This window comes from Aedes aegypti, chromosome 2 (genome assembly GCF_002204515.2).
Source record: "Aedes aegypti strain LVP_AGWG chromosome 2, AaegL5.0 Primary Assembly, whole genome shotgun sequence".
NCBI classification, from domain to species: domain Eukaryota; kingdom Metazoa; phylum Arthropoda; class Insecta; order Diptera; family Culicidae; genus Aedes; species Aedes aegypti.
Genome location: NC_035108.1, coordinates 300,098,323 through 300,342,830, shown reverse-complemented (window position 1 = coordinate 300,342,830; position 244,508 = coordinate 300,098,323). Strand labels below are relative to the sequence as shown.

General features: G+C 39.1%; 5 protein-coding genes and 1 long non-coding RNA gene across 14 annotated transcripts; 2 read left to right on the top strand and 4 right to left on the bottom strand.

The window, feature by feature from the left end:
• The first annotated feature begins 14,039 nt into the window (after nucleotides 1-14,039).
• Nucleotides 14,040-14,988, top strand: LOC5571643 (ankyrin repeat domain-containing protein 49). The gene is made up of 2 exons (XM_001653686.2): nucleotides 14,040-14,339; nucleotides 14,403-14,988. The coding sequence occupies exons 1-2, from the start codon at nucleotides 14,156-14,158 to the stop codon at nucleotides 14,912-14,914; spliced, it is 696 nt and encodes a 231-aa protein (XP_001653736.1). The 5' UTR covers nucleotides 14,040-14,155; the 3' UTR covers nucleotides 14,915-14,988.
• Nucleotides 14,989-17,775: 2,787 nt separating this feature from the next.
• On the bottom strand, nucleotides 17,776-21,465 carry LOC5571642 (probable aminopeptidase NPEPL1). Its single transcript, XM_001653687.2, has 3 exons — nucleotides 21,351-21,465; nucleotides 20,605-21,281; nucleotides 17,776-18,805 (listed from the first exon to the last, which is right to left on the bottom strand). The coding sequence occupies exons 2-3, from the start codon at nucleotides 21,244-21,246 to the stop codon at nucleotides 17,879-17,881; spliced, it is 1,569 nt and encodes a 522-aa protein (XP_001653737.2). The 5' UTR covers nucleotides 21,247-21,281; nucleotides 21,351-21,465; the 3' UTR covers nucleotides 17,776-17,878.
• A 10,143-nt stretch (nucleotides 21,466-31,608) lies between these two features.
• On the top strand, nucleotides 31,609-180,145 carry LOC5571651 (kinesin-like protein KIF21B). 8 transcript variants are annotated; one of them, XM_021845516.1, is made up of 16 exons: nucleotides 31,610-32,577; nucleotides 64,915-65,126; nucleotides 120,886-121,024; nucleotides 132,083-132,166; nucleotides 132,286-132,522; nucleotides 132,639-133,104; nucleotides 133,182-133,384; nucleotides 143,742-145,669; nucleotides 146,219-146,336; nucleotides 146,403-146,581; nucleotides 157,771-157,917; nucleotides 158,761-158,908; nucleotides 158,974-159,079; nucleotides 171,870-172,053; nucleotides 172,125-172,766; nucleotides 173,007-174,286. In XM_021845516.1, exons 2-16 carry the CDS (start codon nucleotides 65,083-65,085, stop codon nucleotides 173,110-173,112), a joined length of 4,731 nt encoding a protein of 1,576 aa, XP_021701208.1. In that variant the 5' UTR covers nucleotides 31,610-32,577; nucleotides 64,915-65,082; the 3' UTR covers nucleotides 173,113-174,286. The 8 variants fall into 8 exon arrangements, with proteins under 8 accessions (XP_021701205.1, XP_021701208.1, XP_021701203.1 ...); XM_021845511.1 differs by having other exon boundaries at nucleotides 31,611-31,955; nucleotides 32,249-32,577; nucleotides 146,192-146,581; XM_021845512.1 differs by having other exon boundaries at nucleotides 31,611-32,050; nucleotides 32,249-32,577; nucleotides 146,192-146,581.
• A 10,047-nt stretch (nucleotides 180,146-190,192) lies between these two features.
• LOC5571653 lies at nucleotides 190,193-201,694 on the bottom strand. Its single transcript, XM_001653690.2, has 3 exons — nucleotides 201,242-201,694; nucleotides 192,144-192,441; nucleotides 190,193-191,795 (listed from the first exon to the last, which is right to left on the bottom strand). The coding sequence occupies exons 1-3, from the start codon at nucleotides 201,444-201,446 to the stop codon at nucleotides 190,373-190,375; spliced, it is 1,926 nt and encodes a 641-aa protein (XP_001653740.1). The 5' UTR covers nucleotides 201,447-201,694; the 3' UTR covers nucleotides 190,193-190,372.
• A 15,855-nt stretch (nucleotides 201,695-217,549) lies between these two features.
• Nucleotides 217,550-233,916, bottom strand: LOC5571654 (ATP-sensitive inward rectifier potassium channel 11). Of its 2 annotated transcripts, none has more exons than XM_021845506.1 (5): nucleotides 233,676-233,916; nucleotides 232,914-233,110; nucleotides 229,847-230,082; nucleotides 217,807-218,784; nucleotides 217,550-217,746 (listed from the first exon to the last, which is right to left on the bottom strand). In XM_021845506.1, the coding sequence occupies exons 1-5, from the start codon at nucleotides 233,795-233,797 to the stop codon at nucleotides 217,627-217,629; spliced, it is 1,653 nt and encodes a 550-aa protein (XP_021701198.1). In that variant the 5' UTR covers nucleotides 233,798-233,916; the 3' UTR covers nucleotides 217,550-217,626. The 2 variants fall into 2 exon arrangements, with proteins under 2 accessions (XP_021701198.1, XP_021701200.1); XM_021845508.1 differs by having other exon boundaries at nucleotides 232,914-233,105; nucleotides 233,676-233,810.
• Nucleotides 231,699-232,907, bottom strand: LOC110676682. Its single transcript, XR_002500622.1, has 2 exons — nucleotides 232,090-232,907; nucleotides 231,699-232,024 (listed from the first exon to the last, which is right to left on the bottom strand). It is a non-coding gene; the product is annotated as an uncharacterized LOC110676682 (long non-coding RNA).
• Nucleotides 233,917-244,508: the final 10,592 nt, after the last annotated feature.

Here is a 244,508-nt window from a genome sequence, read left to right as displayed (position 1 = left end):
AATGTTGTACGTAACTCGTTGCAGAACTCGATTTTTACAGCACTTGTCGTAATTATCCTACTCGGCAAGCCTCGTAGGATAAATTTACGACTCGTGCTGTAAAAATCATCATTCTGCAACTTGTTCCGTAAACTACTATTCTATTTAAGTAGCCATAAGTAAACATGGTTCGCAATTATCATAGAAAAACATAACGTGCTGATAATTCAAGAAACACTATACTCAAGCGTTAAAAGCTATTAGAAATCATGGAAATTCTCTAAAAGACGTTGCCAAATATTACAATATCAATATGTCTACCTCGGGCAGCCAATTAAAAGGAAGACGTTGACTGAAAAGTTGCAATATTAGAGAACACACGGAAATCTCGTGGAATGTCTATGTAAAGCTAGTTCAAAACATAAAAATGGGGTATAGGTCTATCCACATAAAAAAGACCCTAAATACGTTATTGAAGGATTCCGTTTGATTTCTCCCGAAGAGTTATCCGACGTCATATCCGACATTCTCAAAAATAAATAACGAGCGGTGGAAATTCTACAGAGCAAAAATGCAATTGCTGTCCTATAATGTAAGAACTAACATTGGAAATGTTGCAGTTATAATGTTGTCGAATCATTTCAACTAACATAACTGAACAGAAGAAAATTGAAGTGAAAAGAATAACATTTTCTTTGTTTACATGTTACTTGTGTTATTGTTCATTGGGAAGCTTTAACAAGTGTTAAAGCTAATAGAAATCGTGAATATAACTGTTTGTTTTTGTATTTATTGTTCAAAACGGTAAACTTTTCACTTGCCCCACTTTTGGGGCAAGTGAAAAGTAAGGAGACATTTTTCAAAAACTTTTTCTGTAATTTTTTCTTCAATTTTTCATAAAAATCAATTTCAGCATGCTGCTTATATATGGTGGGAGTCAAGCTAAAAAATATACACAACCTCATTTGTTTCAATTTAAAGTCTCTAGAATTGAAAGAATCTCAACTATGCGAATTCCATTACCCACTTGCCCCACGGTACCTTACCAGAAAAAGTAGCAGACATTAAAAATAACTATAGTCTTGTGTTTAGATTTATCAGCATCTTTGGAAAAACTGCTCCGAACACTGAGGTTTTTATAAAAGTTTATTTTGAATACAATACTTTTCAATTTTTCAGTTAAAAAACGACTGGCTGCATTTGGACGTTTCGCGACAGCGGAATCTGGGCTGCATATGACGTTAATATTTTTCCTCTTCCTTGTCAACTTCGGGGATTGCATGTTATTCCAGAAGAAATTTCAAAAATTTATGCAGTTTGGCGAAACCGTCCCGCCTTAATTTTTTACCGTAATCCGTGAATTTCACCGTAATCTCAACAGTTGAACAGTTCGGTAAAATAAAACACCGTAATTCCATCGAAATTCAACGGATTCCGGTGAAATTTTACCGAAAACTGTAAAAATTTACCGTACTCCGTTGATTTATTTCACCGAACTTTTCAGCTGTTGAGATTACGGTGAAATTCACGGATTGCTGTAAAATAATTTGAGTCTGTATACTTGTATTCTGTACTGTTCATACAATAACAAATGTTTATGGGCCTTGGTTTTGAACAAACTGTTCCTCCCACCATGAATGACCACGTGGTTTCTGAACGGCCGCTAGTTTTCCTGTAAGTGGGCTTTCCCGATATTCCGGTTGTTTGTGAAACGTATTTATGCATGAAAATACTTCCTCAGGTAAATATTCAGCTGTGAAGACGAATATAGCATGTTTTACTTGTTTGCTGTTCTGTGAATAGCAGTGCGCGGAATTAGGGACTTATAAAAAATGACGTGCCCTAATTCCGCGCAATACTTTTTGGGATAAATCTCAATAATTATGCTAGGGTCGGTGTTCCCTTAGTGGACGGTCCCCTATAGTCGCACTAGTGGCTTTTTACGGCCGTTTTGCTGGTAATCGTAGCAAAATAATTTTTGACATGAAAATCAGTAGCTATTTATCTAAGTACCATTGACACACAGCTCGATTTTGTTCAAAAAATGATCGAAATAAATAGTTTTGCTTAAAATTTTAGCTCCCTTGCACCTATAGTTAACCTATTGTTCCTATAGTAGCACTACTAAGAGAAACTATTTTGTTATCAAACAAAATAGTTGATAAATTAGGAACTTTTTTACATCAATCGAACGCTTTTGATCCACACTTCAAAGGAAAAATATAAAAGATTTGTATAAATACGGTTTTGATTTGTGTTTTGCCTATTCCGTGAGGCTAGTGCTACTATAGGATCAGAAATTAGGAATAGTGCTACTATAGGCACATGTGTTCCTATAGTGGCACAAGCGATAATAAATACAAAAACATGAGTTTTCGTATGTTTCATAATTTTTCCACAAAGCCAAGATAAAAAGCTTTCAGATGATCTAAAAATAATTCCGCAGGCTTTATTTCTCGATTTTATACGAATATTTGTTCTTAGCTATGCGGCTATTGGTACATCGACCCTAATATTTGATAAGATTTCATAGAAGCATCAAGAAACATATCTGTAGCAAGTAGTTCCATAGAATATTGCATGAAAAATAAAACATTTTTAATAAAGAAATCACGTTTGTGTCCTACAGTCTTAGCACGGACGCTAAGGAAATAGAAAAAATGGCCTCTACTTAGACGGGCCTCCACTGATTATTTTTTTTACGCCGCAAAAAACTGCTTCTTTTGCTTTTATACGTGATTCAAACTTATTCTAAATCAAAGTAGCATCAAATGGCGTTGAAGTATTAATGTGAATTTCCATATATAAATAACTTTGTATGAAATGCGCTGAATTAGGGCACTTTACGGTAGATCCGCTGAAATTCGACCGATTGGATACGATCATCAAGTTTTGGATCGCCGTACATCAGTTGTGCGGCCACTTGGATGCCGCTAATCAACACGACCATCTTCGAAATCCAGTGCTGCTGGAGGAAATGGTAGAAAAGCTTCCCGCCAGCTTCAAATTGGAGTGGGGGAAGCTAGCGAATGGTTTCTGTCTGCGAATCCGAAAGGGTATGTGCACACGCACAGTGAATCGGAGGCTGTTCCAAATGCTGGTACGAAAACCGAAGCTGTTAAATTGCACAAAGATAAGCCGTGCGAAACATGTTGCAAGATCGGGCATTGCGCGCGTAACTGCGAAGACTTCAAACGATTAACGGTCAATTAGTAAAGGACCGATAACTGTGCGCCGTCTGCTTATACGATCACGGAAACATGCGTTGTCGTAACAAAATGCAGTGCAACGTTCAGGGTTGTAATGGCAAGCACCACGCTCTACTGCATCAGGTAGAACCAGCAAATCCTCTGTAGTGTTCCGCGTCGTCCTCATTAACGGGTCAAAGGAAGTGGCAACCTTCGCCTTTCTCGACGAAGGTTCATCCAAAACGCTATTAGAAAGCAGCATGGCGAGGAAATTGGGACTCAAAGGTGCGGTCAAGCCATTTTGATCTGAAAAATCATCGATGAACGTACGTCTGACGGTGTCCGGAAAAGGATCGGATAAACGATTTTTGCTGGATGAAGTACACACCGTTAGGGGGGTCCCGTAGCCTCGAGGTTACACTTTCGCTTCGTAAGCGGAAGGTCATGGGTTGGATTCCCAATCCCCCCACACAAAAAAATCCGTCCAGCCACCAGAAGACGCCGAACGAAGGACTGTGTATTGGGGAACACATCCATCCTTCGTCAGTATCGGATGGTGACTGAGACACACTGACCCTCTTTGTAGGCTGTTGCCTCACTCGACACATGAACATGGCAAAATGAACCACCGCACACCAATGGACTTCGATATGGATATGGATTGGACCAACGGCAGCACTCTCCTCTACCTGCTCGGTATGAGAGAAATAGCAATAAGAACTAGGATATAAATAGATACTCGGCATAGTAGTGGCCAAGTGCACGAAGTGCCTAACAAATAAAAAAAAAAAAAAAAGTACACACCGTTCAAACAAAGCGTGAATTTCAACGATTTGGTTTCAAGTTTCAAACACATCCGGGGCTTGTTTGTCGAGAATCAAGCGGACGCAGAACCCACGATTTTGATTGGTTCTGACAGATAATCTCGAAAGATAGAAGATCCAGTCGGTCTGCGTTGCAAACTTGGATGGACAGTTAGTGGGCCAGTGAGCTCAAATTCCTTTGAAGAATACTGTGGAGTGCACTAATGTGATGTTTCGATGAAACAGTCGCAGAAAAACTAGTTTACGTTGGAAGACGCCGGAATCGCTTGTCCGTATCGCGTGGATCTTCGATGAAGATCGAAGAGCTCGTAATATTTCGGAGAAAACTATTAGGCACGTCGGAAATCGGTTTGAAACCGGCCTTTTGTGGCGAACCGATGAAGTTCGAATGCCGGATAGTTACGCCATGGCCTATCGGCGTATGCAGAACTTATAACAGCGTTTCAAAAGGAATCCGGATATGCAGGAGAAGGTAACCTGTGCCATCGAATATTTCGTGGAGAACTTCGCAACTTCGTTGCCGCCAACAGGAGCCAGGACAGGAGTGGTTCTTGCCATTGAACGTAGTGGTGAACCCGAAGAAACCGGGGAGATTCGGTTAACGTTGGACGCAGCCGCCAAAGCAGGCGGAACCTCTTTTAATGACTTCTGAGGACGACGAATTGGGTTTGGAGGCGATGTTGAGGAAATGTTACTGCAAATCCGAATGCGCCAGCCAGATACACGTTCCCAAAAGTTCTTATTCTGGCATGATCCATCAAAAAAGTCCTGATGTCTACGTCATGGACGTCGTCATTTTCGGCGCGAAACGTTCGCCGTGCAACGCTCACTTTGCAAAGGAGATCAATGCTCGGGAGCATGCAAGCCGATTTCCAGCCGTCGCATTTCCAGTACTCGAAGCGCTGGGAGAGGAAGGTAAACCAACGAAGACATTTTGCTACGACAAAACGCTGAAGTCTGAACGAGTGAAGAAGACTTGTTTACGTTTAGTATGGGGTTGAAGGAAAAATTGATTCCCTATCTTGTGAACAGAGTACGACCTACCAAACGCATCATTTTACAGTGTGTCATGAGCTTCTATGACAGTTGAGATATCAACTCATGGAGGTACGTTTCATCCTGAGACGAGACTCGCGGAGACGGTCTTGTTTTTCTGCGATTGCTAAGTTTTTTTCTTATTCTACTCAGTGTTTGCATCGAAGAAAAATGTGGCCGACGACAGAACGAAGTGGGGACCATGAATTATGATGGATGCGGAAGGAAGATGGTTTAATGGACCGCCATTATTATTACAAGCGAAGGGATTGTTTTGATTGATGGAAGACACTTCTCGGACATTATCGACGTCAGAGCCTATCGCGGCGCAAACATAGATTCGGACCACTACATTGTGACGGTGAAAGTGCGCCAACGATTTTCCGTTGTGAACAGCATTCGGTACCGACGCCCGCCATGGTACAATCTGGAACGACTCGAGCTACCCGAAGTCGCAACTGATTACGCGCAAAGCCTTGAAGCAGCGTTGCCGGAAAAAGGAGAGCTCACCGAAACCCCTCTTGAGGACAGCTGTAGTAGTGTCAAAGCAGCCATTCATAGAGATGTACCGAATAGCACTATTCGGCCTTCAGCCGAATACCGAATAATAGGGTCCTAAAATGTTTAATGAAATCTTGTTTTCATTTAATATTACGAAAGAGCATGTCACTGCAACTACTTTAGCATTTTTTCCCGCTCAAATATCTGATAAATCATATTAAAACTTTAATTTAAAAATTGGATCCATAAATGAACCTTGACACTTGAGATCATGTTTGACGTTCGCTTAGTCTGCAAAAATACCACAGGGGTTCAACTTTTTAACACCGGGGTTGTTCTTTTCTGACATTTCGGAAGGGACACGGAAAACAAAATACACCCAAAATTTGAGTTTAAACCAAGGGGTGTGACAAAATTAAAAAAAAAACTTAAAAAATGTTTTTTGGGCTTAAACCATCGGAAAACATTAGAAAATTGAGTAAACATATGTTTTTGACCTAAACTTATGCGTTTGGCACTAAAATTGGGGCAGGGCTTTAGGACCCTATTGGAGAATTATTATTCGGCCAAACGAATATTCGGCCGAATAATGACCTAATATTCGGCCAAACATAATCTTAATATTCGGCCGAATAACACCCGTATATTCGTCTAATTTCTGTAAGACTATATTTTTAATCCTGGATAAAGAAAAAAACGAGTAGGGAAATCTTCTACGGTGAAAGTTTGAACGGATTATGAATGAAAATGAATGATCGTCTTCTTAAGCTTTACAACCGGTTTGTAGAAATCACAAAAATAGTAAATTTCAAAGATTTATCCTATTTCTAAAGTAAGGGATCTGTATTCTATTGCTAGCACTTTTTATCCATTTCATGTTTTGTTAAAGAATAACCCTATATACGTCACTAGATTTCTCATCCGACTTTTGGAAGTGTTTCAAAGAAATAGGGTCCTAAAGCCCTGTCCCAATTTTAGTGCCAAACGCTTAAGTTTAGGCCTATAACACATGTTTACTCAATTTTCTAATGTTTTCCGTTGGTTTGAGTCCAAAAAACATTTTTTTTAGATTTTGTCACACTCTTTGGCTTAAACTCAAATTTTGGGTGTATTTTGTTTTCCGTGTCCCTTCCGAAATGTCAGATAGGAACAACCCCAGTGGTAAAACTAAAACCCCTATGGTGTTTTTGTCGACTAAGCGAACGTCAAACATGATCTTAAGTGTCAAGGTTCATTTATGGACCCAATTTTTAAATTAAAGTTTAAACATGATATAGCCGTTATTTGCGCGGGAAATATTGCTAAAGTAGTAGCAGTAAGATGCTCTTTCTTGTTATTAAATAAAAACAAGATTTCATTACAAATTTTAGGACCCAATTTTCATACAAACACAATATGCTGAACGCAGCCTTACAGCTTGGTCTGTCGCATATATACTATGAGCCATTTTACAAGACGTTTCGGAACAGCTGATCGCCGCAACGGCGTCAATTGACAGGAGACCTGGATTCGACCGGAATATCGCGACGAGAAAACACGTGGTTTTGTCAGGTGTAATATTTTTTGAAGCATCTTTCGTTTTTCTGTTTTTCGAAAGTGAAGTTTTGCGAATAAGTTTGCGGTAGTGACTTGTGAGTAGAAGTAGTGGAGAAATGACGGGACCCGGGAACCCGGATCCGGGCGGCGGAACGCCAAAAACCGGAGAAAGACAATGGCTGACATACGAATACGAAGAGAGTGACGCGGGACCGTATCGAGTGATCGTGCAGATGAAAGAGTTACGTGATGACACACACATCAACAAGCTCGCTATTGGAAAAGTACTGGCGAAAACCAATGAGTACAGGGCAAACGTACTTAACCTCAAAATGATGGGAAGGAACAAAGTACTAGTACTGGTGAAAAATGCTAAGACGGCCAACAACATCCAAGCAGACAAAACACTGCAAGCGCAAAACTACAGGGCATACATTCCAAAACACTTCCTGACAGTGTCTGGTGTAGTTACTGGCGTTCCCCTGGAATTCACGCCAGACGAGATCCTAGAAAGCATAACCTGCAATGTTCCTATTTTGGGCGTGACTCGTCTACACAAGTACGAGAAGGATCAGAAAATCCCAACAACAAGGATTGGTGTAACTTTCCGAACCAACAAGCTGCCGTCGGAAGTGCGAATGTTTTGTTGCACGAATGTAGTCAAGCCGTTCATAAGCAAGGTAGTGTTTTGTCAAAACTGCCTTCGCTACAACCACCGTTCCAACAACTGCCGATCGCGACAGAGGTGTGAAACGTGCGGAAAGAATCACGAAGAGCAAGGTTACGAACAATGCAAGCAACCACCAAGATGTCTTCACTGTAAGGAAGAAGGACATAAGTCGGGTGACTTCAAGTGCCCCGAACGTACTCGCCAAAACAACCTGAAGGTCATCCTGGCCAAAACGAATCTGACTACACTGGAAGCGCAGGAACAGTATCCGATTTACACACAAAATCGTTTCAGCTTATTGGAAAGCATCGAAGACTACCCGACGCTAGTTGAATCGTACGCAAAAACATCGCACCCTACCAATGGCAGCCGAGCCGGACAAGGGGTTAAAACCTGGCAGGCAGAACGAACGAGGAAACAGCAAACACCAAAACGCACATCCCAGGACACTACTAACACAATCATCGGCAACCAAGTAGAGGTGTTCAACGACAAGAAACGCAAAAAGGATAATGATGAAACGACGAACGGAGTAGCACTCTTCAACCGCTACAAAACCGACGAATTCGAGAAGTTCCAGTGGAAGCTGAGCCAAATGAAGGACGCTGCGCAGAGAACCCACAATGATATGCAACAGGATAAATCAGTCCACACCATGGATGCGAGTGGGGACAGCGATGACAACGGTGCCTACAGTCTCGCATACAGCAGCCCTCCTGGACGAGCACAGGTAAGCCAGTCGGTTGGGAACAGTTGTATACAAAGAATCGATTACAATAAAACGAAATAGCTAAATAAATGTCATGTAAAATTATTCAGTGCAATATTCAGAGCGTAGAAAAAAACAGAGCAGAACTAACCAGGATTATGGTAAAAGAGGAATACGCAATAGGATTAGTATCGGAATGTTGGACCAAAAAAGAATTTGAAAACAGCAAATACAAGATACCGCAGTACAATAATCACTATTGTTCAAGGTTTGATGGATATGGGGGAGCAATGATTTTAATTCACAATTCATTGCTGAGTAGAGCGATCGTTATCGACTCTTCAGATAACATACAATGTGTAGGTAGATACATCAGCAAACTTGAGCTTGCTGTACTATCAGTGTATGTGGCGCCGAACTCATCGGCTAATGAATTTAAAAATTTCCTATCGAGTCTGGCAAAGTCAATCGAAGGTTTTAAGAAGGTGTTAATAGGTGGAGATTTTAACTCTCACCACAGGCTATGGGATCAGTACCATGCGGATGCCAAAGGGGCAATACTTTTCGATTTCATCAACGATGAGGACGTTATTTTGATGAATAGCGGAGAGCCTACGTTTGTACCTGCGGAGCCCAATAAAAAACCATCCACTATTGATTTAGTCCTGGTGTCTCCAGGACTGTACCAGGATACAAGTTTGGATATTCTTCAATATGGGGTAGGCAGTAGACACCTGGTCCTACATATCGTCGTGTCAAACGTAAAATCACCGTGTCAAAAGTTTTTCCTGAACCGTAAGAAGGTAAAACAAGAACTAGAAAAGCTGGACGCAGTTCAAGTTGATGGACTATCTTCACTTCAACGAGTTACGGAAAAGATTCTGAAAGGAGCCAAGCAAAAGAATCGTTTCGAACCAAAATTCTGGTGGAACGAAGATGTGGAAGTTGCATGGAGAAACAAAAACGAAGCCAGGGCGAAATTTAATCGGAGCGGAACCCTAGAGGACCTAGTGGAACTGAAGAAACAAGAAGGACTGTTCGCGAGATGCAGAAATAAGGTGATTAGAGAAAAGTTCCGGGAGTATATTGAAGAGATCGACCCGAACACGAGCAGTAAGGAGCTGTGGAAGAAAATCAATGGCCTAACGGGGAAAAGGAGACAACGTTATCAAGCCACCATTGTACACGAAGAGGAAGAGGCAGCAAACCAATTCCTGAACGCAAACTTTCCATTCAGTACTCACTGTGACCTATCAATTAGTGTAACGGCAAGCTATGACATCTTAAACGTAGAACTATGGAACGATATTCTGAGCAAGAAGAAAAAGTCATCGGCTCCGGGACCTGATGGTCTCAGCTACGAAATACTGAAAAGTTTAAAGCCAGAGGTGCGTAACAACATTATTCGCGACTTGAATAGAATTTGGAAAGGAGGAAGAGTTGATGCTAACATGAACAAAATTAAGGTTATCGCAATTCCTAAGCCAGGAAAAAATCCGGAACAAATTGACAATTTGCGTCCGATATCTATGCTTAACTGTTCGTTGAAGATTATCAACGCAGCAGTTCTAGCTCAACTAAACCTTTTTGTACAACAGAATACAATCCTACCAGCGACGTCATTTGGCTTTAGAAAGCACAGCTCCACTACATCATGTCTGAACTACGTTATCAACAGCGTAAACATGATTAAAAGAGATGGTAAGGTGGCAGGGGCTATTTTTATAGACCTCTCTAGCGCTTACAATACTGTTAAGACCGAAATATTGGAGGCAACTCTTCATGAGTATGGAATACCAATAGAGTTGACAAATTGGATCATCAACTTCCTTCGAAATAGGACCATCCAAATGCAAGTAGGTAACAAACTTGTTGAAAGGAGTATTGACGATGGACTACCACAAGGGGATGTGCTGTCGCCCCTTTTATTCAATATCTACACGGCGCAGCTACACAGTATTGTTATAGATGGTGTTGTTCTAATACAATACGCTGATGATTTCATGGCCATCGTGGCTGGGAAAAACAGAGAAGAGGTACAGTGCCGTGCACAGATGTTTCTGGATACTTTTAAAGCAAAATCGGAACAGTTGCAGCTGAAAATAAACGAAAGTAAAACAAAAGTAATGCTGTTTCAAAGAAATCGAAAATCTTTGAAACTAAAGATTGGCGATATGGTACTTGAGACGGTGAACACTCACAAATATCTCGGGCTGACTGTGGATCGATCCCTTTCATTTGGAGCTCACATTAGAGAAGTGAAGAGAAATGCTAGCGACAGAATCAACATGCTGAAAGTTGTTAGCGCTACAAGAAGTGGAGGACACCCTCAAACACTGAACATGCTCTATAACGCAATTGTTAGAAGCTACCTCGACTATGGGGCATCAATCTATGCCAATTCAGCAAACAGCAATCTTGAAAAACTCACCACGATAAATAATACGTGCCTGAGAAAGATTACAGGCTGTTCTAAAACAACACCTATTAATTCTTTGTGCGCCATTGCCAGTCAACCTCCCCTGCAATTCCGCAGGAAACTAACGGCAGCGAAAGAAATAATAAGACATGTTCAATACCAATCGCCGGTGTGGTCACAACTACGGAAGTTGGATGACCACGATTCCAGAGACGTCGAAAAGCTTACTTTTCAAGAAAGGATTTTCGAAAAGTATAAGCACATTTTCACCAAGACATCTTGCTCGGTACAAGTTCAACAGAACTCCTCATATATAAGAGTTGAGTCAGAACTGGATGATAAGCCGTGGCACAAAAAGTGTACCTCCACAAAAACTCTGAAACAACTAGCCTTAGGAAGGTTACACAGTCAATATAAAGACCATCGAAAGATATACACGGATGCTTCGAAGGACGATGCTCAATGCGGAGTTGGTGTCTTCGATGATAGAACGAAATTTAAACTTAGCTTCAAGCTGGAAAACACCGTGTGTACGATGTCCGCTGAGCTAGAAGCGATATTGATAGCGTTACAGTATATGGAAAGAAACAACATCGAAGGAGCAGTAATTCTCACAGATTCAAAATCGGGATGTGAGTTTATCAAGAGCCAACTGGAAGAAGTTGAAAGGTGCGAAATCAGCCAAATTATTGTGGAGAAAGCTATGCGACAACGTACCTGCATTCAGTGGATTCCAGGACACGTCGGACTGGCAGGCAACGAGATTGCCGATAGTCTGGCAAAAGCGGGTCTCCACTCGAATGTAATTGCCAACAACCGACTACTACCCCAAGATGCTTACAACTGGATTAAAAACGATGTATTCGCGGATCTTCAGCAATGGTATGTAAATTACACGCAAGAGCTAGGAAAAGGACGAAAGTTTTTCAAAATACAAACAGGAATCAACCCAACTTCGTGGTTCCATAATCTGCCTCTCAACAATTCTGAAACTAGGACCCTAAATAGAATACTGGCTGGACACGATTTTTCGCCTTACTGGCTTAGCAAGTTAAAAATCAAGGATGACTTGTACTGCGACTACTGCGATTGCCTGAACACCTCCGAGCACATCATTTTCGAATGTGTAAAACACTTATTGCCCCGTGATAAACACAACCTTGACAAATTCTACTCGATCCAACAAGCATTTGAAGATAAAAATGTCGATACGCTGAAAAATATCTGTAAATTCCTCAAAGACATCAAACTGAATATTTAATGCACTAATCGATTCAAATAAACAAACTGTTTCCCAATGAAAAACCGACTGGCGTTATAGCAAATATGCTGTGCCATTTATCAGTGGGTGTTTTTGACACTTCACGACCAGAAGAAGAAGAAGAAGAAGACAGGAGACCTGGGATTAAATCCAGCGTGATTTTCAATAACGCCTCATCTTACCAAACGAGGACATGGAGAAAATGACAAAAATGAGATCCAAACATGTTCGTTACTGCAACATTACACCTAGTTATTGTATCAGCTACCTCTTTGTTACCCATATTGCACATAAAAAAGCACTTTTGTGATCAGAAATATTTTAATAATTTTTCTCCATTTAAGTTTTCGCCTGGATGAAAAGCTACGCTAGAAATGCGCACAGTCATCAACCATCATCATCGCGAAAACTGACGCCGATGATTGAAAAATCCCAGGTCTCCTGTCATTTGACCAGGCTTCGTAAAATGGCTTATTAGTTTCCCCAAACCCCAATAGGGTCCTAAAATGTTTAATGAAATCTTATTTTCATTTAATAACACGAAAGAGCATGTTACTGTAACTACTTTAGCATTTTTTCCCGCTCAAATAACGGATATATCATATCTCGCGTTGAGTATCATACAGGCGTATCTGCAGTGATCGATTTCTCTTCGTCGATTTTCTCTTTGGATCAATACACGAAATGCAATCGATTATGGTAACATTTTACGATGCATCATGACGAAGGACGATTAGTTATTTCTACTGAATTGAAAAAAGCAGACGCAAGCAGTCTCCTGGCCAAGGAATAATTCCCAAATGCTAATTATTAGCAAAATAGAAAATCGATGAAGAGAAATTGATCATTGCAGTTACGCCCTTATGATACTGATCGCGAGACATACAAAACTTTAATTTAAAAATTGGATCCATAAATGAACCTTGACAGTTGAGATCATGTTTGACGTTCGCTTAGTCGACAAAAATACCACAGGGGTTCAACTTTTTACCACCGGGGTTGTTCCTTTCTGACATTTCGGAAGGGACACGGAAAACAAAATACACTCAAAATTTGAGTGTAAACCAAGGGGTGTGACAAAATTAAAAAAAAAATTAAAAAATGTTTTTTGGACTTAAACCATCGGAAAACATTAGAAAATTGAGTAAACATATGTTTTTGAACTAAACTTAAGCGTTTGGCACTAAAATTGAGACAGGGCTTTAGGATCCTATTCACGAGCGCACCCTGTTCATCACCCAGTTGGGTTTAGCGTTAGCGTTCATATATTTCATCACCCAGTTGGGTTTATTCACAAATTTCATAACGCCAAAAATGACCATTTTCGTCACCCAGCCACCCTCGTAACGCTTTTTGTATGAAAATTTTACAAATTTTGTATGAGCCGTAACAACAGGAGAACACCCACGCACCCCCTTCAGCGTTATGCAATTTGTGAATGAACCCTTAGGGCTGGTTCATATATTTCATAACGCTTAAATTAGCCATTTTAGACAGCCCCTCGTGACGCTTTTTGTATTGATACTCTACAATTTTTGTATGAGCTTCGATTACACTTCGAATGTGCTCTTTCTAATTTTTAGTCTTGAAATAATTGTTTCAGTGTGGCCTCGTGCAGCCAAGATCACTGAACGCAGCCAAACATCATGAGCCGGTTCTTTTTTTACTGTGCGCCTTGTGTTGGTGTTGTCTCCCTCTCTCTCACGGATGCATGAAGAAAACATACTTTTCTCGCGTTTAGTATCATACAGGCGTATCTGCAGTGATCGATCTCTTAGTCGATTTTCGTAATATTTCAAGCTGCAACACGACGAAGGGCGATGAGTACTTTCTACTGAATCGAAAATAGCAGTTGAAAACAGTCGCTAGGCTGAGAGATAAGCCAAAGAGAAAATCGACAAAGAGAAATCGATCACTGCAGTTACGCCCTTTTAATACTGAACGCGAGTTTTGATCTTTTTTCGTATCAGTTTCAGCATCCTAATCTGGAATATTGAGTGTAAAAAGCATTATAATAGAGGTAAAAATTTACCATGTCGAAGTTTAAATCCGGTTCCGAGTGGGAGAAAATAGCCCAGGGTATCGAGGATGACAAAAAAGACGAAATAGAGACGATGGAAGATTTGGAGGAGAAGATGCGTATGACTCCGAAAAACATGTTTCCCAGCAAATGGGACGATCCGGACGATTTGATCGAAGAGGATAAAAATCCTCAAGGTGAGATATCTGTGAGTTTGAAACTTGGTCTAGATTAATTATAATGAGGAGATATCTTTACAGCCTCCTTGGAACGATTGGCCTTGTGGGCTGCCGGAGAAGACAAGCTGGACATTCTCAAGGAAGTTTTGACCAAAAAGCCATCGGTCGTTAACGCTTCCGATAGAGATGGATATACTCCGTTGCACAAGGCCTGTTATAACAACAACGTGGAAATGGCCAAGTTGCTGCTCCAGTACGGAGCCGACCCAAATGCCGAAACTGAACTAGGATGGATTCCTCTGCATTCGGCGTGCAAGTGGAACAATGCCGAATGTGTGGCTCTGATGTTGCAGCACGGATCGGACATCAATGCGACTTCCCACGGTCATCAAACTCCGCTCCACATTGCTGCCAGTGTGTCCAACAGCCGGAGCACACTGGTAACGCTGCTAATGGACGATCGAATTAAGGTAGATATGCTGAACGACTCGAACGAAAAGGCAGCCACCCTTGCCAAGAAGAATGGGATGGCGTTTCCACTGTTTGCCATGGGACAATCAGCTTTGACCGTGGAAACTGGAATGATAGATTAGTAAGTTTTACACTATGGTCATTATAACTAGGATAAGTTAGGAAGGGTAATTAAAATGTTTGCTGGCATAAGAAACACGGCCTTTGAATTTGTTAACTTCATACAAAATATACAGAGCTGGAAGCAACTAGTCTTTAAGGGACCAGAAGCTTGAAAAAAAGAGACAAAGCAGGAACCAAGAAAAGAAAAATAATCCCAAAGAAATCAGAAGGTAAAAGTTTTTATAAGTTTTTTCACTTCAGAGAATCCTGGCGGACATCTTACTATACCGTGACCTGCTCTAATTCCGTGTGTTGCCTAATACCACATAACATAAGTGGAACTCGAGCTCAAAAAGACTTTTTGCCACTTAGTGGCACCCACTTTAATATTTGCATGCTGGTATAAGGACATCGAAATGTCAAAAGAGTTATACCACCAATACCTCAAAATTAGATAAAAAAAATATTTTGAACATGAAGATGATTTTTTAGAACAAAAATGGCTTAGACAAAAATGTTACATATGATTAGAATTACATTTTGACATAAAGTGACATTAGGGTGACATTACGCATTCTACAAAGATTTAGAACTAGTTGAAACGCGTATTTTAGGGAAAGAGTTAAGTTATTATATTCATTCGTTTATGAGATATACCATTTTAATTCGAAAATCATATTTTTCAAACGTCAGTATCCCAAAAAGGGGGAACAACGGGGATGCAATTTGCACAGGATCTGAAAGGTATAACTTGGAGGTTTAAATGGTATATTGTATCGCTGGAGAATATTTGAGGATTTACCGTATAATTTTAAAATATTTGTATGGCGAGCGAATTATTTCTCCAAATTGGAAACTATTTTCGAAAAAATATTTGGTACCGATTGTGTGTGATGGTAATGGTGATCACGCCTACCAAATATTTTTTGACTAATGATTTCATTTACGAGAAATTTGAAGTTATATGCCTTTGCTAATACAAAATAAAACGAGAAAACTTCTGATGATCAACTGTGGACAAGAGCGAAGCAGGTAATCTATTGCAAAGTAATTTTTCTATAAAACCAAAAAGCATTAGAAATTTCATAGTCCATTTTTTTAATAAAATTTAATCACTTTCAACCATACGCAGCCTGCTTTTTTGGAAATATACAACGAATCAAAACATTTTCGTTGATGATTTAAAACATTAAACCACAGACAAACAGACGTCACACTCGCATCGCTGTCTATCGACCACCTTTTTAAAGGCTGAGCTACAATGATGTGAGCGGCAACGCGGTGCGGCAGGATTTGACAGTTAACCCATACATTTTCTGTCAAAATCTGCCGCGCCGCGTTGCCGCTAACATCATTGTAGCTCAGCCTTAACGGTCGTTCAAAAATATGGTAGGTGGTCAATCCACCACTCGCAGCGCTAGCATCGTTTTTGTTCGCGTTTGACGTTTGCTCACTACCGCCATCTGTTGGCCCATCGGCCAAACACGCCGATTTTAGCATTGAGCGTACATGTCCTCGTGACTATGATTTTAATCACAACTTGTTCTAAGTGTTACGTCTGTTTGTCTGTGATTAAACAATCAGTATCATATTCCAAACACGCAGATTTTGTTGTTGGTTGAAATATTTCACCGATATATGTCATCAAATTCCCAGGAAGTGGCAGTCAATTGCAACTCAAATGTATTGTGTTTGAACCTATTTTATACCCTGGGAGTAGTAATGATTTTCTAGTTCGATGTCAGATAAACCAGCTTAGATTAATTTGTATGCTAAATTATTTATATGAATAGGATTTATTTGTGCTGTTCGAAATATGAATCACAGTGATCGGAATATGTGGCAGAATAATCACAGTGATTGACAATGGAAACAAAATGTTGTTCAATGCTTTTGCGAAAAACTTACATTAAAAGGAGATATTAATATGCTTTAGCAGTTTTCCCTTAGGTGCACCACGAATGGTACACTTGCCCTATGTATCTTTGGAACATCTGCGCGAGTAACTTCGGGAAAACATATCAAAAAATCTGTAGGGAATTTGAAAATCTGTGCAGCAATTTCTGGGCGAATATCTTAGTGAATCAGTGGGAAATCTCTAGAGAAGCTTCTAGAGCAGGCCTGCCCAACCTTTTTGGCTCTTTTTCGACATAAATTGTTGGTGCAATCGCAAGAATAGACCGATATAAACAAAATTAGTCTCAAATGAAAACTTGATAGTATATCTATCAAATCCATGCTGAAAATTTTAAATTTATATAAAACTCTTCGGTAGCGATGCAAGCAAAGGTAAAAATCAGTCCGGTCCGCTGGCCGGATCATTTTTTTTAACTTAATTGCGTCGGTAGCAAAGAGGTTGTTAGAACTTTTATTTTTTTTCTGTCTTTATTAACGAGATTTTTAGCCATGGGCTAGTTCATCTCGGGACCAACGGCTTTACTTCCCTTCCGAAGGAAGTCGTCACTTGAATTTTTAGTGACTATCTCGGGGATGGGATTCGATCCCAGGGGTCCTCGGCGTGTGTTCTAACCACTACACCAGGTCCGTCTCCACGTTACAACTTTTAAATTTTCAGCATGGATTAGACAAATATTCTACTAAGCTTTCATTTGAGACTAATTTTGTTCATATCGGTCTATTCTTGCGAACGCATCAACCATTTATGTCGAAAAAGAGCTAAAAAGGTTTGGCAGGCCTGTTCTACAGTGATACCTGGAGGAGCCCTGCAAGTATTCTCTATTGCATCTACAAGTTTGCACCAATTAAAAAAAGTCTTTAGTGACCTTTTATAAAAATATAGACTTCTAAGAGATTTGTAATAAAACAGTCACCAAGTCTCTAAAAAAAAGACCTGCTAACAACCCTATAATATACAACACTGTTTGTGCATTCCAAACGTTTATTTACTCTTGTGAAAAAGGACATACAAAAACTGCATTCAAATGCACATGTATAAATTCATTACTATCTATACCAGGCCACATTCAATCGACGCGAGCCTTCTTCAGTGTCGGCTCTAGATCGCAATCGGATGCAATTTTGGCAGCAGCAGCGACTTGTTGAAGCAGTTCGGCTTTGCTGTGGTTCCCGAACAGGCCCACAAGCAAAGCGACTCCGTATCCGGTAGCTCGTTCTCCACAATGCACTGGCGACGCCATATCGACATGCATCCAGACACCATCGTACTCAAAACCAAGATGAGCCCCAATGAAAAGACCGGCACAGCTGACTTGAGCATTACCGCGATCCATCACCGAGTTCTTCATATCAGCCACGGCGGAGGTGAACTCGCTGAAATGGAGTTCCGGGCAGTACGGTACCGGCGACAGCAAATCAGCCGTTTGACGACCAACTATAACTGCCTTATTCTCCCAAGAGCCGCTGTTGGTCAAGATAGCTCCATGGTATTTACCAGTCGCTATTCCTTGAGCTCCTGTTAGGGTAGCCATATCTAGGATAACCTTTGCCTTCAAATCCCTATCGGCATAACATACGCCATCGGCCAAAACCAGGCGACCTTCCGCATCGGTGTTGTTGATCTCAACCGTACATCCCGAGTATAAACGATGGATATCATCCGGACGGGTTGCATTAGGGCCAACCGAGTTCTCCGCCAGGCAAAACACGGCATGCAGGTTTTGTTTGAAACCATTCTTCACCGCAGCGTAAAATCCTCCCAGAATGGCAGCGGCTCCTCCACAGTCCCGTTTCATGCCAGGCATGGCCGTCTTGCCCTTAATGCTGAGACCACCAGTGTCGAATACAATGCCCTTTCCGACCCAAGCTACGGTTTCGGTCGCACCTTCCGGCTCGTAAGACAATACGGCCAAAGCGGGAGGATCAGCCGCTGCTTTCCCCACACCGTATATTCCTCCGAAACCTTTCTTCTTCAGCTCTTCGCCTCGGATGACCTGTAAGATATGAGAGTAAGACGCATTAACCTTCTGTTACAGAACTTATGGACTAAAAAATCACGTTGTCTGTGCCTTGAACCAAAATTCATGAGGAATACTACACTCTGGTCTCAATGCGTCTTACACGCTCCGTCCCATATGCTGTTCAAAAGTCAACGCAATAATTGAAATTGTCATTTCCATGTTGGGAGTCCTCAACCTTATCATGTAGATAACTGCAGTGCACAATTCTTGTTATGTTTTTCTTTTTGCAGCGTTTGGTAGGACCGGGGGTAGGTCAACGCATAGTAGCTCAACCTATAGGAAAAGGGTTAGGGTTGGGGTAGGGTATAGGAAATTGGAGAAAACTTGATACATTATGTAGACGGTTTGACGGTAGATATGAACATATGAACAGTTTATTAGGGGAAGAGCACTAATTTTCGACCAACAAAAATTATGTGCCAATTTTCGGATTTTCATACAAAGTAGGCCGAAATCGGGACCAGATAGCCGTAGCGGTAAACGCGCAGCTATTCAGCATGACCAAGCTGAGGGTCGTGGGTTCGAATCCCACCGGTCGAGGATCTTTTCGGGTTGGAAATTTTCTCGACTTCCCAGGGCATAGAGTATCTTCGTACCTGCCACACGATATACGCATGCAAAAATGGTCATTGGCATAGTAAGCTCTCAGTGAATAACTGTGGAAATGCTCATAAGAACACTAAGCTGAGAAGCAGGCTTTGTCCCAGTGGGGACGTAACGCCAGAAAGAAGAAGAAGGCCGAAATCGTATGGATGGGTCGAAAATTAGTGCTTTTCCCCTAGTTTGTTTCTGTAAAAAGTAACTTTTTGTTGACCAGTCCTGATATTTACCCCCAGACCATCACATTTCATCACATTACACCTCCATGCGTCACCGTTCCTTGGATGTAGCGCTCCTGAAGCTCGAGCTGTTTAACCGAAAGCGGCGGGGTCGTGTGTGGTGCAGAGCGCCACATCCAAGGAACGGTGAAGCATGGAGGAGGAAATGTGATGGTCTTGGGGTGTTTTCATGGAGTGGAGTAAGAAGCCTCGTGAAAATCGACGGAATAATGACGGCAGATTCCTACATCAACATCTTGCGGGAAAATCTGAAGGTTTCGCTGATCCAGAAGGGCCTTGAAGAGAAATTCATATTTCTCTAGAACAACGACCCGAAGCATACTGCCAAGAAGACCAAGTCTTTCTTCCGGTCTTGTCGGATTAAACCGCTGGAATGGCCTCCACAAAGCCCAGACCTCAACCCCATCGAGAATTTGTGGGCGATTCTCGATGCCAGGGTTGACAAAACTGGTGTTACCAACAAAAATAATTATTTTGAGACCTTGGAGCGCGCCTTGGAAGAACTAGAACCACAACACCTACAAAACCTGGTGAAAAGCATGCCGAAGCGCCTCCAGCAAGTCCTTAAGGCCAAAGGAGGACACATTAACTATTAAATTGCTTTTTATTTTTCCTAAATCATCTTTTCTGGGGCCAAGATGGAAGTGGGCACTTTATTTTGTCACTATTTTTTTTTTTCAATACAAATTAATTTTCTTTTTCTTTGAGTAAAATTATTTTCTTTATCAAAATTTCGTAAGTGCAACTTTAAAAGAATATCAAAAATAAAATATCAAAAAAGATTTAAGTGTTAATTTTAATTTGAACCAAATAATTGAGGGAAATTTGAAAACTGGTGAGGTGGGCACTTTATTTTGCCCATCAGTGTATTTACCCCCGGAACACAGACAAAGGGTAGAACAATCTTTAGTTTATTCGGCAAAAGTCACCTACCTTCGGTTTCAGGTTCAACTCTTTCGCTACGGTGTCAATCTCCTGCAGAAAACCGGACACATTCATTTCATTGCAAGGCGCATCGACGATTTTGGCCGTCAAACGGATACCTCTCGCAGCATACTCGATCACCTTCACGTCCTGCTCGGAGAGTTCCCCTCCTCCAACCAGCAGGAACTCAACATTAACGGTAGGCGGTTCCGGCATGGCTGGATCGCCATTGGTGCCACCCTTACTGGTCTTCCGGCTGTACAGCGGGAAAGCTCTGGCCACGGCGCAACCGGAAGCAAACAGGCATTCCCTCTCGCAGACTACCACAATCGATTCGTTCACGCCGGAAGTGTTCGACTGGACCAGTTTGGTCAGGGCATGGGCCCTCGATTCGGAATTATGCCGGGAGGCTTTCTTTGGCAGAGCGGCCACTTTGGCGAGATCCAAATACAATGAACACGTATCGGTAGGCGCGGGATACAGATAAGCGATCGCCTTGAGGAACGTATCTTCCGAAACGCGCGGATCCAGCTTGCAGCGGACACGGTCAAACTTGAGTTCGGCCAAATGACGCTGTTGGCCAACGATCAGCACCGGAGTCTGGTGCGGATCGCACGGCTGAAGCTCCCGGTGGAAGCGGAGTTTGCTCATCACGAGGGGTGCAAATTCCGTTTATCCGTTACCTTCTATTGGAAGCAATTGAGTTATTATCTGTAAATGAATGGCCATTTTCAAAAAATGCTGTTAATACGTACCTTTATCGCTGTCTGATAAATACAGTTGGGGGTGTTCGGTCAATGAAAATGCAGATTATGATGCAGCGCGAAAAACCGCAAGCACTGTCAAATGCACCAAAAGCACCGGGTTTGACGTTTGGCTGCGTTCGTAACGAGCGTGTACACGGTAAAAACGATTGTATAACATTTTGCGGTAATCCACCTCGCGGTGTACCATTTCGCGGTTTGTCATTTCGCGGCACGACATTTCGCGATTAGTATACCATTTGGCGGTATGTCATTTCGCGGTCAGTACCATTTCGCGGTGTACTGTTTCGCGGTTTGTACCGAAATGTTTCATATATCTTAACAGAGCAATTTGAAGAACTGCAAGTATTCAAAAGAAGGGTAAATCTCCGATGAAAATATTATTGATGATAATGCCAACAATTTTCAGTGCAACTCGTACACGGGAAAAAATTCTGTGGTAAAAATAACTATTTTAGCTGACTACGCCCATTCTTGAAACTGCCATGGAAATCCAGACCAATTTACTATGTTTACGGTACACCCCACCGCATTACTGGTACATTTGACAGAAATAATTTACAACAATCTGATTCCGACTACAGACATGGTAAAATCAAGCGCATTTATGGTCTGCTGAAAATTGCCGGTGCGAGCGCTTAAGTTAACCCCCTAAAATGGTAGTTTTTACCGCACAATTTTTTTGCGTGTAGGAAAAACCATACCGCGAAATGGTATAGACCGCGAAATGGCATACCGCTAAATGGTACCAATCGCGAAACGGTAAACCGCAAAATGATACACACCGCGAAATGGTACACCGCGAACTTGTTGACCGCGAAATGGTTAACCGCGAAATGTCGGACAACCGTAAAAACAGTTTACCTAATTTTTGAGTTGACTTTACCCAAAATTAAGTATAGGCCTTTTCATGTGACAGGTCCGTCTATGCATTTAATTACATCGGTGGAGTACCGGTGCATCAGGGCTGCCAGATGTACAGATTTCTCTGTATTACACAGATATTTTTATTCTGACACAGATTCAATTTGTATGGAACACAGATTTTCTTTCAACAATTTTTGTATGGACACAGATTTTTTAACTTCGTGGATACAGATTTTCTATCAAACTATCTGGCAGCTCTGCGGTGCATACACGAGGCTGTCATTTTCATAGAAGAACTGTCAAAGAGCTTCCCGATCAGCTGTTTTGAAACGTCATGTGAATAGGCCTATATCGATTATAAGGCTATTCATGAGGACTTTTCGTGATAGGACTGACAGCTAGAAGTGTGAATGCAAACGAAATGAAAGAGTAAACAAATCATGCTAGTGTTATCGGAGCTTTACATTTACCTTTGTAATCCAAAAAGTAACTCCGATCGCGAAACGTCAAAAGCACATGGTGAACAAAAAAAAACGGTCGATCACAGCTGCCTCATGGATTGCCTTAGGCCCCAAGCACAATGTGAACGGCAACGCGGTACAACGGCAAAACGGCATGCCCATCTTGATCTACACTTTAGTTATCAATCCCATGTTGACTAAATCCTTATCAACATTGACTTGACAAGTAGAGTGTAGCTCAAGATGGGCTTGCCGTAATGCCGTTGTACCGCGCTGCCGCTCACATTGTGCGTGGGGCTTTATTCTCTCAACCCAAAATCTCTCGGCATTCTCTCTCTTCCCCACCAATGTTGGCAAAAATAGAGAGAGCTGCACCTGCCCAATGGGAGTAATTTGGCCCAATAAGCCAAATTTGGGTAAATGCATTATTCTCAAGCTTGGGTTGATTGAACTCAAAACTCAATTTTGCGTTGAATCAAACCAAATTTAAGTAAATTTTTCTTATGGCTTCAAAGCCAAATTACCTAATCTTCAAATTGGCCTTGGAAATTTAGTCAAATTTGGGCTCCCGCATAGAAATTTATCGCATCTGAAATGCTTCAAACCGTAATGCAAACAATGCTTGTTTTGTTACCATTTTACCACAGACAAACAGACGTAACACTGACGAAATTTCCATCGACCACTCATTTAACGATCATTTCAAATTCGTTATGTTACAAATCTCACAACCAGAGGCGCGCGCATCGTTTTTCTTCGCGTTTGACGTTTCACACTACCGCCATCTGCCGGTCTTGTTGCACGAAACACCTTTTCATGCAACATGCTCACCAGATGATGATGGTGTAAACTGGGCGATGGATTTTCAATAAATTTATTCTAAGTGTTACGTCTGTTTGTCTGTGATTTTACTATACACTCTCAAATAATAGAAATCATGGGCAGTTTAAATCCCATACATTTATATACTAGGCTCAGTTTGAATGGTATACCGGGTACCCCCGTTGATTTGACCACATTTAATCTGAACACTTTTTAATTTGTACCCCGCTAATTTGCACATCGTTCAGATTTAAAATGGTTCAAACGTCATTTTGGAACGGAGTAAAGTGAAATGGAACGCTGTGCAACGGAACGCAGAATCAAAACAAAACAGAGAAAGAGGTAACCAGAAACACGTTTCTAGGGTAACTAGATGCACAGACAAACAGACGTCGCACTCTCATCATAGTCCATCGACCACCTTTTTAACGATCGATTCAAAAATATGGTAGGTGGCCAATCCACCACCCGCAGCGCTCGCATCGTTTTTGTTCGTGTTTGACGTTTACGCACTACCGCCATCTGTTGGCCTGTCGGCCAAACACACCAATTTTAGCATTGGGCGTACTTGTCCTCGTGACTATGATTTTGATCGAGATTTGTTCTAAGTGTTACGTCTGTTTGTCTGTGCTAGATGTTTAAATTAAAAATGAACCCCGATGGTTTACGGGGGACGGACCTGGTGTAGGGGTTAGAACACACGCCTCTCACGCCGAGGACCTGGAATCGAACCCCATCCCCGAGATAGTCACTAAAAATTTCAGTGACGACTTCCTTCGGAAGGGAAGTAAAACCGTTGGTCCCGAGATGAACTAGCCCAGGGCTAAAAATCTCGTTAATAAAGATAGAAAAAAATCCGATGGTTTGCATGAGGTACCGTTCAAATTAGCGGGGATGCACGGTACGTATTTGGCAGGCTCATGAGCCTCTGTACGTGCCATAAATTCTTTTGTTCTCATGACTTTTACTGTGCGCCGTGTGTTGGTGCTGTCTCGCTCTCTCTCACGGAAAACTTGAAAACAGGGCGCACAGTAAAAGTCAAACGTTTTATAGCATGCATAGACTCATGGCACGGGACGACTTTAAGCGTAATCAACATCTCCATGTGTTTACTCATTTTCGGGTGATTTGAATCGAGAGTGCAATTAGAATGCGAAGTTTTGTTTAATTTTTATGACTATAGGGGCGCGACTCTAATCAATTCGGTTTAAATTTCAACTCAATTTTGTTTGAGTTTTCTACTGCCCATACTCGCATAACAGTCCCATTTGAATTTTTACCACTTTTGAGTTAGCTTCATGAATAGTGTTAATTTTTAGTGTTCTTTTCAAAATCGATCTTAAAATTTTATTTTTGTATGGACAAAATGCGAAAAAAATACCAAACCAGGTGCGTCCCATATGGAAAGTACCCGCATAACAGTCCCATTAGTTTATTACAAAAAGATTGAAACAAATCTACTCCCGTTAGGGTTTTTAGATTTTTGCACTGTGATTTGCATTCCTACAAAAGTATAAAATGTACAATAACGGTGGTAGTGATGATTATATATAACAAAATTGCTTATTCTTATGACTTCTTATTTCTTCTTTACTTCCCTGAAGGGGTAAAATTTAAATAATTTTGTTCTTGCAAGCATCAACTATAGCAAAATCAATTAAATATGTATTCTCTCTAAGTCAATGATACCGCTGACATTCTGTCGCCCTCTGATCTATGATCAACTTACTCACCGGCAGGATCATCATCTAACGGTATGTAATGTTTTTTTCGTACACCGGAGGATTTGGAATTGTCAGTAAGATTTCCATGATCAAACGAATTGTTTGCAGCACCTAATCTTGCTCATCTAATCAACATACACGGGAAAAAATTCTGTGGTAAAAATAACTATTTTAGCTGACTACGCCCATTCTTAAAACTACCATGGAAATTCAGACCAAGTTACTATGTTTATGGTACACCCCACTGCATTACTGGTATATTTGACAGAAATAATTTACAACAATCTGATTCCAACTACAGACATGGTAAAATCAAGCGCATTTCTGGTCTGCTGAAAATTGCCGGTGCGAGCGCTTAAGTTAACCCCCTAAAATGGTAGTTTTTACCGCACAATTTTTTTGCGTGTACGGGAACATTATCCAGAAATTCCTTCATCATCATTAAGCTGTTCAAAACTTGCTCGTTTTACTACCTTGACATGTTGCAAATTCAACACCCACGTGCTGTGAGTGGATTTAGCAAACAGTCCGTTTAGTGCGGCCGCAATGAATCATGTCTTCATTTAATCAGTACCATGTTGAATATCGTGGATACCACCTCCATACAATTCATTTACTTCAAGGAAATTTTTATATCTAAAGGATACGAGTGTTTGAAGCTTTAGCAGGAAAAGTGTCTTGGAATCGGTTGTGAACTTAAACATCAATGTGTCAATGTACGCGATAACAAAGTAAGCGAGCCCCATGTAATGGGACTGGTATGCGGGTATTTTTGCGTTTGACTACAAAAATACTCGGATAACGAGTCCCATTTGTTCTAATTCCCTAATTTGGCCATTAAAAACAAAAGATTTAATTTATTTTAGTTGTTAGCTATTGTTTTCAATTGAATTGAAAACATTTTCAGCAATGTCATCTATATTAACACCTACAAGTAGCAACAAAAAGACGAAATATGCAATCATGTTTAGAAGCCTTTTTCTCGACATGATGATTTTCATTATGGGACTGTATTGCGAGTATGGGCAGTCTAGTTACCTACAAATTATTTTCATTATACAGTAAGGACCCGATTTTGTCAGCCCCTCGATGAATTTTAGGCTGACAAAATGGGGAACCTGACAAAATCGGGTCATGTTATTTTGTTCCTGTTTTTCAATTTTTGACGTGTTACATGGTTACATGGACTTTTAAGAGGCCGATGGACATGGGCGTAGCCAGTTTTTTTATCAGGGGCTCCCCCTCCCTTATATTGGTAGTATCGATTTTTAACACTTAATAAAAGGCATTGCCATTGGCCTCTCTGGCTACGCCCATGTGTGCATGACATCAAACATCATCATCAATTTTAATGTAAACGTGGTAAATCATGACGATAACAATTTTTTGACAAATTTAAAATAGGCTGACAAAATCGGGTCAAAAAACTGACAAAATCGGGAGTAGACAAAATCGGGGGCAGACAAAATCGGGTCAGTACTGTATCGGATATTGGAATCATTTTTCGGATTTTATCCATTTCCGTAGTTTTTGCAAGCTATCACAAATTTTGCGCACTCAGTTGCGTAGTTTTCTCAGCAAAATGCTAATCCCGAAAACCTCATAAAATTAGCAAATCCGTTTTGAAATCGCCCAGAGCGATAAATAGTCGAGGTAATTTGACAGCTCTCCTCCTTCTTTTTATGCAAAAACAACCGTCGCTAGCCAGCAGCTTTTGTTTAAAATCTATGCGCTTGCATAACAAAATACATGACATTGATGCTCGGAATCGCAGGAATGAATATCAGCATTGAGATCGATGTGGCCAAAATATTTACTTATAATCTTCTGCCATCATCCTAAAAAGTAATACAGTTGCAGCAGTTCAAACCACAACCTTCGATAACATCCTGGCATCAAACAGAAGCAGTATGGGAAGAGGGAAGTTGCTATTCTATCTGAGTTCCTAAACATACAAAAGATGAGCGAAGGCAATATATTATTTATAATCATATAATTCCTGCCATGGCAGGCATGTAGAAAGCACCAGAAAAGACGTGAAAACAGAGGAAACAGAAAAGTAAAGTTATGTCGTTTTTCTTTATTTGCACCGCCTGCACCGTTTTCCCACCGGTGTAGCAAAAGATGCACCCAAACTGTTCTTTTATTCAGCAGGTAGCACACCGTTTTTACACTCGATCGCCACCGGTGCAGAAAATCTTGCACCCTGATCGAGATGGGTGTAGCAGGTAATGCACTCTTTTTACCAATACATATATGGTTCTTAGCTGTCAGTGGCATCCTTGTTTTGATTGTTTTAGGTAACGAACAAACAAGATGCTTCATTTCTCGCATAACTTCTGATCTCGCCCTAAAAGCCATTGGTAACCATGTGTGTAGCTCGTTATTTCTGAGCATTTTGAATGGATTTCCATGTCTTTTAACAACGCTATGGGGAAGGAAGGATCAATATCTACCTGCCCGTGATGTTGGTTTGGATGCTTATTCTTTCATTTGCTCAGAAACAACGAGCTACGCACGTGGTTACCAATGGCTTTTAGGGCGTTATCTCAGAGTATGCGAGATTTGTGCTCATTTTCGACTGCGTGCATAAAATGGATTTATTTCAGAATTCAATATTTTTATTCAATTAAAGATGAATTATTCTAAGCATTTATAAATAATACAAAAACTGCAATGAGTATAGATTGTATATGTAGTATCCCTTACTAATATGTATGAGTATGTCCTATCAGTATGAACTTTAGTAGCTTATGTCAGAAAATTGAATTCTTCTTTCAGATATTTGGATTACATGTATACCACTAAGTACTACATTAAAAACATTTTATTTAAGTCAAATTTTCCGAAATTTGCGCATAGCCACCAACAAAAAACATGGGTGTCAACAAAATAGAATCAGCAGCGGCTGGAGTTGTAAGATCTCATATTTTAAACTGGGATCACAGAATTTCTAGTACTATATTTAAAAAAAGTCAATTGACAAGAATCCACATTGATTTTTCATTAGGGTTGTAATGCAATAATCGATTTAAGTTGATCTTTACGTAAAAAAAACTGATTCATCTGTTGTATTGTGAGCAGGAAACATTGCGGAAGTATAAGTTTTGGCGAAGTTATTACCCAGAGAGAAAGGATCGATGAAGTCAAATAAGTCTTTACAGTATTGAAATAAGAAAATTCTGAATTTTAAACATGTTTTATTGAATTACGAAACATGTATTATGGTATCAATTCCCAGGAAAAATAATTTATTTTCATATACCGAACATTTATTTTCGTCCACGGCATAGTAATGATCTCAGCCAGTGCTGTAAACACCGTTAACAAACTACACAAAACACAAACCAATCTGATATTTTCGAATCCCAAACAGAAAATCATGAATAACAGCAACAGCTGTTCTATCTGTTTGAAAAATGACATTTTGTTTTGATTGACGTCTTCACAAACACCATCATACGCTATCAAAACATTGCACCGAAACCGTTCTATTTTCCGGTGTCAATTGTTACACTCGCGCGGTGCACCGTCGGGAATAATCGAAAACGACATTAAACAATCTACGTCCCAGCTCGATTTGAACCATTTCACAGTGAAATGTCATAGACGATATAATTAAACAATTGAACATTATTACTGAAGTACATTTGAACATCATTTATTGCAATTTCTGGCCGAGAATCATCTCAAAGATTTCTTGAGGATTTCTGGAAAACCCTCAAGAATTACCTTCCGGTGAATTTTGATAAGATTCGGAGCATGTTTAAGACCGATAGCCCTATCAGAACTATTGATGATTCTAATGCTTCCATGCCATGTCTTATGAGCATTTCCGTCCGAAAATCACCTTCTAACGATAGGGGACCGCTGTGACTCATGATAAACATAGATTTTTCCGTACTTGAATTCTAAAAACTGGATCCAAGTAGAAGACAAAGTGAGTAAATAAAATAGTTCTGTAGCGTAATATAATTATCATTACCTTTGCAATATGGGCCCATTCACAAATTTCATAACGCTGAAGGGGGTGGGTGGGTGTCCTTGAGATGTTACAGGTCATACAAAATTTGAAAAATATCCATACAAAACGCGTTACGAGGGGGTGGGTGGGTATCAAAAATGACCATTTTTGGCGTTATGAAATATATGAATGAACCCTATATTGGTTTCAGCCCCGGGGGAATCAAAGAGCTTTCACTACACAATATGTAAATTAATCTTTTTTATCAATTTGGACAGAAAACGCTGCGATTTTGAGCATTTCGATGAATTATTGACCGTTCAGTTCCTAACTGTTCATGACCGTTTGAAACAGTCGTCGTTTAAAACGGTTGGTGAAACAGTCGCTGTCAGATTTGGCAGCAACAACGAGCGAGAAGATTTTCGCGCGCAATCAAGCAGTTGTACTCTTTCAAGTAGAGCAACAAGGACAGCAGAGTGGGCGTCGAGTCAGATTTCCAAAACAGCTGTTGTTGACACTCAGCTGCCGGTTTCACTCTTGGAATTTGAGGGGTGGTCTGATGTAATGTTTATAAAATAATGTTTCACTACCCAAGTAACCACTAAGCCGTATAAATCGGCACCAAATTGGTTCTATAGTCGATTTAAAAGCATGCTTAACAGGGCTTATTGAACCTATATCGTAATTAAGGGCTGCTATAAAGCCACTTTTGGCGAATTATTCGGCTGATAAACGGCCTAATCGTTCAGAGTCTCTGTAGTGAGAGGTGTCAAAATTTTATAGCAGGTGGGCAAAGAAAAAAAAGTAAAAGAAAGTTGTTTATTTTCTGCACCGTATTTTCTATCTATGCTCCTCTTCGAAGTTTTTTTTACTTGTTCTCAGACTTGAACTGATGTATGCAAGGCTTCTATCAGACATTTTTCATCGCGTATTCCAACTGCTCCATCGACGCGCTGCTGACTGACTTCGCCCAGCGTCATATATAAAGTAAGAAAAGTTGCTGTAGCCTGCAGAATTTATGTTCAGCAGAAGTCTAAAAGGATGGTAATACTATCAATATCATGCAGTTATTAGACTCGGAATCATTTCCAACTCCCTTTTTGAGGATTGCCCTGAAAGCTGACTGAATATTTTTTCTCAAAAAAGAGATTCATGTTATGATATCCCGAGATAAACCTCCCTTTTCCGTAAGCCATTTACGTATTTGTTTCCTTCTCTTTTACTTGCTCTCATCGCGATTAAGCAACTCTTAAACGATTTCAGTATCGAAAACTATATTGAGCGAAGGAGTTTCACTCACGCAACAAATGATTCCATTCCAACAATCATCCCATGTAATCTAGAATAGCATTCATAATTGTTCCCAAATTTCATCATCGTTCATTACGGTTTTGTTTTGGTTCAAGTTTGTTTTGCGATACAAACGTCATGATGCTAAGCCGTTTATAGGCATTGACAACTGTTGTGTGCGGCTTATATACACAGGGTTCACAAGTCCTGTAACAAAGCGTTATATATACGGCTTCTATCAGGGCTTGATGGTCACAGTGCCTATGAGCATTTAAAACTGTCTTATGATGCCAGTTAACACTGGAAAACCGTTAACCGGCTCATATACCGCTTATAACAGTGCTTAATGGTTACCTGGGAACACATCTTTACAGTTAGCATAGTCTATACCCTCATGCAGAAAACACTAAAAATTCTTTGAAATTCTCTCTTTTTGTTTACAACGGTGGGTCATATGTACTTCACTGACCACCAATCAGTCCGATCGTACTTTGACGTATGGACATTTTCAGATTTTAGGGTTCATTCACATATTTCATAACGCCAAAAATGGTCATTTTTGACACCCACCCACCCCCTCGTAACGCATTTTGTATGACTGTTTTTCGAATTTTGTATGAGCTGTAACATTTTGAGGACACCCACCCACTCCCATCTGCGTTATGAAATTTGTGAATGAATGTCAAAAATGCCACATACGATCTTTTAAATCAAGTTCCAGATTTCATAAGGCTAAAGGCGGTGGGTGAGTGTCCTCGTGATGTTACGGCTCTTACAAAATTTATAAAATATTCATACAAAAAGTGTTACGATAGGATGGATGGGTGTCGAAAACAGTAGTTTTCGCCGTTTTGAAATTTGTGAATAAACCCTGTTTGCGTTGGCGGGCTGAGCTGGGCCTCTTCCAAAAGAAACAATAGTTCAATTCTGACCGGGTTTTCTTCATTCACAGCACTGTGCCAAGAAGTACTCAGCCACATACTTTTTGACAGCTCCTCCATGGATGCGAACGAAGGCAACAAAACGGAATCATCGATTGCATCCGACAGCCCACCCGCACACTATTTCGATTTATGTTTTATGCTCACCATTCGCGTGCAGGTGCTTGCTCAACGCCGCTCATACTTTGCTTGCTCAGTCAACAGAAAACATTCGCGATCGACGGACGGACGGTTCTTCGCTGTTCGGTTTCGCAGTTTGTGGCGTCTATCCGTGGCTCTTTTTTGGTGTTCTTCGACATTTTTTTTTTCTCTAGTTTTCTTTTGTGGTTGGTTGGTGACCTCTCGAGAAGACGGCAGCGCACTTCTTGGAGTTGAAATTGATTTTGCTTTTGCGTGGTTCGGAAAATTATCGTGTGCAGTGCTTGGATAAAATAAATTCACTATTTTCGGTCGCGGCGTGAGAAAACCTTCGAGTGGTGCAAATTGATGAATGAAAAAATCGTGCAGTAAAGCGAGTAAAGCAGCAGGTTCGGTGAAGACGGAAAACGAAGAGAATGGAAACATGCGAAAATCGATTGCTTCGATCGCTTGATTTCACATCAGAGGGGGAACTTGCATGAAAGTAAATAAAAACAATTTTCATTGTGCATTTCGGTAGGCAAAAGTGACAGTTTGCTGCATTCAGGGAAGAGTCGAATTTCGCGTGATAAAAACTTGGTATTTTCCTTTTCCGGAAGCTTTCTTTTTTGGCCTGTGCGCTCGAGTTTTTCTACTTTAAACATTGTGAATTAAATTACCTATTTCTGTGTTCTATTACTAGTGATATCAAATTGTGAAAACCACATCAAATTTATTCACTGCCTTCGGGTACACATTTCCAAAACCAAAGCGTAAATTGAATGGTGGTGCTCCTAAATACAATGGCGAAGTGAATTAATCGGAAGCAGAATATAGATAACTACGCCTGGGTGTGAATTTGTGAATGGATTCTGGAATCGGCGTCCGTCATCATTTTGGAGATTGGGATTTAGATACAAGTCGTGTTGGATATCATTAATAACTCCGGATTAGCATAAAAATTGGAACGCAAAACAACACCAACCAGAGGCCAGAGGCGGCAGCGAGTTGAGACCGAGAGAAATCCATCAGGTAGGTGTTCTCCTCCATGTATTGCCACTTGATTTGCATAGAGACCTTACGCCTCGGCTTTGGATCTTGAGATTTTAATTTCATTACGAGTTTCATTCATGAGTTTTGTTGTTACATTCGTACTTATACGATTTCTCTTTAAATGGATACGCTCCTCAAGAGGCATAGCTTGCTTCAGTATCTACTCTTTGTTCTGCTTCTATACAATGTCTTACATAATCCATATCAATGCCTATGTAAGGCTCTTCAGATGGAGATAGTTGTTCGAAATTAAAGCAATCGATTATAATCTTTAGATTTTACTTCGCTGGATATTAATTATTATCGTACTTTACATACGAAAGACACATTAAGGCAAAAATGGCAATTTCCACCAGAAGGGGGGCAAGTGACCTCATAAATTCATTCACGAATTTCACGCAAAACGATTATTAAATATAACTTCCGCACCCTTTTTGCATGAAACGCTATGAATTTCTCCAGGCTTCCCAGGTTTGATGAATACAACAGAATCGCCCTTAAAAATGTTAGGAAATTCGTGTGGAGATTTTTGTAGAAATTTATTTTCTTCTCCATTTATTTTGATTTCTTCAAGGTGTTTTCCAGAAACTCCTTAATATACATAGGTACTCTAAAATTTGATTGTTTTAAAAGCACAGTGCGCGAGTTCATTAGCTTTATACTAACATTTGTTGCAGAGAATCCTCCGTAAACTACTCCAATTTCTTATATATTTTGCTGAATTCCACTAAGTATTTTTTTTAAGAGTTCAACAAGTAGTACATTCAATTTCAAAACCGATGTTTTCAAATATTTCCTCTTCGATTAAATTTTTCCATTAATTTCTGCAAAGATTTAGTCAAGAGTCATCTCAGAGATAGCTATTAGAAAAACTTGAAAATCCTTTTAGTATTCTCTTCAGAAGGTCTTGGAATCTACTTAGATGTAATCTAAAATAATTCCTACAGCATTTCATGCAGATATTTCTAACTAAATTTCGCAAGATTGCTCCGTAAATTCATCCAGTTGTTTCTTGAAGAATTGTTTCTGGAATTTGTTCAGCAAATTCAACGGATTTCCTTTAGGAAATTTCCTTCAGGAAATGTTTTAGGAAACTCAACTGGCATTATTTTAGGAAATCCAACGGATTTTTCTAATATATCTTGCAAAAGCGATATGTTGACAGATTTATTTTTAATTATTCGGATGATGTCTTGGTGTTCTTAGAGGAATTCAAAGGAAAACGATAGTCCCAAAACACTCTGTAATTATTCCTAATGTATCTTCACAAGAATTTCTCTTTGTAAATTTAGACGATTTCTGAGAAACATAATTAAACACAGGATGAATTCCAAACGTTGAGAAAATATCTAATGAAATCCCTCTGAATTCCCAGGAGAAGTTTTTGCAATCGGAATCGCCATAGTATCCTTTTGTTCAATACCTGGAGTAATTCCTAGAATAATACTGGAAAATATACAGAAAAAAATCGTATACAAAATCCAATGAACGGAGCTGTTCTGCAAAATTTTGACAAACTTGTTTAGAGAAACTTAAAGGGTATGTCTTAAGAAATTCCTAAAACAGTATCTAAGAACTGTTCATGGTAAATTACTTGAAGAACACCTGGAGCAATTTCTTGGGCAATCTCTGCTTAATGCTTGGAGATATAACTAACGAAATTACTTATTGAATACTTGAAAACTGCTTAGCCGAATTCTTGTAGGAATCCTTGGACAATCTAAACAGTTTCTGGTGAAAAATAATCATAAAGAATTAAGGCTAAGTAGCCCGTCATTCGTTTTGGCAACAATGATGAATTTTCAGCTTGCATTTCAAAGTGACAAAAACTCTGTCTTGATATCTTGATATTGACTTGAAAAAGTATCACCGTACGCGCTAACATGCATAACGTATGCAGATACTTTTTTAGCTGTGTCAGTGCAAAACCAACTGATTTTCTTTGATTCGAAATCGTGAGATGAATTAGCTACAATCATCAACGACGCGTACAAATTTCAATGACGGCCTACTTCGCCTTAAGTGTAGGGTAACTTCCTTAAAAATTCAAGAACAAAAATAAGAGAAATTACTGTAAGAATCTCTGGACGAGTTCTTCAAGGAGCTTTAAGAGGTACCATAGTTTCTTTTGATTAATCTAAAGTAAATTTTATTTAGAATGTCAGGAAAAAAGGTTTTCGGAGACATCCTCGAAGGAGTTTATGAATCTCAAGTGAGTTATCAGGAGTAATTTCTAAAGGAATATTTGAGAAATAGCTAAATATGTATAAAGAAAAAATGTAAAATTCGTCATGAGTAAAAGAAAAAAAACTCGTGATTCCTAAAAATATATATTTACATGAATACCAAAAACATGTAGAAAAATGCAGGAAAGTGCCAAGACTAAAGGAATCTCTTTGAACTTCCAGGTAAGTTCTTTGCTACACGAAAAAAAAAAATCTATTCCTGAAATCAGGAATAAATCATGAATATCCATATTCTTGGTCCGATTTTGTTTGGATTTTGTTCTCTTTCGACTGGATAAATGGGTTGAATCGAATGGCATGCTGTCAGATACGCAGTTTGGTTTTCGCAGATCCAAAGGAACGAACGACTGTCTTGCGCTGCTTTCTTCAGAAATTCAACTTGCCTTTGCCCAAACGGAGCTGATGGGTTCAGTGTTTTTGGATATTAAGAGTGCTTTTGACTCAGTTTGTGTTGATGTCTTTTCAGACAAACTCCACGCAAGTGGCCTTTCATCAATTTTGAACAATTTTTTGTGCAATTGGTTGTCCGAGAAGCACATAAGTTTTACTCATGGCAACTTGACAGTTTCACGATTTAGCCACATGGGTCTCCCTCAGGGCTCATGTCTGAGTCCTCTTCTTTATATTTTTATGTGAGAGACATTGATGACTGTCTCATGAAAAATTGCTCGTTAAGACAGCTTGCAGACGACTATGTTGTTTCTGTCACAGGACCAACAGCAGCCGAACTACAAGGACCCTTACAAGATACTCTGGATAATTTGTCTACTTGGGCCTTAAAGCTGGGTATCGAATTCTCTGCGGAGAAAACGGAGATGGTTGTCTTTTCAAAGAAACACAAACCTGCCAAGTTTCCGCTTACACTCATGGGTAAGATAATCACTCATAGCTTGTCTTCTAAATATCTCGGGGTCTGGTTCGACGCCAAATGCACCTGGGGGAAACACATTGCGTATCTGACACAGAAATGCCAAAAACGAATCAACTTCATGCGAACTATAACCGGAACATTATGGGGAACCCATCCGGAAGATCTGATCAAGCTGTACCAAACAACCATCTTGTCGGTCTTAGAGTACGGTAGCTTTTGTTTTTAATCCGCGGCGAAAACACATATGTGAAAGATTCAGCGGATTCAGTACCGCTGTTTTCGCATCACGCTAGGCTGCATGAACTCGACTCACACAATGAGTTTAGAGGTACTTGCAGTAGTACAGCCGTTGACAGATCGTTTCGCGGAGTTAACACTCAGGTTCCTCATCCGTTGTGATGTTCTCAATCCATTGGTTATTGAAAACTACGAAAGGCTGCTTGGACAGAACCCTCAAACTCGTTTCATGAGTGTGTACTACTGGTACATGACGCTGGAGGTCTCTCGTCTTCGGTTAACACCAATCGTGACAACTTCCTAGACTTCGACTGTTCCTCTGTAGTATTTGATTTGTCCGTGAAGCAAGATATGCATGGTATACCAGATCACTTTCGTTCAAAGTTTATCCCTCCCATGTTTGCAAGTAAATTCGGGCATGTCAGCGAGAACCAACAGTTCTTCACTGATGGGTCAAAAATGGATGATATCACTGGTTTCGGTGTTTACAACGTTTTTCATAGCGCCTTCTTCATGCTTTAAAAGCCATGTTCTGTATATGTTGCTGAGCTAGCAGCTATACATTACGCCTTAGAGTACATCAGTTCTCTCTCACCCGAGCACTTCTTCATTTTTTCCGACAGTCTAAGCTCTCTGGAGCCGGTGAAGCACTCAGCGTACTTCCTGAATGGAATATGCCAAGCATTGAGTGCTTTGTCAAATCGCTCTTACACTATTACTCTAGCTTGGGTCCCTTCCCATTGCTCCATTCCGGGCAATGAGAAAGCGGACTCTCTGGCTAGGCGCTAAAGAAAGCGATGTTTACGAGCGTCCAATCGCCTTTGATGAATTTTTTGCATTGGCCCGTCGGGAGACCTTGATCAGCTGGCAACAGAAATGGAGAGACGGAGAAATGGGTAGATGGCTGCATTCCATATTTCCACAGGTGATCACGCTTCGAAACTTGACAACGAATTCGTTTAATGGAACCACCCTAGAATACAGCCTGGAACAGATCACGCACCCGCACCTAGACTATCCAACGGAAATAGCTTTTACATTACGAATGATTGTCTTTGCTTAACCAAAAAATGTTAACTTCTTCTTCTTCTTTCTGGCGTTACGTCCCAACTGGGACAAAGCCATTAGTGTTCTTATGAGCACTTCCACAGTTATTAACTGAGAGCTTTCTTTGCCGATTGACCATTTTTGCATGTGTAAATCGTGTGGCAGGTACGAAGATACTTCTATGCCCTGGGAATCAAGAAAATTTCCTTTACGAAAAGAACCTCGACCAGAGGGATTCGAACCCTGCGTGTTTACCGCTACGGCTATGATGATGATATAGGCTGCCATCTATTGTAGCAAGGTATCCACCGGTAGCAATGGCCTATTCTAACAAAACAATTTGTTCAAGATTGTATGACTATTCGTATTCAATTATACTCCTGTCTGAAGGGCCAAAAACGAATGGCGGACCCGTAAGCAGAGACACTTACGCGAAACCCGCAAGGAAAAAGAATCTCCTTCCAAAAGTAAGTTCACACGAACAGTCGTACAATCAAGCCCTTGCTTGTCAGAAAGACCCAATAGATGGGAAGAAGAGCCCACCCTTTTTCCACGAAATGTTAGCGATAGAAAGTTGACAGTTTCACTCTTTCTATCCATCTCGCTTCAATCGGGTGCCCTGATGGTCCCACCCAACCCAAAATGCATATAACATTGGAAATATAATCAAATAACACAATTCATCATGAAAAGATCTCACCGGTTTTTTTTTTATCGTTGTTGTATTTTGAAGCTGGTCGTCATAACGATGTCGTCGAACTATTTCACCGTTAGCTATAAAGTATCATTTATGCGTAAAGGCCGGTTTGCTACTGACAAGAAAAGGAATCGCCTATCTCGATGCGTGGAAAATTTCTCCCAAGAAATGGTCAAGAAAATCACTTTTTTCTGATCGCAGTACGCAGTTGAGAAGAAATGTCACTTCAAAGGGGGCTCTCTGTAGGAAATTTCTTGACCCATTCAGTCAAGGAATTTCTTTACTTTTCTTGAGCGAAACAGCATACTTAGCTTAACTGTTCAAAACCGAGAAAAAAAAAACTTTCACTCCTCCGATAAAGCGATACAAAAATCAAATCCACTTGTTGGGCTTCTCGAACTGCACTGCTCGAAAACCAAAAAAAAAACTTGCATTCCGACGAACCGAAAGTTTAAGGTGGCATAGCGCCATCAGCCGAATCTATTTTTCACCGTCCGAAACGCGGAACCGAAGTAAACGTGACCGTTTACCGCTACGGCTATCTGGGCCCCAAACTTTACTTAACACATTACTCTGTATAACTATTACTGCCCAGGAGGGCCAATGTAACGCCCTCTTTTTTCACGGAGACGAACCAGCCACTGCATTGCACATTGCAATGTAAAACAAACAAAAGATTTTGGCTCTGTTATGCCTTACGGCGCCTGAGCCTTTCAAATAGACGAGTTAAAAAAAATGTTACTAAGCTGTGAATGTATGTGGGATCTTTGTTATATGGGATTTGGTTCAACAGTGGCAGTTGAACAGGTTGAATGCATAGTAAAGTTTAGCGTTTCCTGACGGCATGTCTCGTCAACTTTTGCGCTGCTGTCTTTATGAAGTACCACGTCCGTGCTGTGGATATCAAGCAAGCTTTTTACATGGTGCGAGAACTAAGCACACTATACGATCGTTCTTGGCGTCTTGAGATAATTGCTGTGCTTCTTTCTATGTAGTGCGTATAAATCCACACTAAATACAAAACCCTCATGCTATTTTAAGAATTGTTGAATTTGATTTGCTTTTTTAGATTAGTTGTACGATTTTGATTCAAATGGTCTACCTGTTCAATGAACAGGTTGACCAGGCTGACCAGACGCCTCTGGTAGGGTTATTTTAGACCGGACAGCAAATGACTATCGAACTGTCAAATTTTAACTAAACATTGAATGAATAGGACAAATGGATCACTGGCCTAATATCAAAGGATCGAATCATGAGTTCACAAATATTAATTATTTCAAGCCGACTTGATTGTTTTTGCTCAGAAATATTCTGACTTCTGTTGTAAGTTCGTGAAACTAATCCTTCAAAATTTGATATCTCGATATCTCTCCCTATGTCAATGATTTTTTTCGGTCCCTTCAATCTGCATACATGTTCATTCTCCATATCTCGATGTGATTTTCATTCCCGATTTTCTCTCCGTATGTCGATATGCCCATTATCAAAGGTTACTAGACTCGATTTTAGTGATTCGAAACAACTTGCGAAGATGAAATGACGTTTGCTTGTTTTCAATTTTCCTGGCAACGGAGTGATTTTCAATCTAGTATTCATTAAAAATCTCTCCCTATCTCGATGGTCCCTTGATATCGAGATGTGGAAAGTCGACTGCTATTGACTGGATTGCTAATAAGAGTTTTAGTGAAATCTGTAAAAAAGTGTTTGGCTTGTTTTTCTGGAAATTCCTAGCGGTGAATAAGCAGAAATTTTTGTTAAATTTCTTGAAAAATCTTAGTGGTTTCCTATTAAATTCCTCGCGGGGATAATTAGGAATTCTTGTTTGGATTTTAACTTGACAGTGTTGTAAGCAATCACGGTAGTTCACACGTTTTCGTTGATATTCGACAGCCTTTGCCTTCAGCATTCACAACATGAGCGGTCAAATGAACGTACGATACAAAAATTTCAAATGAATGCAGCTGATCACGATGGCATCACCTGAAAACTGTACGGTTTTGTTTCTATCTCTAGTATAAGGTGACCAGACGTCCCGCGTTTCGCGGGACAACGTAATTTTCAACATGATATTACTGCGTCAAATCTAATTGTTTGACTAAACTGAGCAGTTAGATTATGATTTAGACCTAAAATGTTTGTAGAATACACATCCAATACGAATAATGTTTAATAGGGAACGAGATCTGACAGGGTGTCGTTTCGCGGGACATATATGGTCGCTTTACTCTAGTAATAAGAGCTGATTTTACTGTATAGAGTAAAGTGGGGCAAAAGTTCGAGTGGGGCAAGAGTTTCTTTTGAGGATTTCTAGCTCAATTCAAAACAAAACTTATAAATGTCATAGTGGCTCAAATTCTTTTCAAGTAAGAGACTTTCACTCCAAATATCATAAAAATAGATTGAGATTTGGAAAAGTTATGGCTATTTGTTATTTTTCGACGTGAAAATTGTAATTTTAGGTCAAACTTTCGTTGCATAGAATTAAATGAAGATAAATTTTTTTTAAATATTTTTGTAAGGGCGTTTCTAGGCCTATCATAAGAATGCTTTGAGGTGTATAAGTTTCTGCATAAATGCTTGGAATCAATTTTTAGCTAATAGTGGGGCAAAAGTTCGACCCATGTATAAACTCACGGAAAAAAATGTAAATTGCCTAAAATCCACATATTATCTTCAAAATTAGCAAAACTTGCCTGATCGTGCGAAAAATGTCACCAAAATTTCACATTTCCACTTAGTTTTGCGAAAAACTGCAATTTTTGAGTATTTTATAATTAACCCTGTTTTGGGTAATTTTTTTATGAAAATTTAGTGTGTATTTTTCGGAAAACTTAAGTTTTCGGCTGGTATGAAGTATGTTTGTCATGAAAGTATCGATATCTTGTGTTTTAGCCAGCGAACTTTTGCCCCACACTATATTCGAACTCTTGCCCCACCGGTTGGGCAAAAGTTCATTTAAGACTATCAATTTTGAAACTGTTATAACTAAAAATGAGTAAATATTTTGACACAAGTTTGTTCAGCAAAATTATAGCCAATATGTTGAAAGTTCACTGTATGGTATTTGTTTTGTTTCGACTGCTATTGTTTTCCTGGGAGCTTTGATTATACTACTAAGTTCGAACTTTTGCCCCACCTTACTCTATGTGTCATATTGCACATAACAAGCAAGATGGAACTATTCTTGTTGTTTATGATCGGACGTTTCTAAAATCCATTCCAAATTTTTGATTTGAGAAAATATCATCGTGTCAGACGACATTCATTCCCCAGTTTTGGTGTTTCTCGTTGTTCATTCTGGTGCTCGTCCTGTATGCGAGAGGTCAATTGACTGCTGACCATTATTTTTTGTTTGGCATTACATTACATCTCTACTACAGAACTCTGTTTAGCGTTCTAAGAGCACTTTCACAATTCATGTTTGGTCCGTTGAATCTGTTGCATGCTCCTTTATGTGTAAACGACGGAATCCGGATCAATTTTGCGTCCGGTTCGCATTGTGCGGGTGAAAAAAAAGGGCGTCAGTAGTGTTTGGTCCCTTGAATCCAAGGGATTGCTACGAGAATCTTTTTCTGTTGCCTCTTATAAAACGAAAGCGGATCTCACTCATACGAATGTGCACATCAACAAAGTAGCTGGTGCGAATGTGGGGACATGAACCACGGCACCCAAATTCAACGCATTACTTGTGTTTTATTCTGAAGAAATTGATTCGCCCTTCTTTTTTTTTGTCTGTATCTCTGGTTTGATTATCCGAAGAAATATTTTGCTTTTCTGTAGCTCATTACCAACAAACAGCTTTAGCAGGTTTCGTTTCACTCCATGCGTTTTGTACTGTTTTTTCCCGTATGAAAGAGTAAACATCCTAAAAAATATAAGTGTGTGAGTGGAATTTGATTCTGGAGTATTAATTATGCTCCCGATAAGGAGGCACAGCACAAGCTGTCAAATTTCATAGTGTAATAATAGGACGTTATCCCTCTGGTTGAATCTGTTGCATGTCCGGATCAATTGTGTCCGGTTTGTGTAGTAATCTCACTATTGGTACACAGTTAAAAATAATGAAGATTACACGTCATGTAAACTTCATTTATGCGATGTAAACATGGAGTCATGTAAATTTAAGCCTGGAATCATGTAAATTTGTGTTATATGTCACGTAATCCTTCAGGATACTGATGGATTACATGACATATAATTGAAGTTTACATGACATACCATGTAAATATCCATTATATACCACGCTCCAATTATGTGCATTATATGTCTCAGAAATTTACACGTTTCGTTCGAACTGTGTATCGATCATTCGTATATATGCTTACGCATTGATATCATATTATATCTTTTTCTTTTATTAAAACGAATCCTTTCCCATAGCCAAACTCCTAGTGTTTTCTTGTGGAAGGGCAGGGACTCATCGGCTTCTATAAAGCAAGTTACACGTCAACATTCCCTTGCCATTCCCCAAATTGACGCAGCCGGCGTCGTTATTGTTTTTATAATAATGAGAGCACCAGTACTTACACATTGAAGGTGCTACTGATCCTGAGTTGCGTCTGTTGGTTCCCTGTGTAAGTGCAGCTGTTCTTGCAATATTGGAGTAGCAACTGCTGGCGGTCAATCATGCTCATGCTCATGCTAAGAGCACTTACACAATTCAATCTATGATCTTTCTAAAGTTTAGATGTAGGGGTTTCATGATCAAACTGAATTCTCCGTGGAGTTTGATAGAGGCAACTTTATCTGTTCTTCCGAATTTCTGAAGCTCATTAGCGCTAAAAAAAATCAAAAGATTTTACAGTTCCTCAAAGATATCGTATGTAGTTCAAACGTTACTGTTTCAGTATTGGAATTTCTCCCTACAGTTTAAGTTTCTCCTCAATGTTATCACCCATTCGATCAATCGCTCCTAAACCGCAAATATTTTCAGATCACGCGCCCATTATATAAATGGCTCCCATTCGATAATTAATAAATGTGCTTTCAATATTACCATCGGCACCAATATCAGCGGATACACGACCGGTTGGCCCTCCATCCATTCGACCGGCAAGGCAGACAGTAGAAATCATGAGTAGGTATTCGCCCATCCTACCCAGCGTCGATGGCATCAATGGGATGAAAATGGGTATGTCAGAGAGGCATCAAGTGAAGTGAACGCAACCCGGCTCCGGTTGGGTTTCGAGATCGGGGTCGGTCAAATTTTGCAGATTTTCTATCTCCTACTACTACATTACTTCAGCTGGTAGGTTATGGGCTTGTTCCACCCTAATAGCGATGGAAAATGGTACGCCGAGGCGTATTTTGAGTGTGGCACGTTGCACGATGGGGTGGAACCGTGTCTCTACCCAAGTAACGGGGACGTATTCGGTCGAATCGATCTCTGGTGCTGAGCTGGCTTATTGGGCCTTGCAGGGCTGGTTGCTGGTTTCTTTTTAGAGACTTGGTCACCGTTTCAATTCAATAATTGAAGGTCTTTGAAGTCTCTTTTTTTAACCAAAATGGTCTCTAAAGTGCCGCCAAGTGCTCAATTCTAGAAAATCAAATCTTCAGATTATCTTGGACGAATAATCCACAAGTTTTCCAGAAATTTCTTTAAAATATTTTTTGATGGAAAGCTTTTTTTCTGTAATATTTTCAGCGACTCCTCCAGGGTTTCCTTATTGTCAATGAACAAACTCCTGAAGACATTTTTGATGTAATATCGGAAGGAAACTTTTGGCAATTGTCTGAAATATTTTCTGATGCAATTCCTGGAGAAAATCATGGAAAATACAAGAAATGACCCAAAGAATTCTTAGGAAAATGTCTGATTAGATTCTTTGAGGAATCAAATTCTTATCTTCTGCTTCCTGCTAGTTTTCTTTATTCATGTTTGCTCTCTTTTTGGTTTCTTTTTTAAGCTATCAGTACACTACACACTAAAAAAATCTCATTTTTAAAGATGACGCAGTCGTCGATATTGACGTAATTGATCATGACACAAATTGAAATCTGAAACATTATTAAATCAACGATGACGTAAACATGAAAACACGTAAATTCAGTTCCATTTTGAGACATGGACTGCAGTATTTTGTCACTTGACTCGATTTTACAGCATAATGATTTAAGATTACTTAAACGATGACATAATGCACCGCAGCACATTTGTTAAACGTCAAACGCAAGCGGAGTAAAACAAAACATTTATGAGCCAAGTAATCTTTGCTTTTGAGTCAAATCCTTGATACGACTATCAATTCAGTGCAAATAAAGTGTTCTTTAACTTGGTACGTGTAGAGTGAATTGAGTGAATCTATATAAATAAAAATGGAGTGCTGTTTGTATGTCACGAAATAGCTTACGAACGGGTCAGCGGATTTGGATGATTCTTTCTCCATTTTGTTCGTTAAGGGCTCCGACGTGTTTGTGTACATAAAAGTTCCAGGATATTCACTGGGAAAGTCGGATAAACAAGAGTGAACGGAACTGTCATTTTGTATGGAGCGATTCGTAGTGGTTTTCAACAGCCTACTTGATGGCAAGACGAAGTTTGCCGGGACCACTAGTAAGAAATATAAAAGATTGTTAAGTGATTTGTATATGGCAACGTCCCCGTGGTGGCATGCGGCTGCTGATTGCATCGATTTCATGGAAGATGTTGCCCTTGTAGCCAGCGATACGCGGATATCAATATATTTGTGAAATATAATGTCGAAGACTAAAATACGATGTGAAAATTTAACATAGGTGTTTTTTATTAAGCACAAACATTGTCCGAAATAAATGAGTGCGGGGAATCCTTTGAAATATTTGAGGTTATGTTGATATGCAATTATCAATTACGTCACGTTTTAAATTTACAGCACACAACATTGACACTTGTAAAATTACTAGCTTTGCTCACAAAACCACGAGTGTAAAATGAATTCAAACGTAATTTTGTGTCATTTTACTTGCTTTAATATGTCGGTCTTATATGACACAAAATTACAAGATCTTTTCGAAGTGTGTATGGTAAATATTTGGTTTGGATTGATACAGACCCAAAAAAATGTTTGACAACGCAAAGATTTTGTCAGTGTTGAGACCGATGTTTGTTGATTGATGCCTAGCCAAATATTTGCACATTTGGTAAAACTATTAGTTTAGACAATAGGTCTCTAAAGCTCATATTTTCTAGACATTCAGTCGCTACCAGCCCTGGCCCTGTCTGTGCCACGTCCATTCAGCCGAATTTGGAGTGCTGTTCATCTGTGCTCGTTGTTGGTTGTCACCCAGCAGCAACGTAAGCCACCAGGTACCCACTTATCTGTGAACCGTATTCACGTCATCTGGCCACGACAGGCGCATATTTATGTGTCTGCTTGTTGTGCGTGGATTCTACACACTAAAAAAATCTCATTTTTAAAGATGACGCAGTCGTCGATATTGACGTAGGGCAAATGTACCATTAGTGGTGCACCTAAGCGAAAACTGCTAAAACATGGTGATAAAATCATGAATTATATGATTTTAGCGTATCAATCGCTAGATCTCAAATCCTTCTATCATTCAAATTATAAAAATCACGATTCATTTGAAATTTCCCTGCAAAAAGCCTTGCACCAACAATAGGAACACTGTTCCTTTAGTGGAGGTATGTTTTAAGAATGGTTCCTTTAGTGGCGCAAACCATTGATTTCTTATGGGACCCTCCACTATGGGTACTGATGCACCACTATAGGTGCAAAGGAGCAAAAAATTTAAGCAAAATAATTGTTTAAAATAGGTTTATGGTTAAATTTTATGAATATTTTTCGATAACTTGTATCATTTTCACATCGTACATCATAGAAAAATATCACATAGCCATAAAAAAGTGCGAAACATGTCAAAACACACTACCTCCACTATTGGAGCTACCTCCACTAAGGGAGCGTTTGCCCTAATTGATCATGACACAAATTGAAATCTGAAACATTATTAAATCAACGATGACGTAAACATGAAAACACGTAAATTCAGTTCCATTTTGAGACATGGACTGCAGTATTTTGTCACTTGACTCGATTTTACATCATAATGATTTAAGATTACTTAAACGATGACATAATGCACCGCAGCACATTTGTTAAACGTCAAACGCAAGCGGAGTAAAACAAAACATTTATGAGCCAAGTAATCTTTGCTTTTGAGTCAAATCCTTGATACGACTATCAATTCAGTGCAAATAAAGTGTTCTTTAACTTGGTACGTGTAGAGTGAATTGAGTGAATCTATATAAATAAAAATGGAGTGCTGTTTGTATGTCACGAAATAGCTTACGAACGGGTCAGCGGATTTGGATGATTCTTTCTCCATTTTGTTCGTTAAGGGCTCCGACGTGTTTGTGTACATAAAAGTTCCAGGATATTCACTGGGAAAGTCGGATAAACAAGAGTGAACGGAACTGTCATTTTGTATGGAGCGATTCGTAGTGGTTTTCAACAGCCTACTTGATGGCAAGACGAAGTTTGCCGGGACCACTAGTAAGAAATATAAAAGATTGTTAAGTGATTTGTATATGGCAACGTCCCCGTGGTGGCATGCGGCTGCTGATTGCATCGATTTCATGGAAGATGTTGCCCTTGTAGCCAGCGATACGCGGATATCAATATATTTGTGAAATATAATGTCGAAGACTAAAATACGATGTGAAAATTTAACATAGGTGTTTTTTATTAAGCACAAACATTGTCCGAAATAAATGAGTGCGGGGAATCCTTTGAAATATTTGAGGTTATGTTGATATGCAATTATCAATTACGTCACGTTTTAAATTTACAGCACACAACATTGACACTTGTAAAATTACTAGCTTTGCTCACAAAACCACGAGTGTAAAATGAATTCAAACGTAATTTTGTGTCATTTTACTTGCTTTAATATGTCGGTCTTATATGACACAAAATTACAAGATCTTTTCGAAGTGTGTACAAACGTAGGAATACCTACGGTTAAACAAGAGCTGAAAACTATCAATTTTGGTGATTCCAATTAACTTCAGTACATCTATCAATAGTAGCGCGTGGAGAGTAACATTTCATTTTTCATGGTATGATTGACAGAATTGCAAATCGCGGCGCCCCGTTCGAAAAAGTGGCTAAATCAAGTTTTAAAGAATTCATTAAAGTCAGTCAGAACCTATGTGTAGGTAGGTTGCTATGTTTGCGTAGGATGCATCAAATTGGTGCCATTCTTTGATGTACGTTTTCATTGTTTTTCTTTTTTGTGATCCTAACACAACTGGATCAGAGTCTGCTATTCAATGTTCTAACAGGTACTAAGACGCAATTTTATTTCGAGCCTTTTCCATACAATTCATTCCGCCAACTCAGAGTGCTTCTAAATCAAATGAGACAAAAATTGTTGTTTGTAGAAAATTTTGATGAAGTGTACGATTTGACAAATAACTTAAGATTATTATAACTATGTATGTTGGAAAATTAAAGTTTTTTATTTTACGATCAAGCATTCATGCCAAAAACTGCCAAATGCTTTTTATATGCCTAGAAGAGCAAGACCAATATAATAGCCTTCAGATTTGTTGGAACGAATCAAATTTGTTACATGTAAAAGTTGATGAGTTGTCGAATGGCCATGGCGGAACCCAACTTTTCATTGACAAAAATTGAATTTTCATTGATGTGGACCATCATTCTGTCATTTTCAAAAAGTTTACTGATGGAGGAAAGCAAACTGATTGGACGATAGCTAGAATATTCTGCAGGATTTTTGTCTGGTTTTAAAATTGGTACAATCTTAGCATTTTTCCATTTTTCAGGAAAATATGCCAACTGAAAACATTTGTTAAATATATCAACTAAGAATGATAAGCTACTTTCTGGAAGTTTCTTGATGAGGATGTAGAAAATTTCATCACCGCCAGGGGCTTTCATATTTTTGATTTTTTTAGCAATAGTTCTCACTTCTTTCAAATCAGTCTCCCAGGAATTTTCAAAAACGTTCTCTTGATTGAGAATGTTTTCGAAGTCCTGAGTAACTTGATTTTCTATTGGACTCCTAAATTAAAATTGTGCGCGCTTTCAAACTGCATAGCCAGTTTTTGAGCTTTTTCGGAATTAGTTAGTAATAATTTGTTTTTCCTCTTGCAAATCTGAAATTGGCTCCTGAGGTTTTTTCAATTATTTTGATAATTTACAAAAGGGCTTAAAGCCAGGGTCCAATTGAGAAATTTTGGTTTCCAAATATTTGTGTCCTAATTTAGAATTTTTTTTGCTGATCTTCCCATGTAATTTTCATTGCAGGGTCGCGAGAGCGTACAAATTGCCTTCTTCTCGCGTTTTTAAGACGGATCAAGAATTAAAGATAATCGTCTATAAACACGGATTCACATTTAGGTATTGCAATGCCCCTGGCTTCAACAATGGAATTTATTAAAGTTCCAAAAGCATTATCAATATCAAGTATTGTTTGTAAAGAAATGTTAACGTCAAGATTAGAGTCAATGGAGCTGACATACAAATACCACTCAATTTTATAGGGAGCCGAATCCTATTCTTGGCACTTTTGATTCACTTCGGCAGTGGGGTTTTTTTGAAAGCTACAATGCTTATATATGGCCACAATATGCGACGTACTGAAGCGCTTCTTACTGCAAAGTTTCAGACAATTCGGTCGAGAAAAACCCCCTATGCCAAAGTGTATCATTGAAGTGCCCAAGTAATAGGTATAAGAAATAAGAAATAAGTTTTTTCTTAGAAAAAAAAACTTAGTTCAAATTCACATAAATAATGCTTCGTCAACTCTTTCCAATTGTACAAAATGTGATGTTGAGGCCACTAGAAGCTGGCAATGTGTTTTTTTTCAGCTAGGAATTTGTTGGGGCAAGTGTGCCACCTTAAGCAAATTGTTCTCTAACTTTGCCTAAAGCCTATAAAATTCACCAATTTAGCCTCATAATGTTAGTTTGATATCTTTCCATAGCCACTGTGCCATTCAAAAAGAAAATTATTTCAAAAAGTATTAGTTTTGGAGCTTCTCAAATATCATCCAAAATAAGCTATTTTTCGACTCGGCAAGTGTGCCACCCATATGGGGCAAGACGGCCACCGAATGAACATCGCATATAATTCTACTTGTAATGAAGTTTTCTTTATTCCCTATCAATATTACTTACAAAGCAGACGCTAATCGATAGTTTAAAAAATAATTTTAAGTTTACCGTAATAAGGGGATGCTTTATAACAAGGTTCAAAACATGCGTAATTCTCTATTACGCAATTCGAATATCTAAAATGTTTTTTTGTTTCCATTCAATACAATTTATGTATTACCCTTATATTACGGCGAATATGTATAATATTAAACTAGATCAGCACTAAATAACGGTAAAATATTGGTGTAGATATGTAAAACGGTACCTAATAAGCCGAAAACATGTTAGTATTGAATATTTTAAGAAAAAATCACTTTGGGGGCAAAAATGTCAGTTATTCCCCTACTATACTTAAGAAACTACGACTGGTGCCTCATTTTGGTTTATTATTATGATTTTGTTGCTGATGTTGACATTTTTATAAATTCCACTCCAACAATTTTTGTTTGCCAAATAGGTGGCACACTTGCCCCAATAAGTATACACTTCAACCAAACTGGATTTTGTATGTAAAACTAAATACTTTTTTCGTTCAAATGCCACAATAACTTACACATTTGAATAGTTTCACGATGTACAGTACGTTAGAAAAATCTGTTAATTATTTACCTTTTACCATGCTATTTAGAAACAATAAAATCTTATAAAAATTCACTCAAATTTGGTTGTCTTTGCACAAGTCTATGTAAATACGTAAAAAATAGAGCAATTTTCATCATATTTTGATCATTGAATTGTGAACTATAAGGGAACATATTGATAAGCTCAAAGAGAAAATATATATTATAGTTTTTATAAAATGCAGGGGTGGCACACTTGCCCCAAAGTCCGCTAACCACGCAGGTACACAATGGTCCACATTTTGAAAATCGGCGCGAAATTTCCGCATTCTCAAAATTTTACTTTTTTAACCATGATAAATGGCTTGCAATATGATTTAAGCGTTGTCACCAGTATTTGGTTTTCATAGAAAAAATTTACTGTATAATTATTTTAGGGCAAACTTAGGCAAGATGTATCTTCTCTTATCGATTCCGTAGTCTTAAAAGCTCATTTGAGCATGATATCTCCGCGGAAAGTAACGGGGAGCGACTTGAACTTGGAAAAAGATTGTCAATTAAGTATTTGAAGCAGAACCGCATTTGGAAAGATATTTTTTAATAAATCCGGAATAATGGGCGAAAATGATGCAAATAAACTTAAAAAAAATTAATAAAATTAAATAATAGAACATTCAGAATTAAATGTTGATGACTTCACAAGAAACAAAAAGATTAAAAAAGATTCGAAAACGATTTGGATAAACTAGTACACGAAAAAAAATGTGTGGTAAAAACTACCATTTCAGGGGGTTAACTTAAGCGCTCGCACCGGCAATTTTCAGCAGACCAGAAATGCGCTTGATTTTACCATGTTTGTAGTCGAAACCAGATTGTTGTAAATTATTTCTGTCAAATGTACCACTAATGTGGTGGGATGTACCGTAAACATAGTAAATTGGTCTGAAATTGCATGGTAGTTTCAAGAATGGGCGTAGTCAGCTAAAATAGTAGTTTTTACCACAGAATTTTTTCCCGTGTAGAGTGCCATCCTTTTGCTTACATTCCTAGCGATTTTCTAACGTGACTTTACCAACTACAATGAAAGCTTTTTCAACGAAATCTAAGACTAGGTTCGAATGCAATTTATTTATCTGCAGATCAAGTAATAGGACTCAATTATTGAAATATTTATTTTGAAAACGATAATCTATCATACTGCAGGACTAGTAGTGTCCATGTGCCTTGAATATAGGAACTTTAGAGACCTCTATCTTGAGAAAAAGAGTCTGGAAATAGACCAAACCGGAAACAGAAAAACCAAACGTAAGCTAACAGGAACCAGAAGATAAGAGTTTGATTCTTCATCATAGTATTAGGCCAGATATTTATATATATATATATATATATATATATATATATATATATATATATATATATATATATATATATATATATATATATATATATATATATATATATATATATATATATATATATATATATAATATATATATATATATATATATATATATATATATATATATATATATATATATATATATATATATATATATATATATATATATATATATATATATATATATATATATATATATATATATATATATATATATATATATATATATATATATATATATATATATATATTAGACTGGTTCAAAAAATCGTTTTTGCTTCACACCGCTCATTCGATTTTAGACCAAATTCTGAGTGTCCTCCCAAAATGTGAGCTCATTTGGATGAAAACTGAGACTGCACAAGCCCTTTAAAGTTTGTATGGGAGTTACTATGGGAAAAGCAAGCAATTCATTCAATCGGTCATAGTGTTTGCCCATGTGCTCTTAGGGATTAGAATTATGTTGATTCTGTGAGATACAATAATCAGCTACAACTTTGTCGAAGACCGTTTTTAAATCGGACGCCCCGGTAATTAGTTATTGATTTTTGAATGAGTTGTAAAACTTTGGCTATAATTATTGGGCTGTTCTGCAGGCATCACTGAATATATGCAGGAAAACATAGTAGCCATGATTTGTGCGTGCTATCTTTCGCGCCAAACCTACACCTAAACCGAAAATGTTTAAAATATTTGTAGAAGAAAAATTTTAAAATGAAAAACTGCTATTTTTTCGAACAATTTCACCTAGTATCTCACTTTCCGGCAGGGGCTTAGAAAATTTTGAAATTTTGTGTTTACAAAATTGGGCATATTTGTAGTTCTGTGGAGAAAATTTCAACTCGCTTGCTTGAAAGGGAACAAAACTACAGCATGTCAAAGTTGAGCATTTTGTATGAAAATCGACATGCGCTGCTATTATTCAGAACAGCACTGTAATTAAAAACAGTATTTTATACAATTTTGGCAAACTATAGCTCAAAATTGTGACGCGTTGGAACATTTCGGAGAACGGCATCAGATTCAGCAACCCCAAATTCACTAGAGACACACTATTTGATTCTGAGATGTTTTTTTTTTGTTACGCTGCGATATTTAAATAAATCTCTAACCATAAGTCCGGTTTATGGAGGCTAAATTTTCTTTCATGTAGGTATTATCAACGGGCCTAATATGAGACTCATTACTAATCGGAAAACATGTTTGTTAACATACGGACGATGCTATTAATTATCTCTGGTGGGCTGTCGAAAGATTATCTCGAACATGCATAAATTGGACACACCACCTGCATATATCAACTTAAACATTGGCTTAAATACCCCGCGATCATCCGCTATTACATAACCATATCCAACAGCCTTCAAGCCCAACCCTACTCCCTGCCGTTCGAACTGCGTGGGAGAGAACATCTGTTAGGTCAAACTGTCGCTGATAGCTGCCTAGGCCCTTGCTACGACGCAGCTGGATACTTACACACACGTAAAAGCCATCTCGAGTAATTATACCCATTAGCCGGACAACTAAGATACCACAATCCCGATTAACTGAATGCAATGATGCATGCGAGTTAGGTATAAATTGATTAACATTTAATCGTGAGCAGAATTGTGCTAATCCATACGACACGGCCAACCACTTTGTGGCATACCGCCGCCGCAATGCACAATGGTTCAAAGGCGGTAAGTCAAAGTTGTTTTCTCTACTAAATGTTTTTTTTATCTAGCAAATTTAAATTGGCGGTGTATAGTTCACCAGTAATTTATGAATCTTCAGAAAAGTTGTTCGTAGCATGAGCATGATTGACCATCCGAAGTTGCTACTCTGTTATTGCAAGGACAACTATACTTGCGCAGGGAACCAACATTCAACAATCATAGGACTCTCCAATTGAGATGTGCCACGAACTGTTATGGTTGACGAACTGTTACACTCTCTGAATATAATTCGATTAGCTTATTCGGATCAAAATCCAAACACTCCAAATATGCAAGTTAAGCAGAAATACTCATGTGAACGGGAGGTTGAGTTTTTGGCCGACGTTTTGTTCTAGATCGAACCACTGTGCGATGACCACTCGCACTGAATCGTATGGTTTTATCTACGCGTTGATCCAACCTACCTTGCCGTCGTCGACGAGAGCAGAAGGCTCTCCCAATTTAGGAACGCTGATCACGCTTTCGCACCTACAACTTGTAAAATGGCCACAATAAATTCGTGATTTGTGTCAGTGAGATCAAACACATGCCCCATAACGTACGGAAGAAACGTGATCTCCTCGGTGCGGTGCTTTTTTTCGTAGCATTTGTTATTCGGGCCTTAAACGGTAATTCGGATGTTTGGTTGAGATTGTCGTCGTCAGGTAGTTCAAGGTCGTGTTGAGTCATCAAGCAACGCAACACGGGGTGACCATCAACTTTTTACACACGCGCAAGGACTTGTTGATCTACCGCCAGTACGGAAAGTTTTCTAATTATCATTTATCACTTGAGAGTAGCTTCGAACAGCTGTAATTATATCTGTTGGAAGAGAGATGTAAGTGAGATTGAGACGAACATCGTCGGCTTTAATGGAACTATGTTTTGCTGGTAGATTGATTTTAAGTTAATTAACATATGAACTGCTCTACCACTTCACACATCGCCTAGTACACCAATATGGCATGAATCGCTCCATAAACTTTTAACTATCGTTTCCATATAGATCGTAGGTGTCCCATTGGCAACGCTAGCCATTCATTTGATAATGAAGTACGGATTTGAACAACCGCTAACGAGTTTTTTTTCTTTCATTCAAAGTTAGTAACGGACGAGATTCAACTCATCCGACGACTTGCACCCATCTCATCCCACGCAAGTAATCATCGCCATACTGAGAGCTCACTGTAGCGCTTCTACGTCGTCACCGCCCATGCATGCATAGGTGACCTACTCCACCGTTGAGAGTATTCAGAGCTGCACTGCAATGACATCTCCATCCAACTTCTTCTGTGCACACAACAAAAACCAGCAAGTTGGAACGAGATTTTGTATGCATTTGTATCTACATATGTTTCTCAGACCAAACATAAAACGTCACGTTTCTGTCACGTTGCCTTTGTTTTAACTATGCTGCGGAGCTAAACACTTGAGCGCTCAGCTATCTTACCCTGCTGGTCTATGCAGAACAATAATTATTATCTAGCAACGAGCTAGTGAGTGAAGTCGTCAGAGATAAAGAAAAATAAACAGACTGCGGTTCAACCCACTTCGAAACTTGAAAAAGTCAATCAACGTCAATGTGCACACCAGTTGCAGGTGCCGTATGAATTGCGCATTTCGCTGAAAGTGCACAATAGGTCTGTCCACATAGAAAAAAGACATCGCTGCTTACATGCTCTGTAATTAAAATAAACATTTGTTCAATTTGTCTTAACTGAAAAGATTGGCATGGACCGAATTTCCAAGGGAAAGACAAATCAAACCAGCTTCTAGTCTAGGTTCTTTGATTCAAGTGAGGAAGCAAAGGGTGCCGCCTATCGTGGTTAGTATTTCCGAATTCGGTGGACAAGAGATCATGACCTGAAACTAAATAAAGCAATAAAACAGTACTTCTCAGTGCTACAAACATAGTACTTTTCAGTGTTGCTTTTTATACCAATTGATCCATGTTTGGACCCGTGCCTTAATTTTTTCGATTGAACCTTGATAGCTAACGATGGTAATCCTTTTTAGACATATTCTTGGGGTAAAAAACACTTTATAAAACAACTGAATATGATTGCTACCACAAACGAAAGGAGGGGTGAATCTCTGAATTCACAACTTGATTCAAGTGAGGAAACAGAGGGTTCCGCCAATCGCGGTCAGTTGTTCCGAATTTAGGGGATTTAGGCAGTAGATCTTGAACTCCATTAAGGGACTCAAGGTTTCCTTCCGAATCGCAAAGAAAGGAGATTGTCGCGTTTTTCCGGAAACTCTTTAAGATTTTTTTTACTTACGACGACAAAACTGAACGTTTGTTCAAAGTCGTCTTGAAAGGTCTCCAAGTGACAATAAGTCACCTGAAGAGATCAAAGATGGGATAAATGATTTACTTGGATTTTCCCCAGTCCAAGTAATCATTATGAGAAAAAGAACCGAATCTGGCATTGTTCGGAAAGGGCTTTCCCAAGAATATTATTTAGTTCACTTTAACAAAAAAGAACTAAATAATATTAAAGCTTTAGAAAAAGCTAGACTTATATTCGATGTCCGTGTGACGTGGGAACATTTCCAGAAACCTGGAGGAAATTACCAGAACCCCACTCAGTGCCGTCGGTGCCAAAAGTGGGGTCATGGTAAAAAAATTGCCGCATGGATGATAAATGCATGATTTCTTCTCTCGCCAAGGACGTCTGTCCAGTGAAGGAAGATACCGATAAGTTCTTATGCGCCAATTGCAAGGGCAATCATAAGTCAAATTTTTGGCAGATGAAAGATAACATACGTTACGATAACGGTCGTTTCCGGAATTTGCCTGGTAGAGTATCGAACAATGCTTATTTTTCAGTTAACGATCGCTTGATCATAAATCATGATCATCGATGCTCTTAAACTCTTGATTCGTCTTAAAACGTGAGGAGAAGGCAATTTCAACGCACTCGCGATCCTGCTATGAAAATTATATGGCAGGATTTGCAGAAAGAAATCAAGAAACGTTAAGTATCTAGGGCTCATGCTAGATATGAATTTAACTTTCAAAAATCACATTGAGGGCATTCAAGCCAAGTGTAACAAATATATAAAATGTCTTTTTCCATTAATTAACAGAAAATCAAAACATTGTCTTAAGAACAAAATTTTGATCTTGAAACAAATTTGCAGGCCAGCCATGTTGTATGTTGTACGAATGTGGACTGGCTGTTGTAATACAAGGAAAAATGCTCTGCAGATGATTTAAAACAAAATTTTGGAAACGATTCTGAAACTGTCTCCCTGGTATACACACTAAGCTCTTACGGTGAATTTAACCGTAATCTCAACAGCTGAACAGTTCGGTGAAATAAAACCCCGTTACTTCGTCTGAATTTAACGGATTCCGGTGATATTTTACGGAATACTGTAAAAATTTACCGTACTCCGTTAATTTATTTTACCGAACTGCTCAGCTGTTGAGATTTCACAGGAATCCGTAAAACAATTTAAGTGTGTAGGACTAATAAAATACATGTTTCTACAAAGCAAATGTCCAGTGACAATTTTGAATTGCCACGATAAATGCTATGTTTATTTGGGTTGATATGTATATGAATCTACACCTCAAAGAGCGCAAATCCAAAGAACGAATCAACGCATTGCGTTAACAAGTTGATCGATTGATCACCACCAGTGACCAATCGATCAAATTTTCAGTGCAAATGATTATCTGATTCCCTAGATTTGTGCTGTTGTATACTTGGGGTGTAGCTTTGATTTATCTTAACCTTGAGCAACCTTATGTTAAGTTTTAATATGATTGAATGTTTTTATATTTCAAAAGAATATCATTTTAAAAAATTTGTTTGGCAAATTCATTTATGTTCGGTCTTGAATCATCTACACATCGTCACCTTTGTAACCAATTACACTCAAGCAGTGTTTCCTACACTCCAAACCGACACACAACTTGTTCGGCTGTCACGGTTCAACAAATCTCAGCTGGGCACGAACGCAAAAAAAAAAAAATAAAACAAAAACTGACGTTGCTGCTTTGACTTTCGCGTTGGCAGACGAGTTGTTGCATGGCCGCCAGTTGTCTTACCTGCCGCGATTTTTGTTTGGTTGAACTCAGCGCCGACCGTCAGCGAGTGGGTACCTACCTATATTTGCGAATGAAACAAAAAATATCATTTCAACCAACATGGCCTCCATGAGTAGTACATACGCGCATTTGTTGGAAGCACGAAATGTTCATGCTTAACAAAACGGATTTCTTTTCTAGGCAGCTACCAAATAGAGAAGGATAGGTTTAGCAAATTGTGCGATTTTCAGTGCGCATCGTACCTTCGTGCTGTGCGTACACGAATTCTCTCTGCTCTTGGAAGTTTTCTTAAAAACTACCTAAAGCAATAAAACAGTACTTTTCAGTGCTACAAAAACAGTACTTTTCAGTGCTAAAATTAAAAACGGTACTTTTCAGTGCTACTAAAACAGTACTTTTCAGTACTATTTTTTCTACTATTGATCCCTTTACGATCCTTGTTTGGACCCGTGCCTTCGATTTTTCGTTGGACCCGTTGGCGAAAGCTAGCGGTGGTAATCCTTCTTGGACACCGTCTTGGGAAAAAACCTCCCGAAGGTCACGTCTTTCTCGTTTATTAACTAAACATGGTATCAACAACTAACAAAAGGAAGGGTGAATCTCTGAATTCACTACTTCCTTCCAAAAAAGTGGGTTTTAAAACTGTCACTACACGTGGCAAGAATGGAAGAAAGGACGCTTCCCCGGAATGCGAAGTTTCCTCCAAGGGTGAAATGAATAATTGTATTGAAATGAGCAATCAGTTCGATGCTCTAGACAAATTTTCCGAACACCAAATCGAAGCAGCCTCTAGCCCAGGCTCTTTGATTCAAGTGAGGAAGCAAAGAGTGCCGCCTATCGTGGTCAGTTGTTCCGAATTTGGGGGATTTAGGCAGGAGATCTTGAACTCCATTAGGGGAATCAAGGTTTCCTTCCAAATCGCAAAGAAAGGAGACTGTCGCGTTTTGCCGGAAACTCTTAAAGATCGTGAGCTTCTTCTCAGACATCTTGAAGAGAAGAAGCACAAATTTTTTACTTATGACGACAAAACTGAACGTTTGTTCAAAGTTGTCTTGAAAGGTCTCTCAAGTGACTATAAATCACCTGAAGAGATCAAAAATGGAATAAATGATTTACTTGGATTTTCCCCTGTTCAAGTAATCATTATGAAAAAGAGAACCCAATCTGGCATTGTTCGGAAAGGGCTTTCTCAAGAATTTTATTTAGTTCACTTTAACAAAAAAGAACTAAATAATATTAAAGCTTTAGAAAAAGCAAAACTTTTGTTTGATGTCCGTGTGACATGGGAACATTTCCAGAAACCTGGAGGAAATTACCAGAACCCCACTCAGTGCCGTCGGTGCCAAAAGTGGGGTCATGGTACAAAAAATTGTCGCATGGATGCTAAATGCATGATTTGCGGAGGTTCTTCTCACGCCAAAGACGTCTGTCCAGTGAAAGAAAATACCACCAAATTCATATGTTGTAATTGCGGGGCTAACCATAAGTCCAATTTTTGGAATTGTCCTTCACGCAAAAAGGTCATTGAGGCTCGTGCCAGGCAGATGAAAGATAATATCCGTTACGATAACGGTCGTTTCCGGAATTTGCCTGGTAGAGTATCGAACAATGCTCATTTTTCAGTTAACGATCGCTTGATCATGAATCATACCCATCAGGAAGATCATAATCATGCTCATTCACAAACTAATTTTAATCCGTCGGGTAGCCGTTCGAATCTTTCTATTTCGAATGTGTCTACCCACGGTAAATCCTTTGCCGATATCGTAGCAGGAAATTCGAACTCCTCCCCTGTTCGATCCATGGGTACCCATTCTACTTGTTTCAAATCAAATGGAAAAAACTCCGCTTCTTCGTCTACCGGAAATTCCAATGGGAAATCACATGACATGTCTGCCTCTGATTTTAATTTTCTAACTGAACAATTGAATCTAATGATTGATGCAATGTTCAAAGCCACCACTATGACTGAAGCAGTCCAAGTAGGTGTAAAATTTACAAATCAAATTGTTATTGGATTACGTTTTTCTAATGGATCCAAATAATAATTTAAATATTTTAAATTGGAATGCTCGTTCTCTGAATGGTAAAGAGGACGAGCTGTTTAATTTTCTTACGGTTAATAACGTGCATATAGCAGTTATTACCGAAACGTATTTAAAACCTGGATCTAAACTCAAAAGAGATCCTAACTTTTTTGTTTATCGTAATGATCGACTTGATGGGGCATGTGGGGGAGTTGCAATCATCATTCACAGGCGTATAAAACATCAACTGTTTTCATCATTTGAAACTAAAGTTTTTGAAACTTTAGGTGTTTCTGTTGAAACACAGTTTGGTAAATATACTTTCATAGCTGCCTATTTGCCTTTTCAATGCTCTGGACAGCAAGTTAATTTGCTCCAAACTGACTTGCGAAAATTGACTCGCAATAAGTCAAAAATTTTTGTCATTGGTGACTTTAATGCCAAACATCGGTCATGGAATAATTCTCAAAGCAATTCCAACGGCAGAATTTTATTTGATGAGTGCTCTTCAGGATATTTCTCAATTCAATACCCTGATAGCCCCACATGTTTTTCCTCTTTTAGAAATCCATCTACGATTGATTTGGTCTTAACCGACTCTAGTCATCTTTGTAGCCAACTGATTACTCATGCTGATTTTGATTCTGATCATGTCCCTGTTACATTTCAAATATCCCAAGAAGCGATTCTCAATCCTATCAGCTCCACTTTCAATTATTTACGAGCCGACTGGAATATATATAAAACGTATGTTGACTCCAATCTTGATGTTAACATTTCTTTAGAAACTAAACTTGATATTGACAATGCTCTTGAAACTTTAACAAATTCCATTGTTGAAGCCCGGAGCATTGCAATTCCAAAATTTGAATCCGTGATTATAGACGATGATCTTAAACTCTTGATCCGTCTTAAAAACGTGAGGAGAAGGCAATTTCAACGCACTCGCGATCCTGCTATGAAAATTATATGGCAGGATTTGCAGAAAGAAATCAAGAAACGTTTTGCTCAATTAAGAAACAAAAATTTTGAAAATAAAATTTCTCAATTGGACCCTGGCTCTAAGCCCTTTTGGAAATTATCGAAAATCTTGAAAAAACCTCAGAAGCCAATACCGGCATTGAAAGAGGAAAACAAATTATTACTAACTAATTGCGAAAAAGCTCAAAAACTTGCTATGCAGTTTGAAAGTGCGCATAATTTTAATTTAGGACTTACTAGTCCAATTGAAAATCAAGTTACTCAAGAGTTCGAAAATATTCTCAATCAAGAGAACGTTTTCGAAAATGCCTGGGAGACTGATTTGGAAGAAGTGAGAACTATTATTAAAAAATTCAAAAACATGAAAGCTCCTGGCGATGATGGAATTTTCTACATCCTCATCAAGAAACTTCCAGAAAGTAGCTTATCATTTTTAGTTGATATATTTAACAAATGTTTTCAATTAGCATATTTTCCTGACAAATGGAAAAATGCTAAGGTTGTTCCAATTTTAAAACCAGACAAAAATCCTGCAGAAGCTTCTAGCTATCGTCCAATCAGTTTGCTTTCCTCCATCAGTAAACTTTTTGAAAAGGTTATTTTGAACAGAATGATGGCCCACATCAACGAAAATTCAATTTTTGCCAATGAACAGTTCGGATTCCGCCATGGACATTCGACCACTCATCAACTTTTACGTGTAACAAATTTGATCCGTTCCAACAAATCTGAAGGCTATTCTACTGGTCTTGCTCTTCTAGACATAGAAAAAGCATTCGACAGTGTTTGGCATGAAGGTTTGATTGTAAAATTAAAAAACTTTAATTTTCCAACATACATTGTTAGAATAATTCAAAGTTATCTGTCAAATCGTACACTTCAGGTTAATTATCAGAACTCCAGATCTGAAAGACTTCCTGTAAGAGCTGGTGTTCCTCAAGGCAGCATTTTGGGACCAATATTATACAATATTTTCACATCTGACTTACCTGAGCTACCTCAGGGATGTCAAAAATCTTTGTTTGCGGATGACACAGGCCTCTCCGCCAAAGGACGAAGCCTGCGTGTCATCTGTAGTCGATTGCAAAAAAGTTTGGATATTTTTTCTTCATACTTACAAAAATGGAAGATTTCTCCTAATGCTTCCAAAACTCAACTAATAATATTCCCACATAAACCAAAAGCTCTTTATTTGAAACCTTCAAGTAGACATGTTGTCACGATGAGAGCGGTTCCAATAAATTGGTCAGATGAAGTTAAGTATCTAGGGCTCATGCTAGATAAGAATTTAACTTTCAAAAATCACATTGAGGGCATTCAAGCCAAATGTAATAAATATGTAAAATGTCTCTATCCCCTTATTAATAGAAAATCAAAACTTTGTCTTAAGAACAAGCTGTTGATATTCAAACAAATTTTCAGGCCAGCCATGTTGTATGCTGTACCAATATGGACTAGCTGTTGTAATACCAGGAAGAAAGCTCTGCAGAGAATTCAAAATAAAATTTTGAAAATGATTCTGAAGCTTCCTCCCTGGTATAGTACCAATGAGTTACATAGAATATCCAATGTTGAAACATTGGAACAAATGTCAAATACAATCATTAATAATTTCAGGCAAAAATCGTTACAATCTTCTATTGCCACGATTAATGCGTTATATGTTTAGGTTAAGTTAGGTTAACAGGGTGTCCATCCATCCGGGAAATCCGGGAAAACCGGGAAAAACCCGGGAATCACAAATGACCGGGAAAAATACGGGAAATACCCGGGAATTTGAAGAACACCCCGGGAAAATATGTGTTTCAAACATAAAACTACCGGTTTGTTTAAATTTTAAGTCGTCTGTTATTAGTACTTCACATTATGAATAATTTTTGGTAAGTAGGATCTTTGAAACATTTCTCGAAGGGTACTTAAGGATTTTTGGAAAGGTGCTTTTCGAGATGAGTGTTAGATTTCCATTTTAGTTCTTGGTAAATATTTAATAAGATATTTACTGTAGTCCAACCGATAATTGACCAGTATTTGAAAGTTCTTTCTGAGAGATCACTGAAGTATTAGTAAATTGCTAATAAGATTTTAGGGGATTCTAGAAAAGATCCTAGGCTGATTTTGCTTGAAATTCTTAGTAGATTTTTAGAGGTTGGCAAAATGCTAAGCCAAAAAAAGTTTGCATTTATTGGGAGATCTTCTGAAATCCTGGACAGATTCGTTAAGAGTTCCCTTTGACGGATTTCTAGGGTTGTTGATGATACTGATTCTTGATCAAGCCTTGCCAGGATTACTAATTTGACTAGTCTTTGATCTATTACAAAGTTATTATGAGGCCTCCGACGAGATTTTGTGTAGATTTCTGCAGATAGACAGCGAATTCTTTCAATCATCCAAAACAAATTTCGTAACTAGATCTTTGATAGATAAATCAATAACGAGGGCCTCTAATTATTCTTGACCAGATTTTTGTTATGTTTTTGACAAGATTCTTGATATCTTGATCAAATCTTTTGAAGATTACCTGGAAATGGCAATCTTGAATTTATGTCAAAAGTTTCAGCCAGTTTCATAGGAGAACAATAACATGTATTCGGAAGTACCGTCTCTGTAATTTTTTTCTTGGATTCAACATGAGTTTTATCAGATCAACTATTTCTCCATGAACAAGCCATGTTTAACGCATAATTCCTAAGGCATTCTTAGAAGGAAATGGGTTGGCTATTTGTTTATATAATTCCAAAATTTCTCTGAACTTCCTATGAATTGGGTCCTAAACTGTTTGATGAATTCTTGTTCTTATTTAATAATACGAAAGAGCATAATCAGGCGACTATTTTAGCAATTTTTCAAGCTCAAATAACGGATATATCATATTCAAACTTTAATTTGAAAAATAATTCCAAATATGAACCTTGACGATCACATTGTCGAAAAAACCCTGTGGCGTTTTTTTTTAGTTTTAATCTGAGAGTTTTAACACTAGGGTTGTTCCTATCTGACATTTCGGAAGGGACACGGTAAACAAAATATACCCAAAATCTCAAAAACCGTAAAAAATGTTTTTTGGACTTACACCAACGAAAAACATTTAAATATTTAGTAAACATGTGTTTCTGGTCTAAGTCTTAGCGTTTGGTACTAAAATTGGGACAGGGCTTTAAGACCCTATTCGAGGGGGTCACGATCTTTTAGATATTTCAACAAATATGTTATATCTTTTGATCTAAAATTCTTTAAAAATTTTAACCAAAAATACAGAGCTATTACAAAAACTTCAAAATGTTATCCGCGAAAACCGCGACTTCTGAAATTCTATCCGCGACTGGAAGCAGAAGTACCAATCCGCGAAAAAAAAATATTCAAATTGTCATCGAAATCTTCATGTCACAATACCCAATCGATTTTTAATTGTTTCAACACATTTCTGTGTTCTTTGATGCACTTTTCTTAGTACCGTAATCCAGGGGCAAATTAATCACTATAACTTTCTGTTATATTATCCTTAGGAACTGAGATATAGATATAACCTAATTTCGGCAAAACCAGTACTTCGTTGATCTCCATCAGTGCATGTAACTATTTTTTTAGGAAATAATAATGTATCATAAACCTAGCTTGAAAATAAAAAATTGAAAATGGTCCACTGGGGCGAAATTGATTTTCATATAATAAAGTAAAAATAAGAATAATAAATTTCTCCTAAATGTGGGTCCCCAAATGCAGAAAATGACGTCAAAAAATCTTACAGCTTTTGCAATTGACCATTTTATTGTGAAGTTTAATTTTGGAAACTACGCTAGCATGATTTTAAAATCGAGTTCAATAGTTCAACAAAATTCATATACTCAAATTTTGCATATAAACTTAGCACCAGCGGATTGTTTAGTACTGACTTTTCCGACAGTATTGCTTACACCTAAAAAAACTGTTAATATTTATGTGCAAAAGTATCCTTATAAAACTAAAACTGTTTGAAATCTTGGCACGTATGAAGCATCCTTAAAAGATATTGCTTCTTGATACCGACCAAATTCGCCAAATGACCCGGATTACGGTAACATTTCATTAGTCCGACAGTAATTGACCAATGTACAGTACATTGCATTATACATTTAAAGCTCTTTCGACGTTTAAAAAAGATGCGTGAATATTTTGACTCGCAGATCCTTTCCTTATCCCACTAACCCAATATCCTTTCCACGGAAACTGTGGATATGCAGAGGTATACTCGGTCTCTAGTAACAATGGTTGTCGAACATTCTTTCCCTTCCCCGATAACCGTAAGGACGTGGCCGCCACTGTTATCGACTTTCAAATTATAAGCTTTCGGATTGTGCATTTTCAGAATGGTAGCAAATTGTTTAACTGACATTTTTCCGATATTATATCTAGATACACAATGAATCCTAACCATCTTAGCTAGTGCCTTCAGATTTTATATTCTTTAATGCTTTTTGTTAAATGTCGAATTACAGATGAAATGTTATTTATATTTTCCTACACCACATTTTTTACTTTCAAGAATCCGTCATCGTAATTATTGCCATCATCAATACTTCACAAACAGTTTTTCAGTTTAAAACTGAAACTTATACGATGAAATTGTGTTCACTGTGTTTTAGTTGAAGAATTGAATATAGTGAATGCATTTTCTTTCAAGTAAACTTTCTTGATTTTGAACGAAAAAAACGCTATTTTCTGCAAAACTGGGCCCTAGTGACTAAACTATAAATTGCACTTTACAGCGCTCAATGAGATGACGAGAGTTTACATTTTTAAATACAAATTTCCTAATGATGAACTGCACAACTTGTGTCAAAACAGTTTATTGGTGATTTTTGTGGCACGATTCAGGAAATCCGCGATTTTCGCGACAGAATTGCAGTCATTCGTGATGTTTGCGCCTGGCCTGGCAAAATTCGCGACTGTTGTAACAGCCCTGATTTCGAGTCGCACGATCTTTTTGTAATCTGTTTTTTAAGTTCTTGGACATCCGGGAAAAATCCGGGAATTTGAAAACTGATTTTGAATGGACACCCTGGGTTAAGTATATTAAAAACGTTTTTTTTTCTCTTATAAGCAGGTGAAATCAACTCACCTGTAAAAAAACTGAACTGCTACGGCAAATGAAATGTAATATGTTGTTAACAAAATGTTAATAAAATCTTAAATTTGTTTTACCAAATTAGGATGATAGTGTTGTCAAATAACACAGAACACCTAGATATAAGAAATGAATGTAATGTTTGGAATGATACTAATAGAGAAATTAAAAAAAAAAAAAAAAATGTGCGATTTATGTGAAATTTAACTTTTACAATCTTCAACTAATAATGCTTCTTTCTTTGTCTTATTCTTCATTTCAGATTTGTGTGCCGCATGTGAAGGGGGATATCCAAAAGTGTGATCGGTATTAGGGGTTATTGTTCTTATCCGGGAAATACCGTCGGATGAATAAATTTCTTTTTCTCGGGAAGCAAGCATAGCGAGAGAACGGCCGATACGAAGGGCGAACCTTCCTCAGAGGTGGCAAGATGTCAGACGACGATAAGGAATCCTCGGTTCGGGTTGCCGTCAGGTAAGCGTGGTTAATTATTCTCTCCGAAGACATCATATTGAGGAGATGGGTAATATAGTTTTTTTTTCAAAATATCTAATATGTTAAGTTTTTTGGGTTCAAACCTATGACCATTTTCAAAATATGACCATATGCGAAACATTATGCTTGTCTTTTAAATTGAAATATTCATTGGATTTAGGGCTCGGTATTTGTTGGTATGTTGAATAAAATATTATACTGTTTTAGGCACACACAAATTTTTCCATATTTCCCGGGCAACGGGACAATTTTTCAAATCCCGGGATTTTTTCTCCCAGGATGTCCTTTCGACCTTCTGTCCTTTCGACCTTTTGTCTTTCGACCTTTTGTCTTTCGACCTTTTGTCTTTCACCCTTTTGTCCATAAACCCTCTAGAATAGATACATTCACATGCTTTTGGGAGAAGACACGTTTTCTTCTTACGTCGTTAAGTGATCGAAAGACACCAATCTTCTTGATATGAATTCCTTTCCCTCCTTGGTTTCCTGGTCAAAGCAAACTTTCACCGTCAGACAGAGTTTACTATGCACGACGTGTGCTTTACAATTTTATGATATAATATGTTTATTATTTTATTTGCTTCCTAATCCATTCGTGCATTGCTGGAAACATTATCTCGAGTCATATCATTGCTTTTTTCCCCGGATGTTAGCTGCTTGTTACTCAGATCGTACGGTAGAATAAATTTAACATTCTGACCATGCTTTCACATAAACGTGTTTATTGACATTCACGCACCGGCGTCGGGCTTCAACTCAAGTTGTGTTGAATCTCCGCTGTATGAATGAAGGAGGTTTCACACATCAAACAGCAGATTTATATAAACAGTGTTAATTTTCTTTGGAAGCCCCACAGTTGAGACGATGACACTTATAATATTTACCCATCCCGCCCCACCTTCATTCATTAGATAACGTGATGCGGCAATGTTGTTTGATTCACTCCTCTATCAACATTAACGTGTGGTCACGACAAACGACGCGAGGGATCGTCGTTTTTGTGATGAGAGAGGTTTGTCTGTTGTGGTTCTTACTTTCAATCGTAAAGTGACTGCCACAATCATGTGATGCACTGATGCACAAGTAAGTAATGTGTTGAACCATTATTTAAATTGGATATGGGGTCTTCATTGGGGACCTTCCTTAGCCGAGTGGTTCGAGTCCGCGGCTACAAAGCAAAGCCATGCTGAAGGTGTCTAGGCTCGATTCCCGGTCGGTCCAGGATCTTTTGGTAATGGAATGACTTCCCTGGGCATAGAGTATAATATAATATGATATTATATTATTAATATCTAACATCTAGCATAACCTCTAGCGGCAATAATCGTACCTGTTATACGATATACGCATGTGAAAACGGCAACTTTGGCAAAGAAAGCTCTCAGCTAATAACTGTGAAAGTGTTCATAAGAACACTAAGCTGAGAAGCAGGCTCTGTCCCAGTGAGAAAGTAATACAAGAAGAAAAAAAAAGAATGAGACCTTTATTAGCCTTGTGGTAACATTTTTGGTTTCAATAAAAAGCTATGCCAAAGTTTCTGGGTTTGTTTCCATGATCTTCCAGGATCCGACATATTATCTTTACCGGCACAGTCAATAGTTTTCGGTTCGATATGTCTAAGGGATGGTACACACATTATGTCACGCTAAATTTCAACTGTTTCAACCCTCTCCCCCCTTTGTCACGTTTTTTGTATGAGTCCTTCAAAAATATTGTAAGGCTTGTCACGCTTGGTTTAATCACCTCCTCCCCCCCTTGGAGCGTGACGTAATTTGTGCATGACCCCTAAGTTACTGTAAAAAAACAATAGATTGAAAAGTCACTACAGTACTGACCCGATTTTGTCAGCCCCCGATTTTGTCTACCCCCGATTTTGTCAGCTTTTTGACCCGATTTTGTCAGCCTATTTTAAATTTGTCAAAAAAAGTGTTATCGGCATGTTTTACAACGTTTACATTAAAATTGATGATGATGTTTGATGTCATGCACGCAAGGGCGTAGCCAGAGGGGGCAATGGCAATGCCTTTTATTAAGTGTTTAAAATCGATATTACCAATATAAGGGAGGGGGAGCCCCTGATCAAAAAAAACTGACTACTCCCATGTCCATCGCTCTCTTAAAAGTCCATGTAACCATGTAGCCCGTCAAAATATGAAAAATAGGAACAAAATAAAATGACCGGATTTTGTCAGGTTCCCTGTTTTGTCAGCCTAAAATTCATCGAGGGGCTGACAAAATCGGGTCCTTACTGTATTTTCATACACAAAATAACTCGGTACCAAAACTTAGTATGAGTTCCTCAAAAAAAAAAAAAAACGTAAAAAATATATTCAAAATTCTACTAGTTAAGATACAACTTATAAGATCCATGTTACGTTTTCATCGATCATGTAGAAATCGCAACTCATAGTGACGGTTGATAATTCAGACTTTTTACTGAGGGTGAGTTTGTAGTTTCGTTGAGAGAAACGCACCGCCTGCAGTGACTGTGGTGAATCATATGGTGACTAAATCGCCCGTTCTACACATCACCAGACATCATTAACGCAATTGTGTGACTGAACAAAAAAAGAAACACGAGGAACGCTCAATGTCAACGTTATCGTTGTCGAGCTTCACAATTGAGCTTGAAAAAATTTGACCGTCTCGCCTACAGCGACGATACGCCGTGATTCAGATATGTAACGAAACGAAAGTCTTTCTCATTTACCAACCATCAGCTGTCTCATAAATTGTGTGAATATTTCGACTGTACAGTGTATTATCTAGCATTACCATTGAGATTTGGATTGCTTTTGTTGTTTGTGTTTAAAAAGTTAAAATCCATTACACTGCGTAACAAAAATGACATTTTTGCATGTCTCAAGGATCAAACTATGTGTCTCGAATAGATTTGGTGTTGCTGAATCTGATGCCATTTTCAGAAATGTTCCAGCACGTCACAATTTTTAGCTAAAAGTCGCCAAAGTTGTATAAAACACTGGTTTTATTGATGTTTACATAAAATTTAAAGTATAATTTATCAAACTTTTATGTGATCTGATCTACTAAGCATGCTATTTTGCACTTAAACTTTCATTTTGGATTAAATTTAATTGAAATTGTATTCAATTAAATTTAAATTAAACCATTTTTTTCCACATGCTTTCTGTCTCCATACAAAATTATTCATTTCTTCTATATGGGAAAATACAATACTTTTTTAAATCATCAAAAAATAACTTATCCGCATCAAAAGTATTATAAGCTTTGTCGAAAAGTATTGTTATACACATAAAGTTTAAATTCTGTAGCAAATTAAGCAAATAAACCTTACAAGCTGGCAACTTGCATGCAAGTTGGCTAAAATAGTCAATTTTTGCATTTTCAACAGCCAATAGCTCAAAAACTAGACGTGCTATATTTTAGAAAATGGCAGTGGATTCAGCAAACCTTGAGTGAATAGCGGTATTTTGGAGCTTGAGACAAAAACTCCTATTAAAAGCCGCCACCCATTTCATGATTACTGATATTTTTCAGTAGACGCCCAATCGATGCGAGGAATATTTGGCAGTTATTGCACACTTCACCCCAAATTGGACTTTATCATAAAATGTAGAGCGAGCTTGAACTTGAGCTTGATTGGCCGCCAGTGGTTGCTACTCTAGTATCGCCAGATCAGCTCCACTTATACAAGGAATCAACCGGATAACTGCTTGGGACTTGCATACACCTTCAGTGTATAAGTCTGGTGATCTTCTATTTCTCGGCAACAATGGCGCCTGCTACGGCAGAATGCAGACCAATGAGGGGTAGGAGGAGGAATTGACAATGCATTTAAAACTGGCCTACATCTACGCATAATGTTTGGTAAGCAGACGTAGGGAAAGGCGTGCTATAATGATGACAGAATGGAAGCGTAGGGACACTTTTTTTGTCCGTCTCTGTTCTAGCTAATGCTATAAACTGAATAGATCTACTGTGATAGACTAAGAATGGGAGATAGAATCAAGTGAAAGATACTACAAAGTACGAGGAAAGGAACAGGCCTGGGATTGAACCCATGACCTTCAGGAGCGGTAGCCATTAGACTTTTTACACTAGTTGTAACTTGTTCCTTGAAATAAGTGCAGCGAAGACACCATCAGGATTCGACGTAAGCTTGAGGTGGTACCATAAAAAATAATTTAATATTATGTGTCTGCGACAAACCAAAAATCATCTGCATTCCACCAAAAATTGCTGCAAAACTGCAGTAGGAGGAACATTGGATGTAATAGAGTCATTTCTCTGCATTTTTATTTTTAGACCGGGAAAACTTAAATCTGAGGGAATTATATTACTAAAAAATTGATCGAGGAACAAAAATCAGACCAAAGATTCAAATCAAAACTCAGATCAGCTCTCAGAACACTGAGCTAATAGCAGGCTTGGTACTACTGGGGATGTAATCCCAAAGAAAGTAGCATGGCAACCAGAAAATTGATGTTGATGTTGAAGATGGTATCACAAATCTTGCTCTGTTTGAATTGATACATACGGTAGTGCAGTAGGTGTTCCCTTATTGGACAATCCCATAGAGTCGCACTAATAGCTAATAAATTATCGAAATAAATGTGTTTTTGTTTTTCAATTTTTGCTACTTTGCACCTATAATAGCGCTATTGTAAAAATCGTGTTGATTCAAAATGTCCGGATGCTTCGAATCCCAGCCATCGACCTTAAATAATCCAATCAATCTTTTTTCAACAACTTTTATGCGCGGAGAATGTAGAAGACATCTTATTTATGGATTCCTAGTGGTACTATAGTAACAGAAATAGTGCTGCCATAGGTGCATTATTATAGTCCAGGCCTGCTCAACCTTTTTAAAACGCGGGCCAAACTCCGTAAGCAGTATTTGGTGACGGGCCAATTTTGTAGTGTACAGAGATATCACATTTTGTAAAATCAAACATAAGTCAGTTAATGAAAAAGGCTTCTCTTGAAAAAAAAAAAGATACTTGCTGCTGGCATCACACCGAGGATTTTGTGAGAGTTATGTACAAGAATTCGTCATCTAGTCCAGAATGTTTTTTAAGAATCCATCCCTAAAATGTACGAGGATGGTGCTCAAGATTTTCTAAGAAATCTACTGAGATTGTTGTAAGGCATCGCACGTGATTACGCTCCTGAAAATCTTTCCAGAATTTTTATAGACTTATGTCCTGGATACTGCAAAAATGCTGCCCAAGATTTTGCGAGAATCTTATCTAGGAATGAATGAGAATGAAGCGCAACATTTTTTGGGAATTTTGCATAGGTTTGTTTCAGAATTTATTTTGTGATCTTATTCCTGAATCGGCGAAAATGCTTATAATGAGTCTTCACATAATTCTGCCGGAAACCTGACTAGGATTATGTCAATGTCTTGCCCCGATGTATGTTCTAGATCTTATCAATAATTTTGCTGAATATTTCTATCAATGATTAGAATCTTGCCCATGATTTTGTGATAAACTTCATATTTTTTTTCTAGGTAATCCTGCCCAGGATTTTCTTCAAATTCTTATAAGAATTGTTTGCAGGATATGAGATAATCCAGCTTTTAATTAAATGAGAATTTGACTGACCAATTTGACCCAGAAGTTTAAAAAAACATGGGAAGGCAAAATGCTTTTAAGTTTCATATAAAGTTGAGCTAACGAATAAATCTTATATTTAGACATTAACAATCTTAAACGGTCTTTTTGAGAAGAACAGTCGTAACAATTATTAAAATTCCAAAAATTAGGGCCTAGAATCCAGCTACTGAGCATTATTTTTTAATATGAAATTTGTTTTCAAATTGAGCTTTCCAGTTCAACTGCAAGTTTGTAAAACAATCAACGGGCCAAATATGAAGCGACTCTTAAAACACTTCGCAGGCCGCACAAAATGGCCCGCGGGCGTATTTTTTGTAGTTGTTATATCTTGCCTGCAAAACGAAGTTCAAAAGCTTTCAGATGATTTGAGAGTATACCATCGCTTGGTTTATTATTCAATTTTATACAAAAAAAAACAAGCTTTAGCTGATCGGCCATTGATACACAGAGCTTATTCATATTTATATTACGAATGTTTTTGTAGAAGATTTCTTCTTCATTAAATCTACATGTACAATATTAGACATTACATATGTAACGTTAATGATTTTCTTTAAAATATGATCAACTTTACAGTGTTGGATCTGCTTGCACCGTTTTTAATGTTTTTTTTTTGCAATTTCTCATCGTAATATGCTGTTTTTCATCACGCCAATCTGTCATGAAACGGCCACGTGTGACAAGCCTTACAAAAATATCGGAGGACTCATACAAAAAAACGTGACAAAGGGGGGGGGGGGGGTCAAAAAAGTTGAAATTTAGCGTGACATAATTTGTGTACCATCCCTAATGACGCAGGTCATGTCTTGAAGGACGTAGAGCCAGCAAAAGTAAAGTAAAGTATGTTTCATACCGTAACTTTTGAAAAATATAACACTTCAAAGTAAAAATTTAGAAAACATTTTATTTGGGTAAAATATCTACAAACAATAATTTATTGCCTTTCGAATGATCTATAAAATGTTTCAATTAGATATGTATTCATAGAGATAAACTAAACACTTTGGTTTGATTTTTTCGGGATAACCCCAAACTTTTACCCGGAGTGCTTCGAGAAGCCCAAGCAGGACAGTTCGGTTTTGCGTCGTCCGATTGATTTAGCTGACGGATTCGCGCGTTTTCGTTGCCGGAGAATTTTTTCCCCCTGTTTTGGAGCGTCTTGCTGGGTAGTGCTTTGAGAAGCCCAAGCAGGACAGTTCGGTTTTGCGTCGTCCGATTGATTTAGCTGACGGATTCGCGCGTTTTCGTTGCCGGAGAATTTTTTTTCCCCCTGTTTTGGAGCGTCTTGCTGGGTAGTGCTTTGTGAAGCCCAAGCAGGACAGTTCGGTTTTGCGTCGTCCGATTGATTTAGCTGACGGATTCGCGCGTTTTCGTTGCCGGAGAATTTTTTTCCCCCTGTTTTGGAGCGTCTTGCTGGGTAGTGCTTTGTGAAGCCCAAGCAGGACAGTTCGGTTTTGCGTCGTCCGATTGATTTAGCTGACGGATTCGCGCGTTTTCGTTGCCGGAGAATTTTTTTCCCCCTGTTTTTGGAGCGTCTTGCTGGGTAGTGCTTTGTGAAGCCCAAGCAGGACAGTTCGGTTTTGCGTCGTCCGATTGATTTAGCTGACGGATTCGCGCGTTTTCGTTGCCGGAGAATTTTTTTCCCCCTGTTTTGGAGCGTCTTGCTGGGTAGTGCTTTGTGAAGCCCAAGCAGGACAGTTCGGTTTTGCGTCGTCCGATTGATTTAGCTGACGGATTCGCGCGTTTTCGTTGCCGGAGAATTTTTTCCCCCTGTTTTGGAGCGTCTTGCTGGGTAGTGCTTCGAGAAGCCCAAGCAGGACGGTTCGGTTTTGCGTCGTCCGATAGAGTTTGTTGACGGTTTCGCGCGTGTTTTCGTCGCCGGAGATTTTTTTTTTTCCCTTTGTTTTGGAGCGTCTTGCTGGGTACGTATTTGGGAAGGCCCAAGCAAGACGGTTTATTTTCGGGACGCCAAGAAGTTTTGCTGTCAGTGTCAGTTTTGTGTTCAGTCGAGAATGGATGGCCAACTGGTGAGTTCGTTTCATGCTTATGATAACACATATTTTCTTGAAAGCGTAACTTTTATGTAATATTAAAACAAACTTTGTATGGTTTGTCACTATAGGTGTCGGCATTATGCTTTTTTCTTATACAATTTGAATATACATATATTTTTCTCTTTTTGACATTATTAAAAATTATCCTTTGAATTGTTCGACATTGTGAATGTTGACGTATTTTCTAAAACTTCTACCATATCGAGACAAAATGCACAGTAATACTCATATGTAATTTTCAAACAAACTATGTATGGTTCGTCACTACAAGTGTCGGCATTATTCCTGTTTCATATAAGTTAAAATATATACATGTAATTTTCAGTTTTCGTCATTAATAAAAACGTCTTTTGAATTGTTCGACATTATAGATGTTGACGTAATTTTTCCAAAAACTTCTCGAGACAAAAATACAAAACTAGCTTTAAATACAAGTCGTATATTTCCCCCTTGTCCATGGATCGCATCACCGACCAGAGGTGACTCCCAGATCTTTTCCTTCCTCACTAATAAACACCCTTCCCGTGGTGATTGTGGAGATGCAGAGGTATTCTCGGTCTCTAGAAGCAACAATCATTACACCCTAACATTCCTTCCCCATCCCAACTGACTGTAAGGACTTGGCCGGCGCCGTTATTGATCAATAATATTAGATCTGCTAAAATTGCACTTCGAGAGTAAGCGGAAACTCCCATCCCTTATTCATTTGGATCGTAGTGCAATTCTTACCAGTTCCGATCAATCACGGAGTAGCAACCATTGACATGTACAGTCAGTTTATGCTATGCTATGCTATGCTATGCAAAACACCCCTTTCTTTTTACCTTTATTTTTGTAATAAAAAAAACTTTGAATGGTTGGACACTACAAGTGTAGACTTCCGAAAGGTTCACTTTATTCAACAAACTTTGGATGGTTCGTCACTGTAAGTGTCGGCATAAGAATAGGAGTGTTAGGAATGTTTCATTTAGGTATTTGTTCAACAAACTTTGAATGGTTCGTCACCCCAAGTGTCGGCATAATCATGTTTATATCTCACAAATAATTATTTATCATGGTCTAATTGCTTATCAAAGTGAATCCTGTGACCCAACGATCCTCCCCATTAACAAACATCCCTCCCAGTAACCTTTGTGGAGATGCAGAGGCAAACACGGTCTCCAAATAGCAAAGGTTACACACTAACATTCCTTCCCTCAATCCCACCTGACTGCAAGGACGTGGCCGGCGCCGTTATTGACCCTGTATAAATAGAGGCACTGAATTATGCACACTGAAGAAGATTATGGCCAATCCCAGTCAAACTTCTAGTTGATTCTTTGTGCATTTTCACTGACTTCGGTCAATCACGGAATAGCAACCATTGATATGTGTAGTCAGTCTAAGCTAAGCTAAGCTAAGCTAATAACCCCAAACTTTTACCCGTGTGTGCATTTTCGAAACTATTGTAGGGTAGGTGTACCAGTTTTGGCCCCCCATGGGACAAATATTGTTTATACATAAATCAAAAGACCTTTGGTTACTGTCAATACGTCAAACGAAAGCTTTCAATTCATGCTCAGCAGGGAAAATATAAAAACTAATCAAAAACTTTGTTTTTGTATTAAAAATGGTGGTGGCGAATACTGGACCACTTGCACCAGTATTCGCCACGATTTTAATTTCTGTTCCTGAATTCGCCACTTACGTTGATTTCTTATGGAGGGTGGCGAATCAGGAACAGGTGGCGAAAAATAGGTGCAAAGGAGCAAAAATTTTAAGGAAAATGTTTTTTTTTCTATTATTTTCTGAGAAAATTTTGCAGTTTCTAAGAATGTTTCCGTATCAGCGAGCACTAAACAATTGGCATCCATATATGTCGTAAAACGGTATATAATCTGGGGTGGCGAATAACTGGTACATGGCGAATACCGCTACACCTTTAAAATGTTTAAAATGCCGAAGGTACATAAACTTTCCTGCTAGCACTCTCAATTATTGAAGATTTATAAGCTTTATTGATGGGGCCTTCTTTAGTCGAGTGGTTAGAGTCCGCGGCTACAAAGCAAAGCCATGCTGAAGGTGTTTGGGTTTGATTCCTGGTCGGTCCAGGATATTTTCGTAATGGGAATTTCATTGACTTCCCTGGGCATAGAGTATCATCGTACTTGCCACACGATATACAAATGCGTAAAATAGCAACTTTGGCAAAGAAAGCTCTCAGTTAATAACTTTGGAAGTTTTCATTGAACACTACGATGGGAAGCAGGCTCTGTCCCAGTGAGGACGTAATGCCAAGCCGAAGAAGCTTTATTGATATCCAAGTGACGGAATTGCTATTTTTTTATATTTTTTATTATAACTCTATATCTGGACATGATTTCTTTGAACTTCTAAAGTTAGGGTCAATACGATGGGTAATTGACCTCTCCTTGCAATAAACTCGTGACAACACTTCTGCTATCTGTCACTACGTACTAACCGCAAATCGGGAAAACGTTCAACCAATTAGTTACGATATTCCCTTCCGAATCGATGCCAATTTGTAAATTAATCGCGGTGGGAAAACCGCGATTTAGTCTCGTGCTGTGCATCGCGGTTGCCAGCCCTACTGATTTCTCAATTACATGCTATTTACCCGGCTGCACGATATCAACCGTGGCATTACAACTATCTATACAGCCCATACCGCCCCTGTTGTCATTCGTAAGATGAATGGGACTTGAAAGTTGCATTAACTAACGATCACACTTTCACTGGGAAGCTAACGAGCGAGATTTGCTGACGCGACTTTCACTGCGGCCCAATAGATTTGTCGTTAGCTCCTCCAGGTCATTATTTCCCCCTATAGGAATGGCATCTGAAATTGGGAAATCGATGACTTCCCCATTGCTGCCGCTGATAGTAGGCAGGCACCGGGTGCAAATAAGTCAAAATTTGAACAAATCTTCAAGTGCTGAGTAAATTGACATTGTTTCAACCGACTGATCGTCGCACGCGGCATGTAACGTAACCGAAGACCGGTGCTAGTCATGGTCGTTGAAGAGAGCAGCTACCTTAAACAATCATCAAAGCATCGTGTTCGGCGAGTAGGATCGTCATGTCACCATGGCGGTGAGGTTATTGGTGTTCTTGTGCCTACCGTCAATCCACCGTATTGCACAATGGTCCGAATCGACAATTCAGCTGAAAAAAGTTGTTGCAAATTTTTTGACCAACATATACGAAAAAAAAACCTTTTTCAAATCCCCTTTTCTTACCTACGTCCAAAACGGCTAAACCATTCATACTGTATATTGCATTATTCTTATAAAAAAACATACTCCTGCATTTATTAATATAAAAAAAAAACATACTCCGGATAATCGAGTCTAAAATTCCGGATAATTGAATCCCGGATAATCGAGTCTCCGGATAATCGGGTCCGACCTGTAACACTTTCAAACTGAAAAAGGCAATCATAAATTAAATTAAACAAGTTTGATTCATCATACGTCTATTACTTTCCATCATACGTCTAATATCAACAAAAACAGAGAAAAAAGTTTTTTCTGCTAATTTGTCGATTCGGACCATCTTACGTTGGCAACCCATGGATTCACGTAGCTGACGACAATTTCACGGCAGTGACATGTTTCAGCCGATTGAATATGAACTTGAAATCACTTATCAGGAACGTGTATCTGCCGCCTCTCTGGACGGGGGTATTTGTTTGCAAGATAAGTGGGCAGGTAGTAGCTACAATCGCTACCACTGAGCGCTACCATTGACATTCAAATCATTTCAAGTGTAAATAGTTTATCTAAATAGTTTAGTGGTGGGTCGATACGGTTGGCGCAGGCGAAGGCGATCTACTACACCCTTGAGGTGGTATGAATTGCATATTTGCGGTTGGAGGTTGGCATTCGCGTTTCGTTTGTTTAATTTTAACCTAAGTCTTTTTCAATAAACGGCTTCAGCATTTTCTTACACGACGTAGTATCATCGCAACGTTATGTTTGCGAACAAATTAGCGGCTTCACTTGTTTATACAGTGGCTCAAAATCATATTCGTACGGAACACTGTTAAGTAAAAAAACTGACAAATGATATATCCAAAATACTAATACATTCAAATGTTTTACAAATGATATATCCAAAAAACTTTATCAATAATGAAGGTTCGAGGTGTCATCTATTATTCGACAATCATAAACTATTTCCATTAATTTTCATCAATGGAATGAAATTTAGAGTGTTGTAACTTTGATAGGTGTACGAACATGGAATTGAGTCAATTTTAAACACAAATTCAATACTTTTATATTATTTTCAAGATGAAAGTTAAAGACAGTTTATGATTGTCGTATGATAGATGATCTTTGTTCTAGATAAGGTATTTTAAATTCAAATTCAAATTGTATAAATCATTAGATAGGTTTTTCAACTTAATGTGCCTTAACCAATGCCCTGTACCAAAATTCTCCTCTCTCTATCTTTATTAACGAGATTTTTAGCCCTGGGCTAGTTCATCTCGGGACCAACGGCTTTGCTTCCCTTCCGAAGGAAGTCGTCACTGATTTTTTTTAGTGACTATCTCGGGGATGGGATTCGATCCCAGGTCCTCGGCGTGAGAGGCGTGTGTTCTAACCACTACACCAGGTCCGTCCCCTGTACCAAAATTGATTTCAGTCGCTGCACCAGGCGGAAAATTAAGAAGTGCACATCTGCAAACAAAGCAGTGAAATCATGCGTCAAGACTTTTGGTCAGCGACCTTCTGCTGTTGAGGAAAAGTGTTGTGAAAACAAACAAACAAACAATTGGACTGTTTGCGTACGTGCGCCCATATTTGCGCAGTTCGATGAGTGATTTCGTGGATTCCCGCTGGTTTGTCATAATTGCCTAACCGTTGCGTTGACGGGAGGGGCTTAAGGGTAGACACGGGACGGAAAGTACAACAGCTGAGAAAATGGGCTTGCGTTTGTGATGGAATATCATTGCGTTGAAAATAGAACCACAGTGCATATAAATCTCATCGATCGTGAGGGACAAACTTTTTATTTATAGAAATTCAATAATTGTTGATATAATGATGCACGAGCTGCATTCGCCTGAAACACGGATCGGAAATCCCGTTTTTTCGCATCTGTAAAGAAAGTGTTCATTTGTCGATGCGATAAAGCAAACTCTTCCTTTTTTACTGGATTTGAAGTTATTTCTGAGACTTTCATGCAATACAAACTAGAAAAACATTTTCTACGAAATTCACAGTTAAAAGGGAGATTTTCCTTGAATGGCGCATATTATCCCGTCTTCCATTAATTTACTTGCTTGTTCAATTCATCAAGAAACAAAATCAATATCGACAGAAGGCTCAATATTTAGTTACATTTTCAAACAAAATGCCCGGACATTATACAAATACCGCACCTGTTACTTGCGATGTTCCAGCGATAATAAACACACAACGTTCCATTGATTCAGCACTGTTGACAGTTTAAATATCATCGCGCATAAACAGATGTCATCATTTCCGCAAACAATCCAAACAAACATTCAACCAACAACGTATCAATTTGTACGGCCACCGAACTCAAACCGCGCCTGCCAAATCAGGCAGTCATCGTTCTGGTGAAGAAAGATAGATCCCATCATCACCTTCAACGGGCGCTGAGCTTTTTATCGGAAATCTTTGAATCCTTCCCATTCAAACGCGAATCGCATATATTTACGAAGGCGAGTTTACGAGTTTGACTCAATGCTGCAAACCAATCGATTCGTTTGATATTTTTTAAGTCTCCTCTTGAGTGAATGGTTAGATGATATAGTTTAGTGATTGAGGACAGTTCTAGTAAAAAGATATCAACGAGTTAAGGTCAACCTTGTTGCTCTATAAAGATAAGCTCTAGTGGCAATCTGAAACCGTACGCATTTCGAACAAGAATGCCACTTGGTCTAGGTTTTTCCCGAAAATAAAACTTATCTTTATAGATTTCAAGAGCAAAACACTCTACGCTGTCTAGGATAGAAGCCGAACGAAAGAGACTCGTTGCCGAAATGTCGTAACAAGCCGGGTTTGTAAGCCGCCAGCAATGACCACCGTCGTAAAAATAGATCACATGTTCTTGAAGTTAGCCGCGCCAAGCCTTCGTTTTGACATCAGGGTTCCGTTGTGTATGTCGGAACGTTTCGAAAAAAAAACGCGTGCTCTTACGAAGCTCAGAGTCTCAGAGAGAATTACGTGCGTTCGTTTCACACCAGATAAATATGGGTATTTTGGTCTCCGTCACCGGATTTGTTTGACGCCGAACTAAGGGATATTTGACGATTCTAGCTGGCCAAAAGTTAGTTTTCAAAGTCGCTCATATTATGAAATGTTGTTCTGCAGGCGATAACACGAACTTATGAAAATTGAGTATGGGGAATACTCAATTTTTCTTTCTTTGAGTTTATGTTACCACGGCATTGGTCAAGGACAGAGGATTAAATGGTGAGCTCGTTTCATGCTTCTTTTTTTTTCTTCTTCTTCTTGACATGACGTTTTCACTGGGACAGAGACTGTTTCTCAGCTTAGTGGTCAATGAGCACTTCCACAGTTATTGACTGAGAGCTTTCTTTGCCAAAGTTGCTACTTTCGTATTAGTATATCGTGTGGCAGGTACGATGATACTCTATACCCAGTGAGGTTCAGAAGATTTCCATTACGAAAAGATTTTAAGCCGACCGGGAATCGAACCCAGACACCTTCAGCATGGCTTTGCTTTGTAGCCGCGCTCGGCTAAGGAAGGTATGCTTTTATTTCAAATCTGTTGACTATGTTTGACTACACATTTTATCGTTACGTTTTCAAATATATATTTTTAAATACTATCAACAAAATAATATAGCTTTCTTACAAAAATAATCATAAAAGTAGTGGAAATATAGAAATTTGATCCTTTGATTTTAGGATTTTTTTGTCGGTATGTTCTATAACTCGATAATTCTATAAGTCTGTTGTCTGTTTCTGGTTCTAGCGATTGCTATGAACGAATAGTTTAAGTGTGGTAGATTAAGAATGGAAGACAGAAGCAAGTAAAAGAACAGCTACAAAGTACGAGGGGAGGGACGGGCCAGGGATTGAAACCATGACCTTCTGCTTTTGAAGCAGAAGCGATAGCCATTAGACCACCAACCCCTTCTAATCTGATAGGCACAATAAAATTGAGAAAAAAAAAAGTGTGTAAATTACACATGATGCACCAACATGCATGAAAAATAATGTGTTACATTACAAACCGCACAACAGGAATGCGACAAATGCCTCGCAATAGTTTTGGCCACCCAGATTGACTAAATATCCCTTAGTTACTCCGCATCGTATTTTGGTGCCGTTTAGTTACATGCGATCGCTCTGTCTCGCCGCTGATCTAGGAATGATATAAAACTAAGAAGGCTGTCAAATAGTTGTGTATCTATCGCTGGGAACCCGACCAGTAGATTACAACAGAATTGTTACAGATTTTGTTGCTTAATGAGTACTTTTTAACAGAACATGCTATAATTTTGGCTTATTAGTAGTAAAAACAACAAAAAATATGACAGAAGCTTTGATCTACATTGAACAACACTAAAACAAAATTTGTAGTTTTCTTGAAATAAAATAAATGTGCCTATGTATAACATTATACTTATGAGTAATTGATTTCTGTTCCTTAATAATATATACGTTCTTCTCCTTATTCTGGAAAATTTCTCAATTTTTCGAGGACTTCCTGAAGGATTCTTTGAGTAAATTTCTGAAGATATTGTTCTAGAAATTCCTGGTTGAAATTTTCAAGAATTCAACGGCAATTTTGGAAGTAATCCTAAGAAGTCAGTGGAGTTAGAATAATTAAGAAACTACTGCTTGAAGATATTCCTCTTGGCATTACACTGGGAGAGAGCCTGCTTATCAGCTTAGTGTTCAATGAGCACTTTCACATTAATAACTGAAAGCTTTCTTTGCCAATGTTGCTATTTTTGCATTCGTATATCGTGTGGCAGGTACGATGATAGTCTATGCCAGTGGTCACCAAAGTGCGGTTCCGCAAAGTTTTTCTTCAAGAAGTTGTTCTATTGCCAAAGTTAGCAAGAACATGAAACAACATTATTACGAGAACTATCCATAATCAGAAATACAAATGGTTGAAAAAACCAGGCCTGAGGATCATTGGTCACCTTCAGCATGGCTTTGCTTTGTAGCCGCGGACTTTAATAGTTATGTGTAACAGTTATTACACATTGTAATTGTAAAGTTAGATTCGCGGTGTAATAGTTATGTTTTCTATCAAAACAGTATATGTTATTATGTCATTTTCTGTTTTAATAGTATTAAAATTTCCTTCATCAAATCAACATTATAACAAAAATTAAACAAGTTTTGTTATTTCTAACAAATCTTTAAATAATGGAGAAACAATTTTGTTGTTATTCAGTTATCGGGTACGTACTAAAAGGGAATGTCGTTCCCTTACGTATAATATTGCCGGTGATAAAATTAGGCTTTTAATTCAATATTTTTGTTCCGTTTCGTAGTGTAAAGGGGGTGTTGATTTCATTGCTCCCATTCCTAATTGGTAGGTACTTGAATGAAGGTCATTAACACAGTCAGGTCTACAGATGGTGGCGTTTTCCGTCGAAGACAACTTGTGTTTTGATCAGTACGATGCATTCACAGCTCAATTTGTAACAAATATCTAGTTTGAATATTCTCCGATATGCGTCGGCGCCGCAGCAGCTAGCCACCGAGAGCAACGAACGCATTATCTAACATGCTTTGTCTGTCTGCCAATCATTCGGTTTGGTTTCTAATCTGAATACAATGGTCGTTGGCATCCATTTTCCGAGGTGGTATTTGGATCCTAATATCGTGTCACGTTTTCTCTCTTGGCAAATGCCATTACGTGTCTATTATGGGTTTGCAATCTTACACCTACTGAAAAAGATATCGTTAGGAGAATTATTAATTTACGGCTGGCAAGTGCTTACATGTTGATGTAGAAGTAGGGCTCTGTTGTGACGTTGAGGATTATGAATGTGGTGTTACATTTCCATTATTTATGCACCAAAAACCGAGTGTTCGGAATATGAGTCAGTTCGGAAATTGAAACAAAACGGTATTGCTAAATCAAACTTGTCAGCCAAATTAAGAATCTGAAAGTGATTGTGTATAAACAGCTGTCCTTCAAACTTGCGTTTATTTTCACAATGCTAAGAAGTTTATTGACATTTAAGGCGGGGTTGGTGGTTTAATGGCTACCGTTTCTGCTTCATAAGCAGAAGGTGATGGATTCAATCCCAGGCTCGTCCCTTTCCTCGTACTTTGTAGTTGTATCTTTCACTTGCCTTAATTTTCCACTCTTAATCTATTACGCTCAGGCATTGCAGAATTTACTCTCATTAGGATCACGAATGAATTAGTGGTTTAAATAATGACAATGCAAGTAAAAGATAATTTCGTTGATAAAATATTGAAAATTCTACATTAAAATAAATAAAAATATGAATATAAAAAATGCTTCACCATTCAGTTATTTCGGCCAATTTATGTCACTTGCAGTAACAAAGTCACATAAGCCAATGCTCATGCCCCAGCCAATCGAAATTATTGCAAAATAAGTAGATTAAATTTGTATTCACCTCCATCAGCATATTCAAGCTGCGTCTGGTTCAAGATAATCGTAATCCCCTGTTCTAGGGCTTAAAGCAATGCACACAAACCATTTCTGTGCTATGTTCCTCTCTTGATGTTGCTGCACCGATTCAAGTAGTTACATTGATTGAATTTGCATGTATTAACATTCTTCACTTTTGCACCGCTTACCGTCGCCGTCTGTAATTATTCCCCACTAATCTCCGCAATTATATCAATAGCAGTGTTCAAGTAAACGTATCTCTCAAATGGAAATCCGTATACTTTTCTATAGGATGTAGCGGTCGGTGATCTGAACGTGTACCTTAATGGGGATTCTGACGCCACTAGGCGGGGCCAATCGGGAATACTGAAGTCACTCTCGATGATGAGCTAATCCCGGGGTTTGTTTTCCTAACGCCGACTTCCACTTGGGCGCGAAATTTCAAGCCCAATTGAATATTCATACCCCGTTCGTTTAACGTTTTCACAGCTACGCTGACTGATATGACTATGACCATATTTTAATAATAGCTGCCTTAACGCTAGTAAAATGGGGAGTGACAATTAGCGAGATTCAATTGTTGTGTGGTTGCTTACTTTTTTTGAGTCTCATACCCAGTTAGAGCTTACATCGAACGATTGAACGAAATCGTAGATAAGTTTTGCCAATCGATCAATAATGGGCATGAATGCATTTCGTTCCATTTACAGGTTTTTGTCTATCGGGCAAAATGTGTACAACACGAGTTGTCTCATGACACGCCTCTACTACCATCACGATTATAGGGTAGAGCATGAAGGCTGCTTTTTTGCTAGTGCGTTCACTTTGCATTTCGGAGTAATTGGCTTTGTTGTGAGGTTATACTGTTACGCTCCCTGTGAAACTTTCACACGCGAACATATTTTTTTCTCTCTATTATTATTCAATTATTCATTCAATGGGAACGACCAGTGTGATTTTATAAGTTAATATTACACAACAAGCGTGTACTGTCCTTATATTTTTAATTAAAACCAAAGGAATCAAAGCGTAGTGCAACTTATTTCCAATTGCTTTAGAAGGAAATATGAACTCCACTAGGAACTTTTTTTTAAACCGTACAACTTTGGCATTTTTCCATTTGTCAGGAAAATATGACAACTAAAAACTTTTGTTAAATATATCAACAAAAAAAACGTAAGCTACATTCTGGAAGTTTCTTGATGAGGATGCAATAATTTCCATCACTTCCTAAAATTTAATAAATATAAAAGCCTTGCATATGTTTGGATTTTTTAATAATAGGTCGCACTCCTTCCAAAACAGTCTCCCAGGAATATTCAAAAACGTTCTCTTGATTTAGAATGTTTTCGAAGTCCGGAGTAACTTGATTTTCTCTTGGACTAGTAAGTCCTAAACTCAAATTATGCGCGCTTTCATACTGCATAGCAGGTTTTCGCAATTGATTAGTAATAATTTGTTTTCCTCTTTCAATACCGGAATGGCCTTCTGAGGTTTTTTTTTTTCAAAATATTAGATAATATCTAAAAGGACTTAGAGCCAGGGACCAATTGAGAAATTTTATTTTCAAAATTTTTATTTCATAGTTGTGGAAATCGTTTTTTAATTTCGTTCTGCAGATCCTGCCATATAATTTTCATAGCAGGATCGCGAGTGCGTTTAAACTGTCTTCTCCTCACGTTTTTAGGACGGATCAAGAGTTTAAGATCATCTTCATCATCTTGACTTCACATTTTGGTATTGCAATGGCCCTGGCTTCAAGAATGGAATTTGCTAAAGTTTCAAGAGCATTGTCAATATCAAGTTTTGTTAGTAAAGGAATGTTAACATCGAGGTTAGAGTCATTATATGTTTCATATATATTCCAGTCGGATCGAAAATAATTGAAAGTTTAGCTGATAGGATTGAGAATGTTTTTAGCCGTTAAAAAATAAAACAGCTAAACCTTTTTACCACTCAAAAAACGAGCATTCCAGTTTAAAATATTTAAATTATTATTTATTGGATCCATTAGAAAAACGTAATCCAATAACAATTTGATTAGTAAATTTAACACCAACATGGACTGCTTCAGTCATAGTGGTGGTTTTGAATATTGCATCAATCATTTGATTCAATTGTTCAGTTAGAAAATTAAAATCAGAGGCAGACATATCACTTGAAATGGATACATTATCTGATGATCTCCCATTAGAATTTTCGGTAGACGAAGAAGCGGAGTAGGAGTTATCTGTGGCGGTAGGATTTTTTCCATTTGATTTGAAACAATTAAAAAAAAAGACAATTTACACCGTCTTCAGCCCATAGGCTGCACAGACTGAACGATCACTAACATTAGGCAACGGACAACACGAAACACCCAGTAGCCCAGTGATGAATTTTTCGTTTGGCGAAAAGTTTTCACCGACTGGAGCGGGAATCGAACCCACACCCCGTGGCACTATACGCCTAGACGACTGACGCCGCTAACCGCAAGGCCACGAAGCCCACAATTAGAATGGGTACTCATAGTATGAACAAGGGAGGAGTTCAAATTATCTGCTACGATATCGACAAAGGATTTTCCTTGGGTAGATACTTTCGAAATTGAAGGATTCGAACGCCTACTCGACGGATCAAAATTAGTTTGTGAATAAGCGTGATTATAATCTTCATGATGGGTATGATTATTGATCAAGCGATCGTTAACTGAAAAATGAGCATTGTTCGATACTCTACCAGGCAAATTCTGGAAACGACCGTTACCGTAACGGATTACTGTTCATCTGCCTGGCACGAGCCTCGACTACTCGCCTACGAGAAGGGCAAGCCCCAAAATTTGACTTATGATTGCCCCGCAATTAGCGCATATGAACTTATCGGTATCTTCCTTGGCTTGATAGACGTGCTTATCGTGTGAAGAACCTCCGCATATCATGTATTTAGCATCCATGGGGCAATGTTTCGTTCAATGACCCCACTTTTGGCATCGACGGCACTGAGTGGGGTTCTGGAAATTTCCTCCATGTTTCTGGAAATGTTCCCATGTCACACGGACATCGAGCATAAGTCTTGCTTTTCCTAAAGCTTTAATATTATTTAGATCACACTTAAAACCCTTTCCGAAGAATGCCCGATTGGATTCTCTTTTTCATAATAGTTACTTGGTCTGGGGAAAAACCTGGTAAATCATTCATTTCATTTTTGATCTCTTCAGGTGACTTATAGTCACTTGGTTTTTTTCTTGTCGCTCGCTTGCGATTCTATCCATCATATTCTTTCATTACTTCCCTCGCTCCCTTCCACTTTGAGTAGTATCGCTTTCACCGATTAAAGCCAATAAAAGCTCATTATGATATAGTCACTTGAATCAATGACCTTTCGATTTGATGTTCAGAGAATTTGTCTAAAGCATCGAGCTGACTGCTTATTTCGATGCAATTATCCACATTACCCGTTTCAACCTTGAAAGAAAGCGCGCATTCTGGAGAAACGTCCTTTCTTCCATTTTTACCACCTTTAGGTACAGTTTTAAAATCCACATTTTTGGAAAGAAGTTGAGAATTCAGAGATTTACCCTTCTTTTTGTTCGTGGTTGCAATCATGTTCAGCGAATAACGGAAACAAGAAGTGACCTTCTTCTTTTCCAAGACGGTATCCGAAAAAGGTAACTACAGCTAGCTAGACACGGGTCCAAACAAGGATCGCGAATTAAAGGGAAATCTTGCTTTCTCTGATGAAGTTCCCGAATACTGACCACGATTGGCGGCACTCTTTGCTTGCACACTTGAATCGAATAGCCTGGTCAAGAAGCTGCTCGAAAAATGTATCTAAAGCATTGAATTGATTGCAAATTGCTATGCCGTAATGATCGTCACTAAATCAAAATCTAAAAGAAAGAAATAAAATGACCTTAAGTTTCTCAACTTGCACATACTGCATGTACTTAAATACGAAAAACTGAGCATGTGCTTAAATATAAAAAACTGCAATCAAGGTCGAATATTTATCGCGGCCCATCTGTTGCCGGACTAAACGTGCCATGACCTGATTTCTCTTCGCCATGATTTGATGTTTAAAAATTAAAATCATCATCCAGATTCCGGTAGTGTTGCCAAGTGCGATTGTCTTTCCCCAAGAAAGTAAAACTACCTTGGCAGTCCGGCAGATGACCTTACGTCTGGGTCATCTAGATCAGTAGGTTACTGCACCAAATCGTAGATATTGAACAACTCGAGCAGAAAACTCCATGGAAAGCTAACTGTAACTCTCTTCGTGATGGGCAGGTCGGTTGGACGATTGCATCGTGTTCGTCGAGCGTTGCGGTAATAAATGTGGGAAATTATCCACCGAAACTGTGGCAATCAGCAGCAGCATCGTTCGGAGTCACTACCCAACCCACTGCGATGAGCATTATTATATGCTTTTAATTAAAGCATGAAATTATCACACATCACCCGGCGAGACGCGGGATGTGTTCCACTATGGTGGTTTTGATGCTGGATGATTTTCTACCGAAAAAAAGAGACGAAGAAGCTAGTTAAATTGACTGCTTGCTTCATAAGTTTTTGTTCAGTATCTGTGAACTCCAGCTGTTCGCTCTTATAGATACTTTCCATCTGAAAGTATCTGAATAATTAGTCAGTTTAAATTCATATGTTTTTGTCTGGGAAATTTCCAACTTCTACTGTGGTTGAATTGATTACACTCAAACAGTTATTCATTGATCAAAGGAAAGTTTTGCATATTAAAACACTTGATGAAGAAAAACATGGAGTTATATCACATAAGCTTTATGGACCTCACTGTAAGCTAAGTGATCTTTGTTAAGAAATTAAATAGAATTCAAGTGTAAACTTTTTTCAGTGCACCATTTCGCGTGACTTAATGCAGATGCAAAACAGGTAGCTGTTGCCGTATCAACCAATAAGGCCTGGACTGGATGCAACTCGTGCAAGTTTACGGTCTTATGACGTGATTATAAATGGCTCATTGTTGTTGACGATTCCTCACACGTATCTTGCCCGTAAAACACGAGAAGATCCCGTTCGGTTTGGCAGTTTACAGCGCTTCCAACTCAACTCATGTTTCCGTTTGCTGGCTGAGGCCTAAATGTGAGATGAAGAAAACTTGTTTGCGCGCCTGTTCGGGTGTGTTGCGTATGCGCTTGGCTGCTGTATTCCTCAAGTGCAGGGCTGGTAAAAGATCGGTGTGACTTGGTCACTATTTTAAGGAAAATTTCATTATTTTTTTATTTTTCATGGAATGACTTTTTTTTTAACCAAAATGGTATCTGAAGTCACTATTTTGCTTAATCTTCCTGAAGAATCTTGATGCAAAATTCTACAGACTTCATAGGAACCTTTAGTAACGCTTACGCGATTATTATCCAGGACTTTCTTCACAGATTCATTCAAGAAAAACTTCAGAGGAGATGGGGTTGGTGGTCGAATGGCTACCGCTTCTAGTTCATAAGCAGAAGGTCATGGGTTCAATCCCAGGTCCGTCCCTTTTCTCATTCGTTCATAGCAATCCTAAAACCAGAGACAAACAATAAACCGTTTCCCTACGTTTCCATTATTCCATCATCAAACCACGCTTTTTCTTACACATGATACATAGGCAGTCAGCTAACCAGAAAGCAAGCCTCTCTGCCAAAAATTACCGTAGATGCAGGAGTATATATGGTCTACTGTAAACCAGATTCAAATGCAACATGAACCCCCTTTCTCTCATTGTTCTGCATTGACATGGCAGGCGCCATTGTTGCCTAAAAATAGAAGATCGCCAGCACTTATATCATAAAAATGACTGTTAGTCCCAAGCAATCATCTGGTTGGTTCTTTGTGTAAGTGCAGTTGTTCTGACGATACTGGAGTAGCAACCACGGGCTCAAGCTCAAACTCAGGATTCATTAAGGAAAAACTTCAGAAATTCTTCCAATGATTCCTCCAGGAACTTCTTCTAGAATACTCTCTGGGACTCTTTTAAATTTCCCACAAATTTAACCAGAAAATTCTCTAGAGATTTTTCAAAGAATGTTCAAAGGAATCTTCCCAGAATTTGCTACAGGAAATCCAACTCATATGCCTCCAGTAATATCCGAAACTATTCCAGTATTTCACCCAAAGACTTTTTCACAAATTCTTATACCGATTACTCCAGTAGTTAGTAACTCTATTGGATCTTCCCAAAATCCCCACAGGAGTTCTTTCAAGAAAATTCTAGAAAATGCCATACAACCCGTATGGATTCCTTCATCAATTCGTCCATCCAGTTTCTCAAGTAATCTTCACGGATTATTCAAAATTTCATTTGAGTTTTCACACCAGCAACCACTACAACAATTATTCCTACACAAAATTTTTCAAGGATTCCTTTCTTTTATTTTGAGGAGGAAACCGTACAGGATATTATCCTGAGATTTGATTGTTTATTTTTTAATACTTGTCTTTGAATTTTGCATTTTCAGAGATCCTTGTTATAGTTCATTAGGAATTTCTACAAATGTTTCATCAGAAATTACTATGGGATTGGTTTTAAAAATACCTACCATTTTTTTTCAAAAAGCATCTCCAATAATTTCCAAAGAAGTACTGGGAACATCTCTGGACATGTGACTTAACAAATTTATTAACAACTTTCTTGGAAAATTTCTCAAAGAGTTTTTTGAGGACTTCCTGGAGGAATATTAAGAGGAGAATCTAGAGTAATTTCTAAATATATTGTATGAGAAATTCCTGAGTATTTTTTTTTTAAAGAATTCACGAAAGTTTTGGAGAAAATCTTAAGAAATCATTAAAGGAATATCTTAAAAACTACTGCTGGAATACTTGAAGATGTCTCAATTGTAAATCTTGGACAACATCCTAGTGAAATTTACGGAAGAATTATAGGATTTACTCATGGAAGACTTATGATTTGTTTGAATAATTGCCCTAAGATTTTTTTCGAGAAATTCCTGAATTCCGGTTGAATTTTTTAAGGTATAGTTTTCTTACCCTAACTTATTATTGAAGTCCATCGAGTTAGGGAGGAACAACTTCACCATTTTGACAATATACATTCGAAATAGTATTTTTGACAGTTTCTGGACAATCTTTGAAAGCTTAAAATTGTATCACCCTCAAATGGGTTATAAGCCTTCATTTAACTATCAACATAAATATAATATTCAATTTCAAGTCTTTATTTGCCACTTGGAAGATATTGTAACTTTTTCTGAAAATATAAAGTCAGAGTTAGAGATAGGGAACATAGAGTTAGAGATTTATCAACTTACAGCGGGATCAAAGTATGGTAGACTGAATGGATCGCGCATATCATCGAGCTAGAAGAAATGCCGAGATACCACTGCGAACTTTCTTTGTCAATTTACTATTTTCAAATATGTATATCGCAACAAGCTCAACGATACTCTATGTTATTAAAATTATTATTCCGAAAATACCTTCCTCCAGACCCGTCACGAGTTTTTTTTAGTTATGCTCTCTACAATATTTGACATTCATAGCTTGGAATATCCTTGAACGACCACCACGCTTATTGAGAGCCCACGAAATTTTTTTGCTATGGTGGTGTTGATCTCGGTAAAAGCTTCGAAAATGACGATATTAATTCTAAGTCAATCATTATGCCAAACGATTTTATGCCAAACGGCTTTATGCCAAACGACCTTATGTCAAACGGGGTACAATCTGATCAATAATATGGGAGCTGCTAAAATGTGCACTTTGAGAGTTAGCCCAACCCTCGTTCATTTGGATCGAAGTGCAATTCTTATCAGTTCCGATCAATCACTGAGTAGCAATCTTTGTCATGTACAGTAAGTATATACTATGCTACGCTATGTTTTGCATTAGTAATAGTGGTTCGTTTCTATAATACTGAGTCTTAATGGGAAATCAATGTAAACCAGTGTTATAGGAACAGAAATGATCGAAAACCACAATGACTGAAACATGTTGCAGTAAAAGAGGAAGTGCTTTTTTAAAATAATCAATTATTCCATCATACTACGATTATTTTTTACGTGAAATTGAATAGAATACTTTCGAATGACGTTTTCAGATATGAAGAACGAGTTTCCGTTTCCTCACTATTGCCTATATTTCTGATACAAGCGCACTATGTTCTTTCGAATGAGATTGAGGAACTTTTGGGAATTGTTATACAATACTTATTTTTTTATACTTTAGGCAAGCTTTGGGCTACTGTGTGTTGGTTTCTGTATGTGCTCTTCTTGGTTCCAGTTTGGTCTCTAGCATGAGTTTTCAAAATTCAAAATTTCTATTTTGAAGACGCTACCAGCCCTGCAAGTGGTGCTTATAAGGCATGAGCAACATTCCAGCCCAGGTCGTGTAAACAGATTATTCAGTGGAATACTGCACCACTAGTCCATGACAACAACGAAACCACACAAACAGCTGTTCCACGAATCGTTTAGGTCCAGTTTGTGGGGTTTGGGTACTCTTCTACGCATGTAAATTATCGATCATGGTAATGTAGACAGCAGCATGTACAATGTACATTGTACATATGTTTATCAGTCGGAGACCGCGCCACATGTCTGTTCACGTTCTTTTCGTTGACCGTCTCCGGAAAATAAGCAACCTTGACATTCAGAGCCCTGGAAGCCAGTGCAAGTAGGGCGTGTGCATCGTCCACCTGTCCGGCCGTAAGCAGTCGATGAATACATAACGAGTTGAAAGTTTTTGTCCGATTATGTATTCCGACCCCCTCGAATGACGTCTCCAACCATGGGTAGCACTTAGTGGCGTGTGTCTGGCTCAGGAAAACATATCACAGAGCTATAATCTAAACAACTCTAAATTCTGGCTTAATGTCGTGAAACGAAACTTCCCACAAAAGCGATGAGTCATGGAAGCATTTCAGAGATAAACCGCCGGATCGCCGAAAATGGATGCAACATCATTATTGCAAGGTTGACACACTCATTTCGGATGTTCAGATCGTGGCTAGGTTTGATCTTCAAGTAGCTTGCGGTGTTCGATTGAGAGACCCAAAATCAGGGCGACCAGCGCACCGGGAAATCGGGAAAACCGGGAAAAAGCCGGGAATTTCAAATCACCGGGAGAAAACCGGGAAATATGCGGAAATTTCAATAACCACCGGGAAAATTTGCTCGAATCCCAAGTTAGTCAATAAAGTCAAGAACTTTTCTTTATACAAACTTTACCACTTGCTCTAATCCAGTAAATAAAAAAACTTTTAATGAAGAAACATCTTGCGAAAAGTTTTTCATATAGTTTCATGAAGCATTTTATGTTAAAAACTACAATTTTTAGATGTTTTAAATTTCTCTAAGCAAGCAAGTGCAAGTGAATTGCAACACTTAGATCAAATTAAATGCGTTTACAACCTATGATATTCATTGAAGATATGCCATTCGTTTTTTTGTTTGGGCTTAGTAAAAATAGTGTACAATTCTAATTCATTTCAGAATTATGACTGTTATCTTTTATCAGAAATCATTGTCCTGAGAAAATGTTCTAGATTTATGGGGATAAAACATAACAAAAAATTCTATGCTGATGACCATGGAACGAAATGTTGAACAATTGATAAATTCATTTTAATGTCTACCAAATCTGTGACCGTTTAAAATTTCAACTATGATTCATTCAAAGATTGACTCGATCCCATCATATAAACAAGGGTCAAACTTAACACTGAACTTTTTCATAACAAATTCCACGATTACTTAAAATGACAGTCGTAAATATGTTTCATAGATCAAACTGGAATTTAGCAGAATCAGTATAAGCCCAGAAAATTTGGAAGCAGAAAACTGGAATTTAGCAGAATCAGTATAAGCCCAGAAAATTTGGAAGCAAAATATCTGATTTCCTTCTACCCCTAATAGAAATGAACAAAAAACGCGTACTTAAAAGTCGTTTGAAATGGTAAAAAAATTCGCAATAATTTTTCTTAGCATATCATTAAACCGGGAATATTTTTAAAATACCGGGAAAAAACCGGGAGAAAACCGGGAATTTGAAATTGACTTTTCACTGGCCACCCTGCAAAAATGGCCTGATTGCGTTGTAATAAATAAAGGGCGCTAAACAGATGCCATCGCCAATGTGAGATGGAGCGGATAATGGTGTTCTATTAATTAGTACGTTTGTTCGTGCTGGAAGTGGTATGAAATAATATTGCCCGTTTGTTCCATATAAACTACAAGCTTAGCCTTTGTCGAATTCAACTAAATCTTGACAACTCCAATAATGAAGTCAGGGAACCAGAATTTAGGTCTATGCAATAACAATCTATAACCCTACCAACTACGTGATAGTTATTAATTCGATTAAATCCTTATCATCAATATTAACGAGGATGAGACTGGCAGCCTAATGACTATCACTTTCACTTCTGATTCCAAAGCAGGAAATCATGAGAGCAATCCAGTTCTGATAGCATATGTATTATTTCTTCTTTCTCAATCCATCCCATGTCTTTTTTCATGATGATCCGCATATTCAATATTTATCAGTTCATTCTGATCGTTTGAACTACGAAATCATTCCTTGTTTTCTACAACGAAATAATCTCGTAGACACATTTTGTAGAGAATACTGTATTTATCGTGAAATGCACGAACCCATTTCGTCGAATGCACCAAAGCTCTAAAATTTTTTACTGCTTTTACGAATGATTCGTGCATTATATTTCAACGTTCGTTCTCAATTTAAAATGAACGAATCTCAATTACAAAATTTTTGATACAATATTATATTTGTTTGTTTTGATTTGGAGCTTGAATTTTATTACGAAGCTGAACATGCTTCAAAACTGTTTCATTGTACTCGTAGCTCAAATCGTTATATAAAACAAAATATATTTTCAATGTATACCGTGCTGGTTCGAGTTACCTGATGCTTCGAAAGCCGGACATTGGCTTTTTTAACGGTATTTTCGGACCAAATTCTTATATTTTTATGGCGTTGGCTCAATCATCATGACGTCTTCTACATTCTGCATTCATGAAAGTTAACGAAATGAGTGTTTTTGGGTGAATAAGGCCAATTTCCGGGATTATAAGCGTCCGGGCAATCAACACTGTTACTTATTTTTAATAAAAGTTAGAAAATAAGGCCTTTCTAAATTGCTACGATAACGATATGTAGTCAAAAAGATCAGTCGAGATATGTAAGTATAATAACGTAAATTACATTCAAATTATTGTAACAACATGTTTCAATCGACGTGATTGGTCTATTCATGTCGTTTGCATATATTTTATTACATGTATGTATACGCCATTTTTTTACGCATCATCCACAACGCGAGTGATGTGCAGCGAAACGACGTACTTTTTTTTCGATAAAATTGCGTTTTAGAAACAGCTGGGACATAAATTGTTGCACAGTGAAAGTGAAGTGGAATCACGCAACCGTCCAGTAGATCTGTCTTGTTCAAAATACAATTGATCATCATCGTTTTCGAATGTTCATCTTTCTTCATCTCGATTTATGTGTTTTTGCTTTGTATCAATCGGCACTTGGTTGGGACCTGATGCGATTTTTGTTTGGTTGCGCAACAGGTGGCGTGAGTAAACAGCTACGGTTTAGCGAAGTACTAAATTGTGTTGTACGGGTTCCTTTTGTTCGAATCTTCAACCTCCATGGTTCCGATAAACGCTATCTTATTTAACATTCGTGAATTATTCAATGCTTTTCCATTCGATGACAGCGCCACGAGTTCTTTTTGATCCTTTGACCTTGCTGCTGGGCAGTGCGTCAAGAAAGCCAAGTTTTTTTTTTCCTTTTAGGGTCGCGCGCCTTTTCTTTCTGAGTGCTTTTATATAGCCGAGCAAACGAGTGAGGCTGAGAGTGGATTGTGGCTGCACAGTGAAGGATAAAGGATCAATTGGTGAGCTCGTTTCATGCTACTATTTCTAATCTATAAAATATGTATGACTGCACATTTAATCGTTACAATTGTGGGACGTAAATATGAATTTTCAACAAACTATGAATTGTTCGTCACTGTGAGTGTCGACACAAACTCTGATTCATGAATTATTTATGTTTCACATTTTTTTTATTTTCAGAACACCCCTTTTTATCTTTATTTTTGTAATTAAAAAAAAAAACTTTGAATGGTTCGACACTACAAGTGTAGACTTGCGAAAAGTTCACTTTATTCAACAAACTTTGGATGGTTGGCCACTGTAAGTGTCGGCATAAGAATAAGAGTGTTCTATTATGTTCCAACCAATCAAGTTTTTTGTTTCTTTTCAAATAAGTAAAATATAATAACACATGCTTTCGTCCTGACAGCTGTAGGAATGTTACATTTAGGTATTTGTTCAACAAACTTTGAATGGTTCGTCACCTCAAGTGTCGGCATAATTTTCCACTACATAGAAATTGATCATATCAAATGAAAATATTATATTTACAAATAAGCATGTATATATCTCACAAATCATTATTTATCATCCCAAGCAGCACAGTTTGTTGCAACTCAAGAATAAAATTATCTCTTAAAACTGTCAATTGTTGAAAATATGACTTACAATTGCACTGAATAGCAACACAAAAAGCGCAAGAGGCAGACTCTGTTTGCAACATATTTGAGTTATATCGAAATTGCTTATTTGTTGCAAAATACTCAAAAAAACAAACAATGAAAAAAAAAAAATATGAACGAGAATCGAACTTCCGACCTTAAAATCATCAATCTTCTTCTCTACTCACTACTCCACCAGCTCTTCGAACAATTGCTTCGCCAATGCACTATAAAAGCGACCACATGGCCCATTAATCAAAGCTTGTTGCTGATAACTTGACTGCACCCTTCGGAAGACAAGTTCATTACTGGCGAAATTATGCCACGCCTGAAATAATCTGAACTTTTTGCAAAAACTTCCACGCAACACATGAGAAACACGTTTTAAACAAACAAACTGTTGCTGGACCATGTTTTCTTTGTTAAATGATACGTAAGGTGCAAATCAACCATATTGCAACTGAATTGAAACATACAAACTTCTAGCTGTCATACACGATGTTTAGTGCAACTTTTTTGCGACTGGGATGAATCTTCTTGAGTTGTGGGTATGAGAACGAAAATTGAATGCAAGTTGCGGATGCTTTAAATGAAAGTAATTTGAAACATAACATTAAAACCGGCATTTTGGGAGAAGTTTCAAGAGTTTGTTTGAGAAGTTGTTGAAAACATCTTGATAAATTTGACTTTCTTGCTATTTGTAAGAGACATTTGCAGCAAATCTAGTCGTTTCAAAAATGTTGAACGTCAAACAAGGAGTGAAATGCATGTTCATTGGAACGGCAATGAAACTTTATGAGCCTTGATATTGATATGCAACCAAACTAGAACCGGGTAAGTTACAAATGCCTTTATTGATACGCGATTGAAACCATTTTTGAAAAGCACTTCTTTGAAAGATGTATCGCGTGCTACTTGGGATGGTCTAATCGCTTATCAAAGTGAATCCTGTGACCCAACGATCCTTCCCATTAACAAACATCCCTCCCAGTAACCTTTGTGGAGATGCAGAGGCAAACACGGTCTTCAAATAGCAAAGGTTACACACTAACATTCCTTCCCCAATCCCACCTGACTGCAAAGACGTGGCCGGCGCCGTTATTGACCCTGTATAAATAGAGGCACTGAATTATGCACATTGAAGAAGATTATGGCCAATCCCTGCCAAACTTCTAGTTGATTCTTTGTGCATTTTCACTGACTTCGGTCAATCACGGAATAGCAACCATTGATATGTGTAGTCAGTCTAAGCTAAGCTAAGCTAAGCTAAGCTTTTCCATTCGATGACAGCGCCCCACCGTGCATGACCATTAGACTGGCCCAGCTCAGTATGGGGGAAAAATAAAGTTGTATAATTCCACGAGGCACCCCCCAGGATTATTCCTTAGGGTTAGAGGAAGACTTCCTGAAAATTTCAGCTCATTTGGTCGTTCCATGAGCTGGCGCAATTGAATTGAAGTTAATATGAGAATATCAGCTCAAACATATGGGAAATAGAACATTATCTCATGTTCGGGTCAGGAAAATTGATGATCGCGTTCAATTGAACTCAGAATGTCAAAAACACTACTTGATACCATAGTGAACAATATTGTAGAAGGTTGTATGATGATTAAAATTGAGAAAGTTGGTGTTTTAGCTAACTGAAGTAGATTTGCAATACTGCTTAGTATTTCTGCAACATTGCTGGGTGGTAGCTACTAAGCGAATCATAGCCAGCTATGACGTTGGGCGAGCTGCGGTACAAGGTGCATGCATATAAGTGATTGTACGGGAGTGTTGATCTTAGCCTCACTTTCAACAACTGAAAGGTTAATGGAAATGAGCTTAAATCCAGGTACAACCTTCTGCAACTATGTTCATTAGGGTTTCAACTAGTGAATTTGTCATTCTGAGCTCAATTGAACGCGAACATCTAGTATACGGAACGAAACAGTAACATGGGGTCAATTTTCAATATATTTGAAACGTATATTCCATACAAACTTAGACTTGAATGCGCCAGCTGGGGGAGCAACCAATTGAGTTGAAATTTTCAGAGAGCATTTTTCTTACCCTAAGGCACATATCTAGGGGGTGCCCCGTCGAGTTTTACAACTTTTTTGTTTAAGGGCCAGTCTAATGACCATTTACATCGAGCGTGGCACTGGACGAGACGTGACGTTCTGTCGAATGGCACTAGCGTCATCGATCGTCGTCGCCGCCGTTCTTTATTTGGACAACTTCCTTCCTCTCGGCAAACGACACAGGTTCCGTCCATGAGGCCCCGTTCGTCTAAACCAGTGGTTCCCGAAGGCGAAAATTTGGTAAATTAAATTTGGGAACGAAAACCCCCCATGCATCTACAGGAAATGCCAGATTTGTCGCACTACACATCGTGTAAAATTACATTAATATCATGTAAATTTCCACTATATATCGCGTAATCTAACATGAACTCTAAGCGATTAGCATAAATTTACATAAAAGTAATGTAATTTTACACAATTTGAAGCGTAAATTTGCGACAGATCTGGAATATTTTTTTTGTGCATGATTCGCTGAATTTTACATAAATGATGGAAATCATGGGAGAATTTACTGTAAATTTTATTTTTTATTTTATCAAAATACTAGCGATCCCGACAAATTTTGTCTTGCCATCAACTAGGCTGTTGAAAAACGCCGTGCAAAAATTTTCCGTACAAAATAACAGTTCCATCCACTCTCATTTTTTTCGACTTTCACGTTCAATAGCCTGTGCTTTTCATATACACAAATACGTCGGAACACTTTAGGAGCATAACTATGGAAGTATTTTAAAATTCCGATAGCCCGTTCTCAAGCCATTTTGTGACATACAAACACCATTCCATTTTTATTTATATAAGTTTCATTGTTTGAACTAAACGGTTCCTTCTGCGGGCCACCGCCTACTAGTATCAGAATAACTGTTACAATGAAAGGCTTGGAAAGTACGTCTAAAATAATCCCTTGGATACAACATTGTCACCCGCCATGGAGAACAACGCATTTCAACCTACTAACTAATTAATTTTTGTTCATTGATGCTAAAATAGATAAAAAAACCTTTCAATTAAAAACTTCAATTCAAAAAAAATATTATCTTCAAGTTGGCGAATGTTAAAAAGAAGTTTGGGAAACCCTGGTCCAAACATTACTCTTCGTAAGACAACCGTCGTGAGAACGATGTGCGTATAAACAAAGTGCCGTAAATATATCGACGTTTGGACGTCGAAAGTCGGCTCAACCGCAAGAAAATTTAATCGCCTAACGGCAGATCGAGTTACTTTTATTTTCATCCGACTTGACTTGGCTTGGTCGCGGCAGTAGTGGCGGGGCACACGACCAAAAACTACTTGGTATGCGGGGATGTTCTTTTTTGGACGTGGAATTGGTTGGATGCGTGACGACACCGGACCGTATTAGTCGATACTTAGCGCGGAAAAATGACTTTGAATGTCTTGATTTTGAAAGAGTGCGATTTGGAGTCGATTTTATGAGAGCTTAATCGTTTGATTAGCATAGCTGAGCGAAATGTAAGGTGATCAAGGGTTGAAAGGTGATTAAACATCATTTAAGCCGATTCGTGCTACATTTACCTACTTTCTTAAACTGATAACATTTTACTTGTCTTAAATAAGTCTTATCTTTCAGCAGCGAAAAAGAATATAGTCATATTCTTATTGTTCTTAGCTAAAATTCAGAACTTTTTGTTATATGATGTCTTTTAGTTACATAATACTTAATTCCATTTTTATCGCATAAATAATGTATTTTATATTCCTTTCTGTTCATTTCAGGTTTGTGCCAATGCATTTCTTTCGATAAAAAATAAGGAATTTCGCTTCGAGACTCCTAGTAATAAGTCAGGTATAGCGCCGTTTCATTTATAGTGCAAATTTCTATCAAGTTTATAGAAGCAGCGCCCTGGTTCGCCTATATTCTTCATTTCAAGTTTGAGGAGTAGTCAAAAAAAAAAGAAGTTTGAAGCCATAAATAGGGTTTGCAAGCGGGCTTTTTTGACATTTGCATGCATTTTTTCATTCTATTTTGAAGCCTTGTTTGTACAAAGTAGTAAGCACTGATGTATCGGTATTTAATTGTACTTATTTTCGGTACAGCTTAAATATTACGGATGTTCAATAATCAATCAGAAGCCACTAAAAAACAAATTTTATTACTGAACATAAATTATTCCAAAGAAAAACGCAGAATTTCCAATATAAGCTACTTCGAGCTCACGGTCTTCCGGTAATGCAGCTTCGATTTCTATCGACTGATACTTTCAAATCGCATATTTCACGATACTAACTATATGCAGATATTTTAGCTGTTTCCTTACTTGCAGCTATTGCTACACTTGCCTACTCAAATCAATCCAAACTGCATTTAATCTTGATTGTAACAAAAGCATCGATAACATTGTATCCGCCTCATTTCCTATGTTCATGGTCACGATCACTGCTCCAATCAATGATTCAATACTGGCATCTATGTATGACCTTCCCATTCATACACCTAACAGATCAATTGAATCGAATGATATTGCAGCTCATTCTCATATTGATCTGCCGACTCAAATCGAGGCTGAAAGCAATGCATAACAAAGATGTAGAATGATTGCAAGCGCCGTGAATGTGCGGTTTGATTTTTTATGAATGAGTTGTTTGGTTTACGAATCAATTGAATGCTGTTCATTTCTGTTTTATTCGAGTTGAAACTATCAGAAAAATGAAGTGGCTGGATGATTTAGCGAGTGGCAAACTGTTGCGGAAAATCCGACTACGACGAAATAGCAGGTACTTCAACATCGATAAACGAATTTCTTAATTTATCTTTTTTTGAGTAGTGGTTTCGATCTGACGCATTTATATTGTTGAAGACTTCTGAGGTGTTTCTTACTTTGAACACATTGATTGAATCTTATTCATTATATAAGAAGTTGGTCCAGTCTATTAATGAGTGTGTATTGTATTGCTTCCAAAAGGTAAATTTCAAATCTTACAGTTTATATATGAGCGAACGAGCTAGGTGGTGGTTTCCTTTTAGATTTTTGTTTTATGGCACCGATTTCCTCTTTGCCAGTTCAATGATTGCATTGCCATTGCTTACATTAAGTGCTCCAAACCCCACTTCCCCAACCACAATCAGGAAGGTACCCAAATGGGATTCGATTCATTAACTTTCTCGATCATTTTGCAAGTTGTGCATTTCCGATGAAGTTGATTTCGATCAATGCATTCAAAGCAGTATTTGTTGTGGTCGACTGATCTGCCGAAACCCAAGTTCATTATGGAGAAGGCGGCTGCTTTCAAGTAAGACACAGTTTAACACCTTCCCTCTTCAGTTTGAGTCTTCAAAACCGTATCGAACATCACGTGCCATTGGAAAATCAAATTTGGGCAAGCCCCGCATGGTGCCATTCTCTCAGGAGAAACAATTTTGGCAAACACTTGAAACTTATTAGCATTCCGCTCAGATTATGACGCCAACAGAGCAGAGAAAAAAACGCAAACGGAAGTGGAAGAGACAGACCCAAAAAGTGCATCTCCCATTCACCTTGGTTGGTCATTCTGGGGTTTTATGCTGTTGCGGTTCATACTTGAACTATCGATCGAGAGCAATCCACTTTTACGTCCCACGCAAAATCGAACCTCGGAATGAAACATTTATACGCGTGGTAAGTCGAACGAATTTATTGTTGCATAAACTATAAAATTCAAGATCAACAACACCAATAGCAGGAGCGACCAGACAGTAATATAATCCTCCAGAGACGTGACGTTGCACAGTGTACTATATTGAGAAAAAACGGACACAATTCAGTCGATGTTTTTCAGGAAAGGTTTGGACATCACTCGATTCCTCGTAATGTTTTACATAATATAGCATACAAATTTTTTATAAACCGGTCGATCGCGGCTGAATTGCGCCCGTTTGTTCTCCCAAAATAGTACATTATGCATTGGTTGACGACTGTAAGTTTGTAACCACGGAGATAGCTACCCACGTTTATCGACTTCCAGTTCAGCTTCACCATTCATAAAATTACGAACGGCCAAACTGAGCTATCCACGATTAATAATGAACCAACGCATAAAGTTGTTCCATTGGATATTCAGCTGTCAACTATTATAGTTCTTTAAAAATCCAGTAAATTTAACGATGAACATTCCATACCAAAACGAAACTTTCTGCTTTGCAGTAGTTCATCTGGGCTAGGCTTGAATGGCGTTGGGTTTTGCCTCTGATGCTGTTTTTAGTGCTGGTCGTCAGTACATTGAACGGCACATACCTCTATACTCAATCGGATATTGGATCACCGGAGCAGTAGTGTTGCTTGTCTGCGGATTTGGTGCGAGTAAAAAAGTGTGGTCGGTTGTCGTTGCTGAGTCTCTGCTGGCTGCCGTTATGCGTCCGTAATTGGTCAAGGACGCCCGGTTTAGAAGAGGCATTTAATATGTTTGCTTTTCCGTCGCGCATTGCTTTAATTACGTTCGGCGGTTGTTGTTCGCTCAATTAATTTGAGTGTTTCTAAGATACGGCAGTGGAAATGAAGGTATAGTGCCATGTCGTGTATTAAGCGGTATTTACAATAATCTTAACCATTTCATATGAAGAGTATTGAACTTGTCTTCAAACATGTTAATAACAAACGTAGGTACGTAGTTTGTTTTAGCAATAGTCGATTAGTAGTTTATGATGCCTCTTGTGTAAAACTAATGTTGGAAATTGCTGATTTCACTGACAAATGTTTATATGGTAGTGGAAGACAGTCTTCTTCTTGGCGTTACGTTCCAACTGTGGAAGTGGAAGACAGTCATAATGTTTTAGATTACAGACACATGGTGACAGCCTGAAAGTTTTAGTAAGAGTTCAAAATGGATCCCCGCAATGGAACTCGTTATAAAAAATTCTACAAATTTATTCAGATAAATCATGGAGTTTATTCTTTAGATTTATTCATTGCTTCTACATAATTTATTATTGCTTCAACATAATTTCCTACAACTTTTGTAGAATTTCCTGTGAATCTTTCTGGAAGATAATCTTAGATAACGGTGGGACATAAATGCCATAGGGCTGAAAATTTCTTTAATAAGCGTCGTTCACCAAGCAACATCTGGACGAATTTCCGTGGATATGGTATCATCAACGAAATTTCTAGAAGGAATACTCTAACGTGTCCATCCATCCGGCAAATCCGTGAAAAGCCTGGAATTACAAATTGCCGGAAAAAATACGGGAAACACCAGGGACCTTGTAAAACACATCGGGAAACCACTAGAAAATGTTGTCAAGAGATGCACGACTGAGTTGTTCGAGAGACAGTTAACGTTAGAAAAAAATCTTTGATTCCAAGGAGAGATCTTTTGCACATTTTTTCACAATTATTATCGTTTTCTTGTGAAATCCTTTACAAATCTCTAGCTGAAGATATTAAGCACATTCAAAGAAACTCTTAGCAAATACTATTGAGATCATTGAACAACAACTGTGACTGTGACAACTGTTTAGTAGGATTCCTGGCAAGGTTTCTTATGAGATGCTTTATAAATTTCTATTAAATTCATTCAACCTTATTTCTTGACATGAACTGGCCTAGGGCTGAAAATCTCTTAAACAAAGATAATATTAATAATATTAAGATTGATGGCACATTTTGAATGACATCGTTTCAGAAATCCTAAATGAAATTTAGAATTCTATAAAAGGGTTTTAGCGGATTTTTCTTGGAATTTTAAACAAATTCCTATTGAATGGAAAATAGCTAAACTGAAAGTTTTTTCTTGGGAAATCTGATATTCTGGACACACTAATTTGAAATTTATTTATGACAAATTTCTGGAGGAACTGATTCGGATTCTTGAAGAAGTCTTGTTTGGATTACTAACTTGACTAATCTGTGATCTATAACAAAGCCTTTTCTGCAGATTTGCAGTGAATTCTTCCTGACATTCTCAACGTATTGCTTGTGTGATTCTTAATGAATTCATAAAGACCTTTCTAATGGATTGATAAACGACAAGGAAGATTGTTCTTTTCTTGGCGAAACTCTTTACAAACTCTTAATTGGATTGCTAGGAAGAACCTTGTTGATGATATTTCATTGTTTTTGCGAGTTGCGGCAGATCAGGAATTTCTTCAGGAACCAGATGAATCATGTCTAATGCATAATTTTAAAGGCGTTCTTAGTAAATGATTTGTTGGTCATTAAAAAAATGTTGGAATGTGGGGCGACGATCTGAATTTAGATATACAGAGCCGATTTTTTCTCTCCAAATCTCGTAGGAATTCTAAAGGACCACGACATCTTCCAATTTTTTTTTCCATCCCTTTCGATTGAAAGTAAACTTTTTCGAAAGTGAAATGCGTTTTTTACCAAATTTGAGTTGATATACCTAAAAATTAAAAACTGATCTGAGAATAACTTCAGCAAACTTCATGTCAATTCATGGAAGTAAAAAATCTTTAGTGTTGTTCTTTTAGATTTTTCAATAACTACTTTATACCTGGTTTGTCTAAACTTCGTTGCGTTTTCAACCTCAGTATTTTAAAATTTCCTCTATTTTTTCATAAGGTACCTACATAAATCAAATCCTTTAAATTTGACCACTTTGTATGACAAAACAAAAACGTTGCAAATGTTTAGTTATCATTTGACTTATTATATGAATGACATACACCAGCATACAGCTGGAGAATTTATAAAATCCTTCTAAGAGTTAGCGATTTAGATCCAAATAATTCAATATTTATGGAAATCCAATTGTATAGCTAATGTTTTCCAATATTTGACAATTTATAGCATAAAAATTAAATGGTTATCAAACTGCATAGAGTGATGTTATCAAACTGATCGGGGAAAAAGTTATGTACTTGAAGATATTGCTTCAACATCCATAGTTTGAAAATCAATATTTTGAAAGTCAAATAACATATCGAAACTTTCTATTGAAAATGTTCAACAAATATGAAATCTCAGAACCTTTATATCATCCGGTTTTAAACTTTTAGGCATCGCGAAATATCCGGGAATTGGAAAACTGATGTTGAATGGACACCCTGATACTGTAAAACTTACCGTTTTATCTTACATTAAATTTTCAAGAAATCATTGCGAAAATTAAATGTGGGACTTTTCCTAATATCATAGTGGATTTTATATCGTATTTTTAGTTGAAAATGTATCTCAATTAATACCAACAAAAGTATTTTTTTTCTAAAAATTTCGAAACATATTTTTTTGAAACTGCTACATGAAGTTTTGAAGAAATCGTAAAAAAATATCATGGCTATTTCTTGAAAACCCTATTGAGTGATCAAAATGCTGCAAGGATTTGTGAAAGACTCCTTGCTGAAATGGCTGATGATTTGATACCTAACGCCACTTCTCTACCGGTTCTTTAGGAATTTCTTAAGGAGCAGTTCTCAATTTTCCCTTGGATTCGTTCCTAATTTCCTCCAGAATCCAGAATGCAGCAATCTTTCTCTGAATCTTCAAATATTTTCACAGGGATCGCTTCAAAAGTTTATTCCAAGGTTTTTAAAGAAATTCGCTCAGGTCCAAATCCAAGCAGGAGTCGTCCTGGAGTTCTTGCAAATCATTTTTCAATAATACTTCAAGCTTTTTCCACAGGAATTCATTCGAAAATTACACAACAGTTTCTCTCATGAAATGCTTCAAACAATTATTTCCGAAAATATTCCAAGATTGTTTACATAAATTACTCTACCAATTCTTTAAGTGATTACTACAGGGAATTCTTCAGAGGATATTACCGGGATTTCTACAGAAGTTACTTTAGTATTTCTCAATACATGCGTCCAGAGAGTTTCCTCATAGAGTTCATTTAAAAATTTCTCCCTCAGCTTTCTAGGGATTTCATTCACTTTTCATCTAAGTATTACTGGAGCAAAAGAAGAAATCAATGATTTCTCGAGTCACATTTCATTTAGAGTTTCCATCAAGAAATGCTACGGAAATTATTCCAGTAATTCCGCCGATTATGTATATCTATATAAATTTCTCCAGAAATTCTTCTTTTGAACGATTCTTTCCGAAAATCATGCCGAATCTTATCCACAAATGTATTCGCCTTTTGTTTGCAAGCAATTTATCCAGAGAATCCACCAACATTTCCTTAAGGCTCTAAAAGTTCGTTCAACATTCTAGCAAGAGCTCTTTCCTGCACTAATTCATTATTTATTTCTGAAGGAATTTCACCAGTGACTAGTTTATAATGTCCTTTAGAAATAACTTCCAATTATTTTTCAGGAAGTGCTACGATAATTTCTGAAAACAATCTCGCCAATTCACTGGAGGAGTTTGTGGCCCAATCTCGAAGAATTCCTGGATAAATTCCTTCTTCTTTTTTTTGGCATTACGTCCTCACTGGGACAGAGTCTGCTTCTCAGCTTAGTATTCAATGAGCACTTTCACAGTTCTCAACCGATAGCTTTCTTTGACAAAGTTGTCATTTTCGCATTCGTATATCGTGTGGCAAGTACGATGATACTCTATGCTCATGGAAGACAAGGAAATTTACATTACGGAAAGATCCTGGACCGACCACGACTCGAACCCAGACACCTTTAGCATGGCTTTGCTTTGTAGCCATGGACTCAAACCACTCGGCTAAGAAAAGTCCCAAATTCCTTGAGGAGTATTTTTATTGGACATTTTCTGAATAAATCTCTGAAGGAATCTTTGGAATAATTTTTGGTGATCTCTCACTTCTTCTTGGCGTTCTCACATGAAGAGGGCTTGTTTTTCAGCTTAGCTACGAGGTACGAGCACATTCACAGATATGAACTGGAAATTTGTATTTTGCATGTTTATATCGCATGACTCGAAGATACTCTACGCCCAAGGAAGCCAAGGAAATTCCCATTACGAGAAGAGACGAAGCCTTTCGTCATTGCGTCGATTTTGTCTGCATTAGTTGTGGAAAGTCTCACCCTGCCAACTTCGTCGAAAGTTGACGCGCATGACCCGAACACCTTCAATCGCAGAAGACTAAGGAAGGTCCTGGAGCTATTCTTGAGCATTTTTCTGGTTTTAATTTTAAGAAATGATAAACTACTATTAACTAATGCCAACTACACAGGAGAAATTCCAAGAAATCATTATGGAAAAATATCATTAGGAATTTTTAGAGGTATTTCTGGAAGAATGTCCCTGGATAAATACCTACCTTGATGGCTACAGCGTAGCATCACGCCATTGCCGGGCGTATTGTAGAGCTCGATCTTCGTCGAGTGCGATACTCCTCCTGTTGCCCCGAACGTTTGGGGTCATCAGATCCTCTTCCACTGCGTATAGCCAGCGTTTCCACGAAGTCACCTACCCATATCTGGTTCTCTGCTGGATATTATTTCCGTAAATCTTTCTTCAGATCGTGACCAGGCCACTGAAGTCTTCCGTACTTTACACGCTTAATAATATTCGCATCTTTATATTTATGATATAACTCGTGATTTATGCGACTGCGCCACACACAATTTTCCAGTTTTCCACCGAGTATTACCCGCAGCACTTTACGCTCGAAAACATAGAAGGCTTTTCGTGCCCATTTACTTCGCGGAATACGTCATTGTCGCATGTCACAAGTGTTCCATGGTAAACAAACTCTTCAACTACTTCAAACACATCCCCATCAAACATTACCTCAGCACCAACACCACTAGATCTATCTCTACCTGCAACCATGTACTTCGTTTTGGTATAATTGATGGTCAGGCCTATCCTCGCTGTATCCTGTTCAGGGACACGAAGGCCTCTTCGACTGACCTGCGATCGATTCCAATAAGGTCGATATCGTACGCAAAGCCAAGGAGCATTTGCGACCGTATGATGATAGTGCTGTTTCTCTGCACATCCGATTTCCTAATAGCACCCTCGAGTGCAATGTTGAACATCAAATTAGGAAGTGCGGCTCCTTGTTTCACTCCGTCTAACGTCACAAACGAGGTCGAACACCATCCAACGTTGCACGTATCAGCCTAATTAGTTTCGCCGGAAAACCATGTCCAGACATTGTCTCCCACAGCTTATTTCATTTCGCTGAATCGAACGCCACCTTGAAATCAATAAACAGATATAGTCGCTACAAGTTATACTTCTGGAACATGTCTACGATCATTCGCAAGGTCTGTTGTCGATCGGCCCCTCATGAAAATCAACCTGGTATTCGCCGACGAATGACTCCTTAAGCGGTTTCAGTCTGTTAACCCTCTAATACCCAACCCCGCTTTAGACGGGGTACACTTTGGAATTTTGTGTATATTTTCGTAGCTCGAAAATCAAAATGATTTTATTTTTCGCTGAAACCTTGACTAATAACACGCATATAAGAAAAGTTTTTTATGACTTTTGAAACATGTTTGCATTTTTTAAAATTGTTTGAAAAATTGGATTCTTGTATAACCTACAAATGCCCGGCGTTCATTTAACGTGTGTTAAATCGTACATTTTATATGTTTCTACGATAAACGTATGCCAGAAGTAGAGCTTGGTGGTATTAAAATAATTTCAAACCTGTTTTTCCGTTAATTACACGGAAAATTAAAAAACTACCAGAAAAAAAACTTAAAAAATAATATTTTTAAAAGTACTGTAAAAACTTGAATTTTTATTTTTGACAAAAAATCAGTAATTAGAAGATTGAAGCCTCTTCTAATTACTGATTTTTGTCAAAAATAAAAATTCAAGTTTTTACAGTACTTTTAAAAATATTATTTTTTAAGTTTTTTTTTTCCTGGTAGTTTTTTAATTTTCCGAAAAAATGAAAAAGGATAGGGATGTTCAAACATAAAAATTGAAAACCAAAGTTCATAGATTTGCGAATAAAAATAAATCATTGCCCAAAACGTGTTTAGAACGATTTTAGATAACTAAAAATGATATTTAGATCGAAAATAAAAATTTGGGTATTAGAGGGTTGAACAGAATGCGTGACAGTATTTTGTAGCAGGGTAATTCCTCTGTAATTGGTGCTCTCCAGTATATGCCGTTTCTTGTAGATTGGACGTACGAAGCCATCCAACCAACCGGTAGCCATTTCTTCGTCCTCCCATACCTTCAGAAGTACTCTGTAGATCGATCGGTAAAGCTGCTCATTTCCGTGAGTCTTGTTGTTCTTCAGCTCGTTGACAGCCTTTTTAACCAGTCCTATGGTTGGTGGGTCCACAGCTTGATCACTCTACTTTTGCCTTTCTTGGTTGGTGAAGAGTCTTCGATAAGCCACCTAACCAGGGTTACGCTACTTACATCGTGCTAGAAGAATTTCTAGAGAAACCCGTAACGGTATTTCCTGGTTTCTTTTTGGCTGTTGTTGGCCCCCTGTTTTGAGGACAGCTGCGCCGAACGCCCAGGATCCTCAATTGAGGACAGTGATTTGCGCAAATAGCTTGAAAATGATACAAAATATAATGATATTATGTTTGGAGAACTTGTTCATAAACATGATATTTTCTACTCACTCAGTGGACATTATATTTCGAAATTCACTCACCAGGTGGCGCTACAGCATGATCAAATGTACCTAGTACCTGCGCATCCAACCCCCTGAAAAAGTTGGATGTCCGACTTTGAAAATGCATATTTCTGTTGTTTTTGAAGCGATCAACTGTCTAGAAATAAACGCGTCTATTAAAAGCTATTTAGCAATAGACACTTCCTAGCTTTGTGCAATGAAAGTTATTGTAGAAGTGCAGTGAAGAGGTTTTAGCAGAAATAGAGTATTTTGGTTAGAATTGAAATTTATTTTTGAAACTGTTTGCTTATAGAACATAAATAATTGATACATGATATCAAGTTTTCCCCCGTAGTAGTAAAAGAGTTGAACTTTTCTAACCGAAAACATTTTTTACAACACTTACTGCTTCCAAAAGATCGCCTAGCGTTGATTTTGTCTTAATTAATCCTCACAATAGACTTTAATAGTTTTTCTGTCTCTGTGTTTATTTTATGGGAACGTAAGTATTGATAACAATTTCGGGATTTAAGCACAATTGTGGGATACCTTGGGCGTTAACGGGTTGAGTATGTGGTTTCTTAAGTTTTTATTCTTTCGACACTCAATTGTTGTCATTCCTGCGTTAGAATTCACCAAGGTTCTTCAGTTGTTGAACCTTCTGTGACTGCGTTAAGATGTTTATCGTATTGCTATTTTTACTTTTCATTTGTTGAGGTGGAAATAAATTTGAAAAAATTAGCCATAGAAATACTCAAGATTATGATTGTTTTAGTAGCCAGAAACCACTGCGAAAATTCGGACTCTTTTCAGAGATTTTCGATTGCAAGTGGAAATTTCAGCATCGTCAGCAAAATAACATACAGCTTAAATTTTGTAAGATTTTCTCTAGAATAAAAGTAGAAACTGGAAATTTTCATACGCCTTGAAATTTTTACTTGGGTTTCGCAAACGCACACCTCCTTATAACACATCACCTCCATTATAACACAAAACCGGTTTGTCGTGGTATCGCGTTACACTGAATAATGTCATTGGCGCGGAACTTTTTCATCCAATCTGGTTTTTAGTGCTTACAAAGAACAATACCCATCATACCGCAAATCTTTGAATTAATGTCATAATGTTTTAGAATTGTCCACAATGTCAACAATTGTATAATTCTACAAATTTCCAAATCAAGTTTATCTGGTACATTCTGCGCCACCTATGTGATTTGCGAATAAAATTTCGTTTTCTTCCAACGAACTCAGCACGATTTATCAATTTCATACCGAGTGGCACAATATCGATGTATCGAAACCAACCTGAACCGCCTTACTTTCATTGTTACAAATTTGCCTCGCGCAACACTTCTTGAGCGACGTACACATTGTTATACATGCATTAATTAATCGCTAATTGGCAGCCGACCGATGACGATCGCCAATCAAACAAAGCAGAAGAAGACGAAACAAAAAGGTAACTCTATACAAAACAGGCATTCGGTGTAACAGGTGGTCTTTGAGGTGGCCGAATTGCAACCACCTGTAATGCGAGCACGAAAGCATGGCAGTGGTGAAAAAAAATCAAAACACTTTCCTTTCCTCCTTTCATCTGTGGCAATCGACCGGTATACAGGTAACCCAACGAGGAGGAAGCAAATGTATCCAATTACCTACGTGCTTATGGTCGATACGATTATGGATCAAAATTATAATGTCGGTCGACGTTACGCTCTATCTGCTGTGCGGGCTGATAGTGAAATGAATTCAACCTTTGTGCTTTCCCTACAGGTGAAATACATTGCAAAATTTGTTCGAAATGTGGAACAGCAAAATTAAAATAATTGCAACAGATCCAAATGTTGAATGAATAATCCGAATTTTTGACTATGATAACAGCGACGAAATAGAACAGAAATTAGTCACCCAGGGGCTTAGGTCTGACCCCGAATGATTTCCCGAAATATTCGTGTTATCTGAATGCCCGCGCTGATAACGAATCATGTTGTACGAAATCGATGTTGACTAAAAAAGTACACGAAACGCATGGCGCATCAGATGTTTGTTTCGTTGATTGATAACGAAGGTGTGCTGCGAAATATTAAAACATCGTTAGCATTTGATATGAACTGTGTTTCTTGTTTTGATTAGAGTGAACCAAACTTTTTGAAAATATCTCAAACAATGATAATGTTTTTTTTTGGGTTTTACATCTATAGGAGAATAGAATAACAAACATGGAAAGAAAACCTTTTGAAATTCTGCAGATTTTTCTTAAGTTCATAGATCAAATGTCTTTTCTGTTTTTATTTTAGTTAAGATCTCCCAGATAAGCTTTTCGTAGCCGGAGCACGAAACATACACTGCTTTCTTGTTACCACTCTTGGTGTCCTGAAGTGTCCCTCGGTGTCGCAGTTTCTCAACCACCAATCTGAAAATGGTTCCAGTTTTTTATTGAGAAATTACTTATTTCAGTAAAGAGCAGTTTCAAGATTTGTAGCAATGATACCTCAACCGAAAATTTTACGGAACATATTCATTAAATAATTTCTGAAACAAAGAATTTTGGATTACTGGATATAATTACCTTGGGTAAATTATATCCAGTAATCCAAAGAATTTATGGAATTTGTCGGTGTAAGTCCTAGGGCCTTCAGAGATTTCGACGTGACTCCTCCACAAGTTCTTCAGGAACGCCTTCGCAAATTCCTCAAGGAAGACCTTCAGAAATTCTTCCAGAAATTTTTTCAAAAATACATCCAGAGATTTTTCCAGAGATACTCTCAGAAATTCTTTTGAAGATTCTTTAAGAGATTCGTCCAGAAATTTTCCTACGTTTTTTTTCAACTATACTTTCAAGGATGCTACTTAATCTATTTTTTTCCAATTACATTTCGTGATTTTTTGGATCTAATTTCCACAATTTTCAGCCGATTTCAATGAAATTTTGACACAGCACCACAACACTATTCTAGTTTCATGACCTGTAGTATGAACCCAAGTCACACGGTCGGTTCCGGATTTATACGAATGTCCCGTGTAGAAATCATTCAGTGTGCATCATTTTATAATCATTTTATATCCTGATATGACGCATGATAAGGTTTGCAATCATCGGATTGACGTCCTTTTCCAGAGTGTTGGAATCGACTCCCAAGTATCCCGGAAGTACTTGTAAATTACCAAATGTTGCAAGAAATTCAGTATGTATCATATTATAGTCCTGGTTGAAAATCGTGAAGACTTTGCGAGAACCAGAACATCCCAGAAGTACTTGTAAATGACCCTATGTTGCAAGAAATTACTGAATACTTAAGATGAATGAGTCGTATGATATAGACCGCAATCGACCGATTGACGTCCTTTTCGTGGGTCCCGAAATCGGCTCTAGGATTTTTCGGAAGTACTTGTAGATGATCCGATGTGTCAAGAAATTAATCAGTATGCATCATATTATACTCCCGGTGAAAAAACTTGAAGATTGATGTGTCCCATTTTGATCCCAATTGATGCCCCAGGAAACCGGAACCGGTCAGAATGGTTACAAATGAGCTGAAAAAGTCGGAATATACTAATAGTTTATGATTCAGCTACAAACACTGTAATTTTGTTTGATCAGTACAAAATAATTATGCAAATGTCTCAAATGACCTTCAGACCGACTCCACAGGACACCTGTGTAAATCCGGAACCGACCGTTCAACTTGGATTCCCAGTACAGGTAATGAAACTTTAATAGTTTTGCGGTGTTACCAAAATTTCATTGAAATTGAGTTCTTTTTAATCCTTCGACCTTGACGCTTGCTCCTGGGCAGTGCGTCAAGAAAGCCCGAGCAGTCGTCAGTTTTTTTTCCTTTTCGGGTCGTGCCTCAGTTTTTTTCTGAGTGCTTTTATATAACCGAGCAAACGAGTGAAGCTGAGAGTGGATTGTGGCTGCTCAGTCAAGGATAATGGATCAATTGGTGAGCTCGTTTCATGCTTCTATTTCTAATCTATAAAATATGTATGACTGCACATTTAACCGTTACAATGGTGGGACGTAAATCTGAATTTTCAACAAACTATGAATGGTTCGTCACTGTGAGTGTCGACACAAACTCTGATTCATGAATTATTTATGTTTAACATTTTTTTATTTTCAGAACACCCCTTTTTACCTTTATTTTTGTAATAAAAAAAAACTGAATGGTTCGACACTACATGTGTAGACTTGCGAAAGGTTCACTTTATTAAACAAACTTTGGATGGTTCGCCACTGTAAGTGTCGGCATGAGAATAAGAGTGTTCTATGATGTTCCAACCAATCGAGTTTTTTGTTTCTTTTCAAATATGTAAAATATAATAACACATGATTTCGTCCTGACAGCTGTAGGAATGTTATATTTAGATATTTGTTCAACAAACTTTGAATGGTTCGTCACCTCAAGTGTCGGCAAAATTTTCCTCTACATAGAAATTGTTCATATCAAATGAAAATATTATATTTACATATAAGCATGTATATATCTCACAAATCATTATTATCATGTATTATCTTCCCATTAATAAACATCCCTCCCAGTAACCTTTGTGGAGATGCAGAGGCAAACACGGTCTCCAAATAGCAAAAATTACACACTAACATTCCTTCCCCCAATCCCACCTGACTGCAAAGACGTGGCCGGCGCCGTTATTGACCCTGTATAAATAGAGGCACTGAATTATGCACATTGAAGAAGATTATGGCCAATCCCTGCCAAACTTCTAGTTGATTCTTTGTGCATTTTCACTGTCTTCGGTCAATCACGGAATAGCAACCATTGATATGTGTAGTCAGTCTAAGCTAAGCTAAGCTAAGCTAAGTTACCAAAATTTCCTTGAAATCGGCTGAAAATTATGAAAATTTAAGCCAAAACATTACCAAAGAAGGAGACGGACCTGATGTAGTGGTTAGAACACACGCCTCTCGCGCTTAGGACCTGGGATCGAATCCCATCCCTGACATTTGTGGTCTTATGACATCAAAGTTATAGTGACGACTTTGGAAGGGAAGTACCGAGATGAATTAGCCCAGGGCCAAAAATCTCGTAAAGATAGAGAAAAAAAATCACCAAAGCTTGTCTCCAGAATGACATTCGCGAGACAAGCATGGCTTGAAACATAGACGGATTTCTGACTTGAATGAAACATTGAACAAATAAATTGATTAAGTAGTTTCCGATTGAATTCTCGGAAAAGATCGTTAAAAAAATGCTTACAAGTTATGTTACGAGAAAATTTTTAGAAGTGCACTCAGTAAACTGCCTGGTAGGATCCTCTAAAAACTCATTTTTTTTTGTTTCGTATACTTCCCTAGCGGTCTCGGACTTTATATGTTGGGGCCTTCCTTAGCCGAGTTGTTAGAGTCCACGGCTACAAAGTAAAGCCACGCTGAAGGTGTCTGGGTTCGATTCCCTGTCGGTCCAGAATCTTTTCGTAATGGAAATCTCCTCTACTTCACTGAGCATAGAGTGTCGTCGTACCTGCCACACGATATACGAATGCGAAAATGGCAACTTTGGCAAAGAAAGCTCACAGGTAATAACTGTGGAAGTGCACATAAGAACACTAAGCTGAGAAGCAGGCTCTGTCCCAGTAGGGACATTATTGCCAAGAAGATGTTTGTGTCAGCCTAATTGTAGAAGTACGCAACAGAACACTAAGCTGCGAAGCTGTTACCTTCAGTGATTCCCATAGAGATTGCTACAATCAAAGATTTTTTCAGGTTTCTCTCAAGATATTCTTCCAGGGTTTTTCTGTATTGATTGTAGTTGTAAATTTTCCACCGATTTATCCAATTGTTGACTCAGAAGATCTACCAAAAATATCTACAAAAATTCTTGCCTGACTTTAATTCCTGAGGTTGTTAAGAAATTCATTTCCCATTATTTTAATTCTCTAAGAATTCCTCCTTATGAAATTCTACAAAACTTTCTACGCAAACTTTTCAATATATTTTAACATTAGTTGTCCCTGCATACTTCGAACTGCCCATTAGGCATACCGCAACGCTTTCGCCACTTCTGCTTGTTGAACGATAATGTTTCTCAAGTATCTATAGAATGGTAGGTTGACCACGAAATGATTTATTCATTAACACTTCAGTCGTCGTGCTGTTGCATTTTGTACAACATCTCTAAAAAAAACCTCGCTATTCGATCACAACAGCACGCGGTGGTTCTGGCGGTGGCGAACCGCGCGACGACTGGAAGGTTAAGGTATGAACCTGTTAGAATTCTTGTTTTTGTTGAATGTGTTGGTTTGAAAGTTCAATGTGATTTTTTTTTTCATCAGGCGAATTATTTTAAAACGCAAATGTATTTGTTCTTATGCTAGAGGGATCCAAATAGTCGTATTGGTAAACGCGCAGTTATTCACAATGCTGAGGGTCGTGGGTTCAAGTCCCACCGGTAAATAAAGCTGGGATATCCCTTTTTAATAAGTTGAATTTTGTTAAGAGTCATGGGAAAAATTTAAAGAAATTATGGAGCACCTCTAAAACTTTGTCCCGGTGATATTACTCAACGTTTTATACACAGGAACTCATCGGAGTCATGGACGAATGTAACAGTAAAAGAACTACACAAATCCGTTGACCCGTTCTCAAGCCAACTCGTGACATACAACCACCAGTCCATTTGTATTAATACTAGTGATACCGGCAAACTTTGTCGTTTCATCAAGTGGGCTGTTGAAAACGTTATGAAAAATTCCCTTACAAAGTGACACTTAAGTTCACTTCCGTTTTCCGGATATTCCGAAAAAAAATCTTTAACTTCTCCTTCACACAAACACGTCGGCACCCTTGAATAGTATAATAGTGAAAAATATGCAAAACCGTTAACCCTAGGGGCTGTCCATTAACCACGTGGTCATGTTTTTGGACTTTCAGACCCCCCTCCCCCTCGTGATCTTTTGTTAATAAAACAATTTTTAAATTTGTATGGACCGTGGTCACTGGCTAGACCCCCCCCTCCCTCATAGATGTCCACGTGGTTTATGGACGACCCCCTATATAAATAAAAATAGAATGGTGTTTGTGTGACATGAAATGGCTTGAGAACGAGTCCACGGATTTACTTTATTCTATCATAGTTTAGTTTTTGAAGTGTTCCAACGTGTTCATGCTTAGAAAAAGTTTGGAAAAGTTTTCGGAACAGTCGAAAAAATGGGTGAAAACTAGTCAGTCGTATTGTATGGAAGATTGCATGCCATTTTTCAACAGACTATTTGAACCGGAACCACTACACAAAATGTCAAATTTTTGTTCCCGTTTTTTTTTTTTTAATTTTTCGGTGGGCTTTTCGCAAACATTATTCCACACAATCACGTCGCAACTTCTGAGGTATGCAACTGCGAACGAATAACGTAAAACGGTGGGTTATGTATATGCAAAGAAGAAGATAGATTTCCACAAACATATTTTCAAAAATACCTTTACGAATTTTCCCAGAAATTTCTCCAGGGTTTATCTAGGAATTTTTCCAAAATTTTATCTAATGGTTTCCTATACATTCCAGGGATTTGTCGAACAGAATTCAAAATAATTTCTAGAGTAAATTTTCCATGAGCTCTTCAAAAACTTCATTTAGAGTTTCGTAAGCAGTTATTGCAGTAATTCCTATATGAATATCGAATCCATTCAGATTTCAGCAGGCCTTGGAAAATTTAACGATCATTGACACACGAGCCATTATCTCATCCCACTTATTGGCCTGCATACATACAACACGCATGACACTTATCGTTCGTGGAAAATAACGAGCCATGAACGAAAGCAAGACATACCCACTGCTTGACGCCGATCACTGTGTGTCAACCAGGGTTGGGAAAAATCTTGAAATTCACTCTACAGTAGCCAAGCAAAGCCAATCACAGTCAGCGAAGCCAGTGAAACTCACGCCCATCGCTGCTGTAGGCAAAAAGCCTTGAAAATAGCAAAACACCCGTTGCTAAGGGCAACCCAGAATTACTGTAGAAAAATGTTCTATTTCCCGCTGCATTTCCCGCATTTAGAGCCTTCAATGCCACTCATGATTTAGAAAATTCGTGCACCAAACATAGGCTACTTGATGAGATTCACGTTTTTGAACTACTGTACTGGGAGGGCCACGTGATTTTCGCGAAAATTCAAGCCTACTACTATTACCATTCCCAGCACTGGTGTCAACACTTGTAACATTCGCCGACCCACTCTCATTCTGATCAAGAAACAGAGGCGATTTTTTTTTCTTTTTTGCTATGTTTGCAACCAAAAGGGTATTCAATGGTCCAATAGATTATATGATTAGATTGTTAAAAGCTGCATTACCAGAAAATATGAAAGATATTACCAATTTTATGCAAAACATAAATCACCCGAATGGCAGTGTTGTTGTTGCAGTCTGTGAGAGTTGCCACTCTTGATCGCTCTCGTGCCACGTACCATACGAGAGAGTGAATGTTTACATTCATAGGGCTCTCAGAATGCGATGTGCCACGAACTGTTATGGTTTGCGAACTGTAACACTCTCCGAATATGGTTCGATCGGCCTATTCGGATCAAAATCCAAACACTGGATTTCAGAATTCGGTCTAAGTTATTAGGGAAACTCAGAAAATATGGCATGGTATAATCCATTTTTTCCTTTCGTAATTTGTCCAATGGTTACATTATAATTATATTCAGTTCTTTCTAAAGTTTCAACATCCTTTGAACGATTCTTTGAAGAGTGCCTTTCGCTTTATCAAGTAATTCTAAAACAATTCAATCAGAGACCCATATTATTTCTAGGTCTTAAAATATTTTGGCTTTTTTGAGGGTATCCAGTTTTTTACATATTCCGATTCTACGTTAAAAATTGAGTCAGAATCCAATGTTTCACAATTCTCCGTGTCCTGGAACTAATTTTAAAACGTTTGAAATTAGTATGGAAATCACTTTTGAATCACCCCTCGGCAAATTTTACTTCGGAACGAGCTGTCATTGTGTAAATTGAAATGCCATTCAGTCTACGGCTTGAAATTTTTTAAAAAATTTAAAATTTCAAAAATAAGATGTTGAAACGCAATAAAATTGTGATATACTTAGAAAAATTTGATCATTCGATCAAGCTACACAAAACTGTAAATTTTTCATCACTAAACAACCCAATTATCTGAAAAAAAAAAAGTCTTAGAAGATTTCCTAAGCGGACATTTCTAAGATTTACAAGTAAAATTTGTGTAAAAAACTGTAAAGAAATCTCCTGGGGATATTTTCTGATATATTCTTGGTTGAAATCTTTCAGAAAACTTGAAACAAAATTTTGGAAGATATACTAAGAAATTCCGTAGTAAGGTCGGTGTTCTCTTAATAGACAGTCCCCTATAGCCGCACTAGTGGCTTTTTACGGCCGTTTTGCTATAAATCGTTTTAAAATATTTGTTGACATGAAGGCCAGGAGCTATTTATCTAAGTACCATTGATACACAGCTTGATCTTGTTCAAAAAATGATCGAAATAATTAGTTTTGCTTAAAATTTGAGCTCCACTGTGCTTATAGTAAACCTATTGTTTCTATAGTAGCATTACTGAGAGAAACTATTTTTTATCATACGAAATAATTGATGAATTAAGATCTTTTTCTACATCAATCGAATGCTTATGATCCACACTTTAAAAGTATTCTCTTAATAATGTATTCGAATCCTCTGAGCAGAATCTCAATAGAGAAACTTAAAAGTAGATCCACTCAGTGGACGAGTATCTGTCACTGAAGAAGACTGCAAGTGGTAGTCAAAATACGCGTATCTGTCAAAGATAAGCATTTAGGAGCGGAATTAAAAGATACATGGTACTCCATCTACTTTTAAGTTTCTCTATAAAAGTATTGTAAAAATATGGTTTTGATTTGTATTTTGCAAACGCCGTGATGCTAGTGCTACTACTATAGGAACAGAAATTAGAAATAGTGCTACTATAGGCATATGTGTTAATAAATACAAACATATGAGTTTTCGTAGTTTTCATATTTTCCCACAAAACCAAGAAAAAAGGCTTTCAGATTATGTAAAAATAATGACGCTAGTGTTATTTTTCGATTTTATACGAATATTTGTGCTTAGCTATGCGGCTATTGGTACATCGACCCTAGTTACGCTGAATTAAAAGAAACTGTGGGTATTTATAGGAAAAAAAAGAATTCTTGAGCAATTTTACAGGAAGAAAATTCTGGATAAATCAGTGTGACAATTATGAACCGATCTGGTTGAAATCCACAAAAAAGAAACATTTAGAATGTGATCTGAAAATATTCTAACAACGTTATTATCTTCCTTTGTCTAACGCAAATATCAGTCCGACCGAAATTTCAAACATAATACGCATAGGATCAATATGATTAATGCAGAAAACGAAACAGAATGTTGAAAGAAGTTAACCTTAACAGTACATCTTACCAAATGAAAACAGTACATAAAACCAAATGAAAATGTATTATTACATTATTGTTCCAAAAAATGTTTTCAAATTAGATTGAAGAGTGCCCATATAATATAATTGCACCACCCTCGCTCAAAGTGTTCTATTTTTTTATTTTGCTTGGTAACTGTTTTAAAATTTCAATCAGATTGTATCGAACTATAAAGTGTTCGTTGAAAACCCATGAACGAATAAACAAATAATGCTGTAATTTTATCAAGTGCCCCAGCGAATGTCCGAACATTGCACTGGCTAATGAACCTTAATACATTTGACCGCTAATTCAATTAATTTGCATGAATAAATGCAACAACAAACAACAGTCACTGGCAGGGTAGCATACTTCAGTCACTGTAAGGGTAGCATACTTCAGCGACACTCAGTCTGCTACATACACGTTCGGTTTTCTACATGCAAATTAGTTGTGCGACCACCAACGACTGTCTTTATCCCTACCGGCACCGGCTGATCTATGCACAATGCGCCATACAGCAGGAAGCAAAACTCGATTGAAAAATGCCGCTCCACCAACATTTTACTCGATGGTTTTTCAGTACGACCGTAATTAACCATTGCTTTTTGTTTCCTTCTATAAATTATAATCGATAATTTCTCCATACTGTATATCACATATATGTACGGTGAAAGGTATATAAGGTACCCCGGGGCAAGTGGGACATAAAAAAACGATAGTTCAAACAAATTGTTCAATATAATTTTCAAATGTCAATATTTTGCAAATCCAACAACACGGTCACACTTTGGCAACATATTTGCTGGTGTGTGCATGAATTTGATCGAATAGTTTCAAAATTGTGAAAACCTTAGAAGGAAGATGTTTAATGAGTTATTAGACGCAGTTGCCTCGCTAAACGGGGCAAGTGGGACACATCCAGTTTCGTGCGTAAAACCACATCAGTAAGTCAACCAATGCAATAATAGGATTGATAAATCATAGATATTATATTATAAGTACATATTTGATATACATAAGGGATCAACCATAAAATACGTAACGTTTTAGGAAGAAACCCTACATTTAATAATATGTCACATCGCATTTAATTTTAAACTTAAAATTTCTCACAAAAAGCGTAAAGAGGTATAAAACATGTTCAAAATATATCATTTCGTAGTTATAAATCGAAATGCAGCAAGTAAACTTTCAATAATTGACGATTTTTTGAATATGTTCTGTTATTATTGTTATGCATGGCGGAAAACCACTCAATGGGATGGAATTGTTTTCCGCAACTACTGAATTTGGTAAAAATTGCAAATAAAATTCAATAAAAATAGAAAAGTAATCGTTCTCATGATGTCTTTTAAATTTTATTTATATCTTCGCTCAATTTTAAATTCGTATTTAAAAAATAAAAAAAATATTCAGAAATATTTTTAATTTTTTCTCCCTTTTCAGCAATTATGTAATATAAGATTGATTTTTTTTCGATAAAAATCATTCGTTTGAATGTTTTAATGCTACTCTCTAAGAAAATGTTTGAAACGTGTAGGAAAAGTTTTAATTCTGGTGCTTGTTTTGATAGGTCCCACTTACCCCGGGTATTAAGAAATTTTGGGGTAAGTTAGACCATAGAAATTTTCATATGAAATGAAAACAAAATACCTGTTTATCGTAAGCAGCTTGTAATAATACTTAAAGTTGTAACTTACCGATGGTAATTTGATTTATGACACAATTATTTTTTGCGAGCCAATGCAGAACGTGATACGTGTCACAATTTATCATGCAAGTTCAAAATGGCGCTGAGCTGGCAACTGTTACAAGGAGCACATGGTAATAAAAATAACAATATGTTTTGTACTAAATACATTCCTTATTATTGTATCTTCAACTTTCTAGAAGAATACCCCCTTGAAAAAACTTTCCTAAACGAGCTATGACGGAAGGTCCCACTTACCCCGTATTCTCACTTGCCCCGGGGTACCTTACGGGATAGTCGTAATGTAACGTATATTTCGTTGCCATTTCAATTCATTTCGTTTTGTTTTCCTTTCTCTTACAGAATCCGCCCTCAAATACCACGTGAGCTGATAGATATGTGCCGGGTGTGCACCCAAGTCACACCCGGTGAACCCCAGGTCTATCTGGGGTCCGATAAGGCCTTCACCTTCGATTATGTGTTCGACGTAAACTCAACACAGGTATGTAAATTTCGACGTTTAGCAGTTGATTACTAGTAGAGGTTAAAGGGTACTAAATATTTATCTGCTGGCCAGATCATTTAAAGATATTTATTAAGTTCCACTACAGATTTTTGTTGATCAACCATTTCAATGTTTTCTGGTAAGATCTTGGTAAGCATGATTGTTTGGTAGACCTTAACAATTCATTAAAAAACAATTGTCATTTTTTCCAAATACTTTCCAAAATGTTCTGTTCATTGGGAATACTTTCAAAATTCTGAACAACTTGAATTTCTATTGAACCTGGGTGGCCTCAGCTTATTTCATTCGATATAAATTAAAAGTTGTTTTGGCTTTGTCTTATTCTTTCTGGTGCTACGTCCCAACTGAGACAGAACCTGCCTTTCAGCTTTACCCTGGGAAATCCAGAAAACTTCCATTCAAGAAAAGATTTTCGACTGGTGGGATTCGAATCCACGACCTTCATCATGGTCATGCTCAATAGCTGCGCGAATGCCTCGTCGCTATTGACTGACTGGTTCAGAAGGCCTGTTAATTGAGAAACACTTAGTTATTGCAAACACTCAATAGCAAGCCTTGACTATTTTCTGTCACGAATCGTCCGAAAACTTTATTTTGCATCAACCGAAATGGCCACCATCGAAATTCAGCTAAAAGCGTACGCCAAAATTATCGGCACAGACCGAAACTGCCAGGTGGACCTTAAGCGGTCCGTGTTCCAAATTGATCGTGATGTCAACGAAATCAAGATCCCACTGCAGGCGATCGTGAAACTGCGCAAACCTGCTCCCTCGCCTCCGCAAATCACATCGTCTTCCATACTGCCGACTCCGCAGCAAGCCCAGATGAGTCTTCCGGTGATTCCGAAGCTAAGACAACAACCCCCAGAGCCACAACATTTCAACAATGATCCCAACATGCAAGCCATGGTTTCAACGTTTCGCATTCCGATAAACGTTGGAAACGAGCAAAAGATGGTCAAAACAACCCTGCGGTACAAAAAAGCTCCGAAACCCATCGTTACAGAGATTGAAACGCAAACCGAAGAAAAACAGGAACCACTGAGTGACATCTACCCAAAGGATCCAGTAGCACGGGCATTGATGTTCCATCAGGATCGGCTGCAGCCAGTTAAGCAAGCCCTTCGGGAAATCAAAACCAAAATCAGCAATCTAAGACTAGAACAGAAAACGACCCGCCATGGAAGTCAGGGAATGGAGTATTACTACGGGACGGATAGTAGTTCCTGTCCGTTCATCCAATACCTGATGAAACAGGACCAGGACGGACAGATTGACATGGATACTCCGATTTCGAAAATCGTCGGAAAGGACTATTTCCTGTCGTTCCAGCGGGAGCAAGGAGCGGCGGATTCGCAACAGCCAAGACCCAGTGGTGGTATGTTGAGACCTTCCATCCGGATAAGCTCCGTGGGTCCGCTGGAGAAACGGGACAGTGAGGCAACCGGTGGGAGTGACGGATCCGGTAGCAAATCGATAAAGGACGAGAAGCCTGACATGGATCTGCTGGATCCGGAATCTGCGGCAGATAAATGAGGATGCATTTGTGCGTAAAAATGTGTATTTCGAATAAACATTCGCTTAGAAATTCTTTTGGATTTTTTTATATAATGCTGTCCGTGACTGGCTAGCTTTCCCAATGGATTCCCCTTACAATTATTTCCAATAAGATTGAGGATCGCTTTAAAGTTTTCAATCTGACTCTGTGTGACTGATCCAACCCTGTTATGACAGAGTGTCCTTCTTAGCCTAGTGCTCCAATAGCATAATTTTGATCGACTCTGCTTGTAAAATAGTGCCCTAAACCGCTATGTCAATGCAAATTTCTAAAAGTATCTACAGTCAGTGACATAAGTTAGTAACCAAATGCTGTTTTTCCATTCAAAATGCCCAAGTTTGGGGTGCTGTATCTCAGCTCCTGGTAGTCCGAATTGGCTGAAATTTGGATGACGAACTACAAATAACTTGAAGTTTTGCCTGTAAGGGAATTATTACATTGCAGTCATTTTACACAGAGCTTCAGAACGTTGTTCGAAGACAAAAGTTAGTAACCGAGAGATTTTTCAATTTAATTCAAAAACGGTTAGTCGTTGAAAGTTTTGCGCTTATTTCAGAAAAAGGGGGTTTGAAAAAGTGTTTTTTTTTTGTGTATGCTCATCAAAAATTATTTTTTTCTTGTAAAGACCCCTACTGTTCCTAGAAATAATTTCTGGCTACGCCACCGCATCATGTAGATAAAACAACGAAAAAAGATATTATTTAAGTTCTTTTATCGAAGATTTCAATTTTTTCTTAGTGATTCGATTATCCGGAGGATTCGATTATCCGGAGTGAAAAAAAATCGATACTCCGGATAATCGAGTCCGACCTGTATTATTCAACTATGACTTCCTTCAACATCAATCGATAAAGTAGGGCAGAACAAATATTATTGCCAAGGACTAAATTTTCAAACACAATTTGTTACTTTTTGAATTCATTACTATTTGTTACGAATTCAGTTAATTCAAGAATAATAATAATAAGAAAAGGAAAACTAAAGAAATTAACACTAAGAAAAAACTTCAATTCAAAATAAAAAAAAACTAATTAATAAGCAAAATTTTTCAAAACTATTTACACTTAAGCCCTCTCAGGGTCTATCCAGGAGTATCACTACTGGGGCGGACTAACAACCCACACTTGCTTCGCGAATTCAATTCACACAACTTAAAAGGTGGCGAAAAAGGAATTGCCCGTTAAATAATTAAGCTCTAACACTAAAATTCAATTTATTTACACGGTTTAATTTATTTTATATTAATATGGGGAATTTCAAAGGGCTAGGATAGGGATATATTGCACTGTAACATCACCTGAAGGCGCCGGTTGCTGGAAAACGGGGTACCTATCGGGTATCGGGTTTCGAATTCGTTCCACTCGACGTAGAGGTTGCTTCCACTTCGTATTGCCTTGGCTTCACCAGAGGGGCGTCTCCCACGCAGGGTTGTGTCTTTCCCCTCGTCTGGGGTCAGGTGACCGGGAACGCACAAATCTCTGGTTGGTAACGGGTTACTTCACGTAGCACTCACGGCGCGAACTATTGATTTCTGTTCCTGAGGAATAGTTTGATTTTCGGTTTGAAACCGCGGAACACTTTAACTAGTCAATTTCTGTTACCAAAAAAAGATCCTTTCCTTGGCCTGCATATCCTTTTTATATGGGCTAGGATGATGCAGCCAAACCCATAGGTGTAACATTTCCCGGGAGGGATTTGTTTCCGCACAGTTGGTACAGGGCGCCATGATGCAGTGCATAAGGAAGGAGTGATGATGTAGGGTTTTATAGGACGGGGATTTGAATTCAAATTATCTTTATTTACAAATTGTTTTCTTTCTTATTTTTTTTTTAATTCGTTGATTTTATATTAAGGGTAATTGGTATATTAGGATAGGGAATATAGGAATACTATTTAAATATTTACATATATACATTTAAGCTAGGGTTAAAGCATAATTATTTACAAATTTACGAGTATTTACAAAATTATGAAAATATTTACAAAGTATGAATATTAAAAAAAAAGAAAAATGTATATATGTAAAACGAAACAAAGAAAAAATACAAAAAAGGCAAATGCATGATTGTGACCTATCACATAGGTAACAAATTGTACTGAATCATAGAATAATATTCTCCCAGAATCTTAAAAATAAGCTGAACCAACTTCTGAGAGTGATAAACATAGAATCCTTGGCAGGATTTAAAAATATAGACATGCTTTCCACAAAATCGTAAGCAGGATTCTCCATGGATTCTGGACACAATTTTCACGGATAATATACCTAGGTAGGATTCTCACAGAATCTTCAACAGGATTCCACCAGTGATGGAAAGCGGCGAACAACTCTGCTGAACTGGAATAAAAACAAAACCAAATGCTCCCGAGCGTCAGAGCACTGGTTTACTCGCATTTGTCGTGCTCCCGAGTAATCGAAGCTAAATTGGTTCGTGATCGTGTTCGAAGCTGTTCAGAGTCGATTGTGCTGAAAAAAGGTGCTTCCTCTCCGAGATTTATGGTTTTCAAGGGTTTTCGACTGCAAACTGGTAGTTTACTGCAGTGTCGTAAAAATTCAGCCGAATGATACCCGATCAGTGCGAAAACGAACAAAAACAAACTCCGCTAGCAAGAAGCCAATCTGACTTTGAGTGCGAATGCGACGAGAAAGAGAGTGGGTGCAACACACGCACACATTCAGTTTCACCCACTGTTGGTGTCATTTCAAAATTCAGTTTCACCTAGAGGCACTGAAATTGAAAATTGAATATAAAAAATTACAAATGAATTTTACATTACTGGTGTAAGAAAACGGCAATGTGATGCCTCCAGTTGATGAATCATGATTGTCTTTTAATAAAAAAATACAACTTTTACAATTTGCGGATGTTTTGTGGGGTATTCTGACGGAAATGATTTTTTTCACTAGTGAAATTGAATTTGAATGTCAGTAGTGGATGAGAATTAGTGTAGCAAAAGTAATTGACAAACTGAATGCACGTTCTACCAGATTCGTGCATGTATTGTCAAACAAACATTCACACAAAGAAGAATTCAACGATGACGGAGCCTACTGAGGATCGGCGTTGTTGACTGTATATTGAAATATGCAGACACTGGTTTACTGTCCATTTGATGGTCATGCAATTAATTTGTCTGTCAAAACCATAATAAATCACACCATACTCGGTTACTCGCGAGTAAACGTTCCCGAGCTTATTGCTACTTCTTTTGGCATGTTCTTCTGAGCAGACGGGTGTGAACTTACTCACACCTAGCCTGTTCGTGAGTCGGTCATGTGTGATATGCGTTGGCATACACTCGTGAACTGCTTCGTGATGCGAACGTTTCCACCACTGGATCCCACAGACTTCTAGCCAAGTTTTTCATCGAATTTAATACATTATTTTCTTAAATACTGGCTAAGATTAGAAGCAAATCTTGGACAGTATTCTCAAAGATTTCAAGGTAGGATTTCTAACAGAACACTAGGCACAAATCTTATGAAATTGTGGACATAATTCTCATTCAAACCAAGATTTTTGCAAAAGTTCATGAGCCTCCAAAAATCTTTTGAAATATACTATGTTGAATTCTTTCCAAATTCTGGGTATGATTCGTATAAAATCCTGGTCATTAATTTCCAAGCGTCTTAAGTGTAGAGTAGAGTCTTCAAAATATCCTGTGCAAGATCATTGCATGATTTTGAAAGGGACGCTCTATATATCCGTCGAATTCTCCTAAACAAATTTGCTTTATTTACTAACTTTTGGCGGATTACATGCGAATATATGTGCATTTCAAAAAAATGGCCCGCCACATAATATTATTTCTGCGATTTGGCCCGCACTTTGAAAAGGTTGGGTAGGTCTGGTCTATGACATCCTCTAAATAGATCGAAAGTTATGTCAGAAATCCTTTACTGCCCATAAATGCATAAATGTCCCATGTAAATAGGAAATCCAGAAAACATGGCTACGACATGCATTTATGAGCAGTGTAGGAGTTCATTAAGGCTCTAGTAAGAATTTATCATTTGTCAAAACTGAAAAAAAGCAGTTTTATTTCGATGGATCAACAAATCAAGATATCAAGAACGTCTGTTTATGATAATTGACAAGATGAAGTAACGGACGTTTTTATTATTCTCAATTACGGGAGAAAACTACTGTTTCAATTCTGGCAAATGATCGTTTCTCAATAGAACCTTAAAGGTTGCTTAACCTTTAACCAACCTTTCCCGTAACGCGGGTAGATCACCTTTTCGTGGTGCGTTACGGGGTAAGATCTACCATTTTGAACCCTAGTTTCATCTTGTTTGTCGAGCTAGGGTAATATATTCTGGTAATTCAAGGATTCGCGGTACAAAGTCCTCATTACTGGCAACAGTTTCTGAAATTTAATCTATTTTACCTAGCAGATGATTAAAGCATTGGTGTTCATCAATCCCGGGACTACGCTTGAAGCCAGGATAATAATCATGAGTATCAACTCAACAAGGACTGTTAAGTACTGGTAGTTCAAGGGCTCACGTCAATTTTGAATATCAAACAAATTTTTTAGCTTGATACGGTTTTGCTGCTAACACAAAACACCTTTTTTCTAGTATTTTTTTGGGATTAAACTAAAAGCGAAACAAGGATAGGACTAGAGTTCCGTTGCATGATCAAATATCAGTAGTACCGATTTGGTTCCTCAGAAATTGAATCGATTATAATTTCTAAGGGGCGCGCCTTCGCTGAGATATAAGTCTCTATGAAGGATGTAAATAGCGGGATCTTTTTATCACATTCGATTTTCATCAGTCTCTGAGGAATCAAAACAAGAACTTACAGAAATCGATGCGACATGCACTATACACTAAGGATACGGGTAATGCCACAATAGATCTGAATAATGGTCGCAGTGGTGCACCCGAACAGAAAAAAAAAACCTTTAATCACCGAGAAAACGGATGAAACTTCAAAGTTCTGTTATTTGGGCAATTTTCGGCCGATTTGTTTCGTATTAGCATGGATGTCTGTTTTTTGAAGACCAGTGGATTTTTTGACAATTTTTACCGGTTCAATCTGACACAATGACCCACTGAAGTAACCCTAGGCTGGTAGACATCAAAAAATCAACGGCTTTCAAAAAACCAAACATCTACCTATACGATTCCATTGGAACTGAAACGATTCGAATCGGACAACAATGGCCGGCAACATTTTTAGACATTTGCTTGGTGGATTTGGGTTAAATGATTATATAGGTATCATTTGAGGTTACTTTTACATTTTCTTCAGAAATACCTACCGATTCTCTACTCCAACAATTTCTGAGAAATTTCTCTAAAAACATCTCTAGAAGAATGCCTCGAAAAATTCTTCGAAAACTTTATTGGGAAATTGTTTTGAAGAATTTTTCTAAACAAACCTTAGGATGAAACTCTGGAACAATCCTTATTCTAAGAGAAATTGCTGGTTGAAATCTTCAAGGAATACTGAAAAATTCTTGGAGAACTTACTGGTTGAGCTGAAATAATGAAGAAGCGAAAATCTTCGAGAAAATCCTAGAGAATCACAATTCTCGCGCAACTTTTCAAAAAGATCTATCTAACATTGAGTTTATTTACTTTATCTTTAATCAATAACTAAGCCACATTAATCTCTTTTGTTGTGTTTTTTGTATGAAACGCTAGCCAAGGACATGGTATTTAGATCTATAGTGCAAAACTTCCCCAAAGCACTGTTACATTCGAAAGAGAGCGAGAGAGCGGAGAATCTTTTATTGTTACATTTTTCCTTTTGGAAATTTACGCATGAATTTCTGAATGAGTTTTTGAAGGTACAAGTAAGTGTATTCCTGATGGAATATTTAGGTAATTTCTGTGGTTAGACATGTTTCAGGTTGAACTCTTGAGACTACTCTCTTCAGTAAACTTGACTCGACTCTTGAGTAAAATAACCACAAAACGAATCCCTGAAGAATTTTTCGGAGTAATATGTTATGGAAACTTTAAAATGAAGATGAATCGAAGCTAAACTTCAAATTTTCAAGAGCACGGATCTGGAGAACCAAATATCCGTTTAAGCTGAAAACTTAATCGATTGGTCACTAGTTTGTGGTGACAAATCGATTAGGATTTCAGCTCAAACGGATGTTTGGTTCTCCTGGTCAGTGCTCTTGAAAATTTTAACTTTGGCTTCGATTCATCTTCACCTTAAAGAAATACCAGAATTAATATATGATGAAATTCCTGAAAAACATAAGAATTACATATACACATACGAGCAGTATTACTTGTCGTAATGACACGAAAATTGAAAAAGGTACCTGTCCCAAATTCCGCTTTTGTTCCCGTACTAACTCACTCTGGCTGGCATGATCGCCACTTTCTGCCAGACATATTTTACTATAGCTAGAACAAGAAAAGGCAAACCACCGGATGTTCACGCTACACCGGATGAATTCGCGCGGTTTTTCGATTGTTTGTACCACCATAGGAGGGCTGCGGTTGTTTCTGCACATAAACGATTCGAATGCATATCTCCATACACTGCCAGCATTAGTGCAGTCATAGTCACTAGCCACATTCAATAAAGTAGTACCATGCCCACACAGTTATGGATCACCCACAGTGACGGATCACTTTGGCGTTCAACATCGGATAACTCGCTCAAAACATAAACGTTGACGTAAAACATATTTTTCCCATGTTATACTATTTATCTGCTACCATTTGTAATGTTAAGCACAACATTCAACCGCTAAATAATGTTGTATTTAGAACCGCAGTTTTAGTTAGAACCGCACAGCTATCATTATATGGTCGTTTTCTGTAAGAAGTGCCGCTAGCATTCATAAGCTCCCACAGGTAGTAAAATTCAAATGTTATAGCATAAAACATGCTCGTTCACTTCGATTTAGTATGGATGAATTCATTGGAAAACGTTTTTCTTGATTGTTGATTCTAAATACCGAATATTAGCACTTCTAACTAGTGATCTATAATATGGACCAGGAAATGATTGTTTACCACGGTTATGGATCACTTCCAAATTATTTAGATTTTTGCCGTTTTAAGCATTGGATTCGACATTTTCAGACAATAGCACTAAGGATAGAACTAATAAAACATCAAGGTTTGTAAATTTCATTTTTTAGCGGACAAAAATGGGTGGAAAACTTGGTGTGGAGCGAAAACAGTACATGTCTCAGTTACTACAATGCAGTATCACAACAAAAATGGCATTTTACCCTTGTTTCCAGCTCTAACACTGCTATTTTTTGCAATAATATGTGACACATTGGTAACTTTCGTCAAATCATGCAATACAGATGCATTGAGTTAAAAATCTCTTGATTTTGCGCACTGATCCGTAATATGTCACAATTTGATCCATAATATGAAAATTGATCCATAATATGGTTTTCAGAAACCGATACAATTTTTAATTTTTATGCAATCCTATGTAAATACTGCACCCAAAACAGTTTACTAACCGAAGTTCCAATCTGAAACGATTCAATTCGTGCTTCTAAATTACAGTTTTACGTTTTCCATGTCGTTTTATTAAATTTTATAGGTTGGACTCCACACTATTTGATCCATAACTGTGGGGTCATGGTATTTACTAGGTTCTCGAACCGGTATACATGTTTCTTTTTATCCACCGCTGCAAGGTGCTATATTTAGCTAGGCATTGGGCATCGTGACGTACTTCTTTTGCTAGTTTATACTTATGTACATACTAAGCAGCCAAGCACACCACGCTGTTTTTGTTTTGATGCGAATAAGGCGAATGGCGAAAAAAAAATGCAATGTTTGCAAATGCTTTTCTTGTTTAGGCTGGTGCAGTCGGATTCATGTGCCGATGCCGTTTTAGCGTACGCTGAGTATTAGGAGATATTGGGGTCAAACTGCTATGATTGGTTGGAGTCTAAATGCTATGTCTTAACTTTTTGTCACGGTATGACCAAGGATCTTTTCGTTCTGATATTGTTTGACATTTTTTGACATCGTGCCGTGCTACACGATTTTATTTCTTACAAACAGAGCAGCAATATAAGGGGCTGTCCATTAACCACCTGATAATTTTTTTCTTGAATTTTCAGGCCCCCTCCCCTCCCCCTCGTGGCGTGGTCATTCGTCTATACAAAAATTTTAATATTTGGCTAGACCCCCTCCCCCCATAAATGTCTACGTGGTTTACGGACGACCCCTGAATGTAAACTGTTGTGAATTAACGTTGTTTGCCTGAACTTTTTTTCGAAATGTATGTCTTCAAGTGTTTTTTTTTTTGTGTTAAAGCATGTTTATTTCTATGAAAATTAGGTAAAATTCCAGAATCATGATCGCTGTGATGTTGACAGATATCCATATACTTCTAGTTCTGAACAATGTGTCAGCTTGAAAATTTATGCTAAAAAGCATTTGGGTAAAAGGTTCATTTGGGAAAGTGGCGTCCGGAGAAATTTCATTTGGGGAAAAGTAGCACAATCGATGTTTAATTGAAATTTACCGACAGAGCAGATAACGGACACTTCATGGGTGGAGCCCGTGCAAGCATGAGTTTTACGTTGCGTCGCCGGATTGTTGCGTTAAGTGAAGCTGAAAGTGGATTGCGGCTACTCAGTCAAGGATGAAAGATCAATTGGTGAGCTCGTTTCATGCTTTTACAGTAATGGCCCGATTTTGTCTACCCCCGATTTTAGCATCCTTTTTCCCGTGTTTGTCAGCTTAAAATTTATATTTGTTTTCATTAGACTAAACACGGCTATACTGGCAATATTGGCTTAGCTTAGCTTAGACTGACTGCACATATCAATGGTTGCTATTCCGTGATTGACCGAAGTCAGTGAAAATGCACAAAGAATCAACTAGAAGTTCGGCTGGGATTGGCCATAATCTTCTTCAGTGTGCATAATTCAGTGCCTCTATTTATACATGGTCAATAACGGCGCCGGCCACGTCCTTGCAGTCAGGTGGGATTGGGGTAAGGAATGTTAGTGTGTAACCTTTGCTATTTGGAGACCGTGTTTGCCTCTGCATCTGCACAAAGGTTACTGGGAGGGATGTTTGTTAATGGGGAGGATCGTTGGGTCACAGGATTCACTTTGATAAGCGATTAGACCATGATAAATAATTATTTGTGAGATATAAACATGCTTATATGTAAATATAATATTTAAAAAAAAAAGGCCACCAGAGAATGAAGATAATTAATCTTGAAAATTTCCAGCTCAATCTAAACATTGCTACTGTATTGAATGAAGTTTAAAATCGGTAGCTGCCCATTCGTGTTCTTCGATCATGTCCAGTTAAGTGTAATTCTTCAAAACGCCTCAACATGCCAAATATTTTAGAACGATTGAACGATTTCTTGTTTATTTTAAACACCTGTGTAGGTTGGATTAGTTGCAACGCAATGCTCTGTCGCTTGTGTCTACTGCTTAGCAATTAGCATATTGGATTAATTCGTTTTTTTGCCTATCTTATTTCTCCTCTACTATCAGGTTTCCGTATATGCCAGCTGTGTCGAGAAATTGGTAGAAGGCGCACTGAAAGGTTACAATGCAACGGTGCTGGCCTACGGACAGGTAAGTCGGATGATTTATTATTTACGGTTACGATTGGCGCGACCCACTTGCCTCAATCGATAGACGACGACGATCGTGCAGAAAAAAAAGTATTGACGCATGTCTCCTTAACTCTGTAGACTGGTTCGGGCAAAACCTACACAATGGGAACCGGCTTCGAGCGGGACATTCCGGAACTGCAAGAGGGCATAATCCCACGTGCGGTTCGGCATCTCTTCGAGGGCATTGCACAGCTGCAGGAAAGCCCATACGATGAGGACGGGGTCTACCTGGGATCGTTGCAGTTCAGCGTGGCGGCACAGTTCATGGAGCTGTACAACGAGGAAATCATCGACCTGCTCGATCCCTACAGTAAGGTATGTATGCTAAGAGGGTGGGTGGACATTTAGTTAAGAATCACGATTGCAATAGGCTAGCATTTGCGAAAGGAAAATCTGTGGGTACCTTACCTATATTCATCTCTAATTTCCAGGGCCGCCTTTTCAAAATACACGAAGACGCCAGCGGGGGCATTTCGGTAGCCGGTGCAACCATACAGCCCCTCACCGGTCCACAGGATGCGTTACGTTGTCTGCAGCAAGGTGCACTGGCTCGCACAACCGCTTCCACCCAGATGAACGAACAATCGTCCCGCAGTCATGCTCTCTTCACAATCCTCATCCGTCGGCAGCGGGTAATGAGTGCCGAGGAAAGTGGCAACCCGGAGGGGGACCTGGAAACGCTCACATCAAAGTTCCACTTTGTGGACCTGGCCGGTTCGGAGCGGCTCAAACGAACCGGCGCAACCGGAGAAAGAGCCCGCGAAGGAATCTCAATCAACTGTGGCCTGCTGGCACTGGGCAACGTAATATCGGCTCTGGGCGACAAAGCCAAAAAAGTTTCACACGTTCCCTATCGGGACTCGAAGCTGACTCGACTGCTGCAGGATTCGTTGGGTGGCAAGTATCAATCGCGTGCAATTGCGAGTGATCATTTGCTTCACTTTCCCATCAATCACGCTTTCAATCGATTTCAGGAAACAGTCAGACCATCATGATTGCCTGCGTATCACCGAGTGATCGTGACTTTATGGAGACGCTCAACACGCTCAAGTACGCCAACCGGGCGCGCAACATCAAAAACAAAGTACAAATCAACCAGGACCAGAGTTCGCGTACGATCTCACAGCTGAGGCGTGAAATCGCTGCCTTGCAGCTGGAGCTGGTCGAGTACAAGCAGGTTAGTATCAGATGACGAAGGTGGTTGGAAGACGGCAAGACGGTGCAGCTAAAAGGCTAAATGTTTTTGCGGTTTCGCTTTTGTTAGTCGCATTTAAGTGTTGCGGTATCGGTTGGATTTGATTGACGCGTAACGAAGTGTCAGGAATTTGAAAATGATTAATTTAATAGGCACTTCACAGTGCATGGGTGACATGCACTTGACGTAATAACAGTCAGCGCTTTTGGAAGCTGCGTGACGGTTGTGATTTACAAATTAAAGATTTGTATCATTGTTCAGTACAAAAAGTAGAAAGAGTTACATTATTCAGACTTTCTCTTAACCTTCCTTGTGCATTGGGATCATTTTTGGCCAATCGGCACTCTAAAGAAGCTGTAACTTTGCAGAGGATAGAGATGTAATCTGAAATTGTCTGACTTTTCCTAGCTTCTGAATACGAACATTTTCGTGCTTAAAAAGCTTTCAATGACAAAAAATGACAAAAAAATGCCACCTATGCATTAAGGGTCACACGACTTTTAAACACTCTCGAAAATCCATTATTGATCCGATTTTCGTTCTTTTAGCTTTATATGAAAGATATAAAACCGGCTAATGGAACATTTTTCTTAAGTATGACAACTCTGAACACAAGGGCACCTGGAACCTGTTTCAGAAGGAACTGGTACATATCATATCCTGAAGTTCATACGCATTTACAGTACGACGGTTCAAATTTCACGATTTTTCATACCGATTTACAAGAGCAATTAGATTTGGCTGGATTTGATCGGAATATTCCGGAACCAGTAGGGATTATGTGGACATTTTCAGATCATCATATAGTCCTATCATGCGACAGCTCAAAATTCATGATATTTCATTTAGATCTAAGGAGACACTATGCCAAATAACAAGAAAAAAAAATCTTCTTGTTTCTGGCGTTACGTCCCAACCAGGACAGAGCCTGCCTCTCAGCTTAATGTTTCTATGAGAACTTTTACAGTTATTCATTATCTTTGCCGATTGAACATTTTTGCATGTGTATATCGTGTGGCAAGTACATTGATCTGGGAAGTGGATCAAATTCCCAACCTGAAGAGATCCTCGACCGATGGTATTCGAGCCCATGTCCCTCAACTTGGTCTTGCTGAAAAGCTTCGTGTTTACCGCTACGACAACGACTTTACTGTATCCGAATATCCATAACCGTTTCCGTTAGGCCAAATTAGAAAAAAAATGATAGTATAACAAATCGGCATCGTTCGACTAGTCATTATTCATGTTTTGACGTTCTAGCGCTGAGGAATAAGAACTTCGAGGCCAGTGTAAATATAGCTTCAGAACCTCCTGAGATTCGATCAAGAGTTCCTTCCGAAATTTCTCTTACCAGCCATTTCTCCCAGAGTTTTCTCTAGGGATTGCACCAGAAATTGCTCCGAGATAATCTATACCGTAATCCCCAAAGGATTCTTTAAAATCTCCAGGAATTCTACTAGGGATTTCCTCGCCTCCAGGGGGAATTTTTATCGTTACTAGATTTTTTCAGACCGGTTCCGATAGGGTTTTAGGAACACGCTCAGCAATTTCTTCTAGGAATTCTGTCAGGTCTCCCTCTAAGGATTCCTCCAAACATTATTCCAGGAATATCTGCAGAAAAATCTCTACAAGGATTCCTGTAGAGATTTTGCGTGGAGTTTCTCCAGTGATTACTCCCTAAGTTCCTCCAGTATAATCTCCAAAAACTTTCCAAGCACTTATGTTAGGGATTCCTTCAGAGATTTCTTCAAGAATTCTTCAAAAGTTTTCTCCTTATATACCTATGAAGTTTCCTTCAGAAATCTTACCATAGACTCCTCCAAGGATTCCACCTGGAAAAACTCTACAAACATTCTGGGATTTATTCAGGAATACCTCCAGGAATCATAAAGAATTGCTCCTGTTATTTCTCCAGTGATTTCTGCATCAATTCCTCCAATCATACTTGCAGAATTTGCTCCAGGTAGACCTCTCCAGATTCCTCCAAAAGTTATTCCGGAGATCTCTTCAAGGATTACTCCAGGGATTCCACCAGGAATTTCTTTTCCTCCAGGTAAGAATGATAAAATCTTGAAGGAAAATCCTGAAGTAATTTCTTGTAGAAACATGAAATTACTTCAGGATGTTCCTTCGAGATTTCTCCCAGGGATACCTCCAAGAAATGGCTGGTAGAATCACTCCAAGTTATCATCCAGGAATTTCCCTAGAAATTTTCCCAGAGATTCGTTTTTGAGCTCCGAAAATGGCCTGTACAAATTCCTCTAGAGTTTTCCTCATGAAGTCCTCCAAGGATTTATTCAGAAATAATACTAAGAGTGCCTCCAGGGATTCCTCCAAGAATTTGTCCAAGAATTGCTCGAGGAACTCCTTTACTGAAGAAGATTTTGAGAATCCCCTAGAGGAATCGTTGGAAAAAACTTTTGAGCCACCCCTTGAGGCATCTCTAGAACGATTTCATGAAGAAATGCTTGGAGTAATCCCTTGAGATCCCTGAATGATCCCCTCTAAAAAAAACATATGGAGAAATCTCTCATGAAGGAATCCTTAGAGTAATCTGTAGAAGAAACTCTGGGGGAATCCCTTGAAGAATCCTTGCCTAATCCCTGGAAAATCCTTAGAAAAAAAATCTTGCAGGGTTCTGTGGATGAGTACCCGAGGAAATCTCTGGAAGAACTCTTGAAGAAATCTATGGAACAATTTTTAGAGTAACCTAAGTAGAGATTTTTCTGTAGTTATTCTTGTAGGAATTTCTGGAGAAATTGCTGGGTAATTCTCTGGAGGAATCCCTGAGAGATTCCTGTAGGAATCTCCGAAGGATTATCTGGGGAAATTACTGAATTAATCAATGAAAGGTTACCTGGGTAAATTGATGAAGGGTTCTTTGAAAGATTTCCTGGGTAAATTGCTGAAGGAATACCTGGAAGCATCTCAGGAGCTATCCCTGGAAAAATTCCTGGAGTAATCCTTGGAGGATCCCTGAAAGATCCACTGTGAAGATTATGCGCGAGAAATCCCGGCTGAGATATTTCTGGAGAAATCCCTGGATAATCCTTGGAAGAATAAATTGAGAAATATCTGGGAGAATCCATGAAGGGATTTTCCTAGAGGAATCTAGGTAGTGATTTTCCTAATGTCATCCCAGGATGAATTTTTAGAATATTTTGTGATAAAATTCCTGGAGGTTGATTCCATGGTTAATCTTTGGGGAAAATTCTAAAGGAATTCTGGAAGGAATCCCCGGAGGAATGTTTAGGAATGAATGAAGAAATTTCTGAGGTAATTCATGGAATATTACTTGGAAAATTCCTTGAAGTAATTCACGTAGCGTTTTTCCAGAAGGTATTCTTCAAGGAATTCCTGAAGAAATCCTTTAAAAAATGTGAAGTGAAGAATCCCTGAAGGAATTCCTGATAGAATCCATGAAGCCCTGAAGAGGACTACTGGGGAAATCCCTGCATGTATCTTTGGAGGAATCCAAGGAGGAATTTCCGATTAAATATCTATGGTGAACCTTGAAGAGATTGTTCTAGTGTAACCCCTAAAGATATACTTGGATATATCTATGCAAAGATTCCAACAAAGTTTTTCCTGGATGTATACTTGAAGGAGTCTCGGGAGGAGTCTTTGAAAGAATTTCAGAATAAATCGCTTGAAGCATTCTGGAAGGCTTTCTGGAAGAATCCTTTGAAAAGTTCCTAGGCAAATATCATTAAAAGTTTTACTTGAAGAAACTATGAAGGATTCACTGGAGGAATTCCAGCGGAAACTCCTTACGAAATTTTTTAGAAAAAAAACTCCTGTAGAGATTTTCATGCAGAAATCCCTGAAATAATATTTGGAGACAATCCTCCAGGAACTCCTGACAGAATTGCTGAAGGTATTCCTGGAGCCCTTTTGGAGCTGGTCTTAAAAATCATAGTGATCAAGAGTTCTTCATGGAGGAATCACTAGTGAAGAATTTCTTGTAAAATCCCTTATGAAATTTTCGAAACTTCTGAAGATGTATTGGGAGGAATACTTGGAGTATTCATTGGAGATTTTTCTGAAGAAATTTGCGGGAATTTCCTGGGGCCATGTTTGAACTGGTCCCAAAATTGCGTTTGCGGTCAAAAGCTCTAATACGTCAGTCTTTTTACTTATACACTCCCGTTCATAAGTTTGAGTTTACCCCCCAAAAACGTACAAAAGTGTTTTGTCCATATCTCTGTGATTACACGTTCAATTGAAACTCTCATGGCGCATTCGAAAGGCAATGAGTTATTTTTATTTAGGTATTCTTCCAAAATCATTTTTGTATACTAAATTTTTACTTAAAATTGAGACAGCTGTCACTTGGAGTTTCGAAATGGTGGAATGAATGAATGAATGCTAAAAACAAAATTTCATGGTTACTATGATGGGCCCCTCCAACCGCATTCCTAGGCATTTCTGTTCTATGACTCGATATTTCCATGAGTCGATGATCCCTTCAGATAACGACCCATGGTCCCACACATTGAAAAAACATGGCTAGTTTTCTCAGCATTCGATCAACCAAAATTTTAAATCGATGTTTCATTAGAATAGTAATCATATATTCTTTGAAGAGCACTTACGAATTGTTTGCAGAAAAATCTGAAAACTATTATAAATCAATGAAAGAGTCATTCAAGTCATCTTGCAGAGGTTTGGGTTCACCCCTTAGTATGATGGGATCACCTGAGCTGTGATAATGGAAAGTGATAGAATGGAAAGTATATCTGATGTGTATAACGAAAGTTCATGAATGATAATCGGTGATAGAAATGATAGAGCCAAAAACAAAACTGTCCGCAGCAAAATAGTGTAAATTATGTGACAGTGAATGATTTGGTGGATGGAGACATTTTAATAAAACTATTTCGTTCTACGCTTCAACCACTTTTGTAATTTTTTTAGGTCCTATCATAGTTTGATAGTAGTCTGGATTACTAGACTGCAGAACTACGGGAAGGGCTGATTGCTGCTAGGGTACACAGTGACCATTTGAGCGACATTGATAGGAACGTCTGTGTGATGAACGCAATAGAGGCCTATAAAAGCAAATGGTAGGAAGAAGCTTAGGGCGGATTGAAAGTCCCATCGCTATCGCTACTTGCTATAATTTATCAATTGATTCACAATTGCTTTGTGAAGCCTAAGCATGGTTGGTCGTTGCGTCGACGGAGAAGCTTTTTTTCCTGTTTTCGTGCTTTGGAGCACCCCTGTCAATGATGTATTATCAGTCTGTGAGCTCGTTTCATGCTTCTATTTCATATCTTTATCGTAAATACGGCATGAATGTTGCATTTATTTATTTGTTCATTAAATAATGATTGGTTTGACACTTCAAGTGTCAGCGTACTATAACTCTTACTTACTTACTTATTTGGCTTTACATCAATTATCTTGATAAAGCCTCGCCAACAATATTTCGCCAATTCCCTCGGTTCATGGCCGCTTCTCTCCATCCTCGACTGTGACCCACGCTCTCCAGGTCCTGGTGTACCTGGTCAATCCACCTAGCTCGCTGCGCCCCACGTCTTCTTGTTCCGACCGGATTCGTGGCGAACACCATCTTTACAGGGTTGTTGTCCGGCATTTTTGCAACATGCCCTGCCCAGCGTATCCTTCCAGCTTTAGCTACCTTCACGATACTGGGTTCGCCGTACAGTTGAGCGAGCTCGTGGTTCATCCTTCGCCGCCACACGCCGTTCTCCTGCACGCCGCCGAAGATCGTCCTTAGCACTCGGCGTTCGAAAACCCCAAGAGCTTGCAAGTCCTCATCGAGCATAGTCCACGCCTCATGCCCATAGAGGACTACCGGTCTTATGAGCGTTTTGTACATCGTGCATTTGGTGCGGGGGTGAATCTTTCTTGACCGCAGTTTCTTCTGGAGCCCATAGTAGGCACGACTTCCGCTGATGATGCGCCTTCGTATTTCCCGACTAACATTGTTGTCAGCCGTCAACAAGGATCCGAGGTAGACGAACTCGTCCACCACCTCGAAGGTATCCCCGTCTATCGTAACACTGCTTCCTAGGCGGGTCCTGTCGCGCTCAGTTCCGCCAACCAGCATGTACTTTGTTTTCGACGCATTCACCATTAGCCCGACTCTTGTTGCTTCGCGTTTCAGGCGGGTGAACAAATCTGCCACCGTTTCAAATTTTCTCCCAATAATATCCATGTCGTCCGCGAAGCAAACAAATTGTCCGGATCTCGTGAAAATCGTGCCTCGACTGTTAAGTCCGGCTCTCCGCATGACACCTTCAAGCGCAATATTGAACAACAGGCACGAAAGTCCGTCGCCCTGTCGTAGTCCCCGCCGAGACTCGAACGAACTGGAGTGTTCGCCCGAGATCTTCACGCAGTTTTGCACACCGTCCATCGTTGCTCTGATCAATCTTGTGAGCTTCCCGGGAAAGCTGTTCTCGTCCATGATTTTCCATAGCTCTATGCGGTCGATACTATCGTATGCCGCCTTAAAATCGATGAACAAATGGTGCGTAGGGACCTGGTACTCACGGCATTTCTGGAGGATTTGCCGCACGGAAAAGATCTGGTCCGTTGTCGAGCGGCCGTCGATGAAACCTGCTTGATAACTTCCCACGAACTCGTTTGCTATAGGTGATAGACGACGGAAGAGAATCTGGGATAGCACTTTATAGGCGGCGTTTAGGATGGTGATTGCACGATAATTTTCACACTCCAGTTTGTCGCCCTTTTTGTAGATAGGGCATATAACGCCTTGCTTCCACTCCTCCGGTAGCTGTTCCGTTTCCCAGATTCTGACTATCAGCCGATGCAGACAAGCGGCCAACCTGTCCGGGCCCATCTTGATGAGTTCGGCTCCGATACCATCCTTGCCAGCGGCTTTGTTGTTCTTGAGCTGTTGAATGGCATCCTTAACTTCCCCCATCGTGGGAGCTGGTTGATTTCCGCTGTCCGCTGTGCTGACGTAGCCATCGCCTTCGCTGTCCTGACCTTCTGTGCCTGTGTTCTCTGCGCCATTCAGGTGTTCATCGTAGTGCTGCTTCCACCTTTCGATCACCTCGCGTCCGTCCGTCAAGATGCTCCCATCCTTATCCCGGCACATCTCAGCTCGCGGCACGAAGCCTTTGCGGGATGTGTTGAGCTTCTGATAGAACTTCCGCGTTTCTCGAGAACGGTACAGCAACTCCATCTCTTGGCATTCCACCTCTTCCAGGCGGCGCTTTTTGTCCTGGAATAGGCGGGTTTGCTGTTTCCGCTTCAGTCTGTATCGTTCCACGTTTTGCCGCGTACCATGCTGCAGCATTGCAGCCCGCGCTGCATTCTTCTCCTCTAAAACCTCTTGGCACTCCTCGTCGAACCAATCGTTTCTTGAGCTCCGTTCCACATATCCGACAACGCTTTCGGCAGCGTCGTTAATGGCTGCTTTGACTGTCCTCCAGCAGTCCTCAAGAGGGGCCCTATCGAGCTCGCCCTCATCCGGCAACGCTGCCTCAAGATGCTGCGCGTACGCATTGGCGACATCCGGTTGTTTCAGCCGCTCGAGATTGTACCGGGGCGGGCGTCGGTACCGTACATTGTTGATGACGGATAGTTTTGGGCGCAGTTTCACCATCACCAGGTAGTGGTCGGAGTCAATGTTGGCGCCACGATAGGTTCTGACGTCGGTTATGTCGGAGAAGTGCCGTCCATCGATCAAAACGTGGTCGATTTGCGATTCTGTCTGCTGAGGTGATCTCCAGGTGTACCGATACGGGAGGCTGTGCTGGAAATAGGTGCTACGAATGGCCATGTTCTTGGAGGCGGCAAAATCTATCAGTCGTAGGCCGTTCTCGTTCGTCAGCCGGTGGGCGCTGAACTTTCCAATCGTCGGTCTGAACTCCTCCTCCTGGCCAACCTGAGCGTTCAAATCTCCTATGATGATCTTGACGTCGTGGCTTGGGCAGCGGTCGTACTCGCGTTCGAGCTGCGCGTAAAATGCGTCCTTGTCATCATCAGTGCTTCCGGAGTGTGGGCTATGCACGTTAATTATGCTGAAGTTAAAGAATCGGCCTTTGATTCTTAACTTGCACATTCGTTCATTGATCGGCCACCACCCGATCACGCGCCTTTGCATATCACCCATCACTATGAAAGCTGTTCCCAGCTCGCGTGTGTTGCCGCAGCTCTGGTAGATGGTATGATTACCTCTAAACGTTCGCACCAATGCTCCTGTCCAGCACACCTCCTGCAGCGCTACGATGTCGAAACCGCGGGTCTTCAGTACATCGGAGAGTATGCGAGTACTTCCAATGAAGTTGAGAGATTTGCAGTTCCACGTACCGAGTTTCCAATCGCTAGTCCATTTTCGTCGCTGTGGTCTTTGCCGATTGTTCCGGTCCGTATTCTCTCGTTGACGTTCCTGTGCTGATGTGTTTTTACGGTTGGCTTGCAGGGCCTGACACCAACCCCCTAGATTTCCGGAGGACCATTCCCCCTAAATGTTCGGAGGGCCATAGTGCGCAGTTTAGCTTAGAGTCCTTCTCTGGCACTCGGACGATGATCAGCCGCCCCTGACATGAGGAACAGACGCTGTTGTGAGCCGCTCCTAACGTGGAGTACAGACGCTCAAGGTTTGCAGAAGCAAAAGCAAACCCCCCCTTCCCTGTCAGCATACGACCAAAGTTCCCACCGGGGGTTGGTTACCCGATCTTCCCCAAGGTTACTCGTACCCCGGCCAGTACCACGAGGAGGTAGGGATAGGAGTTGCTGGGCAAGAGGCTAAGGACCGCACAAAGGGGTCTATTTTATTCCTGCAGGTACGCGAGGTACCAATGGTACGCCATGCCCAGCCATTTACCGCGCCAATAACTACTATCGTACGTACTATAACTCATATTTTACATAATGAATATTGAAGGACACATACATTAACCTCTGTTCGTAATAACAAAAAAGAACTTTGAATGGTTCGACACACGAAGTGTCGACGTTTATTTTTCCATAGACTCATAAAAGATTATTTCGGTTCATGTTCCATATATCGAATCAATTACAAAACGCAACAAACTGTTTGAATGGTTCGTCACTGAAGGTGTCGACAAATGTTTGTGCAGAAGAGTAAAATATAAGAAGACTGTGTAAATGGATAACTTTTTAAATTGAGGTTACACGTATCGCATCATTAACCGAGGTGAATCCAGATTGTGTAGCTTCAGAATCCTTCCCACTATCAAAAACTCCTTCCCGTGACAACCATGAAGATGCAGAGGTATACTGGGTCTTTAGTAACAATCGATGTCACACTAGCATTCCTTCCCTTCCCCGATGACCGTAAGGACATGGCCGGTGCCGGTATTGATTTTATAATATTTAGAATTCTCGAAATTTTACATTGAAGATGGTAAGCTACTCCCAAGCTCCATCTGTTGATTCCTTGTGCAATTTCGATTATTCTGGTCAATCACGGAGTAGTAACTACGAATTGTACGCTCACCAATGCTCATGCTCATGCTCATGATTCTTCAAAAAGATCATAAACTGCTACAGCATGTATTCCAGTAGTTCTTCCGAATATTCGAATGTAAATTCCTTCAAGGATTGAAACAAAATTTTTCACACGATTTTCGTTCGGTTCTTTTTCATCAAATTATCTAGAGGATTTTTTAAGACATCCTTCAAAAGCTCCGTCAGAAATTATTCCAGGAATTCTCTCTTGCACAAGTACATCAGTTACTCCTCGGAAAGTTCGATCAGAGCTTACTTTAGAAATACCTCTCTGCTTTTTTCGGGAATTTGTCCAATATTTTTCAAAAATTCCCTGGATGAATCCATGTTGGAATGCTTGGAAGAATTCTAGGATGAATTACTGGATGAACATCTTTGGGAAGTCCTAGAATAATTTTCGAATCAACTCATGAAGAAAGCCATAAATGAAGTCCTGGAGAAACAATTTTATCAAGAAATTTTTGGGATAACATTTTAAGGAATTCCAAAAGAAATCATTGGAACAATCTGTTTTTATCTGAAAAAAAAAAACGTTCAGAAAAAATATTGTTTGGATGTTTGAAATCCTGAACAAAAATCATAGAGGAAATCTTATGGAAGGATCACTAGACGAACTCCTGAAGACTTTATTGGAATTTTTCTCTTGGAGAATCTCTGGACGTATTCTTTGAAGAGTCTTGGAAGTAAAACTTTAAGGAATTTTTAAAGTTATTTCTGGAGGCATCCATAGTAAAATATCTGGAACGGAAAATCTAGAGACTCCCGCGAATGAACCAATAATTGAACTTCTGACTAAATCTGCAGTAGTGCCTTACCCTAATTGTGAGTAGTTTCTAATTTAGGTATATTTTTTTCCTTTCCTCAGGGCAAACGCAGCGTCGACGCCGAAGGCAATGCTGCCATTTCAGACACCTTTCTGGAAAACGCAATGCTCATGCAAGACAACAAGCGTTTGCAGCAGCGCTTGAAAGCCATGCAGGAAACTATCAACACCCTGACGGAGAAAAATGCCACCCTGCAGGCACAGCAAGCGCTTTTCGGGTGGTCTTCGGGCAGTACCGGTGGAGGAAGTGTCGAACAGGGTGAGGATGGAGTGGGCGGTGAAAGCGCTATGCAGCAGTTAGTTGCCGGCTACATCAGCGAGATTGAGAAACTCAAAGCAAAGCTGATCGAATCCGAACAGATGTTCCAACAGTTGAAGAAAGCGCAAATCAGTTCGTCCAAACTGGGGCTGAAGAGTACCTACTCGTTCATCGAAGACTCGACGGAAACGGTTATCAATATGGCGAAACGAGAGCTCGAGAAAGAACGGGAACTGCTGATGTCCCGGTCGCTCCCCGGATTAGAAAACGACAGCAGCAATCAAAGCCTGGAGGATGGATCGGAAAGTGATTCGGATACGGAATCCGACGATAAAACTGGAGAGTTGCAAGCGGAGATTAATGATATTAGTTCAGATATTGAAATCAAATCCAAACTGATTGAACAGTTGGAACTGTCACAGCAGCGTATGCAGGTCATGCGACAGCAATATGAAGACAAGCTGAATGTGTTAAATGCTAAGATTGTCAATACGCAGAAAGAGCGTGATCAGGTGCTAGCCAATATGAGTGGATCAGGAATCGTGGTAGGAAGTGCACAAACTGACCGTATCAGGAAGGTAAAGGAAGAGTATGAGCGAAAGTTATCGGATATGCAGAAGGAACTGAAAAAGTTGCAAATGGCACAAAGAGAGCACATGAGACAGCAACGGGAACTGCAAGCACAAGATGCGCAGTTGAAAACGCTGCGTGGGGAACTGAGCGAGCTGAAGCAAATCAAGATTCGATTGATGAAGAAGATACACGAAGAGAACAATCGGCACAAAGAGTTAGAGAGTAGGAAGACCCGCGAAATTGCACAACTCAGAAAGGAGAGCAGAAAGCAAGTGAACATGATTAAATCACTTCAAGCTCAGGGAGCGGCGAAGGATCAAGTTTTGAAGAGAAAAACGGAAGAAGTTTCCAATTTGAGGAAGACACAGCGTGGAATGATGAGCATGAAAGCGGCTGGGCGATTCCCAGTGAAGAAGTCAGTTGCCGCTCAGAATACAAAGAATCTCAAGGCTAAATGGGACTCTCTACAAAGAACTATAACTCGAGCAGCAAGAAGTAGGCAGGCAGTGCTGGAGTTGGAACGAGAACTGGAACGGTTATTACTGGAACGGGACGGTTTGAGTCGAGATTTGGCGAATATTCGGACCAGACAGCGACATGCAGACACAGCAGAACTTATTTCCGAGGAGGACACCATAATGGCGAACATGAATTATATTCAGGAGAACATCACTCAGATCCAGCATTCCATAATGGAACTGGAAGAGGGCAAAGAATCTGCTGCCGAACAGCTACAGTTGCAGAATATTCTGGAGAACATCCGTTCGGTGGAAGAGGCTAAGTTTATTCTGGAGAAGTTGTGCGGGACATCTGTTGCACAAGTGTGCGAGGCTGCTCTAACGCAAACTCGGTTGAAGGAAAGGGAAGCTTTGCTAAATGAAGTTCAACAGGACAGCAGTATTCAACAGCAACTGTTGCAGCATATTCTTGCAAGGACACCTGCAGCAACACTGTCCGACACTAGCTTCAGTTCGGGCCAGTCGCATCATTCGAACATGGTGAACACAATGCTGCAAGCAGCTGCGTTATCCAACGGAATCTCATCTGTCTATGATGATCGAGCGGAAACCACAGAAAATCAACCCTACGTAATCAATTCCATTACCAGGAGTCCATCGCCTAGTAGCAGTGCGGAATTGTGAGTATCTTCGATCACCTTGCCCATATCTCATGTTTTCAGGTAACAACTCAAAAATGGGAAAAAGTAGCACATCTGTCCGGTACATCTGATTCGTCCAAGTAAATGACATTCTCATTTGTACCTTATGTAACGAATAACCATCCCTGTCTTACTAATCAGTTGCGTTTTCTGTCCCATAGCCAAAGAAATATGCAAGTCAGTAAGAGAATTCGCAAAAAGAACTACCTCTATGAAGCCATCGTTTCTAATGACTCCTAACCTGGTGATGAATTCCTGAACCCAACTTTATGTTAACCAAAATCATTTACATGTTACCGAAAATGTGTTAATCAAAATTTTGTACAACAATCATTTTGGCGTTTTATTGCTTTGTTAAGTTTTAATTTTCTTTTCTTTCCTCCGACCACCCGCAAACCTTTCCCTCCTATTTCCTGTTTCCTACATCCCAAACCAATTTCTGTCTCTCTGGCGACAATTTTGGGTTTCTACTGCTGTCCCTCTTTTTATTTCGAAAAACAGCGATAACGATAACATTGTCACCTACAGAAACTCCTCCAAGCTAAGACGAAGGCCCACTGTTACTGCTGGTCAGGATTCGCTGTCGTACGGTGGCGGACCGGATCTGTCCGGTTCTCCTACTGCCACCGGCAGCAAGCTTGAGAAAGTGGGTATTTGTATTTATCTTGAGGATTCGGCAGATGACGATGACACGATGAAACATTCTCCGCAGGATGAGAATGGCGGATACGTTGGTGGGATGTCGGGTGGAATGACCCGATCCTACACCGCAGCCTCGTCCAGTGATGCCCCATCGCATCTTCCGGTGGTGCAGAGCAATAGCACCGCTGCAGCTCCAGTTCGTACCTTTGTACCGCTATCACGGGTACCCAGTGCACCCGGATCGTTAAAGTAAGTATAAGCTTTATTTCTTCGAGTGCTTACAATGCCGCCTTTTGAAGTGTTGAAAGTGTGTTCATGAGTAATTGATTTCCTTTTATCTTCTCTCTCTTCTACACAATCTGTAAAACTGCTCTTCGATACCAGGGATGTCGATCCGCATAACACTGCATGGAACGCTTTCAGCGAATCACTTGGTTGCTCGCAAAAATACGTTCTCGGAAGTGGAACGTTCCTGCAAATCCCCTAGATCAAAAGTCCCTAAAATGCCTTACTCCGTGTGTCTTCTAGAAAAATGTTGCTTCGCTTGCTGGATACCGTCGACCTCATTTGCCAGCTCCTGCCGGTTCGGCCTTTCTTCGAGTTCAAACGCATGGTGGAGCACAGTTTGGCCACCATTGGTGAACAGTTGCTACCGTTCGTTGGCGGTCGAGGACAAACGTTACTGAGTAAATTTCATTTTTTATACCTTTTGGTTTGAGATCTACAGCGTTTGGTTTGAGATCGAGCTGCCAATAATCCCTAGCTATAGGCCGCTATATTGTGTGAGACAACTGTTTTAACCCTAGAAAAATGCTGCAATTAGAATAGAATTCTACGAATCATAGACTAAAAAGCATCAGTATCGTGAGGTATTTAACACCAATTACACAATTTGACCGTGACCGCAGAATGCATTTCATATAAGAGTTGTAGTTCACTGGGTCAGATATTTGACTGTCATTGGAATGAAAGTAGAAGAATGCTAGTAGCTAGAAGTTAGTAGCTGCCAGTAGAAGAATTTAATCAAGACCTCCAAAATTCTATGTAGAAACAACTACCTACCTTTAACTTGTACATTGGCTACAGCGTAGCCATACGCTATTGCTGAACGTATTATAGAGTTCCATCTTTGTTTCCAAAGTTTAGGGTCGCCAGGTCCTCTTCCACTGCGCACAGTCAGCGTATTCGTGGTCTTCCACGCACCTCCACGTCTTCTTCGCACCGTACCGTATTTTAATTCGCATCTTTATAGACTTGATATAGCTCGTGATTCATGCGTCTGCGCCACACACCATTTTCTAATTTCCCACCGAGTTTCGCAGCACTTAACGCTCGAAAACAACGAAGGCTTTCCGGTCTGCCTCTTTCAACGTCCATGCTTAGTGCCCATAGAGAGCCATCGGAAAAATCAATGTTTTATAGGTACAGGGAGAATTTTGTTTCCGTTTTCAAGTTGCGAGACCTAAGCTGGCTACGTAGTCCGTAAAGGCCCTGTTCGCAGCCGCAACAGATCTTTTCACTTCGCGGGGAACGTCGTTGTCACATGTCACAAGTGTTTCAAGGTAAACAGATTCTTCAGCAACATCAAACAGATCCCCATCAAACATTATCTCATCACTTATACCACCAAGTCCTCTATCTCGACCTGCAACCGTGTACTTCGTTTTGGTACACTGAGCCAACTTTGCTGTTCGTTAGCATATGAAAGACATATAATTTCGCACTATTTGATTATCCAATAAGATTTACTATAGGCTAAAATGGACTGCGATGAGTTATATGCAAAACATATATCTTGTCCTTGTGGACAGGCATGACATTGTTATTTGCAATGCATGTTATGTTTACAAGTGAGTTGTGCATGTCGTCTTTATATGCGTGTAAAATGAATAACAATGGACGAAAATAAGTTGTTTCATGTGTAATCTATATACTTTTCATTATGTTTTCTTGTGTTCATTATTGTTTTTGCACTCATAACAGCCGAAATGATTCCTTCAATATGACACGTATGCATATAAAATATATAGTCAAGCCGGTTGGTGAAATGTTTATGCGGAGCTAGTAACGCTCATGTTATGAGCATATCATTTCAGCGTGACCTAACGTCTTATATTTTTATTTGAAAGCTGTTGATTTTGAACAAGAATATGAATAACAAGTATTGGTATGCACATAAGTTGTAAGTGCCAAACGAGGAGTTCGACTTATATGTAATTTCTGATAAAATATCCTCCTAGATTTATTTCAGTGTAGAAGAATAGTCACTCCTATCCTCATTGTCTCCCTCTTTAGAGGCTTGAAGGCTTCCTCCACTGACCTGCGATCGATTCCAAACAGGTAGCCAAGTAGTCTCTTGAATCTGTGCTCACCAGTCGTTTTCTATAGCTAAGCTGCATGTCTGGGCAAAATTAAAAAAAAAACGTAGGGCCCATTTTGAAGTTACGCCCTTTTGATTCCATAGGAAATCTGGGATATTTAAACGGATTTTTATTCGCCATGATTATCAGAAGATATATACGAGCAAAGTTTAGTGTTCTTAGTTATTTGTAACTTCTAGGTTGTGTTTTGAATGGTAAAAATGGCAATAGTCACTATAATTTGATATAATTAATTAGGCATTAAAATACCGTTAAGCATGTTCAAATGTTTTCAATCACACATTGCTTTTACATGCCGTCAAAAATCCATCACTGATTTTTCGTAGGCTTAAATGGTATGAGGCATTACGGAGCCAAATTAATTTTTAAGCAACAATATTCTGCATAGTTTAGGGAAGCAATGAACTCACGAATCAGATTATTCAACATGCAATTCATGTTGTATATCGAATATTGCAAAGTATAGAACATCCTTTATTATTTTCTTAAAATTGGTGAGAGCAGCGGGTGGGTCTCAACGAATCTATGACAAAAGGTCGAAAGACAAAAGGTCGAAAGGACAAAAGGTCGAAAGACAAAAGGTCGAAAGGACAAAAGGTCGAAGAACAAAAAAGAATGGACAAAAGGTCGAAAATCTTTTTTTAAAGAAGGAAAAATTTCCCACCAGGTCTTTCGACCTTTTGTCCTTTCGACCTTTTGTCTTTCGACCTTTTGTCCATAAACCGGTCTCAACTTCACAGACACAGTTCGCGATCGAAAAAAAAATGAAAGTTTACAGATAAATAATCAATTTGTGTAGGATTGAAACCTGTTGTGGTAGATAGAAAGGCAGGCCACAGAATTTAAGATTTTCCAGTAACAAAAACTGGAAGTTAAGTCTTTTTTTTTAAATTTACCCTTAACTTTGAGTTCCATTGCCCCGAATGCCATGAATTTGGAGACCATAACCTCGTGTTCCAGTTCCTGTAATGGCGTTACTTCAAATTCCATTATCACGGGCAGTGTCATTCAATGTTGTCATAAATTCAGGACCATAGCATTCAGCATAATGATGCGTTCAGGGTGATGACTCTCGGGTTAATGACATTCGGGGAAATGGATTTCGGGGTTATCAGGTAGAATCATTTCAAGAAAGGTTTGATTTGAGTATTCATTTGTTTTTAGAAAGACGTGTAAAATTAAGCTCTGCAAGTCATATTGATTTTAAAATCAGTGAATCCAAACAATACTAAATATTTCTTACTTTTCTTTAATGTATTGCAAGTATTGAGGCTTACTCTTCACGAGTTAGCTTGAGAATGGGTTTGATTGATTTATACAATTCTTTTACTATTGTATTTATCAAGGACTCTTACGTGTTTGTGAGGTCGAGAAGACAGGGAAAACCACAGGTAATATTGAAGATTTGTGAAAAATTTAAATGTTGTAATGTTTGCTACAAATGATCACAAAAGTATTGATAGTGGTCTAGAGTACCTTAGTTTGGCCAATAGTGCAACTCAGGTTTAAGTTCTGGTGCAGTATAAAGTTAGCCATAACAGCCAGGGCAGCTAGTTTATGACTAATAATAACAATACAAAATTGGCTCCGTAATGCCTTATGCCACTTGAGCCTATGAAAATTCAGTCAATTTGACGGCATGTAAGTGTAATGTGTCATTGATAACATTTGAACATGCTTATAGGTATTAGAATGCCTGATTAATCTATTTAAAATTTGTGATTTTAATAATTACACTTCAAAAAGGGCGTAACTCAAACTTTCGACGATCTTCTCATTCAAAACTCCGCCCAAAGGTTACAAATAACTGAAAACACCTAATGTGAACTAAATTTTGTTGGTTTATTTCTTCTGATAATCATGGCGAATAAAAATCCGTTTAAATATCTCAGATTTCCTATGAAATTGTGGATTACAGTCGCCTCTCCACATCTCGATATCGAAGGGACCATCGAGATAGGGAGAGATCGAGACAAAGAACGAATTTTTGACGAATACTAGATTGAAAAACACTCCGTTGCCAAGAAAATAATACACAAACAGACGTAATTTTGCGCTCCTAATTTGTTTTAAATCCCAAAACTTTGGTATAGTAACCTTCGATATTGGTCATATCGACATACGGAGAGAAAATTGAGAACGAAAAAACAAAAGAAACACATCGAGATATGGAGATATCGAGATAAGGAGGATATCGAGATATGAAGAGTGAACATGTATGCAGACTGAAGGGACTTATGAAATCATCGACATAGGGAGAGATATCGAGATGTGGAGAGTCGACTGTATATAATCAAAAGGGCGTAACTTTAAAACGGGCCCTACGATTTTTTTGAAATTTTGCGTAGCTATAGAAAACGACTGGTGACCACAGATTTGATGGAGTTTTTTTCTGATAATAACGGTCAGGGGAGCACCATGGTGTGATGATGTGTGTTTATCTGCACGCCAGATCTTCTAATAGCTACGTACGCGCCAGTGGGATGGTTGTGTGCATATTAACACATTAATTAGACGCGATTTGTTTACTGTTCACGCATCTACGGATAGCAGTCTAGCTGCTACCAGTGAGCATAGCTGCGATAGTAGTGGTAGCGATCGGTTGATCGCTATGTTGGTCCAGTGGTTTCCAACATCTCCCCTCGTAACAAAGCTGGTACGGATGGAACCTTAACGGACCAGCTGTTCCGACTTCGTTGGCTGACATGAACTCTGCTGACATTGATGAAACAGAGCTTGTTGCTGAGGGCGATGGGAATCTGGTTCTTGACGCTGATACCGTAGAAGACGATGCAGGAGGTTACGTCGCTGTTGGAGACACCCAGACCAGGTTTGGTTTAGCTTGCAATGGTGTCGAATGTTCGGCTGGTGCTTCGAGCAGCGATGACGGCTGTGCCACCGGAACGGATGGTGCTGGTGTTGGTAGCGGAGAAGAGAGGCAACTGATGGTTGACCGCCTTGGACGAAGGCGTACCGGAAGTTTGCGTACCACATGCACCGGTTCGGTTACGCAACTGGTTGATGTGCGATCGTAGTCTTCTACTCACACGTTGTACATCACGTTTCCAATTTGCTTCAAAACTACTGCTGGTGTCCATCTCCAGGAATTGATCGAGTGCACCTTTCCTGAATGACCATGCACCTTGATGATCGCTCGACAGTTGAACAGTTGGACAGCGAAGCAGGTTCTAACTGGCCCTTATTCGGCGCCCTAACATTAACATGGACGGAGATTTTTTGTCTTCGAACGGATTTGGTGTCGAACGGTAAGTCATCATGTCAGGTGTCCAGTGCTTCTTGGATGGCTCCGTTCCCCTCTCGTATTTTCTTGATCGCTCGCTTGAATGTGCCCATGAAACGCTCTGCCTGACCGTTGGACTGTGGATGCTGAATTGCCCTGAAATCGAGAGGAAGTGCGGCTGATTAGATCTGATTAGATTAGAGATCTTACATCATTCTCGGTGATGATGCTGGCTACGAAGAAATCTTCTTCCGGCCTGACGTGCTGATTGATTATCCGGGACAGAATGTCGGCGTTCTCGAACTTTTCGGTATTCACGTAGACGATGTCTAAGTCGTGAGTAGCAGTTGAAGAGCCCAACGCTGTAGCCGATTCGCCATGTAGACTTCGGCTTTGATGTTTAATCCGAATCCCTGGATCGAAAAACGAAAAACGGATTCGAGATTGCGCTGATGATCTTCTTCGTCTATGCCACCGACTAGAACATCATCGAGATACCCCGACGTACATTGAAGCCCAGCGAGCATCGTGTCTACGAGCTGCTGAAATGCTCCAGGTGACGTCTTTATTCCGGGTGGTGGGAGCCGATTGTACCGATAGAGACCTTCGTGCGTGTTGATGGTGAGCATCTCCCGGCAGCTTTCGTCTACCTCCACCTGCAAGAACGAATCTGACAGGTCGATCTGGCTAAACACCTTGCAGTTCGCTAGCTTAGGGAAAATGTCCTCCGTCTGCGGCAGCCGGTACTGATGTGGTTAAAGAGCGTCATTGAGGCCGGTGGATTAGTCTCCACGGATGCGAACTGCGCCGCTTGTGAACGAGGACAATATGGGAGCTGCCCATTCTGAGAAGTCGACTGGAGTGATGATGTTTGCCTTCTCAAGCCGATCCAATTCGGCTTCGACCGTACTGCACAATGTACATGGCATAAGCTACCGGTAGCTTTGGCCGGAAAACTGGTGTTTTCCTTCCTTCAGCGTGAACTTCACTTTCGTCTTCGTACACAGTCCCGGAGCGTCGTTGAAAACCTCAGGAAAAGCTGCTTTAAGGGAGCTGATGGGCGTGGGAGAACTGCGGACTGGTCCATTGGCACCGACCCGAGATTGCACGAGTCGATGAGGTCTACGCTTCTTCCCCTTGATGCTTACTTTGCTGCTACACTGAAATTTCAGCTTCAGCGGTTTGCCAGACGCTGTTGCAGCTTGCACTGTTGCAGGACTTGATGCCCGATTTTCCTCCATGTCTGCTCGGAAATGATACTGATATCCGACGCAGAATCGAGCTGTAGACTGATTTGTCTGCCGTTGATATCCGCTTTGACGAATCTCCGTCGCTTCCGGATGTTCTTCACCTGCACGCTTCTCGTCGTTACTTACTTCGCTGTGTACCGCTTGCTTGAAGATTTTATCTTCCTCGCACTGGAGCAATACCCGTACTTGTGAGCCGTTTGACCACAGTTCCTGCACCGATTCTTCTGGAATGGGCAATCCTTTGAACAGTTCATGGCACCGCTGTTCCATCACGGAGTTGCTGGACCGGCAACCTCTTTCGGAACGGAAACTCTTCTTGCTGTGCTGCTTCTTCACTGCTTGCACTACTGCCGACGTAGACGCTGTCTCTATCATCGTCGTGTCGTGCTTGATGTTGAGAAACCGTTGACATTCGTCCGAAATTTGCTCCAGGGTGACGTCGTTCCGCTCTTCAATGCGACTGAGCAACCTCGTTCTGATCTCCGCATCGCTCTCCGCCTTCAGCCCGCAGACGAACATGAGGCACTTGAACTGGTCCTCCGACAGTTTCCCTAGCTCGAACTCAACACACAATTTGTTCACCCGACAGGCGAACATCTTGTAGTCCTCGGTGGCCTGCTTTTTGACTTGCAAGCTCCGATAGCGGCTGCTGATCACAGACTCTGGCATGCCGAACAAGCTTTTGAGCTTACTCACCGTGTCGTCGAGCTTGATCTCGTTGGGACTCTTCGGAAGGATGTAACTGGTGTACCTCTCGTGCTCCGACGGGCCTAACTTCCGTAGCAGCAGTCTCACCTTGGCTTCATCGTCGAGTCGAACGGCTGTACCATCCAACAAAGGTAACGTTTTGGTCCGGTTCGTACCGGAATTCTAGGATGTTACTCGCAAGTGAATCGAGAATTTGCTCCGGATTTGTCAGAACGTTGATATTGATCGCCGACAATGCCGGCCGGAACATGTCCACCTGCTGGTTAAGGCGCGCTTGATACTGCTGAATTTGCAGATTTATTTGCCGGTGCATCTGCTGGAAGAAGTGCAGCACCATCGACCGACGAATAAATTTGATGCGGCTGCTGTTGCTGTCCCTGTGGTACGTGGGAGGCAGCTTGTGCATCACTGGTCCGTAGAAGTGGAGGATTTATGTTTGGGATCGACGGCGGCTGTTAAACAGGATGCGCAACAGTATTTTGTACGCCGAATTCAACAAGGTAATTCCTCTGTAATCGGCACACTCCAGTCTGTGTCCTTTTTTTATAGATTGGGCGTATGAGGCCATCCTACCAACCAGTAGACATTTTTTCGTCCTCCCATACCTTCAGAAGCACTCGGTGAATCGACTGGTAAAGCTGCTTGAAAAGCTCCACCGGGATCTCATCCTTCCTATCAGCTTTACAGTTCTTAAGCTCCCTGATAGCCCTGATTAGCCTCTCATATGGTCGGTGGATCCCCACAGCTTGATCGCCATCATCAATGGTCATTCTGTTTCTCGCTACATTTTCATTTTTACCGTTCAACAACTCCTGATAGCCACCGCCGTTCTATTGGTAATCAAATTCCGCAGATTAGCAAACCTCCGTATATCGTTCCGGTTCATGCTATCTTGAGCTTCAGTTACCACACTCTCGCTGCCCTGTACCGCTCTCTGATCTGTCGGGCACCGGCCACAAGCGTATGGCTTCTGGCGACATTCTTCATGTCTGTCACTCTCTTTATCGAACCAGTCGTTTCGTCTTCGTCGTTGACCAGTGCCAATCACTTCCCGCGCCATTATGGTCGCAGCTTCTTGAAAGGGTCCCAGAGTTTGTTGACATCTCCAGAAACGTTGATTCTTCCCAACTGCTTATGTAGCTGCTGGCGGTACTGTGTAGGTACCACATCAGTCGACAAGCTTTGGATATTGAAACATAGCGTTCTGTTAGTTCTAGAACCTGTGACGCTGGATAACCGCGTCGTTATTCCTGGCATCGAAAGTTCCTGACATCCATGACATCTGATAAATGTCGCCCATCAACCAGCACGTAATCTATTTAGAAGTATACATCACGACTCGGATGTCGCCAGATGTGTTTGCGGTTAATATTGCGTGCGATGTAGGTACTGTTGATTACCATACCTCTAGCAGCAGCGAAGGTTACAAGCCGTAGGGCATTATCATTGGTAGAATGGAGGCTTTCCGTTCCAATGCCGAATCGGTAGAAGTCTTCCTTTCCGATCTGCGCATTTGCGTCGCCGGGGATGATCAGGCTATAGTTGAAGAACTTTCCCCTCATTCTCAACCACAGATTCGTTCGCTTACCGGTTTCCACCGAATAACTTGCTCCATCTGCTTCCCAATCACGTTCGGAATTCACGTTCTAAGGTTTTGGGCCAGCGTATTTCCTGGATAGCTGCCACGTTCATGCCGATATTCCGCAGTTCACGTGCCAGGAGCCCAACACACGCCGATTCATTCAAAGTTCTCATGCTACAAGATCCGACTTGTCGTTGTCCTTTATTGCTCTACTCTTGCCTTTCTTGGTTGGCGAAGAGTCTTCGATAGGCCACCTAACCAGGATTGCGCTCCCTATATCGTGCAGCGTGCTAGAGGGGCTGTCTTCATGGTGCTGACACGATACAGCATTGTCCGTTTGTTCTTAACATGATAACCATGGGCATAGCCATCACAACCATCCACCTTTAGCAGAGTTCTGGACGTGTACCTCTGGTTCTCAATACTTTCAAGTTTCTTCGGACGTGCTACTATGGTGAGCCGTCATGCGCTAGCGGTCTTAGTCGTGAAATCATTCGCGTCAAATAAGGTGCCGGGACCTGAAGGTATCCCAAATGCTGCCTAAAAGCGGCAGTCTATGCGCGTCCGGACATATTCAGCACCGCAATGCAACGCTGCATAGATCAAGGATGTATGGAAGCGACAGAAGTTGGTGCTACTACCAAAGGCGGGGAAACCACCAGGTGACTCGTCGACGTATAGACCTATATGTCTGCTTGATACGATGGGCAAGTTATTGGAGAGGTTGATCCTCAACAGGCTAGTACCGTATACGGAAGGTGCGGACGGCCTGTCCAGCAACCAGTTTGGATCTAGGAAAGGTAAATCTACGCTATCCATTCGATCGTCCAGACAGTTGAGGTGGCAATCGAGCATAAAAGTAGCGGCATCCGTTACTGCGCGGTTGTCACTGCCTTCAACAGCGCAAGCTGAGAAGTGATAGCCCAGGCAATACTGTCCAAAATTTCATAAAAATCCTCCTCATTATTCAGTTAGAAACCCATCTAGAATTATTCGGCTCTATCCAAAATTTCGTGAGAGTTATGCCCTGATTGGGTGAAAATCTAGGCAAGGTTTTGATGTACGTTTAACTCAATACGCCAAAAAAGAGAAGGATGGTAGTTTTTACAGTGCCATAAACAATTTTGAAAATGAAGGGTATAAAAACGGTCGTTTTTGTGAGATTTATAATAGTAGTTTACGGAACAAGTTGCGGAATGATGATTTTTACAGCACGAGTCGTAAATTTATCCTACGAGGCTTGCCGAGTAGGATAATTACGACGAGTGCTGTAAAAATCGAGTTCTGCAACGAGTTACGTACAACATTTTTTGCAATTTCGTAGAAGACCACTTGAGAGTATCAAAAATAATATCGGAACGCATTCACCATCATTTCACAATTTCTGAAAAATTGTTGTGTAATGGTTCAACTCAAAACAGTTGCGTAATGAAAAAGCGTTGTGTAATGAATCATTACAGCACTGATTTCAGTTGCGTAATGACTATTCCCGCACTGCATACTTCAGTGCAGGAAAGTAGGCAGTTTCGTAACAGATTGGCGTGAAATCAGCCTATTACGATGAGAAATTGCAAAAAATAACTTTCATGGTCGTTAGATCAGTTAACTAACTGTTCTCAGTTAACTAACTGTTCCTATTGATTGATGTTCAAATAAATGTCATAGAATCGCCATTTTGCTCTAGAAAGAATTGATCTTTATGAGAAAGAAAGGGTTAACCCATTCAAGATGACTATATATATACTAACCACGCTGTCGTAGAACATGTTCAGCGAGGTGTAATTACCCAATTACACCGAAAGGGTCAACGCTTTTTTCAATTCTTAATTTTGTGTTGTCTATGTTAAAAGTTCCATGATTTGTTTGTTCCTAACATTGTTAACTTTATCTGTTATTTTTGCAGTTTGTTTTGTTTTTTCCGTGTTGCTCTGTTTTGTGCAAATAAGTTATTCTAAGTCTACATCTTTTATCTTTTTCGCCGTTTTTCTTCCATGTTTTACAGAAAACTTTCCGTGCGATTAGGTTCAACTGCATTTCTTTAGTTAAGTTTTATCGTAATAATTCTGTTGCCACATCATTAGTTGTTATAGTGAAAATCGTTTCCTGTTGTCTAGAAAAACAAGTTACAATAAATTCAATAATGAACATACTTTCAACAACTTTTTAAGTCTTCGTCGATCAATTCCTTTGGTTCAATATTTTTGCATGCATTCCAATGCTAACTATTCCCACCTTCTTCCATTGCCGCAAACACAAACTTGAACACCAAACCTCAGAGGCCTTCAACCAGTGCCAAACATATCGCGCCAAAACAGCACCGCATCGCCGCTGTTGGCTCGTAAATCGTTCGAACCGAGTACCGTTGCGCCCCCTTCGCCCCGAATCTCCAGAAGACCGTTCCCCAGCAAGGCATCACCGGGAATGTAAGTATAGGACTTGTTCCTGCTGTTATTGATACAGCGATTTCAGTTATACAGTAAGGTATGTTAGGAAATATTGGTTTAACAATTCGAAAAATTCGTAGGTTTGATTAGACGTAGACAGTCAGGTTAGGATCAGTGGCATAATTTGTGTATCAATATTTCAGCGGAGTGATTAGCGAACATCAGTTTAAGAGTTCAGCAGTTTTTATTGGACGACGATATCCATAGGTCAAATAAAGGCACTACATTTCACTTTACAAACCATTGTTACTGATAAATTTATATGACAATAGTTTTAACAATAAGTGTATTCCGCGATTTGTATGCAATCAGAACGTACTTGTTAGGTTTTTTTGTAATCCTTATTAGCCTTAGGTTGAAATTGCTAATTATTTAATTTATTTTTTTCGGAATATAAAAACAGCAATAACTAAGATCTATTAATATACATAAACCTACGCAAAAGTTTGTGTTTTGTTTAGAAACTTTTGAATGTTTTGCTTATGGCACTAAAAACCGTATATTTTTCTATAAATACTTAGATTTATTCAAAATTAAACCATTCAACATAGCTGACCCATATTAATACAACTTTTAACTAATTTCAAACCCCTCGCCTTGATTTCATGTTTTTGTAAACGTGCGTTTGTGATTGTGTGTGTTCCGCAACTAACCCCACTGCCTTCATGACCAAACCACACACCATAAAACCAACGACGACCTGTGCACTTTGTCCTGCCACTGCAAATTTGCCGAATGTTCGCTGCCGCTTGACAAACCCGCTGCTAACAAACCTGCCCGACAAATCCCGTACCTCAACCGATCACCGATATTGCTGTCCAGTGAGGATGCTAACGATGTTCCCACCTCGCCACCGGTGTACCGGCGGGGAACTTCACGGGAAGACACCGGAGGAGATGTGTTTTCGCGACTTGGTGCAGGCACCCAGGATCCTTCGCCCGGGGGCAACATCAAGGAGTACATGGGAAAGGTGAGAAGCGTCAGCTAGAAATTTGTTGAATGGAATTCAAACCATAGATTAACTTTCTTTTGCAGTTGAAGGCTGGTTCTCCACTAATCTGTACTCACATTGTCGAAGGCCACAGCAATTCCGTTCTCTCCATCAAGGTGTCCAATCAGACACTCTTCACTGCGGCGGCTGGTAAGTTTAGAATGCGTAGTTCTTATGATGTTGGGTTTGTAAGACACAGTTGAAATCTACATACGAATCTAGGATTGAGATGGGTGAATCTGGCCATGAACAATTTTTTTTAGGTGCCACCCACAACTATTGTGTTCTAGGGGGAGGGGGGTAGTAGGGTCAAGCGTTACGACTCAATCTAAATTTTTAAAAAAATCATACAAAAATCATTACGGAGGGGGGGAAGGGGGTCGAACATTTTCAATTTTAGCGTTACGTAATAAATGGATGCTGCCTTATATGCCTTCATCGTTCTGGTTCTGGCATTAGGTACAAATTGAGACAGAGCTTGCTTCATAGCTTTGTGTTCAACATGCATTTCCACAATTATCAATTATGAGCCTTGTTTCAAAATTGACCATTTTTGCTGATACGTATCTGTAGTAGATATAGTAATTCGTTCGAGAAAACCCGAATTTTACCCCTCTTCTCAGCCAGCCACACTCTCTGCAGAGATAAGGCGCTTAATCGCACTTTCTTCCGTTTGCCGATTCTCTTTCGTATAGCAAATTATGCTTTCTGGTTTGATATAAGACACAGTATCGTGTGACTAACACGAAAATGCCGTTTGTATAGGGCTATTATCTCACAACACTGTTGAGTATGTAGGCTCTTATCTTGGATATCACACCAGAAATCAATCAGTGGTTTTTCAGGAATACTACAAAGAGCTTGCAAGGAGTCCGCCTACAAAACCAGTAATTATTTTTTAGGTTCCATATGACAAATGACTAATTACACAATAAATTCATTCAGGGATTCATCTAATACCACACTCAAATGTTTTGCCAGAGATAGGTAAATAAATTCCACCAGGCACCATACTACGAATTGCTCTAGAAGTTCTTCTAAGTATTACTGCTGAACTTCTTATTAGTAGCCATGTAAAATTGCTCCAGAGATTTTTCCGTGTTTGCAAGAATTCCTCCCAATTCAACTAACTTGGGCATAGAGTATCATCGTAAATTCCACACGATATACGAATGCGAAAATGGCAACTTTGGCATAGAAGGCTCTAAGTTAATAACTGTTGAAGTTATAAAATGAACATTAAGCTGAGAAACAGTCTCTGACCCAGTGGGGACGTAATGCCAAAAAGAAGAAGAAGAGAAAGAAGATCTTTAGCTTCCTAGATACATTTTTGTAGTAGTTATAAAAGGACTTATTGTTTTTTAGAGGAATTACAGAAGAAATCCATAGATTACATCCTGCAGAAAGTTCTATAAGAATCATAAGAGGAACCACTGTAAGAATCACTCGAAAAGTTTTTGCAAGGGACTGGTGGAATTTCAAAAAAATTCCTTGAAAACATCTCTGGGGGAAACTATGATTTTGAACAAAAAAAAATATTTCCCTAAAATATGTTTTTTCACAAAAACGTTTGTCTTGCTTATTTCCACATATTACAAATCCATTGCAGAGTAAATCAAAAGTTATTTTCTCACCACAGCAAGAAAAATTCCATGTCTATCGGAGCTCTCTAAACTGAGATCCAAGCCTCCAAACTATGGTATGAAAAACAACCGAAACTGGTATGGAAAACAACCAATGAGTACTTAATTCTGTCCAGTACTGTTTCTCATAGAATCCCTGCAGGAACTCCTAATGGAATCGCTGGACGAAAAAATGCGTTTTCCTGGAAGATTGGATCATAATCCTTGTATCTTTAATAAATCCCTTGATTAACCTTTACAGTACCGGGTTCCGACATCAAAGCTTCAAAATTCTGTATCTTCACCATCGTTTGATCGATTTTGATGAGATTTTCAGGGAAAATCGCAAATGAGATATATGTTTGATTCATGCATTGAACATTTTGAATTTGGTGATGATTCCGAATTTGAGTTAAAATTTGTTGGAGTACCTAGGGTACCTTCTTCTTCTTCTTGGCATTAACGTCCCCACTGGGACAGAGCCGGCTACTCTGCGTAGTGTTCTAAGAGCACTTCCACAATTATTAACTGAGAGCTTTCTTTGCCAAACTTGCAATTTTCGCATTCGTCTATCGTAAGGCAGGTACGATGATACTCTATGCCCAGGGAAGTCAAGCAAATTTCCATTACGCAAAAAAAAAAATCCGGACCGACCGAGAATCGAACCCAGAGACCTTCAGCATGGCTTTGCTTTATAGCCGCGGACTCTAATCACTCGGCTAAGGAAGGCCCTATTTGAAGTTTATATAGAAATTACTACGGAAAAAACAAACCTTTTGAATTCAGTCCTCTAATTACTGGTCATAATAATCTATGAAAAAGTGAACAAACTCATGTAAAATCTTTCCAGCTAGAATTTCGTCGAAGACCACATTTTGATGAGACGTAAGGATAATTTGTTATTATTGATAACAAAATCTAAATCACGCTAAAATGATCATTCAATTACTTTCAGAGCAACACTGCTTTTTTATGTGAAGCATAGAAGCCTCATTCCTTGCTGTGCGCTTGAACAAGCCAGTTCAGTTTTTGGCAGTCGGTAGTTTTTTGGTTTTTTCTTCCACCGCCCGTGTGGTTTTTACCAGTGCAGTATTGTACCGTAGTGCTTTAAACCGCGCATCGTGAAGGAAGCGAACCAGATTGGCAAGGGTCAACTGGTATCGTGCCACGAGAAGATATTGTCACCATCATCCCCCGGTGATTGGATCCCCCGTTTGCATCAGCAGCGAAAACGACGACACGTTTTTTCTGCCTACCTACGGTGTAGAAGACCAGCTGCGGTCATCGAACGGGAACGGATAAGTATCAATTGTATACCTACTCCACATCCTTTTGAATTGCTTTCGCATCTCCGAACAAACAAGGTTGAGTTCAAGGTTGTTTTTCGGTTCACTTCTGTCTCTCTCCCGGTGCCAGTTTTGCCCGAATAGGGGAGGCTTGTACAAAACAGCCCTAATCGGTTAAGTTTTTTTTTTCTCGATATTTTTTTTTTTTTTTTTTTTTTTTTTTGTTATTATTTTTTTTGCCCGTATAGGGGAGGTGCGTACAAAATAGTCCACTGATAAGTTATCTTTAAGCATTTTTTTTTTTTTTTTTTTTTTTTTTGTACTTTATTATTATTATAATTTTTTTTTTTACTTTTTTGTTTTTTTTTTATAATTATTTGGTTGCGGTTGATTCTTATCCCGCATGGACGAATCGGATGGAGGCGATACGCCTCCTAAAGATCTCGTTGCTCGAACGCGGTTTTATCAACCGTCTTCGGCTGGGCCTTGGGTTGTCTATTTCCGGCGCAAAAATAAGATTTTGAATGTGCTCTCGATCTCTAGAGAGCTGACGCGTAAATATCCTGGGACCGTTATTCACCAAGTGAAGCAATCCAAGCTGCGTGTAACTGCACCTAGTTACAAAGCAGCGAATGAGATTGCTCAGCATGAGGCTTTTACTGTGGAGTATTTTATCTACATACCTGCCAGAGAGGTCGAGGTGGAAGGGAAAATTATCGACGCGAGTCTGACATGCGAAGACATTAAGACTGGCAAAGGTGTTTTTGAGAACCGGTCCATTCCTGATGTGGCTATACTGGATTGTAAACAATTACAATCAGTTTCCATGGAAGGAAATAAAAAAGTGTTTTCGCCGTCAGCCTCGTTTCGTGTAACTTTTCCTGGTTCCGTCCTCCCGAAATTTGTTTGCATTGATAGTGTTTTTTACCCAGTGCGCCTTTACGTGCCGAAGGTATTCAATTGTACCAACTGCAAACAGCTTGGTCATAGTGCTAGCTTTTGCGACAACAAGCCCCGTTGTGGCAAATGCAACCAAGCTCACTTGGAAGATGATTGCACACAGGAAGCTGAAAAATGCAGCTACTGTCGTGAGGATCTTCATGATTTGCAGAAGTGCCCGGCATACAAAAGGCGCATTCGAAATGAGAGTCGCTCCATTGTGAAGCGCTCCAAGAAGACGTATGCGGAAATGGTGAAAGCTTTAAATCCGCCTGCAAAAGAGTCTTCATCAGCCATCCCAGTTGGTAACTCTTTTCAAGAGTTGTCTTCCGACGAAGCGAACGACGACGAAACCGATGGGGGAGATTCTTCGGAGGTACACGCACCCGGAAAACGAAAGTCTCCATCTTCTCCGGGACTGCGCCGTAAGGTAATGAAATCTTCCCTCAAAAGTTTGCCGAATTCTAAAGGAGGTGGGGCAAATTTGAAATTGCCGAAGAAACAGGTCTTTGCTGCTTCCGTTCCGTGTTGCAGCAAAGATCTGCCGCCCCCGCCTCCGCCGATTAAATATACTTCGAAAAGAAGCTCTAGACAAGATAGCAAGAAAAAAGCTACTGAAGTTCCTCGCTCTTCCTCGAAAACCCCCCGGGCCAAGCGAGGACTGATAACTTTTACGGCCCTTGTGGATCGCATATGTGATGCCCTCGGAGTTTCAGACTCATTCAGAGGCATACTCGACCTTTTTCTCCCCGCAATAGAAGAGTATCTCAGGGAATTGACTATCTCGTGGCCCCTCCTTGCTTCGATCATATCTTTCGATGGATAATTCATCGAGTGAGGTACAAGATATGATCACTGTGTTACAGTGGAACTGTCATAGTCTAAAACCTAAATTAGATACATTTAAGTTTTTGCTTCACAATTCAGATTGTGATATATTTGCACTTTGTGAAACATGGCTTTCTTCTGAAGATGATCTTAACTTCTACGATTTTAACATTATACGCCAGGATCGAGATGATAATTACGGGGGTGTGCTTTTAGGGATCAAAAAGTGCCATTCATTCTACAGAATCCCCATCCCGACTCATCCAGGCATAGAAATCGTTGCTTGCCAAATAAGCGTAAAGGGTAAAGACCTTTGCGTAGCTTCTGTTTATATTCCTCCAAGAGTTTCAATAAACCGCCGTCATCTCTGGAATGCAGTCTCCATGCTCTCATCTCCAGTTTTAATACTGGGTGATATGAACTCACATGGTACTGGATGGGGCGAATCTTATGACGATTATAGAGCGGCTATTTTCTATGACTTATGCGACGATTTCAACTTGAACATTTTGAACACAGGTGAACCGACACGTATTTCATCCGACGGCAAAGGAAGCCGTCTTGACCTGTCTTTAGGATCAAGCTCACTATCATTCGATTGCATGTGGAAGGTTATCGATGATCCCCATGGTAGTGATCACTTGCCCATAATAACCTCTATCAGAACTAATTGTGAAAGGTCAGAACAGTCAATTCAGGTTCCTTTTGACCTCACTAGGAATATCGATTGGCAAAAATTTGCATCAGCGGTAACTTTTGGTATCGAATCATTCAACACTCTCCCACCGTTGGATGAGTATCGATTCCTAACAGAATTGATTTATAAAAGTGCATTAGAATCCCAAAAGCAACGAGTTCCAAGTGCATCCTTCAAAAGACGACCAGCCACACCTGGTTGGGATGATGAATGCACTCAGTTGTATCGAGAAAAATCTAATGCCTTTAAAGCTTTTCGTAGATATGGTACCTCAGAACTTTATTTAGAGTACTCGAAGCTCGAAAAAAGACTGAAGAATCTTATTAAAGCGAAGAAGCGTAGCTATTGGCGACGTTTCATCGATGGCCTCTCACGAGAAACTTCAATGACGACGCTTTGGAGAGTGGCTCGCAACATGCGAAACCGCTCATCCTCAAATGAGAGTGACGAATACTCCAATCGTTGGATATTCAACTTCGCAAAAAAGGTCTGTCCAGACTCAGTTCCAGCTCATCCGCCTTTTTGGGAAACTCCAAGAGACGATGCTTTGGATAGACCATTCACTATGCTGGAATTTTCTATGGCTCTTCTTTCATCAAACAACTCCTCTCCGGGAAGCGATATGATTAAGTTCAATCTTCTTAAAAATCTCCCTGATATCGCTAAAAGACGGTTGCTTGACCTGTTCAACTCATTCATGGAACACAACATTGTTCCACCTGAATGGAGACAGGTCAAAGTAATAGCTATTCAAAAGCCTGGGAAACCAGCGTCTGATCATAATTCGTACCGCCCGATCGCTATGTTATCATGTTTAAGGAAATTGTTAGAAAAAATGATCCTATCCCGACTCGATCATTGGGTCGAATCAAACAACATGCTTTCCAGTACACAATTTGGCTTTCGCAAGGGCAAAGGAACAAACGATTGTCTAGCGTTGCTTTCATCAGATATTCAACTAGCCTTTGCGGACAAGGAGCAATTGGCTTCGGTTTTCTTGGACATTAAGGGCGCTTTTGATTCAGTTTCCATAGAAATATTGTCAGGAAGCCTGCACAATAGTGGACTACCTGGAATGTTGAATAATTTCTTGTACAATTTGTTGTCAGAAAAACACATGAGCTTCACTCTCGGTCAACTGACAACTTCCAGAATTAGCTATATGGGTCTTCCCCAAGGCTCATGTCTAAGTCCCTTGCTTTATAATTTTTATGTTAAAGATATTGACAACTGTTTGGAAGAACCATGCACGCTTAGACAACTTGCAGATGATGCTGTGGTCTCTATGAAGGGTCCACGAGCGGAAATCCTGCAAAGACCATTGCAAAATTCCCTTGATAATCTATCCACTTGGGCTAGAAACTTAGGGATCGAGTTTGCTCCGCAAAAAACTCAACTGGTTGTATTTTCTAGGAAGCGGAATCCTGCCCAACTGAAGCTTAAGCTTTTGGGAACAGACATCGACCAGTCTTTGACTTCAAAATACCTTGGGGTCTGGTTTGATTCAAAAGGCACTTGGCGAACCCATATTAGGTATTTAACGGAAAAATGCCAACAAAGGATCAATTTTCTACGAACAATTACCGGAACATGGTGGGGTGCTCACCCGGAAGACCTCATAAAACTCTATAAAACAACCATTCTCTCTGTTCTAGAGTATGGCTCTTTCTGTTTTCTCTCAGCAGCAAACTGCCACCTGATTAAATTGGAACGAATTCAATATCGTTGTTTGCGTATCGCCTTAGGGTGTATGCACTCAACACATAATGCGAGCCTAGAGGTTCTGGCAGGGGTTTTACCGCTACAGAACCGATTCTGGGAGCTCTCGCTAAGAATACTGATCAAGTGTGGAGTGAGCAACACACTCGTTATCGAAAATTTCGAAGAATTGCTCAAACTGAATGCTCAGTCAAAATTCATGAGAGTTTATCTCTACTACATGTCATCTGACATTAGCCTTCCATGTTACAACCCCCCACGTGTACGCTTCACCAATGACAGTTCCTCTGTTGAATATGATCTGTCCATGAAACAAGCTATTCATGGAATTCCAGATCAACTTCGATGTATTACTATCCCACGTATTTTTAACGCAAAGTACCAGAATGTCGATTCCTACAGGAGATATTTCACTGACGGGTCCCGTATAAATGGATCCACTGGCTTCGGTGTCTTCAATGAAAACTCTTCCGCCTTCCGAAAACTTCAGGAACCTTGCACGGTTTATGTTGCTGAGCTGGCAGCAATCAACTTCGCTTTGGGGATGATCTCAAACATGCCCGCAGACCACTTCTTCATCTTCTCGGATAGTCTCAGTTCTATTGAGGCTCTCCGATCGATGAAACCTGTAAAGCATGCATCTTACTTTCTTACAAAAATAAGAGAGCAGATGTGTGCACTGGTCGAAAGATCATATAAGATTACCTTTGTATGGGTCCCCTCACATTGCTTAATTTATGGCAATGAGAAGGCGGACTCTCTCGCAAAGGTGGGCGCTGAGGAAGGTGAGATTTATGATAGACGAATTTCACACGATGAATTTTTTCATTTAGTACGTCAAAATTCTCTTCACGGTTGGCAAAGCGATTGGCTAAATGACCAACTGGGACGGTGGTTACATTCCATAATTCCTAGAGTTTCCTTGCGAGCCTGGTGGAAAGGTTTGGACATAAGTCGAGATTTCATTCGCGTGATGTCAAGACTTATGGCCAACCATTACTCGCTAGATGCACATCTACACAGGATTAACCTCGCGCTGAGCAATATTTGTAGTAGGTGTGGTTCCGGTTATGATGACATCGATCACGTAGTTTGGCAGTGCCCGGATATGGACGCCTCCAGAGCGCAACTTTTGGATACCCTTGCGGCCCGAGGTAGACAACCCTATGTTCCAGTTAGAGATGTGTTGGGCACCCGCGATTTCACTTATATGGTCGCAATTTACAATTTCCTTCGCTTGTCTTGTATAAAAGTTTAATTCTCTTGTGTTCTCTTCTCCAGTTTTTTTTTCTCTGTGTTGTCCCTTTTGTGTTGGATTGAGGATCCTGGCCATCCGGCAGACGAATACCGGCAAGAAATTGGTACCAACGCCATGACACGATAATAGAGCTACCACACTTTACCTCCCGGATGAGCTGCAGAGAACCCTAAACCCAATCCTTACCATGTCCTTCCCTTTCAAAATTGTGACCATTAACCTCGAGTTGCCACGAGTACCCTGGCTCCATCCCATACTAACTTTGGTAATGAAAATGTAAATAAATTGTAAATAGTACAAAAACGAACTTCGGCTCCGTAAAGCGTTACACGCATTTGAGCCCCAAATAAACGAACTAGGAAAAAAAAAAGCATAGAAGCCTGGCTTACTTTGATCTATTTTTTCCGCCAGAAGCACTACTGTTGCCTGCCAAACAGTTGGTGAAGCGTGTAAAAGCAAACCCACTTTATAATGATGAATAACAATTTAGCCTGACGTCCGATCAAAATTAGGTCTTCGGTAAAGTTGTAGCTAAAAGGATTTCACATGAGAAGAGTTTGTCCACTTTTCCGTAGGTTTTTATGACGAAAAGATAGAGGGTGAACAGAAAAGGTTGACATTCTGCATAGTAATCTCTATATAAGCTTCAAATGGCGTGTGCACAGTCAATCACTTCAAACTTTAAGAGGATGCTATTTATCATAATTAAAATCGTTTGAGCATGGTGGAGCCAAACTTTCAAAATTTGCTTCTTTCTAATCTGCCCATACTCGCATAACAATTCCATATAATATGGGACTGTTATGCGAGTATGGTCAGTAATGCTCGTATACTGAACACTACGCTGACAAGCAGGCTCTGTTCCAGCAGGGATGATCTGCCAGAAAAAATCCGTTATTAAATTCAAAATTTGTTTCGTAAGGATTAAAATGGCAAGAAGTTGAGTTTTTTTTTATAAATTATATCATTTTTTTTTATTAAATTCGCAATCTAATTACGACAAAATATCATTGAAAACATTCGTCAGAAATTTGTAAGAATTAATATGATTTTAAGTTTTATCAAAATAGGAAATGGCAGAAAAAGTTGTTAATTTGCAATTATTTATTCAGTATTGAATAGCTATAGCCTTTTCCTGATAATCGCAAAATCTAATCGAAAGTAAAATTTGAAAAACCATCGGCTTAGGTATCTTTGGTGGAAATCAAAGACCTGAAAAATTTCTTTCCTAACAGTTGGACTGGAACTGGAAAAACGAAGGAAAAATTTCTGTTGAAAGTCTTTATGAGTTCATTAAGCAAAGCACGGATATTCATAAAAAAATCTTATTTCTCGAAAAGCTTAGGAATTTTTTGATGCTCAACCAATTTTTATTATCGTATTTCAACACGTTTTTACTGATTTCCTTGTCCTGTAAATTCAGCAATCCACCCAGCATTTTTTATAATCATGATTTCTACGAAAATGACCAGCTATTATACCGAACATAGAACAAATTGCTTTTAATTTTGCTGATTGGCCAGTACACCCGATTCTGTTTTTTTTTGCACGGGGGATGCGTACCGCGCAAAAAAAATCTATTCAAAATTTCAAAAACAGTGCAAAAAAAGTAACACCATTCCTCGACGTTTCACGCAAAAATAAAGTTTTGGCGAAAAAACGTGCGGATATTTTTTTCGCGCGGCCGTGTAAAAAATAATCCGTGCAAAAACAGAATCGGATGTAATTATGTACTTATTTAAAAATCTCGCGTTCAATATCATAAGGGTGTAACTGCAGTGATCGATTTATCTCCACCGATTTTCTTTTTAGTTAATTACTTGGCCTGGAGATTGTTTTCCACTGCTTTTGTGATTGAACAGAAAATAAAATTGTAATAGAAAGCACTTATCGCAACCAGTTGTGAAAAAATATATAATGGAAAGTGTAAGAAAGCCAAACAATCTTGCGCCATTCCGCTGATTCCTTCAGTATCTTGCAATGAAATTTATATAGTAATTGAATCATTCGTACTTACAAAACATCTCCTATTGAGATTTCCATCCAAAACTTTTGAAAAATTACAAGTTGGAGAAAAATTTGTTTGTTTGAAGTATATTGTTTGACAGATAAAAAAAATGCTGATGCGTATTCAGTACATCTGACGAACTTCATGACAAATCGCCTAAGTAACCAGTTAGTACTTTAATTTGCACTCCATGCTAATATTGCGCTATAATAGGGGAAGGCGGGGCAGTATGGTCATACGGGGTAAAATGGGCCACCTTTTATTTGAGCTTAAAACACAGATTTTGATCTCAAAAACTTTAGGACCTTATAAAGTATGCTTCAATTAGTCACCACCGTGAAAACTAGGCAAAAAACTGATTTGGAACTTCATATATCGATAAAAATCTGAAATGTTGATGCTACTACGAAAATCTTATAAGATTTTGGATGTAAAAATAAGCTTTGCATAAAGTTTTGTTTATTGACTTCAATTTTTTTTCACAGCAGTTCGTTCTTCCATTATTCATAGGCATTATGTGCACAAAATTGTATAGATTCTAAAATAAATTTTCAATTAAATATAATTTATATGAAACATCTAGGAACGGGGCAATATGGTCATAGCCGGTCAAAGCTATCTTATCACAAAAATAGATAACCAAAAATGGCATGTCATTTTAGCAGTTTAATTGCAATATTGTTATCGCACATGATTTCAATTAAAACTAGAATTTTTAACTGGTTAAACTTATTTGAACGACTATGTTTGAAAACTGAAGCTCTTAGAACCATGATTTATTGAACTGTCAGCAAAACATACCTTTTCATGATTCAAATCAGACTTCAACCCAGTTTTTGTACTAAACTCTATCATACATTATTGTCTTCTTCTAAATTAAGCCTTGCAAATGGTTTTCCAATTAAAATAATAAGATTTAGTATGGTGGCTCATATTGCCCCGTAGGGGGGACCATTTCGCCCCGTATAGTGTAGAGTCACACACAAAATAGTGTTTTTCGAAAATGTTCCCAAAAAAATTCTAAGTAATCTTTTTACCAAAATACAACTGTGGTATGAAAGGAGATGCTTCAAACTACAAATTAAGCATATGGATCGATTAAATTGTATTGTTTTTCTATGCTTTTCAAGAACTTTTGCTTAGGTGGACCATACTGCCCCTATTGACCCTAGAGCTGACAAGCCCTATATTGGCCGTTTAACAGCTCTATAAGCTCAAAAGGGTGAATTTGCGGGCGGTCAGTCGTAGAACTCGACCATCTTCAATATGCAGTAAATTTTACACATATTTTCGGTATGATCAAACACGTGTTTTCCATAGATAAATCGATCATTTAAACTCAGGAATAGCTTTTATAAATGGCCTACGCGTCTTAGCATGAAAATTATTTGAAAAATACTATTTGCGAAACTGTTGATTGTAGCGTAAAATGTTCTATGTTGTTGGGAACTGTTTGAAATACAGTTAACTCTCCCTTACTCGATATTTCGTATCTCGATATCGAGTTAGAGAACCATAGTAAGAGTTGGTTTTCATGGCTAACTCGATGGCCCCTTGGATCTCAGTTGCATTGGTTTTGTGTTCTGTAACTCGATATCTCCCTAACTCGATGGTCCCTTCAATATCGAGTAAGGGAGAGATGACTGTACATGACAAACATACACACTGTAAAAATATTTTTTACAATGAAAAATTCAAAAATAAAACATAAATTTTCAATAACCCAATACACCATAGAATATTGATAGGGAATAGATGTTTGGGAAAAAGTCTAATTATGGAAAAAATGTTGACCAATTTTTAACTGGAATTCCGCATAAATCAATCTGTTGACAGAAAACCATAATAAAATTATAAGAAATCTTGTTACCTGGTTATCATCATTTGATAACGTGTTTTTTTACCATCTTGGCTGAATTACAGCCAACATAACAAAAATAATTCTTCGTCGAGTAGATAACAAAGTAACAGTAGATTATGTTATCACTGAGTTCAAGTTTTTTTTTTCCATGACCATGATCATAAAACACGTACAATTTTGAAGAGATGAGTTTTCGAAAAAGTTCCTTCAAAGGACCAGGAATGTTTTTAAGGATTCTTCTAGGGTTTGCTCCAAAAATGCGCTCCTGGATGTCCTCAAGGATCCGATCAGAAATTCCTCTAAACGCACATCACAGTTTTGTTCTAGCTCAACCCAGCCTAATCTTTTTGAACCACGTTGCGTTGACACCCCGTCTGCAAACAATCAAATTCGAATCACACAGCTTTGCACGTATCAACTTAATAAGATTCGCCGGGAAACCATGTCATTGATTATAATATGATGTACCGTCAACGTACCAGTATCCGCTCATGCTCCAGTAGCCCGCTCACACTGAAAAAAGAGAAATTTGCCCAAAGTAAATTTGAAAACTTTAGTCGCTATACGGTTCAAATCGACAAATTGAATCATACTGTGGAAATTTTTTTGAGTATTTACTCAAATTACTTTACTTTTTAAGCTCGTGAGCGGGCTACTGGAACAAGAGCGGCTACTGGTACGTTGACGGTACAAATAATTTGATGTAACTTTTAAAATTTCAGATCGTACCGTCAAAGTGTGGGATCTACGTAGCGGCTCGACGCCGCACTGCCTCACTGGCCACTTGGGACCAGTCGCCGCAGTAGAGTGCGATCCAACCAACAATCTGCTGTTCTCCGCATCGGGAGCGTTCATGAAAGTTTGGGACCTCAGGGATAGCAACATTCGGCCAATTATAACCTTATGGTGAGTTAATCTCTAGATATTGAACGAACATTAGAATCTACAGAGACGTAAACCATCAATCTCGTCAACAGTTCCTCAGGATCGGTTCTTCCGGCAAATGCGTCACTCTCGGACCTGATTCCCGGCGAGTGTTCAATCACAGCGCTCAAGCTTGGTGCGTCCGGGAAGCTGTATACCGCCGCGTCGGATAAAGTTCGCATATGGGATCTGCGGACATTTTCGTGCCTCGGGAGACTCTCCGGTGGACATCAGGCGGCTGTTATGTGTCTTACCGCTTGGGAGGGTCCCAACAATACTGACCTCGTGGCAACCGGTTCCAAAGACCACTACGTCAAGGTGTTCGAGGTCAATGCCAGCGGTGGCAACGTTCCCCCGCTGCTTAACCTGGAACCCCCGCATTACGACGGAGTACAGGCACTGGCGGTGGCAAAAGATGCCACCGGAGTCGACGCCGAGCTGTTTTCCGGGAGTAGAGACTCCGGCATTAAAAGGTGGGACCTGCGCACCGGAGAGCTCAAACAGTCGCTCAACAACGCCCACAAAGGCTGGGTCTCCGGAATGGCCATCTATGGCGACATTCTGCTGTCTAGCTGTCGTGGTGGCGTTATTCGCCTATGGAATGTTAAAAATTGTGATAGTCTAGCGGAGATGAAGACCGACCAGTCAATTAACGACATCGTCACCAGCGACAACCGAGTCTTCACGGCTTCGAAGTAAGTATTGAATTCTCTTTATTCTGGGTTTGGGGAGCAGTTAGTTCCATTTTCGCTTTCCGGAGATGTTCATGGTCACTAGAAAATTGGCTGGCAACGGGTTTCCTTTCTATTTCGGTTGCCTTATAGTTTCATCCCTCGTTATCACAGTACTACTACAGGTTGCACTGGCAGCGGACGGTTACTTTTATCGTTATTGTCTTTTTCTCTTCTTTTTCCTACATTTTCATGAACTTGTAGTACCGGTGGAGTTCGAATTTGGCGATTGGCTAATACAGAACTGGAATCGTTGGGAGCTGGTTCTGGTGGTGGTACTAACTCGGGTGGCAGCAAACTGAAACGTTAATTAGAATCAAACAATCAGCCATAGGTCATACTACTAACAAATACTAAATCCTGCGTAAAATTAATGCAAACGCTACTAAATCCGCCAAAATCTGACACCATCTACAGATTGATTTACAGTATCGGACAAAAAACAGCATCAAAGTTCAAGTTACGCTAAGTTATGACCAAAAATGTAAAATTCTCGTGAATCAACGGCAGCACAATTAATAGTTGCATTTTGTTTTTCCAAACAAAATTTTGTCATCAGCCTTTCTTCAATTTTCGGATTGATAGTTCTCTCACATTTTTTCAATATTTTTGAGTTTAGAGTTATTTGGTTTGTTACGTGAAAGTGAAATCAATGTGTCTTTGAATCTATCAAAGGTTATTTTTTGAAAAAATAAATAGGTATTTTTTAGGGCCGCACGGGAAATCCTTGTAATGACCGTATCTATTCGAGGAACAAACCTCAAGTTTCATTCTGAATCCTTCCCACTAACAGAAACTTCTTCCCGTGACAACCATGAAGATGCAGAGGTATACTCGGTCTTTAGTAACAATGAATGTCACACTAACATTCCTTCACTTCCCTGATGACCATAAGGGCGTGGCCAGTTATTGACCTAATAATATTTGGAATTCTAGAAATTGTACATGGTCAGTCGATTCCTTGTGCAATTCGATTATTCTGGTCAATCACGGAGTAGCAACAACGAATTGTACGGTCATCAATGCTCATGGTAATCAATGTTGGGGTAAATGATTTCCAAAAAATAACAAATTATTTTCTTAAAATTGGTTCAAGAAATCTGTTGAAAAAAAAAACACTAAATTAAACCACAGCATTTTCATAGACCCCAGATAGAACATTCTCGTTTTAGCACCATATGAGGGAATGGAAACTTTAAGTTGATGGTTTAGACATACTTATTAATATCAATCATTTTTTGTTCCATACACATCACAACGATTCGTTCAAGTTACAACAAATATAACTTTAATAATTTGTGACAGAAAAAAAAAGATTCATTTTTTGTTCGATACTGTAAATAATAGCTTCTGCTAACAACGTTTTAAATTATACTAGAGTAGCTTTCTTCGTAATTTACGTAGCGTGATAAAATAATAATTTAGCAATATACGAAAATTGAAATTGGCATTCTCTTAGAAGGAATTAAATCTGATTGAAATGATTAAGAGCTTTATTACTTGATCAACTAGTTTTTTGTTCTCGATAATGATAAATTTCGGTAAATAACTTTACAATAAGTTTTTTTGTTCCTTATAAACATGACAGGTAAAAGATATACGTAATGGATCTCAAGAAGTGCAAGATAATTTGTCTATGTAATTTCATTGCATGATTCATTTTAGTTTATAGTATTGTTAAATATTCAGTGTTCTATTTTTTAACTTGTGTTAATTTTAATTGTATGGGTAACTCACCATTGCACTGTGTTGGGTTTTGTCGATTTCATGCGCTTTTTGAATAGCGCCTAAACCGTTGATTTTTGCGGCATAGTTTGTTCGGAGAACTTTATTGGTATATTAAACGCATCTTTTGATGCAAACAGTTTTGTGATCAATCCACCTAGCAGTGAGATAGAAAAACTATTTTTTCATAACATTTAGATAGACATATGGTGTCTTCGGCAGAGTTGTAGAATTGGTCATTTGAATTAACTTTGTCGGAGACACGATTATTCTATCTCTTATACTTTTTGAGATATATGCCGTTGTATGTGAATGGCCCCTAAAAATCATTTTTTTTAATAACTTTTTTCCAAGATTTTCTTAACATTTTTTGTGTTTTCTACAAAGAATAAGAATTCATAGAGGAGTACATGAGATTGAGAAATTTGCTAAAGAGTCTGAAGAAAACCATTAAAAATTATTATATTTTTGCTAGAATTTCTGGAGATTGCTGGAGGAAAAGGTGGGCGTGTTTAGAAAATCCGTATAAAAATTTCTGGAGGAATTCCTGGAGAAATTCTTTGTGAAATTCCGGAATCAATTGTCGCAGAAATCCCTGATTAAACATTTGAAGAAATTCTTGGCCGAAGAACAAAAAGTTTCTTGATGATTGGCTTCGAATATCATAGAAAATTTCTGATGGAACTTGTAAAGAAATATACTGCTAGAAATTTTATTAATTGAATTGTTCATTGAATTTGTCCTTTTTGCAATGCTTTGAGGAATACATTCATATTACCTTGGAAGAACTCTTCGATGTTCTTTTAGATACATTTCATGTAACATCACTTAAGAATTCCGTGAATAAATTCTTGTAGCAATATGTGAAGGTATTCATAGACGAGTTTCTGGTTGAACTCCTGATGAATCCTCAAGAATAATTATTCATAACCAAGGGAACTTCTGATTAAATTGAAATCTGGTTGAAAATAAAACCATACACAGGTCAGCTAATGCCTGACAAGCATGGTCTAGCAATATGCTAGAGGAATTAGCTGTGGAGGATTTCTTTAAAGCAGAAAACTGTTTTTTTCAGTTTTGACATTTGCTCCATTTTTACTTGGGTCTTTATAAGGTTACCATGATAATTGAAAAGTTTTAAGTGGAAGACATTGGAAGACATTTTTCCATGAAATTTGAAGACATTGGAAAAATCACCTGGCATCCCTGCAATAAAGTGATGTAAAATAGTGACGTCACTATTTGCGCTGCATAAAAACAGCGGGAGAATGAAAGAGAGAACTAGTGGCACACATCAATGATCTGCGACACCTTGGTAAAATCCATCACATTGCAGGAGACCTGGGAGAAAAGTGTACCTTTTCAATCATCGTCATCAGTTTTCGCGATGACGATAATTGATGACTTTGCGCTTACAGGCGAAAACTTAAATGGAGAAAAAATATTATTTCTGATCACACAGTGTCTTTTTATGTGTAATATGGGTAAGGGGCCATGCAAAAATTACGTCACGCTCCAAGGGGAGGGTCGAGCCAAGCGTGACAAGCCTTACAACATTTTCAGAGAACTCATACAAAAAGTGTGACAAAGTGGGGGGGAGGGGGTCGAAAAAGTGGAAATTTAGCGTGACATAATTTGTGTACCATCCCTAACAAAAAGGTAGCTACACTAACTAGGTGTAATATTGCAGTAACGAATATTTTTGAATCTTTTTTTTGTCAGTTTCTCCATGTCCCCGTTTGGTAAAATGAGGTATTGTTAAAAATCACGCTGGATCTAATCCCAGGTCTCCTGTCAATCGACGCCGTTGCGGCGATCAGCTGTTCCGAAACGTTTCGTGAAATGGCTTATTTCGATATTTTGGCTCCCCTCTGGTTAAACGATTTTTTTATGGTAAATAGCATCCTATCAAAGTTTGAAATGATTCGGAAGAAATTTGACTGTGCACACGCCATTTGAAGTCATGCATGGAGATTACTATAGAAAATGCTAACCTTTTGTGGTCAGTTCAGCCCTCTAACTCTTCCTCATAATATTTTATGTGAAATCTTGTCAGCTACAACTTTGCCGAAGACGACATTTTGTTTGGAAGTCAGGATAAATTGTTATTTATCATTAAAAAGTGGGTTTGAATGTTGCATGCTTAACTAACTGTTCGGCAGGCAACAATTGAGCTCCTTGAGAAGAATAGATCGAAGTAGTCCAGGCTACTATGTTCTGCAGCAAAAAAGCAGTGTTGCTCTGAAATTAGTTGAATGATCATCTCAGCATAGTTTAGACTTTGAAATCAAGAAAAATAAATTTTCCAGACATCCTATCAAAATGTGGTCTTCGATAAAGTTGTAGCTGGGAAGATTTCACATGAGAAGAGTTTATTCACTTTTCCATAGATTATTATGACGAATACGGCAAAAACAGCATAGGGGAGCAAAAACTTCGAAATTTGCACACACTTTAAAATTATACCACAAATTCGAAATTGAGCCAAAAGTCTATTATGATAAATATCATTTATGCCAAAAGATATGGGTCTACTAGTAACCGTTATTTTTTAGTTTCGAAAATATTCATTATTTGGGTTATTATGGTATGACAAAATAAAGTGCTCTTAATTTCAATTTTTTAAAGCATTCAATCCATTCAAATTATTGCACTTCTACAGAGACCTTACCAAACTGAATTGAATATGACTGAACAAAAAAATGGATTCTACACTAGAATCAAACAGGGACTGAAGATTTAATACTTTGTCTGCCTATGAAATGCAGTTATAGTAATGCAATACGGAGTAGGACAGGAACTAGAATAGATAGTGACTTAAACGGCGCAAAGCGTGTAACAGGAAAGAGTGGCCTGTAGGAGATAAAGAAAAGTAGCATCAGAGGAATGTAAGGTTTGGAAAAAATAAGGAAAAATAGATGCTTCGATGTACAGTTTTTACGTATTTGTTGGCAGTAGCTTCGTGTTTTCTATCTCAGGTAGTTTCGTTTACTTCAGTTTCTAATTATTACCCGTGCTTATTTTTTTTATGTTACTCATTTTATATCAAATTTTTTTATTCTCGTTTCCCTGCAAGGATGTGGGCTAGGCTCACCATATGGCTGATGTTCGTAGTTTGGGCACTAGAATTGGTTTTGTTCTTTTTCTGCCCGCTAAATCAAGCCACCGGTAGTAGGGGCTTTCGTGGTTCCAGCAGCATTCCGTGCTGCTGTTGATTCGAACAGGCGCATCTTGGTAGGGATCCCATTTTATTGTTACGAATGAGTGGTAGTTTGTTGTCATCTACTTCACGTTGTCAAAATCGTGCAACATTCTGGATTACACGTTGATCATCACAATTTCTATGTACAGTTTCAATCACCACAAATCTGTTAAACCATTAATGTATGTCATTTACACACGTTTCCTCTATATTTTAAAAGCCTACTTCAAATCTGTTGGAATTGGTTATTTCCCTTTCTTGCCTTTGTGCAAAACTAATTTATTTTAATACGAACGAAATAATTCACGAATAACCTCTCATATTCAGCGCAGTACGAATAAGCCTTTTCTGATTCGTCAGAATACCATGTTCGTTCCTTAATTACGATATTCGTAGTGCTTCTTCTATATTGCTTCGATAATATCATGAGCTTTCATTTCATCGAACAATTTCAAACTCATTTGACAATTTTTTCTATTTTAATTTCGATTGCAATAATTTATGCTGAATTCATTAAAGTAATACATCTTTCTACAATTTGCTTCTTTGTCAACTCGTTACGTGCTATATTGAGAGCTAGATATCATTCTAAATTTCACCGTTTGACTACCGCCATTTTGTCCTGAAACAATTTATTAATGTTTTGCTTTTTCTCAATTTTCTTTTCTGCCATCGCGTATATCACTTCTTCTCCCGCACCTTGATTTATGTGTGTTCTGTTGCAATCGATGCCTTTGCCTTTCCCTTCGGTGCCTTCCTCCGACACAGTGACGGTAAGGTCCGCGTTTGGCGCGTATCATCCACCATCCGGCGGTTGAGCGCCGAGAACAGATGACGCCAGAGTACGGAAGCGATGTTGGATCGAATGTACTACAACTACAGCATGCGTAACATTCACTCCGCATCGACTTCCGTCTCCGGTGTCAACCCATCCGCCGGAGGAGAACCCATGACCCAGCAGGACAGGAGAAGACTCATGTCCACGTCGGCAACAACAGGATCAGCTTCGTCGTCGGTATCGCCAACGCACCAAGGTGCAGGTCCTGGGAGAACGTCCAACCTGTCTTCCCACTCGTTCAACTCACCAAACTCGTCTACGTCCATACGCAATAGTAGACTCTACAGGAGTCTGAATCACAACTATCTAGGTATACTAAGCAGGGTTAACAGCAGGCGGTAGTAGAAACCAGCTTAAGGTTTTAGATGCCCTTTGCATAGCAAAAAGACTCGAATTTCGCAGAAGCGGAACCACCGTCAAACAGTCATTTATATTACTAACAGAGTGTCGTGTCTGTTTGTCCGTGAACACACGTTCGCCAATTAGATAGACTTATTAGCTGCGTAGGAGACTGAAAAGACATTGACATGTAGTGTACTAATGCAGAGTTTTAGTAAAACAGGGTTTCAATCGACTTCCATCGGGCGTTTGCAACAATAACTAAGTTTATAGCAATCAATACATAGCTTTAATCGTCGGTCGATTGTCTTCTGCTCTCCTTTGCAATAGAAGAAGCAGCAGCAGGCCTACAAGGAGACAATACTTGCCTTCAATCCCACAATCCGTGGAGAATCACACATGAACAATATAAGCCTCACCATTGACAAGAAATAGTCGTACAGTAGAAGCTAATCAAACAGGAATAATACTTCCCTGACCCTACTTTTTCAGTTCCCAGTTATAACAGTTTCAGTATTTTACCACTTGTTTTCCATTCCCCCCGTAATATCGTCTTACCTAATTTTACTCCGCACATGAGTAAATCTTATTAAACGAATAACAGGCCCAAAATCGATTGGTTGTGATGTAGATGTAAGAGAGATTGTGTAAAAGTATATATATTTTTTAAATCATCATTTATTCATCATCAGTTCTTATGCAAATCACTAGCTATTAAAAAATATTATGATTTTAGTTGTTAATCAGTATTTTAAATTAGCTTACACCCATTTTTGGTTTGGCTGAAAGCTACTGCCGATTGTACTTATTACTGTATGTTCAGTTTGATAGGCTTAAGGTAACACAACTATGCCGAAAAAAACCGACACTTTTTCCGGCGAAAGTATTCTACTTAATCTCAATGTATTGATTTGATGTTCATATTTCTAAAATTGTGCGGTAAAATATAGTTTGTTTTGATTTTGCATCTTTAGTATTTTCGTAACCTCCTTAGGCATATCTGTAAGAGAAGAACAAGAGTTTGAATTAATCACAAAATACAAACGAATAAATCTGATGTTATAACAGGTTTTATGCGTAATCATGAAATTAACTACTTACGAGGATGAACAAAAAAAAAAGAACAACAAAATATAGCGTGTTTTAAAACAAGAAAAGCTAACCTTTAGACATTAGCCAGTTGAGGTAATGAACAAACAGTATGCCGCAAATAAATGGCTTGCTCAATACTTAACGTGAGTAGTTGCGTTGTACATATTTATCCGAAATCTCCATAAAATGTTGGCCTCAATCATACGGTAGGTAACTGTTCGAATTTCAATTCATTCATCAAACGTATCCTACGACCATTATCCTTCAGGCTGTCGCGCTGTTGTACTTTTTACAACAGTTGTGAATCACAACTTGTGATTTATATGCTATCATTTTGCAACAAAGATATCTGTCAACACCAAACCAAAATGTATCTCATATCTGGTCCTTAAATTGTTCTACCAACTTGAAGTTAGAGCATATCAAGTCCCATTATTTCCATTTCCTTTTATTTATTGTTTTAAGCTTAGAACTTCAGCTTTGAAATAAGTGATTGTTTAGAAGCTGGTGCATAGTAGTGCATAGAAGAATTCTTCTTCATAATTAACCTTTTAAAATCGTTCATCATAAAAAGTTCGTATCGTAAAAGCACATTTTTTCTTACTTAAGGTACCGTGGGTAATGGATTTCGCATAGTTGGGATTTTTCAAATCCTAGAGACTTTAAATTTAAACAAATGAGGTCGTGTATATTTTTTTAGCTCGATTCTCACCAAATATAAGCAGTATGCTGAAATTTATTTTTATGTAAAATTGAAGAAAAAAATTCAGAAAAAGTTTTTGAAAAACATATCTTTACTTTTCAAAAAAAGTAAAGTTTATTGTTATGAACAATAAATTCAAAAACTAACAGTTATATTCACGATTTCTATTACCTTTAATATTTGTTAAGGCGTTTCAATGAACAATAACATAAGTAACATGTAAACAAAGAAAATTTTATTATTGTTACTTGCATTTTCTTCTGCTCAGTTATGTTTGTTGGCATGATTCGACAACATTTTAATCGCAACATTTCCAATGTTAGTTCATGGGACAGCAATTGCATTTCTACTCTGTAGAATTTACACCGCTCGTTATTTGTTAAGAAAATCGGATAACTCATCGGGAGAATTCAAACGGAATCCTTCAATAAAGTGTTTAGAAACTTTTTTTTCGTGGATATACACTCCCGTGCAAAAGTTTGGGTTCACCCCCTCACAAACATGCAAAAGTATTCTGTCCATATCTCTGTGATTACACGTCCAATTGAAACTCTTTAAGCCGCATTCGAAAGGCAAAGAGTTATTCTTACTTCGAATGTATTTTTCTAAAAACATTTTTTTAATTTTGTATACTAAATTTTCACTTAAAATTATGACATTTTTCAAAAAACACACTGAAAAATCATATCTCTTTTCCTCAGCATTGGGTCGACCAAAATTTTCAATCAAAATGTCATTAGAATCGTAATCTTATATTCTTTTAATAGACCCCACGAAATTTTGGCGGAAAAATCTGGAAAGTATTCAAAATCAATGAAACAGTCAGTCAAGTCATCGTGCAAAAGTTTGGGTTCACCCCTCAGTATGATGCAAATCGTGCAAAAGTTTGGGTTCACCTGAGCCACACGCACATCATTTTTGTCAATATCTCTGCCATTTTTCAACCGATTTTAATAGTTTAAAGCTTTTTTGAGCGCAAATAATGGCGCGTACATGATTGGTTTGAGATTTCACAGATTTAAGTAAGTTCAGGTGAACCCAAACTTTTGCACGATACACCATACTGAGGGGTGAACCCAAACTTTTGCACGATGACTTGACTGACTGTTTTATTTATTTTGAATACTTTTCAGATTTTTCCGCAAAAATTTCATGAGTGCTCTTTAAAGAATATAAGATTACGATTCTGAAGACACCTTGTTTTAAAATTTTGATCGATCCAATGCTGAGGAAATTAGTAATGTTTTTTCAGTGTGTTTTTTGAAAAATGTCACAACTTCAAGTACATATTTAGTATACAAAGTTCAAAGAATGTTTTTAGAAAAATACATACGAAGTAAGAATAACTCTTTGCCTTTCGAATGCGGCTTAAAGAGTTCGAATTGGACGTATAATCACAGAGATATGGACTGAACACTTTTGCATGTTTTTTAGGGGGTGAACCCAAACTTATGCACGGGAGTGTACCTCATTTTTCATGTTTTGAGCTAGCTTTACATATGAATTCCACGAGATTTGCATGCATTCTTTTATATTAGAACTTTTCAATCAACGTCTTCCTTTTAATCGGCTGTCCGAAGTAAACATATTAATATAGTAATATTTGGCAATTTTTTCAGGGAAGTTCCATGATTTGGCCATGATGATAGCTTTTAACGCTTTGAGTTTAGTGTTTCTTGAATTATTAGCACGTTCTGTTGTTCTATGATGATTGCGAACCTTGTATACTTATAGCTACCTAAAGAGAAAACACAAATTCAATCTCTAATGAGAAACTTTTCACTTGCCCCACGTGATTGGAAAATTGACGGTGTTTCAATTTAGTTATTTTTAGTTCTACGTCGAACGAATTCTAAAACTTTTTTTATTGCAGTTTAAAGCTGTCAGAGGGGACATCTTAGAGGTGGTACAGAAAATTATTTTCCGCATTTTTTTCCGCTGAAAATATTAAAATAAGATTGCACGCCGCCAACTTGTTACTGAGTGATGGTTGATAGGTTAACGATTTTTCGCTCTAATATGTAATAATGACTGAAAAATTTCAGAAATCTCTTACCTATCGTAATGTTCTCAATGGCCTCAAAGGTTTACGCATGAGTTTAAAGCGTTAATTCACATATTGAGTTAAATATAACAATTATTTTCACTTACCCCATTTACCCACTTGCCCCGCGGTACCTTACTTGATTCTTGATGTGCTACAATTCGCCACGATGAATCTGCGCTGAATGGATGAGTCTTCTCCACTGGGCTCGGTCCTGGGCCAATTGCTTCCAGTCGTCCTGAACATTAAGTGCTCTTAAGTTTTCCTCGACTGCAAAAAGCCATCGTGTGCGCAGTCTACCACGAAGTCGGCGGTCTCGTCCGGATTCTCTGTTGAATAGTATCTTTGCTTGTCGTTCTTCCGGCATACGGGCAACGTGACCAGCCCAAAGCAGCCTGCCGTGTTTTATACGCTTGACAATATTCACCTCTTTATACACTTGGTACAACTCGTGATTCATACGATGCCGTTTTCTAATTTACCGCCGAGTATTGTTAGCAGCACTTTACGTTCAAACACCCCGAAAGCTTCTAGTCTACTTCCTTCAATGTCCATGATTCATGGAAAACTATTCAGTGCCTTGTATAACGCGAGTTTTTTTTTGTTTACTGGCTACGGGACTTCAACTGGTTACGGAGCCTGTAGAAAGCCCGACTCGCAATACGTCTTTTAACCTCGCGAGTAACATCATTATCGCACATCACTAGTGTTCCAAGATACACAAATTATTTCACAACTTCCAACTATTCACTACCTAGCACCAATTCGCTACCAATAACACGTCCGTGGATTGTTTCAATCCATTCAAGGTTACGAACGACGACAAAATCACGAATCAGTCTAATCAGCTTTGCCGGAAAGCCATGCTCGGACATAATTTTCCACAACTCGTTTCTCTTCACTGAATCGTATGCTGCTTTGAAATCTACAAACAGATGATGAGTCTGCAAGTTGTGCCCCCGGAATGTATCTAGGATTTGACGCAGGGTAAACATTTGATCCATCGGTGATCGGCCCTCTTGAAAACCAGCTTGGTATTCGCCGACAAATGACTCCTGATGCGGTCTCAATCTGTTGAACAGAGTTCCAGACATGATTTTGTACGCCAAATTAAGGAATGTTATCCCTCTATAATTAACGTACTCCAGTCGATACCCTATCTTGTACAAAGGGCAAATGAGACCATCCAACCAACTAGTAGTAATTTGTTCTTCCTCCCATTTCCTCGAAAAGATACGGTGAAGAAGTTCGTGCAGCTGCTCACTTCCGTGTTTGAGAAGTTCTGCCGGGAACTCATCCTTCCCATCAGCCTTGTTATTATTCAGCCCATTGATAGTTTTTTTTTACCTCATCTAGCGTTGGAGTTTCCACAGCCTGTCCATCGTCATTGATTTGGAGTCAGCTGCCAGATCCACTTCCGTTATCTCCGTTCAACAATGACCCGAAGAACTCTTTCCACCTGGCGGTTACCATTCTCGATTACTTTTTCAAATCGACGTAAGTAACTTCCATACGGTTTTGAGAAAATTAATTCAGAAGAATCACAAACTGTCTTCCAAAACTGTTTTAAAATAAATCACCTTTTTAACATTTTTTCGACGTGTACAGTGCTTAAATTTTGCATACAATGAGCTCGCGTTCAAAAACTATTGAGTTCCTATTATTTCACACAATAATTTTATGACAAAATGATAAGCCGTTTTATTCAGTTACTTGCGACGTTTTTCTACCAGTGTAACATCGACTCAAGTAGTGTTTTGTTTTGATTCGTGGTCAAGTCACTTTGTCTCTCCATACAGCGGGGCGGCGAAAGTAGTGATTAGGTTGCGAAAGTTGAAAATCTTACTTTCGTCGTTTTGTAAATCCGAAAATTAAACGTTCTAAATGTGAAAAATCGAGTTGGTTCAGAGGGAAACGTGTGGAATTTCGTCTGCAAAACACGTAGGATCGATAAATTAAGTTTGTATACTTTTTTAACTGGAATCTATATGAATAAGTTTGCGAGCATTGTTTCACACTTAAATTAGAATGCCGAATCTCGGCAAATTTTAACCGAGATCCGCACAGCCGAGAAGTCGGCAAACAAATTTCCTGGGATCTCAGTAAACAAAAGCCGAGTGTCAGTAAATCGTGCTCCGTTGCTAAGCAACCGAACAAATTGTTAGTTGAGTCTCGGTTAAAATCGTGAAACCGAGATTCGCACAGCCGAGCTCGTGAAAAAAATCTAAGTGTATTTATCCGTCAGCAAGTTTCCATCGCGGTCGTTGCACATGGCGGGAGACGGCGCTGTTTTTCTCCGCACACCATTGACAGAATAGTATAGAATCGTCGCATGTCGTTCTGTCCCATGCTTCTTGCCCCTGAGCGCCTCTTCATGCTCCTTTATCTTTCTGCGATGGATCCGCTTTTCGGCTACCCTTGCTTCCTTGCTTACAACGAGATAGTGGTCTGAGTCAATATTAGGACCCCTGAAAGTTCTAACATCGATGACATCGGAAAAATGTCGACCATCTATCAAAACATGGCCGACTTGGTTGCAAAGTTCACCAGTTGGGTGTCGCCAGGTGTGCTTACGGATATCCTTGCGTGCAAAGTAGGTGCTACTGATAGCTATCCCCCCTGGTGGCAGCAAAGTTTACTAAACGTAGGCCGTTGTCATTGGCTCTCCGTACCAATGATAAGACGGAAGTCCTCTTTTCCGACCTGCGCATTAGCGTCACCGATGACAATTTTCACGTCGTGTTTTGGGCATTCTCCATAGATCTTGTCGAGACATTCACGTAATCGGGTTTGTCGTTTGTCGGTGCATAGACGTTGATCAGGCTGTAGTTGAAGAACCTGCCCCATACGCAGATCCGCTCGTTGATCGGATTCCGCCTAATAACGCGCTTCATCTGCTTCCCGATCACTATGAAGCCAACTCCGTGATCAGCTTTATAGCCACCGCTGTGGTAGATGTTATATTTGAATGCGGTGTTAGCGATGGGGTCTACCGCTCTGAATTCACGTTCTCCAGATCATAGCCAATGGACTTCCTGAGAAATAGCCACGCACACGCCAATTTTTCGCAATTCACGAGCCAAAAGGCTCACTCGTCCAGATTCATTTAAAATCCTGACCGGTCGGTTGCCGAAAATGAAGTTCGTTTCTTCTTCTCTTTCAATTTTTCATGGTGGATAATGAATTCGGTACGCTACCTTACCGGGGTCGCGCTAGCTACATCACGTTGATGGGGCTGCCATCTTGGGTATAGCTGACGTGATACACCATTTGATACTCAGCCGCTGGATGCCATAACAGACACTGTTTGAGCCGCACCTCCTGGTGTACAGACGCTCGGATCGTACCTCCTCACTCTAGCTGATGTCAGAAGGACAACAGTATCCAGGCTGCACTACCAGTTAAGTACGCTAGTGGTGAACTCGCCTGGGGCGAAAAACCACTTTAATAAAGAAAAAAAAAAAAAAAAAAAGTTAAGTACGCAACCCTTAAATAGCGGACTTTGTCATCATTTGACCCGTGGAAGCGTGAGGTAGGTAAAAAAATGGATGGCAAATTGATTTTAGGAGTTTATATTTGTCATTTTTTTTATAGAACATGGTCGAATTTGGAGGACTTGAACTAATTTATTTATGAACTATTTACAATGATTTTTTTTTAATACTGTAAGCTTTAGGCGGTTGAAATTTTGAAAAATATCCTAAAGAAAAAACAAAAATATCTTAAACAAAACAAAAATTTAGACCAGAGAGATGTTGGAAGTATATAAACAAATTTCTGCATTGTGTATCTGAATTCTAAATATATTTCCACAAAAGGGTCAATCCATTACCTTCCAAGAAAGCCTTCGACGCTGGTTCCTTGAGAAATTCTTGATTTTTGAAAATCACGTTGAATCCAAGAAGAGATGTTTTAAACAGAAACGATATTTCCGAATACATTTTATTGTTTTCCTACAGCTAACTAACTAACCCTTTTGATATAGATCCAAAATTCCATCGCCCAGGCATTCTATCAAAGATTTGTCCAATAATCTTATCAAGAACTTAACAAACATCTGGCCGAAATTATCTAAAGGATCTCGCTACTTATTTATCCATCAAAGATCTTGCCATGAATTCATGAGAAATCTGATAAGAAATTTGTTGGGGATGATGTGAATAATTCGTTGTAAATATGGAGAAATCCATACAAAATCTTGTCAGGCGCCTTTTAAGAACTATGACAAAGTAAGATCAAGGAATAGTCCAAATGGTCCAGACAATGCTTCAGTAGTAAGGGGGGTCCGTAGCCTAGAGGTTACGCTTCCGCTTCATAAGCGGAAGGTCATGGGTTCAATTCCCAGCCCCTCCACAAAAAAAAACCCGTCCAGCCACCAGAAGACGCCGCACGGAGGACCGTGCTTTGGGGAACACATCCATCATCCGTCAGTATCAGATGGTGACTGAGACAAACTGACCCTCTTCGCAGGCAGCTAGCCTCAAACGACTTAGGAACACGGCAAAATGAACCCCACCGCGCAAGAGCAAAGGACTATGGCATATGGAAATCGATTGGACTGAACAGCAGAACTCTCTCCTACCTGCTCGGTGTGAGAGTAAAAGAGTAGAAGAGAGTGAAAGCAGATGTAAATATAGATTAGTTAAAAATAGATCTGTATCGGTATAGTGGATACAGATGAACTGATTCCGGCACAGTAGTGGCCATGAGCACGGAGTGCCTTTAAAAAAAAAAAAAAAAAAAAAAAAAAAAAAAAAAATGCTTCAGTATTATCATTAACCCCAGTAAATGGTGATATCAGTTATTCAATCTTTATGGTTGGATCTATGTAAGGAAATATTAAGATTTACTTCACAAGTGTTCGATTCCACCAGTACACTGTGTTTTATTTTCTCGATTTCATGCGCTTTTTGGATAGCGCCCAAACCGTTGATTTTAGCGATATAGTTTGTTCGGAGAAGTTTCTTGGTATATTAAAGCGCAACTTCTGACGAAAAAAGTTTTGTGATCAATCCACCTAGCAGTGAGATAGAAAAACTATTTTTTTTTTTTTCAAAACATTTAGATAGACATATCATGGCGTCTTCGGCAAAGTTGTAGAATTGGCGATTTGGAACAACTTTGTCGAAGGCACAATTTTTCTATCTCTTATACTTTTTGAGATATATGCCGTTGTATGTGAATGGCCCCTAAAAATCATACTTTTTATCATAACTTTTTTTCAAGATTTTTAACATTTTGTGTTTTCTACAAAGTTGTTTGTCATAGAAAAACCCGTGTTTTTGCTGAACATATCATCACCCTATCTTTTGAAGTAACAAAGTTATTCATGAATTACTCTTTTTTCAAGGGGTATCTTAGACCTCTATAACTGGCTTCGGGGCAAAATGGCGCAGACAACTCTTACAAATCATGAAAGGACCATATCTCCCCTTTCGGCATTTGATAAAAACTTTTGTCTATAAGCGTCTTTGCATGGGTTTTTACTCTCAAAATAATAAGCCTTATTAAAACGAATTCGACTGATATTTTTTTTTTATTTTAAGAGATAGAGAGGTGCGATGTTCAGCAAAAACACGCGTTTTAAGATGTTTAACAACTTTGTAGAAGACACGAAAAATGTTAAAAATCTTGTAAAAGAGTTACGAATTTTTCACAAATTTGTATGAAAAAACTCGTTTAAAATTATTTTTGTTCATAACTTTTTACTTAAATTTTTAACATTTTTTATGTCTTCTACAAAGTTGTTGAATATCTTAAAACGTAAACGTTCTAAAGTACCAGAATAAAGTGTGCCGTTCTGAAGTGCCAGAATGAAGATTATGGCGAGCACTTGAAGATCAATATATTATGTAAGATTAGATCATTACGATAAGATTTTGAAATCAGATTCTGTTCGTCTGAACGGCAATTCGGATGTAAATAAACCTTCCGCAATATGAAACCAATGATTCACAATTCGATAATTCATTTTTTCCCCTCCCCTTGGTTATGCGACCTTGCCGCGATGGGAGGGCATAATCCATTAGCCCATATGATGGAAACCAAAGGCGTAACCTGTAGTGGTGGTATCACATTTTGGCACTTTTTGCTTAAAGCCGCGTCATAAATCATATGGCATAGACGCAATAATATCTCGGATGTGATCCAACGGACATTCTGCGTTATTGATAAAATTGATGCCCATGTTAAATAATTAATCTATTCGAAGTGGATATTAATACTATTGGTGACGATCAGTTCGCCTTTTGCTAACCAGAACGATCCGTAGCCACTCTTACTATTAGCTAGCTAGACACATCGTTATCATATACGACGTAGGGAATATTACTCTAAGGAAAATGACTAGTAGATTCACTGAGTAGAAATAAGTGGCGACAATCTTATTTTAATATGGTTTTTACATTGCCATAATAAGAAATACCTCTTTTGTAACAATGGTATAAGTAATCTAATTCCAGCTTCATTTTCGTAAAAAATTACAAGTAGAAAGTAGGCGTTGTGAAGCATTGTATTTGCCACCGAAAAGTGAATCTTGTAGGAGACTGTAATAGAAGCCTAAGGTAACTTTACTCTTAAATATTCACTAAAATAATGACTATGGAAAGTAAGACGCTGAGATCGATCATTAGGGTACACTAGCTAGTTTCGAGAAATTGTTGAACAGACAAGGAAAGTGACTTTTTTCTATAAGAATATATGAACGTAATGACCTATAAATACTTTTAACGACATAAAACGAAATTAACTAGAACTACTACTAAACAGCCTAATTTTGTTAAGACTTGACGACAATTGACATTTAAGATTCTAATCTTACGTAAAAGACAGGAGTAATCAGAATAGCACTTAAGGCTAAGTAGCCCGTCATTCGTTTTGGCAACAATGATGACTTTTCAGCTTGCATTTCAAAGTGATAAAACTCAGTCTTGATTGCTTATATTGACTTGAAAAAGTATCACTGTACGCGCTAACATGCATAAAGTATGCTGATACTTTTTCAGCTGTGCCAGTGCAAAACCAACTGATTTTCTTTGATTCGAAATCTTGAGATGAATTAGCAACAATCATCGACGACGCGTTCAAATTTCAATGACGGCCTACTTCGCCGCCAAATTATTCAAACCCATTTCGACTTGACAGTATTAGTAATGATACTACTACACTACTATTTCAAACAAATTCTGATGGAGCTGCTGTTTTCCACAATGCTTCCTTTTCTCAGAAGCAAGGGAATATGGGTATTTTTCAAAAACTACCACGTCACAATACGAATAAAAAACAGTGTTCATGTGGGCACCATAGCCTAGTCCGTCTGTGTATTGGTCCTGGTAGAGGGGAAACTTGGCAAAAGTCAGACCGAGGGTTCAGCCTTGACAAGTTAAGCTGTCAGGCAGCTCCAACTGAATGCCATACAAAAAAAAATGATTCACAATTCGATAATTCATTTTTTTATTCGGCGTAAGCATTAAACAACACGAAATTGCTTCATCAGCTTCCAAAAGACATAAATATTACATTTTCTCATTTTTTCTAGTATTCAAAATTTCAATTTGATATGTAAAGGGTTTTTTTTGTTTTATGTAATCTTTAAAGTAAAACTTAATTCTCATCAACCACGGATCATTCACTTTTTCCCTCCACCCTGCTCCATTTCGGCTATTCGCCTTTTCAGTTCTTCATTCTCTCGCTGGAGGCGCATAAACTGCTGGGTAAACTCATCGTTGGTCAACAGCAGCCCAAATCCGGTCTGTGTAACCTCATCGATCCGTTCCAGCTGCTTCTGTGACTCCTTCCACAGATTGAACGATCCCATCCAAATTTGACTGCGCGTGGCCATGGCCGTATATTTCCGATCGACCTGATTCTGAAAGAAGTGCTCCTTCATCTCCTCTCGCAACTCCTGACGCATGTTGGATATTTCTAGCTTAAGCTCCCGGAAAGCGGCCTGGACGGTCGGCGACATTTCCGACTCTGCTTTTGTTGTCTGGGATGTTTTGTGGGCCGGATCCGGGTTTGGAGTGGGGTCGTCTACCGCGGTGGCTTGATTTTCTTTATTTTCTGCATCTGCAGAGCGCCGAACGGAGGATCTCTTTGTACTTCCACCACTTCCCGGCCTTTGCTGGGACTCGACATTGGAATCGGTTGAGATTTCCGTCAACGCCCGAGTGCCGTCCATATCCGGTTCCTCTCGGATGTTCTCCAAATTGATCGCAGATTTTTGCGTCCGATCAACAGACGTCTGCTTTTTAATGCTAGTTCTCTTGATGAGTCGATTAACATTCACAAAGCTTTCTTCGGCGGGCCCTTCCTCCAGCTGGTCCGGGTCGAAATTGCTATCGGAGATATCGTCCAAATAGCCCATCAGATTGTTACCGGCCATGTTGAGACTTCCCCGAGACTCGGTGCTCATCCGCGATGAAGTGCTGAGCCTAGCCAGACAATCCATCGAGTCTCGTCTCTGCATAAAGGCGTCGATGTCGTTCATGAAACTATCGCGATCGGGCTTCGGAGGAACGGGCGATTCGTTGACCACTGCGGTCGTCGATGCCGAGTGAGTTGCGACTGTTATCTCTGCGGTATTCGGAACTTGTCTGGGATCGAAGCTCACTCGATGTCCACCTTTTTCCGCAGTTTTTGGAACAAATGATATGCTGTTGACTCTGCTATCATGAACTTTAGCTGTTTTCAAAGGCTCCCCCAAACTACGCATGTCGTAACAATAAATTTGTCCCTTGAGGTTCCCCACGGCGAAATATCCGCCGCATTCCGAAACGTCCAGCGATTCGAACGGGTAATTGGAACGGATTTTCGTGGCCGATTGCTTCTTGCGTGTGTCGTATATGTTGATCAGGTTGTCGTATCCCACTGTGAACAGAAGGTCTGAATTGCTGGCGGTCATGGCAATATCTCGACACGGTTCCGAATGGGCTTCTGTTTGATTGAAAACGATTTTCTTGGACTGGGTGTCGTAGAGCATGACCGATCCTTTGTACGAGGCGACCGACAGTAAGAACCGCTTCAGAGGATGGAAACGAACTTTGGTTGTGCTGTAAAGTAGATTGAATCATACATTAATCCTTTGTCTGTGTTCTTGAGTAAATATGATCCCAGAGCACTTTTTCCAAAAAATAGTCAATAGAATTTCTTGAAAATAGTACGTTATCTGTGCCTTTGAAATCGCGTAACTTAACGAAATTTGAACGGAATTTCGATTTACAACTTATATGGAAATTTAATTTAGTATAAGGTACCCCGGGACAAGTGGGACCTAAAAAACGATAGTACAAGCAAATTGTTCAATTGTTACATACAAGTACCTAAGTCAAAATAGGCAAATTCTTTAGGGTGTCCATACTGCACCGTCTCCCTCTAACTTAACAATAATAATTACTTACTGCTTGTCGAACGTCATTGATCCGACGCGGCTGTTCGTTTTAGTCCCGTACAGGTTCACGGTTCCGTTTTCATAAACGGCCGCCAGAAAGTCATCGTTGGCGCTGAAATCCATGAAAATCACCCCATTGGTGAGGCGGTCCGTGTCCAACCGTTTCAAACCGGCCGTCGTATTTTTGAGGTTCATCAGCCGGATCGAGCCGGACGTCATGCCCACGGCCACTTCCTCGACGGCCGTTTTCGGACAGGCCACACAATACAGATTGTCAATTGTGCGCTTCTGGACGTGGGCCATTGTTGCTGTTATCAATGAAACAAAATTGATTATCATGCAGGAACAATAGACTACAGGGCTGGTAGCGACTAAGTGCCTTTGAAATGGGAAGAGACCTTATGCTTAAGGTGACACATCTCGGAATCCAAACATGGCAGGCACAATGGCCGGCTAGTGTCCCTACTAACGATTTCAAAGGCACTAATCTGCTGCATGAACGTACAAAGTCAATCTTCTTATTTTAATCTATCTGCTTGTGCAAAAAGCTAAAATAGAAATTGCACTGTAGTTTGATGCTTCTTTCGCGAGATTTGTGCCTCTAAAGTTTTGGTACATTATTGAATTTTGATTCCAAGCTGTTTCTCCTTAACCCTCTAATACCCAATCCCGCCTTTAGACGGGGTACACTTTGGTATTTTGTGTATTTTTTCCGTAGCTCGAAAATCAAAATGATTTTATTTTTTACTTAAACTTTGGCCTATTACACGCATGGAAGGAAAGTTTTTGGTGAGTTTTGAAAAATGTTTGCATTTTAGAAAGATGTTTGAAAAATTTATTTTTTTTATCACCTATAAATGCTAAATTCTTGTTTGACGTGTAATCTAAAATTTCGTAAATTTTTAATATTTTTCCAACTTTGTAGGAAAAGAGCAAAAATTAAATACATTTCTATAGCAATCATTTTTTTTTAGAGTCTTGATCATTAGTTTAAAACAAGTCGCTATTTTTGATTATGGTCTCTATAGTCTCTATTTTGAAAGAAATGATCTCTAAAGTCACTTTTTAATCTGCTTGCAATGAATCCAATATTCTAGTGGCTCCAGAGAAACCTATAAAACTATTAGGTGACTATTCCGCAAGCTTTTAATGATATTTTTTTCAGATCTCGAGAGTGCTTCAGGAATTCTATTAATTTCTCCAGTGATTTCTTCTTGAATACTTTCAGAAATTTCTTCAAGGGAGCTACCAGAGATTTTTTAATGGATGCTTTGAAGTATTTCTGCAGAATTTGGTCCAAAGATTCTAGAGCACTCCAACGCTTCCACAAAAGTTTATTCCAGAGTTTAAACATAAATCGTTTCGACATTTTTCCACGAAATGCTACAATAATTCATAAGCCGATTTTTTAACATATTCCAGGCATTTTCATGAGGATTTTTCCAAATATTCACACACGGCTACTTTCAGGAATTGCTCTGAAAATGCTTCGGGCATTGTTCGATGATATCTTTAATATTTTTTTCCAAGAATTCGTCAATAATTTTGATTCTAGGATTCCTTATTATGTTCCTCCAGAAATTTCTCTTGGAATGTCTTTAGAATATCATCAATATATTGTTGCTGCGGTTCAAACATTAATAATTTTTCAAATAAAAATGCCCAATCTCCATAAATTTTTCAAAACTTTATTCAAGGTTCAGGGATTTGTTCCGAATTTCTCCAAGCAATTTCTTCAAAACGTCTTGTAGAACATTCTTCCATTATCTACGTGATTTGAGTATTGCTGCGAAGAATTTCTATCGATTTCAATATCAACAATTTTCAGGGGTCCGTGGTATGTTTGTAGTTTGTAGAACTTAAAAGGGGGTCGCAGCTGCTAAATGGTTGAAAACCACTGTGCTAGTGGAATATTCAATATTTCCAGAGAGGCTGTTAAAGTTTTGAAGAAACAAATAGGACATAGTCGACCTTCAACACATTGACTACAATTGTGTTCAGCATATGATTGTTCAGAATTTTTGTCCATTCATGTATACCTATATAGCTTTAAAATTAATTATCTTATTCTAACTTTTGCCTCACCGGTGGGCCGTTTCTATTTTGTTCCAAGCAGTGGAAGTTCGATTGAAAAAAATACAATTCTCACGATAAAAACCACAAATAGTCATACCTTTTTAAATCTCAATCCATTTCTATAATTTTAGAGTGGAAGTCTCTGACTTGAATATTATTCAAACCACCATAAAACTTTAAACGTTTGTTTTGAATTAAGAAATTAGAAATCTCAAAAAGAAACTTTTGCCCCACTTTACTCTATGCATTTTTTTAACATTTTTTCCCATTTTCTTCTTCTTCTTCTTGGCATTAACGTCCTCTCTGGGACAGGGCCTGCTTCTCAGCTTAGTGTTCTTATGAGCACTTCCACAGTTATTAACTGAGAGCTTACTTTGCCAAAGTGGCCATTTTCGCATTCGTATATCATGTGGCAGGTGCGATGATACTCTATGCCCAGGGAAGTCAAGGAAATTTCCATTACGAAAAGATCCTGAACCGACCGGGATTCGAACCCAGACACCTTCAGCATGGCTTTGCTTTGTAGCCGCGGAGTCTAACCACTCGGCTAAGGAAGGGTCCATTTTCCCATTTTATTAGAAGCTAATTATGGCATTCACCCAAAAATACATTAAATACACGGCCTTTAACCCTATAATACCCGCCTTTAAACAGGGTACACTTTGGAATTTGGTGTTTTTTTCGTAGCTCCGAAATCAAAACAATTCTCGATTACTTTTTCAAATCGACGAAAGTAACTTTCATACAGTTTTGAGAAAATTAATTCAGAAGAATCACAACCTGTCTGCTAAAACTGTTTTCAAATGAATCACCTTTTTAAATTTTTTCGTACATTTCTTAAATTTTGCATACAATGAGCTCGCGTTCAAAAACTATGGAGTTCCTATTATTTCACACAAGAATTTTATGACAAAATGATAAGCCGTTTTATTCAGTTACTTGCGACGTTTTTCTACCAGTGTAAAATCGACTCAAGTAGTGTTTTGTTTTGATTCGTGGTTAAGTCACTTTGTCTCTCCATACAGCGGGGCGGCGAAAGTAGTGGTTAGGTTGCGAAAGTTGAAAATCTTACTTTCGTCGTTTTGTAAATTCGGAAATTAAACGTTCTGAAAGTGAAAAGTTGAGTTGGTACAGAGCGGTACGTGTAGAACTCCGCCTGCTTAACACGTAGAGCTTAGCTTAGCTTAGCTTAGACTGACTACACATATCAATGGTTGCTATTCCGTGATTGACCGAAGTCAGTGAAAATGCACAAAGAATCAACTAGAAGTTCGGCTGGGATTGGCCATAATCTTCTTCAGTGTGCATAATTCAGTGCCTCTATTTCTACAGGGTCAATAACGGCGCCGGCCACGTCCTTGCAGTCAGGTGGGATTGGGGGAAGGAATGTTAGTGTGTCACCTTTGCTTTTTGGAGACCGTGTTTGCCTCTGCATCTCCACAAAGGTTACTGGGAGGGATGTTTGTTAATGGGGAGGATCGTTGGGTCATAGGATTCACTTTGATAAGCGATTAGACCATGATAAACAATGATTTGTGAGATATATACATGCTTATACGTAAATATAATATTTTCATTTGATATGAACAATTTCTATGTAGAGGAAAATTATGCCGACACTTGAGGTGACGAACCATTCAAAGTTTGTTGAACAAATACCTAAATGTAACATTCCTACAGCTGTCATTACGAAAGCATGTGTTATTATATTTTACTCATTTGAAAAGAAACAAAAGACTCAATTGGTTGGGACATCATAGAACACTCTTATTCTTATGCCGACACTTACAGTGGCGAACCATCCAAAGTTTGTTGAATAAAGTGAACCTTTCGCAAGTCTACACTTGTAGTGTCGAACCATTCAAAGTTTTTTTTTAATTACAAAAATAAAGGTATATAAGAGGTGTTCTGAAAAAAAAAATGTTAAACATAAATAAATCATGAATCAGAGTTTGTGTCGACACTTACAGTGACGAACCATCCATAGTTTGTTTAAAAATCATATTTACATCCCACCATTGTAACGATTGAATGTGCAGTCACACATATTTTATAGATTAGAAATAGTAGCATGAAACGAGCTCACCAATTGATCCGTTATCCTTGACTGAGCAGCCACAATCCACTTTCGGCTTCACTCGTTTGCTCGGCTTTAAAAAAACCCTCAGGAAAAAAATTAGCGCGCGACCCAAAAAAACAAAAAAAAAAAAAAAATTCGGGCTTTCTTGACGCACTGCCCAGGAGCAAGCGTCAAGGTCGAAGGATCAAACAGAACTAACCGATCGCGGCACTTTTTCAGTTACTCCAACCGAACTCACCGATCACGCCACTTTTTCACTTACGAGACCGACGCGCGACATGTTTGATCCTGCCCTCGTCGCTCGCCCCGGCAAAAGCAAGTGTCAAGGTCGAAAGATCAAACAGAACTAACCGATCGCGGCACTTTTTCACTTTCTTCAACCAAACTCACCGATCACGCCACTTTTTCACTTACGAGACCGACGCGCGACATGTTTGATCCTGCCCTCGTCGCTTGCCCCGGGAAAAGCAAGTGTCAAGGTCGAAAGATCAAACAGAACTACTCACTTATGACAAAAAAGTTGTAGTGACGACATTCTTCGAAAAGGATGTAAAGCCGTTGGTCCCGAGATGAACTAGCCTCCGTGTAGAACTCCGCCTGCTTAACACGTAGAATCGATAAAGTAAGTTTGTATACTTTTTTGACTTGAGTCTGTATGAATAAGTTTTCGAGATTTTTAGCTTAAACTTTGGACCATAACATGCATATAAGGAGAGTTACTGACGACTTATGAAACATTTTTGTATTTTTAAAGAATGATTGAAAATTGGTTTATTTAATAACCTACAAATGCCTGCTTCAAGATAAAACAAAAAATAATAGGGGTGCTGTGAAAAGTGTACGACGATCTGTCAAACTTGGGTACCTTTTGCAGTACCAAGGGACCAAATGTAGTACTAGAATTGGTACTTATTCTGAATCCGACTACTCTGCCCATGTTTGTATGTTCGACGTAAACCACCAGCACTATCATTGCCGGGAAAATGCGTTTCAGTGTTCCCAGCTGCATTCTTGAATATTTCAACAATTACGGTCAAATAGTCTGTGCATTTGCTAAAAAATGAAATTCAAAAGTTTGATTTATTTCTTTGTCATCTGAAAACGCATGCGTATTGTTATAGACGTCAGTAAGCTTGATGAACGATTATATGGATGAATTACGTAAACACCAGGTCACTGCCATAGCAACCTGGTTTATAAGCTAAACTATTCGAATAAACACTCTGCAAACGGGGTGTTTCTTCCAATAAGTTGGTGTATGTACTCATATCAATTCGTTTTCCTCTTATTGTTCAAATATGAACCTATGCACGGGTTCACTGTTTGACGTTTTAGCGGTGCCGTGTTATTTATGTGACCATGGAAACCAGTGAATTTGGCACCGCAGCAAAGAAAATCAAACTTTGACTTCCTTGTAAAAATCTTAACGCGTTTGGTGTTACCGCATTTCATATTTGCGTTTCAAACCCACACAGCAATATTTCAAAGCAAAATAATCGCTGTTCAACCAGTGTTAGATTAGGTAAAGAATGCATACCAATGAAAAAATACAGTTTGATCCTATTGGCGCTTACGTCGACTATGCGAATATGGGCAGTACTATGCTGCTGTGAATCGCAAGTCAGTCCCATTTGTAAAAAGTAGTCATGGAAAATGGGCTGTGAAGTTTTTAAGCTCGTTTTCCATAGGAATATTAAAAAAAAATCCAGAGCATTGGAACAAGTTCAAATCTTAATGAAACATGCATAATTTGCTTTTCACTTAGCTATATCTTTCAGAGAAAAAAAAAAAAAAAAAACAAATAATTTTTGTGTGACACGGTGCGGAAATTTGTAGTGGGACTGGTATGCGGTTATTTTTCATTATGGGACAATTTGACTTTTGCTGTTTTCCCCTATTTCTTCGAACAAATCAAATTGTCTCATTAGTGCAGCTGAAAGAGCATTGGAAGATTTGTTGAAAACAGAACTCAACATTTTTGACGAAAATGCAGATGGGACTGAATTGCGATTCACGGCAGAATGTCTCTATTCGTCTCAGACATTACTGAAAGATAGAAACATAAAGATCGTGCATCTTATCAGCGTCGTTTCCAAATTGTATGAGTTATCGTAATTTGTTCAAAAAATATTATGCTTAAGACGAATTCCATCCAAAATGAGTCGAAAAACATTAAAATCGTGTTCGATAATCCTAGATTTGCAGTAAATTTTGCACATGTTTTTGGTATGGTACAATATAAGGGTTTCCATAGAAAAATCGATCGTGTTTTGAAAGTTTATAGGCATTTTTGCATGCAATTGATATGGAAATTTTTAACTCCGAAACTGTTGATTTTAGAGGAAATGTTCTATGAAGAAATTGTAGTGAATCGTTTGAACTATAAGAAAAAAAAATATACACTGAAAAATATTTTATATTTGTTATGAAAAATTTAACACATCAGTCGTCGCGCTGTTGTATTTTGTACAACACTGGTGAAAAAACCTCGCTTCTCGTACACAGCTGCAACGTGGTGGTTCTGACGGTGGCAAACCGCGCGACGACTGGAAGGTTAATAATAAAACTTAAAATTTAAATTACACAAAAACCCCAGATGTTTGGGACAAAGTTTCATGATAGAGAAATTTTTAATACAAATTTATTTCGAAGAAGACCGTTTTTAAAAATTGTGTCATTTTTTTGTCAAAATAAATACGTTCTGATGATACAACAGTCAGTTATGTGACTGACCGATTTGACATGAAATTCGTCTCAACAAGCACAGTATGGAAATCTCCCAGTGGTGCTAGTTTCTCATTCAGTCCATTCATTTGCCTAAAAACAACGAGCTACATGATCGATTACCACTGGCTTTTAGAGCGAGATCAAACATTATGCGAGAAATTTGAGCCACGCAGACAAAATTTTTTCATGAACGCAATACTTTTGGTGTTTTTGAAGCGATTACCATTCTTCGCTACAATGTCATGTAGAAATTTCATCGAACAAATTTACTATTAATGTAGAAATAGACAAAGAACTTCAAAAAGTACGAAATACTTTGGTTTTCGGAAAGCGGAAGTAAGAACTATGGAGAATTGAGTTTAAGGTCAAGTACCCAAGGTTTTTGGGCCTTGTATTATTTAAAGATTGTAAATTTTTACTTCCCCAAAGAACTAGTCTGAGAATTTAGTTTAAGATCATGTTCCCAAGTTCTCAAGCTTTTGTTATTCAATGATTTTAAAATTGTACTTCCTAGAAAGCTAGGATATAAATGTTTGCGATTTACAGTCAAATATGAGTACTTTCTGTGGAGCATAGGTATTCTTTGTGACTACTTTGCATAAAATCCCGTTAATTAATCTTCCAATTCTTACTCTTCCACATAAGCCATGGGAAGTCTTTCAAAACTATGCCAAGAAAAACTTCAATAGCTTTTGAATTAACATAGATATCATTAATTTGTTTGGCATGTAAATTAGCGTTAATACATAACATGAAATCTTAATGTCAAGCTGAAATTAGGCGCGACACTGAAGACGATTTTATAAGTTGAGGTCGAAGTATGAGTATCGCAAAGGATACAAACTCTAGTGGTATAGTACTAAGTTCGGTTTGTACATATTCTTTTAGGTATAGATATTAGAGTGGTTCAAAAAATCGTTTTTGCTCCACACCGCTCATTCGATTCTAGATCAAATTCTGAGTGTCATCCCAAAATTTGAGCTCATTCGGATGAAAACTGAGACTGCACAAGCCGTTTATAGTTTATATGGGAATAACTATAGGAAAACCAAGCAATTCATTCAATCGGTCATAGTGTTTGTCCATGTGCTCTTGGAGATTAGAACTACGTTGATACTGTGAGATACATTCATCAGCTACAACTTTGCCGAAGACCGTTTTAAAATTGGACGCCCCAGTAATTAGTTATTGATTTTTGAATGAGTAGTAAAACTTTGGCTATAATTATTGGGTTGTTCTGCAGGCATCACTGGATATATGCAGTAAAACATAGTAGCCATGATTTGTGCGTTGCGTGCTATCTTTCGCGCCAGGTGCAGCAATGTTGCCTGTTAAGAAGTTAAACGAGCACTGCTGAAGAATTTGTGACTGGATATAAATCAATAACTAATTACTGAGGCGTCCGATTTGAAAACGATCTTCGGCAAAGTTGTAGCTGATGTATGTATCTCACAGTATCAACGTAGCTCTAATCCCAAAGAGTAAATGGGCAAATACTATGACTGATTGAATGTATTGCTTGCTTTTCCCATAGTAATTCTCATATAATCTTTGAAGGGCTTGTACAGTCTCAGTTTTCGTCCAAATGAGCTCAAATTTGGGGAGGACACCCAGAATTTGATCTAGAATCGAATGAGCGGTGTGGAGCAAAAACGATTTTTTGAACCACTCTAATAGATATTCTACTAAACAGCAAAAAAAAAATATTTGTAAAGTCGTTCATAGATTTTTTTGACGAGAAACCCAAAGATATATGACAATGAAATAAATTTTACAGATTACAATTGTATTGAAATCTTTTTTCAATGGTTTTCTTTTTAGTATATAGAGCATGTAAATGAAATTTCAGATAAAAGGTCTTCTACAATTTTTTTTCCAAATATGTAGCATTTTATTCAGTGGGTCTATTTAATATTTGCAAAAATAATGGTATATACTCTTAGGAAAAGTTGTAGAACGTTATATTAAATCATTTTTGCAAAAAAGTTTTTATTTGTCCGTTTTAGAACAAGTAAACTTAGGGAAGTTCAAAGAAAATAAGTCGTTTTCAACTCGAAACAGAATTCAATGCGAGGAGGGAAATAGTGACTTTAGCTACCATTTTGGTTGGAAAAGAGACTTTGAAGACCTTTCATAAAAAAAATGGGACTCTTGCATTAACATAGATACCAAGGGTCTACAACGAGGTCTGCTACCAGCCCTGTACTCGAGGATCAGTTACTTACGCTTTCCGGCGATTTCCTTTATCCGCAATAATTCCACGCCCCAGTTCCGGTTGGTTCGGAGGAACAGCTTAGTGCGGGGAAAGAACTGGCAAACACTTTCGTTGCTGTCCTTGCCATCGTTGGCATGGGCACCTTGGCCGAGGACTTCCAGCGAAGGGAACGAATGCAACTGGGTGTTCTTGGCACAGGACAAAATCTCGTACATTTTGGGAATGAAACGATGTTACACTTTGGTCAACACATTAAATGATTCTAACAAAGAATTCAGTGTTAAATGATAACTTTAAAGAATAGACGATCGCACAATAATCAGAATATTTTCAAACAAAAATCCTTAACAACCGAACTACTGCAGCGACCGTTTGTCGTTTGTGTTGAATGAAACTGGTGATTGATTTTTGTCGAATTCGTTTTTGAACCTAGGTTGGAACTGGCGCAACCCGTTCTGAATCACAGTTTCAACCCCAACCCGATTCAGGTTCTACCGAACTACAATTTACTTGACGTTGGCTTGTTTATGTGTTGATCACCGACCCAGTTCCTAAAAACGAAAACGACATTTGATTTTTGCGATTGACATTTCTCTCCCGGGTTGGACGCGAAAAGCGCGAGAGAGAATTCAATGCACGCTCAAAAAATGCAGCACAAGCGCGAGAAGCGCGAGAATTTTACCACAAGCGAACAAACGCAAAGATAAAAACAGACGGTGCACTGTTTTTTATTCATCGTTCAACCTCAACGTAGCTTCATTAATTTTATTTATTCACTAAACATTCTACAGAAAAGCTAAATCTGTTACATGTGAATAATAAAATCTTAGTTTTGATTAATTGCAAAGTTCTTGGCAATTTTCTTTGGCTGGAATTGTATAGAACTTGATAATTAACTAACTGTACAATCAATACGAGTATCGGTCTCTCTACCGTAAGATACACCGGGGCAAGTTGAAACGGCTGGGGTAAGATGAAGTGGCAAGGTATCATAGTGAAATTTTATAATGATGAGAAATTCAATTACAGAAGCATTAAGTTAACAGATGGAACAAACTTTTGGGGGAAAAAATATCTGCTAACAATTATTGGTATCCTATTGAAAACTTTGCATTTCATCTTGCCCCACCGGTTTCATCTTGCCCCGGTGTATCTTAATCGATCGGCTGAGATCCGATCTCGTCGGACCAGCGTTGCCAACATTCCAGATTTGTCTGGAATATTCCAGATTTTTGAGGCCCCATTTTACAAAAATCTGGAAGATCCAGATAAAATTTGAAACGAATTTGTAAGGTTTTGTAAATAATTTGTAAGGTTCTCCATATACGAGATAAGCGATCCAGACTTTTCCAGACAAATTATCAAAATCTTCCAGATTATTGAAAAATTGACTTGGCATCCCTGCGTCGGACGACGACCACGCACTAAATTTCGAATAGGAAGTCGTGGGTTCGATCATTCATCAAGAATGGTCTTAGGGCCTGCCAAGGATCATTCTCGCACAACTTTTAGATATATCATAAGAAACCTAATATAATTTCGCTACGAATTTGTCGAACTTTTCTCAAGACCTCGATAAAAAATTCTAAGACTTCGTTCATGATTCTCCTATCAGAGTTGTCTTCGATTTCAGGATATTCATCAAAATCTTTTCAGGGTTTTCATCAGAATATTCTCAGGAATCATGAGAATTCTCTCAAGGTTATCATCAGAATCCTCTCAGGTTTCTCGTCATAATTCTCTGTTGCGCAAGCAGACGGACGGATTAACAGACAGAACGGTTTCCGATTTCGTAACAATTTATTCACGAAGCGTTATAAAATCCCTTTGCGGAATAGAGACAACCAAAAAATATTTCACAATTAATTTCAAATTTTGGCATTAATTACGCTAATTCAGCCCACTGTGGGTTCAGTACTTAATAGCTAATATGTTGTGTTTGGGATATATAGGAATTCGTTTTTGTGTCGTTGCATGCATAATCCGTATAATAATTAGTTACTCACGTTTAGTGTTCTTCTGTTGGTACTTTCGTCCGTACTAGCTACAACATCCGTACTATTAGTTTAATGATTTATGTCGCAATTGCTGTGGATATGTGCATAATTAGGGTTAAGATTTGCATGGTTTTTAGTTCTTATTTTACCTGTGCTGTGTTTTAGTTTACGTAGAGTTTAAGTAGGATAACAAATTAAACACTCGGCCTAGCCGTAAATACTAGATTAAGGTAGAATAAACAATTCAAATTAGGATTTAAGTAGAAATAGATAAATAAAGCACCTACACGTTATCTGCTGATCAACTTTCCACTTTGTTTTGTCTACTCACGATAGCTGACCAGGGTCGGCGCTTACTGTTGATTGACTGCATTGACTGTCGGTGCATCGCGTCCCATTAGGGTGCGACACTCCCCCTCGGTACGCCACTGGTGGTCAAGTGGCTTACCTCCTTTTGCACCGACATCTAGTACTGCAACTTTTGTTGCCGGTCTCTCAAGAAGCCCACTCGCTGTCTGCACGGTTACGCGTCGTACCTGTCCGTCCTTGGCGTGAACCGCCTTGACGACTCGTCCTCTTGGCCAGCAATTCCGCGGAAGGCTGTTGTCGACGACTATCACCAAATCGCCTTCTTGAATTGGCTTGGCTGGTTGAAACCACTTTGTCCGGCGGGTCAAGGTAGGCAAGTATTCGGCCACCCACTTCTTCCAGAAATGGTCAGCGTACAGTTGGGCCATCGTCCACGATCTCTTGAGCACATTAGGTTTATCATCAAAGACGATCGGGGGCTTGCTACCATTAGCAGAACCTAACAGGAAGTGGTTCGGAGTTAGTGGGGGTTCGGTATCGTTATCGAGCGGTATGTCAGTGAGTGGTCTAGAGTTTAGGATCATTTCTATCTCTAATAGCATAGTTCGAAGGATTTCGTCCGATGGCAAGCGGGGTGGCTCGAAATCGTGTAGGGTCTTCTTCACTGATTGGATCAAACGCTCCCAGCAGCCACCAAAATGCGGAGCGGCTGGTGGATTGAAAGTCCACTTGGTATCCGGGCTGACGAATTCTACCATCAGCTCCTCTTCGTTGACGTGCTTCAGGGCTTCGCAAAGCTCTCGGGAGGCCTCGATGAAGTTCGTTCCTCGGTCGCTTATAATTTCTAACGGTGCGCCTCTTCTAGCAATGAAGTTGCGTAACGCGAGAATGCATGAGTCCGTTGTCAGCGAATGTGCAACTTCGATGTGCACACCTCTGGTTGTCATGCAGGTCAGCAGGACACCCCATCTTTTTTCAGCGCGTCTGCCAACCAGTACGGTCATCGGCCCAAAATAGTCGATTCCAGTGTATGAAAACGGTCGCTGGAAGGCTGCCAGGCGAGCGGGCGGAAGGTTTCCCATTTCTGGAGGTTGCGGACGTGCTTGTCGGATTTTACAGCGCTGACAGCTTTTGCGAACGCGGCCGAATTCCGAACGAAGACGGGGAATGTTGTATTTTAAACGAATCTGATTAATTGCCGTCTGGTGGTTCTGATGACGGCACGCTGCGTGGTAATCTGCCATCACGAGGTTGGTTACGTGATTATTTCTCGGCAATAAGATTGGATTCTTCGCAGCCTTGTCTGCCCACTCGCAGGCGTCAATACGTCCACGCATTCGTAATACGCCGTGCTCGTCGATGAACGGACTCAGCTTGTGCAACGGACTCGTTTTCGGTAGAACGCGCTCCCACGGATAAGCTCCTGGATCTTTGTCACGGATCAGTTGAATTTCATCTGGGTAGGCTAGTTGCTGAACCAACCGATAGATGGTATTTTCGGCCAGTTTCAGCTCATCCTGCGTTAGAGGGCCGACGAGCTTCTTAGTGCCTTTGCGAAGCGTAGCGATAAATCGATGAACGTATCCTATCGATCTTAACAGTCGTTTCCATTTTGAGAATCGCTCGAAGTTCACCACTGTTGACGGAGACACGGGTGTGTGATGCAGGACACTGGGTCTGATCTCCTCTATGGTCGCACCTTGATCTCCGCTATCTCCGGGCCATTCCTTCTTGGGATTCCACAGAAAATCAGGCCCGCGGAACCAGCGACTACTCGGTTGGAAATCTGGAGGCCTTTGCCACTTCGTGCCTTCGTCGGCTACATTCTGTTTGGTCGGTAGCCATCTCCACTCGCTCACTTGGGTGGTGTCGAGTAGCTCGCTCACCCTGAACGCAACGAATTGGCTGTATCGTCGATGGTCCGATCGCAGCCAGCACACTACGTCACGTGAATCTTTTATTTTTTTTTTTTTTTTATTTTTTATTTATTTTTATTTTTTACCGGAGCAGGGAAAAGCCCGCTGGAGTAGAATATTCTCCATATTTATCCTTCCTCCAACAGGCATAAAACCTCCTCATCTTTTCAATTTCACAATTCCAATAACAGAAAGATTTACATTTTCACCTCCAGTGAGTGTGCACTCTTTGAAGGAGGTGGGATTTTAAGTTTTCACAATAATTGTGGAGTGGTAACTAACTTAAAATTATTTAACAAGTGGGATTATTTTTTGGCGATGTGGTGCTTTGATGTGGCGTTGGGCGGCGGTGGCTGGCGGTGGCGGGTTGTGCTGGGTGGTGGCGGGTGGCGTTGAGGGTGGCGGAGGAGCGGAAACGAAAAAAAAAGGCAGACAAGAAACGGTTTGAGATTTAGCAACCATATTTTCAAATTATGTAGCGGGTTATATGGAGCTTTAAATATTGCTTCAGTTTTTTCTTGAACAAATAAGGAGATGAAAGGTTCTTGATCGAAGAGGGTAGCTCGTTGTAAGATTTACTACCGAGATAGCTAAATCTCTTTTTGCCCATTTCGCTATTGGGCCGGGCTAGACGAATGTTGCCATGATATCTGGATGATCTTGCCGAAGTATTCCGGATTATTTGCACGTTGTGGTGTGTGTTGGCGTTAGTGATAATATTATGCATGTGAATTAAAGTTTGAAGCATTTGAAGTCCGCGAATTGGAAGCAATGAACTGTTCTGATCGTTGTACAACTGATGTGTTGGGAACAAATGGGGTTTCTTGTAGATTACTTTTAAACAACGGTTTTGTAACACCTGGAGCTCACGTAGTCTAGATGCACTAGCTTTTCCCCAAATGCAAACTAGGTACTGAAGTCTTGAATGTACCATTGAATAATACAGTTGTAGCATCCATCTCAATGGAATGAATGAAGATAGCCTTCGGAACGTTCCACACAATGCTGCAAGTTTGTTCTTCAGATTGTCGATGTGCTTCTCCCAACTCATTACGCTATCCAAGGTGAGACCCAAGTATTGGAAGCTGTCCACGTTACGAATTTCGACCGTACCGATTCGAACTGTAGGTAATTCTTGAGGTATTCGTCTAGTCGAGTGGAATATCATGTAGGTAGTTTTTTGTAGGTTTAACGAAAGGACGTTCGATGTGAAATAATCTTGTAGACACTGCAGATCTGTTTGAATAAGCCGCGCTATATTAGCGGCTTCTGTGGCACTATACAGAAGTACCGTATCATCAGCAAAGAACTGCATTCTTCCATGAAGTTTAAGGCGTGATAGGTCGTTGATAAATACAAGGAACAATAGTGGCCCAAGGTTACTACCTTGTGGGACACCAATCGATATATTGCGTAGGCAGCTTCTTTCACCGTTGACGGTAACAAATTGTTGTCGATTACCCAGATAATTTTCCAACAACAGCAGCGCTTTTCCTCGTATGCCGTAACATTCGAGCTTACGAAGCAGAAGAACATGGTTTATAGTGTCGAATGCCTTTTTTAGGTCCAGGAATAATGCTCCAGAGAACTTACGCTTATCAAGAGAACTGTATATTTCGTCTACCATTTCACACGTGGCGGTTAAAGTACTACAGCCTGTTCTGAAGCCATATTGTCTTTCGTATATAAGGTTATTCCCAAAAAGAAAGTCTGAAAGCCTTGACGCGAGCATTTGCTCCAGCAACTTGCTCATGATTGACAGCACTGATATGGGACGATAGTTGTTGGTATTCGCAGAATCTCCAGACTTGTAGATCGGCACCACACGAGCAATTTTCAAGCATTCCGGAAATTCTCCTGTTTCTATAATCTCGTTGAATACTTCCGTCAAAATCTTGGCAAACGAAATGTGGTGGGTTTTTAAAGTTTCAGCAGATATGTTGTCAGGTCCCGGAGACTTGTTGCAATCGAGTTCTTTAATGAGTAGAATTACTTCTGATACTGTAGCTTGTCGAAGATGAATGGAGGATGACTGCATTGGTAAGGTCCGGAATTTCCAGATATTTTTATCGCTGTCTATATCATTAGCTAGATCCTCTCCAACTCGACAGAAAAAATCATTAAAAGTATTGCTTACTTGGAAGCCATCGGTTACGTCTTTGCCATCGATCCTCAATAATACAGCGCGATTAACATTGGTCTTGCGTCCTAGCATTTCATTCATCATTTGCCATGATTTTTTATTAGACGAGTGCAAGAGTAATCGATGATAGTAGTCACGTTTACATCGTTCCTTAATTTGTTGAAGCCTTTTCGATGCGTGCTTAAGAAGGTTTTGCAGGTGTTGGTCGTTTGGGTGGCGTCTACTTGATTTGAGTATATGATCCTTAATCCTCATCATTTTCCATGCATCAAAGGTCATCCAAGGGCATTGTTGCTTAATTTTGACCTGAATGATTACTTCCTTTGTTGCTGACGCTTGAATTTCGTGGAATTTTTCGATCACCGTTAAGAGTTTCTCATTGGCAGACAAATTCATGGGAATATCCATCAGCGCAGAAGAAAGCCTTTCGTTCAGTTGAGTGTGGTTGATTATTCGTTTCGTCAGCGTTTGCATCCCTTTCATGGAAGAAGATGTTAGGGTTGTTAGTATCATCGAATGGTCGCTCATTTCTGAATATATTGTTTCGTTGATTATCGATCCCATCTGATCTACGCTGCACACCAAATGATCGAGAATATTTCCACTTGCTGCACGTGTCACTGATGTGTTGGTGACAGATAGGTTATACGATTGTAGAATCCTCCTATACTCTCTGACAACGTTGTTCTGTGACAGATTCACGGGAACGTTAGTATCTCCTATCAAGAACACGTTTTTCTGATTAGAAATGCTACTGAGTTTAGACTCAATTTTGATTTGAAAATCGGTGTAACTGAAATTTGGTGGACGATATACGCAGATAATATTGAATCGATTACTTGCTGATGCAATTTCTGCATGAATGCAATGGAATCCATCATCATGCTCATTAGTGATCACATTTACTACAAAATCTTCTCTAACGTACAACGCTAGACCTCCATGGGACTCCTGTCTACATGAAAAAATGCTTTTGTATCCATGCACCCCAAACAGTTCAGTACAACCCTCTTTCAACCATGTTTCGCCTAGCGCAATGACATCAATTCTATCCTGATATTTGTCCAAAAACTGCTTCACCAGATCAAATTTAGGCATTGAATTCATTCCTCGTATATTCCATTGAAAAATTCGGAGAGAGACGTTATTTTTTATTAATTCAGCTTTATTGTTTATACAATCTTCTACAGTATCATAATAATGATTAATCGATTCCATTTTTAAATTGAGTTTATCTTGATTCAAATAAATAATAAAACAACAAATTTATCGTTTTGCCGGTGGTCCTTCCGGCGATACAGATAATCCTCGTGCGCGTTTGGACGTACTGCATTCCAGAGCTCTGATATCCATTCGATTTCTAATGTATTCCACCTTCGATGTATCTGTTCGCTTCATCAAGATAACTCCGTCTCTTCCTGGCCAAACATACTTCGCTTTCAGCTGCTCCTGCATTGCCCTAACTTCTCGCAGCATGGCCAGCCCGTACGATGTCATTTCGTCGCGGAGCGTAATCTTCCCAGTAAGAGCAGCAAAGCTACCTCCAAGAGCTGATACCTTCATCTGACCGAAGATCTTCTTCTTAGCAAAAAACTCCTCTTTTACGTTGCTATCCGCAAAAACCACTCTGATTGGCGCATAATTCCCATCCGTTTTCGAAGCCTTCAGTCTGTAGGCTTCGATGATCTTCTCATCCAATGCGTACCCCATGACACGTGCAATTCCGTTGACTATGGCTGAAGCATTATCCTCTCTGGTAATAGGAACTCCCAGTACGATGACATTCCTCACCAACTCCGCTCGCTTGAAACGATCTACTTCGGCCTCAAGGGTAACGACTGCATCGCTCAGCTGACTATAATCCTCCCTAACACTGAACATTTCTTTTTCCATCTTGCTGTAGTCTATTTTCAGCTGCTTCAACTCACTGACGACCTCATCGAACATTGTACATAAAAAATCCTGGCTCTTTTCAACTTCTTTGATGAAATCTTCAAGGAAACGTCGACTCGCAGCCTGTCCAGAATACACGTTGCGTGATCTTCAAACGATGCGATTTCACGATACAATCGGCGAGACGAGCTCCGATGACAGCAGCCTGAAGCTCGAGGCGGGGGATGGATAGAAACTTTAGGGGTGCCACACGAGTTTTCGACCCGACCAGCGCGCACTCCACTATTTGTTTTTCTTCGAATCTAAAATAGGCTACAGCAGCTATTCCGTTCTCGCTAGCATCGCAGAAGATATGCAACTCCACGTTGTTCGTCGGTTTAGCGGACGTTTCGTATCTATAGCAGCGTGGAATCCTGACTTGGCGAACGTTCGGTAGCGCTTCAATCCATGTCGACCATCTATCAGCTATCTTTCCACTAATCTCGTCGTCCCAACCGCATCCAGAGCGCCAGATTTCCTGCAACAGAATTTTGAGGTAGATCAGGAAATTGGCAATAAGTCCCAATGGATCGTATATTGCCATCAACGTCCTCAGGACTTCGCGTTTTGTGGGCATCCTAGTACCAGAGAGCAGCTCCTGATCATGCTTCGGCGATAACCTGAAGGTGAATGTGTCTGTCGTGGTATCCCACCACATTCCAAGCACCTTTTCCGTCGACATCTCCGTATTGAAACTCATATTCTTTTCTGTGGTGCTGTTCTCATGCAGACTCGTGACAACTTTGCTTGAGTTCGATAACCAATTTCGTATCTCGAAGCCTCCTTCAGAATGGATGGTTCGCACTTCAGTGGCTAGCTTCACCGCTTCTTCCTCGGTTTCGACACTCGCCAACATGTCGTCAACGTAGTGCTCGTACTTAATACACTCGACCGCTCTCGAATACTCTTTTTCAAACCTGTCAGCATTCCGGTTTTTCACGTAGTGTGCACTGCTCGGAGAACACGCCGCACCAAAGGTCATGACTGCCACCACGTAGGCATCCGGCTCATCTTCGGTCTTTCCATTGTTCCACAGAATCATCTGGCTTCGTTGATCTTGTTTCTTCATCCGAACCTGAAAGAACATTTCTCTGATGTCTCCTACGACGGCAACTCGAAACTCGCGGAACTTGTAGAGTACGGCAAGTAGCGATACTAGTTGATCAGGCCCCGTCAGAAGGAATGAATTTAGTGAAACGCCGTTAACTTTCGCCGCCGCATCGAAGACTATTCGTAGCTTCCCAGGTTTGTTCGGGTTTGTAACAGGGAAAATCGGCAGATACCAGTCATTGGAGTGCTTCTCTGCCTTCTCCCTTGTCGAAAGCCGCCGGATGTAACCCTTCTCCTCGTATTCGGCCATTTTCACATGCATCGCAACGGCTAATTCAGGTTCCCGTCTCAGTCGCCTTTGCAAACAGCCCAGACGTTTCAGAGCCATTCCCTTGCTGTCTGGCAACTGGACTTGATCAAAGCGCCACAGTAGGCCAGTCTCATAACGGTTTCCAACCAATCGCGTTTCGGTAGACAAGATCTTCAACGCTCGTTCTTCATCTTTCGACGGAAGTGATGTGGGCGACCCGGAGATCCCCAGAGACTCGATGGAAAAGTACTCCTTCACAGCCGTATTCAGATCCTTTTCGTCTTCCTTCACGCACGGGCAGATATGGAAACTATGATGGCTGCTGTGATTAGAATTGATCGTACCGGATTCGATTGCACAGGGGCCGTAGATCATCCATCCAAGACGTGTTTTGGACACCACTGGTTCATTCTCACCACCCTCTATGCTTCTAAGAGCATGGCCCAGCCGACAGTTGTCCATTCCAATAAGGATTCGCGGAGAGACATTGCCGTACGATTCTAATGGCAATCCTTTGATGTAACAATATTTTGTTTCTAACTGCGGTATTAACACCGATTGCTTCGGCAGAGAAAGGTCTCGGACTGTGTGGACCTCTGGAAGCTCGAATACTTCGCTGGCATCATTAGCACCGGAAATCTTCAGGGCCAGCATGACCGACTCGTTTTCCTCTCGCTGGTGTCCACCGGTCCAGTCCAGGCACAATGGATGGGACCTTCCTTTAAGCCCCAGCTCTTTCAACAGACTGTGTTCCATCAGAGTAGCTGACGATCCATCATCGAGAAAGGCATAGGTAGTTACTTGTATCCCTTTGCCGTAGATCGTAACTGGCACGTACCGAAAGAGTATTTTCCTCGCCGTTTTCGAATGCGTGTTGCAGCTTTCCGATGAGTTTTCTGCAGGCGTTTTCGCTACTTCCGTGGTAGCAGGTTTGCTGTAGCGCTTGTCATCGTGCAGCAGACTATTATGCATGAACGTACATCCATGCCTTCCGCATGACGCTTTGATGTGGCAGGATCCGAAGTGCTTCCGCAGACACTTTCTGCACAGTTTTTGCTCCTTCACAATCGTCCAGCGGGTCCCGACGTCCATGTCGAGGAATTTCGGACACTTTTCTAAACCACTGCATTGGTTCTGACATACGAGACAACCTTTCGGCGTAGAAGGACGCTCCTTCGCAGCAGCATCGACAATTGAACTGCTTTCCGAATGAATGTTGATGTAATTCTCCCCTTTCTGTCCGCGTCGCTCTGTTTTCGGAGCACTGATGGAGGGTATCGTAACAATGCTGGCCGCTTCGACTAGCTTACCCAACCAATCTCCAAATTCCGAAAGTGTCACTCTATTCAGACCCTGTCGATGATACGCCCAGTTCAACCTGATCGCCGGCGGCAATCTTTCCGTCAACTCTTGAAGGAGAGCCACATTACACATGTATTCGTCCAGGCCTGATGCAGCAATAGTGGCACAAACGTTTTGAACCGCTACTCCGAAGTCAATCAGCGATTGCAGTTTTTCCGCTTTCGGTGGTGGCATTTCACGAATTTTGTTCACCAGCGAATGAACGATTATCTCCGGTCTTCCAAAAAGGGTCTTCAGCGTCGCTAGCACTCCGGGAAGATTCGCAGGCAGCAATAGTCGGCAACGTACCGCTTCCAAAGCCTTTCCCCTCAGGCTTCGTTGAAGACGCAGCATGTTTTCTTCTTCGCTGTATCCGCAGATTCTAGTAGAGTGCTCATAACTTGCTATGAAGAGCGGCCATTCTTCGGGGTCTCCGGAGAAAGGCGGGAGTTCTTTGTTAACCGCTTGCCGCGCAGAAACTTGACTTTGGCTAAGCAGGGGAACACCGAAAGCACTGCTTACATTCGGCTGGAATACTGTCGCTTGAGGGTTCAGCCCGGTAGTAGCACTTCCGCCGATCGCGTATCGTTGCTGTAGAAGTCGACTTCTTTCTTCTAAATGCTTCCTCTCTAACGCTTGCTTCTCCTCCAGTAACAGCAGCTCCTGCGCTAGAACGTCGTCGCCTTGGCTAACGTCCTGAACATGTATTTGCGGTAATGGATTGCTGGTCGAACTAGCTGTCGGCCCTGTTCCAAGAGTCCATTGCAGCGGATTATTTACACCACTAGCCACATCCGGATGCTGGTAACGACCGAAACTCTCAGGTAATCCACCACCGAGCATCATTCGCAGATCATTCGAATTTGTCGTCGATCCGCCTCTAGGCAAAGTCTGCTTGGGCTGCTTATCAGACAAACTCCCTGCTGTCCCGCTTTCACTCGATGTGATTCCTCGATGTTGCTGTTCCAGTTGCTGCACACGTTGCTCCGTGGCTTTCAGTAGCTGTTCGTACTGCTTCCGTTGATCTCTGAGCTCTTTCAGCCGCTGGTCATCCTTCTCCTTCATCATCTTCTCGAACTTCTTCTGCATCGCCATTATCTGCTTCTGAACATAGTCCTCCACGTTCAGATCCGCTGGTTTGCTTGTTCCAGACTTCGGTATTGTTCCAGCGTTGTTCGGTGTAGATGTGTTGGCTAGAAGTTGTTTTCCTGCTTCAGAACATTTCTTGCAGCTCCAATCTTCGTCCTGTACACTCGAGTCCACACTAACGCACATGAAATGATACCACTGCCCACACGAATCACACGCTACCATACGGCTATCATCCGGCTTCCGACATATATCGCAGCTCACTACCGGCAAAGGATCTTTGTTCGATGGAGAAGTTCCCCGCTTGCTTTGACCGTCACCTTTCTTTGACATACCGAGCCCCCGATCGTAAACGGATTTTATAATTATGTTGCGCAAGCAGACGGACGGATTAACAGACAGAACGGTTTCCGATTTCGTAACAATTTATTCACGAAGCGTTATAAAATCCCTTTGCGGAATAGAGACAACCAAAAAATATTTCACAATTAATTTCAAATTTTGGCATTAATTACGCTAATTCAGCCCACTGTGGGTTCAGTACTTAATAGCTAATATGTTGTGTTTGGGATATATAGGAATTCGTTTTTGTGTCGTTGCATGCATAATCCGTATAATAATTAGTTACTCACGTTTAGTGTTCTTCTGTTGGTACTTTCGTCCGTACTAGCTACAACATCCGTACTATTAGTTTAATGATTTATGTCGCAATTGCTGTGGATATGAGCATAATTAGGGTTAAGATTTGCATGGTTTTTAGTTCTTATTTTACCTGTGCTGTGTTTTAGTTTACGTAGAGTTCAAGTAGGATAACAAATTAAACACTCGGCCTAGCCGTAAATACTAGATTAAGGTAGAATAAACAATTCAAATTAGGATTTAAGTAGAAATAGATAAATAAAGCACCTACACGTTATCTGCTGATCAACTTTCCACTTTGTTTTGTCTACTCACGATAGCTGACCAGGGTCGGCGCTTACTGTTGATTGACTGCATTGACTGTCGGTGCATCGCGTCCCATTAGGGTGCGACACTCGTCATAATTCTCACCAGGATTCTCATCCAAATTATGCCAGTATTCTCATCAGAATCCACTCAGGGTTTTAATCAGAATCCTCTTAGGATTCTCATCAGAACCCTCCCACAGTTCTCATCTGAATCCTCTCGGAGTTATCACCTCAGCAGACAGAATCGCAAATCGACCACGTTTTGATCGATGGACGGCACTTCTCCGACATAACCGACGTCAGAACCTATCGTGGCGCCAACATTGACTCCGACCACTACCTGGTGATGGTGAAACTGCGCCCAAAACTATCCGTCATCAACAATGTACGGTACCGACGCCCGCCCCGGTACAATCTCGAGCGGCTGATACAACCGGATGTCGCCAATGCGTACGCGCAGCATCTTGAGGCAGCGTTGCCGGATGAGGGCGAGCTCGATAGAGCCCCTCTTGAGGACTGCTGAGGGACAGTCAAAGCAGCCATTAACGACGCTGCCGAAAGCGTTGTCGGATATGTGGAACGGAGCTCAAAAAACGATTGGTTCGACGAGGAGTGCCAGGAGGTTTTAGTCTAGAAGAATGCAGCGCGGGCTGCAATGCTGCAGCATGGTACGCGGCAAAACGTGGAACGGTACGACTGAAGCGGAAACAGCAAACCCGCCTATTCCGGGACAAAAAGCGCCGCCTGGAAGAGGTGGAATGCCAAGAGATGGAGTTGCTGTACCGTTCTCAAGAAACGCGGAAGTTCTATCAGAAGCTCAACACATCCCGCAAAGGCTTCGTGCCGCGAGCTGAGATGTGCCGGGATAAGGATGGGAGCATCTTGACGGACGGACGCGAGGTGATCGAAAGGTGGAAGCAGCACTACGATGAACACCTGAATGGCGCAGAGAACACAGGCACAGAAGGTCAGGACAGCGAAGGCGATGGCTACGTCAGCACAGCGGACAGCGGAAATCAACCAGCTCCCACGATTTGGGAAGTTAAGGATGCCATTCAACAGCTCAAGAACAACAAAACCGCTGGCAAGGATGGTATCGGAGCCGAACTCATCAAGATAGCCCCGGACAGGTTGGCCGCTTGTCTGCATCGGCTGATAGTCAGAATTTGGGAAACGGAACAGCTACCGGAGGAGTGGAAGCTAGGCGTCATATGCCCTATCTACAAAAAGGGCGACAAACTGGAGTGTGAAAATTATCGTGCAATCACCATCCTAAACGCCGCCTATAAAGTGCTATCCCAGATTCTCTTCCGTCGTCTGTCACCTATAGCAAACGAGTTCGTGGGAAGTTATCAAGCAGATTTCATCGACGGCCGCTCGACAACGGACCAGATCTTTTCCGTGCGGCAAATCCTCCAGAAATGCCGTGAGTACCAGGTCCCTACGCACCATTTGTTCATCGATTTCAAGGCGGCATACGATAGTATCGACCGCATAGAGCTATGGAAATTCATGGACGAGAACAGCTTTCCCGGGAAGCTCACAAGATTGATCAGAGCAACGATGGACGGTGTGCAAAACTGCGTGAAGATCTCGGGCGAACACTCCAGTTCGTTCGAGTCTCGGCGGGGACTACGACAGGGCGACGGACTTTCGTGCCTGTTGTTCAATATTGCGCTTGAAGGTGTCATGCGGAGAGCCGGACTTAACAGTCGAGGCACGATTTTCACGAGATCTGGACAATTTGTTTGCTTCGCGGACGACATGGATATTATTGGGAGAAAATTTGAAACGGTGGCAGATTTGTTCACCCGCCTGAAACGCGAAGCAACAAGAGCCGGGCTAATGGTGAATGCGTCGAAAACAAAGTACATGCTGGTTGGCGGAACTGAGCGCGACAGGGCCCGCCTAGGAAGCAGTGTTACGATAGACGGGGATACCTTCGAGGTGGTGGACGAGTTCGTCTACCTCGGATCCTTGTTGACGGCTGACAACAATGTTAGTCGGGAAATACGAAGGCGCATCATCAGCGGAAGTCGTGCCTACTATGGGCTCCAAAAGAAACTGCGGTCAAGAAAGATTCACCCCCGCACCAAATACACGATGTACAAAACGCTCATAAGACCGGTAGTCCTCTATGGGCATGAGGCGTGGACTATGCTCGAGGAGGACTTGCAAGCTCTTGGGGTTTTCGAACGCCGAGTGCTAAGGACGATCTTCGGCGGCGTGCAGGAGAACGGCGTGTGGCGGCGAAGGATGAACCACGAGCTCGCTCAACTCTACGGCGTACCCAGTATCGTGAAGGTAGCTAAAGCTGGAAGGATACGCTGGGCAGGGCATGTTGCAAGAATGCCGGACAACAACCCTGTAAAGATGGTGTTCGCCACGAATCCGGTCGGAACAAGAAGGCGTGGGGCGCAGCGAGCTAGGTGGATTGACCAGGTACACCAGGACCTGGAGAGCGTGGGTCACAGTCGAGGATGGAGAGAAGCGGCCATGAACCGAGGGAATTGGCGAAATATTGTTGGCGAGGCTTTATCAAGATAATTGATGTAAAGCCAAATAAGTAAGTAGTTATCATCAGAATCCTCTCAGGATACTCATCAGAAACCTTCCATAGGCTGACCATACGTCCCGTATTTAACGGGACAGTACCGTTTTCACGACCTCGATTGGCTGTCCCGTCGTTTTATTGAAAATGCTCAATTTGTCCCGTAATTTTGGGAATGACCTTATTTCCGCCAATTGGCGACCGATCTTCGATTAACGAAATTGTGTTTGATACCCACCGGAGCGTAGTTACGTAGTTTCAATTTAAATTTGTACATTTGACAGCATATACGTGTTTCGTCGTAAATTTCAAAACTTCAAAGCTTATGACAGCAAAATTCCTTAAGCTGGAATTGTCTAGAACTTGCAATTTAGAAATATTTGGTTGACATAACACATTATGTATCGTAGGAAGAATAGATATTGCGCATTTCTTTCACTACTGGACTATCGCAGACACTATTACAAGTGTGGAAACGCTAATAAAAGTGCGCAATTGCATCAAATCGGGTAGGTGTCTTTGGGGGACTTATTCTTCGTAAATCAAAGAATTAGTGCTCTGAAGACACCAACAGGATGCAATGCAATCCCGCACTTTTATTCACACTTTCACACTTATGAGGCCGCACTTCGCAGTCCAGTAGTGAAAGAAATACACAATAAAAAGAAATATATTGAATTTGATAAATTCTATATTTTGAAGATCATGGAAGTCAAACTATGTCGTCGAAAAGTTTGGTATTATTACATTATATATAATCCAAATAATATCTTTAATTACTGCTAGTTGTGAGAAATTTTATATTTTAATTTATTTTGAAACAGGAAATGTTTCTACACGTGCTGGTTGATTCGAGTTGGTTTCCTCCTTGGGAGAAGAGCAAGATGACTTGAGTTGTTCCATCCGCAGACCACCGTCTGAGTCGCTATCCTGTGAAGAATGAAATAATGAATAAACCTGGTAATCCATCACAATTTTGGTGTTTCTAACCTCATCTTCTTGTTGCCTGGTAGGCTCCGGTTTGATCTCTAGGTCGTCAAACTCCCGCTCTCTATCATGCTCCATAAATTGTTTCACTTCCTTAAGCACTTCTTCCAAACGTCGGGCACTGCATAGAGGTGTGTCCACTGGTTCGAGGACGTCCATATGCTCATTATGAGCCACGTAGTGCTCATGAGCCCTATCATACATGATTATGTTCTGGAAGCGGTGACCCCAGTAGATTTCTCCGGGCACATAGGACGTCCTTGCTTCCGTGACTTGTCCAGTCGTCATTGTGCCACCGGTTAGCGTTATCACAATTTCAAACTTCTTTTCTAGAAGATCTTTTGCTGAGATATCAAATAGTGGACTCTCGCTGTCTATCACATGGCAAACCGTTATGGGCCACATTAGCAGAATGCGACCGTTATTCTCCAACTTCATGAAGGATTCGTTCTTTTCAATGACCTCCCCTTCCAAAGAGCGTCGTTGTTCCAGCAGAACCGCGGTCACCTTAGTTTCGATGGCATGCTGTTGTTTAACGTCACAAAGCCGGAACACGAAGCACAGCTTGCCATCCCGCTGGCATATAACGGCCTTTTTGCTGAACTTCATATCTGAGATCTTTTTCGGTGGCCGCACCATCTTTGCGTACACGATTCCCACCATGGCGGCGTCTATCACTAGGCCAATCACGATCTGTACAATCAGAAGGAACATCGCCTCTGGACATTCCTCCGTTGGTACTTTGGCACCATATCCGGTGGACACTTGGGTTTCGATGCTGAACAGCAAGAACCCGGCAAAGGTTGTGGCACCTTCCACGCATGGCATAGCCCCATCGCCAAGTCGTTCACCCGTTTCCGGATCGAAGATAAGATCCCCATGGGCATATGCCACTAGGTACCAGAGGATGGCAAACAAGATCCAGCTGCTAAAGAAGCTCAACATGAATGCGGTGAGCGTGTAGCGCCATTGTTCTTCCACCTGTTTGAAGCGGATAAAAAGACTAATTAGATCAGTTCCTCCAAAAAAGTTTATGAAGAACAATCCTAAGTAACCGTAATTGTAGATATAGGTGGCAACTTCATTATAAATTACATATGTTTTAACAATAATTCTCCTAGATGAAGTCAAATTTTCATAAGAAGAGCATGCTATACTTAAGACAATAGTGCCGTTTTCCAAGTTCACCTAAAATTTAACGAATGACCCTCGGGTTAAAGTCCCCCTCATCAAACAACAACCTAAAATTCATCAAGAATGTTCTTAGGGCCTGCCAAGGATCATTCTCGCACATCTTCTAGATATATCATAAGAAACCTAATATAATTTCACTACGAATTTGTCGAACTTTTCTCAAGACCTCGATAAAAAATTCTAAGACTTCGTACATGATTCTCCTATCAGAGTTGTCTTCGATTTCAGGATATTTATCAAAATCCTTTCAGGGTTCTCATCAGAATATTCTCAGGAATCATGAGAATCCTCTCAAGGTTATCATCAGAATCCTCTCAGGTTTCTCGTCATAATTCTCACCAGGATTCTCATCCAAATTCTGCCAGTATTCTCATCAGAATCCACTCAGGGTTTTAATCAGAATCCTCTTAGGATTCTCATCAGAACCCTCCCATAGTTCTCATCTGAATCCTCTCGGAGTTATCATCAAAATCCTCTCAGGATTCTCATCCGAAACCTTCCTTTCAGAATTGAGATTATATTGAGAATAATTTCAGTATATTCATCAGATTCTTCTTAGGATTCTCATCAAAATATTCTCAGGATTCTCATCAGAATTTCTCTAGAATCATATTTGAATCCTCTCAAGATTCTCATCAGAGCCCTCCAAAGTTTCTCATCACAATGCTCACCAGAATTCTCATGATAATTTTATCAGGATTCTCATCAGACTCCTCTCAAGATACTCATCAGAATCATCCCAAAATTCTCTACAAAATCTTCTCATGATTTACATGCGGATGGTCTCAAAATTTTCCTCAGAACTCTTTCGGTAATCTCACCGGATTCCCTCAAAATACTTTCTAGACATTCATCACAACAATATCAAGAAACAAAATCCTCTCAAGCGACCTTAAAAGTTCTTCTATGAATTTTACGCAAAACGATCATTATGCACATTTTTTGTTCCTTTTTTATGAAATGGTCAACTATGTCGGACATTCCAGACAACTTTCATTTCGTTTCGTCCCATATACTCGTACAAAGTGAGTCGGATCAAACCGTAGTAGTTGTCAAATCAACTTTGTTGTCATAAATTAAGTCGCATAAGAGTACAGATAAGTACACAAAAAAAATCTACACACTCGCAATATATGTTATAAAATATGCACGTATATCTCCTCGTCTTTTGTGTGTATAAAAGGCCTTTTCGTAAGATGCCGGAAGTGAAACTTTACACAAATGCAAAAGGTGATTTCGTTATACGTACATTAGAGTGATGCAAATATTGAAATGTTAGCTCCCCTATGCTTAAACGATTTATATTATGGTAAATAGCATCCTCCCAAAGTTTGAAATGATTCGGAAGAAATTTGACTGTGCACAAGCCATTTGAAGCTTATATGGAGATTACTATCCCAACTAACATTCACTCATTTAACAAACACCATTTTGGCAGTTTTATCCAGCATCATGTTTTATAACATTTTAATTATTTCCATGGCCAACCTTTGTTAAAGCATTGTTCACACAAATTTGGAGAAACTTTAAAGCATGTCGTTGAATACCAACTTTATTTTTCAGCTTTAAAAACGTTTTACAAGCATTTAGTCAGCTTTTATACGGCTGGTCTAAAAATAATTAATGACTAATAAAAACAAAAAAATATTTTTCTAGGCACTTTATAAATGTAGTATGCACTATTATTATGATAGTATAACAATCTTATTTAAAAATCGCCTGTATACTGGATTCAAATTCGAGACCTTCCAATCGTCAGCGGTATGCCTTGCCATCTGCGCCATCCTAGAATTGATGATTATACCGTCCAGTGCAAAATATAAACTTCTCATAGCTGAATATTGACCATGTTCGAGCTTCTATTCGACAACGTCTAATCAACACATGGTACGCTAATCTACAGCTGAACAAGCATATTATTCAGCTGCTGTTAAGTGCTGATCCAAGCTGAGTACAGTCGGCTATTTTTAGCGCACAGTGAGAAAATTTATGTCGATGTTGGTCAAAATAATGTTTATATACACAAAGTAAAAACAGTCTGAAATGATTAATCTAATTTCATAATAAGTTTTAGTTTGTTCAAAACTGATTAATTAACTTAAATAATTTAATAAATTATAGTTTAATTTTTTTTATTTGTATTTTTCATAAACCTATTACAGATGCATTGAAGTAAAAGTTCTCTGTATGAATATATTTGAATCATTTGAAGGGTTAGTCCTCAGACCCCACCTGAATAAAAAATATTCGAATATCTTGATGCGATTTTTATTTTCGGAAATGGCCAAGTAAATCATTTTTCTTAGAGCGCAGTATTTATTTAGTTGTGAAGAAATGTCATTTCAAATGTAGCTGGCTATAGAAATTTATTTAATCAATTCTGTCAATGAAATTTTCATTTTTCTTGTACGGAAAAACATCCCGAGCAGGCGAAAAAAGCTTAGCAATAGAAAATATAATATGGATAGCTAAAAGTGATATTAACTTGATAGATATACAGTCGACTCTCCACATCTCGATGTTCTACATCTCGATATCTCTCCCTACGTCGATGATTTGTTCGATCCCTTCATTCTGCATACATTTTCACTCTCCATATCTCGATATCCTCCTTATTTCGATATCTACCTATCTCGATGTGATTTTCGTTCTCGATTTTCTTTCCGTATGTCGATATGCCCATTATCAAAGGTTACTAGACTAGATTTTATGGATTCAAAACAATTTGCGAAGACGATATGACGTCTGTTTGTTTTCAGTTTTCCTAGTTACGGAGTGATTTTCAATCTAGTATTCATTAAAAAATTGTTCTATGTCTCGATCTCTCCCTATCTCGATGGTCCCTTCGATATCGAGATGTGGAGAGGCGACTGTATGATAAAAATATATCTATCTGGATCTAACATATAGTCTGGATCTAATATCTGGAAATGATATCTAAAATAAACTACTAGTACAAAATTGGCATGTCATATTTAGATTCTGCAAGATTTTACCAATAGCTGCGAGCTATTCATTAGATCTGCGTACATCAAATTTTTCATAGGTTTAGAAGTTCCAGGAACAAAATTTTGATATTGTCTTCAGATATTTTATCTCTTATATCAATCAAGTCAATATCACGCTTTGTTTGTCAGTACTTTGCTACTACTCGGAATACTTAGCTTAAATGATTATTTTTGTTTTTCACAATAATTCTGCATTTCTGGAGACTGACCATGTTTATTTTCTGAACAGCTATTTCAAAAGTTTTAAGAAAGCATAATAGACCATTTCGGTCAGACCTTACCCCCTATTTTTATATTTTTCTTCGAAAGACGATTATTTTTAATGATTATTGACGCTTTCAGATCTAATTTATATGCACTCCTGATTTTATTGTAAATTTTTGAAAATTCGAGAATTTACCAATTTTGAGTAGTGCGGCACAGTTGTTTCAACCCTGTGGGTAAACAAAGTGGAGATTTTCCCACAACTTTCAAAACCCCTGCGCTGAGTGTTTGTAGATATGACGAAATGTCAATGTCAAATCAAGCACACGAGACGACACGACAAAATGGAGAAATCTGAGAGAAATCTGTGGTCCGATGGGCAAGCTTCGTTGTAAATGAAGCCCATCCTTTACTATTGTACTTATAACAAAAACTTTTACCGGAAGACGACTGCTAATAGACCGTTTTAAGCTTAGCAAGTGATGGAATTCTCCTTGGAAGCATTTCTGCAACGCTGCGGAACGTTTTCTACAAGAGGGGCATATTGGCCGGTTTGTTTTGAAACGTCAAGAATTGGACCGTTTGCAGATAACGTCTTGTACTCGCTTTAGAAGCTACCTGGCAAGAGAAAGTTGCATGCAAAGCATGATTAACTAAGTAAATAACACTTTGACACCAAAAACTGTATAAGTAATGGATTTGCCACTGCGATAGAGCAGTTTTTCCTTAGGGGGGCCTATACCTGTTTACCCTACCGTTTGATATCTGCTGCTTATGTCGTCAAGCTGTTCCGGAACCATATGACCAATGGATTATACATACTTCCCCATTTTACCGCTCTCGTAGGTCTCCCCGAAAAATCTGCAAACGGTCCAATAGTAAAGGATGGGCTTCATTTACAACGAAGCTTGCCCATCGGACCTCAGATTTCTCTCAGATTTCTCCATTTTGTCGTGTCGTCTCGTGTGCTTGATTTGACATTGACATTTCGTCATATCTACAAACACTCAGCGCAGGGGTTTTGAAAGTTGTGGGAAAATCTCCACTTTGTTTACCCACAGGGTTGAAACAACTGTGCCACACTACTCAAAATGTGGTAAATTCTCGAATTTTCAAAAATTTACAATAAAATCAGGAGTGCATATAAATTAGATCTGAAAGCGTCAATAATCATTAAAAATAATCGTCTTTCGAAGAAAAATATAAAAATAGGGGGTAAGGTCTGACGGAAATGGTCTATTCATGAGCTTTGAAACGCATTCGGAACTCAACACGAATTTCGGATATTTTGTCCATTTCATGAAATTTAGATATAGTGTGATCGCTTTTACAAGGTTTATTTATTGCTGAACAATGTGTTTGTTAATCGTCATTTTGGCCTCTATTGGATCAACTGTTCTTATAATATACTGAAGCTGAATTAGGATTTTATAAGATACTTATTCAGCTCTTATTCATGCTTATGTTAAACATGTGGGAATAGCTGAAGTGCGACGCAAGTTAAACGTTAGTTCGTCTTCTGAATATCCTTTTATACATATACATTTGTTTAGTGGAATATTGGCTTTTTAATTGGGGGAAACATGTCTTGTTCAGCTCATTTGTAGAACAATCTTGACTAGTCGAGTGAGAACCTCTGGAAACGTTTAATAAGTGGCGATTCAACTTTTGTTCATTCTAATGCATAACGTTGAACATTGATCTAAGTTTGTGTTAAAAAAGCACTTTCTCAGCTCTTTATAGAGCAAATTTTTTATTCAGCTGCCATTACCATTATTGAACAATAATTAAACATGCATGCTTGTTTGTGGCTCTGAATTGTTAGTTGGGATATTCCATATGGAAAAAGGCCAACTTTTTGTGTTCAAGCCTCTATCTCTTCGACATAATATTTTATGGAAAAGTGAACAACCTCTGCTCATGTGAAATCCTTCCAGCAACAACTTAGCTGAAGACCCCATTTTTATAGGACTTATGGATAAATTGCTATTCTTGATCAAAAACTGGGTTTGCATTTTGCATGCTTAACAAACTGCTCGGCAGGCAACAGTGGTGCTCCTTACGGGTAGAATAGATCAAAGTAATCCAGGCTACTATATTCTACAGCAAAACAGCAGTGTTGCTCTGGAAGTAATTGAATGATCATCTCAGCATGATTTAAACTTTGTTGTGAATAATAACCAATTATCCTTACGTCCCATCAAAATGTGGTCTTCTGCAAAGTTGTAGCTGGGAAGATTTCACATTAGTAGAGTTTGTTCACTTTTCCATAAATTATTGTTACGAGCAGTTAGAGGACTTAATACAAAAGGTTTGTCTTTTCCATAGTAATTTCCTGGAGGGAGGCACAGATACTACACACGAAATATAGAACAATGTTTGTTTGAACTGCAAGATAACTCCAGCTTGCCAACAACAATCAAGGCAGGCTTGGGGAAAATCGCTAGTTTTCTTTTGTTGTGTACTTTCGACCTTTCCTGACAAACATGGAAAAAGGGCCACAGTTTTCTTTGCACTAAATATTCATTTTTCATTTTTGTGTCACTTTTGATGAAATGCGAAAATGTGTTTTAATCAGTTACGCGCTTTTTCCATGTTAGTCCAATGTTTGAGATCTGGGCTAATGAGCTAATGCATAAATACTAAAGGCCCAAACGCAATGATAGCGGAACGGCGACGGACTGCGGATGCGGTTTGCCAGCAAGAATCACACCATCTCGACTGAGCTGTCAACGAATGCAAGTGAACCAACTCTGAATCGACAAGCATTTTATAGTTCATGCTGGCGAATCGGTTCCGCTTTCCGTTGCCGTTTCGCTATCATTACGTTTGGGCCTTAACATTTGCTGCAAAGATGCCTTTAAACATTTTCTTTTGCATTTGTTCAGGAATTACACTCGGAATTTCTCCAAATTTTATCAAACTTTTTTCTTGATGTATCCTTAAGATATATCTTTAGCAGCATTGCAAAAACGTCAAATTCTCATATCTTATGCTTGAGATTTATCACGCTTGAATTGAAGCTGAATCATACATTGGTTTTGGGTTACCATATTTGCTCTCACCGGAAAGAGTACAATTTTGACCTCTGGAAAAGAGAACTAAAGAGTACGATTAGCCTTAAAGCCTTAACTTTATTGACGAGCGTGCAATTTCGAAAAAAATGGAAAATGTCAGATTCACATTCACAGCCAATTTTCCCACATTCACAGTTAAGTTTGTCTTACGTTTTCATTAAAGATTTCACGTTATTTAATCTTGATTTCATTCACTTATCCTATAATATGCTTGCTTACTATACTGGACATTGATTCTGAGTGAATTATATATTTATTATAATGACGCATATCATACAGAAAGCCGATCTAGATTTGGCAATATTATAGTCTAACAAATATTTTTCTAGTACTTAGCAAGAATGTTCCTTAGCAAATGTAGAACAATATTTGTTTGTACAGGAAACTAGAACCAGAAACAGCGATTTTTTAAACCTTGGATCTGAAAATAATCTCAAGCATTGTTATTCATTTATGTGTTTCTAAAAAAAAGTTCAAGCCTATTAAAGATGCAAGTTTGATTAATTTAAAAGTTTGTTTTAATTTTTAAGACACTATATTTTAAAGTTAAACCAATCCATTTGTTCAACCAATGTACCATTGGTTTACGATGTTAAAGTACATGAATAAAAGTTGTTCTAAATCGTTGAAATCCAAATCAAAATTTAATAATAAACTATAAACTTTAAATCAATAGTAAGTTAATTTTATCAATAGTTTTACCGCTAGGTACCTTATTTCTATATTAAGTTGAGCTATAGGAACATATGAATACTTTCTAATTATTTTTGAGCTAATCTTTTCAATCCGATTCAGCTACTATTTAATGAAAATCGTTGAATATCCTGTTTTCATGGGAAACACCTGGTTTTTCCAAAAAAATATTTGACTTGTTCGGCGATTGTCAGTAATAACTAGAAAAGAGTACACTTGAGCCAATTAAGCAAAAAGAATAGTACACACATTTTTGAGGCAAAATAGAGTACATGTACTCTAAAAAGAGTACGTCTGGTAACCCTACATTGATTGGCTCATTTGTTTAACCCATTCGCTTGTATTTGCCCAGTTCTTTTCACGCAAAGAACTTCTTTGTTTTCTGCTAGAAATATAACCAATCTTTCTAATGTAAATAATAACATTGAGTTTTGGCATGAGTTTTGCCAAGCTGAATGAATTTGCTCTCGCGGCAGAACTTAATGATTGAGATTTAAGTGTGAGAATATCAACACTTATCTTTAGAGATTACTTTTTCTGGGGCTCCATATACCATTTTGATTCATATTACGGACATTTAATGCTTCGGTGAAGCACAACTAATCGAAACACATATAAATTGAATCGTTCTGTACAAAACTTAATAGCGTAATTAGGCCTTGCGAACACTTAAATGGTGGGTGAAGATTTGGATTCCACATCTATAATTCATTTCAATCGATAAGAATGTTCGGCCTCTTCATCATTTTTATTCCGGACACAATCACACTTTTGTATCATATTCCGGACACTTTGATTCGAACTCCGGACAGCTCTTGAAAAACACAATTAGAATAGTCGAGTCATTAATTTAACGCACTAATTGCCATATAAAATCTTAAAAAAAATCATCTTTCAAATTGGGAACTTTTTGACGGCATATTTTAAAATATTTCTAGTGAAAACTTTCCCATACAGAGTAGAGTGTAGAAAGCGTTGTGTTTGGATGGGCATCTTATTCTTTCGAAAGAGGTGCACTTTGCGAAAAAGGACCACGTGATTATTGAGCTGAACTCGAATTCAGGTTAACTTCTGCGTCCATGAGTCCTCTCATGGCGTAGGGGTAACGCGCCCTAACTAGAGATCAGGGAGTCGTGGGTTCGATTCTCACTGAGAAGACGTGTAACTTTTTTTTCGCAAAACTTCACATCAATTTGTCCATTTAATCCAATTGCAAAGTATATGAGATGTTTAGCTTTTCGGTAGTTGTGAATGTTAATGTTTCAGAGAGTCTCAGAATGGCTTCACTCTGACTTACCAATAGTTACAAAACATCAAGTTACATTGAGATTTTCTAAGGTGATCAAAAGATCTCCCACAGACAAATATACGTCACATTCTCATCGCTTCCATCGACTCCCTTTTTACCGATCGATTTGAATATATGGAAGTTGCTCAGTCGACCATCCGCAGCGCTTGCTTAATTTTTGTTCGTGTTTGACGTTCACACACTACCGTAATCTGTTGGCCAATCGGCCAAACACAACCATTTTAGCATTGGGCGTACATGTTCTCGCGACTATGATTTTGATCGCGATTTGTTCTAAGTGTTACGTCTGTTTGTCCGTGGATCTTCGTAGAATTTTATCTTAGATAATTCAAAGAATTACTCCTAAAATATTATTCTTTCCACTATATATTAATTATTTACAGCAATGTGGGTACATTTGGAGGGTCCCAAAAACTTTAATTAAAAAATTGTAATTGGGTCTAAAAATACGAACAAATAAACAGAGTTGCTTAATATCAGTCATGTCAACTGATAGCTTATGTACTAAAACTATCAATATCATAACCACCGCAGAATGAGTGATTACGTGGTAATTATCCAAGCTTCTTCTTCTTCTTTCTGGCGTTACGTCCCCACTGGGACAGAGCCTGCGTCTCAGCTTAGTGTTCTTATGCGCACTTCTACTTGTACGAAAAATACCCTATGCCCTGGGAAGTTGAGAAAATTTCCAACCCGAAAAGATCCTCGACCGGTGGGATTCGAACCCACGACCCTTAGCTTGGTCTTGCTGAATAGCTGCGCGTTTACCGCTACGGCTATCTGGTCCCCTTAACACATAGTTTTAATCCATCTGCGGCACTGTCAAAAATATCGTACAGATAAATTGCCCTTTTATTTGCTTAATTTAAGGCTCAACTTAGCCCATCAGTGATATCCATGGTCTATCGCTATCAATGGTACTGGTGATACTGAGATGGAGTAGACAACATGATGTTGATGTGATATAGAATGTTCCGAATTGTATCGACCTGTACAAATCAACAAATTTTGAGCGTTGATAGTGACAACGAGCAACTCTGCCAATAAATCGATCATTGTGACGGCCATCTTTCATTTATGAGATGTTTCACTTGAAGGAAAATGCTCTAGAAACAAAAACTTAATCTTACTTAGTATAGCGCATTGCGCACATAATAAGTGCGATTAGAAGTGCGGAATTGCGAATAAAAGTGCGGGATTAAGTCTGATCGATTTGGTGTCTTCACCGCACACATTCTGCCGCCTGATATGACGAATGAGTGCTGTGATGACACCAGACCGATCCTAAGACAAGACGTGCCAGGTCTAAGTACAAAAACGAAGCCAATTGAGAGCAATATAATGGTAATTGAGTCAATTTTCTCTAAAAAAAAACCACTGGTGTTAAATATAACCTGGTTTTTAAAAAACATCCTCTATTGGACTGAATGAATGAACGTCACGTCCTGTCCTAGGACCTATTCAATGTAATCCCGTACTACTATTTACCTGGCTATTTACGCAGTTGCGTAGTTGGCTTGAATTTCGTGAAGCTCACGTGGTTAACCTCACTACAGTCGATTAAAAGCGCAAATCTTATCAAGTAGCCTTTGTTGGATACATGAATTATCGAAATCAGAAATGTCATTACAGCTTGTAGATGCGGAAAATGCAGCGAGAAATAGAACATTTTCTGCAGTAATTTTTGGTTACCCTTAGCAACGGGTGTTTTGCTACTTTCAAGACATTTTGCCAACAACAGCGATGGGCGTAAGTTTCACTGGTGTCGTTGATTATGATTGGTACACTTAGTTGTACATTGTACATTTGTACTGCTTAGTACACTGCTCACACTATTGGATCACCTATTTATGATTATTAGTCACTCTGTTCGACATGCAATTCAAATTAAAATAATTTAGAAAAGTGGGTGACCCGTAATAGTGTCATTAATTGAAACATCAACCCCTCTACTGGTACCTTGATTTTTTACTACAAAATATTATTAAAATTGTCAACTTTTTCGTTTCTCGAAATTTTTGCACGACATTAGTTTTTCAATTTTATCACTGTTCATTGTTGTCTCGCCTTATTAAATTATACTTTTGATACATTTTACATTAAACGATAATCTTCAAACAATCAATATCTTGCTACTTGACTTTCTATAGCTATACATTTGACTAACTTAAGTTCTGCTTTGAACAAAAAGATTTCAATGAAAATCATAATGCAAGAAAAACATCTTCAATGCATCAAAAAATAAATGATTCGTGATATATTCGAGAAAATACTGTATTTTATCTCAAACTATAAAAAAAATCCAGAAAATTCAGTCTTGATGACCAATAATCAAACATCAAAATAGATGATGCTGCTAGTAAAGGGCTTAAAGATTTCACTGTAATCAAAGTATATTTTTCAGAAAAAATAGCAAACCAGGAAAATATTTCGATATTTAGACTTCAGAGTATTTTATGAAGTGCTGTAAAGTTTTAAACTGAATCTTAACAATATGTGCTTATCATATCAGAGCAGATAACACTTAATGCGACATTATTCACCCGGCCCTCACTTACCAACGTAGTGACGAGATCCTTCACAAACCTAACCGACTTCTGCGGTAGGTTCAGAAACAGAACATTCCGTTCGCCGGCCTTGTTGATGACCCGGGATGATCTGATGGCACGTCTTCCCTGGTGTTCGGGATCGCGTCTCAACCTGTGCCGCACGTGTCTCATGGTTCGAACACTTTGCAGGATAACTGGAAAACCGGACTGCGGTTGCTGGTGCAGATTGGGACGATCTTCGAAATCTGGTGAAAACAGCAATGATAAGAAAAATTCGTGTTACGGAAAGGGTCACGGGTCACTACAATCACCAACTGAGCAGACGGTCAACTAATTAGTGTTCAAGTGGTGTGAACGCAGCTCACACTCATATGGCAATGGGCACGCACGACGGAGAGACACTTGACGAATGACTGCCTTATTTGATTATTTTCGGTTCGTGTATCTTTAATCTGATGTAGTCCCTTCTTCTCATCGCTCTGTTTTATCCAGCGCGATCAGAGGCGTTTCTAAGATTCAATTATGGGGGTTGATGGAATTCTAAGATATTCTGTCAACAAATCTTCTTCTTTCTGGGACAAATCCTACTTCTCAGATTAGTGTGGCAGGTACAAATATACTTCATACCTTGGGAAGTCGAAAGAGTTTCAATTACGCAAAAATCTTAAATCAGTACAAATTCACGACCCTCAGATTCGTCTTGCAGCATTGCTGCGAGTTTTCCGCTATGGGTATCTGGGCCCCCGCAAATAAAATGAATGTAATGTAATCGTACCCCCTAGAACCGCCTGTGATCGTTGGTAATCTAGATGTTCAAATATTTGATACAACGATGGGGTACACTGTTTGCCCATGGGCTGATAAGCATCCCTAACTTCTGCGTGACTTTTCGCACCGTTATAGCCTACAGACAACTCTCCGAAACTCGGATGCTGGTAGGGTAACTCAAGCAATTAGATTGGACAGCTTTGTTAGAAAATGGGAAAGTTCTATACTCTCGAAGCCATACTGTAAAACATCAAGCTGTGAATAATTGACCGTCTTGCTTGTTGTCTTGTACTAATGCTCGGTAGTCAGAGAATGTTGCTTTTTTCTTCTGGAAAATACTACTCGTTTCCTATCAAGTCCAGTTTGTTCTAGAGAGAACATCTGCGATAATATACGATAAACATCCAATTAGTGAGAAGCAAAATATGTCCCGAAAGACTGCAACCAGATCTTCCTCATTGCGACATTACTGATCGTATCGCACAGACGTCCAGTTTTTTTGAAAATATGACAAAAATCCAATTTCTTAACATGTTTTCAAGTTGAAACTGTTAGTTAATTAGAGAAACTTTAAAGTAGATGGAGTACCGTGTACCTTTTAATTCCGCTCCTAAATGCTTATCTTTGACAGATACGCGTATTTCGACTACCACTTGCAATCTTCTTCAGTGTCAGTTACTCGTATCCCCTGTATCCAGTGGATACGAGTAACTGACACTGAAGAAGACTGCAAGTGGTAGTCGAAATACGCGTATCTGTCAAAGATAAGCATTTAGGAGCGGAATTAAAAGGTACACGGTACTCCATCTACTTTAAAGTTTCTCTATTGAGATTCTGCTCAGAGGATTCGAACATTCTTTAAAGAGTTGTTAGTTAATTGTATGTTTATTATTTGATAAATATTGGGGAATTAATTGTTTATTCTACAGATTTAAATTGGTTATTCTAATACTTTGCCACTTGCTCCTCAGGGTCTATCCAGGAGAAATTGAACTTTTGGGCGGACTCACTTCCCAAGCTTTTTGCACCAGTCGAACAATCAATCAAGATAGTGGAAAAGGGAGAATGTGGTCATAAAAATATATATATAATATTCTAATTCAATAAAGTCTTACAATTTAATTATTCGAATTCAATAGATATGTACAAAGGAATGATTAAAGGGGGAATTTGGAATGGACACACCTTTTTCTGCTCGGGTATCCACGATAATTCGCTGCCGCTGATGATGCGACGCAGGCTGGGTTGGCGGGTGGCCTCGCTCGATACCTTCTCTTCGGTAGTTGCACCCACTAACGTTTGGTCGACTCTCCCTAACACGTGGATGCTTCACTAACGGGCGGTCACACAGAAGCTTCAATGCCGGGTAGACTTGACCAATAACGCTCACGTGGTCACTAATTTCACTATTTCGTTACACTGTGCGATAAAATTAAACGTTGGGAATAAAATCACGGACTACTTGATTTTTGAAATTTGGTTACCGAATAAGAGATCGATCCATCGATGCATGGGGTTTTTATTCCAGATGATGTTCTGGATCTGGGATTCATATTGCGATGACGTGTACCCAACGTACAATATGGTTGGTGCACACGGTCTTTGGTGTCAGGGGGATATTGGGAAAGGTTTATAAATTCAAGTTAAAATAGGATTGTAAAGGGCATCTGACACCAAGGAAAAAGGGGTAGGAAAGGATAGGGATTAAATTCATTTATTTCATATTCTATTTAATTTTATTTATTTTATTTTATGACCACAAATTCAATATATTTTAAGAAAAAAGATTCTAACAACTAACAAATTAAATATATACAAAGTATATACAAAAACTATTTACAAAAAGCTATTTACAAGAGGAGTTAATTCAATAGGTTGATTGCTATGGTACAAAATATTGTAACTTTTTTGAAAGGTTACAAAACACTGTGTCAAATAAAAAAAAAGACAGCTTCATTTTTCAAATGCTCTCATATGTCTAAGGAATCGATTAGAGATCAATCCTCTTGCTTAAACTTGCCTAAACATTCGTTTTTTGGTATTATTAAGAGCATCAACATTTATGAAAAACATCAATTTTGTTGTATGAAAACCAAAGATTGTGACAATGCGTAAAATAAGCTTGGCGACCATAATACATGTTCCACAACATTTCTTTTGGACAAAAAACAGTAAAATATAAAAAATGCACATTTTTGCCATGATTTTTCATTTCTGGACCACTGTGTGCCATTGCGTGGGAGTGTGAACATAACAGGAAACGTCTGTTAGCTGAGAATAAGATGTGTACGTCACCGAGCGAACATACCTTCATTAGCGAGGCTCCCCCTGAAAATGCCGGCTCGATTGGAGCGATGATTATGATGCTGGTGCTTTTGTGTATGATGATGTTCATCGTCATCGTCGTGGTTCAGGTTCAGTCCAGACTCTTGACTGCTCATCCAGTCGTTATCGTTATCTTCATCGTTATGACGGCGCTGCTGATGCTTCTGTTGCTGTTCTACCCTGTCGAGAGGGGCATGCAGATATAGACAAGAGGAATTAGATACCGTGCTTGCACTTATTAGAACACTAGGAAACATTTTGGTCCTCTGATTTTTAATATGTTCTTAGATTTTTTGTAGCTCGTACAGTTTTTGAATTGAAGCCTATTAAATGCATTTTAAGCATGAATTGTAATAAATCAGTTGTTGTAGAACACAAACGCTAATTTTCATAAAATATAAAATTTGTAAAAAAAACATGGCTTGAAATTTGTGGAGCAATCGACGGTATCTTTAAATTGTGGAATTTACGGCTACGTAGTCTTGGTCCAAGACTTTTGGAATGATTAAAACGAGTTTTATTTTAACCCAACGTTTTGCCACGGGTATTGTGTCTTCCTCAGGGATTATTTTTAACTGCACGTGTTACAAAAACAGATACGAAATCAGTGGGCCTAAATTTATTGAATCCATTGCAAACGGTCAAAGTGCGTGAGCCAGTGTTGCCTAGTATTATTACTTGTGCAATGACCAAGCAACTGGGCAATCATGCCTTGAACTAAGTATATTCGTTTAATCTCGTTTACCATAATCGACTCTTCTCCCACGCTGGCATAGGCTTTCGTATGTGGTACGGGCTGCCCGGTACATTGAACATGTCATATGACTCCTGTCGGTTGTAGTTTACGATGCTAACGGGCCGCGTCATGCGGCCCTGCTGCTGCTCCAGGAACTGCTGCTGCACTCGGCGCCAGTGCTTCCGATGGGAATAAGGGCTACCCGACTTGGTATCGAGAGTGCTGGAACAAAGATCATTCGGGGGTTAAGAGGATTATCTAGACAATGAATTCGGATCATTTCACGCCAAATGTATGTAAAGTACGTAGACCGGGTCACGAATTTTGATCAAACTGTGGTCAAATGAATGAATTATATACTTTATTGTTCACCATTGGTAATCTCAACAATTAATTTTATTGTAAATTTTTATTCTGGAAATAAAGCAAAGTCATGAGAAAGGATCAATTTTCAAACATTTAGATCAGTTGAAATCAAACGGATTTCAATTTTTTTCATCATTCGTAATTACTTAAATTCCCTTACTGAAAATAATATTTCAAGTCGAATTACGAAAGTTATCGAGCAATCAACATGGACATATGCGTTTTTCACCCAATCTCACCCACGACGACGTTAACTTGAATTTCAATGCGGATATTCCAGTGATTTGTTCAATAGCAATAACGGTTTGAGTGAAGTGTAATTTCGACAAATTTCAATTAACACATACTTTAACCCCTATACCGGCAGCTTCATTTTTACCGCTAAGCAAATATTCAAATCGCGATAACTTTTTTGTTTCTCGATATTTTTGCACCATTTTTTCACAGGATCTCAAAAAACTTATGTTGTTTTAAAATATGTCGATAGTGATAATTGGTCATTTGGATCCGGAGATATTCCAAAATTCCTTGGGGGACCGACGCGTAGCCATAACCCACGTTAATATCTCAACCTGCAGATTTTTTATCGTATTCGGATATTCACTCCTTGGAATGATACATAAATGCAAGTATGTTGTGAAAAAATGAAACAATTTGGTGCAGCCATCTTTGAATAATGAGCATTTATGTTTTTGGTACCACTCAGGAAAAATAAAGATCTCGAAATCTTCAAAAAACTTCATATCGTAAGTTTCAGATTTCTCCAAGAATACTGAACCGATTTGCATGATTTTTTCAGAGTAGCCCCTTATTACCTGGCATTGTATAGTTCACATTTTATTTTTTTGTTAAATTTACCGAAAACAAAATGGTCGCCAAATACATTTACATGGAAAATTTCGGTCCCACAAGGAACATCGGAATATCAAAACTAGATCAAATAATTTACATTGACACGGATTCTTAAACTAGAAGAGTTTTTTGAGATTTTGTGAAAAAAATGTGCAAAAATATCGAGAAACAAAAAAGTTATCGCGATTCAAATATTTTTTTAGCGGTAAAAAAATGAAGCTACCGGTAGAGGGGATAAAGATATGGAGGAATAGCATTATGATATTTTCAGCAAAATTGTCGATTTAGCTGAAATGAACAAGTTTGCCGAAGACAGTTTGTGTGTAGGGCATTCATATTTTCAGATAAATCGTTTATAATTTTTCACCAGAAAATTTACTTCATTGAAATTATTTATAGGTTTATACTTTTGAAACCTGATTGGAAACATATATGTTAAAAATCAGGTTATGTCTGACGTACTGTGAAAATTCCATTACAATCGATCTAGGTGAGATCTAGGCTACCAAAATTGATTATTTTGTATGGAAAATCGAAAAAGATGCAAACATATTGTCCAGTACTGTATGTCATGCTGCTCCAGGAACTGCTGCTGCACTCGGCGCCAGTGCTTCCGATGGGAATAAGGGCTACCCGACTTGGTATCGAGAGTGCTGGAACAAAGATCATTCGGGGGTTAAGAGGATTATCTAGACAATGAATTCGGATCATTTCACGCCAAATGTATGTAAAGTACGTAGACCGGGTCACGAATCTTGATCAAACTGTGGTCAAATGAATGAATTATATACTTTATTGTTCACCATTGGTAATCTCAACAATTAATTTTATTGTAAATTTTTATTCTGGAAATAAAGCAAAGTCATGAGAAAGGATCAATTTTCAAACATTTAGATCAGTTGAAATCAAACGGATTTCAATTTTTTTTCATCATTCGTAATTACTTAAATTCCCTTACTGAAAATAATATTTCAAGTCGAATTACTAGAGTTATCGAGCAATCGACATGGACATATGCGTTTTTCACCCAATCTCACCCACGACGACGTTAACTTGAATTTCAATGCGGATATTCCAGTGATTTGTTCAATAGCAATAACGGTTTGAGTGAAGTGTAATTTCGACAAATTTCAATTAACACATACTTTAACCCCTATACCGGCAGCTTCATTTTTACCGCTAAGCAAATATTCAAATCGCGATAACTTTTTTGTTTCTCGATATTTTTGCACCATTTTTTCACAGGATCTCAAAAAACTCATCTTGTTTTAAAATATGTCGATAGTGATAATTGGTCATCTGGATCCGGAGATATTCCAAAATTCCTTGGGGGACCGACGCGTAGCCATAACTAGAGTTACATATTTCTCAGGAGCACATAAATGTACTGACGAGCCTCCAACCAAACCGTCTCTTAGCTCGTCGGAATCCTAGTGTACTGCGCTAGCTGGAGGCTCACGAAAATTCTAAAAGCGCGCGCTAGGTGATGTGCTCTCGGGGAGACTCGTCTCATGCGCTGCTCGGCGCTTCGACTCGCCAACAGTCTCCAAGTTGTGAAACAACTGCTTAGTAACGAAGAGCCTCTACAACTATTTTCGCAGGTGTCTAGATGGCCTACATGATTTGGTTGAAGACTCGCGATCCAAGAGTTACAATTTCGATCCTCGTTGAAAACTTTTGTTATCACTTCAATTATTGCGCTGAATTTTAAACAGCACATGTGACGGAGCGCATGAGACCGCATTGAGACACATCTCAAGAAAAATGAGGCGCACCAAAAAAGGTCTCACAATGTACAGCGCGCCCGTGAGCTCGCAAGCAATGAGGCTCCTGCACCTAAGGCTACAGCACGTGCGCAGTAACTCTAGCCATAACCCACGTTAATATCTCAACCTGCAGATTTTTTATCGTATTCGGATATTCACTCCTTGGAATGATACATAAATGCAAGTATGTTGTGAAAAAATGAAACAATTTGGTGCAGCCATCTTTGAATAATGAGCATTTATGTTTCTGGTACCACTCAGGAAAAATAAAGATCTTGAAATCTTCAAAAAACTTCATATCGTAAGTTTCAGATTTCTCCAAGAATACTGAACCGATTTGCATGTTTTTTTCAGAGTAGCCCCTTATTACCTGGCATTGTTATAGTTCACATTTTATTTTTTTGTTAAATTTACCGAAAACAAAATGGTCGCCAAAGACATTTACATGGAAAATTTCGGTCCCACAAGGAACATCGGAATATCATACTAGATCAAATAATTTACATTGACACGGATTCTTAAACTAGAAGAGTTTTTTGAGATTTTGTGAAAAAATTGTGCAAAAATATCGAGAAACAAAAAAGTTATCGCGATTCAATTATTTTTTTTTGCGGTAAAAAAATGAAGCTGCCGGTAGAGGGGATAAAGATATGGAGGAATAGCATTATGATATTTTCAGCAAAATTGTCGATTTAGGTGAAATGAAAAAGGTTGTCGAAGACAGTTTGTGTGTACTTAGGGCATTCATATTTTCAGATAAATCGTTTATAATTTTTCGCCAGAAAATTTACTTCATTGAAATTATTTATAGGTTTATACTTTTGAAACCTGATTGGAAACATATATGTTAAAAATCAGGTTATGTCTGACGTACTGTGAAAATTCCATTACAATCGATCTAGGTGAGATCTAAGCTACAAAAATTGATTATTTTGTATGGAAAATCGAAAAAGATGCAAACATATTGTCCAGTACTGTATGTCATCCGTTTCTAATGACTCAAATGCCTAAATTTAAAAAATGCTCACATAGTGTTCACTCTATTTCTGTAATCACTATCAAACCAATGGATTAGTTTCACGTAACGTTGTTCAGTTTGAACTCGCTCAAATAAAAGCATGACAAACCTTTTTCAAGTCCATCCTCAAGTGCTATTTATTAATAGAAGAATACCCTAACCGGAAGAGTAACCGATTAATAATACTGATTCATTCATTAAAGCTCTATTAAGTTTCGGACATCGCTCATTGTAGCGAAGTTGTTTTTAAATGTGTTTTTGGGCAAGATAATCGTACGGGCTTTCAATGGGGGTTTGCCACAGTATTTTGCCTGCTGCTGATAACATGAGTTCATGGGTGAATCACATTACTAATTTTCAGTAAATTAAAATCAAAACTTGGAACTGACACATATGCGTAGTTAATGAATTCACTATAATTTAATTCACGTATTCCTAGCTTTTGACTATTAAAAGTGAGGATAATTATCCTCCCATTCCTACACTTACTCTAAACTCATGATCAGCGAAGATCTTCAAATTTTTCCAAACACCAATATACCGAACCAAACATCACTAATTATAGATCCAACCTGTTCGATCTCTTTCTTCCTACTAATTGGTTGGAATCATTATTTTTGGCTATATGGTGTGGTGTCCCGATACATATAACCCTTATCGATATTGCGCTGATGTATTTTTTTTTCGCTCCGTTGATTACACTGGATGACGCTTTCGTTGATTTGTTCCTGTGTATTGGATATAATATTCCCGAGATAAGATTAGGAACTGTTATCATTTCGCATAGGTGCTATTGGTACATAGGACCTTGGCACGCTGGCTTGGCATTTTCTCGGGTATTGTATACCTACCTACTGTTGATTGAACAACTTCCCAACAGGCAATTCAACATGTTTGGTCATATGATTGCATCAATTATTTTGCAATATTTTTATTTTTGTGGAAGCCATTTAATATGAATTGAATGCTTGTATTTGACATATTTGTACTATAAATAGGGCTTCTCATATAATTTGTATTGACATTTTCTCTTAGGCTGGCCAAAACCGGTGCCTTTATCCTACTTCTTCTCAAACATCTAGAAGAGAAAACGCACATTTTTTCACGTATGATATCGAAAGTGACTATAAGTAACCTGAAAGATGGTTGCTGTAGAGTAGAAAAGCTATCATCTCTATAGCCTGATTCGCTGCTGATAAGTAATTACTTGGCCTATCTTGATGCATGGGAAATTCCTGCAAGGATTCGATCAAGGAAGCGTTCAAACGGGAGTCGCTGTAGGAAATTTCTGTAAGGAATCGGCGAGAAATTTCTTTAGCGATTCCTGTTCAGCAGCAAATCAGACTTATGCGTGGAAAATTTCTTCCCAGAAATGGTCAAGAAACTCACTTTTCTTTGATTACAGTAAGCAGTTGAGAAGAAATGTGAAATGGGGCTCTTTGTAGGAAATTTCTTGACTCATTCAGTCTAGGAATCTCTTTACTTTTCTTGAGCGAAACAGCATACTTAGCTTAAAATGGAATAAATGATTTAGGGTAGATGTACCAATAGTGGAAGTACTAATCACGATTGAACTTCATTTAACCGTCTGAATTCAAGAAGCACAATTAATGTACATGTTAATGTTGTAACGGGAAGTAACGACCATTGCCTTAATGAGAAAAATGATTTCATCGCAGTAATCCAATGCATGTCAGTGAAAAATAATACCTCCACTATTGGTACACTGTCCCTTTAGTTGCGGTATATTTTTAATTTGTGTTCCTATAGTTGCGGTATCCGTTGTTTTCTTATGGGATCCTCCACTATAAGAACACTTTACCGCAACCTGGGAGGGAGGCACAGATACTACACTCGAAATATACAACAACGTTTGTTTGAACTGCAAGATAACTCCAGCTTGCCAACAACAATCAAGGCAGGCTTGGGGAAAATCTCTAGTTTTCTTTTGAGGTGTACTTTCGATCTTTCCTGACAAACATGGAAAAAGTGCCACAGTTTTCTATGCACTAAATATTCATTTTCATTGGAAAAAGTAAAACGACGCGTTTTTCAATGCTTTATATTCAATCAGATTTAAATGTGCTCACGTGACATTACTTGCATTATGTGCATCATTGGGGAGATTCATAAAGGAATTATTTAAGGATTTCAGTAATTATCTGAAAAAAATCCCAGGAGAATTCCAAATGGATTTTGAATGTTTTTTACAGTGATATCCAACAGAATCCCAGAAGTTATTTCGCAAGAATCCCTGGAAGATTCAAAGAAAAGTCACAGACGTCCAAATAATTTCATGAATATTTTCCAGAATAACTCCGATGTCCAGAAGAACTCCAGAAAGATTATCAGAATAATTTCAAATGGAATATCCGTGTAGTGTTCAAGCCGATTTATAAACACCGTTCACAATTTTTTCTAATTAATATCGCGCGCCAACCAAACTGCTCGTCACAAAACTACTTTCAAGACTGAAGATCTTTTTCTCCTTCTCCATGACCGAAAACTCACACACGAATCGGTAACCGCTTTTTTCTTTCTCGCCCTATCTGATCTGAGATACAGACCACTCATACAACTATAGCCATTCATCATCATCATTCATCAAGTCCTGTCACGCTATTTGAATGATGACCACACTCTCACAAAATTCTCTACAGCTGTTCGAATGTTCGAATGCACGTTAAACCATTTTCAATCAATTATACGGCTCTTTCACTACATCCTTCCCCTTGTCTACTCTTTTGGCATCGATGATATCTTTCAAATACTAAACTTCCTTATTTTTAATAAATCGAAATTTGAACGATTTGTTCGACTTTCAATAAAACCAATCTTTCTAGCATAGTTCAATCCGAATTCAATTCAAATCCGATCCAGTTCTAATCTTAATCAAATATATCCAAAATCATTCTAAATCCAATCGTACTCCAATGAAAATACAATTCAAATAGGATTCAAACCCAATCTAAATCTACTCCAATCCAAATCCAATACAATCCAAATCCAATACAATCCAAATCCAATACAATCCAAATCCAATCCAAATCCAAATCCAATCGAAATCCGATCCAAATCCAATCCAAATCCAATCTAAATCCAATTCAAATCCAATCCAAATCCAATCCAAATCCAAATACAATCCAAATACAATTCAAATCCAATCCAAATCCAAATACAATCCAAATCCAATCCAATACAATCCAATCCAATTCTAATCCAATCCAAATCCAATCTAAATCGAATCCAAATCCAATCCAAATCCAATCCAATCCAAATCCAATTCTAATCCAATCTAAATCCAATCCAAATCCAATCCATGTCGAATCCAAATCCAATTCAAATCCAATCCAAATCCAATCCAAATCCAATCCAAATCCAAATAAAATTCAAATCCAATCCAAATCTAATTGTAAATTCAAATTCCAATCCAAATTCAATCCAAATCCAATCCAAATTTAATCCAATCAAAATCCAATCCAAATCCAAATCCAAATCCAATCGAAATCCGATCCAAATCCAATCCAAATCCAATCTAAATCCAATTCAAATCCAATCCAAATCCAATCCAAATCCAAATACAATCCAAATACAATTCAAATCCAATCCAAATCCAAATACAATCCAAATCCAATCCAATCCAATCCAATCCAATTCTAATCCAATCCAAATCCAATCTAAATCGAATCCAAATCCAATCCAAATCCAATCCAATCCAAATCCAATTCTAATCCAATCTAAATCCAATCCAAATCCAATCCAAATCCAATCCATGTCGAATCCAAATCCAATTCAAATCCAATCCAAATCCAATCCAAATCCAAATAAAATTCAAATCCAATCCAAATCTAATTGTAAATTCAAATTCCAATCCAAATTCAATCCAAATCCAATCCAAATTTAATCCAATCAAAATCCAATCCAAATCCAAATCCAAATCCAATCGAAATCCGATCCAAATCCAATCCAAACCCAATCCAAATACAATCCAAATCCAATCCAATTTAATCCAATCCAAATCCAAATCCAATTGAAATCCGATCCAATCCGATCCAAATACAATCTAAATCCAATCCAAATCCAATCCAAATCCAATCCAAATCCAATCCAAATCCAATCCAATCCAATTCTAATCCAATCCAAATCCAATCCAAATCCAATCCAAATCCAATCCAAATCCAATCCAAATCCAATCCAATCCAAATCCAATTCTAATCCAATCTAAATCCAATCCAAATCCAATCCAAATCCAATCCAAATCCAATCCAAATCCAATCCAAATCCAATCCATGTCCAATCCAAATCCAATTCAAATCCAATCCAAATCCAATCCAAATACAAATACAATTCAAATCCAATTGTAAATTCAAATCCCAATCCAAATCCAATCCAAATCCAATCCAAATCCAATCCAAATCCAATCCAAATCCAATCCAATCCAATTCTAATCCAATCCAAATCCAATCTAAATCCAATCCAAATCCAATCCAAATCCAATCCAATCCAATCCAAATCCAATTCTAATCCAATCCAAGTCCAATCCAAATCCAATCCAAATCCAATCCAAATCCAATCCAAATCCAATCCAAATCCAATCCAAATCCAATCCAAATCCAATCCAAATCCAATCCAAATCCAATCCATGTCCAATCCAAATCCAATTCAAATCCAATCCAAATCCAATCCAAATCCAATCCAAATCCAATCCAAATCCAATCCAAATCCAATCCAAATCCAATCCAATTTAATCCAATCCAAATCCAAATCCAATTGAAATCCGATCCAATCCGATCCAAATACAATCTAAATCCAAACCAAATCCAATCCAAATCCAATCCAAATCCAATCCAATCCAATCCAATCCAATTCTAATCCAATCTAAATCCAATCCAAATCCAATCCAAATCCAATCCAATCCAAATCCAATTCTAATCCAATCCAAGTCCAATCCAAATCCAATCCAAATCCAATCCAAATCCAATCCAAATCCAATCCAAATCCAAACCAAATCCAATCCAAATCCAATCCATGTCCAATCCAAATCCAATTCAAATCCAATCCAAATCCAATCCAAATCCAATCCAAATCCAATCCAAATCCAATCCAAATCCAATCCAATTTAATCCAATCCAAATCCAATCGAAATCCGATCCAAATCCAATCTAAATCCAAACCAAATCCAATCCAAATCCAATCCAAATCCAATCCAAATCCAATCCAAATCCAAATCCAATCCAATCCAATCCAATCCAAATCCAATCCAAATCCAATCCAATTTAATCCAATCCAAATCCAAATCGAAATCCGATCCAAATCCGATCCAAATCCAATCTAAATCCAATCCAAATCCAATCCAAATCCAATCCAAATCCAATCCAAATCCAATCCAATTTAATCCAATCCAAATCCAAATCCAATCCCATCCAATCCAATTCTAATCCAATCCAAATCCAATCTAAATCCAATCCAAATCCAATCCAAATCCAATCCAAACCAATCCAAATCCAATTCTAATCCAATCCAAATCCAATCCAAATCCAATTCAATTTAATCCAATCCAAATCCAAATCGAAATCCGATCCAAATCCGATCCAAATCCAATCTAAATCCAATCCAAATCCAATCCAAATCCAATCCAAATCCAATCCAAATCCAATCCAAATCCAATCCAATTTAATCCAATCCAAATCCAAATCCAATCCCATCCAATCCAATTCTAATCCAATCCAAATCCAATCTAAATCCAATCCAAATCCAATCCAAATCCAATCCAAACCAATCCAAATCCAATTCTAATCCAATCCAAATCCAATCCAAATCCAATCCAAATCCAATCCATGTCCAATCCAAATCCAATTCAAATCCAATCCAAATACAATCCAATTCCAAATCCAATTCAAATCCAATCCAAATCCAATTGTAAATTCAAATCCCAATCCAAATCCAATCCAAATCAAAATCCAATCCAGATCCAGATCCAGTCCAATCCAAATTTAATCTAATTCAATCTCTTTCCACCCACGAATGGGAATTACGAATCTTGTTTCCACCCACGAATGGGAATTACGAATCTCTTTTCCACCCACGAATGGGAATTACGAATCTCTTTTCCACCCACGAATGGGAATTACGAATCTCTGTTCCACCCACGAATGGGAATTACGAATCTCTGTTCCACCCACGAATGGGAATTACGAATCCTTGTTCCACCCACGAATGGGAATTACGAAAATCTTTCACCAATTACCTACCGATCGCGCCATGTAGTGTTCAAGCCGATTTATAAACACCGTTCACAATTTTTTCTAATTAATATCGCGCGCCAACCAAACTGCTCGTCACAAAACTACTTTCAAGACTGAAGATCTTTTTCTCCTTCTCCATGACCGAAAACTCACACACGAATCGGTAACCGCTTTTTTCTTTCTCGCCCTATCTGATCTGAGATACAGACCACTCATACAACTATAGCCATTCATCATCATCATTCATCAAGTCCTGTCACGCTATTTGAATGATGACCACACTCTCACAAAATTCTCTACAGCTGTTCGAATGTTCGAATGCACGTTAAACCATTTTCAATCAATTATACGGCTCATTCACTACAATCCGGAACCATTTAAAAGTAACTTTCAAAAGATGCTCAGAAAAATAAATCAGTAATCAAAGAATCTCATAGGTATTTTTATAGTTCCAGTGGCTGTCCGGTAGTTTTCTTGAAGGATTTCCATTTGAACGCAAGAGGGATTTCAGAAGATAACGCCAAGGATTTAAGAAAAGTTTCAAAGAAATTCACTGATGAATCGCGAAAAAATCAAGAACACTTCCTTATGAATT

Bases quoted from the DNA above. Each gene is read 5' to 3' on its own strand.
- LOC5571643 (XM_001653686.2), top strand. From the start codon at position 14,156: ATGTCGAAGTTTAAATCCGGTTCCGAGTGGGAGAAAATAGCCCAGGGT. The intron at 14,340-14,402 runs GTGAGATATCTG...ATATCTTTACAG, and splicing joins AGAGGATAAAAATCCTCAAG to CCTCCTTGGAACGATTGGCC.
- LOC5571642 (XM_001653687.2), bottom strand. From the start codon at position 21,246: ATGAGCAAACTCCGCTTCCACCGGGAGCTTCAGCCGTGCGATCCGCAC. The intron at 18,806-20,604 runs GTAGGTGACTTT...CATATCTTACAG, and splicing joins AGTTGAACCTGAAACCGAAG to GTCATCCGAGGCGAAGAGCT.
- LOC5571651 (XM_021845511.1), top strand. From the start codon at position 65,083: ATGTCAGACGACGATAAGGAATCCTCGGTTCGGGTTGCCGTCAG. The intron at 132,523-132,638 runs GTATGTATGCTA...TCTAATTTCCAG, and splicing joins TGCTCGATCCCTACAGTAAG to GGCCGCCTTTTCAAAATACA. The intron at 159,080-171,869 runs GTAAGTTTAGAA...TTAAAATTTCAG, and splicing joins ACTCTTCACTGCGGCGGCTG to ATCGTACCGTCAAAGTGTGG.
- LOC5571653 (XM_001653690.2), bottom strand. From the start codon at position 201,446: ATGTACGAGATTTTGTCCTGTGCCAAGAACACCCAGTTGCATTCGTTC. The intron at 192,442-201,241 runs GTAAGTAACTGA...CATTGATAACAG, and splicing joins AAAGGAAATCGCCGGAAAGC to CAACAATGGCCCACGTCCAG. The intron at 191,796-192,143 runs GTAAGTAATTAT...TCTACTTTACAG, and splicing joins TCAATGACGTTCGACAAGCA to CACAACCAAAGTTCGTTTCC.
- LOC5571654 (XM_021845506.1), bottom strand. From the start codon at position 233,797: ATGACGCGGCCCGTTAGCATCGTAAACTACAACCGACAGGAGTCATAT. The intron at 230,083-232,913 runs GTATGTTCGCTC...TGTTTTCACCAG, and splicing joins GGGGAGCCTCGCTAATGAAG to ATTTCGAAGATCGTCCCAAT. The intron at 217,747-217,806 runs GTTAGAAACACC...CATTCTTCACAG, and splicing joins CCAGGCAACAAGAAGATGAG to GATAGCGACTCAGACGGTGG.